At 40.7% G+C, this 274,299-nt stretch overlaps 4 protein-coding genes, 2 long non-coding RNA genes, 1 other non-coding gene and 2 pseudogenes across 11 annotated transcripts; 3 read left to right on the top strand and 6 right to left on the bottom strand.

Annotated features, from left to right (window-relative positions):
- The first annotated feature begins 20,794 nt into the window (after nucleotides 1–20,794).
- On the top strand, nucleotides 20,795–46,539 carry LOC143117736 (uncharacterized). The gene is made up of 8 exons (XM_076279289.1): nucleotides 20,795–20,803; nucleotides 21,383–21,433; nucleotides 21,515–22,391; nucleotides 37,012–37,088; nucleotides 44,588–44,794; nucleotides 44,928–45,160; nucleotides 45,428–45,494; nucleotides 46,453–46,539. The coding sequence occupies exons 1-8, from the start codon at nucleotides 20,795–20,797 to the stop codon at nucleotides 46,537–46,539; spliced, it is 1,608 nt and encodes a 535-aa protein (XP_076135404.1).
- Nucleotides 46,540–49,583: 3,044 nt separating this feature from the next.
- LOC143129677 (structural maintenance of chromosomes protein 6-like) lies at nucleotides 49,584–76,559 on the bottom strand (annotated as a pseudogene).
- A 1,185-nt stretch (nucleotides 76,560–77,744) lies between these two features.
- Nucleotides 77,745–113,714, top strand: LOC143117720 (structural maintenance of chromosomes protein 6-like; annotated as a pseudogene).
- Nucleotides 99,533–102,512, bottom strand: LOC143123960 (uncharacterized). 5 transcript variants are annotated; one of them, XR_012986964.1, is made up of 6 exons: nucleotides 102,235–102,509; nucleotides 100,835–100,943; nucleotides 100,291–100,745; nucleotides 99,875–100,081; nucleotides 99,680–99,784; nucleotides 99,533–99,589 (listed from the first exon to the last, which is right to left on the bottom strand). It is a non-coding gene; the product is annotated as an uncharacterized LOC143123960 (long non-coding RNA). The 5 variants fall into 5 exon arrangements; XR_012986965.1 differs by having other exon boundaries at nucleotides 99,555–99,586; XR_012986962.1 differs by lacking the exon at nucleotides 99,533–99,589 and having other exon boundaries at nucleotides 99,598–99,784; nucleotides 102,235–102,512.
- A 5,773-nt stretch (nucleotides 113,715–119,487) lies between the features above and the next one.
- Nucleotides 119,488–168,920, bottom strand: LOC143117704 (uncharacterized). The gene is made up of 29 exons (XM_076279285.1): nucleotides 168,762–168,920; nucleotides 167,599–167,691; nucleotides 163,124–163,471; nucleotides 162,527–162,655; nucleotides 158,641–159,015; nucleotides 158,056–158,187; nucleotides 155,152–155,451; nucleotides 153,760–154,089; nucleotides 151,880–152,014; nucleotides 149,697–150,077; nucleotides 149,122–149,253; nucleotides 147,939–148,247; nucleotides 145,787–146,128; nucleotides 145,096–145,230; nucleotides 142,911–143,291; nucleotides 142,401–142,532; nucleotides 140,306–140,449; nucleotides 139,974–139,990; nucleotides 139,588–139,668; nucleotides 139,221–139,401; nucleotides 138,882–138,995; nucleotides 137,868–137,932; nucleotides 137,615–137,800; nucleotides 136,489–136,674; nucleotides 136,138–136,344; nucleotides 135,210–135,442; nucleotides 130,231–130,297; nucleotides 120,052–120,143; nucleotides 119,488–119,494 (listed from the first exon to the last, which is right to left on the bottom strand). Exons 1-29 carry the CDS (start codon nucleotides 168,865–168,867, stop codon nucleotides 119,488–119,490), a joined length of 5,340 nt encoding a protein of 1,779 aa, XP_076135400.1. The 5' UTR covers nucleotides 168,868–168,920.
- An 11,700-nt stretch (nucleotides 168,921–180,620) lies between these two features.
- LOC143117688 (uncharacterized) lies at nucleotides 180,621–224,665 on the bottom strand. Its single transcript, XM_076279284.1, has 25 exons — nucleotides 224,550–224,665; nucleotides 211,152–211,211; nucleotides 209,003–209,347; nucleotides 208,356–208,487; nucleotides 206,536–206,880; nucleotides 205,892–206,023; nucleotides 203,920–204,264; nucleotides 203,273–203,404; nucleotides 201,503–201,847; nucleotides 200,859–200,990; nucleotides 198,938–199,282; nucleotides 198,282–198,413; nucleotides 196,191–196,325; nucleotides 195,872–195,900; nucleotides 194,730–194,807; nucleotides 194,395–194,584; nucleotides 193,999–194,106; nucleotides 193,572–193,750; nucleotides 193,253–193,402; nucleotides 192,731–192,925; nucleotides 190,809–191,041; nucleotides 190,259–190,325; nucleotides 188,224–188,312; nucleotides 187,400–187,565; nucleotides 180,621–181,857 (listed from the first exon to the last, which is right to left on the bottom strand). The coding sequence occupies exons 1-25, from the start codon at nucleotides 224,653–224,655 to the stop codon at nucleotides 181,786–181,788; spliced, it is 4,242 nt and encodes a 1,413-aa protein (XP_076135399.1). The 5' UTR covers nucleotides 224,656–224,665; the 3' UTR covers nucleotides 180,621–181,785.
- Nucleotides 214,165–214,359, top strand: LOC143137791 (U2 spliceosomal RNA). Its single transcript, XR_012990094.1, has one exon. It is a non-coding gene; the product is annotated as a U2 spliceosomal RNA (small nuclear RNA).
- On the bottom strand, nucleotides 215,470–217,191 carry LOC143129572 (uncharacterized). Its single transcript, XR_012987992.1, has 4 exons — nucleotides 217,098–217,191; nucleotides 216,758–216,803; nucleotides 216,295–216,357; nucleotides 215,470–216,186 (listed from the first exon to the last, which is right to left on the bottom strand). It is a non-coding gene; the product is annotated as an uncharacterized LOC143129572 (long non-coding RNA).
- A 956-nt stretch (nucleotides 224,666–225,621) lies between the features above and the next one.
- On the bottom strand, nucleotides 225,622–273,950 carry LOC143117671 (adhesion G protein-coupled receptor E3-like). Its single transcript, XM_076279283.1, has 17 exons — nucleotides 273,902–273,950; nucleotides 260,800–260,853; nucleotides 238,396–238,734; nucleotides 237,738–237,869; nucleotides 236,878–237,035; nucleotides 236,625–236,657; nucleotides 236,382–236,453; nucleotides 233,470–233,659; nucleotides 233,136–233,243; nucleotides 232,632–232,810; nucleotides 232,241–232,390; nucleotides 231,537–231,731; nucleotides 229,992–230,224; nucleotides 229,390–229,456; nucleotides 228,159–228,250; nucleotides 227,608–227,773; nucleotides 225,622–226,642 (listed from the first exon to the last, which is right to left on the bottom strand). The coding sequence occupies exons 1-17, from the start codon at nucleotides 273,948–273,950 to the stop codon at nucleotides 226,571–226,573; spliced, it is 2,289 nt and encodes a 762-aa protein (XP_076135398.1). The 3' UTR covers nucleotides 225,622–226,570.
- Nucleotides 273,951–274,299: the final 349 nt, after the last annotated feature.

Here is a 274,299-nt window from a genome sequence, read left to right as displayed (position 1 = left end):
TTAGTCATAACTACTTACAAGATAATACAATAATGCAAACCAACACCACTTGTTGTAATCAACAAAATTACAGTTGTTGTACAATGCTGTAGTACTATTGTGCGATTTGAAATGGGTCTTCAGTGACAAAGTACACTAATATTGGCATTGTTATGCCAAACACCGGACACTAACTGGATTTAACGTTTTGATAATAGCCTGACAAGGGGAAATAAGGCAAGCTAACCGAACATGAACGCTGGATCGTGAAATGGCCACCGATGAGAAATTTCAATGTCATCTTAGACCAAACTACCACTGACAACTTTAGAGCAATATAGCGATTTCAAAACGTGATATTAAGAGTTAATCACACCATACGTTGACAGAATACAGCGAGCTGGCTGATGTTATCGTAAATTAATTAACGTTACAATGATGGCTGCCACTGAGAATATGAGATGGATAACGTTAATTACAAAACAATAAAGGCAAAGATACATTTTTGTCAGTATGAGTTGCTAAACCTGTAAACTGCTAAGTTACTCTACGTGAGTTGGTAAACCTGTAACGCTAGATTACTCTACGTTAGTTGACCGTAACTTCAGCAAGGGAGGGATAGCTAACGTTAGTTTATTTTATCTAGAAGCTAGAATCTGCAAACTCAACTCTTCATTCTCAACTTTTCAACCGTTCACCCGAATATAACCTTTCAGCATACAACATTAAAAAGTGTCTGAACATGGCATTAAGAAACATACATGAACTTCACGTTAGCAGATCAAACTTACCAGCAATGTTACAGCAACGTCTGTGCCAGTCCATCTTGTAGGCTAACGTTAGCTGAGGTTGCTCGGCTGACGACGAGGCGGGTTCACCGGCTTGCTCAGTCTCATACAAAGCCCCGCCCTTTTACCCATATATGGATTGGCTAGGAGGTAGGCGGGGTTAGGATTTCCCAACGTTTTCCAAGATGGCGCCGCCCATACCCCCCATAAACGGCTTCATAACCGTTCTTCAGAAAATCTATGGGTGACGTCACAGACGCTTTGTCCATATTTTTTACAGTCTATGCTTATTACACGGCTCTTCATAGTGCTGCAGAATGCTCCATTCACTTGAATGGGCCTTCCCAACGTTCGGCGGTCTGCTAATTCTGAATAACAGACCGTTGCTAAGTATAACAGACCGCTGTCAAGGAAAATGGTCTTTGTGCTTCTAAGTCAATTCTTTCATATCACTACGCAAGGATTGGAACTTTATTCAAAAGTGAAAGCAGACGGTTGATCAGCTGTGTTCTAAAGAATGTTTGATTCAAGTTCAGCGTGTGTTGTTGCGAACTATTTGTTTCTCAGCAAAAGCCATGATGAAACGGTAACAAATAGGCTATAGCCTAGGCTATGTAGGCTAAAGAGTAGTCATATCGTGTGGAGTTTATTGTGTCGTTTTGCTGCGCGTCGGGGTCCGGTTCGCCCTGTCGGGACCTATCTCCCGACAATGACCGGCGTTCTATACATTATCCCTTACTAAATATATTGAGGAATGCGATCGTTGAGGTGCCATGCCCCAACATTGCATGACACATTAAACAACGAGACCCGCTTTCCCGGACAGCTCGTGCAATTGAATAGAGCTGTCCTTTGCTGACACTTTCGCCTGTAACTGTTTCTTTGCATCCATTTGCCTTATATTAGGGCCTATCTGAAGCTGATTGATTGTGAACAGGGCAGCTGCTTGTCTTGCTCTGATAGGCTACCAATCAACAATAAACGTATTGTGGGTTGTAATTGGTTATCTTTTCTAAAACGAAATGTCTCACGTCTTTGGGCGCACTAACTGCATTGTCATTTTTTTAAGTTAATAGCCTAATTTTTGGCTTCCCGCCAGCTCCCGTTTATTATTTCCTGTCCCGTCCCAATCACGTTACCAACAGTGAAATTTACTCCCGTACTGCGGGAAACCCGCGGGAATACCGTGACCCGCGGGAGTCCCGAAAAATTGTCACCCTCTACAGTGTATATCCCTTAGCAATAAGTAGATGCAGCATATTGGGTCTTGAAATATTCATAGGAATCCCTAGAAATTGAATATTCATGTTGTTTTTTCCAATATTAGTTGTGAAGATTTGTAGTCCCATTTTATACATATCCATTGAACCAACAAAGAAAATGCAAAAATAGAGACTTTTGTGTAATTGGAAGCAGCCAGTCATTGGATGTGCTCTTCCTTGCACTCAACAGCCAACCTTCATCTTCCTGCTACACTGTGTTCTCAATGAGGAGGTAACACTTTGCCCCCTGATTTGAACATGCAAAGTCTAACTAAAGCTAATTGATAACCAGGGTAAATCAATTAGCTAATTTAATTCCATGGAGAAGACCTTAAACAAAGATAATGAATGCGTAGCAAGATGGGTCGTCCTCTGGTTCAGTTCCCGCCTGCACAGGGGCGTGTCACTGACGTATGACTGACGTTTGAACGCCTCAGTTCCACGCCAGACAGAAGCCGGAGTACAAAACAAACTTGGTGTACCCCTTCATTAATGTTGATTTTCTCCCGACTGGAGGGTCATACTGTCACGACATTCTCCTGAGAGGGTTTGGAGATTGTGATACCGTGGCCGAAATGTGCATTCATTGCTCAGAAAAATAAGGCTTTGACAAATTCTGGGAAATTCTTGGATTCTGCCATAGAGCTCAGTGTTAAAAAGGGAGCTCGATCACTGCATAAATGGGGGATAGGGCCCCCCCCCCTCGTGCGGGGCGACCCTATTTGCATACATTTCCTGGGACAGGAAATGGCCTCTCAGGAAGTATCTTCGTAATCAACCATCTTTGCCTTAAATGCATGTTGATGACATGTCTGAAATATGCCACCGGGGGCATCACAACCTGTGAGCAATCATTGATGAATCAGCTCAAAACCCATTTGTTGTAGTTCATGAGTGGGAACTTTGGTTGTTAGACCTTGCACCATGTCCACCGTTTAAATTAGGGCCCACAGACATATTTCATTTATTCATTTGTTTGCAAGATTAATACCAAATATTAGTTGTAGATTTGAGGAAATCAATTACTTTCTGCTCTAAATAATTATTAGTTGTTCATAATTAGGATAGGATTCCTTCTATATAATTACTCTCAGCAGAACAGTCTTGAAAGTTTGGTTTATGGTTTGGTCATGTATTGTGATTGGATTGTGACATACAGTGTACATTATTTAACATGTCATGGTGTTGGCAATGTCCAAACCTCATCATCCTACTCTCTCTCTCTCTCTCTCTCTCTCTCACTCACTCACTCACTCACTCACTCACTCACACACACACACACACACACACACACTCTTACTGTACCTTTTCATTCTGTCTATACAGATGCGACAGCAGTTCTGGAGCTGCTGCTGCAGGAGAATGAAGAATGAAGAATGAGAATGGCACAGCGGCGCCCCCTACAATGTAACTTAAAAATTGTCATCCAAATTCTCTCCATGTGTGCGAGTACAGGGTCGGCACCAGAGAGCATGGGGGGCCATGAGCAATTCCTGATGAAGGCCAATATAGTGAAACTAAGCTGCAATGCTGCCGTAGACCACAAGTTAGGACACACTTTAAAAAAAGAAGAGGGTTGTCATGGTTACTAAACCACAAAACATGGGATAACACAAAGTACTCTCTTTAAAGTGCAACATCATGATGGTGAACTAAGTCCCCAGTAAAAGTTTGGAGCTGGGTTTAAAGTCAGCTTTATTGTCAATTTCTTCACATTCTTCACATGTTCCAGACATACAAAGAGTTGTTTATTTACTTGTAGATGTAACAGAAATAACCTGCTTATACCCGTACAAACTTGTCTGTACACATTTACATTTACAAAGTCATACAAAACCATGCTCGGTTTTCGCATTATACCTCAGGACTCCTTCATAATTACATTCACATTCATGTAAATAGGACACCTTCACCGTCACCCATACACAGTAACACACATACTGTACATGTACAACTGCTGGATGCCCTACCACCCATAGAATGACTCGACATGCACACTCATGTAAATAGGCACTCATGTAAATATCACCCATACACAGTAACACACATACAAAAGCTGGATGCCCTACCACACATAGAATGCCTCAACATGCAGACACGTATGCACACACACTAGTTCACACACGTGCATTTAAACACACCCGAACACACTAACACCTACACACGTGCATTTACACACACCCGAACACACTAACACCTACACACGTGCACTTTGTTCTCCATAAGGTTCCCCTGTGCGGCCCTGTTTTGTTAACTAACTTTTGATTATAAAGATCCTACCATACTGCCTGCAAAGATAGGGACTGTGTGTAATCCAATCCAATCCAATACTTTAAAACATGATTATTTTATAAATCAGGGAGGAGAATATGACCTGTCATTTTGTAGGATATGTCAGCATGGTAGGATACAGTTATCTGTTATCTGTAGAATACACTGTATACTGTAGATGTGAAATTGACCTCAATTTTGCAGGCATTACTTATAGAAGATTTCAAGCAAAGCTTTTTTTTTTCAAATTATGTTTGTCACATGAAAGCATGTATAAAATTATCATCATGGGAGCCACACACAAAGTAAAAGAGGAGGCAACACACTGATGCACATGTATATTAGATTTGGTATAATATATTATTGTCATGAACTTATATTTTATAAGCATTTCCTTAGTGGTATATTGTATTAGTTTCCATTATTTTTTCTTAGGTTCCATGTTACATGTTTCCAATAAATGCTTCTGAATTCTGTTACAACTTGTTCAGAATGTTTCATCACAATCAGCAGTGGTTATGCAAATAATCTTCTAATAGCAGTGACACGGCATTATTCATCGCAACATCTGAATGACTATTGGGACATCCTTGTCGGTAATGTATAATGTACAGACAGCAGAGTGAAGTCTATCGCATTACTTTATGGGCATTACTTACTTACATTTATGGTTATTACCCCAGAACATACACTTTACTACTCTGCTACATGCTTGCTATGACACAGCCTTAAGACTACAGTGCCACCTACAGGTCATAATATGATATTCCCATCTACTACATTCACCTCATAGCCTAGAAAATCTAGACGCACCCTAGCCGCAGCAAATTTAATTTTTAATTTGCCCGGGCTAGTCTAGCAACTCTCCTTTGGTTTGCGAGCTGGAAAAATTAAACTTTGATAGCGCCAATCACATTGTGTATAGAGTTGGTAGGCGGGCTTAACATAATGATTCATGGCAGAGTTGAAACGGTTCGGCTTGAATTCCCTGCTACTTAAACAAAGAAGGTGGATGTTGCTGTTGGCGAACAGCGTGACATGAGTTAAAGGGACACCAGGCAAGCCTGATGCTTTTTCTCTACGAAACTCCCCCTAGCGTCTGTACATGTCGATACATGTGCAAGCCCTCGCTTGTTCTGAAGCTCTTTTCCTTTTTTTTGCATCTTCCGTCAAGGGTTTTCTCTGCTTCTTCGCCGTCTCTGCCATTATACACACGTTTGCAACAATCGCTAGCGTTTCATTAGCCTGCCTCTGTGCTGTGGATGCAGGATGTAAACTGAACCTGCTTCTCGCAATGTGTGGGACTTTGTAAGACTGATGGTTGGTGGGTACAATACACTGAATTTGCAAGAGGGATATTCTTCCTACAGGCAGTAGGGGCAGGAGAGAGTCTTTATTTGCCCTGTAATGTGTCATTTAACCATATACCAACTTACGAACATGATTAATTAACACGAAAACGTTGCCTGGTGTCCCTTTATGCTTTTTTTTTAAGTTGGCAAAAGTTTGAACTAGCCAACTAGCTCTGCTGGTGGGAAAACACATGGGACTCATGAGTTGATGCGCGCGACCCCCACTTGCATGTGATGTTGACGGATCTCAACAATAATCAACCACAAGCACATAAACACAGCGTAATGTGATGGTTATAAAAAAGAAATAACAAAAAACAACTAAGTAGCAATGTTGTTTGGAAAGAACAATGCAACCATAATATAACGTTTATTTTTTTTTGTTGTAAAAACGTTAAGGGAATGTTCCTTTGCTTGATAACCTGGAGATAACATTCTCTAAACATTATTAGAAGGTTACTTAAAAAACTAACCACAGGAGAACCATGAGCTATAATGTTACTTAAAGTTAGTAGAACGCTATGTGCTTGCTGGGTAAGCTTTCTATTTGGCTTGGTAGATCTCGGGACACTGTCAACTTTAAAAGTAGATCAAAAAAGTTTGGGCACCCCTGCAATAGAAAATACTGTTGTTGTCTCTGTACTTGTAGGCTACTCTGCACAATGCCAATGAAGTTTAATTGAATTTAATCTAAATGTATTTTGTCTGTTGGTGTATTTCAGTCAAGTTACACAAAATTAAACTGGTACAAAGCACCTACTTTGATATGCTAATATCATATCTTGACAACTTTTTCTGAGGCTTCAAAATGTGTACTAAAATATAAAATGGCTCTTGACACTAAATACTATTTCTTACATGTGTTGAAAAAGCAAACACACTATAATGTGCCTTGTCTCGCCTTCTAAATCTGGATGGAGAAAATGGGTTACAACATGTCAGAAAGTGTATCTTAATGAACTTAACAAGAAAGAGGTGAGGCAGTGTACAAGTATAAGTATACTGTTTTGATCCCGTGAGGGAAATTTGGTCTCTGCATTTATCCCAATCTGTGAATTAGTGAAACACACTCAGCACACAGTGAACACACAGTGAGGTGAAGCACACACTAATCCCAGCTACAACAGCGGCGCTCGGGGAGCAGCGAAGCGGTGGTCATATAGGTTTAGTCAGATTTTTTTTTTTCTTTTTCGCATGGCCAATTTTCCATCAAGGATTCCCGGGACACTGAAAGACCGGGGTGCACGAAACTTGGTAGTCATGTACAAGGATAGCATGGAACCATTGTTTTTTGTTTGATCTGTAGCCCCCCATCCCCCCCCCACCCCCCCGCCCACCCCGCTGGACTTGATAGGGTAGGGCGGACACAGTTTTCTGTGAATATCTCGAGAACCGTAGGGTTTAGGAGGACCATCTTTTTTTGTATGTTGATCTTAAGGGGCCATGTCAACCCAATCCATAACCACTCATTTCATGTATAGCGCCACCTAGTTAAAAAAAAAAAAAGTAAAAATGTGGTGCTGTAATCACAGGTATCTGTGACCTAATATGGTCAAAACGGCACGAAATTGGAAATGTAGGATCATTATGACACCCTCTGAATGCACGCCAAGTTTCGTGGAATTCCTTTCATGGGGGGCCATACAATAAATTAATTTATGTTACTGTACACCAACTGGCCTGTAGGTGGCCGGACACAGTTTTTTGTGTGAATATCTTGAGAACCTAGGGCCTAGGAGGACCACCTTTAGTTTGTATGTTGGTCTTGAGGGGCCGTGTCAACCCATTCAATTACCACTCATTTCATGTATAGCGCCACCTCTTTAAAAATGAAAAAGCAAAACATTAGGGGCTGTATTTTGCACACTGGCGCATGGCGTAAAACTCGTTTTCCCCCTGCGCAAAGTTTAATTCCTTATTTTGCACGTTTATTTTTTAAACAATGCGCCCAGGGATGTGGCAATTAACAACTTAAGGAATGGCCTAGTGCATTGTCTAAAAATCGCTATTGTACACCTGGTCAGAAGTCTATGGCGAGTTGTTTATATGTTATTTTAAGAGCGCATTGTCAACAGTCATATTGGTGGGTACACAATGCACCATCCTTCTATCCTCCATGAACGCACACCAGCGCATGTCCATGCAAAACATTACAAATTGCATGATTGCAATGGGAAACATAATTAGAATAAAGATATTACGAAATACTGTACATCTCATGATGAGTAGTTATTCACCATCATTTGCAAATTGGTAATGACGGTTAAAAGTGATTAGGGGAGAGGCGAGAGACACGTATGGAGCACAGCTGAAGACGCACTGTAACAAGATATTAGTAACTCCTATGCAGGATAAATGTTTTTTTATTCAGCCATTTGAGCAATATTAGGGTAAGTGTTGCTTTTTCCAGCCTATGTTTTCGATGGTAACCCATTGTCAGTCAATAGTGAAAGTAACTGCATATAACTGTCTTGTCGTTGACTGACACCATGGTGAAGTTAGTTTCGGAGTTTAGGGGAGGTCGGAAACTGGGGCTAGATTTTGCTAACAGAGTTGCCCAGTTAGGGGCTCGTCATCACTTTTGTCGTCACGTTGTAGTTCGTTTGTAGTCCATGTGGCCTTTCATGTCCAACAGTTTTAATGTGAACTTGGGAATTTGCCATTTTTATCACTTGAAAAGCTGCATATCTTTCTTTCACGAGCATCTTACACTATATTTTAAGCAAATACAGTTGTTTGTTTAGGATTAGTGAGTGTATGTTTTAACCTTTGTTGTGGCATCCGTGTTTGTCACACATTCGATGGCTAAGCACTTGAACACTTGCTGTCGGAAAAACAAAGTAGCCATGGGGGCGGTCCTTGTCATTCCGAGGTGCTCTGAATGCACCCTGAATGTCCTGCACGATCAAGGCCAAATTAAGTTATCACGCAGCCACTGTGTCAGCAGCATCAGTGCTGACGGTGACGTTGCGTTTCTGATGTCAGATTATTATGTAGGCTAGCCTACTAGACTGTTCTCACGTTGCAGCGCTTTACTTATATGAAGTAGCATTAATCAATATGAGGGGCAGAGGGGGATAAATGTTGTCCCCCCCGACGATAAAAATTATTTAGCAGAGGTAGGGATAGGAAAACCAGAGGGTGGGAAATCCTCACCATCCCCCCCTACAAATCGCACCCTGAAGATATCAGAAAAAATGCTCAAGCAGAAGAAGTTAACAAGTGAGACTTTGACATTCAGTAGTCAGCTAGTAAAACATTTTGTACCTTACTAGTTTACAAGTAAAATATAGAAGTCTTTAAACTAGTTAACTAGTGCACATTGCAATGTCCACTAGTTAACTAGTGAACATGCTGAGCATTACTAGTTAACTAGTAAGATACGAAACATATGAACTAGTTAACTAGAGAGAATTTGGGCCTTACTAGTTAACTAGTGGGCATTTTGGCTGTCACTAGTTAACTAGTTCACATAGAAATGGCTCACTAGTTAACTAGTGGGCAGAAATGGCTTGCATGTACATGACAATTATGCTGATATCAAGATATCTGAATAAATGCTCAATCGGCTTGCCATATAGTGTGAGGACTTCCTTTGACTCCCGAGAACATCCCACACTCCTTAAGTGAGACAGATTCAGGCTTTCACATAACAAACTTCACCAATGTTTAACCCTTTGAAATACATTTTTGCTTCACACATACTGTATCCTTCATTTGGTTGGTTTGGTTCCTTGAGTTAGACACATTACACCTCACAGCTCCACTCAGACAACACATATGGGACATCATAAATCTCAAGATAAACACAATAAAACATATGGTGAGCATAGGAGGAGGGGAGCATGGGAATGGGAATACAGGATGCCATAAAATGACAGGATAGATCCATCATGATCAAATCACACCCACTGTAAAAAGTGATAGCTTTCCTTACTTTCCGCACTTGAAATTCCTATTGCAGATTAGTCTGTAATTTCAAGTTGTGCAAACAAATGCTCACTTAGTGTACTGAGGCTAAGCAAATGTGAGCTTAATTAGTACTTTAGTGTGTTGTGTGTGTGTTGTGTTTAATAAGCAAACAATATACTTTACTTATAATGACCAAGTTAGGTTAATAGGAATTCTCAATAGTGTAAGTGTACTAAGGAAGCATTTGTTTGCACAACTTACAATTCCTATTCCAGATTAGTTTGTAATTTCAAGGCAATTGGTTTGCATGTTTTTTTTGTTTGTTTTTTAACTAAGGTTAACTAACAGGTTAGTAAGATTTACTAACTTACTTCACAGTGTTGCAAAACTTCAGCAATTCAAGTATAGTACTTTTTTTATATAATTATTTTTTATTGTATGAAGTTAGCACCTTACAACTTAAGATACCATTCAAACTAAATACTTGCAGAGGGAAAATAGCAGCAGTTTTTAAATTACATCTCTCTCTAAACACATTCAATAAAAGGGGAAAAAAAAGAGAGAACTCCAAAAGTTGATTTCCCTCCAACATTTCACTTTTCACACCCCGGGATCAGATGGGAAATGCTGATCAAACGACAGTGTTCTTTGACATGCAAACATCTGTCAGTGTTGAAACTGTTTTTGTTGTGACATGTATGGTTAAAGCACAGTTGTTGAAAGTTGTTAGGCTATGGTTTTTTCTTTCATAATTGGTAGAAATCACAGTCTATCTATTGCACTTTTATGGCATTATAAAAAATATCAAGTCATTGATTAACATACTACTGTTATTTATTATGACCGCCGCGCAGCAAAGCGGCGGTCATATAGGTTTAGTCAGATTTTTTTTTTTTTTTTTTCTTTTTCGCATGCCCAAATTTCCGTCAATGAGTCCCGGGACACTGAAAGACCGGGGTACACGAAACTTGGTGGGCATGTAACCCCACATGGATAGCATGGAACCATCGTTTTTCGTTTTGATCTGTAGCCCCCCCGCTGGACTGGACCCCCGAAAGGAGGGTAGGGCAGACACAGTTTTCTGGGAATATCTCGAAAACCGTAGGGTTTAGGAGGACCATTTTTTTTTTGTATGTTGATCTCAAGGGGCCATGTCAACCCATTCCATAACCACTCATTTCATGTATAGCGCCACCTAGTTAAACACAAAAAAGTAAAAATGAGGTGTTGTAATCGCAGGTATCTGTGACCTAACTTAGTCAAAACTGCACGAAATTGGAAGTGTAGGATCATTATGACACCCTCTGAATGCACGCCAAGTTTCGTGGAATTCCGTTCATGGGGGGCCACACAATAAATTAATTTATGTTACTATACACCAACTGGCCTGTAGGTGGCCGGAGACAGTTTTCTGTGAATATCTCGAGAACCGTAGGGCCTAGGAGGTCCACCTTTTTTTTGTATGTTGATCTCAAGGGGCCATGTCAACCCATCCCATTACCACTTATTTCATGTATAGCGCCACCTAGTTAAAAATTAAAAAGCAAAAAATTAGGTGTTTTCATCACAATATCTCTGGCTGACATGGTCAAAACTGCACGAAATTGAAAGTGTAGGGTCATTATGACACCCTCCGAATGCATGCCAAGTTTTGTGTACTTTCGTTCATGGGGGGCCTTACAATAAAATCATTTATGTGTACATTTAGTGACGTACACCAACAAGGATTCCCGGGACACTGAAAGACCGGGGTACACAAAACTTGGTGGGCATGTACCCCCACATGGATAGCATGGAACCGTCATTTTTCGTTTTGATCTGTAGCCCCCCCGCTGGACTGGACCCCCCGAAAGGAGGGTAGGCCAGACACAGTTCTCTGTGAATATCTTGAGAACTGTAGGGCCTAGGATGACCATTTTTTTCCGTATATTTGCCTCCAGGGGTCATGTTAACCCATTTCATGTGCACACATGTGCACAAACAGATACACACACACACACACAGTAATCATACGTATGACACATACTCACACAGTAGACATATGTACGCTTCCATGCACAGACACATACGCAGGCATACACACAAGCACGCACACACACACACTCACACACACACACACACACACACACACACACACACATAACATAAACATGTACATGCACACATGCACACAATTCAAGAATTTCTCAGAATTATGAACAGGCAAGATGGAGGTGGGGTTGTATAAAATTAATTTTACATGTGAAATCTATGAACTAATCATGTTTTGGTACTTGTTGTCTAGCAGATATCAGTGAGAATTGAGTGTGGATAATGCAATTTAGTGAGAAAGTTAGAATCATATAGGCCTTTCAGCGTGATTTATTTTTGTGGAAAAAATGTGCTGGACTGGGCGGCGGTCATATTTTGTACCGCTCTGCGGTACATCTAGTTTAATTTAGATTTGACAATTTGTATCCCAAAAGATGAATGAAGAGGAATGAATTTGATCTCATGATTTAATTTAAATGGTGTTAAATGGCCTAAATAAATTTATCCAATGTATCATCACCAGAAAAAAATAAATATAAAAATCTAAATCAAACAAGAAAAAGCTGCTTTTATTTTATTTATTTATTTATTTTAAAAAAATTAGTCCTGAAAAGGGGGATCGTCTTACTGTATATTCAGGGTTGTCTTATATTCGGGCCAATACGGTATTACCATTTGATATGTTGTCTAAGTGCATTTGTCTACTAAATATGAGATCACGTAATTACCACATTCAATTTGTATTTATATTTTACACAATATCCCAACTTCTTTAGAAATGGGGTTGTTGTTTAGAGAAGGTGTGGCCTCTGTGGTTGCTGTCAAGAGAAACTTGCTCTTCTGTTGTCAGTGTCAACTAGACACAACCGAAGGTAGACTGAAGACAAACAGAAGATTAAGAGGTGGAAATCAACACAGGTAAATAAAAATATGCACTGTAATTACACATAAATTACACAACAACTGTATATATAGCCTTTAGTGTCACTGTCACTTTGTTACTTTAATTTAGGATTGAATTTCAATAAAGATTAATATGTGATCCTTTAAAAAATATGTACGGGGCTGTGGTATTCTGGAAATGCATTGTGGGAAATGTCTTATTAGTTAGCTAAACTGTAACATTTGTTAGCACAACTTCAATACATGTGTTGTGTTTAATAAACATACAGTATACTTTACTTGTAATGACCAACATCCGACTACACCAGGCCACATCCGGCATGTGTGTACCATCATGCCAGTGTATTAGAGGGATTAATGCTCTCTGTATTGAGTATTGAATGCTCTTTGTCTATATTAAATCTGTTAAATATGTATCATATTTCTTGTTCACAATAGCAGAGCAATGTGAGCAACAGAAAGAAAATAGAAACAGGGCATCCGACAAAAGTTCTGCTCGAAACATTGCATTGCTTTGTACACCATAGCAAACCACCAGCTTTGCATTGCATACTGTCAGGCTAAAACTTCAGCAATTCAAGTATAGTTTACTTGATTGTTTTTATATAATTATTTTTTATTGTATGAAGTTATTAGGGTCAGCACCTTACAACTTAAGATACCATTCAAACTAAATACTTGCAGAGGGAAAATAGCAGCAGTTTTTAAATGACATCTCTCTCTGTAACATTTGTTAGCACAACTTCAATTGAAAACAATGTAGCCTATTTAAACTGTTTTTATCGCTAATGCTTGCATGCATTACATGTAGGCCTAGTACAGTAGTTAGAACTTGGTGAGAGCCATATGTAACCAGCTATTTCATATCAGTTATGTCGTTGTTCTGTGTGTCTGTGTGTGTGTATTTGTGTGTGTGTGTAGTATAAGTATATATACTCTTTTGATCCCGTGAGGGAAATTTGGTCTCTGCATTTATCCCAATCCGTGAATTAGTGAAACACACACAGCACACAGTGTCCACACAGTGAGGTGAAGCACAGTGAGCAGCGCAGTGAGCTGCCTGCATCAACAGCGGCGCTCGGGGAGCAGTGAGGGGTTAGGTGCCTTGTGTGTGTGTGTGTGTGTGTGTGTGTGTGTGTGTGTGTGTGTGTGTGCGCGTGTCAGAGTTTAACAAAGTAAATGTCAACTATTTAATTTGGCTTAAGCAATGTAGCAAACACCCTTAACGGAAATGCAGCACACTGGGAACGTTCATTTTTCATGCAAGCTGTATAAGCATATTCAGATCAACAGCACCAGAATTCCGGCTTCCTCTTTTCATGGTAATCATTATATAATCATGGCAGGTGTGCAAGGAATTATCTTATCTTTCATTTAAACAACCAACGAATTCCAACTGTTTGTAAAGGTTCCCTTTTATAGCAGCTGTGTGTGTGTGTGTGTGTGTGTGTGTGTGTGTGTGTGTGTGTGTGTGTGTGTGAAAGTCAAGCAAGCTAAAGAATGCTGCCAGCATGTGTAAACGTGATTAATTCCATGGTTAACCTAAATAACTTGTGATCTAACACTATCTAGAAAGGGAACAAGTGCAGAATCAAACACAGAAAGTTAAAAGATTTCGGTATATCAACAATGAAATATACTGCAAACTATTCAACAGTATCCATTCTAAAATCTTGATTAATCTCATTATCTCTAAACACACTGTGACACAGTAGGCAAACTATTTGTCATAGGTTGATTTCACATCTTACATTGACATTGAGGAAATATTTTCTGATTTTTTTAAATGTTAAGTTCCATGTTGGTCAGGGATCATATTGCTACAATTTTGCAAATTTGCTTTCAAAGGTGCAGTAAATTAAAATATTTTCGGTCAGTCAGATATAGAAATGTACATGAGTGTTAGGATGATTATTCTTCAATGTTTCAATGTTTGTGGGTGCGTGTGTTTAATCCTGGATGCTTTGGCCCTTGGTTTGACATAATTTGGCCCTTTGGTCTAAACTATTTGGGGACAGTTTCAAAGTCAGTTGTAGCATAACATTATGGGGTCTACTGTAATGCAATCTGAAGAAACATAAATTAATAACTTTGTTTCAATAATATTATTGTTTGCAATTGTTTATTTTGCTTACCACTTACAGTATAAACATGATACAACTGACATGTGTAGTGTTCATTGCAGAAAAATCAAGGGAAAAATATATCCACATATATGCAGCTGCATCTAGCTTATATTTGAATAGATGGTTACAATATATTGAAGATGCATATGCAAGTATATGTGGAACCCTGTTGTGGAAAGTCCATACTGAATATATTTAATTATATGCAGGAAATATAAGAAAGTGGCCAATATTTACTCATATTTTGAAATATATTGATACATACATAGAAATATATTTATTTAACATAGACTATGTACAAGCTGCATATGTGGATATGTTATTTTTCTGTATGCATAGTCTAATCTTAACATATCCCTTTAGCCCTCGGACCTGGTGAAATATTAACCTAAGTTTATAGCCAACTATAAAGATGCAATCTGCCTGTTCCCACACAATAAACCCGATACCTGACATAAGAAGATTTAAGTACATGCAATATTTTTTTTTAAAGTAGATTTTAATTTACAGTTCCAGTTTACCCATTTCTTTGTTATTAATTTAATACATTTTAAGTTTTCCTGATTTATATGTTATATACCTACTTTTATCTTTTAACCTCTACACGGTAAACCCAAATAAGTTCAGTGTAGGCTACTCAAAACTTTTGTGGTAACCGATTTTGGAAAATGTACATGTAATAATGTTTTTAAGTAGACTTTAATTTAAAAGATTATATTAAATGTATACTGTATTCATACAGCAAATGTATACAGTCCAAGAATCATCATCTTAATGTGTGTGCATGTGTGTGCGTGTGTGTGTATGTGTGTGCGTGTGTCCATCCCAGGAGAAAACACAGACACATAATGCAAGCAATCATTGAGTGCCCAACTTTGTGACACCTCTAAGTGGGCAGGTTAATGTTAATTGAGAAATTAATCAATTTCACATTGAACTCAGGAAAAAAGTATGTCTAGTCTAAAATGTCCTATATATTTCAATTATGGTCTTCTCTTTAATGGTAATCCTGACAATAATCTCAAAATCTCTTAAACACTTTTCTCATCAGTTGATCTACATCATACATATCACAAAAAGCCACAATAAACAGTAATGAGGAAAACCATATCACTATATACCCATGGGTCATTCCGTGCTAAATCAACAGATGCCTCCTGCCTGACCATCTTAGATTTGCTTCATACTTATCAATAATGCTATAATACCCAACAACTACTGTGCAAAACTTGTATCTACTTGATTTTTTGAGATATGGAGGCTTAAAAAACAGGGTAATTAGTCTGATAAAATGCCGTTTTTTTAAATCACTAAGTTCCTTGGGTCATTATGTTTGAACAATTCAAGCTAGATGCTTGACATTTTCAGGGAATATTGCACAACTGTAGATTGGCCCAGATATTGATATTTGCCAAGTTATGGCATGTTGAATATGGCATTAAATAAAAAAAATAGCAACTTTTGACCACTATATCTTCAAGCCGAACCACATCAGACCTTTAACATTTCTATATATAAAACACATATTGTAGTGCATTATTAATAGGTAGAAATATGTCCGGAAGTAATCAAAATCTATTATTTATGACACATTAAAATGCTAAAATAATTTCACATTTAAGTTTCATGTGTATTTTTCACATGTATGACAACGTCTTCCTTACAGAAAATCATATTATTGAAAATAATGTATTTCAATTAGCACATGCGCAAAATATTGAGTTGGTAGCTTTACTCAAACTATATTAATGAAGGCATCAACAATGGTTTACATGCCTATGGGTGAATGTCTTTTTCCAAGGTTGTTGTGGACATTTGTTAACTTGTACCATGTAATGTTTTGTTTATATAGCCATGCGTTTCAGTTTATAGTGTCTCTGTCCCCACCCCTCCCCTTTTTCTGTTAAGTAGCCTTGTCACTGCCTCACCTGTTTCTTGCAAATGAAATATATCAAATAGGCTTATTAGCTATGCAATTCAATACATTTTGGTCTGTACCATGAAGGGGGAACTGATTCAACTATTTAAACCATACATTTTCTGAAAGCTTAGATCAGGGGTGTCAAACTCATATTCATAGAGGGCCACATCATTGAATTTATAGGTTACTGAGGGCCACATAATCGGCGAACATGTGCATGGTGCAACTATAAAATCAGTATTGCAGTATGGCTTATTCAAAATTTGTGTGAAATAATGGTCCTAACCACTTTAAAACAGTGTGGCTGAAATAAAAAACAAACAGCCTACAACAGTAACATTTTCAAATACAACTTCTAGGACTGTTAGTTAACAACTGATCAATATTCATTCATGGACTGACATTGATGAGAATAAACTGCAGTCAATAATGTGCATAACAATGTCCATAACAATTGTTTGTGCTCACCACTAAAATTAACTGTGGCTAAGAAAGGTACTGTGTGTGTGTGTGTGTGTGTGTGTGTGTGTGTGTGTGTGTGTGTGAGAGAGAGAGCTATGGTACGCACACCCACCCACCCACACCCCCGCAAAAACAAATTTACGCGTGTACAATATTCCATTTCCCGGTTTTAGGTCCGTGCATTGCAAAAAAAGTAGCCTACATAGCATAACAATATCCACATGCAATAATACAACAACAACGTCTACGATGACCTATTCATATGGACAAATTGATACAGCCCTATAGCTAAAGTTACCTTTAGTTTTGTTCTATTGTACCATGACGTCTGGCTTTAAACAGCTGTAATGCAGTCTAACCTTCTGACAAGCACACCAATTGCTTACCTTGTTCTTGCCCATCTGGAATAACTCCTCTAGCTTTGTTGCCGCCATCCAGGCACGCCTGCAGGTGTACGACCATATGCGCTGTGCGTACCATCAGGCTACTCAACAATGAGAGAAAATTTCCCTTGTGTGTGTGTGTGTGTGTAATGTGTATTCACACCAAAATACCTTCCCAACTATGCACAGTATCCATTAGCTGCATACCATCAGGCTATTTACAATTTTCTATTATGTAACTTAGTGAACACATTATCAAAATTAACGCGCACACATTTTGTTTGAGCAGGAGACAGAATACGCACGCAGGCACGCAACAAGGCTACTTTTACTCGGCTATCTATATATGGTTATCAGCACACAATGTTGAGCTAATTCACTAACTCAATACTCATCATGGATATCACAAGTTTAAACAACGAAAAACAGAAAGTATGGAGGCAGCAAAGCTAGAGGAGTTATTCCAGATGGGCAAGAACGAGGTAGGCAATTGGTGTGCTTGTCAGAATGTTAAACTGCATTAGGCTACAGCTGTTTAAAGCCAGACGTCACAGTACGCTAGATAGAACAAAACTAAAGGTAACTTTAGCCTGTATAGGGCTGTATCAAGTTGTCCAAATGAATAGGTCATTGTAGACATTGTTGTTGTATTATTATGACCGCCGTGCAGCGAAGCGTTTTTTTTCTTATTTCTTACTTTTTCTTTTTTTTTTTTTTTTTCGCATGTCCAAATTTCTGTCAAGGATTCCCGGGACACTGTAAGACCGGGGTACACGAAACTTGGTGGGCATGTAACCCCACATGGATAGCATGGAACCATCGATTTTCGTTTTGATCTGTAGCCCCCCCCCCCGCTGGACTGGACCCCTGAAAGGAGGGTAGGGCAGACACAGTTTTCTGTGATTATCTCGAGAACCGTAGGGTTTAGGAGGACCTTTTTTTTTTGTATGTTGATCCTTAAGGGGCCATGTCAACCCATCCCATTACCACTTATTTCATGTATAGCGCCACCTAGTTAAAAATTAAATTAGGTGTTTTCATCACAATATCTCTGGCTGACATGGTCAAAACTGCACGAAATTGAAAGTGTAGGATCATTATGACACCCTCCGAATGCATGCCAAGTTTTGTGAACTTTTGTTGATGGGGGGCCTTACAATAAAATAACTTATGTGTACATTTAGTGACCGTACACCAACAACGATTCCCGGGACACTGAAAGACCGGGGTACATGAAACTTGGTGGGCATGTAACCCCACATGGATAGCATGGAACCATCATTTTTCGTTTTGATCTGTAGCCCCCCCCCCACGCTGGACTGGACCCCCCGAAAGGAGGGGTAGGGCAGACAAAGTTTTCTGTGAATATCTTGAGAACCGTAGGGCCAATTTTTTCCGTATGTTTGCCTCCAGGGGTCATCTTAACCCATTCCATATGCACACATGTGCATAAACAGATACACACGCACACACATACATTCACAGTAATCATACGTATGACATATACTCACACAGTAGACATATGTACGCATGCATGCACATGCACAAACACAGGCACATACGCAGGCACACACACAAACACACACACACACACACACACACACACACAAACATAAACATGTACACGCACACATGCACACAAGAATTTCTCAGAATTATGAACAGGCAAGATGGGGGTGGGGTTGTATAAAATGAATTTTACATGTGAAATCTATGAACTAATCATGTTTTGGTACTTGTTGTCTAGCAGATACCAGTGAGAATTGAGTGTGGATAATGCAATTTAGTGAGACAGTTAGAATCATATAGGCCTATCAGCGTGATTTATTTTTGTGGAAAAAATGTACTGGACTGGGCGGCGGTCATATTTTGTACCGCTCTGCGGTACATCTAGTTGTATGTTGTTATGCTATGTAGGCTATTTTTTTGCTGACCAATGCACGGGGCTAAAACCGGGAAACGGACAAATATTATCCACGCGTGGTTTTTATTTTCGCGGGGGGGGGGGGGGGGGTGATGGGTGTGCGTACCATAGCATTAATTCCTGCAGGCGCCCCTGCCTCCATCCTTTCTGTTTTTGTTGTTTAAACTTGTGATATCCATGATGAGTAGCCTATGAGTTAGTGAATTAGCTCAACATTCAACATTGTGTGCTGATAACCATATCTATAACCGAGTTAAAGAAAACAACAAGTAGCCTAGTTGCGTGCCTGCTTGCGTATTCTGTCTCCTGCTCAAACAATATGTGTGCGCGTTAATTTTGATAACGTGTTCACTAACTTTACGCGATAGCAAATTGTAAATAGCCTGATGGCATGCAGCTAATGGGATACTGTGCATAGTTGGGAAGGTATGGTGGGCCAATTTGGTTTGATACACATTACACACACACAAGGGAAGTTTTCTCTCGTTGTTGAGGGACTCACGTGCGGGCCGTTTAAAATCATTGTGCGGGCCGTACATGGCCCGCCCCGCGGGCCGTATGTTTGACACCCCTGTAAACATATAGTTCTGTAAACATACAGGGATCCAAGCTGATTCAACTATATAAACCATATATTTTCTGAAGGCTTAGACCCTCAGGATGTAATCTAACATGATATGAGACATGTCCCACCCTCCTCATTAGTATCTTGCCGATGCATAATACATTGGGTACTGGTAAATAGTGTATATGGCTAATGCCTTTTTGTGCTATCATGTCATGAGGAGGGTGACAAATGTCTAAACCCATGTCAGTTCAGATCTTGAGGTACAGTATATGCTTTCAGACAATGTATGGTTTAGGTGGTTTAATTCGTTTTTCCTCCATGGTACAGCCCACAATGTATCAGCCATACGCTTAATTTCCCAATACCCAATGTGTTATGCATGGGCAGTATACTAATAAGGAGGGTGGGACATGTTTTATGTCATGTTAGATCACATACTGAGAGTGCAAGCTTTCAGAAAATATATGGTTTATATATGGTTTATATGGTTGAACCAATTTTTCCTAAATGGCACAGACCTAAAGGTATCGGCCATATACCTGATTTACCAATACCCAATGTGTAATGCATGGGCAGCATACTAATGTGGAGGGAGGGACATGTCTCATGTCATGTTAGATCACATCCTGAGGGTCTAAGCTTTCAGAACATATATGGTTTATAGGTAACACTTTATATTAAGACACGCATATTCACCATTAATTAGCTGCTTACTAACATGTATATTAGTAGCATACTAGCCATTTGTTAGTCATTATAAGTCACTAATTAATACCTTATTCTGCAAGACCTTATTCTACCCTTACTAGACCCTTAATTAAGAATTTCCCCTATGTAAGCTCCTACCCCTTATTAATAGTTATTAAATAAGTTGTTGCATATGAATTATGACATAAATATGCATGGCTCAGTATGGACCTTGTAAGGTGGTAGTACCACAAGAACAGCTATTCACTCCTATTAATACTTATCAAAGACGCTCTTTTCAAATGGAACTAGGCACTAAACCACAAGTGCAAATAGTGTACAAATGACTCATAATTAAGTCTTTGTAATGCAGAAAATGTTCCCTATTCTAAAGTAAATCGGTCAAACAGTTCTGAAGACTTGGACTGAAAATCATCACCACGATCGCATTTCCTCTTAAGATGGAGAAACTGTCTATAAGAAATAATATATATTGTGTATATTGTTAAGTTGTGGTGAATGAAAGCTTTGAGCAGTGTATTACGATCTGTGTTTTTTTTTCTGAAAATGGAGAAGTGCAAGAGCCATAGATATTTAAGTTTAAAATGGAACCGTACAATATAGGTGAAAATTGCTCATTTTCCCCCTCTACATCAACAGGTTAAGTAATCAAGAATAGAAGGATCGATCCACAATGTCCCATTCCCAATGTCCATGAAAATAAATTACTATTATTAAATTACTGTTTAAAATAAATTACGTTTTTTCCGCCAACATCTTCTCCTCCTCTCATGATGTTTTGTCCCCCTTCAGGCTGAAAAACGTTTCCAGTGTCAAGAAAAATGCAGGGATATCAAAACGCAGGTATGAATACAAATGTGGTAATATGCAAACCTGTAATTAAACATATACCAACACACATTTAAAACAGCCTATACGAAATAGAAAAATATCCAAGAAGACATAAATTGCTCATGCCATGCAATTGATTATTGCTCTTCAGACCTTAGGGTTGTGTTGCTGGGTAAAACTGGAGCCGGGAAGAGTGCATCAGGAAACACCATCCTGGGGGAAAAGCTCTTCGAAGAAAGTCCAGGTTGTACATCTGTCACTACTACATGTGAACCACATGTCACAAAGGTTGGCACGAGAAAGATCACAGTGGTGGACACCCCAGGAGTGTTTGATACAAACAAGACAGAAGCTGATCTGAAAAGAGAGATAGAGAAGTGTGTTAAGATGTCTGTTCCTGGGCCTCATGCCTTCCTGCTGGTGATCAGGATGGGAAGATTCACAGCGGAGGAGAGGAACGCAGTGAAGTGGCTCCAGGAGATCTTTGGGAGAAGAGCGGCAGAGTTCACCATGGTGTTGTTCACTCATGTTGATATGTTGAAGGGAATGTCAGTGGAAGATAGTATAAACGATCCTGAGATTCAAAAGGTCATCAAAACATATAGTGGTTTATATCATGTTTTCAATAATGATCAACATGATGACAAGGCTCAAGTGAATGAGCTGCTGAAGAAGATTGACACCATGGTGGAGAAGAATGAAGGACAATACTACACAAACAAGATGTACCAGGAGGCTCAGGAAAAGATTAGAGAAGAGGAGGAGAGGAAGAGACAGGAGGAGGAGAGAAAAAGAAAGGAGTATGAGGACAAGATCAGGGAAGAGGAAAAGAAAATGAGAGTGAAAGCTGAAATGATTGCAGAAGAGGAAAAGAAAAAGAGAGAGGAAGCTGATAAAAAGAGAGAGGAAGCTGATAAAAAGAGAGAGGAAGCAGAGAAAAAGAGAGAGGATGCAGAAAAAAGTGCAGCACGTAAGGAGAAAAAAAAGAATTTAAAAAATCAAGGAATTGGGGCAGCAGTTGGGGCAGCAGCCGGGGGAACAATCTTGGGAACAGTTGGGGGAGTAGTCGGGGGCGCAACTATCGGGGCAGTGGGAGGACCTATAGGAATTATAGTGGGAGCACTTGGGGGATTAGCCATACATCGAGCTTTTAAACGCATTATAAAACATTAGGAGCGTTCAGAGCAAGATGGAATCATATTTAGGAATAGGATTGGGGGAGAAGATCAAAGATCAAATGCAGCATGTTAACTTTTTGAAATTAAAAATAATAGTCAAAAACTCAATCCATGTTCTTTCACTGCACATCAGTGCTCTCATTTCTTGATGACAAATTTGGGCAATGAAATCATATAACTTTATTAGAATTAGAAAATCAAACCAATCAAAGCTAGCCGTTGATGTGCCGTGAGAAAGGTTGGGAATAGGCACCCACCAGCCAAGCACTAAACTCCGAGCATTGTACACAAAATCTGATATTTCAGGCAGTAAAAGCCCCGGTAAGAACCAAACTAGATTTTGTTTAAATCTACACACGTATCGCTACTGAAAAATGTATGGTTAATTCATCAAATGTTATTTTGAAGTATTGAAATACATCGTTGTTTTAGAATTTTCAAACTGGTTGGTAATTAGCATGTTTACGATACAATCCTTGACTTAGGACTCATTATTAAGCATGTACATTCATTCACAAAAGCATGTGCTAAATGTCAATTGCAGAATAAACCAATTAATAAATATGTACTTCACACATATTATTTTTGCTGTTGTGTCACATTTGTTTCTAAATCAACATACATCTTGGCCTTCCATCATGTTGGAATGTAAACTGTTATCTCTACTGACTGAAACCTAGCCTTGTAGACACCAGGTCCGTATTCACAAAGCCTTTTATCTTACCTCTAGGAGTACTCCTAAATCGCACTAAAAGATTTTAGCTAGTAGTTTTCTCTTAAAAGTTATTCACAAAGCCTTTTAGACCTACTCTGGGGCAGCCGTGGCCTACTAGTTAGCACTTCGGACTTGTGACCGGAGGGTTGCCAGTTCGAACCCCGACCAGTAGGCACGGCTGAAGTGCCCTTGAGCAAGGCACCTAACCCCTCACTGCTCCCTGAGCGCCGCTGTTGTTGCAGGCAGCTCACTGCGCCGGGATTAGTGTGTGGTTCACCTTACTGTGTGCTGAGTGTGTTTCACTAATTCACGGATTGGGATAAATGCAGAGACCAAATTTCCCTCACGGGATCAAAAGAGTATATATACTTATATACTTATACTTACTTATACTCTTAGTTAGGAAAAATGACAACTCCTAAACTAAGAGTATGGCCTGTATTTTGCACCCTGGCGCATGGCGTAAAACTCGTTTTCCACCAGGCGCAAACTGTAATTCCTTATTTTGCACGTTTATTTTTTAAACAATGTGCCCAGGGGTGTGGTAATTAATAACTTAGGGAGTGGCTTAGCGCATTGTCTAAAAATCACTATTGTACACCAAGTCTATGGCGAGTTTATATGTTATTTTAAGAGCGCATTGTCAACACCCGCACCATCATTCTATCATTCATGAACGCACACCAGCGCATGTCCATGCAACTTGCATGATTACAATGGGAAACATAATAGAATAAAGATATTACGAAATACTGTACATCTCATGAGTAGTTATTAATTTGCATCATTTGCAAATTGGTAATGACGGTTAAAAGTGATTAGGGGAGAGGCGAGAGACACGTATAGAGCACAGCTGAAGACGCACTGTCACAAGATATAAGCAACTCCTCTGCAGGATAAATGTTGTTTTGTTCAGTCATTTGAGCAATATTTGGGTAAGTGTTGCTTTTTTCAGCCTATTTTTTTTCGATGGTAACCCATTGTCAGTCAATAGTGAAAGTAACTGCATATAACTGTCTTGTCGTTGACTGACACCTTGGTGAAGTTAGTTTCACTTTGCCAATGAGTTCAAATAATAGACGAGTGCAAATGCGTGAAGGCTATGCTAGGTTTTAGTAAAGCATGGTTTAGTGGAATGACTATTCCATACGGTCTCGCAAGCAGCCTCCTTCAAATGCGCTATTGAATGCCAAAATACCGTTGCATTTATTTGACATATAGCGCTTTGCGCCGTTAAAAGGGAATGACAGATGTCATTCTCATTGGTTTAAATAATGTTATGCCCCAAACACACCCATATGACTGATTAAAAAAACCTAGGAACACCTTGTTGCGCCATGCGCTCGACATTTGATAACGAAACCCCTCCCAATGTGGACTGGACTTCCTACTAAATTTGAATAAGCTTTTGACGAGTGACGATGCGCTTTAGAATGTCATGATAGGGCCCAAAGTGCGTCAAAAAACACACCCTTTCTTCTCCGTTACATTGCTCCAACTGTTCATTGCAGCGAGATGAAACCGTTATTGCGTGACAGAGCAGAAGTGGGGCTTTCCAACGAGACAACACTTGTCTGTATGTTAAAGTATGAAAATAAAAATAAAATCATGAAATGAAATCAAATTGCATCATATTTACAGTCTATGCTTCTCTGCGTTCACCTGCACACCCATTACTCTCGTTTGAATTACTCGCGAACCCGTGAACCCGTGGACGCATAGATATGCCACGCATGTCAGATGAAAGAGGAGACACAGAGCTATCATTTGATACCAAGTACATCCTTCTGGGTTATAAACAGACGAAGTGACAGCAAAATAATAACTTCATATAGCTCGACTTACCTCATGTTTTTGTGGCAAAGCATGTTTATAATCCAATGCTATTGTGAGTTTTCTCTATGGCAAAGAATGTCCGGTTTTGAGATCCTAGCAAATTCCTGCATGGCATCCAATTCAAGGCTCACATTGCATTCCAATTTGTTCTACAAAGAAACACCTTTTTTGCCTTTACTTTGTTCATGGCAATGCAGTAAAAAGTTGTAGAGAATCATAGGTGCAGACACCATAGGCACACACAGACTAACACGTAAACTCGGGTCAAGTCAGGTCAGATCAGTTCTGTCACAGATATGGAGCACAGAAAGGTCATTTTTAATCACTAAATAAAAAAATGCCATTTATTTCTGTAAGGCGCACACGACATATGTCTGTAAATTGCTCAGCCCCAGAGAATCCCTCCACCATGGCAATGATATTGCCAGATTTAGTACAGTCGGCCCTACACACACATGAAATGCATGTACAGCTATGAGCTTGCTGTGAAGAGATACATGTCAAAATATAAGAATTTTTATAATACGCTTTTTATATTTTAATTCTTTAAAAATCTAAATAAAATCAATGCTTGTACTAATACATGAAAAAAATAAAATATACATATATTTAAAAAGCAGAATCCATGCCAAAAATACTTTAAAAACAATTATTTAATAAATATTTCAGGAAAATATAAGTTCATAAAACGAATTTTATATTAGTAGTAGGCTATTCAATTTCATTATCCTAAAAACCCAGAGTCCCCCCCATACCAGGATGGTTCGACCCAACATGCCACCCGCCATCACCTGTCAATCACTGTCAAAACTCAAACGATGGAGTCGTGGTTGAAGTGTAGCGGTAATTCTTGTGCGCTGGTTAGGGGGTACTTGGCTGAAAAAATATTTCACAGGGGGTACATCACTGAAAAAAGGTTGAGAACCACTGATCTAATCTAACAAACTGCGGTCTGTTAGTTAGGAAGTCCAAAATCCAGTTTCAGAGGGAGGTATTGATGCTCAGTTTACTGAGTTTGGTGATCAGTTTGGAGGTGATAATGGTGTTGAATGCTGAACTGAAGTCAATGAACAGAATTTTCAAATACTATAGGTGTTGCTATTGTTAAGGAGAGACAGTGCGGAGTGAAGTGCCGTGGAGATGGCACCCTCCTGTTCTGTACCTGTTCTGACGGTAGGCGAATTGGCAGGGTCCAGTGAGGGTGGTAAGCAGGTCTTGAGGTGGGCCAGGACCAGCCTCTCGAAGCACTTCATGATGATGGGGGTGAGTCAAGGCCGTAGTCATAATGTCAACATTGGGGGGGACCAAATCTGTGGTGGGGTCTCAGGGAGGGCTTAGACTCATGTTTGGAGCCTAATAAGATTTTGTCTTTTAATTTAGATTTTATTATGCTGGCGGCTAATCACACAATTTTAACGTAGTTTGAAAGGGACAGGATTCAGGAATATGCTACTAAGACAGGCCCCTCTTCTGTCTGACTCACCTCATGTACCCCTGTATGCATTATAGACTGGCTTCTGACAGAAATGACGTTTTGTGCCAACATGTAGAAACACTAGGCCTACTACAGCCTTTAATTGGTGAATGGAGGTGCAAATTCCTTTCTTTGGTTATTGTCCGCGATTCACATTAACTGCTATCACGTATTGTCGCCACATTTGATCACGTTTTGCCTGCATGGATGCGCGATTGAGTGCGCATCTAAATATAATATGCAAGATGCAACAATCATTTCTAAGAGGCCTATACACGGTAATTTCTGGCATTACTACTAGCATATGAATGCATTATTTATGTTGAAAGACGTGAAAGAAATGACACAGGCTTGCACAAATCCATCATTTAAAATAAAACGTTTCACTTTCGCTATCATTGCGAGAATAGGCTACAATATGGAAAATGTTCCCTTTCAGTCTGATCGGCTCCAAACATGTATGGGATTTCCTTAGCCTGTGCTACACCTTTCCAAGAAGTTTTGTGAAAATTGTTCTGGTAGCTTTTGCGATATTGTTGACAGCCCTACCTCACCGCAGTAAATGGAAGCTTTTGATAGCGCACGCCACTAACGAAAAACGGAAAATCACCAGGACAAACCACTCAGGGGTGTAGGCTACTCTGGAACCATAGGTCACTAATTTGTGCGTTATTTACGTTTGATTACATTTCAGATACGTGTTGGTTTCCTGTAGGCCTAGTATAGCGCTTTATTCTTTCTTTATTTTTCTATGTCCGAATATTGGGGGGGACATTTTGGTCATATTTGAATATTGGGGGGGACACGTCCCCCTCAATGTCTATGGTGACTACGGCCCTGGGGTGAGTGCAACTGGACAGAAGTCATTAAGGCCAAGATCAGTCTCTTGAAGCACTTATTATAAAGTTATTCATCTAGCTATTAATTCACAGGGCATTCAATCATTTTACTAACACAAAGGTTATGAATAAATATGGGTAACACTTTATGGTAAAGGTACATGAATGATCATGAATTCATGAATGAATTAATTCATGATTTATGCATTACTTCATTCCTTTATATCTTATGAAGCATCAGGATTTGACATGAATTCATAAACTCTTATTCATGATGACCTCATGTATGAACAACACATCAACTAAAGCATTATGTGCGATGGGTTTGGTACATTATTATGATTTATGATTTCTTAAGCATGATCATCATGATTACATGAATTTTAGGTTAATTGCTCATACATTCAGCATGTCTGTGGCCCCTCAACTGAAGTAGTGAATAATGACATGTGTTTAGAGAACTCCAAAGTTGTGTTCTAACCAGAATTTGAGCAGTGTTGACCACATTTTTGGCGGAAAAATGAATAGTCATGATAAATCCTAATTCATAACGATGTGCCCACCATACCTACTGCTTTAGGTAATGTGTTATTCATGTATTAGGTCACGAATGACAAACTATGAACTCATGTAAATTCCTGATGATTAATTAGATATTAATGAATGAAGTAATGCATAAATCATGAATTAATTCATGCATGAATTCATTATAATTCATGTACCCTTACCATAAAGTGTTACCGAAATGGGTAAAGGCCTATGCAACTTACTCCGAGACTACATACATTACCAACCTAATTCACTTCAATTATGTAAAATTAAATGTAAATCGGCCAAGTATACTTGTGTATACAAGGAAATTGGTCTCTGCATTTATCCCATCTGTAAATTAGTGAACACACAGGTCATCTAAAAACACAGCTGATCTAATGTGTGTTGGTCTGCCTGACCCTTCTTTGTTTGGAATAATTTTGTTACTCTGCCTTATTTGGGAAAGATGGCCTACAGTAGCCTTAAAGGAACACGCCACCCAATGTCAGGTGTAATATATGTTCTTACCTTAACTTTCACGAGTTGAGTCATACCAGAGAATGTCTAATAAGGGGAGAACTGCCACTCTCGGAAAACTTCCGGTTTCTGAACTGGTTGCAGTTCCTTCTGTGGTTCCACATGAGGGCGCTCGTCCACGAGTGCAGAATGCATGGAGGTCTATGGAGCTGTACCCCTCAAAATCCACTTTTCTCGGGATATAATTTTTTTCCAAGTAATTTGAATATTGTTTTCGAAAGGGGAGGCAAAGAAAATACACTTGGTTGAGTATTATATTTTTTAAAGTCACTTAATTGTTCTAAAAAGCCTTTCAAACGTGTCAATGACATCATTCATTAGCACAATGCTAGCGTGTTATGGGCAACAACGACCCAACCTGTAAGAAATCAAAAGGACATAAGTACTGGTTCATTCAACTTTTGACCTATAACCCATGTTGAAGTTATACAAACTACAATCAAATCTGAGATTTGTCAACGACAATCAGGTGAAAGAGACAAATTTAGCTGTCTAGCTCCATTGACTCCCATTCATTCTGCACTCATGGCGATCGCCCCCAGTGGAAATCTGGTGGAACTGCAACCAAAATTCGGTACAATGGGACTTAATACGGAGTGGCAAGGCTCTCCGTAGACGGGCTCTGGTCATACCTCTCCCGTGTCGGTACGTGCACTCAAACGCTCTGGTGCGCGGCTGGACTGTGTTAGCATGTTGCTATGCTAGCGGGCTTTGACGGTAACTATGCGTAGAAGTAATCTAAAACATCCACGTTTTCCCGACTTAAATACAGTTGCACGAGTAGTTGATAGAAATGCTACGGCCACGCAACATGAAACATGGCGATTTTCCAAGTGAATAAACCGGAGAACTACAATGTGTGGCGCAATAGCACTTGGGAGTACTTCGACCTAGCTAGTAGTATTGTTAACACCTAATTGTAGATCCTATCCACCACAGAGTTTAGAATCCATGCTGGATCGACCCTCAGCCTCTCCCTCCCCTCTGAGCGAGAGAGAGGCACACACACTAGAGATGCGCTGATGGGCTATTATTTCAACCATAACTGCATAGCAAAACTTATCATCCGTCAGCCATCCATCAGCACCAAAGTTTTTTGACCAATTTTCAAAACCGCACCCCCACCATCCGCTGGTTGTTTTAATGTAGGCTATATGGGTGATGCAGCGCAGCTGACGTGAGGCTAGAAAGCCCTTGCCTGTTCTAGAAAGACTGATCTAATGCAGCAAATATATTAAAAGGCTAAAGTCGTACATTGGCTATGTTGTAGCCTATCCCCAGAATATCAGCAGCAAACTCAGTCTCTGTCTCGCAAAACAGTCTCCAAATAAAACGCACATCGGCCTGTTGCCTATTCAGCTTGTGACAATATATCGTCCAAATTGCTTGATTGCATTGCATTCTCCACATTTTTAGCTAAATTTTCATGTACCACATCGGCATTTTTGTTCAGTGAATCTTTTGTAAATTGCTTTACAATAGCGTCGGGCCCTTGTCAGCAGCCTTCGGCTTGCCTCTTGCCACTATTTACTCCTTGTCTTCCGATGTCATTTTCTGAGTCATACACACATTCACCTCCCTAAATAGAACCAACTTGACGTTGACTTCAACCTGTGTTATATCCTAGATGAGACTGCCTGGGTTATTTTGTGTCGATATTAGCCTATATATAAAACACATAATTGTAGCCTACCATTCAGGGAATAGGCATTTAAAAGAGAGACAGAGAGTGATATGACTCAGAAATGACATCGGGCGATGGCAGTGCGAGATGTTCAGAACGTAGGGCCTAAGAGCTAAAACTTCTACAAACTCAATAACATCCACAGCGGAAAAAGAAGGTAAGAAAAATAGTCGGAAAACTTAGATGTGTAAGGCAAGTTTGCAAGTTTGCAAGGCGGTTGTTACTAAAAATGTGAACATGCACGTTGCACTGTTGTGCGGTGGACTTTCAGAATGAATGGAGTCGGAGTTTCTTTAATGACTTGAATGACTTGTTATTTTATCCAGGATTTCTTTCTTTTTGCAAAAAATAAAGTACAATAGGCATTAATTAGTAGGCCAGGAGCATGTTGAAATTATGTGGCAAATTGCGTTTTTTATTACAATGATAAAATTGTAAAAGGACGTGACCGAAGCTGAGGCAAGCCAGGCAATATAGGCCCGACGGTAATTGTAAAGCAATTTACAAAAGATTCACTAAACAAAAATGCTGATGTGGTACATGAAAATTTAGCTAAAAATGTGGAGAATGCAATGCAATCAAGCATTTTGGACGATATATTGTCACAAGCTGCATGGCTGAATAGGCAACAGGCCGATGTGCGTTTTATTTGGAGACTGTTTTGCGAGACAGAGACTGAGTTTGCTGCTGATATTCTGGGGATAGGCTACAACATAGCCAATGTACGACTTTAGCCTTTTAATATATTTGCTGCATTAGATCAGTCTTTCTAGAACAGGCAAGGGCTTTCTAGCCTCACGTCAGCAGCGCTGCATCACCCATATAGCCTACATTAAAACAACCAGCGGATGGTGGGGGTGCGGTTTTGAAAATTGGTCAAAAAACTTTGGTGCTGATGGATGATAAGTTTTGCTATGCAGTTATGGTTGAAATAATAGCCCATCAGCGCATCTCTAGTGTGTGTGCCTCTCTCTCGCTCAGAGGGGAGGGAGAGGCTGAGGGTCGATCCAGCATGGATTCTATACTCTGTGGTGGATAGGATCTACAATTAGGTATTAACAATACTACTACGCTAGGTCGAAGTACTCCCAAGTGCTATTGCGCCACACATTGTAGTTCTCCGGTTTATTCGCTTGGAAAATCGCCACGTTTCATGTTACGTGCCCGTAGCATTTCTATCAACTACTCGTGCAACTGTATTTAAGTCGGGAAAACGTGGATGTTTTAGATTACTTCTACGCTTAGTTACCATCAAAGCCCGCTAGCATAGCAACATGCTAACACAGTCCAGCTGCGCACCAGAGCGTTTGAGTGCACGTACTGACACGGGAGAGGTATGACTCAACTCGTGAAAGTTAAGGTAAGAACATATATTACTACTGACATTGGGTGGCGTGTTCCTTTAAGTTATCTCATTTTCTAAATACAATGAAATAAACACTTGACTGTAGCCTATTTCTACTGTTTTTTTTTCCAATACAGTTAATTCATAAGTTAGTTTAATTTTTACACATGGTTCAAACTCTGCTAGATTAAATATATAAGATTCCCATTACCCTGCCATTCTGTGATCGGCAGTGATCGGCCATCGGCAGATCATGATTTTGGTGATCGGTAATAGGTGATCGGCCCCAAAAATGCTGATCGGAGCATCTCTAGTTAACAGCAGTAGACAAAAGTGTACTGTCACCAGGGCACAGTGTGCACCTTACACTCACATTCCTCCCCCTTAGTTTTAACAAGTTCGAAATAATGGGAATACCTCCATTCCTCAAAAGTCTCGCTTGCTTTTCATGCTACTATCAGCCTCTGTCAGTGTCACGTACCGTGTGGAGCTCATGACTATTGCGCAAGCGCGCAGTTGAGAAGGCAGTGTCGCAGTCAAATCTGTCCCCCGGGCAAAGTAACTTTGCGCCGAATTGAAAAGGGAGTGTGTTGCACACACAACACTGGAAATAAATCATCTCTTAGTGAGACAAGATAAGAATAGATTGAGATCTTAAGTTAAACTTCAATTGGGACATTTTGAAGTAGCTATTTCTCAGCTGAAAATAGCTTTCTTCTCTCAGCCAAAAACAGTGGAACTGAAAGATCTACACACAGGGAAATGGGAGCAGATATATGTGCAAGAAAAAGAAAATCACATGGTGCCAAAGGCATTTTTGTACATTACATGTTCTCCAGACCAGCCTATACACTGTACACACATACACACAGAAAGCCATGCAAACATATCACACTTTTGATAAAATTAATTAAAAATAAGTATACAATTAAACTAAAAACCTTGAGTTGGATTTGCAGTGAGGCATTAATTATAACATAAATGTGTCAAGTCTAAGCTCGACTAGTAACAGCCAATATATATCCAAAAGCCAATATATCCATGCTTTTGTCACCTCAAGGATTGATTATTGCAATGCTCTATACGCTGGCTGCAATAACACCTGTCTAAAGAGCTTACAGCTTATACAAAATGCAGCTGCTCGCACACTCACTAGAACTAAAAAATATGAACATATTTCCCCTATCCTGGCATCTCTACACTGGCTGCCTGTTAGAAGTCGCATTGACTTCAAAATATTACTTCTAACATACAAAGCCATTAATGGCCAGGCACCAGAATATATTAAAGATCGATCACAGAATACTGGCCTTCTTGTAATTCCAAGAATCTCAAAAACTACAGTAGGAGGCAGAGCTTTCAGCTATCGCGCACCCCACCTCTGGAATAATCTTCCTACCTCAATTCGACTAGCAGACACCCTCCCTATTTTTAAGTCTAGACTTAAAACATACCTCTTTACTGCCTCCCATAGTTAGGTATGGTGCGTGGAAATTCACCCACCTCAGGGTTTTTTGGAATGGACCACCCTCGTGTGACTGGCACCCCAGTCACGCGTGCGATGGTGGTCACTGACCATACCTGCGCTGGTGTCGACTAACCCTCACCATGCCTTAGTTATGCTGCTATAGCATAGTGCTGTCATGGACTTTTCATGTGTCACGCCGTACAACCCCCCCCCCCCCTCCTCTCCCCCCTTCTCTCTCTCTCTCTCTCTCAACTCTCCCTCTCTTGCCTATTCCCACCATGGTATACTGTAACAATATATAGTACTACTGATTACTTATTGACATTAACCATTTTGATTTTCAGTAATACTAACCCACTCTACATCTCTCTTTCTTTCTCCTTACTGTACCTCACTTGTGAGGTATATCATCACCAGTCATCAACCATCCGTGTGTTGGCCCTCCTCTCACCCATCTCACCTGAAGTCCCATCCTCGACTGCCCTATTACTGCCCCCTATCTGGACTCCTGGCCCGTACAGCCTAGCGACCCACCACCAGCCTATGACAACTCTGCCCGGATTACTGGCCCGTCTGCCAACCCACCACATGCCCCTCGACAACTCCCTTCCCCTGGACAATTCCAACGCTGGACTATTGAACTTTCTGTCACTAAATCAGGAATAACGAATTACCATAACGGATACGTAATCATCCCACCTCTTGTAACTTTCAGCTCAAGTGCTTTTAACACCATGTCTTATTCTCTACACCCGACTATCATATGCATTTGTCATGTATACAGACCTTACTGTCATGTACTGACCCTAGGCAGATGGGTCAGGCCCTTGAGTCGTGGATCTGCTCGAGGTTTCTTCCTATATATATATCTCCAATTCTAGGGAGTTTTTCCTCGCCCCTGTTACCCATGGGCCTCTCTCTTGCTTTTCTTTTCTTCCTTTCTTTCCTTCTTTCTCTGATTGCCTACATTCTGTAAAGCGCCATGATACATGTGTTATGTTTTGGTGCTCTATAAGCACAATAAATTGAAATTGAATACAAAAACAACACCAACATGAAAATTTACTCTGACCCATGAAACTTAAAAATTGTCTCCTCACCTCAATGCTGTGTGTCTGCTTAGCAAAATTTCTAGTGCAAATGAGTAAGCTATCAACGGGTAACAGTTTGATATCAAAATTTTACCACAGCATCACCTAGTGTTCCTGGAATAAGCAATGTGACAACCAACCCGTGAGACAACCAGCCCCGGTCTCCCCTATTAGTTTCCATTATTTTTTCCTATGTTCCATGTTACATGTTTCCAATAAATGCTTCTGAATTCTATATCACAACTTGTTCAGAATGTTTCATCACAATCAGCAGTGGCTATGCAAATAATCTTCTGATAGCAGTGACACGGCATTATTCATCGCAACATCTGAATGCCTATTGTGACATCCTTGTCAGTAATGGATGATGTACAGACAGCAGAGTGAAGTTTATAGTTTATTGAACATTTTATGGGCATTACCCCAGAACATACACTCTACTACTCTGCTACATGCTTGCTATGACACAGCCTTAAGACTGCAGTGCCACCTACAGGTCATGATATGATATGATATTCCCATCTACTACATTCACCTCATAGCCTAGAAATCTAGACGCACCCTAGCGGCAGCAAATTCAATGTGCTGCCCGGGTTAGTGTAGCAACTCTCCGTTGTCTTGCGAGCTGGAAAAATTTAACTTCGATAGGGCCAATCAGAGTCGTTAGGTGGGCTTAACATAATGATTGATGGCAGAGTTGAAACGGTTCGGCATTATTTCCCTGCTACTTTAAAACAAAGAAGGTCAATGTTGCTGTTGGCGAACAGCGTGTGACACGAGTTAAAGGAACACCAGGCAAGCCTGATGCTTTTTCTCTACGAAACTCCCCCTAGCGTCTGTACGTGTCGATACGTGTGCGAGCCCTCGCTCGCTCTGAAGCTCGTTTCCTTTTCTTTGCATCTTCCGTCAAGGGTTTTCCCTGCTTCTTCGCCGGCTCTGCCATTATACACATGTTTGCAACAATCGCTAGCATTTCGCTAGCCTGCCTCTGTGCTGTGGATGCAGGAGGTTGGCTGAACTTGCAAGGGGGATATTCTAGAGGGTAACTAAGTAAAGTAACGGGTTACTTTTTTGAGAAGTAACGAGTAACGACTACTTTTTGAAAGTAACTTCACCAACACTGGTCCCCAGACCCCACATTTTAATGTGGGTCTGGCTCGTCAGGCATCGTGTAAATCACATTTCCTACCCAGATAGCAAAGGGGCGTTGAGGGGCGTTGAATCCACGTTTGTTTGAAGCGGCGGAGGTTGATTCAACGTGGATTCAATGCCCCTGTGCTATCAGGGTAGCATGCCCTACCTAGCCTAGCATGCATTTTTGCCACCTAGTGGCCAAAGCATAGAACACATATAGTGTATAGACAAGTGCTATTTCAAGAAAAAGTCCTTGTATATAGCTCTAGACGCATTTCTTAGTAAAAGTTGGGAGCCCAAAGATAGCCCTGTTCCCAAGCAGAATTTTGAGTTTTTCACCATCTAATTAGCATAAACAAAATGGCGATTTTGGGCACTTTCTTTGGGCGGACATCATTATACCATGTAAATAAATTCATATTGTTCATATGTGTGCATCTCAGAAATCTCCAGTGGCCAATAAATAAAAAGTAAAGGCTATGAAAAAAATCTAAATGCAAAAAAAAAACTATTATTATGCTAATTAGCATTATTATCACCTTATTATACTCTTGACTATGTTTACGGTCCTCTTTGGCAAAGAGTGTGGCCTTACTTCATTGGTAAACATCTTCTTCGTGGTGGGTGGACACATGTTTTGGAGTTTAAAATCATTGGAGTTCCTTTGAACTAATCACGAACAACCGTAGAAATATCAGTAGAATATCGCTATGTTTAAGTGTAATAAAGTGTGTACATTTATAAATATAAATAGATAACTATGGGTGGGATAGGGGCAAAATGTTCGCCTCCTTGTTGTCCCTGTGAAGGTTGGCATCGACATGGACACCTCAACAGGCACAGGCAAGGAGGCACCGGGGGGGGGGGGGGGGGAGTTGATGGAGGGGTGTGAGGAACCAACCAGTGATGCGTTGAGCAGTTTTCACCATCCTCTGCCGTCCTTTTCCAGTCGGAGGCAGAGCAATTGCCATACCATACTGTGACACAGTTGGTGAGGATGCTCTCAATGGTGCAGCGGTAGAGGTTTAGAAGTTCACCAGGATCTGAGGAGAGAGGTTGTGTTCTTTAGTCTCTTCAGGAAGAAGAGATGCTGGTGAGCCTTCTTGATCAAGGTAGAGGTGTTGAGGGTCCAAGAGAGGTCCAGAGTGGACACCCAGAAACATGAACTGGTGACATGCTCCACCTCAGTCCTGTTGATGAGGATGGGGCTTTGTGTGCTAGCTTTTGACTTCCTGAAGTCCACAATGAGGTCTTTGGTCCTCTTGGTGTTGAGAGCCAGGTTGTTAATGATGCCCGTCTGAAGAAAGTGCCCAAAATCGCCATTTTGGCAGCCATTTTGTTTATGCTAATTAGATGGTCAAAAACTCAAAATTCTGCTTGGGAACAGGGCTAGTTGGATTCAGCACATGTTAATTATGATAAAAAGTCCTGTTCCCAACTTTTACTAAGAAATGCCTCTAGACCCATATACAAGGACTTTTTCTTGAAATAGCACTTGTCTAGATGAGGAAGAGTGTGTGTGTGTGTGTGTGCTAGCTTTTGACTTCCTGAAGTGCACAATGAGCTCTTTGGTCCTCTTGGTGTTGAGAGCCAGGTTGACAATGCAGTTGCAAGCTTAACAATGGGGTTAGAGCCATGCACAGGTATGCAGTCGAAGGTGAAGAGGGAGTAAGGGAGGGCTCAGGATAATGCACGCCGGTGTTCAGGGTGAGGGTTGAGGAGGTGAGGTTATCTAATCTGAATTCTCAAATACTATAGGTGTTGCTATTGTCAAGGAGATACAGGGCGGAGTGAAGTGCCGTAGAGATGGCATCCTCCGTGCTCCTGTTCTGACGGTAGGGCGAATTGGCAGGGTCCAGTGAGGGTGGTAAGCAGGTCTTGAGGTGGGCCAGGACCAGCCTCTCGAAGCACTTCATGATGATGGGGGTGAGTGCAACTGGACAGAAGTCATTAAGGCCAAGATCAGTCTCTTGAAGCACTAGTTATTATAAAGTTATTCATCTAGCTATTAATTCACAGGACATTCAATCATTTTACTAACACAAAGGTTATGAATAAATATGGGTAACACTTTATGGTAAAGGTACATGAATGTATTTGTTTGATGATGGTAAACTCACACCTTGTGAGGTGCTCACAATGGTAAATAAGACTTGAATTTAGAGTATAAATTTAGAATTTAGAGAATAAAGGTACATGAATGATCATGAATTCATGCATGAATTAATTCATGATTTATGCATTACTTCATTCCTTTATATCTTATGAATCATCAGGATTTGACATGAATTCATATACTCTCATTCATGATGACCTCATGTATGAACAACACATCAACTAAAGGATTAGGTGCGATGGGTTTGGTTTATTATGATTTATGATTTCTTAAGCATGATCATCATGATTACATGAATTTTAGGTTAATTGCTCATACATTCAGCATGTCTGTGGCCCCTCAACTGAAGTAGTGAAAAATTACATGTGTTTAGAGAACTCCAAAGTTGTGTTCTTACCAGAATTTGAGCAGTGTTGACCACATTTTTGGCAGAAAAATAAATAGTCATCATGATTATGCTTAATAAATCCTAATTCATAATGATGTGGTCACCATACCTGCTTTAGGTAATGTGTTATTCATGTATGAGGTCACAAATGACAAACTATGAACTCATGTAAACTCCTGATGATTAATTAGATATTAATGAATGAATATGAATAAATCATGAATTAATTCATTCATGAATTCATTATAATTCATGTACCCTTACCATAAAGTGTTACCGAAATGGGTAAAGATCTATGTAACTTACTCCGAGACTACATACAATACCAACCTAATTGTATGTATGTATGATTAAAGGCTTATATAAAATATATCCAACAGGGAATATTTACCTCTCTTGTTCCATCTCACTGAATTTATTTACTAACAAATTCAGAGAGGCAGTATGAGAACAAGTAAGTATCAATGCAACTAGACAACAGGATGTGAAACAGGATTTGCATCTGCACAGATTATATCGGCCCGGGGCTTGTATTGTTGATACACTCTCTCCACCAGCGTGACCACACTTTGCATTTGAGGCCACCTTCTGTGTGGTGCCTTTCATCTGGACACGTCACCATCGCTTCTCTGGAACACAGTAGCCTACCTACTCACTGTGCTGCTGTCTATGCACTACATACTGAATGTCCCTTACCTTATGTGACTCTTACCATTTCACAACTGTGAGTTACAGCTTGCCTAGCCACTTATACTTTATTTTAATTGGTTCATTTTTCTGTTTGCTGTATTATTCTAGGCTGGCTTTGGAAAACGGATGGAAATCAGCATTCACAAGCTAACTCAGACTTATTTACAGCTTTTTGTCTGTTAATGAATGATCATTGTCCCCATTAAACAAATAAATAAATAAATAAACAAACACAACTGCAGGCAACAGGATGTAAAACAGGACTTGAATCTGCACAGATTATAACAGTCTGATCTGACCTGGGGCTTGTTTTGAGGGTTACCTCTCCACCAGCGTTTCCTCAACTTCCATGAGGCCACCTGCACAGTGGTGCCTTTCATCTGGGTGTGTCAGCTTTGCTTAGTAGCCTACCTTCCCACTGTGCTGCTGTCTATGCACTGCATACTGTATGACCCTTAGGTGACTGACACCATTTCACAACTGTGAGTCAGCTGTAGCTGACATGGCTGTCCAGACTTGCTCCCCAAAAGGAGTTTATATGGGATTACGTACCTTGAAGATGGTTGGCCATCTGGCCAATAAGGGAACAAATGTCCTTCGATTGACATGTAAGTAGCCTTGATAAGATGAAAAGAAATTATTGTAATTAATTTGATAGATATATGATTTATTATTTAGATAGATTTAGGTACATTATTTATTATTGTTTATTATTTATATCTGTATTTGTGTAATATATGTATATTACATCTCTCGATTTAATTGAAATAAAATCAATTCATTTTTCATATTTATTTCATATTTATTTATCTGTTGTGTTTCATTTCATCACTTACTTTTTACTCCTTACCTTTTACTACTGTTGTGTGTGATAATGAAGTTTGTGCTTATTCTTTGGCAGTTCTCATCATATTTTGTCTCCTGAATGGAGCTCCATGTGTGGCAGCGCAGCTGGAATCCCTGACTACCCCAAGCAGTCCACTTAACTCTTCAGGTGAACTCAATTTACCAGCTAGACCTGTTGGATAGACTGAGACAATCAGCTACTCCAACAGGTTAATGTGTGAATTGAACTGAGACATTACAGATTATGTATACAGAACATTCACTAAACCCAGTCCCAGACTAAAAGATGCTTCGGTACAAATCTGCATTGAAATTTGTTTAGTCTTGGACTAAAGGCTTAATCCATGACTATTAATCCAGCCTACGGTACTAACTTTATAGCGAGTTCTCTTGCTTTGACATATAATGCTTGTTGGTGTGATGTGAAAACTCAGTGGAAACTAAATGTTTGGTAAAACTTTACAGTAAGGGTACATTAATTATTATGAATTCATGCCTGAATTAATTCATGATTTATGTATTACTTCATTCTTTAATATCTCATGAATCATCGGGAATTTCCATGAATTCATATTGTATCATCTGTAACCTCATACATGAACAACATATCAACTTAAGCATTTACTATGGTGGGCACATCATTATGATTTATTAAGGATGATCATGATTATTTCTTTTTCTGCCAAAAATGTGGTTATCACTGCTAAAATTCTCATTTGAACACATCTTGTGCAGTTCTCTAAACACATGTCATTGTTCACACTTTAGTTGAGGGGCCACAAACATGAGTAACTAACCTCGAATTCATATAATCATGATGATCTTCCTTAAGAAATCATAAATCATAATGATGTATCTATCGTACCTAATGCTTTAGTTGATGTGTTGTTCATGACGTCATGAATAAATTCCTGATGATTCATAAGATATACTGTAAAGGAATGAAGTATTGCATAAATCATGAATTAATGCATGCATGTATTCATGATAATTCATGTACTCTTACCGTAAAGTGTTAGCAGAATGTTAATGTGAAGCCATGCTGTGTTTTTGCTTAGTGCAATAAAGCCACAACCAGGAAGCCATTAGTGTGTGTGTGTGTGTGTGTGTGTGTATATCTCACAGCAGTGTCCTAAAGCATGGCTCCCAAACCTTACACACAGCACTCTATAAATTGAGACATTGGAGTCTAATTGGTATATAGTCTATATAGTCCAGTGGTTCTCAAAGTGCAGGCCCCACTACTGGGGAATAGAGACATGACAAGTAGGGTGCGATGAACAGGGGAACATTTTTAATTTTTTGTGCCTACCTTCATGGCATATTATTTGATAAGGATTAAGGAAGATAATAGATTCAAAACAACATAGCAACACACAAACATTGGAGTCATAAACAGACCAATATATTAATTAAAATAACACCTTATCCAGCCGACCGAGACAGGAAATGTAACAGGAACCAAAATGAAAAACATATTTTAACATTTTGCCAGGTTGATGGGATCAGGTGGGGCTTGGAAATACTTCACCTCCAAAGTGGGGAATCACAGAAAAAGTTCCAGAGCCACTGATACAGTCTAATGATTACAGCACTCTATGAATTGAGACAATACATAACTTGCTGTAGTACCTTATGTCACCAAACACAACATAGGTATTTGAAACATTCCTGCATATTCAGCTGATGTGAAGACGATATGTTTTATTCAAGTTTCCTTAAATAACAGGATGTAGATTTTTAAATGAATAATTTCTTAAACACACAGAAGTGCTGCAGCCCCTTACACACTATTACTTCTGCATTAATACACCACCGTTCTAAACAAATGAGGTTTGGCCATTTTCTCTCTTCATCTAGATATTTGCTAAACTTACACAAATCTGTCTGAGCCATGGAGGAACTACAACTTTAACTATTGGCGACCAAAAACGGACACTGACCTCACAGAGGGCTGGTATCGCTTCACTGGCATTGGTGGAGATGTCCTGTCTTTTTACTGTCGTAGCGATGGCAGAACCCTCAGCCTTTGTAGTAAACCTGCCTATTACATTTCTTGATTAATCTAAATTAATTTTATGGCAGACTGTTTCATGGGATATCTGTGTGATGGGTACTTAGCGAGTAGTTCAACAGAGAAGAATGAGTGGCCGCACTTTGTGCCCGTCTGCCTCATCTAAATAGCAGTGTGTTCTGTGAAGGTTGCATGCAGTGGGCAGTATTTAAATAGGGCTAGCATGCGGGCCACTTCAAGAATATTAGCCTGTAAAGATACAACACAGATCCACAGATCTCTCTCTGCAGTAAGCGTAGCAGTGTCACATGAGAGCATAGCGGCAGTTTCTTGTAGGCCTAGTGTCAAAAAGTAAAGCGCTGTGCCATGCTGCGGCTCACTGTAGGTAACTCAAATCGGCGCGATTTACCTGGGTGCTAATTTCCACCTTTGGTTCGCATCTGTTCGTGTAGGCTAGCTATGTGATCATGTGCAATGGCAATTAATAATAATTGTAATAATAATAATGAAAAACACGAAATATGAAACATGACGAGGCCTTGCCGACCTTGCCCAATGGGTCGCGCTGCCTCTGGACGGAACATGAGAGCTTGTCTTGAACCGTTTAGAGTTCAAGTTTTGAAAACAGGAACCAGGAAAATAATTCACTCCTCAACAGGTTAAATGGCAGCCGTATTCTTCTTTTTTAGGAGATGGATGCTAACAGTTCACTCTCCTGTGTGTACTGGAATGAAGTTGCTAGTAGAAACCCAAAACAGAAAAAGTGTGAATAAAAACAGACTGTAGTAATCTGCAAATCTCTTAAACTCATTTTTGGTTGCAAAAAGGATACAGACAACATATCAAATATTGAAAATGACAAATTTGATTATTTCATGGAAAATATATGTTAATTTTGAATTTGATACCAGCAACATGTTTCAAAAAAAGTTGGGATGGGGTAACAAAATGCTGGAAACGTTTAATGATAAAGAAAACAAAAGGAAGAATGTTTCACCACTAATTAGGGTAACTGGCAACACAATTGGGTATGAAAAAGAGCATCCCAGAGAGGCAGACATGTTGCTGGCATCAAATTCAAAATTAACATATACTTTCCATGAAATAGCCCAAAGTTTTATTTTCAACATTTGATATGTTGTCTTTGTCCTTTTTGCTGCTAAATATAGGTTTATGAGACTTGTATATTGTGACATTCTGTTTTTATTTGCATTTTACACAACGTCCCAACTTTTTCTGTGTTGGGGTTGTAGCTAGCATCATCATCAAGTATGCTAGTAGTAAGTAGCTAGTAGCAGTAGCTAGTAGTTCTTGTAGCAATGCTTACCTAGCGCTCACATGCGTTACAGCATGCTGGTGGGTTTTTCCGGCAGTTGGGGGTGTGAGCATTGAATCATACCATAATTGGATTGGTTGGTGCCTTCCGTTGCTGACCATTAGTACAGAAAAAGTTGAACATTGCTTGCAACGGAACCACAATACTACAATGGATGACGTTAGCCAATGTGAAGTGAATCAGATGCGTCTCCTACTGCATTCAGTGCAAGCGTGTATGAGCACCGTTAGCTAGGAGCTAACAGAGGCCGAAAGTACCTAACTTTTTTTAGAAAGTTACTACGCCCTTAGCCACTTACACTCCGTTTGCGCATTCACGTGGAGGGCCCGCCATATTAAGGGCCATCCGAAACCAATTACTCTTAATGTGTAGTGTGTTATAAATCCTCCAACGCCAAGTGAACACTGATGGTAACTTGACGAAGGTGTGCGTCAATTATTGGGCCACGTCATGGAGGCCACTTCGTACAAATGTGAGTACGCTCAGAGAATTTTCCCACCTCTTGTAACTTTCAGCTCAAGTAGCCTAATCATCCCACCTCTTGTAACTTTCAGCTCAAGTGCTTTTAACACCATGTCTTATTCTCTACACCCGACTACCATATGCATTTGTCATGTATACAGACCTTACTGTCATGTACTGACCCTAGGCAGATGGGTCAGGCCCTTGAGTCGTGGATCTGCTCGAGGTTTCTTCCTATATATATCTCCAATTCTAGGGAGTTTTTCCTCGCCCCTGTTACCCATGGGCCTCTCTCTTGCTTTTCTTTTCTTCCTTTCTCTTTTTTTCTCTGATTGCCTACATTCTGTAAAGCGCCCTGATACATGTGTTATGTTTTGGTGCTCTATAAGCAATAAATTGATTGATTGATTGAGAATGTCTAATAAGGGGAGAACTGCCACTCTCGGAAAACTTCCGGTTTCTGAACTGATTGCAGTTCCTTCTGTGGTTCCACATGAGGGCGCTCGTCCACGAGTGCAGAATGCATGGAGGTCTATGCAGCTGTACCCCTCAAAATCCACTTTTCTCGGGATATAATTTTTTTTCAAGTAATTTGAATATTGTATTCGAAATGGGAGGCAAAGAAAATACACTTGGTTGAGTATTATATTTTTTAAAGTTACTTAATTGTTCTAAAAAGCCTTTCAAACGTATCAATGATGTCATTCATTTGCACAATGCTAGCGTGTTATGGGCAACAACTACCCAACCTGTAAGAAATCAAAAGGACATAAGTACTCGTTCATTCAACTTTTGACCTATAACCCATGTTGAAGTTATACAAACTACAATCAAATCTGAGATTTGTCATCGACAATCAGGTGAAAGAGACAAATGTAGCCGTCTAGCTCCATTGACTCCCATTCATTCTGCACTCATGGCGATCGCCCCCAGTGGAACTCTGGTGGAACTGCAACCAAAATTCGGTACAATGGGACTTAATACGGAGTGGCCAGGCTCTCCGTATACGACCTCTGGTACGCCTGTAAACAAATCCATGGTAACGTCAGATCCTGTTTCCGCTAGGGAGAGGGAACTTTGTCCCTCAAGTTAGCTGTGAGAGTGATTCCCGAGTGAAACCTATGTTTTACATTAACTTACAAAATAGATACTTTAGCTTAGTCCTCAGATAGAGGATGGTTGCTGCTTGCTCTGTTAAGGTATTTCTGTCCCTCCCAAACTGCATTGAAATGGTATGTTTAGCAGCCAGAATTTCAAAATCTCCTGAAAAAATGTGCCTGATTGTGCCCCCTCTGAATTTTGCCTTGCATGACGCCCCTGTTCCCGAGTGCACTCTGTAAGCGAAAGAGAGTGGGTAGGGACCAGTGTCGCAAAGGGCTAGAAATCATGGTTTCAGTACCCAGGGAGTACACATGATGATGACAATGACATGAAGCTTCACACATGACATTTTACAATATATCACTGTATCTCTGCTCAAAGACAGACCACACAATGGAAATGCTGAATAGGATTGGCGTTTCGATTGGGTTGGGGTCCCTGACTTTGGCCTTGTTGACCTTTGCCCTCTGCGGCCTGAGCCCCAAAGTGACAAACCCGGCTCGTGTGAACCTCTGCATTAGTCTGCTGCTGGCTCACCTCCTCTTCCTGCTTGTCCAGGAGTTCATCCACCTCATCCGCCCCCACAAGGTGTGAACACACTACTGTATGTCCACATAACTCATTATTAAGGAATTATACACTGTAAATGCCAACAGATTCATTTCTCTTTCTTTCTACCTGCCATACCTGTCTGAACTGGCGCTCACTGGCCCATGTGCAGGTCCTGTGCACAGTGCTCTCTGGAGTGCTCCATTTCCTCTTCCTGTGCTGTTTCCTGTGGATGTTCCTGGAGACCGCCTGGCTTTATAACGCGGTTCGCCGGCTCAAAGACATCAGATCCCCACGGGGAATGGGGCCTCACTGGGGATACCAGTGCCTGATTGGTTACGGAGCTCCCATCGCCATTGTTGCCGTGTCGGCGGGGATTGTGCCTGAGGGTTATGGGAGTGACAGGTGAGTGGCTTTTGAAGGTGTCATTCACAACTCTTTCATAATATACTTTCTGTCATATTCAGCGAAATGCACCTTGTAACTTCATCAAGATGGGAGAGAGTATTAAAGGAACAACCTTCCAACACTGTCCTCCAAATGTCTCTACCTATATAATGTGTAGATGCACATGCAAGAAAAAAGTATGTTAAGCCTCTATAGTTGCTTAGAGTTGTTATAGCATAAAGGTGCTGGTTGAATGATGATACACGGTTTTGTTATACTGTATAGGTGCTGGTTGAATTATGATAAAGGATTCAACTGGAGTTTCCTGGGTCCTGTATGCTGCATCCTTGGAGTGAGTTGATCAAAATTTGATTTGATTGATTGTTATAAAAATTTGAGTCTGGTAACACGCCGTTTGCATTTGATTATGGGGTATGTTTCAATCAATTTCTGCATCCTTGGAGAGAGTTGGAGCATGAGCAGATAAACATAAAAACATTGATGCAGTATGTAACGGCTTTGTTGCTGTGGTGGTGGAAGAGGCTGGTGTAGCCACATGCAAATTGCTGGTAACAGGCCGATTGATTTGCTGGGGCAGTCGTGGCCTGGTTAGGGCTTCGGCTTGTAACCGAAGGGTTGCCGGTGCGATCCCCGACCAGTATGAAAAATGTGGGCGGGGAAAGTGGTTGAGCACTGCTCTCCTATGCCCACATCCACGGCAGCTCACTGCTCCAGGTTAGTGTGTGCTTCACCTCACTGTGTGTTGTGTGTTTCACTAATTCACGGATTGGGATAAATGCAGAGATGAAATTATACATACTTATGGGGTGTGTTTCAATCTAGCCCAAAAGCCAGCCCGAATGTACCCCGTTTTGCGCTGTCAATATCTTATAACAGTTGTGATAGCGGCATCTAAACATCTCGCTTTTCCAGTGGCAGCGATTTTGTTGTAAGCAAAATTAACTCAAGATAAGATTTATTACATAATTTAGTAAGGAAACAAATATTGTGTGGAAAAATATTATTTTACATTTTATTACCTTTATTTTCATGGGAGCATGACTGGTGAGCCACTGCCTCCCCCGTCTCTCCTGACTGCATGTCAACAATTAGCTTCCACTATAATCAACAGTACTGGCTACACCAGATGTGATAGTGGTGTGAACGTTCGGAAAAAGAAAAAAAAAAATTAACTAAAAGTATTTTTACAGTCTGCACTTCACTTGTGGACCTGGTGTAGCCCAGGTGTTAGTGGGGCAAATCTTCATGGAGCAAGTCTGCAGTTATGTGTCTCTTGTCACCTTAACTAGACAAACGCCATTCTCTTCATCCTCATCCTCTTCTTCATTCACTCGACCCTGTCCCAGAGCAAAACGCACAACACATTTACCAAGTAAGGAGGCTAACCCGGAAACCCATGGAGTGGCAGTCCAGAGAGAAGTTTTTGAGGGCATGGAAAGCAGATGTGTTATGATAAAAAAAAAAAAAAAAATCAGATTTGTTTTTGTGAAATTATGAAGTGCTATTGTGTTATTATATAGTGATATAATGTGTGCGTAATGTGCAAGCAAAGTGTAATTTTCAGTGATGAAACAGGCTATGAGCTTTTACGATTACAGCAAATAATAACAATAACAATAATAATAATAATAATATATATGATACACTATCTTCCTTCATTCTCTGCAAAACCATGCTGATTAAAATCCTGATCCAGTCCATTATCATTGGTTTGCCTTGGCTTATGGGATTCTTCGCGAGAAGTAGCAAGGCACTGGATCTGTGCTTCCATGTGTTTAGCAGCCAACAGGGAACTTTTATCTTCCTGCTACACTGTGTCTTCAATCAGGAGGTAATGCTAGGAGACATAGGTCTTACATTTATATACATTTTTGAAAAGAGTAACATTGATTTATTTAATTTTGTACATTTGAGTCAGTTCATTTCTCTCAGCAGTAGTATTGTGGTATATTTTGTATTGATGCAAGATGGGATGCTGACAATCTCAACATATAAATATCATTAGAGCTTGATACAAAACTGTCAAAAGAACTACAAAATAAACTACATAATGGCTCGCTATTGGCAGCCAAAAGACATCACTCCTAAAGCCCTCCCACAGTTATCGCAGAGCTGGGTTGGAGAATGTTGATTGGTTTGGAATGTTGACTGGGTTGGAGAACCATGATTGGTTGACAACATTAGAGCTCACTGATTGGTTCATGTGATTAGAAGATACCTCATTATTATTGGCTAAAGGGTGTACGAAAGTGCAAAGTCAGATAGCTATAAATGAATGCACACCAGTTGAGGACAGTGATCTTCTGCAGAACATGTTATTGACAGATTGAAGCCTGAGTTAGAGGCGGGTTTGTAGTCTCTTCATTTTCTCTGCCTCTGTGGGGTACATTCTGAGTTTGTGAATTGTACTGAGTTTGAACCTACTGTAATTTGCTACAAGAATATCCTCTTACTTTTGTGATATTGTGATTGTACCATGATAAACAGTGCACATGTATTGTATTATGGGGTATGTGGTAACACCAGCACACACACACACACACACACACACACACTGTACCTGGTAGATAAACGTGCAAAATTATATTTTCACTAGGTGCGACTGCAGTTCTGGAAGCGGTGCAGGAAAATCAGACAGAAATAACTCAGAAGTCACACAGTAACATCTTAATTAAAACACCTTGTCTTATTTGGTCATCTGTTCCTCCTTGGGAAGTCTTAATGATGTGTAGTGGCCTTGAGAGACATTTTTGTTTTATTTCTATAAGAACTAAGTTGAACTAATTTGAGCTCTATTCCTGTGTAATATGTGTTCTATGAGGGTCAGGATGCATAGCATCCTCAGACATGTAACTGAGGAGTTAACCTCTGGGGTATGTTACTGCACTTTAGCAATGCTGACCTTAACCTTAACTCTAAAGTACATCTGGGCAGAGAATGCCGCCACCTTTATACTTTTCTACTTTCTTTCTCCAAAACAGAGGCCTATCTCATGCTGATTTGTTATGTCTACAAATAGTAATGAAAATGATCCGGCTATTTGACCATTGTTGTTCTGGCCATTTATTTGCTGTACAGTTTAAAGTAAGTACATTTGTGTACAGTAAAAGTGTCATCTGCAATGCTAATCCCATACAGTTTTTTTAAATGCAGCAAATTGTGCATCAGTAGTTATGTTTGTAATGTAGTGTTCGTGGTACTCAAGGTTGTACGAATTTATATCACTTCACATATATGTTGAAGTAATGCAGTTGGCAAACAAACAAATAAACAAAAAACTGCAAGCCTTGTGATTGGATGCTAACAAAACATTTTGAGTTTCTTGGTGTTTTAAGCCCCCAACGTTGTCTTCAAGGCAGCGCTGCCTGGAAGGCGCTAGGGTTAGGTATGGACAAAAGATTCTAGAACAGAGCTCCGCTCTAGAATCTTTGGTATGGACTAAGGTTAGGGTTGGGGTTAAGGTTAGGATTAGGTGCCCTTAAGTCAACGGTGGCAGCGCTGCCTGGAAGACGACGTTGGAGGCTTAAAACACATTGAGCACATCTTAAATCGAGCACAGTTTGATCTCAAAGTGTGAGAGAGAAGTTTGGAGTAAAAAGATATACCATTGTTTGCATTCATTCAATCCCCTGGAATGGTAAGTAATGGGTAAATAAGTAATGGATGTCGCAGGTTTGTGTCTCACGAACGTGAACATGCTCGAGTTTAGTAGTAACCTTTGCTATCTATATCTCTAAACCAGTTGATAGTGTGAGAGTTGATGATACTTTCATTAAGTTATAAAGGTACAAATTAAGTTATTAAGTTATTAAGGTACAAATAAAACACACTTGTGTGGGGAAATCGAATGACAATGACACTTGTTTTTAGTCAAGATGATGCCAGAGAAGAAAGAAAACAATACAATAATAATCAGTTGGGCATGCCAAACTCATTGAGCATAGAATGAGCACAGTTAGTCTGTTCTGTTCACCAGAGAGACACTTGAAACATTTACATGCAGATGCTTGTATCAGACTTAAATACATACAGGTGAGGCAACCATTTTGTCTTACATTCCATCATAAGGTCGCTGGAAAATTGCGATCAAAATTGAGACATGTGCAGCACCTTGACAGGTGAAGTTGACCAAAAACAAAAATCAGGAACACAAGGTGAGCTATTAGCTCACATCAAAGCAAACACAATGTTTTCCATCTTCTTTTAAACAATTATCTTCAGGTTAACCATTTTAAATATACAACAAACATACACAATTAACTCTGAATGTTAATTAAAACAACAATTTTAACCACACCTTGCTGAAGAGGTCTAGGTGCATCACATTTCCTTAAATAAAACATGTAAAACATAAAACAAACAAACTAACCAAAAGGACCTAAAGATGGTGAACACCTCTGGGAAGAGATCCCCATCAGGTCCTCCTTAGTGAGGTCTTCTCTCCTCAGGTCTAGTCGTCTGGTCCTCGTTAGTGAGGTCCTCTCTCCTCAGATCTAGTCGTCTGGTTGGCTGCGCTGGCCAAAGGGCAGGACGGTCTGGTTGCGGTCGGGATCGTTCAGGCACAGGATGCGGATCAGGTTGCTGACCGGCAGGGAACTGTGAGACGGGTGAGAGGTGGGCAGTCAGGTGGGCAGCAGCACAGGTGGACGTGGGATTATTATACAGGTACAGAAAATAAAACATTCAAACACAGACGCGTACAAGTCTCAGCTCTAATGTAAGACAAAGCAAAGATGGGATATTAAATTGATGAGAGGGGGTCAGTCAGGTGGACACGGAATTAGACAGACGCAGATGTAGCAGGTGGGGAAGCACAATCAGCGGCGGTTCTATCTTGTATAGCAACTCATTTGTGTCTTTTTTAATCATGTGTTTTATGTCTTTTAATTATTACTGTTTTAATATGTTTAAAACTATTGCCCTTTTACTATTATGTTGTGTGTTTTAGGTTTTCTTTTTTATTATGATCTTTAGTTTTTAAACTATTCTTTGACTATAGCCTTTCTATGCTTTTAATAGCTAATATTTTTTTCTTTTTGTTTATGCAAAGCATATTGAATGATTTCTGTGTATGAAATGTGGTATATAAATAAACGTGACTTGACTACCCCTTTGATTTAGTGCTAGATGTCTTTTCAGCATTACAGCATTGACAATCTCCCTTCTTGAGCACAAAACATTGAGGTTAGAATTGTTTTGTTACTAGCCTACATTGTCAGCATAGTTTTTCAATCACTTGCAAGCTCTTGTTGCCCTTATCAGGATCTGCCACTGAGCACACTGCATTTCAACAGAGTTGTACAGTTCAAATTCGCAAACGTTTGTGAACATTCGCAAACAGTCTGAAGAGGTAGTTCTCTGCGAACATACAGTGAGCTGAACGTGAGCTGAATGAAGTGCTACCGTTGCAATGGAATTCTGTTCAGAGAAAACAAGCTCAACGCACCTCAGGATTCGAGTATGTAAAACCAAGCCATGATAGGAACAGGGATTAATAATGAATCATTCTGCCTTCAGATGCAATCACAGTTACCACTGTAATGACAGATTGTCAGTCAAGCAAAATTCAGCCATGATGAGGAAATCACACATCACCTCATGCTCTGGGGCGTGAGGAAGATGAACTGTCTGTAGCGCTGACTAGACGCCACCTTGAGGAACATGTCCATGGAGATCCTCCTGTTCACCATGTCCTGCAGCAGAGACAGACACTCGTCAGTTAAATCTCTCAATTGTACCACACCAGATTTCACCATCTCTGGAGAAAATTCTAAACAGTCCTAATTTTGTGAGGGTGTTTCCTAAACATTTGAGGAATGTTGTCCCTTGGAGATACGCATGCATTGCAAAACCATGATGATGAATTGCTGATTTTGGGTTAATTTCTGCAACCACAGATTTGCAGAAAGCAGTCTAAAACAGCAAGCTTATAAACAGGTCTCAAAAAGAGATTGACTTTTTCATTGTGGTTTGAACACCTTTTCCATCTGCATTCATAAATCCCATGAATGATGGGACAGTGAGCCCGTGGCTAATCATCAACAAAATCCATCAAAGAAAAAACTGGGATGAGAATGCGTTCTAGATTGCTACCATGTAGACGTCAAACTCGTCCAGGGCACGGAATGGTGACTCGGTAATGGACCAGAGAGAGAGGACAAAGCAGACAGTGGAGAAAGATCGCTCGCCTCCCGAGAGAGATCGCATGTCGCTCAGAGACGCCTTGTTCTTGCCTCCAGGCTGCACCTGACGTGATATAAGACATGCAAAGACACAGTTATTGACATTTGTTTATAGGCATCATATTATTTAAAGACAGATTATTGAAAAAAAAAAAAACACTGTCTTTTGTTCATATGCCATGTGTTTTGGGGAAGAAAAACTCATGCACCAGTCAATCTGTGACACACAGACTGACAGGTACATCAAATCTTGTGTTTTCAGATAATAGGCTGGACGCATGAATTAATGAATGAGTGAGTGTAGATTATTCTACTGTATAACGGACTATAACAAAGCTAATGCAGACGGATATGGTTGTAAATGGGAACTGTTTATACACTAGGCCAGAGATTTGATTCAGTAGTATGGGTCCACTTTGTTTGAAATGAACGTCCAGCTAATGACTGTTTTCATGCATGAAAAGGTGCTGGGAGGATTTGGACACAAGTTATGTACAAAATATGCTGGACAGGACGCAACAAGCAATATGCTGCTGTGACAAAGGCAAGGGCTGGTTATTTTGATGAAACTCGTACTGAGGCAGTCACATTCATGACATTGTACTTACACTGTATATATTTTTTTTAAAGCAGTGCATCGTTATTTTTTTATATCTGAGGGTGGGCCCAAATCTCTGGCCTGTAGTGTACATTATACATTATCAATATAACTGAATTTATAATAGTGGTGTCCTAGAAAGACCCAGGATTGGCTTACAGCTATGGAGAGTGTTTTATTCTTGTGGTCAAAGTTCATATGGCCAGCATATCCTCTCTGCGCCAGGGTCATGTCAAAGTAGTACTTGCAGCGCAGTGAGTACAAACTAGAGAGAGAGAGAGAGAGAGAGAGAGAGAGAGAGAGAGAGAGAGAGAGAGAGAGAGAGAGAGAAAATAGCACTCCGGATAAGTGAAATAAACTAACCACCATCCACCTTCATGGACACACAAGTTTAGCGAGAATTCTTCTCACCTCCTAAGCCTGGTGAAGGCTTTCTGCCTCTGGTGGCCGATGGCGGCGATCACCTCGCCAAACTGTTTCAGGCTTCGCACTTCCCTGACAGCAGTGCTGTACTTCTGTGAAGCTTCCTGGTATTCCCTAGGAACACATGAGTATCTCTATAATCCTCCAGCAATACACAAAGCACCGGCAGAATTACGAAACGAGGACAGAGAAACGAAACAGAAATGAGAAGCAGAAAAATAAACCAGGACAGGAAGAGAAAAAAGAGAGAGAAGGTGTGATTAGAAGAGATAGAATAAACAAAAGATGAAACTACATTAGTAGAGAGAGCGCATAGAGGGAGAGATACTACAACAGCAGTATAGAGAATATAGGTGAGAGGAGACAGGACTACAGGATTACTATAGAGTATAAGAGCAGACAGTACTACAGAAGTACTATAGAGTATAAGAGCAGACAGTACTACAGGAGTACTATAGAGTATAAGAGCAGACAGTGCTGCAGGAGTACTATAGAGTGTAAGAGAGAGGAGACATAACAATAGAGTGTCCAGGGAAGCTGCACACCTGATGATGAGCTCGTGGTCCCCCTGCTGCTCCTGCTGGGTGTTGATGGCGGCGTGCAGGCGGTTCAACTCCACGTCCAGGCTCCTCGCCGTCCTCCTCACCTCCACACGCTCTGGACAAATCTCTGACGCCTTTGCTACGGATTCCTGACACACACGCACACACATGCGCACACACACGCGCACACACGCGCACACACACACACACACAGACACAACTCATTACCAGTCATACTGAAAATCTATGAAGGGTTTATTTAGTGTTGTGTTGCCAGATGTTAAGATTTTAAAGCTAATTTATTAGCAGTAACGTTATCTGTTCACTGGTTTTTTGTATTGGTTTGTCTAGTTAAATGTTTTCCCTATTTATTTACGCTATTTTTGATAGTTTTCGTGTTATTCTTAGTCTTATCCTTATCCTTTTTACTCCTAAATCAGCTGATGTCATTGACATTTGTCCATTGGGAGCTTGCTATGGCTAGCTTTTGCCCTAGCTGGGCATCGGACATCCTTCCATCTATCCGTGAGCGGTGCAGCACTTCACTGTCTGGTCGAGGGGATCTCTCGGAACAGCTGGACCGAGGCTACTCTGCAAAAGATCTGCCGTGGCCGCCGAGCTGTTGATGACCTGCGAGCTGCCATGCCAACTGCAGACTAACTGGGCCTCTGACATCCTTCCATCCATCCGTGAACAGTGCACTTCACTGTCTGGTCGAAGGGATCTCTCGGGACAGTCGGACCTAGGCTCTACTCTGCGAAAGATCTAGCAGCTACCGTGGCCGCCGAGCTGTTGCTGACCTGCGAGCTGCCTTGACAACTGCAGACTAACGTTAACGGTGAAGAGCTGCATTCTCACGGAGCAACAAACGGTCGCTGTTAAGTCCACCGAATTGCGGATCTACACGATCGCTCAGTACTTTGGACTGTGCTTCCATCATCTCCAGACTGCAGTCTAGCAGGCCTAGCTTCTAACGTTAACGTTATCTCCAGACTGCCAGTGAATTCACCGGGTTGGTCAGTTGCTAAAGAACTTTGTTGGCATTGCATCGGTTGTGAAGACACAGCTCTGTGCGCAGTTTTCACGGATCATCATTGCCCTTGGACATTTTCAGCTGGTTTGAAAATTGGACTAATTTTAACATCACTTTTTCCCCTTTTAAAATATATTTTCTTTTTTTTATTTGTTTATTTGTTTTGTTGTCTGTCTTGTATGTCTTGGTGTCACGGGTACGCTGGCGACTACGCCGCTCCGTCCGGCATCTTTTGTCTTGTTGTTATGTGTCTTGTTTGTGGAGCGCTTTGGGTTGCACTCTGTGCATGTTAAATACGCTTTACAAATAAATCTGACTTGACTTGACTTGACTGGTGACTGAGTACCATAAGCTCCAACATGTCCACTGTCCCACTGTGGCCACTGGTACCTGGAGCTCCTGCTCTTTCTGTTGCAGGTTGTTTTTAAGAGCCTGGATGTTGTTGACGTGGGCTTTGCGCTTCTCCTCGTAGTGTTTCTTGTGGTGCTTACACTTCTCCACCTCCTGATCGATCACACTTGCTTAACTCCTCCTGTATTATACACACACACACACACACACACACACACACACACACACACACACACACACACACACAGGCACACACACAGGCACATGCACGGCGCACGCACACAAATAGATTTACAAACACATACCAACGGAAGCAGACACACCAATATGGACACAGCAAAAGCGTTCATCAACCAGAGTTATTTCCTTCCTTACCAAAGACTTCCCAGCATGCTTTGCCAGTAGTCTCTACGCACCCTGATTGGCTCAGCCTCCTCGGCCGCGCTGCTCATGAGCTCCCGGTGGCGCTGGTAGTTCTGCTCTGCCTCCGACGCAACGCTCCGCACCTGGGCCAGCCTCTCCTCCGCCTCCGCACACCTCTGTCCAGACGCAGTCAGCTTCGCCCGGATCTCCTCCAGCTCCTCCTCCTTACAGGCAGCAGAGGACGGAGAAGGCCGATATTTTCATGGTGTCATTTATATAATTAATGTAGAAAACGCTGTGACATATCTTGATATAGTGTTGAATTTTCATGGTGTCATTTATACTGTTTATGTAGAAAATAGTGACATATGTTGATAGTGTTGAATTTTCATGGTGTCATTTATACTGTTTATGTAGAAAATAGTGACATATGTTGTTGATGCAGCGTTAGGTCTATATTGCCCAGCTCCTCTTAACTGACCAGTGGGAGCAGGTCTTCAGACTGGGGCTCCTCCACATTTTGCAGTTCACTGATCTCCAACTGCAGCCTCCTAGACTTATCCTGTAAAAGAGGACTCATCAGTACACACACACACACACACACACACACATACACACAGAGACACAGTAGGGATGCAACGGTACAGTATGTATCACGGTTTAATGGTATGGTTTCGATATTTTAATATAAAAAATACCCACTGATATAAACAATTAACTACATTTTGCCTAAATTTCTCTCACTGTGATGTTTCATGGACTTCAAAAGTTGCGTTGCCGATTGGTGTTACTGATGATGTAGGCTAAACCAAATCAAACTGCCTTGGTGAGCTATATACATAAAATTGCCTGTCTTGCTTTGCCTGTGTGTGGAGGGGTAATGATATTATTGAATATAACTGACTATGACATTGTAACATTTTTTCAATCGTGACAGAATCCTGAGACAGTATAATAATAATAATGTTTTTGGTGCGTTTTTTTGTTCATCTATCTATAAGGACGACGCCAAGCTAACTGCTCATTGTCTTCAGTTTTTACGAAATCCTAAATGTTCCAAAAGTGGATTTGAAAAATGACGGCCCCTCTTCAAGTTCTTCCATCAGGTTGTGTCCTGATGTTTCTCAAACTCATTTGCATACAGAGTCAGTTAGTGCTGGGATGAGGGGGCTTAAGGTTCAACGCTGACTTTGGTGTGCTCGTCATAGTAGTCACCGCATATGTGCAAAGGGCTAAAGGCATAGATATTAGAAAGCCATGGACGGTTGCGATTTTCTGGATTATACTCAAGTCGTCAAGGGAGAAATTGTACTGAATTCTTACTTCCAGAATCGGCGATGGGCAGGACTGTTGAGCTCTATAAGTACAACCATGGATATTAGAAAGCTAGATACCGCATTGGGCTACAGAACGTACGTAAATAGCGCCGCCATATTGGTGGGAGCAACCATCACTGGAGGCCAATGGAGAAACAGGTGTCTCTGATTGGAAATCAGACAGGTGTCTCTGATTGGAAATCAGACAGGTGTCTCTGATTGCCGGCAAGTGTAAGGTGTTTGCCCCAGCAATATGGCAGCCGCGTTCACGTATGGCACCTAATGGAACTCGACGGACAATGCTTATCTAGCTTTCTAATATATATAGACCTCTGAAGTTCGCCTACAAAAAAGCTGACATCTTTGACATCCGGTATCTGGCGATTTTTCCTATGGGAAAATAACATGGGGATTTTGAATTATCGCACCTGTTAAACTCTCCTGAACACACTTTTTTGGATACTGTGATCTCCGGTACGTGAAGGCGGCACACTTAGATTTTTGCTACCCCAGAGCTAACTTGCAATGCAACTTTCCATAGGTAGTTAGCTTCAATTAAAAACCGGATCTCCTTATATGGGCAAAGATGGCCGTTTTGTTTCTTTTTTGTAGGCGAACTTCAGAGGTCTATGGCTAAAGGCATCAGTGTGACTATGTGAAAGGAGGAGGGTCAGAGGTGAAAAGTCAACCTTGACTTTGGTGCGCTCGTCATAGGCGGCCTTGAACAGGGCGTTGTTCTGGCGGATCTCCGAGTCGAGCGTCTGCTTGTGCTGACGGAGGCGTGACAGATTCTCTCGCTGGTTCTCAAGGGCATCCCGCAAATGCCTGCATGTAGGAAGATCATAGTGGCCGACAAAGAGGCATAACTGATCTACATTTCAGTGTCAGCTAGACTCTTCTGTTCCTCAACATTTTACACCCCTGAGGATATCACAATGTCGGGGTGGGGTTGGGGGGTTAACTGACCCAACAAGCCTTCATAACTGACACTAAAAACATTATAATGTTCACATCATTTTCACATTTTGTATGTCAAACACACACACAAACACACCTGATCACTTCATCCACGTCTCCGCTAAGGTAAAGGGCCCTAACATGCTTTTCCACAGAGAAGCTGCGGTTGGTGAAGACTTGGTCACCATTCTCAGTGAAGGCCTCCTTGCAGTTTTGTGGAGGGCGGCCATCTTGCATCACCCTTCTGGCGTCATTCTCCCTCTACACAGAGATTTAGTCACACAGATATAAATGACGATGCAGTCATTTAAAAATGTTGAAGTCCCTCAGTGAGCAATGTGATTACTGCAAGAACTACAGCTATCGTGTGGCATTCAGGAGCATTAAGCTGCTCCAGCTATGTTTGTGGTTTAGCATCTTCCTCATGGCATCAAATTAGCAAATACATTTAGCATTAGACACACAAGACACACTGTGTAACAACGCTGTGATGCCTATATCATTTATTGACATGCTGCAGGGCATAATCAAGCAAGTATCACCATTAGGAGTGTTTCTCTTTTTTACAGGTTGACTTTAAATCTGTTATACCATCACATGTTCCAGCCCTGGGTCATTTACCGCCCCCCCCCCCACCAACATTCTAAATCATTTTTATACATCAGATTGTTATGTAGCATAGTCATGTACATTAAACATAGTCAATACATGACATTCTTTGTCATGTAAAATATGTGTAGTGCTTTACATTGTCAGATCTTACTATGTCTTAATAAAATATAAAATGTAATAAAAAATGCCCCCCCCCCCCCCCCCCGCCTTTGGTGCTTCCCTACCTTCTAGCTGCAGTGTATGTCCTTAGATATAGCATATTGGGTCTTGAAATATTCACAAAAATCCATAGAAATTAAATATTCATGTAATTTGATCCAATATTAGTTATGCATGTGCATAGAGTATCTTATACACACCAATTGAATTGAAATATAAATTGTAAAGATTTATAATTTGTTGTAATCATTCCATATTTAGTGTAGTTATTCCATATCAGAACCCCTGAAGTATAATCAAAATGCAAGCATAAAACTTCAAAGTGTTACCTTTCATTTGAGACCAAGATTATGCTTCTACACAAAGGGGTTCATAGGCAGTAAGCATTTGATTGTCAGTATGCATTTTGCATAACCAAAAGTTCTATCGGTAATTTCCATAGGGCATTTTACAAAATGCATGAGCATATCTTGGCAAATAATGGTCTAAAGTAAGTAGTTTTCATTTGATATTGATCTACTTTTGCACACAGCTTCACAAGACCTGATGCCAGGGCTCAGTTGAGTTTCTAAGTCATATCAAGTGACCTAGAGGGCTGGAATGTGGTCAGTTCAGATGCATGTTATCCGGCAGAATGAGAAAACAATATTCTAGCCTCTGTAACTCTGTGTCAGTACATCACACTGTTTTTCTGATTGTTTTCCAAGAAACTACAGTGTCTCAACTTTCCAAAGAGGCATTTGATTATAGGCCAAAGTATGTAGGAGCAATGCCCTCCTAAGTAGATGATGTGCAATGTTGTGGAAAAAACTGAAAATGGGGCATATGCATATTAACTCATTGAATGCCAAGCTGTTTTCGGAAGCTTTGTCCTAGAGTGCCAGCAATCTAGACCATTGTTGATAATTTTTGTACAGCCACAGCATATTCTGTGTTATAGCTATGAACACATACAATGTCTCGTTTAAAAGACTTTAAGCTCTCAGTGGGTGCAAACCGTGTATTTCTACACGCCTCTGTTCCTGAGAAATCCCAAGCTAAACTGTGGCTAGTTTTCATCAAAATCGCTGTTTTTTTTCTAGAAATGGAGATATAACGTCTTTCATATTGCCTGTAAACTTTCCGGGAAGTGATCAGCGAGACCTGGCGAGACTGCCACCTAGTGATAGACCCACAAAAATGGCCTGGTTTTGACCTGACGTGCATGTGTCACTGATTCAACCCAAAGCGGCAACCGAGTTATGATAAAATGTCCAGATAAAATGTCCAGATTGTGCGTTTTCATCAGTTTCCGATCGTCATATATTTCATTTCCATTCATCACAGAGTTCCCAAAATCACATATAAGGTGTGAGAGTGTCTAGTTTCGTAATTTAAAAAAAAAGCTAAAAACGTAATATTACGTTTTTGGCACTCAACGCATGGGAAGGAAAAACGTAATATTACGTTTTTGGCACTCAATGAGTTAAACAACAGTTTGAATTAAAAAATGTTGAGGTTTCACACACACACACCTTAATGAGCAGTATGGTCTCGATTCCCCTCATGTCGATCAAACAGTTGGCCACATTGGGGTCATCAATCTCCAGGGACTGTAGTACACTGGAGTACTGCGGGTGATTGACAGCCCTAGAAGCAGAGGTCAAAGGTCAACCAGGCAGAGAGTCATCCAACCCAGAGAAGTATGACACAAGACTAGGGTTGGGCCAATGGACGATGATGGTTGACCGACATCATGCCATGATGCCAACCCCACTCAAGCCAGACACGCACTAATTCTATAGACCCTGTCTCAACATATAGGCGGGTCAATATATGAAAAAAAAAACAACTAACCTCAAAAAAATTGATACAAAAGGTTTTTCAACTGATTATGATACCTTTAGATGTACTTCATAACATATTAAAAATCTAGTAAAATCTGACCCCAGTAAAGGGGTCATTTTCAAGATGGCGTCCAAGATGGCCACCAGAAGCTAATTTGGGATATCTGAAGCATTAATCAGCCTAGGAAAGTGTTTTTCGTTTAATCAGATTTAGAGGTCACTGATTCATATATGTCACACTAAAGTATCAGTTCATAATTTTCAAAGACTTATAATTTTCAAGATGGCGTCCAAGATGGCCACCAGAAGCTAATTTTGGCTATATCTGACGCATTATTCAGCCTAGGAAAGTGTTTTTCGTGTTTAATCAGATTTAGAGGTCACTGATTCATATATGTCAGACTAAAGTATCAGTTCATCATTTTCAAAGACTTGTCATTTTCAAGATGGCGTCCAAGATGGCCACCAGAGGCTAATTTTGGCTATATCTGACGCATTATTCAGTCTAGGAAAGTGTTTTTATGTTTTATCAGATTAAGAGGTCACTGATGACTCTTCATCTTCACCTTTTTAGTGTTCTTATAGTAGGACCTGAGGATGCATGATGTTTTCTCTCTCAGTGTCACCATGCCTTCAAAACTTTTCCCTTCTGTGAAACATATGTCATTCCTGTACCGCTCCCTCAGTTTAGCTTTCAGATACTGATTACCGAATGGAATGGAATCAACCTCAATCAAATACTCTTATGTTAGATCCAAGTACAGAGACAGTCAACCGTTCTTAATTGTGTGCATTTCTGCAAGACACTCCGCTGTTCGTGTAGAAGATATGGATTACCTTGCACTGCTGCCTGTGGAACGTGTCAAAATGAACAATGTGACAATCCACACAAGTTCCTTTCAGAGGAGTCAGAGGATGATGAATAATGATATCATAATTATTTCTGATCTACTTATGCATATAGTTTAAGATTCAGTTTAATTAGCTCCCCGCTAATGATAGATGCCAACAAATTGATCTACACAAATATACAATGCATGCCTAATACAGTACATGGGTCATGGTTCATTAAAGTCATAAAACAGCCACATACTCGCAAACTCTACTCTACATATTGTAAAAGCATATACCCTGTACATGAAATATAACATTAATCAACAAAATAACATTTCCATCTTCTTCCACACCAAGCATAACACATACTCTATTCTGTATAGGCAAATATAGTGTAAAGCCGATACATTTTGGCATATACAGTCCAGGGAAAACAAATGAAACACCCTAAAATATATATTTTCTGAAAGCATATAATCTGTAGATAAAATATAGCACAATTTAAAACATGTCCCATCTTTCTCCGTGAATGCACAATACAAAGCCCTCTATAATGTATAGGCAAATCTAGTGTAAAGGGGATATATGTTGGCATGTACAGTCCAGGAAAAAGAAATTAAAACACACTAAAATATATATTTTCTGAAAGCATATAATCTGTAGATAAGATATAACACCATTTAAAACATGTCCCATCTTCCTCCATGAATGCACAATACATTGCCCTCTATTCTGTATAGGTGAATCTAGTGTAAAGCGGATACATGTTGGCCTCTTTTGTCCAGGGAAAACAGATTAAACATCCTATATATTTTCTGAAAGCATTTAACCTGCAGATGAGATATAACACCAGTTAAGACATGTCCCATCTTCCTCCATGCCATGAAGAATACATTGCCCTCTATTCTGTATTGGTGAATCTAGTGTAAAGCAGATACATTTTGGCATGTACAGTCCAGTAAAACACCCCAAACCATATATTTTCTAAAAGCATATAACCTCTAGATGAGATATAACACCAGTTAAGACATGTCTTATCTTCCTCCATGCCATGGAGATGGTTAATAATCATGTATTGCATTTGCTCTGTATTAAAACACATTGATTTTAATTTATGGCTGAAAAAGGTAGAGCATTGAAACATTTTCAATTTTAACATTTAAAATCCTATTCTTGTTTAATTTGATCATCATTTGATATCAATTTCACCCCTGTAGACTGAATAGTAATTGAGATATAGCCATTCTAACCTGTTGACAGCCATTTTGGCGGCCATTTTGAAAATGACCCCTTTCCCAAGGTCAGATTTTACTAGTTTTTTAGTATGTTATTTAGCATGTCCAACAGTACCAGAATCCATAAAAAAACTTTTGTATCAATTTTTTTGACGTTGAACCCTATATTGACCCGCCTAATAGGTTAAAACATAAAAAACAATTCTCAGGAAATAAAATTGAACCTAGAACTGATGCATATAGCTATAGGGTAGCTTAAGACACTCAGACAGATAGTGCCAAAATTAAGGACTTATGTGAAACTACCATCTTATTCAAATAATTCCTGATTGTGACATTGTTATTGTGTTTTTTTCTAAAAAAAACAAAAACAATTATTTCTGTAAATGTATAGGATCAGAGGACCTCCGTTGTTTTCTGCTGCCAGTGCGCCCTGCCTCCAGTAGCCTGGAGCCCCTCACCCTCGATCGCAGCCCCTTACTTGCCCCTGCTCATAGTCGGCATGGCCGGTTATAACGTGGTGTGAGATGCGTTGCGTATAAGACTACTGAAGATTTTAGATGAGTGACTGTGATAGTAGGCCTGGTAGTAGTAGCGTTTTTTGCGAAGCCCAAGCTGGTAATGTGGAATATTTCACTGGTTGGTGCACACGCAAATGTTCAGATTGGTTGTCTGTACATTTCTTACCCGGATTTTACTGGAGCAGAACTTGCACACAACTTTGGTAGCCTATGCCTCTTACAGTAGCTGTCCACTTTCATCAGGCCATATATGTAGCCTACAATACCCCTCCCCCCGATATCATCGTCCATCGCAATGTTTTGCTGTACACTTCGTCAAATGCCAATTAAAGGGACATCGCCCAACCCTTCACAAGACAAGCTTGGGTGTCTTGCGTCTGTGAGTGTAACAAATGTTTGCAACCAGTTACCTATATAAAAAAGTACATTTAACATGTCATTTTTATTGGTGTACAGACCTCTGGGTGATGTTGTAGGGCACATCGCTGAAATGGCTGACTATGATGGTGGGTCTCCTACCCCTGAGGTATCTATTTGTGAGTGCCTGTAGTTGACGCTCGTCTCTGTGGTTGTCACAGCAGAAGGCTGTCATCAGGCTCTTCAGACAGGTCTCAACAGCCAGAGCCAGAGACGGGTCCTTCAGACGTATACAGTAACCTACCACACAACAAGGTTGTTAGCGTGTGTGTGCTATTACTATTATTGTTGCTGTTGTTATTGTTATATTGGTTAACAGAGTGGTGTTTTCTGAACCTCACTTCAATGGGTTAATGGTAGTTTGTGTGTGTGTGTGTGTGTGTGTGTGTGTGTGTGTGTGTGTGTGTGTGTGTGCATTTGATATTATGTGTGTATTAATGGTGTGTATCTGTGTATGTATATGATATATGATGTCTGTGTGTGTATATGATATATGATATATGTGTGTGTGTGTGTGTGTGTGTGTGCATTTGATATTATGGGCTGTATTTTCGGTCACCAGCGCATGGCGTAAAGTTCGTTATTCACCGGCGCGAAGTTGAATTCCTTATTTTGCACCTTTATTTTTTAAGCATTGCGCCCAGGGGTGTGGCAATTAACAACCTAGGGAGGGACCTGGCGCATTGTCTAAAAATCGCTATCATACACCACCTAAACCTGGTCAGAAGTCAATGGCGAGTTGTTCATATGCTATTTTAAGAGCGCATGTCAACAGTCATATTGGCAGGTGCACGCACCATCCTTCTATCATTCATGAACGCACACCAGCGCACGTCCATGCAAAGCATTACAAATTGCACGATTACAATGGTAAAAATAATTAGAATAAAGATATTACGAAATACTGTACATCTCATGATGAGTAGTTATTCACCATCATTTGCAAATTGGTAATGACGGTTAAAAGTGATTAGGGGAGAGGCGAGAGACAAGTATGGAGCACAGCTGAAGACGCACTGTCACGAGATATAAGCAACTCCTCTGCAGGATAAATGTTGTTTTATTTAGTCATTTGAGCAACATTAGGGTAAGTGTTGCTTTTTCCAGCCTATGTTTTCTATGGTAACCCATTGTCAGTCAATAGTGAAAGTAACTGCATATAACTGTCTTGTCGTTGACTGACTCCTTGGTGAAGTTAGTTTCACTTTGCCAATGAGTTCAAATAATAGACGAGTGCAAATGCGTGAAGGCTATGCTAGGTTTTAGTAAAGCATGGTTTAAGAATGACTATTCCATACGGTCTTGCAAGCAGCCTCCTTCAAATGCGCCGTTGAATGCCAAAATACCGATGCATTTATTTGACATATCGCGCGTTGCGCCGTTAAAGGGAATGACAGATGTCATTCTCATTGGTTTAAAATGATGTTATGCCCCAAACACACCCATATGACTGATTAAAAGACCTAGGAACACCTTGTTACGCCATGCGCTCCACTTTTGAGAACGAAACCCCTCCCAATGTGAACTGGACATCCTACTAAATTTGAATAGACTTTTGACGAGTGACGATGCACTTTAGAATGTCATGATAGGGCCCTATGTGTGTATTAATGGTGTGTATCTGTGTATGTATATGATATATGATGTCTGTGTGTGTATATGATATATGATATATGTGTGTGTGTGTGTGTGTGTGTGTGTGTGTGTTGTAAGGTGAGAGTTGATACTTGTGTGACTTTGGTGTGTGGCCGTGTATTTTCTAACCCAGTGGTCCGATGGGTTTCTTCTGGAACATTCCTTTGCCGTAGGCCTCGTCGATGGCGTTGAGCAGAGAGGGCATGTTCTCCCCAAAACGACGGATCTGATTGGTGCGGCTGGCCTCCAGCTGATTCAGGCTTTTCTCCTTGGAGTTACAGGAGCGCTGCAGGTCTTGCTCCTCACGTCTGCAACAGGAAACCAGCGACAGGAAGTGAGGGAACAGCACAACAGATCAACATAAATAAAAATCAAAAAGATAAACAAACAAACAAACAAACAAACTAATAAATAAAGTAACTAGGTGAGGCTGCATTAGGAGGACAATAGAAGGCCAACATGAAGAAGAATAGTAAAGTGAAATGACCAGAGACAAGAGACGAGGACGGATCACTGAAGAGAAAGAGGAGTGAAGTGTTTAAAATGAAGTGGAGTGAAATAAATAGTGAATGAAGGGTAATGGAATGAATGAGTGAAAATAATCAGTGAATGAGTGAAAGAAATAGTGAATGACAAGGAAAGAGTGAGAAAAAGAATGGTGAAAAAAGATGGAGGTAAGGGAATAGTAGGGAGACCATGTGAGCACATACACAAATACAAAAACACCTTGAATTAAGTAAAACATCAATATCTTACAGGGGAAATCTGGTGTTAAATGCTTTTTAGATATGTTAAGTATGACCATAAGAAATCTTTCTCACATATGAAAAATATAAAGACAAACCTGCGCTCACGTTTAAGGGCAATTCCGCGCAAAACTGTCACATCCATAATGCCAACACAATGCCATGGTATTTAGTTGGCGTTATGGATATATGACAGTTTTGCGTGGAGTTGCCCTTAAAGGATAATTCCGGTGTGATTTGGACCTAAAGTGTGTTGAAACATGATACCGTGTGAACGTTTGTCTCATAGCTCACCTCGGCTTGTCCCCTGCACTCAGAAATCTGGCGCTAGTTAGCCAATGCTACCAACACAGTGTTTCGTTGTGGTGCCTCGGGCATCGGCCTAGCCATGCAAATAAATCACTGTTTTACACCATTTACGAGGTTCAAAGTAGCTCCATACTTCATTGGTAGACTTCCGAGGGCCTTGACATTTAAAACGAGACATGGAGAACTTTGAAAAAGCACTGGTAGTTTATTTACAAGACGATTTATACAGACAGTACCTTAAAGAAGCCCTATGCAAGTCTGGTTATTCCTTCGCTGTTTCTGGGTTTTCGCCTGATTTGGGCTCACATTTTTCACAACATAGCTCCCCCTGCAGCTTCGGTAGCAAGTGACTGCTACGCTAAACCCCCACTAGCTAGCGAGCTAGCCATCAAGAAACCAAGCTAAACACATACAGGGCTCACAATAAAACGGTCGAGCAAACACATTGTTCAAGAGACTATCAAACCACATTACAAAAACGAAGTTCACCCAAGGGTAGGCTACTTACAATTTCAACAGCAACAAAGCCAAGTCGGTGTCCGTTTTGCAGTCTTCTTAGAAACTACAATCTGACTACATTTTCGAGGCCTTCCGCTGAGTAACATCCGGATTTCTTCGGTCCGGGACCAGAAAGTTGCATATTCGTTTTTTCCGCGGAGAAGCACTAGGGGGAGACGAAGCACCCACCAAACGACCCAAAAAGTGTTGTAGAACCATCAGAACGACTCTCAACTTGCATAATTAAGGTAATTTTTGCTAAAATTGTTGCATAGGGCTCCTTTAAGGAATTTTACCGTTCGACGCCATCTTGAATTAAGTCATGATAAGTCGAGCAACGAGTACGAACAAACAGGTCTGATAAGGGATCAGATTCCAAAAATAATTCCGTAAAAATGCATGGATTCTAGTTGCTGCTACTGGAAGCAACTGAATCCATGCATTTCCACTGAATTATTTTTGGAATCTGATCCCTTATCATACCTGTTCATTCTTACTCGTCGCTCGACTTATCGTGACTAAATTGAAGATGGCTGCAAACGCTAAACTTCGTGAAGATACTGTCTGTATAAATCGTCTTGTAAGTAAACTACCAGTGCTTTTTCAAAGTTCTCAATGTCTCGTTTTAAATGTCAGGGCCCTCTGAAGTCTACCAATGAAGTGTGGAGATACATTGAGCCTCGTAAATGGTGTAAAACAGTGATTTATTTGCATGGCTAGCCCGATGCCGAAGCACCAACATTGAAAAAGTTGTTGGTAGCATCGGCTAACTAGCGCCAGATTTTGGAGTGCAGGGGACAAGCCGAGATGGGCTATGAGACATACGTTCACACTCGGTATCATGTTTCAATACACTTTAGGTCAATATCACACCGGAATTCTCCTTTAAATGATAACAGCCTCAATTCTTGCATGAAACTTCACCTCACTGAGCCAGCCAGATTCCAAGGCCATCACCAAATCTAATCTCTGGTAGGCCTAATGTTCAATTTCGTCAATGACATGTCAACGAAAATTGAGTGTTGTGTTCTTAACTATGATGTTACTGTATTTTGCATACCAAAGGATATTTGGAAAATAGGAGGTGTTTAGCCTACATGGGAAGCCTAAGGCACTATCCCCCATTTATGCAGTGATCGGGCTCCCTTTTTAACATTGAGGTCTATGGCAGAATCCAAGAATTTCCTAGAATTTGTCAAAGCCTTATTTTTCTGAGCAATGGATGCACATTTCAGACATGGTATCATGATCTCCATGGTGTTGTGTAGGTTGACCTCTGACCTGGTGTTGTATTGGTAGTGTTGTGTAGGTTGACCTCTGACCTGGTGTTGTATTGGTGGTGTTGTGTAGGTTGACCTCTGACCTGGTGTTGTATTGGTGGTGTTGTGTAGGTTGACCTCTGACCTGGTGTTGTGTAGGTGGTATTGTGTAGGTTGACCTCTGACCTGGTGTTGTATTGGTAGTGTTGTGTAGGTTGACCTCTGACCTGGCGTTGTGCAGGGTGTCCGTGGCGATGGCGATGGCCTGCTGGATCTGCTCCAGCTGCTGGTTGAGGGTGGAGTCGCGCTGCACCAGCTCCTCCAGCTCCCGCTGCAGTCCCGCCAGGCGCACCTCACGAGTCTGGCTATCCGTCACCGACGCCTGGCTGATGCTGAAACACAGCCGTGCACCGGCACTTAGAAACCAGTCATCTATCAATCTTGGCACATTTGTGACCTCCTGCTTTAAGGCCTTCTCCCAAACATGGTAGCCACCAATTACCTCTGACGTGCAGTGCACAGGCACAAGCAAACAACCCAATCACAATGTTTGCTTTCTAAGCAAAGTTTGGAAGGAACCCAACGGGATGACTGATAGCCATCGCTCACCTCACTTCTGCTTTGTAAGAGATTAAAACCCTCATGACCTGTCTGCTACATCATGCACTCTGGCATTAAAACAGCATGCCACTTCCACCCCATTCTCCTCCAAACTCAAACTACCTGCTTCAACGGACATCGCTTCCACGCAATCTCCACTACAGGCATCTCAGGATCACGGCCTACAGCCAAGCCAAGCATGCGTATCATCAGCACTGTCGATTCGAGTATTGATATGGGTGAACGAGTGAAATATGCTCATCGGTACCTGGCCAAAAACATCCTCCTAACAGCCGGTACACACCAAGTGGCCGCTACACCTGAAGTTTTCCTCTCACAACACCTGTGTTTCTCCTCGTCTATGCCTGTACACTCTGGGTGTGTTCGAAATGGGTAAAGTTGCTGCCTTTTAAGATATCTAACTGGGGAGCAAGGCAGCAAGTGCGGTTCGAAACCGAAAAAAACTAATTCTGCTGCCTTCTAAGATATCTTAGAATTCCCAAATAACGGTCATTTTTGGAGGCAGCATTGATGCACACTTCATGCTCCCTCCTACCCATAATCCCTTGCGGCAACGTCTTGAAAGGTAAACAAACATGGCGGATGACATCGGTAATGACTGCTGAATCTGTTTAAAAAGTCAATTTTGTGACCTTATTTTGCTTAGATTTGTAGAGATGAGATGAGAAATAAACAATTTACTATCTGATGATATGCCATTCTTGTAACCATTAATAGCGTCAGGTCTGATATATCTGCCGGCCGTAAAACTAATTTATACCGTTAGCCTGCTAGCTTACGCAAGTTAATTTAGTTTAACGTCAGGCCTTTGCTAACGTCATACCGTAGTGTTAACCAAAGATTCTAGAGTGCTACGCTTATTTTTAAAAGATGCATTTAATCCAAAGTCATGTCTAGTGAGACAGCTCTCTATGTAGGGAGGGAGGCAGTAGGCAGCTGTCTTCCGTTTCAAACAGACCCACTAGGTGACTTCAACTCATCTATAATATGCCTATACACACCTGGTGGATGCTACACACCTAAGGTCTTCCCCTCACATTCTCCTCATCTATGCCCATACACACCTCTCACCTGAGTTTCTCCTCATCTATGCCCATACACACCTCTCACCTGAGTTTCTCCTCATCTACTGTATGCCCATACACACCTCTCACCTGAGTTTCTCCTCATCTATGCCCATACACACCTCTCACCTGAGTTTCAACTCATCTATGCCCATACACACCTCTCACCTGAGTTTCTCCTCATCTATGCCCATACACACCTCATCTATGCCCATACACACCTCTCACCTGAGTTTCAACTCATCTATGCCCATACACACCTCTCATCTGAGTTTCTCCTCATCTATGCCCATACACACCTCATCTATGCCCATACACACCTCATCTATGCCCATACACACCTCTCACCTGAGTTTCAACTCATCTATGCGCTTAGTGAGCTGGTCCTGGTCCTTCTGCAGGTCACGATGGTTGCTCTTCAGTTTGTGGTAGTCGGCCTGGAGAGGAGAGCGGGTCACAAAATTTTTATGTATGTGTGTGTGTTTTGTCTAGTCCAGTGCCTGTGTGGGCTTGGAGTTCATCGGTGCAAACACAGGTGGCCCATGACTTGCCATCAACACTAGTTTTGGATGGTTATTTTCTGTGATTGTACCTAGCATGGATGCAGTATAAATTATGTGCATGTGTATGTATGTGTGTGTGTGTGTGTGTGTGCATGTGTGTGTGTGTGTGTGCGTGTGTGTGCGTGTGTGTGCGCGTGTGTGCGCGTGTGTGCACGTGTGTGTGTGTGTGTGTGTATGTATGTGTGTATGTGTGTGTGTGTGTGCGCGTATGTGTGTGTGTGTGTGTGTGTGTGTGTGTGTGTCATGTATGTGTGTGTGTGTGTGTGGGTGTGGGTGGGTGTGCCTGCGTGTGTGTGTGTGTGCGTGTTTGTGTGCATGTGTGTGTGTGTGTGCATGTGTGTGTGTGCATGTGTGTGTGCATGTGTGTGTGTGTGTGTGCATGTGTGTGTGTGTGTGCATGTGTGTGTGCGCTGCTCACACCTCTGCAGCTCTGACCGCTCGGCTGCGCTCCTGTGTGTCCCCGCGTAGTTGGGCACCCTGCGGCTGCAGCTGCTGTAGACGCTCCGTCACCTGCTCCAGCTGCCCCTGCTGCTGCCGGTACTTCCTCTCCGCCTCCGCGACCTTGGCCTGAACAGAGGCCATTACAACATGCATCCCATTTACAGGTACTTCCTCCCTTGGCCTGCACAGAGGCCATTACAACATGCATCACATTTACAGGTCTTATATGATTATATGATTGCTAGCAACAAAAACTAGCATCCTTGCACTTCTTTCTCCTTGCTAGCTCATGAGCCTCCCAGATTGCGACGAGGCGAAATTAAATTAAACCTATTACAAATTTCTCTCTGTATGCGGGGCGGAGCAGTTATCACTTGCACACAGAGAGACACACACACACAGACACATGGAACTGATCGCAACGATGGCGGGAAAAAGGCATGATTAGCCTATACACTTTCTTAGAGTGGATCCTGACAATGCCCCTTCTAATTTGATAGCGGAAACTCGAGCAATTCGTTGAAATGTCAAGCAACAAAGTGCACATAACTTAGCACAGCTAGCTACCTTGCCTCACTGGCATCGTATGGGTCTTCCCAGGCTTGTCCTGTCTGTTCTACAATATCATCGCATATTGTCTACCAACAAACATTTATGTTAAACTGCAATGTGCATGGACTAACTTGAAGCTGAAGACAGCAATAGCCTATACTAGAACATTACTAACAGTCATCTAAAAGCTTATTTGACAACATTTAGGGGTTTTGATAACCTGTTTAATTTATTTAGTTTATAGCCTACATTGTTTTAATTTCAAGTACCCTAGGCTATATACGTGCAGTGAAGACACACAATTCAGATTGAAGAAAGAGATCATACATATTCATACAGTTCAATAAATGTTTTTGTAAAGATACACAAAATTGATCAACTTAAGTTGTGTCAGTGGGACATTTTATCCTGCAAATATAGGGTATAGGTATAGATTAAATGGGCAAATATCGGACAAAACAAATCGGCAGCATATATTGGCCATCGGCTGACCCTGATTTTTAATAGATCATTTTCTCATCGAAAAATCCTTATCGGTCGACCTCTAGTACCTTCCACTCATCGACCTTCCGGTTATATTTTGGTGTTGATTTCTCCTCAGCCTCCACTCGGTCACCCAAAGGATTTATCTCCTTCTCCAATTCATTTACCTGCAAACACACACCGAATGTTACATATGAAAAGAATCTCTTCTAATGCCATAAGTGGTAGATTCCCATTTTGCTACACTTAGATGACGTTTTGAGACATGGAGTGTGTGGAACAGATGGATTATGAAAGTAGAAAATGACTTGATATGACTTGACTTGATATAAAGTCTTAGAAACAAACACTCCTCTCAGGGATGCAAACAGGTAAAGTGTAAATAAAAGGTGAGAACATTGCAAGGAAAGATACAAACTGACCACATGTCCGGGAGTATACTCTTCTGGTAGAAAACGTGGAAAGATATTCTCTTTACATGATCATTTAGCTAATACAAGTAAATTTGTGTTCTTTTCACCTCAAAATATGTGAATATGTGCCCTTTTTGAAGCTCATGAACTGTGTGTGTGTGTGTATGTGTGTGTGTGTGTGTGTGTGTGTGTGTGTGTGTGTTCACACACCAATGCCCAGACCATCTGCTTCTTGAGCTCCTCTAACTTCTTGTTCATGTCCTCCAGCGAGGCCAGGCCCTTGTACTTCTCCTCCTTCTCCTTGAACGTCCTCTTCAGCTCATCCAAAGTCTACAGAGAAACAGCACAGACACAAGCTTTGGACAACAACAGCAACAACAACAACAACAACATTGTGTTTATATATAATGCACCAGTTGTCTTCAGATAAGAGGGAGCATAGCTGATTTATCAGTCCCTTAGGTGCTTCCGAAAAAGCACTTGCACTGACTGACTCCAGAGAGTGACATTTTTAATGATATACTGTAGAAAAAATGCAACAAAACAAAACACACTATATAAACAGTATAACAGTGTGTGGCTGTTAGTATAAGTATATATATTCTTTTGATCGCGTGAGGGAAATTTGGTCTCTGCATTTATCCCAATCCGTGAATTAGTGAAACACACTCAGCACACAGTGAACACACAGTGGGGTGAAGCACACACTAATCCCGGTGCAGTGAGGGGTTAGGTGCCTTGCTCAAGGGCACTTCAGCCGTGCCAACTGGTCGGGGTTTGAACCGGCAACCCTCCGGTTACAAGTCCGAAGCGCTAACCAGTAGGCCACGGCTGCTCCTAACACAAACTCTCTCCACATTCACACGGACAGGTGCCTGTCTGACTGAGTGGTGTTTAAACAAACAGGGCTCTCATCAATACTACACGGACAGGTGCCTGTCTGACTGAGTGCCATTTTGGCCTCAGGGCCCTTGCTTGCCTCCTCGTGCTGGTGGACTGTGTTCTGGGTGAGCGCCTGGGTCTTGATGATGTAGTCGTAGTCCTCGTTCATCTGCTCCAGCTGGGTGGCCTTCAAGAAGAACTACACAACAACAACAAGCCAACATCAACTACAGGATGCTGACATGGGGTAAACAACCAACAACATGTATTATTATGCTATGGCAAAAAAAAAAAAAAAAAAATTAACAGAAGATTCAACTGATTCTTAAATATAATTCAGCTGAAAAATAAATAGAACATGCATGTAAAAAGAGATCTTGTATACAGCAGTGACCACTGTAAAGAAATAGGGGTACACTGGATTTATAACATAAGACAAAACATGAGCATTGCTGAAAAATGGAATGCACCAAACAAATCATTATTTTTCTATGTGTTGTTTTCACAACCATTGTAAATTATACTTAATGTTTAAGCAATTGATCATTAATTGCAGAGCCCTACTATTCAACACTTCAGTAAATATGTTGATTTTATGACAACCACACGGGCATGGTGAGTGTTGCTGACTATGACCTTCACAGAGCAACATTAGTAGCAGCAATATTCTTCTCATCCAAACACAGTAATGGTGTATAGGCTGTAGTTTGTCACATTACTTAGCAAACACACAACTGGTCATAGACCTCTGAAGTTCGATCTGGGTCTCCTTCTATGGGCAAAGATAGTATCCGAATCTCCTTCTATGGGCAAAGATGGCAGCTTTTGGGTCGTTTTTGTAGGCAAACTTCAGAGGTGTATATAGAGGCCAGGCCTTACCTTGTATTTATCTCCTTCCCCTTTAGAGTGCAGGAAGTGCTTACTCATCTCCTGAGTTAGAATGGATACAGGGTTGTCCACCTGGACACACCAATCAACAAAGACAGTCCAATTAATTAATTGGGGCATTGTGCCCTTTAGCTTAAATAGCCCTGTGGACAATGTCCCTTGTAATATATAAAACATATTTAAAGGAACCGTATGTAAGAAATGTAATTCAATTAATCATAAAATGGCCCTGATTTGTCACTAGACATTAGGAAATCATGCTAATTTAAAATACTTATATCACTGACAACAGTAGTCCGGCCAGGATATCGTCATTTAAAAAAGTGAAGTTGCAGCCCTCAACTGATGTTGATGTTTACATATTTGTGTTTTAGCCTGATCCGCCACCCTCCACCTATCTAGTAATCACAAAGTCAGTAGTGTTTCGGCATCTGGGTTGCCAGCTCTGCTCTAGTTACCACATCTGCGGTGTACAGCGCTCTACAGTATTTTGAAAGTGATTGTAGTACCAGTTTTGGCCAAAATCCTACATACGGTTCCTTTAAGTCGCTTTAGATAAAATTGTCTGCTAAACAGACATGTTAATGTAATTATGAATGATTATGAATCAATTAATAGAGATGACTTTGCTTTTAAAAGGTTGGCTTCTCCACAGTGTAAAGAGGATAAAACGCACGCACATCCAAGTCTGATCCTGGGTGCTGGACAAAAAAATGACGATGTCATGTCAAGTCCGCATGTCAAGTCCGCAACACCAGTATATGCTCAAAATAGTTATGTTTTTATTACCGTCTGATGAAGGGCTTGAGCTGGCCCGAAATGTCACAGTAATAAAAACATAACTATTGGGAGCATATACTGGTGTTGCGGACTGTTTCCTCTTGGCTTCTCCACAGTACCTGGATGTTAAAATGATCCAAAATTAGGAGCAGTTCATCCTTCCTGGAGGAAACCACCTGACCTGATAAAAAAAAGGGGGGGGGGGGGGCTGCCATGAATTAATTATCTCACACATACAGACACACACACATCACACTTACATGAACATTTAGCACAGACTATATCTTCTTACAGTAAGCAAGGGTTCACAAATAAATTGGATAATCAGTCAATGGTCAATCAGGTTATCAGTACAGTGTTGTAGAATAGGCTAGAATGTAGCATTGTAGCAACAAAACAAAACCCACTATATAATCAGTATAACAGTGCGATTGGCTATCACAAACTAGCAAATGTACAACGAATTTGGAGCGCAGCTCTGCAAGGCGCCACACCACGACACAAGAACAAAACACATTGCACACAAAATGCAAATAATACGTAATAAATATGACTAAAAACGGATAAAAGGATGAAGTGTGGGCAGCTGTGCAGGGGCTAAAGTGCATCTGGGAGTCACCAGGGATGAAGTCACAAGTGAGTGTTCAGAGTGTGAGGAAGTACAAGTGATACAGTCCATATGAAGTGTTTATGTATGATCAGTCTTCACCAGTTTGGCTGCGGAGTTTATATGTCCTGACGCCTTCTCTGGAGATGCGCAGATCCACGACGATGGACTGACCATAGAGATGTGGATTAAAGGCATCGCCCCCCCTGTTTCTGAGCCTAATGGAAACGTCCGCAGAACTGGGATCAAAGAGACAAATAATTTGTTTTAAAGAACTTTCCGAGCATCTGTACACTATTAGACATATTATTATCATTACAGATTATTTGATACAGTGTACGTAGACTGAAAACAGCTATCCGACACCAGTATCATGGTGTTAGTTAATGTCAATGCTAAATAAACACAAACCTACACAGGATAAACACAGGCAAATACAGAAGACGGCGTAAATGTTTCCACTTCCCAATGCTAAAGAGAAGTAGTAGCCTGCAGACAAACACGCACCTTTCTCTAGTGATGGCAGTCTGACACTGAAGCTTCGATACGTGCTTCAAACCAGTAACAGAGAATGTCTAATAAGGGGAGAACTGCCACTCTCGGAAAACTTCCGGTTTCTGAACTGGTTGCAGTTCCTTCTGTGGTTCCACATGAGGGCGCTCGTCCACGAGTGCAGAATGCATGGAGGTCTATGGAGCTGTACCCCTCAAAATCCACTTTTCTCGGGATATAATTTTTTTTCAAGTAATTTGAATATTGTATTCGAAAGGGGAGGCAAAGAAAATACACTTGGTGGAGTATTATATTTTTTAAAGTCACTTAATTGTTCTAAAAAGCCTTTCAAACGTGTCAATGACGTCACTCATTAGCACAATGCTAGCGTGTTATGGGCAACAACGACCCAAACTGTAAGAAATCAAAAGGACATAAGTACTCGCACTTTTGACCTATAATCCATGTTGAAGTTATACAAACTACAATCAAATCTGAGATTTGTCAACGACAATCAGGTGAAAGAGACAAATTTAGCCGTCTAGCTCCATTGACTCCCATTCATTCTGCACTCATAGCGATCGCCCCCAGTGGAAATCTGGTGGAACTGCAACCAAAATTCGGTACAATGGGACTTAATACGGAGTGGCAAGGCTCTCCGTAGACGGGCTCTGCCAGTAACTACAATTCCATTTGAACCACTGCTCCGAAGCTTGCTTTGCTACGGAAAAATCACGTGACATATGACGTCCGAAGCAGAAACTGCTTCATTCTCTGAAAGAATCACCTGAGTGTTTCGCAGCGCCACCGCCTCGTGAACCAATCGTGCTGCCACTGCAACTGGCACGGCCTCGTTTCTAGTCTTAATTGTAGCGCGCTCAAAGCATAAACACTTTAGGCTAATGCAAAACATTACGTTTGGTTCATAGCCTCTACTGTGACAAGCGTAGTTTGTTCATATCGATTTATTTTTATTACAATGTAAGAGATACGTGGGAAAACTGTATTCTGATGGCTCCTGATCAGTCTTTATTTAATGATATCCCATTCTTATTCATGTGCACTACGTATGTGCGGGGGTGGGGTGGTTAGGTGCGTGCACTAGATTTATTTCACTAGTAAATCTTCCTGTCCACTATCTTGCAGGGATAATTTAGATGCAGTCTTGGCTTTTCAGCAGGAGAGGTCGCTGTTACTGAAGCTTCGAGTAATGAACCCATTTTGAATCAATTGTTCAAAGTGGTTCAGTGCTTCACCAAAGCTTCATTTGCCCATCACTACCTTTCTCCCTCCTTGACAAAGCATCTAAGAGAGGATCCTCTGCTGGTGGTCTGAGCGGTTCCTCCCAGTGCCACAATCAATGCTGTGAGCACGGCACTCTTGCCACCTGGAGATGCACATGTGTGCACACACGCACATAGGCAGGCACACACACACACACACAAAACATGCATGGAGAAGAACACACCACTATCAGATAAATGCAGAAGCAAATTTGTGCTTAAATGCTTGCAGAAATTGTCAAAGAGTTGAATTACAGTGGGATGCATTCTATCACTTCTCATGGGAAATATTGGTTCCATAAACTAACAACCACATGTGCTATTAATGATGCCTGTTGGTTAGGCTACAAAACACAAGAGATACTTGGTAAATGAAACGGTGGCCTCACTCACTTCCGTTGTTCCCAACCACAAAGTTGACATTGGGCCCAAATGTGATCGGGCCAAGATGAGCATGGCACATGAAGTTCTTCAGAGTGATGCTCTCTATGATTCCCACCTCTCCTGTCATCTAATCAAACGAGGGATTTTCCGTTTTAAACTACAGTCGACTGACCACAACGTATGCAAAACAATCAGTACATTTGCTTAGGCCGCCTACCGAGATTTGCATCGGGTGAGCATCAGGTTGTGAAGTTGAAGGGAACTCCGCGTCTTCCTCGGACAAGGAAGAGCGCAGATTCGCATTCTGATGTGCTCTTCTGTGCTGGCTGTCATCCGTTGATTGTCTCTTCCGTTTAGACATCTTCGTGTAAACCTGCTCTGCTGGTGTATCATATCACATGATGTAAATTTGAGTAACGTTAAAGGAACTTTGTCTGACATCAATTCACAATACTCCTGTCTCAAAGTCTCTCTCGCCCTGACAGCAGAAGTCAATCCCGACAACAACTGAAAACTGAGGTTAATCTCAGCCATCCAAATCAGAGTGCGAACTGGAGGGCGACACTCAAGACCAGCTGTCTTCATTCAGATTGCCTCAATTAACACTCACTCAGCAATTTTGAAAACGTATTATATATTAATTTGTCATTATTGGCTGTAGTTTATCTGACAGGGTATTCTTTCTTGTGTTTTTTTGTTTGTTTGTTTCGGATACACGCACGCACCCCTTGCCCCGCACCTTCAAAGGTTTGATCCACAGGAGGTGCTAAAAATCTAAATAAGTAAAGAAAGTCGTTAACGTTTGTCCGCTTGTTGTTTCACCAATTCTGAATAAAAGTGATGCCAATGTGATTTTTTAGGAGTTGGTTAGTGCAAGCAGCTCAAGACAGAGACATCGAAAAACAGAGAGGCAGGTATGCTGAGTTCCGCTAGAGAGCAGGCGATTAGTGCGGCTAACTTTAGTTATGTTGCTGGTTGTAATAAAAACAATCGACATACACGCGATTTCTTAGTTAAAAGAAAACCCCTATGTGCTACTTTACGTGATATTTTGAGTCAACCGTAAACAACATAGTACATTGGAGGCACACTTGTTAACTTAGCTAACAACAGTACTCACCTCTTGGCTTAGCTCCCAGCAAGCTAACCTAGCAAACATAGGCCTAACGTTATTTTTACATCAGGACATGTGGCGCCAAAGAGGCGCTCCTCCTCGTTTGTAAAATAAAGCATATTAGTCCATGCTTGTGTGCACTGACTGGTTCAGTATTGCGTTAAACCGTTGTCTACATCAGAGCAAGTTGCTGCAAAGATGTCAAAACGAAAGAGACCCTCTATGCAGACCGAGCAGAAAATGTTGCGGTTAAATGTTACAACACAAAACGAATACGGCGAGGGGGAAGGCTTCACCCAGTCAACTTCTCAAGCTAACGAGGTGCTATTTTGCTATTTTTTTTGCCACACCATACTGTGTATTACTGTTGTCAGTCGACTTTAACATGGAATTGAGTTTTTTTGTTGTTTTTAAATATTTAGACAACGTTGGGCATCATAGAGAGCATCACCCTGAAGAACTTCATGTGCCATGCTCATCTTGGCCCAGTTATGTTCGGGCCCAATGTCAACTTTGTGGTCGGGAACAATGGAAGTACATGTGGTTCATCTACCAATTATCTGTTGTGTTTTTTTGCAGCCTAACTTTCAGGCATGGTTAATCGCTGTTGTGGTGTGGATGTGACCATCATTATATGTTCTTAGATAAGTCTGTTTTCTGTGTGCCTGTTTCCCTAAAGTAGAGATTGTGCACTTAAACAACACGTGTTGTATTGAGCTGACTCTTCTTGTGGCATGTGTTTGTGTTGTGTGCATTTGTCCATGTCAGCAGGGGTTCCTATGTGTGTGTTTTTACCTTATTTTGAGCTGTGTGTGTGTTTACCTTATTTTGTGTGTTTACCTTATCTCTCTCACTCACTCCCTGTTGTGTGTGTGTTCTTCAGGTGGAAAGACTGCATTGCTTACAGCACTGATTTTGGCTCTGGACGGGAATGCTCAGACCAACAACAGCCTACCCAGATGGGTTGTCAAGGAGGGGGAAAGGTACATAAACATGGAGGACCTAAACGCGTACAGACAATCGCTTGGGCTCCTCGATATTCCCAGAACACTTTGTGTTGTTGTTCCTTTTACATTTGGCACACAGACTAGTCTTAGGTTAAGATCATACCTCATGTTCTTGTCAACATTTCCTTGCTAAGGTGCATGTGCTGCTGTGTCAATATGCCATCAAAACACTAAAAGAGCGTTTCAATTGCACGGGAGGAAGGGGGAGGGAGTAGCGAGCTAGGGCTCTGTTTTGTTTGAACGCCAACAGAAATGAGGTTACCTGACATCGCTTAGACCACCTTTAAAGTTTTACATTCTCAGCTAAGAGGTTATTACACGGCGGTGGGCTATACCAGAGACTTTCTAATGAGGGGACACAGCACTCAAAAAGTCCCCCATAGAAATGGAGTGGAGAGACTTGCCTAAAGGGACTTTGGCTATACATGGGCATGCATGTCTTTTCTGCATTCTTGTTTATGATTAAACAATGATCTGATTCTGATCCATTGGGCCATTGGGCCATTAGCCTGGGTGTTCCCATGCTGCCTTGCGCGCAATTCACGCTGCTAAGGCAGCCTGGAAACTACCGCCCTAATTTTTGCCTCAGATAGGGAACCAATCACAGAACAAGGGGGGAAAGCAAGACGATGATGAGCTATGCACAGACACATTTGATAGACATCCGTGGCACCCAATAAACGGATCTGGGCATTTTTTTCAAATACGAGAAAATGAACGTTTGGTTCCCAGACCACGTCTCATTGAGAAGTGGTGGCGCTAGCCAGGCTACCATTGGGCACTGCAGTAAAACGTGTGTGTGGTTAATACATGGTTTAGTTTTTCTAATTAGCATAAACCACCGTACTAACTGTAATAATTGTAACTATTTGTCTCTTTGCTGCCAGATCTGCGGAGGTGTCCATTACTCTCAGCAACAAGGGGCTTGATGCCTTCAAGCCCCATCTCTATGGCAACTCCATCACTCTCAGCAACAAGGGGCTTGATGCCTTCAAGCCCCATCTCTATGGCAACTCCATCATCGTGGATCTGCACATCTCCAGAGAGGGCATCCGGACGTATAAACTCTGCAGCCAAACTGGTGATGGTCATCCATTATGCAATACACACTTTATCTAGTATGCAGTACACACTTTATCAGTATGCAATACACACTTCATCTAGTATGCAATACACACTTCATCTAGTATGCAATACACACTTCCTCTAGTATGCAGTACACACTTCATCCAGTATGCAATACACACTTCATCTAGTATGCATATGCACTTGATCTAGTATACACTGTACACTTCATTTTGTATGCATACACACCTAGTCATTTAGTATACACTGCTCACTTAATCTAGTATGCCGTATACACTTATGTTGGTGTTTTGTGGCAGATTAAGGCATACTTTTCTTTTTTTTGACAGGTCAGCTGGTTTCTTCCAAAAAGGACGAACTACTCTCTATTTTGGACCACTTTTGTATCAGGGTATAAAAGGAGACTTAAAACTGTTAATCAGCTCAATTAAACGTGAGTGGAGGTTATAGTAACTGGATGTCTTTGTTGATTGGTGCTTAGGTGTGTAACCCCTCATGCATTCTAACTCAGGAGATGAGCAGGGACCTCTGGCACTCTGAGGGGGGATCAGCGAAATACAAGGTATGTCCTGACCTCTGGCACCATCTCTAGTTGGTGCCAGAGTGTAAATTGTACACCTATTCAGATGGGACAATTGCAAAAAATGATATAAAATATTATTTCAAAGTAGCGCCGTTAAACATTATTTTGTAAGCCCAATTCATACATAATACAGTCCTTGCTGTTTTCAGCGCCCACCATTCCAGTGTGCTTGTTATGAAAGCAGAATGTTCACTGAGACTGGTAAATAGTGTTTAATGATATTGGCGTGTAGTTGTTCATGAAGGCCGCCCAGCTGGACCAGATGAACGAGGAGTGTGAGTCCGTCATTCAGATCCAGGAGCTCACCCAGAACACTGTGGACCAGCTGGAAGAGGCAAGCAAGGCCCTGACGCCTAAAAATTTCCCTTTTGTAAATGTCACCCCAGGGCTCTGACGCTTAAAAATGTCCCTTTTGCAAATGTCACCCCAGGGCCCTATTTTAAATGTCCCTTTTGTAAATGTCACCCCAGGGCCCTATTTTAAATGTCCCTTTTGTAAATGTCACCCTATTTTGTAAATTTGTCTTGGTTGTTGATGGGCGGCTGTGGGAACTGGGAATTTGACATTTTGTATGCAACTGTTGACATTGGATGCTAAATATAGGAAGAGTGGTGGCAAAAACCTGTGTCCAAGCAAAACACTGTGTCCTGTTTCTTTCTAGACTTTGGATGAGCTTAAGAGAGCGGTCAAGGAGATGGAAGTGAAGTACAAGGGCCCGTCCTCGCTGAAGAACATGAACAAGATGTTTGACCAGCTCAAGAAACAGATGGACTGGGCACTGGTGTGTCTGTGTCTGTGTCTGTGTCTGTGTCTGTGTCTGTGTCTGTGTCTGGGTCTGGGTCTGTGTCTCAGACATGACTAACATTGATTCTGAAAGTGATTCAGTGATTGACAAATGCCACTGGCTGGATCAGAACACCCAACCCACCCCTATCATTACTCTCAATATCTGACAGCTGACATTAAGATTGGTTAGTGCTACTTATTATGTTATATTATTGGGTATTTATATATTATAGTGGGAGAGAGAGATGGGGTGGGAGTGGGAAAGGACCCGGGTCACACTCTGACCTTAACCTAGGTCCCCGTGGGCAATTGTGCCACAGTGTCAGATCCAACAGAAATGTATGGAGAGAAAACCATTCAGTCAGCTATGGTTAAATAACGTATGCATGCTGATATTGAGACACTTCATTATTGGCGTAATTCAGAACCATGCCTAAGGACTGTTTTTATACCAGCTCACAGAGATCAGCTATATCCAGGAAATGAAGCGATATATATTTTGGAACCATGAACTTTGTTGTGCCTTCCAATTCTGTCTTGGTACAGAGAGGGAAAACTCCATCCCTACAAGCACTGAGCTACACAAAAAACACAAAATCGACAAACGTATTTTTTACATGTTTACATTATATGTTTTCTAATATTATAGTTGCATACTTTGTTAAATGTCTTTTTAATGCTCTCCTCAGGTCAACTACCAAAACCTGAAGAGTAACCGGCGTGACCTAGTGAAGGATGAGGTCTCAACCAGGTAAGAGGAAGACCATAGGTGTGTAGAGACTACCAGGTGTGGGGATGCAGGTGGTTAGGTGCTGTCAGGAGGGTGAGTGGGAGGAGGTGTTGAAATTTGGTTCCTATACTGTCTATACGTGGTATATCATCGGCTAAAATGGTAAATAGTACTGTGTATTGGTGTGCGTTTTCTTGGCACTGCAAGTGGTTGTTCCCAATTCTTAATGTCGCTGTGTGCACATTTGTGTCAGGAGGGTGAGTGGGAGGGTAAGGTGTTGAAATAAGGGTCCTATACTGTACGGATAAATTTGAGCTCAATTTGAGACTTTTTATCGTTGGACATCGGTGGCAAAAATGGTAAATAGTACTGTGTATTGGTGTGCGTTTTCTTGGCACCCATGCACTGCAAGTGGTTGTTCCCATTTCTAAATGTCGCACATTTGTGTTTCAGTATCAGCCAAGAAACTAGTTTTAAATCGTGTTTCTTACCTTGTAACATCCACATTGTTCTGCCTCACTTATGCTAACCGTTTCATTAGCTTGTAAACAAATCCATGTGATTTATCGGTACCCTTTTCCACAGTTTAAAATAGCATAATGCACAATATTTCTAGCAGAGGGGGAAATATAGCTAATCCTGCCAAGTTTCCCTTTAAAGCAGGAGGTCACAAATGTGCCAAGATTGATAGATGACTGGTTTCTAAGAGCCGGTGCACATTTGTGTTTCAGCATCAGCCAGGCGTCGGTGACGGATAGCCAGGCTCGTGAGGTGCGCCTGGCGGGACTGCAGCGGGAGCTGGAGGAGCTGGCGCAGCGCGACTCCACCCTCAACCAGCAGCTGGAGCAGATCCAGCAGGCCATCGCCATCGCCACGGACACCCTGCACAACGCCAGGTCAGAGGTCAACCTGCACAACACCACCAATACAACACCAGGTCAGAGGTCAACCTACACAACACAACCTCCACAACACCACGTCAGAGGTCAACCTACACAATACCACCTACACAACCTACACAATACCACCTACACAACACCAGGTCAGAGGTCAACCTACACAACACCACCTTCATGAGAACAGGTCAGAGGTCAACCTACATAACACCACCTCTACAACACCACATCAAAGGTCAACCTCCACAACACCAGGTCAGAGGTCAACCAACGAGAACCCACATGTATCCTGAATTAATTGCACCTGGTTTGTCATAGTCATTTTTTGAGTAATTCACAAAGCATTCTAGCTGTAAAAGTAGCACCAATGTGTGGGACAGCTTAGAAGAAGTCAAGAGGACTCATAACTCACTAAGACCCAGACATGTGGACTCAAGTCACATGACTTGGACTCGAGTCATGATTTGAATGACTTCAGACTCGACTTGATAAAATTCGGCATGACTTGCGACTCGACTTGGAATACTATTCACTCGAGACTTGACTCGGACTTTGCCTCTTTGACTTGTAATGACTTGACATGTCTCGAGTCAAAAAATGAATTTCCTGATCGTGGACCAGTCACCCCAGAGATGCTTTCACCTCGCGACGAAAAAAAAAAACACACAGTGGACACAAACAGGCAGAGCACAGTGATCAGTGCTGCTGCTACCACCACACTAGAGATGCGCGGATGGGCTATTATTTCAACCGTAACCGCATAGCAAAACTTATCATCCATCCGCCATCCATCCGCACCAACGTTTTTTGACCAATTTTCAAATCCGCACCCGCCCGCCATCCGCTGGTTGTTTTAATGTATATGGGTGATGCGGTGCTGCTGACGTGAGGCTAGAAAGCTCTTGCCTGTTCTAGAAAGACTAATCTAATGCAAATATATTAAAAGGCTAAAGTCCCACATTGGCTATGTTGTAGCCTATCCCCAGAATATCAGCAGCAAACTCAGTCTCTGTCTCGCAAAAGTCTCCAAATAAAACGCAGCCTGTAGCCTACAATTGTATCATTGTAATAAAAAACGCAATTTAGCACATCATTTCAACATGCTGCTATTTAGCCTACTAATTAATGCCTATTGTACTTTTATTTTTTGCAAAAAGAAAGAAATCCTTAATAAAATAACAAGTCATTCACATTATAGGCTACTTTACGCACTGTAACCCACCGCACAGCAGTGCAATGTGCATGTTTACATTTTTAGTAACAACTTGCTTGCTTGCCTTACACATCTAAGTTTTCCGACTATTTTTCTTACCTTCTTTTTTCCGCTGTGGATGTTACTGAGTTTTAGCTCTTACGTTCTGAACATCTCGCACTGCCATTGCCCGATGTCAGTTCTGAGTCATATCACACTACAATCTGTCTCCCTTTTAAATGCCTATTCCCTGAATGGTAGGCTAAAATGACTATGTGTTTTATATATAATATCGAAACAAAATAACCCAGTCAGTCTCATCTACGAGATGTTTACGGGCGGTGGTAGTGTAGTGGTTAAGGAGCTGGGCTTGCGTGCAGTAGCCTGAAAGTTGTTGGTTCAAATCCCGGCTTCCACCGTTGTGCCCTTGAGCAAGGCACTTCACCCCAAGTTGCTCCGGGGACAATGTGATCCATTGTGATATAGCTGACATATGTAAGTCACTTTGGTCAAGAAGTGTCTGCTAAATGTAATGTAATGTGTAATGTGTTTAGGCCTCCTCCAATACTGGCAGCTGGGCTCATAGGTTGCAGATTTGCTTAGTGGCCTACCAAGGCTCTGCAGCGACATGGGAGATGAATCATCGGTCAACTTGCACTGTAGCCTATTCTACTTTCTTATTGCACACTGGAGAGAAAAACATGCTGGTAGGCTACGATAGGCTACTTAATTTAAACTTTGTTACCTTTAGTGTGTGTGTGTGTGTGTGTGTGTGTGTGTGCGTGCGTGCGTGCGTGAGGGGTTGCTCAGTGAAACATCGAATACACCAATTCCGCAACACCGTCTCTGATAGATAAACAAAGCAGCATGCATAGAAGCAACTAGGCCAAACTGCCTGATGAAAATTTGACTATTTCAAAGTGTGCTCGTTTTTTTTCGGATGTAGGTAACACAATTTAACAATGTATAGGCTATATTTTTTCATTTGATTGGTTCAACCGCCACCCGCCCGAATTTAATTAAAATATTATATTTCTTCACGTCATCCGCCCGATCCGCGGTTTAACCGCGGAGTCCGCGGCTGTAACCGCGAACCGCGCATCTCTACACCACACGCATTACGCACTGTGTGTAGGCAAGAGACCGAGGAAGGACCAACATTAAATAAATATTAGCTTTACTGCAAACTGATTTGCACTCTTGTTAGAGAACATTTACAATGTCAAAATGTATCAACAGCATGTTACATAAAGATGATACTTTTCGGGTCCTCTCCATTAAGATCCACGTATGCTAGCCTACTCCATTTAATAGATGAACGTATGCTAGCCTACTCCATTTAATTGAGAACACATCTCAGCGCGCACGAAAGGGAGAGAAACGTAGGCCTATGAAGGGAAATCGTGAAGGAAACAAAGACGAGATTAGAGGAAATTGCGGATTTATCCGGTACTCACTACTGTTATAAACTGTGAGAGCCAGGGCACTTTGACATAGGCTGCACTCACTGTGATTTGGAAAATGGACAAGAATTTGAAGAGTTGTCTTTGCCTTTGTGTAATGGAACTGGTGAGTCTGGAAGTCTTCAATAATTCGTTTACATGAAGCATATGATATTATGCCGATTGAAACGCATTCCACGTAGCTAGGTGGCTACTGGCTATACCAGGCTCATAATTCACTTTTAATTGCAAACAGAAAATGTCTAGCAAGCATCATGTCATTACATGCTTTTATTTCCAAAGGAATGAAAGCTGTTTGTGCCAACTTAATATCATGCTTATCATTGTTAATATTGTGCTATACATGTGGCCCAAACAATGTTAGAGTTTGTGGACTAGCCATAGCTATATTTGAATGGAGCTGGTAAAAAAAGATCATTAGGAGAACGTGTGGACAGTGGCACACAATGGGCTTAAAGTGACAGTGCATCTTTTACAAATGAGTTAACCCTTATAAGGTGTTCGGGTCTGTGGGACCCGTTTTCAGTTTTTAGCTTAATAAAAATGATACAAATAATTATTTTTTTAAACTAAGATTCATTGGCCTTGGCTCATTTTCTATGAGGAACATAAATCAGAAAACATTTTCAATGAACCCCCCCTGCATACCCCCCCTTCACATTTATATTACACACAGGATGTTCGGGTCCACTGGACCCGGAACTAGTTAAAGTGTGGAAATCAGGTCCTGTGTGTGTGTGTGTGTGTGTCAGAGGGTTTTGATGGTGATGCAGAGCAAATAGTTTCAAAGAAATGAGGATAACATTTCTGAAAATTCAGAGTCCGACACTGAGTTTGAAGAGGAGGATAAGCATCAGCCAGCTCCGAAACGTAAAAGAGCCTCAGAACTAGCCCTTCAGCAGCCAGGACAAGCCTGCGAGCAGCCATCCCCAGGACCATTCCGTGAGCAGCCAGGACCAGCCCGCTAGCAGACCAGCCCGTGAGCAGCCAGGACCAGCACGCAAGCAGACCAGCCCGTGAGCAGCCAGGACCTGTGAGCAGCCGGGACCAGCCCGCAAGTAGGCAGCCCCAGGACCATTTCGTGAGCAGCCAGGACCAGCCCGTGAGCAGCCAGGACCAGCCCGAAAGCAGCCAGCCCCAGGACCATTCCGTGAGCAGCTAGCTGTAGGACTACCCCGTCAGCCTACATCGAAACGCAAGCGAACCTCAGGACCAGCCCGCCAGCAGCCAGCCCCAAGACCGGCCAATAAGCAGCAAGCCACAGGACCAGCTCGTCAGCAGCCAGGACCAGCCGATGAGCAGCAAGCCGCAGGACCAGCCGTTGAGCAGCCAGCCATAGAACCAGCCATTGAGCAGCCAGACATTGGACTAGACTGTCAGCAGCTTGCAAATGACAACATATGGATGTCAAAAAATTGTAGAATTGAATGGTCTTCCTGCTCAAGAAATGAACCCCCCTGCATGGCTACCAATGTGATTCGGATGCTACCAGGACCTACATGCTCGATGTCTTGTGCATGTCACTCATGCACAAGACATCAATTCTTCTTTTTACCTTTTCATGCCATCATGCCCCTATCAAAAAATACATATGCAATACACACAGTGAGACTCTGCCCCTCATGTGTGGTATAGTCTGGTATAAAATTGCCGTGTTCAATGGCTTCAATGTGTTGTTCAGACAGATGTTATTGAGTATGTTAAATTTTTAATGAAATTCAAATAAATAAAACTTCCTTCATTTGTACAATTGTTGATTATTTTCCAGTTATGACTGTTTTATGATGCATTTCCCTCATTTTGTTATATTTTAATACAAAAATAAACAAAATCGAGTGGCACTTCTATTCATAATTGTGATTTAACAAAGGTAAAGGCAACACATTTAACATATGTGTTGTTTACATTACTTGCAATTGGGATGAAGTAACCATCTAGTGGTCTAGTTAGTTAGTTTTTTTTTATCTTTTAAATTGTAATACTTTATCCTATTATTGTGCTTCTGTGGTGTCTTGTGTGTTTCTTATCTTGCTGTACAGCACTTTGGGAACCTTGTGTTTGTTTAAACTGTGCTATATAAATAAAGTGGATTGGATTGGATTGGATCTAGTGAGTATTTAAAAAAAAAAGGTTTGATTATGTTGAATTAAAAGGCCTAAAATGCAATGGGTCCACTAGACCCAGCAGCACCTCCTGTGTAACAAAAAAACGAACACCCTATGAGGGTTAAACAGCATCACATAGTATTTAAGAAATGAATACTTTAAAACAAAATTACTTTGTCATTATTATCCTTTAAATAATATAAAGTGTTTCACTTTTACCTTTGTGGTTACTCAGTAATTTTGTGATTTATGCCATATAAGAAGCTTATACTTTAGGGAGAAAATTTAATTTTTAATCGCAATTAATCTAGATTAATTCATTTCAAAATATGAGATGAATTAGTTTTTTTAATCGTTTGACAGCCCTAATAAAAACTTAAAATATTTAACTGCAGCAATTTACTAATGTAGCCTATGTGACGATTCTTCTCGTCACCATTTATTGTAATCATTAACCATGACCTTGGCTTCCCTCATGAGTCGCCACTGGCAGACAGCCTAATAAATTGGTTGCAGGCAAATCTGTGGCCTAACACAGTGAAATGCCATCAGTCAAATTATTACTCATCCTTACAGTGGACGTCGCAATTTGGAAAAACAATATATATTTGCTGCTGTGCTGAGTGTCTTGTAGCTATCCGTTTCGTACAGATTACACAGGTATGCTCATGCGTATATTTCACAGGTATGCGCATGCATATATCGTAAAAGATTTCAAGACAGAACCATTGAACATATTTTAATCTGTATTTATAAAAAAATACTGTAGATTAGATTGATGTGTTAAAATTATGATCGATAGTCTAATAATGGCATTATTAAGTGAAGAGTACCTGATGACTTGTTCAGGACTTGAAAAAGATTGGGACTTGGACTTGGACTCGACTTAGCTTTGAGGTGACTTGAACTTGGACTCGACTTGCCCTTCTCTGTCTTTACTTGGGACTTGACTTGGACTTGACTGCTAAGACTTGGGACTTACTTGTGACTTGCCAAACAGTGACTTGGTCCCACCTCTGCTAAGACCTATTCACAAACAATTGTTGCAATGTTTTGAACTGCACATGAGGCTACAGGAGCTCTGAAATCTTTAGGGAATAATTGTGTATTGTAAATAAGAGGATGCAATAACACCACCAACAACAACCAAAACCACTAATTGTCAACATGTAAACTAAATGTAACAGGGTTTTTTTTTTCTCAGGGAAATGTATATGAAGTGAAGTTCAGGGTTCCCACTTTAAGTCAAGTTGTTGCTTGCCATCTACCTCTCATCACATTCTCTTTTTTTCCTGCCACCTTCGCTGGTTTCCTGTTGTAGACGTGAGGAGGAAGACCTGCAGCACTCCTGTAACTCCAAGGAGAAAAGCCTGAATCAGCTGGAGGCCAGCCGCACCAATCAGATCCGTCGTTTTGGGGAGAACATGCCCGCTCTGCTCAAAGCCATCGACGAGGCCTACGACAAGGGACATTTTGTGAGGAAACCTGTGGGACCACTGGGTTAGAAAATGCACACACACACACACTGATGAATAAACACACTGACACACAGTTCACACTCTCACACAAACACTCTCTTACCAGTGATGGCATGTGCTTTTTAACATGCAGCTGAGTTGAGCAACACTTATGCTAACTGTGTGCAGAATGCATTAAATATAAGCCTACAAAGTTGGATTTAGCTATCTTACAGTAGCTTTGCATGGCGAACTAGTTAGTAAACATACACAATGTATAGCATATGCTATTCAGAGGTTAGGCTTGACTTTTTTTTGACAGGACAAAATGTCCGGTAACATACCAAAATACCGGACATAGAGAAATTCTACCGTACATATGTTTTAAACAGCCTTAGAATTGTCTATGCCTTTAATTGGCAATAAATCACAAAATATATATAATGCTACATGCACAACTGACATGTAGCGTACATAATGCTACACGCATAACTGACATGTAGCCTACATAATGCTACATGCATAACTGACATGTAGCCTACATAATGTTACACGCATAACTGACATGTAGCCTACATAATTCACACCAAGAACGATAACGATAACAATAAATTAGAGATGCACCGATATGGAATTTTAGGGCCGATAACCGATATTTATTGGTTTGTTGTGGCCGATACCGATACGATAACCGATAATATTACTCTTGAATTGTGAAAAGTGATTTAGGGAAAGCATTTAATAAGCATAATTTTATTGCAGTAATTTTACCTACCACCAAATGATGGACAGAACTCATAATAGTCCTCAATAGTATGGCAGTCAACAACATAACAGTAGCCTAGCCCTACAGTAGTGTGTGGCTCCTTTAAGTGAACCTGACGTCAGTGAATTGCGAGTGAGTGCGGGTAACTGAATAAAGCTGCAACTCCTCAGACTGTATCTTATGTCTGTCTACTCTGTTGCGCACAATCTGCTGCAGCAGAAATAAAAGGAGTTAGCCCCGAAGGTTTTAATAACTTATTATGATGACCTGTCTGGAACTGAAGCACGAATGGTTAGCATATTTCTAGGTAATAATACAAAACCCAAGCTAAAGTAATGCAAATATAATACTAAAACACAACTTAGAACTAGGCCTACTTATGTACTCGTCCAACTAACGAGTTTGTTTATTTGTTTCCCCGACCAGCGCGGTAAAGTGCAAACACACCAGCACAAGACGGCTCTAGATAGGGCTGAGCTCCACTCTGATCGGATCATTCACGAGAGGATTTTGAGATGCACAGATTCCCAAATGAACGCATATCCACAGATTTTGTTAGAGTGGTGAAATACATTCACACCGCTGACATTATATTGAGGAAAAAGTATAGCCAACCAAGCTCAAGTATAGCCAACCAAGCTCCGTGTAGCCAGACGGACCTTACGTAGGCCTAAATTAGGACTTTAAAAAATATCGGCGCAAATTATCGGCCAGAATTCTGTTATCGGACCGATAATAATATTTTCAATTTTTCACTTATCGGCTAATAATATATCGGCCGCCGATATATCGTGCATCCCTACAATAAATAAATATTGTTCTCGTTAATATGAATGACGATGTTCACACATAAACTATAACGATAATGACATGAAGAACGATATCGTTGGGGATCACTTTCAGAGTGATTTTCAGAACGATAAAAAGCTAATAGTCAATCAGAACCCATCGAATTTTAACCGTCACAACACAAGGAGAGACTTTGTTTATCGTTGTTCAGTGTGAACGCTTTTATCGTTATGCTTATAGTTATCGTTATTGTTAACGTTCTTGGTGTGAATAGGCCTTAACTGGCATGTAGCCTACATAATGCTACACATAATTGACATGTAGCCTACATAATGCTACACGCATAACTGGCATGTAGCCTACATAATGATACGCATAACTGACATGTAGCCTACATAATGCTACACATAATTGACATGTAGCCTACATAATGCTACACACATAACTGACATGTAGCCTACATAATGCACACACAGAAGCAGAGTATCGGGTGAATTCCCAGTGGATCGGTAACGGTTTGTAGTCGGGCATACCTGAGCTTTAATACATTCATGATATTGTTTGCATATGTTTTCAATGTGAGTAACGACCTTGTTGTGTGGTAGGTTACTGTATACGTCTGAAGGACCCGTCTCTGGCTCTGGCTGTTGAGACCTGTCTGAAGAACTTGTTGACATCCTTCTGCTGTGACAACCACAGAGATAAGCACCACCTTGAGGAACTAATTTTGAGATGCCTCAAGGACAAGAAACCCAGCATTATAGTCAACCAATTCAGCGATACGTGCCACGACATCACAAAACGGTCTGTACTTTATACATGCACACACAGTCTCACACACAGTTTCGCACACAGATACACGCAAACACACATCTTACATGCCACTCATACATCCATTGTTTCTGCCACCACGTACAGTAACACATACAAACACACAAATGGGCTCATGTAAATTTCAAACTGTACAAAACTGGGGTACTGCTGTGGGTTAGGTTATTCTTTACCTAGTTGACCTTTGACCTCTGCTTCTAGGGCTGTCAATCACCCGCAGTACCCCAGTGTACTACAGTCCCTGGAGATCGATGACCCCAATGTGGCCAACTGTTTGATCGACATGAGGGGAATCGAGACCATACTGCTAATTAAGGTGTGTCTGGGTTTGTGTGTGTGAGAAACTTAAGAAACATTGAATTCAAACTGTTTAGTCAACCTCTGCTATATTCCTCTAAAGGTAACAATGGTTTAGATTTATTTATTACACGGCTCTTCAGAGTGCTGCAGAAAGTTCTATTCACATGAATGGGCCTTCCCAACGTATCTTGGTCTATACCAGGGATTTTCAACTGGTTCTGTGCCAGGGACCAGGACCACCATCCTGACAAACAAGTAATCCACGGACCACTATTGTGTGTGTGTGTGTGTGTGTGGGGGGGGGGGGGGTTATTTTATACAGTCTATGTTCCAGCCTTGCCCTTTACTTTAGATATGCCAGTGTGGAAAAACCGCTCTCACAGAGGTATTGTTGGAAAGGGTAAAAGACACCTCACAGCACTCTTTCTCTAGCCTAGAAATCTAGACGCACCCTACCTCCTCTCCAGTTTTGTCAATCGTTACTGTAAATCCATATTTAACATTTAATCGTCACTGTATTTTCTTTCTCGTTTCCAATGTTTCCTCCGAAGTTGTAACTTTGTCTGAAGAGCATGCAGCAGAATCCTGTCCATCTGTCCTGACATCTGTTACTTTCCTTAGGCTACTAAATAGCGATCCATGCTGGTACTGACTAGCTAACTTCACCTTAGTTATAAACGTTAGTTAACAGCTCCACTCCTCTCCAAATTTCACCAAACTATTAAGCTTATTTTCAACGAAACCTAACGTGAACTCTGTCCGAGATGCTGGTCTATTTCGTGCAGAGACTGTAGCCTACCTTATGAATGTGCGTGTGTGGCGTTGGTATTATAGTATTTTATAGTATTAGTATAGTATTTACTATTTTAGTATTTAAATATCTAAAATACTATAGTATTTTAGATATTTTCATTAAGTTCAGTATTCACACCAATGCGCAAAAATTCTGGAAATGGTTTAGAAAAATTAATGATGGAAAAAATGTATTAATTGTGAAATTAAGCAGGCTGGAATGCGTCAAGGACCACCTGCAATGACGCCGCGGACCACCAGGGGTCCGCGGACCACCGGTTGAAAACCCCTGGGGCCTCATGTGCAAAGCTTGCGTACGTACAAAAATGCTGCGTACGCCACTTCTCACGCTCACGTCCGGATGTACGAAGACTGACTTGAACGTGAGAATGTGCGGTCCTCCACGCAAACTTCATGTCTGGCGTACGCACATTTCCAATGTGTATCGTCAGTTGGCGACACTTAGAGGCAATGCAGCGCAACAACATTAGTTGATCGCGAGTCTAGGCCTTTATTTGCACAGTATATTGTGAAACGTGGATTATTAAAAATGATTCGAATGACTTCGAAAGTAGGCCTATGTTTCTATATAAATGGACATGCAACATGCTCAAATTCTACTAAGTTATGGAACAACCTATCTGTGATGACAACTGTAGACTTATTAGAGGATACGAATTAAAAGGGAATGTGAAACCTATAGCCTACACATATAGATAGAATAGATAGGCTGACTAATAAGCGCGGACATAAGCTATTTCCCTTAGTGTGATTGACTGCATAGGATACTTTGACTTTCCTCGAGTAAGCATTCGCATTATTGTTGTCACACTTGTGTGCAAATATAGGGAAATGATCCAGAAATCGTAATGTTGTGGCGATGTGGCCTGGATCAACTTTGTTTATTCCACCTCGAGTGCGCGATGCGTGGTAGCCTACTTGGACACGTTTGTTTTTTTTAATTAATGCAGTTGTGTTGTAATGGTTCAAATACATCAAACCCAGTCATGCGAACCCTGTCACCTACTTGCAGACTGACCAATAATTCTACCACGGTCTCTGACCCTATAGCTAGCCACTGCTACGCTCTGCCACTACTGTTTTTTTTTTTGTTATTAATTACAGATGATAAAGACATAAGATTCTTGCCATTTCGTCAGATAAACACTTCTGCCTCGCATTCGCTGGAAATAAACTTTTTTATTCATTTGATGATTTCAATTATTAAACTTTGCAAATTGCAACAGGTTTGAGTATGAATGGATCCACAAATGAGTTTTCATTGTTATTAATATTGCGGGATAAGCCATTTTGTCTTCGCAGAGGTCTGCGCTCTCGAATGTCCTTCTAGTTAGCATATTAAAATGAGTGTGATTGAGGGAGGAGAGAGGGTGGAGTGTAATGCTCGTGCATGTACGCTTAATTTCACGTTAATTGGGATGTACAAAGAAAAGCTGCGTGGAATGCTGCGTACGCACAGTTTCATACATCAGGATTTTTTTGTGCGTACGCTACTTTTCAGGTTTGCACGTACGCAATGTTTTAGTATGAAATCCACGCAAGTCTTTGTACATGAGGCCCCTGGTCTATACGAATAAACCATTTAAGCAAATGCTTCAGTCAACAAGAATGACATGCCACATGCCTTATGCCACCCTTGAATTAATCAGGGCCACCCCTGTTCAACACATCTAGAATCGCCACTGAGAACGGTTGGTGAATGATGTCCATTGTAAATAGCCTGGGCCCCAAAGGCTTAATGCTCCCGAATGCCCCATAGTAGTTCACGCAGGAGTCACTTTGCTTATTGAGGGACTGCACTTTGCCCATCGTTTAAATTGGTGCACTCTGTGTGACTGAATCTCTGTGTAGAGGGGGGACGAAGCCAGAAGGGTGATGCTACAAGGCCGCCCTCCTCAAAACTGCAGGGAGGCCTTCACTGAGAATGGCAACCAAGTCTTCACCAACCGCTGCTACACTGTGGAAAAGCATGTTAGGGCCCTTTACCTCAGCGGAAACGTGGATGAAGAGATCAGGTGTGTGGTGTGTCTGTGTGTGTGTGTGATTTGATGTGCAAAACATGTATGTGAACATGATGTGAATATTTTTTTTCAGTGTCAGTTATTTATGAAGGCATTTTGGGTGAGTTAGCCACCCCCTTAACCCCACCCTGACTTTATAATATCCTCAGGGGTGTGTAAAATGTTGGGGACCAGAAGATGGGGGCAGCCGTGGCCTACTGGTTAGGGCTTCGGGCTTGTAACCAAAGGGTTGCCGGTTCGATCCCCGACCAGTAGGAAAAATGTAGACGGGGGAAGTGGTTAAGCACTGCTCTCCCATGCCCACATCCACGGCTGAAGTGCCCTTGAGCAAGGCACATAACCCCTCACTGCTCCCCGAGCAACGCTGTAGCAGGCAGCTCGGTTAGTGTGTTCATCTCACTGTGTGTTCACTTTGGGCTCTGTGTGTTTCACTAATTCACGGATTGGGATAAATGCAGAGACCAAATTTCCCTCACAAGATCAAAAGAAGTGTGTATATATATATATATATATATATATATATATATATACATATTCCATATATATATATTCCAGCTGACACTAAAAAGTATTATCACTTATGCCTCCCTGTCAGCCACTATGATCTTCCTACATGCAGGCATTTGCGGGATGCCCTTGAGAACCAGCGAGAGAATCTGTCACGCCTCCGTCAGCACAAGCAGACGCTCGACTCTGAGATCCGCCAGAACAACGGCCTGTTCAAGGCCGCCTATGATGAGCGCATCAAAGTCAAGGTTGACCTTTCACCTCTCATCCCACACACCTAGCACAGATGGTTTGATGAATTTTACATAGTAGAAATATACACTGAATCTGTTTGTGACCTCCTCAAATCAGTAGAGATTGGCAGATGGTAATTTGTAACTTCTCACGTTTTCAGCAGCTTACCCCAAGAGACTTCATTTTGTATAGCTGTGGTTGATGCAGTGGAGTGGTATTTTTAAGTATGGTGTGTGTGTGTGTGTGCGTGTGTGTGTGTGTGTGTGTGTGTGTGTGCCCACTCATGAGCCTTTTTTTTTGCAGGACCAGTCCAGGAGGTTGCAGTTGGAGATCAGTGAACTGCAAAATGTGGAGGAGCCCCAGTCTGAAGACCTGCTCCCACTGGTCAGTAGTTGTAGTTCAGCCCTGCCCTGTCATCTCTTCAGATGGCAGTGTTTCCCACAGAATTGAATTCTATTTGTGGTGGCAGGTTTGCAGAATTAACTCGAATGCAACAGTTTTTAACATATTAGCGCAGTGTGGTTATGATGCTAACCAGATTTAAGCACAATTTAGTACAAGCTGGAAAATCATTGTGTGGTGGTCAATGTTGATATTGTGGTGGGCCGCCACAAATAAGTCAATGTATGGGAAACACTGGATGGCAACAAATGCATACATACCGTACATATATTAGTGTTGTCACAATACCAAAAGAATTGCTCCAATATCGATACCATGTCAAAAATGTTGATACTTTTTTGACATTTTTATTTGATTTTGATTTTTGGGGTCCCCACCACCTTGACACAATCAGTAATATTGCATATTGTGTGGCAATTGTTTCTATCTATAGTGTTAATGAAGTGATGCCTATTTGTAATGAGATTCGCCTCTTGTGTTGTTGCAAGGGAGGTCAAATATGATAATGATGTCAAGTACCTTGAGGAACAAGAGTTCCGCACGAGTCTCCGATCCTAAAATCCGACCCGACTTTGCGTTCAAGTCATTTTCCTCCATCAGGGGTCCGAATTTGTATTGACTTTCTCTTCATAAGATGGTGGCTATCAGTAGAACAGTGAGGTAATGATCTCTCAGTTACACTTTAGTTGACAGTGTCAACATAAGAGTGACATGACACTGTCATGAACATTTAATAAACAACGCTTCTGTTATTAAGTGTCATTCGTTTTTTGTCATAACAAGTTAGGGTTAGGATTAAGGTTAGAGTTATGGTTACAGTTAGGGTTAGGGTTCATGTGTTCACTGGTAAATTGTTATAGCTATGCAATATGCCACATTCCTACAATGCACAAAGCAGCATGGGTAATGTAGTCAATATGCTGACAAGAAGACACAATATTGTTCTCTACTGTCTACAGGAAGAGGATCTGGCGGAGATCAGGGCAAAGCTGTCCGTGTTTGGCCAGATGTTAGTGGAGACTGAGAAGAAGTTGTCCCAGCTGCATAGTGCTGTGTCGGTGGCAGAACAGACTGGTTGGAACCACAGTAGCGCTGCTAATCAAGTCGAGGTGCGTAGCCTCGTGTGTCAGGAACAGGGATGCAAACGGCGCGCCTTTTGGCGGATGTCGCCTTTTTCACGGCTGTCTGGGGGACTTGTGTGAATCGTGCAGATCCGATGAGTATTTCTTTTTTTGGGGGGGGGGGGGGGGGGGGGTTGAAGTGTCTGATTATAATTTCATCAAAGTTAATTCTGTATTAAAATGACTAAATAAACACATAGCCTACCGTTACAGTCCATGAAACATAGGAAGTGTAAGACAACACTAAATCAAAAAGCTGCGCACGTACAAATCCCATTGGCTGCGCACCATTATCTGACTGCTAAGGGGCTGCACTTCACTGCAAGGATTTAACGTTACATCCATCAGTCCGGGATCCAGTAATTTTGTGTCGCGCCTGGTCGTTTTTGCAAGAAAAGTAAGGTTAACCATATTTGATGTCTTCTAATCACTTAATTTCTACCATTTGCATTGTGTAATGGTTAGGTTGTCCTAATGTGTCATTACAGTCTTTACAATAATTATGCCAGGTTAGTGCTAGGTAGCACACTAGCGCTACATTTTACATGACTAGCAAAAATACAGTTGGATTTTTTTTTTTAACTTTGTTTGTTGCGTCAGTCAGTTTAGTAGTATTCCGGACAGACTAGCAGTATTTTATCCTGTAGCCTAATATTTTAGTAGCAGCCTAACGTTATATCCAACTATCCAACTCTACCCCCTTTCCAATGTGTAGCCTAATGGTAACATACTCTTGCTAGTTTTAGGCTAGCAGCTTGTTGACGTCTACCCAGCTAACAATTTATGGTTTCCAAAACGTTCTGGGAACCATAGTTTTTGGTTTCGGAAACGTTAGTTTTTGGTTCCCAAACGTTACCCTAAGGTTAGTTTTTGAGCAAGTTTTGGTTCCCATGGAAAGTTTGCTGAACGTTCCGGAAACGTTAGTTCTTGGTTATATAAAACGTTCCCTGAACGTTCCCCTAACGTTATCTAAAGGTTGCAAACTTTAGAGAACCTTCCCCTAACGTTCCCCAACCGTTGCAAACTTTAAAAAACCTTCCCCTAACGTTCCCTAACTGTTGCAAACTTTAGAAACCTTCCCCTAACGTTCCCTAACTGTTCCCATAACGTTCCCTAACATTTAGGGAACGTTCCCTTCCCTAAATATTGCAACCTTTAGGGAACCCTCCCCTAACATTGCAACCTTTGCATACCAATTACTTTAAACAGCACGAGCAGGAATGCATTATTATATATTAGCAGGAAAGAATGAACAGGCAAAATCGATGGAACTTATAACTTTAATATAAAATTATCAAAAGACAAAAAAAAACAATATAAAAGGCCTCACTGTATATATATATATATATATATATATATATATATATATATATATATATATATATATATATATATAAATTAGACTTGGTGTTAGCTAAGTATATTAACATAAGGCATTTGACTTTGGTAGGTGCTACATTCAACAAATAGACACACTGTACAATAGACAACAATATACATTGTGGCAGATACCAACACAATATACAAAGACATAATACCAATACAAGTACACATGGAGTGGGCTGTTGAGTGCAAAGTAATAGTGCAAATGTAGAGTGCAAGACGTATATTGGAATGATAAAGTAAGTAATGTGCAGGTGTGGTCAAAGTGGGGATGACTCCACTTATCCACAGAGTGATAACAGTGCGAAAGAAGCTGCTCCTGTGTGTGGTTGTTTTTGTGTGTAAAAAATACAATTGCTGTAATACAAAAAAATACTATAGCTTTGATAGACAATACTATAGCTTTAATTAAAGAAAAATACAAAAGGTTTAATACAACAACAAAAAAATACAAAAGCTTTAAAAATAATAAAAAAAAAATAGAGCTCCAGTCCTTCAAGTCCGAGTCGAGTCTCAACAAGATCAGTCCTCAGCTTGCCTAAAAAGAAAAAAAAAAGTTTGATGTCATACTAAGAATGAACATGTTGAAAAAAACAAGACAAAGTGCCTTACTAACAACCCTTTTTTTTCTGATCACAAAAAAAGTAGTTTTCCCATTCCTTTGATTGTTATGAACAAATTTCAATTTACCGTCTGTGTGGGGCAAACTTCAGTGCTAGCCCAATCAGGTCCTCCGCCTCTGCAGCATTTAGCGCAGGGAAGTTTTTCTGGGCCGCAGCTATAGTAGAAATCAACAAATGAGAAAAGTTAAGTCAAATTAAAACTTCTTATCAGCCAAGTTAAGCATAATACTGATGTGAACAATAAAATAACACCTGCCTGTTAAAACCCTGCAGAGGGTTAGGTCCTGAAAGGATTTCTTGGCCTTCCTGCCCCGCAGGCTGTACTCCTTTAGAACGTTGTTGGTTGCCACCCGCCGTAGCATACGACGGATGGCAGCACCTGGAGTCAACCCTCCAAGGGACGCCAAGAAAAGTAGCTGTAAAACATAGAAATACAAATTATATAGAACAACATATAGAAAGTGGAGAGCTTATACAATCTCATATTGTAAGTCAGTTCAGTTATAATGATTTGAATTTATGCAATTACATAGTGTTTATCTTAAGGGCAGGACTATGGCCATTTAATTACCATTTTGTTCCTCCTCTCCTGGTTACCAAGACTCTGGTCCAAGTCTTGCAGCTCGGTGACTGTCGAGCAGGGGGACAGCAAAAGGTCTTCAACCGGAGCAGAGGGAAGTGACTGTGAGCCCCTTAAGAGGCTGAGCACCTCCTCGATCTTGCCCTCAATCAAGTCGATTCGCTGTGCCATGCGGACCATGGATGTCCTCACAGCTATGGAAAAGTTGATAGTGTTAGTTGTTATACATTATAAAATTACATATGTAAACAAATTAAGCGAGTCTTCTTTCCTCTCATTTCCATCTCGATGGCTGAGTCACCTCCCTCTGGGCGAGGAGTCACCTCCCTCTGGGCGAGGAGTCACCTCCCTCTGTGCGACGTGTTCTGCTATTTACAACCAAAAAAGTTAAGTTACACTCAAATCCCTTGTCATGAAATTGCATTTAATTGGAAATGGAAAATTCAAAGCCGCTGTACCTTCAACTGGCACCCAAGGTGAAGAAGGGCGAGTCAAAGTTGACCCATCCAGCACTGGGCGACCGACTGGGCGAGGAGTCACCTCCCTCTGTGTGACGAGTTCTGCTATTTACAACCAAAAAAGTTAAGTTACAATCAAATCCCTTGTCATGAAATTGCATTTAATTGGAAATGGAAAATTCAAAGCCGCTGTACCTTCAACTGGCACCCAAGTCCTGGAGGGAGGGCATTTTGTTCCTCCTCTCCTGCAGCTCAGTGACTGTCGAGCAGGACGACAGCAATATGTCATCGACTGGAGCAGAGGGAGGTGACTGGGAGCTCCTTAAGAGCACGAGCAGCTCATCCATCTTCTCCTCAAATGCGTCCATTCGCTGTGCCATGCGGTAATGGTTGTCCTTATTGCTATGGAAAATGGATGGTGTTAGTTTTAGTTGTTAAATACATTATATACCTGCATATGTGAACAAATTAAGTGAGTGTTCTTACCTCTTATTTCCGTCTCCATGGCCAAGCCACCTCCCTGTTTACAACAAAAAAAAAGTTACTTACTCTCAAGTTCCTTGTCATGAAATTGTATTTACTTGGAAATGGAAAATTCAAAGACACTGTACCTTCAACTGGGTCCCAAGATGAAGTGGCAGGCGTTATAATAGACCCATCCAGCTCTGGGCAATGAGCTGGTTGCCTGTGTGGTGTTGACTCATCTAAAAAGAAAGTAAATATGAATATTGGTCAGTTCATTTATGGTAGGTTTCTTGCACATGACATTTGCAAAAGATAAACCTATGCTGTTACATTAAACAATCGCTAAAAAGAAAAACTCACATGCAGGTGGTGGAGGCAGTGACATCTGCTGACCTAATAAAAGGCAGGAAGAGACAAATACATCAGAACAGTAACATGATATGCACTAGGTTAATAAACATGAATGTCAGTAGTTCCATGGTAGGAAATATGACTCAACTGGTTTTCTTAAATAATACATGTATAAATGTTAACTTACAGACAGGGCTTCCAGGCACACGCACCATCCTGGAATGCTTTCTTGCTTGCGGAACGGATTCATCTGAAATAAAAGACCATACAATCTGCACTGATTGCAAAAAGAATATTTGAATTGTGCAAATAATGTAGTCTGTATTTAAGAGGTCTTACCATCACGTGACCATGCACTGCCTTTTGTGGACGCTCGCATCTTCTTCCGCCTCAATGCTAGAAGTGTCCATCAGCCGCTGACATTTTTCCATAGCTTTGGTGTATGAATCTACGTTAAGAGAACAACGTTTTTGTGAGCCAGTAGTAGAGCAAAGCAGTATTTCCATATAGAGAAAACTATTATTGATAGTATTGCAGCAATCAGTCATCTGTACACAACCAGATTTTCTTGACTGGATATTTGGCCCAGCTTTTGACTTGATTTTTGTATTGTAGCCCAGAGAATTTCTAATGGGGAGACACAGCATCCATAGAAATGCATGGGCTTAGTTTGTAAAGCCAGTATGGAAGCTGTGTATAGCCTACTACACACATTCCGCCCCTTCCTGTATGCTTCCCAACAGACCTCTGAAGTTCGCCTACAAAAAGGAACCAAAACTGCCATCTTTGCCTATAAGGAGATCAGGGTGTTAATTTAACCTAACTACCTATGACAAGTTACATTGCAAGTTAGGTCTGGGGTAGCAAAAATCTAAGTTGCTGTCTTAACGTAGGCCTGTTGAAGATCACAGTTAGCCTACCACTCGAAGGCAGAGGACAAACGTGTGTTGAGCAAAATGTCTGCATTTCAGACTTCTTCGTCCCTGGGAGAGTGCAATAATTCTCTCCCCATGTTATTTTCCCATAGCAAAAATTGCAAGATAGGCTACCGGATCTCAGCTTTTTGAAGGCAAAATTCAGAGGTCTATTCACTTGAATCGTCTATCCGATCAACTGTGTTACAAAATGGCCGCCGACAGTGTAGCCTATACATTATCAGAGCCCTTCTAAGGATTATTAGACATTCTCTGACATTATCTATAGCCATCTCTATGGCTCTAGTGTAGCCTACATATGCAGGACTGTTCAGTAGGTTATACCAACTTAAAAAGCATCACCATCTCAGTATACCCACTTAAAATAGACTAGGATACATTTGGGGTTGATCACAGTATAGCCTACCCACTACAGCTAACTAGCCTACATCACAGTAGCCTAGATCCAGCTACATACAGTAGGCCTATATCCACTAGCCTACACCACTGCTGCCGAGTGACTTGCCTAAAAGGACTGACTGTACACTAAAACTAATTAAAAGAAACGGTAGCCTAGTGCTATTATTTGTAACATCAACGCGAGCAGGTTAACACGATGACACAAAACATACAATGCTGCAAAACATAACACGTTGAGAACAGCTCAAACAAAGACGAACGAGCAATGTGCTCTGGTAAATTACAAACTTGGCAGAATCGGAATATAACAAAGCCCTACAAGTGAAAGGACTTAAGGTTAAACCTCAAACTCTTGCATTACAACCACTAGGCCTACATCATGAAACTGTAACATATTTCACTTACTTTCGTGAGATCGAATTCAAGACGAGTGTAATCCATTCCAAGACTTCTTCCAGCGGCGTTCAAGAATCACGGAATTCAAACAGAGCCCGTTTACGGAAGTCAGGACAAGACTTCAATCGATCACCTGAAAGCAGAGGCGCTGTCTTCCCCCTACTGGCGTGGGGGTAGGCCTACGTGTAAGGGAGAGCCTGTCTGATTGAACTGAAGTGAATTGTGAAATGAAAGAAGTGAATTTTCTTAGTTGTGAAAAGTGTTCTATTGATAGATTTTTGTTTAAAGTTCACTTAATACGTAAAAAAAAGCACAAAAGTATATATTTTTTATTTAGTTAAATTGATATTAGCCTAAAATAAATATTATCTTGATATGATGTTTACCTTACTTAGATTTTATAAGACCAATCATTTGAGTGGATCTAAATCAAGTGACTGCAAACATTTTGTATGTTACTTCAAAAACTGAAATGGAGCTTGTGTTAGTATCGACTATAGCTGTTATTGTCTCCAGTTTCTAAAGCTGATAGAGGCGCAATCAATCACACAATGCCATATAACACATTTAACACGGCATGGAATTGGAATGAATAGAGACGCATTACCATTGACGTCATTGCCACCGAATCAGAAGCCTCGAATGCAAATAATGTAAAATGTGTGAATGTAAAATGGTAATGGTAGGCTACAGGAACAAATGAACATGTTCTGAATGTATTCTAGTGATAGCAGAAAACTATTATAAAAATATTTTATATTTTATTTACCGAAGTATTATTGTTTGTTTAATCCAACGTGAAACTGCAATCGGTTCTGAATGCAGACCAGGCGTCTTCCCCCTACTGGCGTGGGGGTGCACTCAGAACAACCAAAAACAACCAATAACAACTAAACGGGAACATTGTGTGAAGGTACTGTGCAACCACAGGAGAACGTTTTGGTTGGTTGGTTCCCTTAACGTTTAGGAACGTTAAGAAACCCTTAGGTAACGTTCCCTAACCGTTAGTTTTTGGTTTGGTTCGAACTACCCTTTAGGGAACCATACACTAACGTTCCCGAACGTTCCCTTAACGTTTTGTGTTAGTGGGGTAGTAGCCTAATGAGCCGCTGGTCTAGGCTTTTTCGCAAATGCAACCCGAAGTGACAAGTGACGAACTGACTTATTTTCAATGACACCTACCACATAAGGGCGAGAAACTGATGTGTGGGCTTATCCTAACAGACAGACCGCACTACTGTTGATACATTTTAACTGTACACAGGGTACCTGCGGAGTCTTAAAAGTATTAAAAAGTATTAAATTTCATTTTCCTAAATTAAGGCCTTAAAAAGTATTGAATTTCACCTCAAAGTCTGGAATTTTTTCACGGAGGTCTTAATTTGTCAAATGATCAGTAGATTTAGTCTAATATCCTCACGTAGCGTAAATCAGACAAGGATTAAAGTTCTCCGTCGTACGACGGATTTCCGTCAATTTGATTTTAGAAATGTCATATTTGAGATCGATGCAGATCCGGTGAGAAAACAAAATAGGAGGGGGGTCTATCACCTTTTCTTTTCCTTTTTTTAAGGCAACTACAAATATTAGCTCCGATGAATGAATGGATGTGTGTGATGGTAAATATTTAAAGACCTAATAGTGTTCTTGAGAACTTTCTGTGTCTCAATCAGAGACCGCTCAAGAAGATACGTCAGCCATGAGTTTCGCTTTGTTTATGTTGTAGCTACACGCTTGTCTCATTGGCCTGGGGCGGTTGCTTAAAAAAAAAAGAACACGTCTGGAGGACGGTAAAATTGGATTATAGTGACACCATCGAGACAGCTGATGAGGTTGCCCAATCCGTTTAACTTTTTTGGATATGATATTGTGAGCTCTATGTGCGAATTTGGAGGCTGTGTTCTTTCCGTGCATCAATGTAGACAATTTCTTACTATTGCGAACTCTTGTCAGGGGAGGTCATTCATTTTGGGTGTCACCTATGACTTGAACAGATAGCCTGCTGCCACCCGATGTAGCCTACTATTATTGTTACAGTTTTTGATCGATCCATGCAACTAACAGTATGTGTAAAGCGACGCAATATAAACCGTAGCCTATGCCTATCCCGTCTGTTTTTCACAATTTGCGACGGAAGGTTTTGACTGAGCATGTTAACATAAAATAATAATATCACGAACTGTTGAGTAAGGGGGTCAGTCGTGTTTGTGACGCACAGACAGCCTTGTAGCCTATTTTGCTTAGGCCTCATTTTAACGACAGTAGGTTGTGAGCGTATGTTGACAAAAAATAACCATGCAATTAAAATAGTCAACTTAAAACTTTGCTATTATTAATGTATAGCACAAAACCATAACCAGTAGGCCTACCAAAACCTCGCATATAGCGTCATGATTTGTGTGCGTCTATTTGGCAAGGCCACTAGCTGTCATGGATGCGTTGCTAAAGTCAAGTCAAGTCAAGTTTATTTATATAGCGCATTTCATACACAGAGGTCATTCAATGTGCTTTACATAAACATCAATGTGCTTTACATAAACAACAATAAAGGAAGGCACAGGTGTCAAAAGTTAAAAAATAAATGGAGATGGGCGGCTGTTGGAAACGGGGGAAAACTAACAAGCCATGTTGTAAAAAAATAAAGTGCCAGGGGTTTGCTTTTGCGCGGTTTGCTGCAAGAAAATTGTTCATGGATGCAATAGGAAAATGTTTTAGCACGCCAACAATCAGAAGACCGCCATAAGGTTAACGTTCTTGCACTTCAGGACATCTTCCCTACCTGGTGCAACTAGCCACCACGACAGAGGTAGGCTACGTTTATCTATGGCTGACCGTGTTTGCACTCAGAAAGTAGGCTACGCATGTTGTTTCATAGCCTGGCCTTAATTGCCTTCCTACGTACTTCCGCTCGATTTTCATCTCCCTCCACCACTCCGTCTGGGATTCCGGCCATTGGCCACGTCCGCAGCGGTAGATTCGACTCCGCGCCAATCAGCGAGCAGGAGGCGGGAGTTGTGAGAGACGACGTCGAGATTCTGCGCTGTGTTTGAATTGTAGTCGTCGAGGAGTTTGGCAATGGCATAAGTTAATGAAGCAATTCAGTCCGTGCTGGCTACGCTTCCAAATATTCAGGAACTGAACTCCGAACAAAAAGAGTGTTTAACACATAGATGTCGTGGCCCTACTCCCTATGGGATTTGGGAAACGTTTGATTTGTATCGCGCAGTAGCCTCGATATTAAATTACAGCATGTGCGGCAGACCCGGTATGAATGAAGCGGCGTGTTTTCAATGATGATCACATCTAGCTTTGACAATTGTGATGATATTGTATCGCCGAGGCTATTTGCCCCAGTGTTGGGCTTTCTGTGTTCCCGGCGTGTGCGTGTGTGTGTGCGCGCGAGTGTTTGTGTCTCCCTCTCCCTCCTGTGTCATGGAATGTGTCAATGAGTTCAGATGTGTTTTGATTGGGGGGAGGCAAAGTCCTTTTAGGCAAGTCCCTCCACTCGGCGGCCATATACCAACGTTTTATGGGCACTCATCAGGCACAGTCTTTGGGTTGAACTGCGCGTGCGCAAGGCTTCACGACACCAATCTTGCTCCAGCGGCGAGATCACAACACATGATTGGCACAATGTCTTCACAACACACCACATGATTGGCTCAATGTATTCACATGTCGACGTTTTGCCGAGGAAGGAGTGGGATATGTGTAGACAACGGCCATATTGGCGTGACAAACTAGCCCCATGCATTTATATGGAGTATTTTTTGAGTGCTGTGTCTCCCCATTAGAAAGTCTCTGGGGGAGGTGTCCGGGGAGGGAATATTTAGGTGTATGGATAGGTTAGCGATTGCTAAGGGGAGGGAATAGAATAGGGGGTTCTAAGACGTCTACAGTAAGTTTAGTCAGAGTAGAAGTGGATTACGTGCGACTGAGTTGTGTTGCTTTGTGTTGTTGGCCGATGAGTGTGAATGACGAGTGATTGAGACCGTGATTTATCAGCGATCATTTTGTTGTTTTGTAGTGGACACCTCCTGTTGCCCGTGCACTAGCCTGTACATCTATAGGAAATAAACTACCGGAGTTTTGGAACGATATATCAGCCTCCCCGTCTCCTAACTTCTCATCGGCGTTACAATATGTTATCTTCAACCTTACTGTTGAATAGTTATTTGCTATTCTTCCACTAACTCTTACATTTGTATCGCAAAGCTGGCATGGTCATTTACATCCATCTTGTTCGCTTTGGTGGGGTTGTGGCTAGATGGGATACAGCTAACAACGGAAGTCACGTAACAGATAGTAAAATCTCCAGTGAAATCTCCATAGAAATAAACAGTATCAGGACAGGAAGTAACCTAACCCTAATCCTAACCAGAGCCCGTCTACGGAGAGCCTTGCCACTCCGTATTAAGTCCCATTGTACCGAATTTTGGATGCAGTTCCACCAGAGTTCCACTGGGGGCCGGCTAGACGGCTAAATTTGTCTCTTTCACCTGATTGTCGTTGACAAATCTCAGATTTGATTGTAGTTTGTATAACTTCAACATGGGTTATAGGTCAAAAGTTGAATGAACAAGTACTTATGTCCTTTTGATTTCTTACAGGTTGGGTCGTTGTTGCACATAACACGCTAGCATTGTGCTAATGAATGACGTCATTGACACATTTGAAAGGCTTTTTAGAACAATTAAGTGACTTTAAAAAATATAATACTCAACCAAGTGTGTTTTCTTTGCCTCCCCTTTCAAATACAATACTCAAATTACTTGAAAAAAAATTATATCCCGAGAAAAGTGGATTTTGAGGGGTACAGCTCCATAGACCTCCATGCATTCTGCACTCGTGGACGAGCGCCCTCATGTGGAACCACAAAAGGAACTGCAACCAGTTCAGAAACCGGAAGTTTTCCGAGAGTGGCAGTTCTCCCCTTATTAGACATTCTCTGTCCTAACCCTAACCCTTAGCTGTATCCCTTCTAGACACCACCCTTTGGTGGGGAATGATTGTTGTTGTGGGCAATTTCTGAGTGTTGTAGTGTAGCTTACTTCACGATCGAGCTGGCGCATAACATACGTCACGGCCAAACTTTAGCGATTGGGTGAAATCAGATCCAATCGTTTCAAACTTCTACAGAGTCCACGCATCCAGCTTGCAAACGTTCGTCAATAGCCGAGATCCCAGACCCTTGTAGAAGCGAAGCGTACCAAGGGGATGGCAAATTGCCAGGCTAGTTCTTTCATAGCGCAACACGATTGTCGTTATCAGATGCGCAGACCTCCTGCATGAGCGCACACTGCTGCTCATTGAAAAACTTGAGTTGTCTGTAAAACTCAAAATTACCATGTTTTCATTAAATGCAGATGAGGCAACAAATGGAAATATGAACAATATCTAGACTGTTCTGATTCATTACTTTGATGAGGAAATGTGAAGTCTTGCAAACTTGATTTTATAGATTTTACTTAGTGTTGAATTGCATATTAACAAGGAAAAAATCTCCCCTTTAAACACTTTTGGCCTGAAGTAATTAAATAAGTGTAAGTTAAAGCCTTGCTACAATATTGCTGCAGTAGAAAAGAACAGCAATGGCTAATCAGCAATGGTCAGGGATGGTATTGAAATATTGTTTTGTTCAACAGGAAAACTCAATCTCAATCAGGAACACTCTCAATTCGCCTTATTCACATGGCGGCCATTGGCGGCTAAAACGAGGCTACAGGGTACACAAAACATAGGATTGTTATGTTCTATGCATTCACCTGTAGGTGGCATTAATTACATAGTAACTTAGTACCCTGTAGCCTTGTTTTGGTGTTTATTTGGTGCTTTACTTTGCTGTTTGCATCTTTTTGTACATTAAAAACCAATAGGTCGCGACCGCAAAAGGGGTGCTATCTCTATAGGTAGATATGAACAACGTATGACTTATGGCCTGAAAAAAGTTCAGTCAAACGATTTTTTTTTTCACTTTAATCCCTGAAATCAACTAGGTTCTATTCCGTGTAAATTTGTCCATGAAGTGGGACATTCAGTCACGTTACTACCGCGACAAAGCTTTGCGTTGCCACTGCACTGCTGTCATGTTCATGTTGGCATGTTCAAACACTTGTAAATAGTAATTATTTGAGGTTTAATCTTACCTTTAATATTATTTATTCTATCCGAATGGGTGCGATGTAGGTATTAAATTTCATCTGAAGTGGTATTAAAAAGGTCTTAAAAAGTCTTAAATTTAGGTCTGACAATTCTGGGGGTACCCTGTGTACATTTTTGTGCAGAAGAACGTTATTTTGGGGTGCATTGAGAAAGGGGGCAGAGTGAAGTGAACTATTTTGCACTCTGTTATGATACTGTCAGGTCTAGGGTAACACTATGGCTAATATATGCAACTTTTCATTTGCAGAATGAGAGAATTTGATGAGAGTGAGGCACTAACAGTTAAGAAAGTGGATGAGGGTTGTAAAACAAAGAGGAACTGGTCTTGGTTACAGCAGGGATGGATTACTGCACGGGCCTACCGGGGTCAGGGGGCCCTGAAGCCCAAGCCTTTGCATGGAATCATTGCCTCAATATCAACAAATCAGGATGTAGGCTATGAATCTGATTGAATTTAGTATTGGCCATCCCCAAAATGCACCAGAATACAGGAAATCACATCAGAAAAATTAAAAATGTTCTGGGGGAGGACCCCCAAACCCCCCCTCCCACATATATGGCAATAAGTGGGGGGCCCTTAATACATCTGGGCCCAGGGGCCCGAAAGTTCATAATCCACCCATTGGTTACAGGTTGAAACGGAGATTGAGGTCAAGACAGCCAAACACAATTCAAAATGTCAGACTTTTAAAAAAAAAATTGAAAAAAAGGGACATGCCAAATTTTCCAGCGTTGTCTCAGTATTCTTTACTTTTAAGAATTTCCAAGGAACTGGGACAGTGTATTTTCATATAAAGAACATTTTTGTGTGAATAAGGTGAGCCCTGGATGGCAGAGGTGGTGGCAAAATGTAATTATATGATATTTCCTGCGGGGGCGTGGGCTTCGATAATCTCACTCCTTTTTGACCATACCTCTGTTTGCATCCCTGCAGGAATCTCACTGTGGCCAACTACAGACAATCATCAACAACCTGCAGGAACAACAGACAAACAGGGAGCTCATCATCAGGTCTGCAACATCCTTTTCTTTTACATGTACTTGCCCTATAATTCTAATGCAGTACTGTCTCCTCTTATACTCTATAATACTCCTGTAGTACTGTCTGCTCGTATACTCTATAATACTCCTGCAGTACTGTCTGCTCTTATACTCTATAATACTCCTGCAGTACTGTCTCCTCTCTCTTATAATCTATAGTACTCCTGTAGTACTGTCTGCTCTTATACTCTATAATACTCCTGCTTTACTGTCTGCTCTTATACTCTGATACTCCTGCAGTACTGTCTCCTCTCTCTTATAATCTATAGTACTCCTGTAGTACTGTCTGCTCTTATACTCTATAATACTCCTGCAGTACTGTCTGCTCTTATACTCTATGATACTCCTGCAGTACTGTCTGCTCTTATACTCTATACTACTCCTGCAGTACTGTCTCCTCTCTCTTATAATCTATAGTACTCCTGTAGTACTGTCTGCTCTTATACTCTATAATACTCCTGCAGTACTGTCTCCTCTCTCTTATACTCTATAATACTCCTGCAGTACTGTCTGCTCTTATACTCTATAATACTCCTGTAGTTCTGTCTGCTCTTATACTCTATAATACTCCTGTAGTTCTGTCTCCTCTCTCTTATACTGTATAATACTCCTGCAGTACTGTCTGCTCTTATACTCTATGATACTCCTGTAGCACTGTCTCCTCACTCTTATGTCATTTAAATTCAAATTCTCAAATTAGAGTCTTCTTTCTATTTTACAGTCCTTAATGTACACCGGTATTTGATGCTTCTCTCTTCTGACATAACTGTGGTGTTGTGGAGATGTAAAACTTGTGTATGCTGTATGTTTATGCTAACAAATAAATCTTGTACTCTTAGGCAATCTAAGGAAGCCTTACAAGAATACACTCGGACTGTTGCTAACGTGAAAAAGCTAAGCAAGCAGATCACAAACATCTGCCAGCAGAGGCGGAAGCAATACACCACGCAGAGAGGGTGAGACACCTCACCACGTGGATGGCTCTTTCAGCCAGCACATTTATTTCCGGTGGAGCGTCAATAACGGTGATATATCCTGTAGCGGCATCTTCTGATATATCGGAACTCCCCCTATTACCATCGGACCCGCATTTCTGCCGTCTGATATAACGGTGATATATCCTGCTCCTTTCGTGTTCACTACGACACTATACTGTATACCAATATCTTGTTTATGCCCACCAAGGCAAGTTTGTCTTTATTCAACATTGTTATACGCATAAATCCATCAGCATTTTAACATGCTCATTCACTAGGTGTAACCCCCATCCGGGGTACAGTATGTGTAAACCGGTACACTAAACCAATGCAGGTGATGGTCAATCGGAAATCTTTGTGCTGGCTGAAAAGCCTTTCAGGAGGAAGTGTGTGGCATATTTTGGGCATTTGTGAATATTGGTGTTTGGTTGGTTTGACTCTCTCTCTCTCTCTAGTTTCTGCTTAGTGCGCTGCAGGTACTACTTTGACATGACCCTGGCAGAGACAGGATATGTTGGCCATATGACCTTTGACCACAATAATAAAACACTCTCCATAGCTGTAAGTCCATCTGGAGCCTTTCCAGTCTAAGCTGCTAAGAGACACATTTACTCAGTTCTCACTTACATTCAGCAAATACCAACTTTCTAATATTCTGTTTGATATTTCTTGTTATTGTCCACTGCAATAAATGAATGGCAGCTAAAATGGGTAACTTGGTTTGAATTTTGAATTTATATCATCAGAACAAAAGTTTTGTGATAAATCTAAAGATATAATCTATAGAATTATAAGAAAAATAATCATCTTCAGAATGAACCAGTACATGTTGAATAGGGACCTAGAATATACTGTATATGATGCCTATACACAAATGTCAGTAACTGTGTCTGTGTCTTGGCATGTCTGTCTGTCACATCAGGTGCAGCCTGGAGGCAAGAACAAGGCATCTCTGAGCGACATGCGATCTCTCTCGGGAGGGGAGCGATCTTTCTCCACTGTCTGCTTTGTCCTCTCTCTCTGGTCTATCACCGAGTCACCATTCCGCGCCCTGGACGAGTTTGACGTCTACATGGTAGCAATCTAGAATATTTTTCATCCCAGTTTTTTCTTTGATGGATTTTGTTGATGATTAGCCACGGGCTCACTGTCCCATCATTCATGGGATTTATGAATGCAGATGGAAAAGGTATTCAAACCACAATGAAAAAGTCAATCTCTTTGAGACCTGTTTATAAGCTTGCTGTTTTAGACTGCTTTCTGCAAATCTGTGATTGCAGAAATTAACCCAAAATCAGCAATTCATCATCATGTTTTTGCAATGCATGCGTATCTCCAAGGGACAACATTCCTCAAATGTTTAGGAAACACCCTCACAAATTAGGACTGTTTAGAATATAATAAAATATTTTCTCCAGAGATGGTGAAATCTAGTGTGGTACAATTGAGGGATTTATCTGACGAGTGTCTGTCTCTGCTGCAGGACATGGTGAACAGGAGGATCTCCATGGACATGTTCCTCAAGGTGGCGTCTAGTCAGCGCTACAGACAGTTCATCTTCCTCACGCCCCAGAGCATGAGGTGATGTGTGATTTTCTCATCATGGCTGAATTTTTCTTGACTGATAATCTGTGATTACAGTGGTAACTGTGGTTGCATCTGAAGGCAGAATGATTCATTATTAATCCGTTCCCATCATGGCTTGGTTTTACATACTCAAGACCTGAGGTGCGATCAAATTTGGCAAACTTGTTTTCTCTGAACAGAATTTCATTGCAACGGTAGCACTTCATCCTGCTCACGTTCAGTTCCACTGTATGTTTGCGGAGAACTACCTCCTCAAACTGTGTGCGAGTGTTCTCAAACGTGAAACGGGAATTTGAACGGACCTCTGTACTCAACTATGTTGAAATGCAGTGTGCTCAGTGGTGGATCTTGATAAGGGCAACAAGAGCTTGAAAGTGATTAAAAAACTATGCTGACAATGTAGGCTAGTAACAAAACAATTCTAAGTATAAGTATATATACTTTTTTGATCCCGTGAGGGAAATTTGGTCTCTGCATTTAACCCAATCGGTGAATTAGTGAAACACAAACAGCACACAGTGTACACACAGTGAGGTGAAGCACACACTAATCCCGGCGCAGTGAGCTGCCTGCTACAACGGCGGCGCTCGGGGAGCAGTGAGGGGTTAGGTGCCTTGCTCAAGGGCACCTAACCTAAGTAGGCCGCAGTGCTAACCTCCCACATTATTTAATGTTTTGTGCTCAAGAAGGGAGATTGTCAATCCTGTAATGCTGAAAAGACATCTAGCACTATATCAAAAGGGGTAATCAAGTCAAGTTTATTTATATACCACATTTCATACACAGAAGTCATTCAATATGCTTTGCATAAACAAAAGCAAATGATATTAGCAATTAAAAGCATAGAAAGGCTATAGTCAAAGAATAGTTTAAAAACTAAAGATCATAAAAAAAAAAACCTAAAACACACAAGATAATAGTAAAAGGGCAATAGTTTTAAACATATTAAAACAGTAATAATTAAAAGACATAAAACACATGATTAAAAGACACAAATGAGTTGCTATACAAGATAGAACTGCCACTGATTGTGCTTCCCCGCCTGCTACATCTGCGTCTGTCTAATTCCATGTCCACCTGACTGACCCCCTCTCATCAATTTAATTTCCCATCTTTGCTTTGTCTCACATTAGAGCTGAGACTTGTACGCGTCTGCGTTTGAATGTTTTATTTTCTGTACCTGTATAATAATCCCACGTCCACCTGTGCTGCGTCTGCGTTTAAATGTTTTATTTTCTGTACCTGTATGATAATCCCACGTCCACCTGTGCTGCGTCTGCGTTTGAATGTTTTATTTTCTGTACCTGTATAATAATCCCACGTCCACCTGTGCTGCGTCTGCGTTTAAATGCTTTATTTTCTGTACCTGTATGATAATCCCACGTCCACCTGTGCTGCGTCTGCGTTTAAATGTTTTATTTTCTGTACCTGTATAATAATCCCACGTCCACCTGTGCTGCGTCTGCGTTTAAATGCTTTATTTTCTGTACCTGTATAATAATCCCACGTCCACCTGTGCTGCGTCTGCGTTTAAATGTTTTATTTTCTGTACCTGTATAATAATCCCACGTCCACCTGTGCTGCTGCCCACCTGACTGCCCACCTCTCACCCGTCTCACAGTTCACTGCCGGTCAGCAACCTGATCCGCATCCTGCGCCTGAACGATCCCGACCGCAACCAGACCGGCCAACCAGACGACTAGACCTGAGGAAAGAGGACCTGATGGGGATCGATCTCTTCCCAGAGGTGTTCCCTGTCTTTAGGTTCTTTTAGTTAGTTTGTTTGTTTTATGTTTTACATGTTTTATTTAAGGAAATATGATGCACCTAGACCTCTTAAGCAAGGTGTGGTTAAAATTGTTGTTTTAATTAACATTTCAGAGTTTATTGTGTATGTTTCTTGTGTATGTTTCAAAATAATTGTTTAAAAGAAGATGGAAAAACATTTTAAATGTTTTTATATGAGCTAATAGCTCACCCTCGTGTTCCTGAATGTTTTGTTTTTGGTCAACTTCACCTGTCAAGGTGCTGCACATGTTTCAATTTCGATTACAATTTTCAAGCGACCTGATGATGGTATGTAAGCTACCTGTTTGCCTGTAAGTCCGATACAAGCACCTGCATGTAAATGTTCCATGTGTATCTCTGGTGTAATGTAATAACACCATTTTGTATTTCTACGTTTCTCTCTGTTTTTTTCCTCTTCCGTCAGTTGCTGTGCTCATTCTTTGCTCAACATGTTTGGCAGTGACCAACTCAATATTATTAAATTGAGGGTTTTATAACTTTCTCTCGTGTGATGAGAGTATAATCAACTCTATTCTGTGCGTTTGGTGAAAAACATTCATTCATACTTTGGTTGCACAATTTATAGGGTTCCCACAGGTCATGGAGTTTTTGGAATATCATGGAACTTTAATAAAGTCTAATCCAGACATGGAAAGTCAGGGAATTTTATAATTTTGGGGGGCAAAATCAGGGAGTTTTGTTGTAACAGTTTGATATTTGCTACATGGGAGCATTTTAAAGTCCCCCGTCTTAGTGTACCGAAGATCACAAAACCGACTCAGTCAGATGACAAAAGTGTATAGGGCAAAACATCTGCATTTCTTTGTCACTGCGAGAGTTTTAGAACTTAGTGATGAGAGTGATGAAAGTAAGCAACATTTAATTAATAAAATACTTTCAATAGTTGCACAATTTATGTTATCAATGCCTTTTATTACCAACCGTCACGTATGTCCAACCTCTTGCGTGTATGTGTCACTTAATATTCATTTCTATACAAACCAGGACTGCGGAATCCTAAAGAAACGCAAGCACCCACACCATAAGTTTATCTAAATTAGCTATGTACCAAAAATTACATTTTACCATGACTCGAAGAGCTGTAAATAGTGTTGTAAGGCTGCGTGTACAAATCCGCTTGGAACTCCAGTGGAATTTTGATTTACCGACGAGAATTCGCGGGCTAACCATTCATGTGCCTGAGAAAGGTTGGGAATAAGCACCCATCAGCCCAGCACTAAACTCGAAGCGTGGTAAACAAAATTGGATATTTCAGGCAGTAAATGCCCCGGTAAGAACTAAACTAGATTTTGTTCAAATCTACACACCTATGGCTACTGAAAAATGTAAGGTTCATTTAGCAAATGTTATTTTGAAGTATTAAAAAACATTGTTTTAAGAATTTTCGAATGGAATGGTTGGTAATTAGCACGTTTACGATATTATTATTTTTTTTGCCAGCTCACTTCCAGCAGGAACCTTCTCTTCCAAGGAGGTTTCTTATCCAAGTACTAACTAAGCCTGCTTAGCTTCAGTAATTCAGCAAAGTCAGGGTATCTGCTGGTCTGGCTGCTGGCTAAAAACAAAAGGTGAAAGGCATATATGATTCTAACTGTATCACTGAATTGCATTATGCACACTCATGTGTGCATATGGAATGGGTTAGCATGACCCCTGGAGGCAAACATACGCAAAAAATGTGTCATCCTAGGCCCTATGGTTCTCAAGATATTCACAGAAAACTGTTGGTGTACGGTCACTAAATGTGCACATAATTCAATTTATTGTATGCCCCCCCATGAACGAAAATCCACGAAACTTGGCATGCATTCAGAGGGTGCCATAATGATTCTACACTTTCAATTTCGTGCAGTTTTGATCATGTCAGCCAGAGATATTGTGATTACAACACCTAATGTTTTGCTTTTTAATTTTTAACTAGGTGGAGCTCTACATGAATTTTGTGGTAATGGGATGGGTTGACATGGCCCCTTAAGACCAACATACAGATCAAAACGAAACACAATGGTTCCATGCTATCCTTATGGGGCTACATGCCCCAGGGGCGGAGCTTGAGGGGGTACGGGGGGTGCGGCACGCCCCCGGCCCGGGACCCGCAGGCAGGGGTGTATCAAGCTTTTTAAAATTGTGGGTGTTGTGGGATAGGAAAATGAAACAATCTTGCCAAATTATAAATAACTCCCTACAGGGACGTTGTAAGTATTTTCTGAGAGGGGTGCGGACTATATTGGTGTCCGGCAGTTTCTACCCCGAAATTTTTTTTTAAATTCTGATTGCTAAACACACCATTTTAATGCAGTTTGCGGGACAGAAGAAGCAACGCCCCTCATAGTATGTGTGGCTCATGTGACATGTAGGCCTACATGATCTACCTATCACTTCACTATTTGACACTACCCTACATGGAGACATATCTCATGTTATAAATCAAGAAATCATTTCAGAAATTATGTTTTGTGCATATGGGTTAGCAGGCTACAATAAATTGCCCTAACAGACAGCAGCCTAATTTCGAGGTATCACTAATACCTAAATAAATATAATAATAAAGAATACAGAACTGTAAGCTCAAATTCAAAAACGTTTGCAGTCTAACCAAACATATTCAAAGGGAATATAAATAAATTGTGTTGCATATAGCCAGCTTAATTAATGTCAACTTAAATATTATGATTAGCAGTTTCAATGCTTTTTCCATTAATAGTTACAGGAAGCCACGTTGTTGTTTAAACTATTGTTGCTTCTAGCCCACGTTACAGTTTCACTTGCTGCAGGGACACACACATTGCATGAGCGCTCTATATGAGTTCTACATGCTGGAAATCTTAGTTCTCAGATGTAGAACTCAAATGTGTCTTGACGCCTCCGTTTGTAAGATCAAAATAAGATGTTCTAAATGCAACGCGATCGTAAGACATTAAGATCTCCAGTAGATGTAGCACTACGAGACACATTGACAGTGAAATCAGATCAGACGTGTGAAGCACCGGGCATAACTTAATTTCGCGGCTACGTGGACCAGTAGCCTAGCTTAATTGTTGAGGAGGCCCATAGTTTGAGAAAAGCTGCAGATCATAGACAGAGAAAGCATAATGCTCTGAGAACAGTAGCCAAAAGTCTTTCTGCACAAACAAGTGCATTGGTGCGCGCACCCCCGTATTCACTTTGACTCTGCATTTATAGGCTACAGTGTGACAAAAACTGTCAGTCAGAAAGATAGTAAGTTGATGATTTCAAACAAGGAATGGTGTAGTTGTTGTGAACTGCAATGGAAGTGTACTAATAGTGTACTCTCTCATAAATGAAGAGAACATGGATGCAAATTTTAAGTTACATTGTAGAGGACACCACTTCAGTCTCCTTCTCTCTCATTCTCCTGCAGCAGCAACTCCAGAACTGCTGTCGCACCTGGATAGATAGGATGAAAAGGTACAGTAAGTGTGTGTGTCTCTGTGTGTGTCTATGTACACAGGCTACAACAGCCTCTCTCTCCATCTCTCTCTCTCTGTGTGTGTGTGAGAAAGAAGTGTGTGTGATGATTATATCGGGGCATTGCCATCTCCATCATATGTTATATAATTAACATTGTATGTCACATTCTAATGACAATACAACACTGCTGAGAGTAAAAAGGGGATTAACTAGATGTACCGCAGAGCGGTACAAAATATGACTTGAATATGACTTGTGGCTTGAATTCGGTGCATATGGGTCGTTGGACAAACTGTCTGCGGCCCCCATACACTGAATTCAAGCCACAGTACACTGTGAAGACAGTAAAGCATGGTAGTGCACAATTCATGTTATGTGGATGTTTCTTACACTGTGATGTTGGACCTATTTATTGAACACCAGAGATCATGGATTAGTTTCAATACATCACAACATTTAAAGAGGTCATGTTGTCTTATGCTGCAGAGGGAATGCCTTTGAAATGGGCGTTTCAACAAGACAATGACCCAAAACACACCAGTAAGCGAGCAAAGTCTTGGTTCCAGACTAACAAGATTGATGTTATGGAGTGGCAAGCCCGATCCCCAGACCTCAATCCTATGGAAAACTTGTGGGCTGAGGCAAAACCCAGAAATGCAGAGGAATTGTGGAATGTAATTCAATCGTCCTGGGCTGGAATACCTGTTCACAGGTGCCAGTAGTTGGTCGACTCCATGCAACACAGATGTGAAGCAATTCTCAGAAATAATGGTAATGCAACTAGATATTAGTGCAGTGATTCAAAGAAAAGCAAAATATTGAGACATTTTTCAGTTTATACAGTAAATGTTTGAGTTTGTAAAGAAGACTGCTATTTTTTTGAACAGCCTAAAATTCCTTTTTCTTCACTTTCTGTAAAGGTATAACACAAACTTGATCAATTTTGGTCATGTTTTGATTTGAAATTGAATGCGCAGTGTTCCCAATTCATTGATATTATGGAATTACAGCTATTCTAAGGATTTTTGATTCAATTTTTTAAAACACACTGCTATTATTCTGCACATAACTGTAAGTGCCATGGGATGCCGTGTGTCAGGACCTCAATTTAACATTCATGCAGGAAAACATCTGCAGTACAGTGTCCCTGTCACTGCAATAGGACATTGGGATTGATATTTGTTTGGTGGCAAATCAAGGAACCGCTTACTCTTTGTGATAAGTACCATGGGATCTTAAACAACCATGGTGAGTCAGGACCTCAATTTAACATTCATGCAAAGGAAAACATCTGCAGTACAGTGTCCCTGTCACTGCAATAGGACATTGGGATTGATATTTGTTTGGTGGCAAATCAAGGAACCGCTTACTCTTTGTGATAAGTACCATGGGATCTTAAACAACCATGGTGAGTCAGGACTTCAATTTAACATTCATGCAAAGGAAAACATCTCCTGCAGTACAGTGTCCCTGTCACTGCAATAGGACATTGGGATTGATATTTGTTTGGTGGCTTTTGGCCACAGGGAAGAGTGCCACCTACTGGCCACCAACACTACTTCCAGCAGGAACCTACTCTTCCAAGGAGGTTTCTTATCCAAGTACTAACTAAAACATGATTAGTTCATAGATTTCACATTTAAAATACATTTTATACAACCCCACCCCCATCTTGCCTGTTCATAATTCTGAGAAATTCTTAATTGCTTATGTTTGTGTATGTAGATGTGTTTGTATGGGTGCATGTGTGTGTGTGTTTGTGTGTTTATGTGTGTGTGCGTGTGGGTGCATGTACTGTATGTGTGTGTGTGTGTGTGTGCATATGCCTGTGTGTGTGCATGCATGCATGCGTACATATGTCTACTGTGTGTGTATGTGTCATACATATGATTACTGTGAATGTATGTGTATCATTTTTACTTTTTCGTTTTTAACTGGGTGGCGCTATACAAGACATGAGTGCCTGCTTTAATGTTTTTTATATTTAATACTTTTACTATACTTAGGGGTCCAAGCAGACGAAGCTGAAGAAACTGCTCTACCGTAGTCTATGTAAAATACATAAAACTCCATTGGTGTGAAATGTGCTATAAATAAATAAACAAATAAATAAATAAAAGACCCATATCTCAATTGAACCTACTATGACAAAGTTGCTATCAAGCAAAGTGTTTTTATAACAATTGCGTGGCATGTTATTGGTATTGTGCTGACTCAACAGAATATACAACATAATGGGTATTGTGCCAACAAATCACGGTCTGGTAGTACACAGAGATAGAAACAGAGATCTATGTGGAGAGATATATGTGAAAAATGTGAGTTTTCCTGTAAGGTCTTCTCCATGGTGTTAAAATAGCAAAATGATTTTGCCTGACTTTGCACTTTGCCCATTTAGTCAAATTTTTAGTCAAACTTAGTGAATTTTTTGTCAAATTATGGGCCCAAAGTGTTACCTCCTCATTGAGAATACAGTGTAGCAGGAAGATGAAGGTTCCCTGTTGGCTGTTGAGTGCAAGGAAAAGCACGCCCAGTGCCTGGCTGTTTTCAGTGAAGAATCCCAGTATCCATGGCAAACCAACGATAACAGACTGGATCGATCAGGGTTTTAAACACCAACATCCTACAGAGAAGGGAGGATATGATTTTGCAACATCATCTTTGCCAGTAGAGTAATGCTAATGTAAAAAATCCAAATAAAACTAACAATGTCTCTGTTTCACAAAGTGATATCTGATGTTGTATCCTAGTTTATATATAAATATGCCATGCCCTAATAAAATCCTCCCTGGACTTTCAGTGTGTGATGCTGCCTTACCTGATTCGTTTATCGTGTGTGGGGCCATGTTGCATCCGTGACAGGGTAGTGCGAAGGAGGATGATGATGATGAAGAAGAGGACAGTGTTTGTCTAGTTTGGTTAACAAGTGACACAAGCATGCAGACATTCATTAATTAGGTTTTAATCTCGTCACACGTTAGCTCTTGACATCCCCGGCACATTACAAAGTCAAAGTCAGCTTTATTGTCAATTTCTTCACATGTTCCAGACATACAAAGAGATCGAAATTACGTTTCTCACTATCCCACGGTGGAGACAAGACATATTTTACCAATTTTAAGTCCACAGACAAACATAACATTCAAGTAAACAAAAAAGTAAGTAAATAAGTAAATAAGAGGGCACATATAATGAAAAAATAAGAGCAGCAAAATTTGGTTGAAATTGTGCATAGACAGTCAATAAAATAAAATACTAGTGCAAAGTCAGGCCAATAAGAGGCTGAGGTAGTTCTGTTTGACCTAAGTAAGAAATAAAGTGGCATAGTGGTGCAAGTTATGTAAGAGCAGCAGAAGTGTTGTGTTTCCAGGACAACAACAACAAGTTGCAAAGTGTACAAGTGTGCAAGTGGAGTGGTGCAGGCGGCCATTGTGGGTCCAATGTCCAGGATGTTATGTAGCTGAGGGTGGAGGGGGGAGAGGAGGGAGAGAGTTCAGCATCCTAACAGCTTGGTGTATGAAGCTGTTGGTGAGTCTGGTAGTGCGGGAGCGCAGGCTTCTGTACCTCTTCCCAGAGGGCAGTAGATCAAACAGATTGTGAGCGGGGTGACTTGCATCACTCACAATTTTGGTCGCCTTGCGGGTGAGGTGGGTGGTGTAAATGTCCTTCAGGGAGGGGAGTGAAGCACCAATAATCCTTCCAGCTGTGTTCACTATGCGCTGCAGGGCTTTCCTGTTGTATTCAGTGCAGCTTCCGCCCCACACAGTGATACAGCTGGAGAGGATGCTCTCAATGGTGCCTCGGTAGAATGTGGTCATGATGGCTGGTGGAGCACTTGCTCGCCTGAGTTTCCGCAGGAAGTACAGGCGGCGCTGAGCTCTCTTCGCCAGTGATGCTGTGTTGGTGGTCCAGGAGAGGTCTTCACTGATGTGCACCCCCAGGAATTTGGTGCTGCTCGCTCTCTCCACCACAGCACCGTCGATGGTCAGTGGCAGGTGTTGGGTGTGACCTCTCCGGAAGTCAACAACAATCTCTTTGGTCTTGCTGACGTTCAGCAGGAGGTTGTTGTCCCTGCACCACGTGGTCAGATGGTCGACCTCCAACCTGTATTGAGTCTCGTCGCCCTTGGTGATGAGACCCACCAGAGTTGTGTCGTCAGCAAATTTCACTATGTGATTGTTGCTGTAGGTTGCAGTGCAGTCATGCGTCAGCAGGGTGAAGAGCAGCGGACTGAGCACGCAGCCTTGGGGGGCCCCTGTGCTCAGTGTGATGCTGCTTGAGGTATTGTTGCCAACACGTACTACTTGAGGCCTCTGACAGAGGAAGTCCAGTAGCCAGTTGCAGAGGTAGGTACTGAGTCCCAGTTTGTCAAGTCAAGTTTGCAGATGAGTTGTTGTGGTATTATGGTGTTGAATGCAGAACTGAAGTCTATAAACAGCAATCTCACATATGATACAATACCCAGGCCCCATGCTCCCCCCTGTACTGTACATCAATTCTATGCAACATGTCATGAAGCTCTAATACATCAGTAGTAGTACATCATCTGAAAGCTGAGACTTTGATGCATGTAAAACTTCCTATGAAAAAATGTGTTTCTATGAAAAATTTGTGCCTCTGTACTTTTAGTCTGGGTTACACAAGGATGGCAATATCCCAACCCGTCATAAATGTTGGTAAGAACTCATAGTACTGGAATATTCATGTTGTTTCATTCATAATACGTAAGGGATAATGGACGACACGGTGGTCTGTTCACAGAAGTTAATGCACGGTCGAGGTTGTAAAACGGCGCCGACGCGAAGCGGATTATCCCGCTTATTCCACTGTTGCCACTTGCGTTGTGTTCATTTCCTGTTACAATTTAAACGTTTTAATCGCTAAAACTGTCTTGTTTGTAGAACTAATTTTTTCCGACACATATCAACTAATTTCTCAACTCACAGGACAAACTGCCGTTACTAGTTCTAAATGGATGGTTGCTACGGCCAAAGGCCAGTCGTTAGTTCTATCTCTCCCGTTGTCAAGCGGGCGTATCCCAAGATTCTGATGAACTTTAGCTTTGAAACATCGCTATTTTACTTAGCCTGCTGTCATCCATCTAGCTAAAAGCCACCTCCGTCATATGCTACAATGTTGCAATGTTCTGAACGTCTGCATTTTACAGCTCGGATGCAACGTGACAGTTCATTTAAACTTCACAACGAGTTTGGCGAATTAATATACAAGTGTGATACGGCCAAAAAATGGATCTACTTCATAGGTGTGCAGATAACATACGGTTAATGGTCGTTCTAAATTACGTAGGACAATGGGAAATTCAACCAAGCAGTGGAATAAGTTTGTATAATCCAGCTCATACAAAAGCAAAGAATTAGAAACAAACAGTTTGCAAACTTATTTTTCAGTGATTAGCATGTGCTGGAAGCTGTTTGCCTTGACAAAAGTTATGTTGACGCACACCGGCATGTTCATGAGAACAGGTTAATTAGAGCCCACCCATGTGTCTGAGCAACCAATGGTTCTCGAGATATAAGCAACCACAGGGAATTGGGCAAACAAGCTGTCAATCAGACACCCCAGCTTTGATTGACAATAACTCGAGTTTAGAGCATGCCTCGACAATGAGAATCAGATATTCTTGTAGCTGAGGAGTAGACACTTACAGGGCTGGACTGGCCACTTCCCTGTGGGCTGGCATACCTTTTGGGCCGTTCAAATTAAATTAGTATTTGTTATCGTTATTTTAAAAAAATCAAAATCGGCCCAAAGCAAGGACAGTCAGCGACCCATTAGTACAATTTCTATACTGACACTAGACAGGCTCTAGACTGGCAACTCTTATCACACCCCACCCCTCCCACATTGGCTCAGCCAAAAGTCAGAGAGTGCGTGAAAATTGATAAATGAAGTGCATGCAGAAATTGCGGCAGGTAAAGACGGGATGTTAATTGTGCAGAAATGTGCTCTAGCCTACCCGACATTCAGGTAGCCTATGTCAGCAACAGTTTGAACTTCAGTGACGAGAAGTAAGCAAACGTAGGCTATTACATGGCAGAGGGACAAGTGATCAGAAGGAGATAGGCCTATAGCACGGCAAACGTAGCTTCATAATTAACGGGTTCACTGAGTCATGCTGCTGATGATGATGACAATTGATGTGGCCACTCGATCAGTCAAATGGCACAGCATACTGTGCCTAAAAGTTTTCTGAACATGACACTGAGTTAAACGCATAGATATTCCCACACAAATAAATGTGTTAAAAATTCATATTTTACTCTCTAATGATCTACTTTAAATTACAGCTTCACAAGACCTGGTTCCAGGACTCAATTGTGTTTCAAGGCCACTTAGGTGAGTTCCAGGGATGTATGTTACTGGCTGAAAGAATAAACAACATTCAAGCCTCTGTTACTCTTTGCTAGTACATAACACAGTCACTCTGACTGTATATCCGAGAATTCTATGGGGTCAAGCATTTGATGATGGACCAAAGTATGTGGGAACAGTGCCCTCTTAAGTAGATGATGTGCAGAAAAACCTTAAAATAGGGCCACAAGGTAAGAATTTAAAGGAACATGCCAACATTTTGGGTAATTAGCTTATTTGCCATCCACTCCAGTGTTAGATTAAGAGGATACATACTCTTCTCTTCTTTGTGCGTGCAATAACCCAGTCTGACACTGTTAGCTTAGCTTAGCATAATTCACTAGAAGTGGGCTACACCAGCTAGCCTATGGGTCCATTCTAGCTGAAGGCTAGCTATAGTTGCCCCACAACCATCTTCTATTTGTCCCCCAGAGAGTGATAAGGGGCACCTCAATTTTGTCAATTTCTTGTCCTGTCTGTCTATGCATCACCCGTCTATACTTTGTATATCACATTGCACTTTCCTGCTTTTTTGCACTTCTGGTTAGACGCAAACTGCATTTCGCTAACTTTGTACTTGTACTCTGCATAATGACAATAAAGTTGAATCTAATCTAAGTCCCAGCAATGATTATAAGAAAACCATATAGACAGATATGTACTGTACAGCTATGTGCAGGAGGTTTGGATGTCACTATGTCAAATAAAAAACGTAACGCTCAAATCGTGGATTGATCATGTCTTACGTTTCCCCAGTCTGCTATTTGTCCGGATAAACAGATGCGTCAGATATTCCATCACTATGAGGTTATTGGAAATTGAATGTTCTATTAAAGGACGGAAACTGATTTCCGATCCTGTTTTCTGACCTAAACGAGGGAGGTAAACAAAAATGGGGGGGGTTCTCAAAGTATAAAACAAAATATATTGTCATTCAGAGATGTAAAATGATTAAAATCTCCAGAAAACAAAGAGGCAGACACAGCTTCTAAAGAGAATACATGAGTTGTCAAAAGAGAATATTACAACCTGAGGAGATTTATTTGACTAAAGGGGGCTTCGTAAGATCATGGAGCAAATGGTTAGAGAACGTGTGAGCAGAACTGTTGTTACAGATTTTTCCTTCCATTGCTTTAGCAGAATTTTGACATTTCAAATTCAATTTAAAAAAAAAGAAAAAAACACAAATAACACACAGCCGCCACGGCCAAATAACAGAATCCCTCGGATCTTTTACAAAATGAAACACTTAAAACACTTAAAATGAAAATCTATTTTGTTGTCAAATCACAAACACACCAAATGATCTGATAACACTTGAATCATGTACACACAGAAATGTACACTATACAATCTGATGTGTTAACTATACAACTATACTTGCAAAAATTTGGAAACCGCTTGCCTGGAAAAGACAAGTAAAGGAACTTATCTAGATGAAGTTATACTAAGTAAGTGAGGCAAGTCAAGTAAATATTACTCAGTTCACTTCACTCGTGAAAACATAAAAAAAACATCTGAATCTGACAATGTGAATCTGTCAATTTGCTTCTGGAGTGTAAGGAAATTGTAACAAAAAAATTAACGCACGCAAGAATGCTTACAGAGCAATGATGAATGAATGAAATGCCCACCATTCCATGAAGAAAGTGTAACATTATGGAAATGAGCCTTATTATATTGCTTAGAGGATTGAACGAGAGAGTTTATTTATACAGTTTATTATCATAAGTAGGAATGGATAAAATGTTGAAGCTCGCCAAATAATACTGTCCGGAACAACAAGGCCTCTCTATCACATGGAAACACACTGCATCAGACACCTCAATCTCAAAAACTGAAGAGTACATGTGAAACCTCACCAAATTCACACTAAAGGCTAGCTTTAGGCAAGAGCCAGACCATTCAAAAACAACCAGTCCCTTCAAAACAAGGTAGAATGCTATGTTTAGTAGAATTCCGTGTTCATTTTGGGGCTATAATGAGGGTTCGGTGCTATGTATGTATAAAGAATGTGTGAGGCAGAAGACAAGGACACAAGTAATCAGTGACACAAGGAATGTAAAGACACAATCTTTTATTGACAACTGACATCCAATCGCAATATTAACTATTGAATATAAAATGTTTGCTTTAGTTAAAGTGGTGAGGCTGATATGTCTACAGTATATACTCAAATACAATCTGGCTTTATGAAAAATCTGAAAAATCGTCATATAGACTGATGTTTGACCTCCTAGATTATGCAGATTACATTGCAGATGCAGGCCTTTATATGCCTATAAGACCTATAAGGTCTTTTACACGATCTAACATACATTTCTCATGCAACCCCTTAAGGCTAACTCCAACATCACCTTCTGCACAAACTACAAATGTGTATAAAAGCCTGAGTTTCATACATGCAGTGTGCACACTCTGTAATGTTTGTGGTAAATCTTGTCATTATTTGAATGAAAACAGTTTAGCATTACATTCTATGTCAATGCAAAAAGCAGTTATTGTGGAAGTTAATGTGCAATATAAGTTGTATTAACAACTGGAATAATTACTTAAAGGAACCGTATGTAAGAAATGTAATTCAATTAATCATAAAATGGCCCTGATTTGTCACTAGACATTAGGAAATCATGCTAATTTCAAATACTTATATCACTGACAACAGTAGTCCGGCCAGGATATCTTCATTTAAAAAAGTGAAGTTGCAGCCCTCAACTGATGTTGATGTTTACATATTTGTGTTTTAGCCTGATCCGCCACCCTCCACGTATCTAGTAATCACAAAGTCAGTAGTGTTTCGGCATCTGGGTTGCCAGCTCTGCTCTAGTTACCACATCTGCGGTGTACACCGCTCTACAGTATTTTGAAAGTGATTGTAGTACCAGTTTTGGCCAAAATCCTACATACGGTTCCTTTAATAATCTTTAAGCAAGAAAGTTAGTTTGAAGCTCAAGTTAGTTTGAATGACTACATTTTGTTGAATGTGTGTGTGTGTGTGTGTGTGTGTGTGTGTGTGTGTGTGTGTGTGTGTATACATATACATATGGATGTGTGTGTGTGTGTGTTTGTGTTTGTGAGTGTGTGAGTAACAACAACTTTCGTATGAACTTACAACTCAGAATATTACCGTAAAACTTCAAATAATCGCCGAGTCCCTAAGAGACGCCTGGCGTGGCTACAGGTTTGGGTTAAAGGCCGGTCTCCAGTAGAGGCCTGGTCTGTTTTTTAGTTTCGGGTTGTATTTAATCTTCTAAACATTCTTCCCGTCAGATCGTCTGTTTAAAGATTCGCAATGACACGAAACCGTTACAGAAAGGAGGTTACAGCAGTGTGAATTAGATGTTGCACGTCGTTACAAGCCGTCGCAAAGCATTCACATGTCTGGTCACAGTTGCAAGGTTTTAGAATGTTGCATGAAGTTGCTGCTCATCTCGTTGCGAATCTTGGGTGTGATTTGGGCTTAAGTATGGCGCAGACTGCGCACGTTATGATTACATGGCATTAAAAGACTGCGGTGGGGAAAAGCTAGAGTTCCAAATTGTATAACTTTTTTTCCAATATGAACTATGCCTATATGTCCGACTTCGTCATCGTTCAATTCATCCCTTGTGTTTAAAATTTGCGGATAGGCCGATGGTAAGCTTGTTTTTATGCTGGCAACAAAACCAGAACGGTTCGCGAACGTTATTCTTTATTCTAAATGCCATGGCGATAAAGAGAAAGAAGTCAGAAAAGGAATTTACCTTAGACTAGGCTATATCAGAGCCCGTCTACGGTCTTTCTCTGGCTATATAGCCTAACCTACTGAAATAGGTTAATGATGTAAAGTCAAGTGCGCTTCTATGGGACTGCTGTGTGCGCGCAGTTTCTATTGATGAATCGGAGTGGCAAGTGCAACTGCATAGTTGCAGTGGAATGTGGCTGCCCAGGGCATTATAAAACTTCTCACTCTTAGACCTACTCATACACGGCGGTGAAATGGCGTATTTAGCTGTCTAAATTCGAATCATATGCTGGGGGAGAAATCGTTGGACATCCATGATTATTTTGTTATTCAGCACCCCTGGTCAAAAATATGTTCCTGCGAGCCTGGAAGTAGGCTATGATTTGAATGTAGACTGTTACAAATACAAAACGGGAGAAACAATATGGTTCATGCTCTCTCATGCTGTTTCATTCGTGCCGAAAAGGAGGGAGAATGAAACATTAAGCACGTTCCACTTTTGCATAAATAATTCCTGAACAGTTTTGGTCAGGGCTGATAATGCAACTGTATTTGACAAAGGACCGATATAGGCTATTTGCTAGTGACAAAATATTGAGCTTTCAGTGTGATACGATCTCTTTGTAGATTACGTTTAATTAAAACGTGTTTAATCTGTTCTGGCTATCCTGCTATTTGGATCTTACTGTATCTCACAATGAACAAAATCTCAACACTAAATGAATGATGATCCGTAATTGTCATCAGATAGCCTAATCATATAGGTAGACATAAGATGAAATAATTAATCTTTGCAGAGGAAAAGTTTTGTGTAAAGGTAATTAAAGGCCTGTCTCATATAGACGCCTGTCTCTAATACTAGCCTGTGCAGTTTGGCGATTTGGGAAAATAAAAGCCCGGGCTATTATTTGGAGTTTTACGGTATGTACAATATACAGTACAACAAACTTTAAGTTAATTTACTTACTTTTTTTAAGGCAACGGGTTTCCACAGTTTTTTAAATAAAGTGAACTAATCACAATTTACAGTGTAGCCTTTTCCACATCCTCACCCACTTGACGAGAGAGTGTAATGAAAGACAAAGGGGGTTCATTCTTCAGGCAGCAAAAGAACCGTATGTACACTTTGTCAAAATCGGTAGGCACCGTGCACCACGTTGCAGCAATACTCTCATTCCCAGGCATTTTACTTTTGATGCAGTTACTGACGAGCTCTTGACACATTTTCCAATCGTAAGATCTCAAAGTCATGACGGTGTCGGGAGGAACGCCCGCCGTCAGTTCGGTCTCAGTAGTCTATAGGCCTACAGACCCAGTTGACCCAGATGAAAATAAAAGTCGTACCCTAAACTTAGATTACACCATCTCTCTTTTCCTCCTAACTCGCTGGGATGAGGTTCTTGGCGTTCTTGATATCCTAAGAGTCTTTTTCTCCTAGGAGCCCCCAACAAACGCTCGTCAGGTTCAGAAACAGCATTTCGAGGAGTGACCATTCCTCCAGACGTTCCAGCAATCGCATCTTCTTCTTCTTCTTGTACTTCTTCCACCATTGGCTCGACAACTCTAAGCAACTCCTCCTATTTCTTTTTTTTACAAACCCCCTAAAACTTGGTGGTCCAGGATGTTCATGTTGTCCTACGAGTCCTATGACTCCCTAGGGGATGCTAACACCTGGTGGGGTGCGGGGTTGTTCACATGGGGGGTGGTTGGGCGAAAGTAACCTCACACCACATGAAATGGGTGAGTATGACCTCTCTCATGAACTTTAGGGGTAGTTAGGTCTACCCCTGCGGTTAGTAAAAACTTTTCTTGATTTTACGTCTTACAGATGAGTCCCAGGGGATGCTCACACCTGGTGGGGTGCGGGGTTGTTCACATAGGGTGGGTGGGCGAAAGTAACCTCACACCACATGAAATGGGTGAGTATGACCTCTCTCATGAACTTTAGGGGTAGTTAGGTCTACCCCTGCGGGTAGTAAAAAACTTTCTTTGATTTTAATGTCTTACAGATGAGTCTGCATGGGGGGTGCAGAGGGGTGCAGAGGGAGGGTGGGCTGGGTGCCCAGGGAGGGTGGCTGGATGACCGAAAGTAACCCGGGGGTGGGTGAACATGGCCCGAACATGACCGCTAGTTCAAGGAAGCTCATTGGTTAACAGGCTGGCCACACCCAATGATCCCATTGGTACGAGAAATACTAGTCTAAATCTGGGACAACCACGCCCTCCCAGCTTCTCGTTTTCGACTCATTTCCAGTCATACGCTCGGAGGGAACGGTCGCAGTCTTCAGAATCTCCTCTGGACTCTGTCTCTCTCACGGACTCAGTCTCTCTCTCAGGGGACTCTGTCTCTCACAGACCTTTGTCTACAGAATCTCCTCAGGACTCTGTGGGTTTTTTTAATCATACACCCCCAAGGTATTTTTTAGCATTTTAGCACTCATTCTACCATTTTACTCTGTCTGTGTATGTGTGCGTGCGCGCGTGTGTGTGTGCCCCCAGCCCTAGCTGTGAGAGGGCGGCCTGACCATTGAGAGAGTATGCCCCACAGCCTGATTTTTGTGAAATGTCAGCAAACACTCTCATCCTCTATCTCCACAAGCATGAACAAAGAATTCTATTGATTCTATACAATTAATTAATTAACCATTAAATTGTTAAATCTCATCTCATCATCTGCAAAGTAACGCCTCCTCATGTGATGTCATAAGACACACCCACATCATGTGACCTTATTGGAATGTTCCAGAATCTTCTAGAATATACTAGACACGCCCACTGACCCAAACATGAACCTGACCTTTTTGACCATTGGGTCATCCATCATTTTTGGCATAAGGTGCCCCTTTACACTCTCTTCCCCCTACTGTTTCACTGTTTGTTTGTTTTAACTTCCAAACTCACTCCAAGGATGCAGCACACAGGACCAAGAAAACTCCAGATGAATCCTCTGTCGTAATTCAACCAGCACCTATAAAGGTAGAACTTAAATTACTGGTATGTTGATAGATACAATGTTATGATCCAAAACCCTACATGAACCTAACATAATTTTGCCATCATCAAATGATAAACACTAACACTAAAATGGTTAAAATACTAATAATTAAAATAAAATAAATTGGTTACTGATAAATACCTTGCTTATAAAATTCTAGAAAAAAACACATTAGTGCTAAGGAAGTTTTAGGAGTCTACTTATTAAAAAAAGGTATTATAACTAGACTATAAAAGGGCTTTATGATCAAAACAGCCAATACCACAGAATATGTTCAAACAAAAAGAAAAATGGGATACCCAATACATATAGGCGAATTAAGGTAGTTTGATGATATCAAGCCACAAATGGGCTAGGAGAGAATTCTAAATGTTGTACACTGTGTGGGAGTAGGGGTATATCTTGACATACTTTGTATGCTATTTTGCAACTAAGGATGGGTTTTGGCAATTTGCAGATGATATTCTGGTTTCATTTATGTTACACACAGTGTCCCATGACTCCCAACATTCTTGGAAATAATTGAAAAAAAAGAGAAAAACTCCTTAGTGGTTCTTTCAGGTATGTTGTGTAGGTACTATCCACCCAGGCTAAACTCACAATGTTAATTAAAGATGCAGTCAGCAATTCTGCAGGAAGTCACACCTGTTTATGTTTTGTCCAAAACTATGTGCATTTCATTTTTAATCAAGGACCAAACAAAACCCACCAGGGATCTAGTTTACCCCTCCCTTCAGTATTCCCAAAGTACGGAGCCCTCCGGGTGACATGGGGGAAAAAAACATGAAGAAGAAAAAAAAAAACGATGCACTTTTGCAGGATCTCATTGCGGGATCTCGCAAAGTTTTGCGAGATCTCGCAAAAAGTTTTGCTAGATCCCACAAAAAGTTTTGCAAGATCCCGCAAAAGTTTTGCGGGATCTCGCAAAACTTTTGCGAGATCTCGCAAAACTTTTTTTTCTACTTTTGGAACTTGCTGGGCTTCCTACTTGACCCCAATAGGCCCACAAACCATTACCGCCAGATGGCAATCGTATCATGATACTATGATTGCTCTATCACTGTTGCATGTTGTGGGTTTTCTGGACACATTACATAGGCCTATGACACGGGAGGGAGAGGGAGACACCTGCGTGCAGACACGCACACACAGCAGGCTACAATAAATTGCCTAACAGACAGCAGCCTAATTTCGAGGTATCAAATACCTATTAAATAAATGTAAAGGACACAGAACTGTAAGCTCAAATTCAAAAACGTTTGAAGTCTACCCAAACATATGCAAAGGGAATATATATAAATTGTGTTGCATATAGCCAGCTTAATTAATGTCAATTTAAAGATTATGATTAGCAGTTTCTATGCATTTTTCCATTGATAGTTACAAGAAGCCACGTTGTTGTTTAAACTATTGTTGCTTCTAGCCCACGTTACCTCCAGTTTCACTTGCTGCAGGGACGCACACATTGCATGAGCGATCATAAGCGTTCTATCTCCGATGTAGAACTCAAATGTGTCTTGACGCCGCCGTTTGTAAGATCAGATCAAATAAGACGTTCTAAATGGAACGCGATGTAATTAAGCTGTTCCTTTCCAAGCGTCTTGGAGACGTACTGTATGTGTGCTGACTGGGCTATGTCTATATAGTTGATGACACCAGGGCCCGAATTATCTTTTTGTCTTTAAGGGGGTCTCTCTATCTCATAAAAAGTTGGCACACCCCGCGCATAGCCTAACAAGGCGATACAATTAAATAGCCTAGGCGCGAGTGGCGCTTTTGCGCAGTAGCCTATATGCCCACGATAGGCCTATAGACACACACACACAATAGAGATTTTTCATAGAAATTGATTCCTTTTAATTCATTTCAACATATTATTGATTGTAATATTCCATATTTAATTTCAATTTCACAATACAAAGATAGACTAAAGGATTTACTCTGAGTGCCATTCTTTCACAACGTAGTCTAACTCATTTGAACCAGACCACCGTCTCAGATAGGCTATCCTCAGTGTCAAACACAATAATGCATGTAGTATAACTTATACACAGGGAAAATGCACTAACTGGCAGAAAATAATAAAGCCATTGCAGCCAAACTATGTTCTAGTATTATAGGCTAATGTGCACATAACAACACCTGGGCGTTCAGTCGTCTCGTGTGTTGAACCGTGGGAATAAATAGACGAACAATTTTGGAATTTGCACTGAGATGTTGTCGGGTAGCCATTGAATAGGCTATTCCGCCATCAGAGATTGCTAACATGTGTTTCAAAATATCTGGGAACTTTCCGGAGCTCTGAATGACAGAGGATAGCTACAGATCAGTTCACAGAATCATTGAAGTAAGCTGCATTATGGGCCATAATTTATGGCTTTGTTAATCAACATAGAAGAGGCGCAAGTTCAACAGCAAACAGGACTTTTCCGCACGTATCAACCCATGTAGGCTAGCCCAATGAACGCCTATGTAAATAAACATTCTCATCAAAGCAGCAACTTCTTCAGACTTGCGAGTGCTGTCAAATCGATCGTATGCGGTTTGCTCATATAGTCTAGTGGTGTGGTGGTGAAGTGTCATCATGCTGCGTTCAAGAGGTAGGTCTACGTCCCGTAGTAGCCTATATTTTAATTTCACGTCTGTAATGGTAAGAGATCGCACAGGGATAGATAATGAGCGGTTGTTTAAGATTAAATTACAATGCCAGACACCTTCAGATATCAGAGACCCCCTCATATTTTTGACTTTGTTGCTTTCATGGGAGCCAATCCTCACTCTATGGGAGCTCGGCTCCCTCTGGCTCCCACGTAATTCGAACACTGGATGACACCAAATTAATAAGTATGCTGCAAATGAGCAGACGTGTGAAGCACCGGGCATAACTTAATTTCGCGGCTACGTGGAGCAGTAGTAGGTTAATTGTTGAGGAGGCCCATAGTTTGAGAAAAGCTGCAGATCATAGGCAGAGAAAGCATAATGCTCTGAGAACAGTAGCCAAAGGTTTTCCTGCAGAAACAGGTGCCTTGGTGCACGCACCCGGCTTTCACTTTGACTCCCTGCATTGTGACAAAAACTGTCAGTCAGACAGTGAATTTTGGTTTACTAAATTAGCATAATGCGGTAACAATTATCATTTCAATTCTATCTGAAATCTGCTCACTGCAGACGTTACAATGCAGACCCAAGCAGCAGCATAGCCTTGAAAGATGTACACTTTGAATTTGATCAGAGCGGCTCTGGTTCTTCACCTAACTTGATGTGATTGGCTGGATGACCGTTCAATCAAATCAACAGACCTATTTGTGTCTCTGTGTGTGCGTTATAGATACGGTTCCAACTCTTTACGGGAGCGTTTATTTCCATATTTTACTTTCAATTTAATCTGACAAAAAGTGCGGGGGATAGAATCGTCTTCCAGCAAAACTGTGTACGTTATAACACCCACAACCCCCACGCTTGCTACGCGCCTGCTGTGTGTGCGTGTCTGCACGCAGAGTCTCCCTCTCCCTCCCGTGTCATAGGCCTATGTAATGTGTCCAGAAAACCCACAACACAACAGTGATAGAGCAATCATAGTATCATGATAAGATTGCCATCTGGCGGTAGTGGTTTGTGGGCCTATTGGGGTCAAGTAGGAAGCCCAGCAAGTTCCAAAAGTAGAAAAAAAAGTTTTGAGTGATCTCGCAAAACTTTGCGAGATCCCGCAATGAGATCCCGCAAAAGTGCATCGTTTTTTTTTTCTTCTTCATGTTTTTTTCCCCCATGACTTTTTTTTTTTTTTTAACCCATGTTTTTTTTCCCCCATGTCACCCGGAGGGCTCCGTACCAAAGAAACCCCACACAGGGTTTTAATTTTTGTTTGGGGACAGGCCGCACCCTACTTTGTTTGTTTTCAGTTTTCAGAGTCTGGGCCGCCTACAGAGACCGTGTCTTTTACAGTGTTCTCATGGAACAGGCAGCTAGCTGATCATGATGAAATAACTGTTAAATGTGACAAAACATTAACCTGACTCCGCCAGATGGATGCTTCTTCGCATTTGCTCTGCATGTCCATCCGGGAACTTTCCGTTAGAGAATTTTTGGGAAGGGGCGAAGATACTGGTTAGCTGATTGAATAAACCATTTGGCAATCACCACCTATGTTGGTTATCGACGGGACAAATCAACCAATCAGATGAACAAAGTGTTCTTCTAATGCCTTCGTTTAGCATTCAATTTAGTTAGAAAACAACTAACGTTAACGTTTTTAACGATGGGCTTGAAATTGTGTATAATCACTGACTGCACCTTTATCTCCACAAATGCACAGAAATATAGTTTTGGCTTTTTTGTGAAGACAAGTCAAGTCTTTTAACTAATACCTAATTAGCTTGCTAATGAAACTTCATTGCCCATTCCATCTCCGTCTTTACAACCATTATGTCGGGAAACGTTGCTAACGTGTTACCTCAAAATGTGCAATTCACTGAATGTGACAGAAAGTGTGTTGGAGTTGTGGACTGTATCTTTAATACACTCCCATAGCCAGGAGGCACTAGGGGGGAGGAGTGTGTTCTGACTAGCCATGGCCTGTCCATTTTGAGCTGTAACTACGTGTTATTACCTCTGGAAAGTCTTATACTCTTAAAATGAATGTGTTGAAAACAACACAACTTGCGTTGTTTTTAACACATCTATGTGTCCAGATAGGGACAACACAGTTTGTGTTGTTTCCTTTTTTTATTTGTTACACAATATGTGTTGACAATAACACATCTTGGGTTGAAAACAACAGAACTTTTGCATTGTTTTTTTAACATATCTCTGTGTCCAGATAGGGACAACACATTCGTTTTAAGAGTGTATTCTTAAGGAATTTGATAGAATTATCCTTAATTATCACCTGTCACTCCCATAGCCATCCGGCATAATTCCAGCTGAAACAGCAACGACAGCCAAGGGACCTCCATAACCAATCAGGCACTGGTATCCCCAGTGAGGTCCCAGCCCCTGTGGGGATCTGATGTCTTTGAGCCTGAGGACAGCATGGAAAAGCCATATGGTCTCCAGGAGCATCCACGCAAAACTGCTCAGGAAGAGGTAGTGAAGAACTCCTGAGAGCACCGTGCAAACAATCTGCACACAGCATAGACAGGAAATAAATATTAAGTTACATGTCATGATTCAGCGGGTGGTTTTGCATGTATAGCACATGTGTCATTGCCATAGCTATACATATTAATCTTGTGTTTTTTGTCGATGTCTCCTAATGGCAAAATGTAGAGGCTAAATAGCACAGGTCCCAGAATGGCACCTTGTGGTACTCCACATGTGATATTACTGTTAGCTGAGGAGTGATCTGCCAGACAGATACAGTATATCCTAAACAAAGTCAGCACTGGGCCAGGAGAGCCAACTCAATACTGTAACCTGTTAATCAGGATGCCATGGTCCACTGCATCAAATGCAACATTATGTGTCTAAAAGTACTAAAATATAAAATGTAGTAGCATCCATGCTCATCCTTAGATCACTGATCACCTTAACCAGCACTGTTTCCGTGCTCCATGGTGGTAGCACAACCCAGAATGGAACTTCAAATTTAAAATGTAGGTGGTCAGCTAGCCATTTAGACAGAGTGACATCATTGACATGAATTACTTGTTATGAAATAACTGTGTTTTTTTTGTGTCTGTCTGTGCTGTAGATGATTTTGGTATGTAAGGATATGATTGTCATCTAATTAGCTGGAGGAAAACTGGCATTTCTCGCAAAATGTTGGCATAATGTGTAAATGTTGAAAATGAAATGCAGTTTTCAAATGCAACCACCTTGTGAGGGTGGATGAGGTGGATGGACTCCTGGACAAGCAGGAAGAGGAGGTGAGCGAGCAGCAGACTGATGCAGAGGTTCAGACGAGTCGTGTTGTTCACTTGGGGTTTCCATCGACAGAGGCCAAAGGTCATCACGGCCAGGGTCAAGAACCCCAACCCAATAGAAACAACGATCCTATTCAGTAACACCATCATCTGGTTTGTCTAAGAGATAAAGTGAAATGTTGTAGAGCATTACCCAATAACATTGCGTAATCTCCACTTTGACATGTTCTGTGTACTGTATAGTATTAAAAAAATGTGTTTCTGTATACAGTGAACTGGGAAAACCCTTTTGTATTCGCTTACCTCCACCTCCACCTCCGCCTCCGGAGGTCGCTGCGCCTGCACCTGCATGATCAGAGCGAAGGTGGAGAAATGCTCACAGGTGCAAACTGTGTGGGTGGCGTTGGTCTGGGTGACATCACAGCCGTCTACCACCCAGGCGCTGCCATTCCAGTACACACAGGAGAGCACACCCTGAGGGTCCAGACTCTAACCACCCCCAAAACACAAAACAAATAAAACAAACATTAGAAAGACATCAGATAAAGCAATATAAAGCATCTCCAAACAGGGAAGAAAATGTTTGCCATCCCAGTAACATGAATAGAGCTCAACAGAAGCCAGTAAGGCCGAGCTCTGTGTGTTTGTGTGTTTGAGGCTGCCTCAAAAAGATTACACTAATGTTGATATGTATAAAGTTAACACACAAGGACCAGTAACACCAATAAGCACACCATTTAACAGTTGCTGGATTTGGACTAGGACTAGACTATGATTTCTAACACTAACAGCCAGCAGATTTCACTGTTGCTATGGTTTCCACATCACAGAATCAGGAAGATGTTATGCGGTTTGTAAGCTTAAAAACTGTTTTGCCACATACAGCAAACATCTCCTCACCATATGCTAACTGCCTGTCCCCTGAATACACCGTAAAACATGCGGTCTCTGTGTACAGCCCAGGCAACAAAAACAGCCTAATCCAACCTGGGCCATGAAATGTAACAAACTGTTCCAGCCAATCTTCAATGAGGTGCGTGTTCAGGAGAGTTTTAGTTGCACAGGAGGAAGGGGGAGGGAGGGGCGAGCTTGTTTTGTTTGAACGTAAACAGAAGTGTTGTTACCTACATCACTTACAGTACCTTTCATTTTTTGTTGTATATCGAGAAAATGTGGGCTAGCTTCAGTAAAATGAGCATGCAATTTAGTAAAATTAGCGCATCATGTAGTAAAATGAACCCATGATTTAGTATAATGAGCAGCACATGATAACAAACGCACAATTTACTAAATTTACACAGTCTGAAAAAGTCAAGGTACATTTAGTAAAATGAGCACGTCATTTAGTGAAACGAAAAAAACATCACTGCCTAGCTTTGCCCATCACTATTGACTGATGTATATGAAGGTGATGCTGACTGAGACTGACCTGGATGTGTTTAATTGTGATGTTGGCTGGACTTGGCAGGACTTTGTGTGGGGTTTTTGGTAGGGAGGCACTCAGAACTGCCGACATCATGGTCTTCTTTGTATCATTGACAGTGTAGAAGAGGTCTGCTGTCAGAACTGAACTCAAGTTCTTGAAGTTTGTGAAGGCCACAGCGGAAGATCGATCCTAACAGAGAAACACAGCTAGATGTGTGATTTAACATGAACAGAACTTTTGCAATATATGTATTTACAATAATGTGTTTACAATATAAATCAACAAAGCTGGTGCACTCTTCATTATATGGAAAGATCACATCTGTACATGAAATGCAGTACAAATAAGGTATCAAAAGGAGAATTCTGTTTGAACCTGCTGCTATTGCAGTACAAATAAGGTATCAAAAGGAGTCAACGTGGTTTATTTCCGGTGGAGCAAGATGTGTTTGAACCTGCCGCTATTGTTAATGGGCAATTATTTTTGTCACATCCATAACGCCAGTGAAATGCCTTGGCATCTGTATGATGTGAATGATAACATTCATTTTTTGTGCATTTTTTCTCATGTACATTCTTCAGACAAAAATAGCAAATGCTCAAATTTCATGTAATCATTCACATCATACCATACCATCACATTTTATTGGCGTTATGGATGTTACAAAAAAATGTAATTTTCCATGGAATTGCCCTAATATACAAATACAAATAAGGTATCAAAAGGAGAATTCTGCCAGTTTTCAGTTCTCTTCAACACACCAACGTCAACGTGGTTTATTTCCGGTGGAGCCAGATGTGTTTGAACCTGCCGCTATTGTTAATATAATTTGTGTCTACACCGACCCAGTTAGGTGTTGCACAAGGGAAACGTCACGATAAAGAAGGAAGGTGGTAAAATTCTTATTATTGGGCAAACAAGAAGATATTCAGTGTCAAAGTGAATATGTAAGGAGCAGAAGATGTCGTTACAACACAGTTAGCGCTCCACCGGAAATACATGAAAAGCCTTTCGTGCACCTAGTCTATAGGTGTCGCCACCAACGTCAGAAATTTGATCTTTTAAATGCGAATTTCGGAATGTGTGCCATCTTAGGAGTATTGAATGTTATTGCTGACTGTGCACCATAGTGTATGGTATTTATGTCATTATGTCAAAATGGTTATTTCTCCACTTTCTGTTGCTATTTCTGTATTATTTTTGAATGTTCTAACCTAAACAACACAAATCCACATTAAATATAGATTGAGATGAAAAGGCATGAATATACCATTGTTGTTCCTTGCAATACCAACAAGGTCTAAATCCAAAGAGTTATTCTTATTTTCAACATTGGCACTCATATTGCTCTTATAGTCCTTTCCGATGGTAAAGGTTTGTACTTCTGAAAGATAAAAAAGATCATGTCTATTTACAACAAGTTTGTTATTAATATTAATCTGAAGTGTGTTTCCAGATTCCAATAATGACGGAAGTTTTTACTTAATGATAAAACATAGAGTGTAAATTGGAAAGATGAAACATAGAGAGAAAGAAAGAGAGATGTATTAGAATAGAAATAACGAGAGGAAGTAAGAGAGAGAGAGAAACAGAGGGTAAGACTGCACACCCATAGTTTTGGTCATCAGGGTTTTGCTGGCATTTGTGGTCGTGGGCTCCACCAGGGCCCCCACCAGCTTTTCGGTGGACTGCAGCATGGCATCACCCAAGACCACCAGCTTCTTTCCACTGGTATCCTGTGGCACCTCAGCAAGGGCATCTTCTAATCTCTCCAGTAATGACGACACAACCTGCAGGTAAGTGACAGCAAACACACACAGGATACAGGTTGGCAAAGCTTTTGTTTGACCTAAATATTTATTAATACATCAACCAACAAATAGTCCTATCCATGCAGAAATGACTGAGCAGGGCTTCATCATAGCACACTGTGCCTTTTAAAGTCCCAAATATGTGATGCAACAACACATACTCACGTATGGCTCTAAAACAACATCATCCGTCAAATTCTTGACAACACTGTTCAGATTGTTAAATTGAGCCTCAGGTGACGTTCCCTATGAGAAAAAAATATACATGAAGGTGATTTTTTTTTTTTGTTGTTCATTTTTAAACCTTTACTTATGAGAAGTGCATTTTGATTTATATATAATATAAACATTTTTTCAATTTTTATATTTTGGTTCCATTGTACACTAAAAAAGCGGTGGGTGTACATACAGTACACACTGAAATATACAGGAAACACATTTGTGATGTAGTGCAAGCCAGACACAATCTTGGTTTAGAGTCTGAAGCCAGTGAATCTGACCAATATTTTAATGTCAGCCATGTTATGAGAGAAAGATAGGTAGAAATGTACCTCACTGCTGTGAAGATCTGAACATGAGATTCAGATGGTCATGAAGACAGGAGTTGAGATCCAAGAGGGAAAAAGAAAGATGAGATTCTACCAGATCTTATACAGATCAATAAATCAATCAATCCAGTCTAAGTTTATCTATGAATGTTGCAACTGTTATGCTTTGATCAGAAATATGGGCAATTTGTTGAGTAAATAGAGAGGGTTGCTTCTAAAATGCTGTAAACTCCTAAGGCCTGAATGTGTTTGTGTGTGCATATTTCACTTCCTAACGTGCACATTACTACTAAGTGACCAATGTGTATCTAATCAAACACTTATTGCAATGTTACCTTTGCAAACCAATGTTTTGCCTGCAGTGATACTGGGTATGGTACCATTTTTGCATTCACAGTAAAATCTCTCTTCAGCGTGGACACATATGGATGACTCAGGACATACCTGAGCTAATGTGCCACACGTTTCAACCTGTGACACTGCAGTCAGACACACACACACACACACACACACACACACACACACACACACACACACACACATTTCAGTAACACTAGTTTAGGGAACACATTGCAGGTTTTTTTCAATTGTTTAAAGGTGCTATAAGCGATGTAACGCAGTTTCTAAGCTAAAACATTTTTTCTAAAACATCACTTCACCATCTGCTAGCTGCATGTGCCCCAAATACACTGTACAAAACAAACAAAACAACTTAGACAAAACTCATCATCATAACAAATTGTTCCAGCAAATCACCAACGACATGCGCGTTTGGGAGAGTTTCAATTGCACGGGAGGGAGGGGGAGGGAGTAGCAAGCTAGCTCTGTTTTGTTTGAACGTCAACAGAAGTGATGTTACCCTGCATCACTTATAGCACCTTTAAACAGGGCCTGTTTTTTCGAAACACTACACACAATCAACACAACACAACACCCAAGTAGCAGAATCCCTCAAATAATTTGCTTAAATTAAACACTTAAGTCAAAACTAAACACTAATTTACAATTTTGCTGTCATATCACAAACACGTCCATTAATGATCTGATTAGGAGAAGACATTATCTGAGATTTCGGTGTCTAAAGGAGAGAAATATTTTTAGTGTTTTGCAAATCAATGTATGTAGTACTTTGTATGTACATTTGTGTAGCCTATATGTAGTGTATCCAAATTGATTGCAGAAAATACATTGCAGAAATGGAAGATTATAACGTTAAGAGGCACTAGTAATCAATTCATGGGTTGTTTTCTACCGCTCAGAGAAATGGACAAGGAAAAAACTGATAACACACCGTATTGAACATAATACTTATAAATGTATAAATAAATACAATAAATGTTAATACAAAACTTAATATCCTCCTAATAGCATGTCTTAAATATGTGACTATTCCTTGAAAAGTCTGGAATATAATTAATTTTACCTGAATATTTTAATTTCCAAATGAAATGTCAAAATGAATGTATGACGAAATGTAAAGTTTGACTGACTGAATTTTTGTATACAAAAAGATGAAGACTGTCTAAGGTCACTCTCACTCCCCCTTGCTAAAGTTCAAAACGGTTTAGTCCGCCTGCACAACGATTCATAAGGTTTCGTTTTTTTTTTTTTACAGTTGAGCTAGTAGTGGTGTGTTTCTCCAAGAAAGCCAAGTCAGGTTAACAAAAAACAAAGGCAAAAACAGGAAAAAGAGAGAGGAATATGTCCTCAATTGTTAGTGCTAAAAACATACTGAGACAACCCAGAAAATACACTTGTAATCTGAGGTATTTCAAGATCCACCTGGATCTTCATTGCTTTCAGAAAGACTTGGCGCTAGCTTGATTCATGCCCTACATGCTGGTCATTGTCACTTTATTGGTTCAGGACCCGATTTTTTTTTCTTCTCCTTTTCGGTTTTCATTAGTCTTATTTTTTTACTTTTTTGTCAGTAACTGATGGGATGTGAAATGTAGCAAAGTGCAATACTTAAAACGTAATCAAATAAAATTGAAATTACTGACTTATAAGTTGTGACAAACAGGAAAACACATCTATTTACATCAGCATACACAACAACAACCTTGTTTCATTTGTCTTCTGATCTGATTTTAACCTGGGCTTTACTTTCACCTGTTCATCTGCTTATTTATGCTTTATAAGATTGTATTTCTTCTGATAGGTACATGTATATGGCAAACCTGCTGACTGTTCTAAAGGACTACTACATCAAACAACAAAAACATTTATCACATGCCAACTTCCAAATTCATCATCCATCTTGTAGAATCTGACTCCAAATTAAATATACAGCAGCTCTCTTTTTTTGATTAATTTTGTGAACATTTGAACATTTCTGTGTAACTAAAATGCAGGATGCCTTTTGTTTTGTATTTTTTGTTTTGCTATTTAGTAGTTTTCTCACCATCCCTCTCTCCCTCTCTTACTAACCTTCACACTGATAAGAGTCTCCAGTGGGTAGGTGGCCGTCAGGTATCTCATATCCAGGTTTGCACTCACAGCGTCCGTCACCAACACACAGGGCATTAGGACCACAGGAGGACGGTCCACATGTCTGGTGTCCTGCTCAGAATTAAGAAACCGATAAAGGAATGAGTGAAATAATGAATGAATCATTATCATATTTCTAATCAGCACTATTATGGAAATCTAAACAGTGTTCTACAGTGTTCAGGTTCTCTTTGGCTGTCTCTGTGTCATGTATAATATAGCTTAGCTTTGTCATGTGTTATATAGCATAGATATCTTACTGATAGTGAATCCAGGGGGAGCTCTAGGTCTAACTAATTCATATAAGCCAAACAGGGAGGATTGCTAAACACACAGGCCATTACAATAGGATAATTTACAGACCTACATACTCTATGCTTAAATCATTGGAATATCACTTAACAAGAGTTTAAGTTGTTGAACACCTCTAAAAAACCCACAAATACTCACGGGTGACATAACTGAATGATGTGTCATATGGATAATGTTGATACAAGTAGAATCCTTCAGGACAAAGGAATCTGTTGATTCTTCCATTTGTTGAGCACCTGCCAGAGGACTGGTAACAGAGTGTTATATCATTGTATTGGATCCCCCAATAATATGTACTGTCTTCACCACATGATACAAGGGGATGTGATGTGCCTCCACCAATAACAGCGCTGGTACAGTTGTCATACAGCACATCTCCTCCAATACCAACAAAGCGATACCATCTGGAATTTTGTAAGTATATGTCCCTCTTTGGCCATCCAGGAAATGTTGTTGATTTGAAGCCAATATTACGCCATGGATCAGACAGATTGGTATATGATGGGCAAGTTCCTTCACCTGGATAGACAAAATTAACCTATTATTGACCTAGTAACAAATATATAGACACTCTACACCCACAGACACCACAATACAAAACTATAACTAGATGTACCGCAGAGCGGTACAAAATATGACCGCCGCCCAGTCCAGCACATTTTTTCCACAAAAATAAATCACGCTGAAAGGCCTATATGATTCTAACTGTCTCACTAAATTGCATTATCCACACTCAATTCTCACTGGTATCTGCTAGACAACAAGTACTAAAAAATGATTAGTTCATAAATTTCACATGTAAAATTAATTTTATACAACCCCACCTCCATCTTGCCTGTTCATAATTCTGAGAAATTCTTGAATTGTGTGCATGTGTGCATGTACATGTTTATGTTTTATGTGTGTGTGTGTGTGTGTGTGTGCATGCTTGTGTGTGTCCCTGCGTATGTGCCTGTGCATGCATGCGTACATATGTCTACTGTGTGAGTATGTGTCATACGTATGATTACTGTGAATGTATGTGTGTGCGTGTGTATCTGTTTGTGCACATGTGTGCACATGACCCCTGGAGGCAAACATACGGGAAAAATGGTCATCCTAGGCCCTACAGTTCTCAAGATATTCACAGAGAACTGTGTCTGCCCTACCCTCCTTTCGGGGGGTCCAGTCCAGCGGGGGGGCTACAGATCAAAACGAAAAACAACGGTTCCATGCTATCCATGTGGGGTTACATGCCCACCAAGTTTTGTCTACCCCGGTCTTTCAGTGTCCCGGGAATCCTTGTTGGTGTACGTCACTAAATGTACACATAAATTATTTTATTGTAAGGCCCCTCATGAACGAAAGTACACAAAACTTGGCATGCATTCGTAGGGTGTCATAATGATTCTACACTTTTAATTTTGTGCAGTTTTGACCTTGTCAGCCAGAGATATTGTGATGAAAACACCTAATTTTTTGCTTTTTAATTTTTAACTAGGTGGCGCTATATATGAAATAAGTGGTAATGGGATGGGTTGACATGCCCCCTTAAGACCAACATACATAAAAAAGGTGGACCTCCTAAGCCCTACGGTTCTCGAGATATTAACAGAAAACTGTCTCCGGCCACCTACAGGCCAGTTGGTGTATAGTAACATAAATTAATTTATTGTGTGGCCCCCCATGAACGGAATTCCACAAAACTTGGCGTGCATACAAAGAGTGTCATAATGATCCCACACTTCCAATTTCGTACAGTTTTGACTATGTTAGGTCACAGATACCTGCGATTACAACACCTCATTTTTACTTTTTTGTGTTTAACTAGGTGGCGCTATACATGAAATGAGTGGTTATGGAATGGGTTGACATGGCCCCTTGAGATCAACATACAAAAAAAAAATGGTCCTCCTAAACCCTACGGTTCTCGAGATATTCACAGAAAACTGTGTCTGCCCTACCCTCCTTTCAGGGGGTCCAGTCCAGCGGGTGGGCTACAGATCAAAACAAAAAACGATGGTTCCATACTATCCATGTGGGGTTACATGCCCACCAAGTTTCGTGTACCCCGGTCTTTCAGTGTCCCGGGAATCCTTGACGGAAATTTGGGCATGCGAAAAAGAAAAAAAAGAAAAAAAAAAAATATCTGACTAAACCTATATGACCGCCGCTTCGCTGCGCGGCGGTCATAACTAAATATATGTTATTCGTGAAGCTTTTTTTCTTCTTTTTGCTGCTACCATGCACATTTCCCCACATGCCACATCACATAACACTTTTTGAATCAGGGAAGATTAACATGAAGTGATATCATACAGAATGACCCTGTGTTCAAACTTACATCCAAATGAGTTCCCAGTTGGATCATGGCCAGATGGTACTGAGTATCCAGGGATGCAGTAACAAAGACCATAACCATTACCACTGTAGCAGTAAGCATTAGTTCCACAGGATGATATTCCACATGTCTTATGAGCTGGAACACAGTTGCAGAGGGAAGTGAGATGCAAGAGATGGATATTTCACAATACATTATGATGAAGACATTAATGAATGGATATGACACATGGTCAGAAATGTTTTCATAGCTGAACATGTCTGCATCGGAACAGTCTACTATATGAAGGATGGCCTCAACATTTGCCAAGAACTTTTGTCCATTTGCTTTCCTATATCATTAATAATTGCACCGCAATAAAACCATAAGAAATGGGTATTTCACAATATATTACAAAGAAGAAGTAGAGAAACTAGACGAAAGACGTGAATACGCAAATCAAACATGTCTGCATCTGAACAGCCTATGAAGGATCATCTCAACGTTTTGCCCAGAACTTTTGTACGTTTGTTTTAGCCAGATTGTTTTCTATAACCTGCTGAGAAGTGGAATTGGACCATTCTGTTGCATCACCATACCTTCAGTAGTGCAGTTCATGAACACTCATAGGACACATTGTACATCACCTACCAAAGTTCACTCTTGACACACACTCTCATTGCAGAAAGTCAAAGATCACCATCAGCGGTCTTACCGGTTACGAAGGTTTTGTCAGTGGGGAAGAGTTTGTACAGATAGAATCCTCCCGGGCAGAACAGCAAATTCACAGTTTCTCCGGAATGTGTGCAACCCCCAGAGTAGACGCACAAATCGAGGGTGTAGACTTGACCTTCCAGAATGCTAGAATAGTCAGGTTTACTACAAAGTCTAAGGGTTTTGCTGCCACCGCTATGACAGTAAAAGGACAGGACATCTCCACCGATGCCAGTGAAGCGATACCAGCCCTCTGTGAGGTTAATGTCCGTCTGTGGCCGCAAATAGTTAAAGTTGAAGTTCAGCCATGGCTCAGACAGGTTGGTGTAGGTTGAGCAAATCTCTATGAAGAGAGAAAATGGCCAAACCTCAGTTGTTTAAAACGGTGGTGTATTAATGCAGAAGTAATAGTGTGCAAGGGGCTCCACTTCTGTGTGTTTGTGGAATGATGCATTTAAAATCCTAAGTCCTGTTGTTGTTTTAGGTGACATAAGGTTGTACTGCAGCAAGCTATGTATGTCTATCTATCTATAAAGCAAGAAGCGTCTGTGTGTGTGTCTGTGGCACGCATATCTCGCTGACCGTTTGTCAGACTGACCTAAGATTTTGTATGTGGCTCGCGCGTGGCACAAAGGTGTGCACTCTCGATTTTGAAGATTTTTTACGTAGGACGTTTATCGCTGCACTGCACTGTTTTCCAAGGGGACCAGTTTCAGGGGAGCTCCACCCCATGGATTGTGTAGACAGTTGCTAGCTAGGTCTCACTTTGATGATAGTCAGTCATTATTAAAGATATAAGAAAAACAAATGTTCCCCCTGCACTTTGAGAACCACTGGACTATATAGACTATATACCAACAATATATGACTAATGACTTCCTGGTTGTGGTTTTACTGCACCAAACAAAAACACAGCATGCCTTCACATTAACATTTTTACATGGAGTCAAACTGCAATGATTTTAATTAAAGAAAGAGTAGGCCTACTAACTAACTACTGACCACTGACTCAAAAACGGGGAAGTCGCATCGACAGCTACAAACTGAATCAGATGCTAAGCAATGCTAACCTGGTCATGTGGAAGAGTACTAGCTAACTACTGACCACTGGCCCATGGGGACGCACCCGTACAGCAAAATACTAAGATATGCAAAAGTTCACACACTCTCAGTGCAGAGAGTCAGAGATCAACATCAGTGGCAATACTATGATTCCCTACTGACTGAATAGTAACTAGGGTTGCCACCTGTGTCTGACAAAAATCCTGGACATTTTGACCATCCAATCGACCTTTTTGTTTGTAAGCAATGGCGCATTCGCACATCTAACCCAAGATAAAAACCGTCATTCTAAGCGACAATTGTATAGCTAAAATTAGTAAGAATTACAATTTCTAGTTATTTGTTTAGTTAATTGCTTTATTTAATAGCAGACCTTTATTATTTTGTTATATTTTCAACAGTTTTTAGTTGTGGACACCTGGGGGCAGTATTGAGAAAAAAGGGGGAATACATAATTAGGTTCTGCTTTTTTGCTTATGTGGAATAAACTTTCCTTTCTCTGTCTCTCCTTGTCCCACACACTCTCCGTCTCCACCTTACCATTTCTAATGAACCTCCACGGTGCGTGCCCCCACCACCACCACCCATGTTATGCTACGTCTTTTTTGTAGAGCCAATATGGCTGTGCATACGTTTATGGACTTAGGCACGCTTCAATTAAACTGAAATACACATTTTGCGCATCATGTACAAAAATCCGGGACATTCAGTGTCCAGGATTTTTATTTTTATTTTCCTGGACAGACCATGAAAATCCTGGACAATCAGGAAAATCCTGGACAGGTGGCAACCCTAATAGTAACTAATGACCTATACAGCCTTATCCAACAGTCCAAAACATTATATTCTCTTGTCTAAGAACAGAGGTAGGATATCACTGGAACAGTTGCATCATATGTGGAAGAATGCATAACAGAAACCAATGACTTATCTTCAACTCAACCATATTTATATTTGTGTGTGAGTGTGTGTGTGTGTGCGTGTTTTGGTTCTTTGTGTCTCTGTCTCCACCTGAATCTGATAATTGATCTGATCGTACTGTATCTTCCCCTGTTCCTAATTGTGTGGCAGTCGCTAAGGGATTGACTCACCTGCACACACCACTCCTGCATCCTTCGTATGTCCACAATTATGATTTCCAAACCCTCCATGAGGACACTGGGTCAGGAGAGTCTCATTTCCGACACAACTGACATCGTCCATCCAGATCTGGCCACTTCCCTGTCCAAATATGGCCCCTTGAGAAGCCTGGAGAGCAGGACCGCAGCCCATCACTCTACACACCACCGTGGCATCGTTCATGTCCCAGCCGTCGTCACATACGGTGCCCCAAGTGCCATTGTGGAGGACCTCAACTCGTCCAGAACAGTTTGTGTTACCTCCAACTAGTCGTAGTCCAACTTTATGAAAGGGAACAAAAATGACAATGGTACTTAATGATTAAAAGTCCTCTGCTATTTTTGAAAAAAAATAAATGCTGTGCTGCAGGATTGCAAGTCTGGTCTGGTTGATGTGACCTCAAACCTGGCAGTAGCTTGGCTTAGTAATGCAGATATTGAGGCCTCAATGAATTTATAGGCCAGTTGGCCTCACTTCAGTAGATCTGAAGGTGTTTGAGTGTTTGGTACTTCCCTATCTACAATCCTGCATATCACCACTGATGGATCCTTATCAGTTTGCTTACCAGGCAAATGGATCTGTGGAACATGCCATAAACCTGACCGTTCACTACACACTACAACACCTGGAATCAAGTACCACCTGCACGTATCAGGTTCATTAACTTTAGCTTGGAGTGGACTTTAAACAGTTCATCCTTTCACTCTCTTTTTTGGCTTAAAAAAAAAGGCAGCCGTGGCCTACTGGTTAGCACTCTGGACTTGTAGCCGGAGGGTTGCCGGTTCGAGCCCCGACCAGTGGGCCGCGACTGAAGTGCCCTTGAGCAAGGCACCTAACCCCTCAATGCTCCCCGAGCTCTGCCGTTGTAGCAGGCAGCTCACTGCGCCGGGATTAGTGTGTGCTTCACCTCACTGTGTGTACACTGTGTGCTGTTTGTGTTTCACTAATTCACCGATTGGGTTAAATGCAGAGACCAAATTTCCCTCACAGGATCAAAAAAGTATATATACTTATACTTAAAAGCATGTATCAATTCAGCTCTGTGTCACTGGATACTAAACATTCCAAGGAACACAATTTAATCAGTCAAGGTTAAGTGGCGAATTGGAAAACAGTCTCTCTTTCTCTTTTTATCCCTCTCTTTCTCCTACTGACCTCCACACTGATGGGAGTCTCCAGTCGGTAGGTAGCCGTCAGGTATCTCATATCCAAGTTTGCACTCACAGCGTCCGTCACCAACACACAGGGCATTAGGACCACAGGAGGACGGTCCACATGTCTGGTGTCCTGCTCAGAATTAAGAAACCAATAAAGGAATGAGTGAAAGAATGAATGAATCATTAATATTCTTATCAGTACCATTATGGAAAAAGTGTCAGGTTTCTCTTTGGCTTTCTCTGTGTTATGTATTACAGTAGAACACGAGCTATCAGATAGCTTATTGATAGTGAATACTAGAATACTACTCTAGGGCTAACTAACTCACATAAGCCACACAGGGAGCATCACAAAGATGCTAAACACAGGGGAAATTACACCAGGAGGTTTGCAAATCACTGACTACATCACTGACTGAAAATACATTTCAACACCAACATAAGTGGGAAAACACCAGGTTATGAAAGAATACACTTCAACTAAATTTACAGACATAAATACTTACAACACTGGAACAAAAGAGTTTAATGTTTAAGTTGTTGAACACCTTTAAACAACCCACAAGTACTCACGAGTGACATAACTGAATGATGTGTCATATGGGTAATGTTGATACAAGTAGAATCCTCCAGGACAAAGGAGTCTGTTGATTCTTCCATTTGTTGAGCACCTGCCAGAGGACTGGTAACAGAGTGTTATATCATTGTATTGGATCCCCCAATAATATGTACTGTCTTCACCACATGATACAAGGGGATGTGATGTGCCTCCACCAATAACAGCGCTGGTACAGTTGTCATACAGAACATCTCCTCCAATACCAACGAAGCGATACCACCCATTATGTTGTAAGTATATGTCACTCTTTGGCCATCCAAGAAAGGTTGTTGATTTGAAGCCAATATTACGCCATGGATCAGACAGATTGGTATATGATGGGCAAGTTCCTTCACCTGGATGGACAAGATTAACCTATTATTGACCTAGTACAGTACCAAATGAAGGTAGTCTACACACAGACACCACAATATAAAACTGTAAGCCCCGTCTTTTGGCCAACTCTTTCTGAATTTCTGAAGAATGCCTTTTGCAGTTGCAAGGCCAAAATTTCAAAACAAAGACAAAGAGGTCTGCCACATACTACCCCCACAAAGGAAATTCCTAACCCCCCAGGGTGTCAGGCCAAGCTAATTATCATACAGTATTGCAGGGGTTCCCAAACTTTTCAACCCGCGACCCCCAAAATAACCGTGCCAGAGACTGGCGACCCCCACTATCCCTGGATGTGACAAAAAATAAAATAAAATGTGCGCACCGGCCATACGCACTAGGCTTATCCAAACACGGGCTTAACGACAACACAAAAGAACAGAGCAGCCTGTTATGATTTTACATATAGAAATTTACTATATGATAAAAGCAGAATACCTTAGTCAAAAAATAATATCCATGTAACATGAGTGCACATTATTGCTGTCGTGCAAACTTAACTTTGAAACATTACTTTAATTTCCATTTTAACAGAAGAATGTATCAGTCAGGGTAATATCCACAAACTGTTGTAAACATATTTACATTGTTGCTGCGCAAATTTACATTTTGGCAACTATGTTTCAGCGTTAATCTCATCTAATGAGATAGATGCACGCTATGCGCGGAACACAGCAAGTCCATTCTTGGTTTAATTGTGGAGACGCCCACAGATCATCCTTCACATTTAGACGCGATCTGTATTTCTTTTATATGTCAGTGCAGAGAAAGTCTTTTCGCACAGGTATGTGGAGCCAAACGGCGTCAGTACGTCCATTGCGGCCTTGAATAGCTGTGGATATTCCCTCTCGACTGAAATCCAGAACTCAGCAAGCGTCTTGGAATTAAAATCTGTCTTTAAAGTGCGGTCAAGTGACAGCTCTTTTATTTTTCCCAAATTTATTTGATTTATGGAAATCATTTCGCGACCCCCCGGGGGGTCCCGACCCTCACTTTGGGAACCCATGCAGTATTGGTTACCTCTGAAATCACTGTCTCTGTAAATGTGTGCTTTGCCTAGCCTACTTCATCCATCTCTCTCCCTCCCTCTCTCTCTCTCTTTCATTCTATCTACTGTTTCTGGTGTATCTGCTATTCTCAGCTTATTATTTTGTTAGCTTAAGTATGTGTTTTGATAAGCTTCCTTTGTTCCTTTGTTTGCGACTTTGTTACTTTACTTTGTTACAGTAGACTATGCGAGTTTACTTTTACATTTAACTGAAGTGATATTGGTTACATTTACCTTTAAGGCTTAGTGCCTAAATAAATTGTTAACCGGCTCACCAATCGTATATCTCTAACTCTCGTAGATTGCCATGCCATGCTCTTCCAGAGCTGATGAAATAGTTACTTGGTAATTGAATGGTGATATAAATTATTAATTAAATGGAGTCAGATTAAACGAGTTTGTAATAATATCATTGCCATTTAACTCTTCATTCTATTTGTTCACACACAATCAACAAGAGAATGGCCCGCCATACTTTTCATCCACGTGAGAAGCACTGTGGGAGTGCTCTCTCTTTCAAGTGAAGATAGCCCCACGTGTCTCCATGTTTCCGAGGCTATTTCTCGCCTTTCAAAACTAAAACTGGATATATGCTATTCTTGAAGCTTTTTTCCCATTCTTTTTGATACCACTATATGCATTTTCCCACATCACATACAGTAAGACAAGATTAACATGGAGTAATATAATACAGAATGACCCTGTAGTCAAACTTACATCCAAATGAGTCCCCAGTTGGGACATGGCCAGATGGTACTGAGTATCCAGGGATGCAGGTGCAATAGCCATAACCACTACCACTGTAGCAGTAGGCATTAGTTCCACAGGATGATATTCCACATGTCTTATGAGCTGGAACACAGTTGCAGAGGGAAGTGAGATGCAAGAGATGGATATTTCACAAACATAGAACAAGACATCAAGGAATGGATTTGACACTTGGTCAGGAAAATGTTTGCAGTAGAACATTTCTGCAGCCAAACAGCCTATGGAGGATGACCTAAACATTTACCCAGAACCTTTGTACAGTATGTTTGTTTTAGGCAGATTGTTTTCTATAACCTGCTGAGCAATAGACCATTATTTGTATCACCATACCTTGAGTAATGCAGTTCATGGACATAGCTAGGTAATTCATTAAGTAGGGCTACATCAGGAAAACACTGACATCTTCAAAAGTTCACTCTTGACATACAGTGCAAATGGAACGTTTTCAGACCCTTTGAAGATTTCCACACTTTGTTATATTTCAGACTCATCTTAAAATGTATTATTTTTTATTCTCATCAATCTACACATAATGCTCTAATAATCCACAAAAAACAGCTGTTTGGGGTGTTTTGAAAATGTATAAAAAAATAAATGACTTAAATATACCATTTGCATAAGTATTCAGACCCTTTGTTATGATGCTTGCAATTGAGCTCTGGTGCAACTTACTTCTATCAATAGACCTCTGAATTTCGCCTACAAAAAAGCTGCCATCTTTGACATCCGGTATCTGGCGATTTTTCCTATGGGAAAATAACATGGGGATTTTGAATTATCGCACCTGTTAAACTCTCGCGGGGATGAAAACGTTTTCCTGAACACACTTTTGTCCTCTGCCTTCGAGTGGATACAGTGATCTCCGGTACATGAAGGCGGCACACCTAGATTTTTGCTACCCCAGAGCTATCTTGCAATGCAACTTGCCATAGGTAGTTAGCTTCAATTAACAACCGGATCTCCTTATATGGGCTAAGATGGCTGTACTGGTTCTTTTTTGTAGGCGAACTTCAGAGGTCTATGTTCCTTGAGATGCTTTCTTAACTTGTTTGGAGTCCACTTGCCTAATTAAATTCATTAGACATAATAAAAAAAAGGCACAAGCCTGTCTATATAAGGTCTCACAGCTGATAGTATATGTCAGAGTGAAAGCCAAGCCACAAGGTTGAAAGAATTGTCCGCAGACCTGAGAGACAGGATTGTGTCAAGACACAGATCTGGGGAAGGGTACAAAAAATGTTTCGCTGCACTGAAAGTGCCCAAGAGTACAGTAGCATTCATCATCCTGAAATGGAAAAAAGACAAGACAACAAGACAACGACCCGAAGCACAAGGCCAAGAAGACACAGGGGTGACTTGGGGGAAAACTGTGAAAGTCCTGGAGTGGCCCAGCCAGAGTCCAGAACTGAACCCAACAGAGCATCTCTGGAGAGACCTGAAAATGAGCTTTAATGATTCTGCCAAGAATAACAGGCGAAACTCCCAAAAGAAAGGTGTGCCAAGTGTGTAGGATCATTCCCAAGAAGACTTAAGGCTGTCATTGCTGCCAAAGGTGCTTTAACCAAGTACTAAGTGAAAGGTTGGAATACTTATGTAAATGATTTACATATTTATTGTCTTTTAATTGTTAATAATTTTACAAAACACTGCAAACACCAGTATTAAAACATTGTGTGTAGATTGATGAGAAAAAAAATGAATTGAATCCATTTTCAGATGAATCTGAAACATAACAAAATGTGGAAAACTTCAGAGGGTCTAAAAAAACGTTCCGGTTGCACTGCACACTCTCAGTGCAGAGAGTCAGAGATCATCATCAGCGGTCTTACCGGTTATGAAGGATTTGTCTGTGGGGAAGAGTTTGAACAGATAGAATCCTCCTGGGCAGAACAGCACATCCACAGTTTCTCCTGTATGTGTGCAACTTGAGCACAAATTGACGGTATAGACTTGACCTTCCGGAATGCTAGAATAGTCAGGATTACTACAAAGGCTAAGGAGTCCGTAACTGCCAGAACAGTAATAGGACAGGACATCTCCACCAATGCCAGTGAAGCGATACCAGCCCTCTGTGAGGTCAGTGTCCGTTTTTGGCTTTCGACTTATAAAGTTATAGTTCCTCCATGGCTCAGACAGGTTTGTGTAGGTTGAACAAATCTCTAGATGAAGACAGAAAATGACCAAACTTCAGATGTTAAAAACTGGTGTAATGACACATAAATAATAGTGTATGCAAGGGACTGCAGCACTTCTGTGTGTTTGTAAAATGATTCATTAAAAAATGTACATCCTGTTATTTAAGGGAACTTGAATTAAACATGTTGTCTTCACATCACCTGAATATGGAGTAATGTTCCAAATATCTATGTTGAGTTTGGGGCAGCCGTGGCCTACTGGTTAGCGCTTCCGACTTGTTACCGGAGGGTTGCCGGTTCGAACCCTGACCAGTAGGCATGGCTGAAGTGCCCTTGAGCAAGGCACCTAACCCCTCACTGCTCCCTGAGCGCTGCTTTTGTTGCAGGCATCTCACTGCACCGGGATTAATGTGTGTTCACTGTGTGCTGAGTGTGTTTCACTAATTCACGGACTGGGATAAATCCAGAGACCAAATTTCCCTTACGGGATCAAAAGAGTATATATACTTAATATAATATGTATATACACTATATACAGTATGTGACATGTTATACTATTAGGTATATAGGACCATATAGTCTAATGTCTCAATTCATAGTGTTGTAGGTATGGTTTGGGAGCCATGCTGTGGGACACTGCTGTTAAATACACACACACACACACACACAATGTGTGTGTGTAGTTTTTGAGATTTTATTGCACAGTATGGCTTCACATAAAGTAAGTACTAAGTACCCACCTTCTTACATGGAGCCAAACCGAACCAGATGCTAAGCAATGCTAACGTTCAGTGCATTTCCCAAAACCATAGTTGCTAACTAAGTAAGCAACTTTGTTGGTTGCAATGCAATTTCCCATTGCCAACCAACTAAGTTGCTAACAGGTTAGCAACTATGGTTTTGGGAAACGCACCACTGGTCATGAAGAAGAGTACTAACTAACTACTGACCACTGGCCCAGGGGATGCACCCATGCATCAAACAGTCCCTAAACCATTTTATTCTCATGTATAATTTCATTGTTTGTGTGTGTGTGTGTGTGTTTTTGTTCCTAATTGAGTGGCAGTCACTAAGAGATTGACTCACCTGCACACACCACTCCTGCATGTCCACAGCTATGATTTCCAAACCCTCCATGAGGACACTGGGTCAGGAAAGTCTCGTTTCCGACACAACTGACATCGTCCATCCAGATCTGGCCACTTCCCTGTCCAAATATGGCCCCATGAGGCGCCTGGAGGGCAGGACCGCAGCCCATCACTCTACACACCACCGTGGAATCGTTCAAGTCCCAGCCGTCGTCACATACGGTGCCCCAAGTGCCATTGTGGAGGACCTCAACTCGTCCAGAACAGTTTGTGTTACCTCCAACTAATCGTAGTCCAACTTTATAAAAGTGAAAAAAAAAAATGACAATAGTACTTAATGATTAAAAGTCCTCTGCTATTGTTGGGGGAAAAAAACACAAATATGTACATGCCTTTATAGTGTAGGTCTGTACTGTATAGCATGCACATTGAATTTTATGTTAGGGATAACCGCTCCCCTCCAGCCACACCCTGCTCACTCTCCTGAAGCTCCCCTCACTCGTTCACACTCCCCAGTTTACTAATGACCTGCACCTGTTCCTAGGGATGTGACGCTCGAAGCTGACGTTTCGAAACAGTGTCGAGCTTCCGAAACGCAAGTGTTTCGAACAGTGTTTCGAAGTGTGGTTCAAAACGCCCATGTCACGTGACCATGGCTTAGTGAGGCTTCGTGGTGTTTCAATTTGGTTTGGACAGGTGCACAGCCTTACCGCGCGAGCCAATTACCCGAGTAAACACCTGTTTGATCTAAATTACAAAGTCCCAGAATGCTTAAAAGTCATTCAAACACATCCTATCTTTGTGGGTTTTTTGTGAGGAGAGAGATTTTGAGAGATATAGCGACATAGAGACATATAGAGATATAGCGATTTATAGTGCATTCTTGTAATTGATAGGTTAGTGATATTGATTAATTGACAGGCTAGAGACAGACAGTGAGCGATAGTTTAGATAGATTCGGTCTAGTGACGTTAATATTTAGATAGCAGATTAGTGCGAGGTAATTTTTTCCAAGGCTGGGGAGGTTTATTCAAAATCAAGAAACAGATTAAATGCCAAGACGGCAGAACAACTGTTATTCCTAAATAAAAAGTTATGTTGACATACAAAAAATATTTTTCCCATGTTGTACCTGTTTAGTCTAACCTGCTTCACATGTATCCTTTATTTCCCTACAACATGTTCCCAAAAAAAACCCTGGGCCATTAGCATAGCCTACATTTTAAAACCATTGTAGCATTTTCTTCTCCAGCATATTCCAAAGGATAATGTACTATGAAACTGAAATAACAAAACATCTAACTGGCAGATATAAACATGTTCAAGTTACTGAAGGCATATACTAGTCTGAAATTTCTTAGCACCAGCAGGGAATCGAACACCGGCCGCTCTGGCCGAATGCAAGTGTGTTAACCACTCAACCACGTAGCTGTGGACGAAATCTTGCGTTCCATGTTGGCTATTTATATTCTTCGTCTGAAGCAGTTGTGCTTCACGGTCAAAATGTGATGGTGACATCTAGTGGCTAGTTTGCTAACATGGAGTTACGGGTGTCGGATTGTTTCGAAACCTCGACACATTCCGGCGCAATTGCTTGGAACGTTTCGTTGTTTCACAAAGCCTCGTTCTGCCCATCCCTACCTGTTCCCAATCAGCCTCACTCCCTACTTAAACCCCATCTCCCCTCAGTCTACTACTGACCTGCACCTGTTCCCAATCAGCCTCACTCCCCAGTCTACTAATGACCTGCACCTGTTCCCAATCAGCCTCACTCCCCAGTTTACTAATGACCTGCACCTGTTCCCAATCAGCCTCACTCCCTACTTAAACCCCAGTCTCCCCTCAGTCATTGTCTGGCCTCATCTTTGGCGACTCCTCATTACGGTTCGGCGTGATGAAGTTTCGCCCCCAGAGACTCACTCCTACCTGGAAGCTCTCCTGAGTGTTATGTGTGATTCCTGTGGGCAGTGCAGTAATCATTTTGTGAGTATTGTTTAATCTCTTTGCTGTTGGTCCCCACACCACCCCCCCCCCCCCCCCCCCCCCCCGAGTGTTTCCTCCTTTGCCTGCCTTCCACTGGAGTTACTAAACCCTGCCTGTTTGTGAAATAAACCAGTCCCTTGAACCCGAATCTCTGTTGTCTGAGCCTGTGTCGGTAACACATGCGCTGCATGGAGCCGGAGTTGCCTCCGCCGAGACATTATTTCCATCGAACAGGTCACCTCGTCGGCCGTTATCCCTAACATAACGGTGAACGGTAAGGTAGCCTGTTATACAAAGTTAATGGCAGAAGAGAATCCCATTGTTAAGGGAGATAAGCTGCAGGATTACCCAGATCCATCTATGATGAATCATCATTCTTAAATCATGTCTGGTTGGTGTGACCTCTAATCTGGCAGCTTGGCTTAATCCTGCAATTACTTGCATAGCAGGCCTCAATGAATTGAAACATTGCCATAGGCCAGTTGGCCTCACTTCAGTAGATCTGAAGGTGTTTGGTACTTCCCTATCTACAATCCTGCATATCACCACTGATGGATCCTTATCAGTTTGCTTACCAGGCAAATGGATCTGTGGAAGATGCCATTAACCTGACCGTTCACTACACTCTACAACACCTGGAATCACGTAACACCTGCACGTATCAGGTTCATTAACTTTAGCTTGGACTATACAGTTCATCCTCTCACTCTTCTTTAGGCTTCAAGGCATGAATATCAATACCGCCCTGTGTCACTGGATACTGGACATACCGAGGAACAAAATTCAATCAGTCAAGTTTAACTAGGCTGACGCAATGTGGTATTACCTTTTTGCAGTCGTTGGGTAGTTAGTTAGTAATATAGTCAGTTGCTTACTCTCTCTCCCTCTTTTTCTTTCTCTCTCTCTCTCTCTCACTGACCTCCACACTGATGGGAGTCTCCAGTCGGTAGGTAGCCGTCAGGTATCTCATATCCAGGTTTGCATTCACAGCGTCCGTCACCAACACACAGGGCATTAGGACCACAGGAGGAAGGTCCACATGTCTGGTGTCCTGCTCAGAATAAAGAAACCAATAAAGGAATGAGTGAAATAATGAATGAATAATTTATTATAATTCTTATCAGTACTATTATGGAAATCTGAAAAATTTCAGGTTTCTCTTTGGCTCTCTCTATGTCATGTATTACACAAGCTTTCAGATAGCTAACTAATAGTGAATACAGGGGGAACTCTAGGGCTACTAATTCATATAAGCCACACAGGGAGGATAACAAAGATGCTAAACACAGGGGAAATTACACCAGGAGGTTTGCAAATCACACTGACTACATCACTGACTGAAAATATGCTTCATCACCAACATAAGTGGGGAAACACCAGGTTATGAAATAGTACACTTCACCTAAATTTATAGATATAAATACTCTCTCTGCTTAAAACACTGGAACACAAGAGTTTAATGTTTAAGTTGTTGAACACCTTTAAATAACCCACAAATACTCACGAGTGACATAACTGAATGATGTGTCATAATGTTGATACAAGTAGAATCCTTCAGGACAAAGGAGTCTGTTGATTCGTCCAGCTGTTGAGCACCTGCCAGAGGACTGGTAACAGAGTGTTATATCATTGTACTGGATCCCCCAATTGACTGTACTGTCTTGACCACATGATACAATGGGATGTGATGTGCCTCCACCAATAACAGCGCTGGTACAGTTGTCATACAGCACATCTCCTCCAATACCAACGAAGCGATACCACCCATTACGTTGTAAGTATTTGTCACTCTTTGGCCATCCAAGAAAGGTTGTTGATTTGAAGCCAATATTACGCCAAGGATCAGACAGATTAGTATATGATGGGCAAGTTCCTTCACCTGGATGGACAAAATTAACCTATTATTGACCTAGTACCAAATATATAGACACTCTACACCCACAGACGCCACAATACAAAACTATAACTAAATTTAAGTTATTCGTGAAGCTTTTTTTCTTCTTTGTGCTGCTGCCATATGCATTTCCCCACATGCCACATCACATAACACTTTATCAGGGAAACTTGACATGAAGTGATATAATACAGAATGACAATGTTAGTTAGGCTGATAAGCAAAACAATTGTGCATTTTATGACTAAAGCATGAAAGTTTCACCATATAATCTTCACCCCCTAAGGTTTAATTTCAGACGTGGAGCCACTTCAGATCTGACCTCTGGGGCTAGATATTTGCTGTATAATATACACATCTTTGAGGAGTAAAATATTTTTACAAATCATTCCAGAATTCTACTGTGAAGATCTAGAACTTACATTAACTGCCATTCAAACTGGTTGCTTGAGTTCATTATGACAGTATCAAATGGAACCTTTAACTGGCAACATTCTAATCACATACAAATGTGATTTATTTTTTCACCTTTAGGCCTATACTGCTATGCCTATAGATATATAGATACATAGTGGAATGGTAGATAGTACATAATATGATAAAGAGCAATTTAATAAGGACCCCTTTCAAAAAAACACAAGTATTTGTCTCAACAATGTTTTCCTTTTTTTAATGTCATGTCTCTATTGGCTGTGTCCAGGCTAACAGTCTCCTGAGCAAGAGCAAAGATCAGTGCACTTGAAGGCAGCCTTCTTGCACCTGCAACGCATAGTACACCCTTTTGCAGCCACAATGGATCGGTTCATAACAGCCATGGGAGGCCTCTGGAAGAGTGGTCTAGAATGGCTGCCATCCTGTCTGAATGTCTGAAGTTGACTATGATTCACGGCAATTGTTCAAATAACTTAGAAATCAGTGTTATTGTCCTATAAACTAGTGGCACAGTTGATACAAAGCAGTTAGGGATTATGGGTAAATGCTACTTTCCTGTTTATAATGTTTCTTTTTTCTCATTACTGTTTATTGTGGCTTTTTTGGATTTGTATGAGGTAGAACAACTGATAAGCAAAATTACTGTATAAGAGTTTCAGAGAATTGTCAGGATCACCTACCCTGGAAATCCAGAGTTCTCACAAGAGCATAATTTGAATTCTCTCTGCAAGAGACTCCGGCAATGAGTATTAATGCACGTTACTTTTACCCCTTGCATCTTGTGTAACCAATCACATCGGTGTATCTGATATAGGCGGGCCAGAGGCGAGCTAAACAAATGACGGCAGCGCTGCAACGAATCAGTCAGTAAACATTGGTCATAGTGTTATCCAATTGCGTCGAAGTCCGGAATTAGTCAGTAAACATTGGTCGTAGTGTTATCCAATTGCGTGCAGTGAGATTTTCAAATGCATGCTTGGTGCAGCCCCTTGACTTGGGCCAGTTTCTAGATTATCAGGATCTGGATTTTCTAGTCTAAGGATTAGGCTACCATTAAGGAGAATACCATTATTAAAATATATAGAATATTTTAGAGAGTAGACATATCTCCTTTCCGGGTTCAATGCAAAATTGATTACTTTAGTTTTGACCTGCCCACTTGGAGGTGTCACAAAGTTGGGAACTCAATGCTTACTTGCATTATGTGTCTGTGTACTTCCTCTTGGGATTGATTTTATCTTCACCTTATATGGTTGTGGTTCTTGGACTTTATATGTTTACTATGCATATAATGGATATGAAAGCTGTAGCAACTGGATTGATAGTTGTAAAAAGAAAGTTTATATTCATGATGTCAACACTGCACAACTAAGTTTATATACATCTGTTCCTGACTTCTGATGAAGTTGTGTCGACCAGACATAAACGCTAGGTCAAATTCAAGACTCTTTTCCTCAGTGGTTCCTTGTTGTCAAGAGGGGTCTAAAGGCATATCTGTTCAACATTAGTTTATTAAGTCTTTCTTATGCATTATGGTTTGGCCCGCTTAATATGTTGCTCAAGTGCAGCCTTTGTGGGTGGGATGTTCTCTAAAACTCTAGATTTCTTTGCAAACAGGTTTTCTGGCCTCATTCACCATGATGTCACTTGTCCTATACATTAGCACTATAAAGCGCTCCAGCAGTTCACTCTGATCATTCTTCAATTGCATGACCTCATTGAAAGCTTCAGTAACTTCTGTGGAAGATTTCCATGTCTCCCATGCAGTTTGATGTCATTGGTATCAAGGACCAGCAGATCTTGGCTCTCTTCAAGAAATGGGTTACCCATCTCCTCAATCACTGTTATGAGGGACCTAACATGCTTCCTGTGCTGCTCAATGCTGGTGATGGTTTTCAGGTTGTGGTGACCTTCCATTTTCAAATTCAATAATTATTCTGGCAATTTCAGGGCCGGGCCAGGCCACCATCCAGCATCGCAGTGCCCCGGGATTCTCTGTTAGTCTAACTGGTCCACCAGATCCTTTGATGAGTGCATTGTTCTGTTCATGACACTGGTCTATTACAATGGCTGAGAACTTGTTGCATGTCTTATGCACAACGAACCTCCCAGCATGGAATTCTTTCAGAATTGCTGGGTGTTTCTTTTAAATGTTTGTAGTCATGGTGGTCTGTGTTGAGCTTGGTGTTTGATGTTTGCTCCATCGAAGATCATAGACATCAATGCAAAAAGTGATGGTGGGACAGAATAATTCTGACTACTGGGATGGAATGAGTCGTCAAAGTGAAACATAGAATCAAAAATCTCTTTGCGCACCACTTGTGCTGCTCTCACCAAATGCATAGCATCACTGTCATGATCGTGGTCACAGGCCTTCATGAGAGCATCTCTGATATCCTCTTGAATGTTAGAAGTGTTTCTCTCACCTGTGCATGAGCCCTTAAGTCTGGTTATACTGTACATCTTGCCTAGATCTATATATCTGTTATAACTTTATAAATTAGGCAAATTTCCAATATTAATGAAGGAACAGTGCTTAATACATTAATAAAATGTGCAATAATACTGCCTCATGTGCTATTACTACTACGTCTTACTACAACCTTGCGTTTTTTTATATGTATTATTATTTGCCATTCTAACTTACAAATAGTTTTTTTATATAGTTAATGATCAGAACTTACTTAATTTAGTTTGCCAAACTATAGGTCTAAAGGTGAAAAAATAAATCACATTTGTATATGATTAGAATGTTGCCAATTAAAGGTTCCATTTGAAACTGTCATAATGAACTCAAGCAACTAGTTTGAATGGCAGTTAATGTAAGTTCTAGATCTTCACAGTAGAATTCTGGAATGACTTGTACAAATATTTTACTCCTTAAAGATGTGTATATTATACAGCAAATATCTAGCCACAGAGGTCAGATCTGAAGTGGCTCCACGTCTGAAAATAAACTTCAAGGTGTGTAGAGACACTAAACAAAATTTCATGCTTTAGTCATAAAATGCACAATACTTCTCATTATTTGAACTTAACTGCTCCACTATGTAGACAAACGTACATCCAAATGAGTCCCCAGTTGGGACATGGCCAGATGGTACTGAGTATCCAGGGAGACACTGACAATAACCGTCACCACTGTAGCAGTAAGCATTAGTTCCACAGGATGATATTCCACATGTCTTATGAGCTGGAACACAGTTGCAGAGGGAAGTGAGATGCAACAGATGGATATTTCACAATACATTATGAAGAAGACATTAATGAATGGATATGACACATGGTCAGAAATGTTTTCATAGCTGAACATGTCTGCATCCGAACAGCCTATGAAGGATGGCCTCAACAATTGCCGGGACATATATTTGCAAAATATGTATAAGCCGCGGCTAGTAGTTGGGAAATTACGGTAATCTACATTCTGTGTACATGTCTACATTCGAACAGACTGTGAAGGATGACCTCAACATTTGCCCAGAACTTTTGTACGTTTGTATTTTGTATGTTTGTATGTTGTATGGCATGGTGAGCAATGGAATTGGACCTTTCAGGAATGCAATTCATGGTACACTCATAGGTGATTCATTTTGTACTTCACCTACCAAAGTGACACACACACTCATTGCAGTGACTCAGAGATCATCATCAGCGTTCTTACCGGTTATGAAGGATTTGTCAGTGGGGAAGAGTTTGTGCAGATAGAATCCTCCCGGGCAGAACAGCACATCCACAGTTTTTCCTGTAGGCCTACATATGTAACCCCAAGAATACATGTAGGTGCACAAATCGAGGGTGTAAACTTGACCTTCCAGAATGCTAGAATAGTCAGGTTTACTACAAAGGCTGAGGGTTGTGCTGTCATAACAGTAAAAGGACAAGACATTTCCACCAATGCCAGTGAAGCGGTACCAGCCCTCTTTGAGGTTAGTGTCCGTCTGTGACCGTAAATGGCGAAAGTTACGGTTCCTCCATGGCTCAGACAGGTTTGTGTAGGTTGAGCAAATCTCTAGATGAAGAGAGAAAATGGCCAAACCTCAGTTGTTTAAAACGGTGGTGTATTAATGCAGAAGTAATAGTGTGCAAGTAATAGTGTGTAAGGGGCTGCAGCACTTCTGTGTGTTTGTGAAATTATTCATTTAAAAATCTACATCCTGTTATTTAAGGGAACTTGAATAAAACATATCGTCTTCACATCAGCTGAATATGCAGGAATGTTTAAAATACTGAGGTATTTAAAATGTTTTCTTTGGTAACATAAGGTTGTACTACAGCATGTTAGGTATACAAGTCAAGACCCTCCAGAATTATTGGCACCTCTGCTAAAGTAAACTACTACTCTTAAGGCTAGTGTATATATTATAATCCAGAAATCGGCACCTTTGATGAAGTCAACAAAATCTTTTGTTGATTCATAGCAATCTCACCATGGAAACAATTAAGTCACATTCAACATTGAACAGCAGCTAATTTATTCTGAGAAAAAGGAAATACATAAACATTTTTTTAACAATAAGCAAATTCAAAGGCAAGCAACTGTGGAAGGTTTAGTACCTGTGGAATATATTTGTAAGTGAAGGACATATGAGTAATACTTAAAATCGTTTGTGTTATTTTTTGTTAAATCACAAATCATTTTTACAGTTACAAATCCTGATACACACACACACACAATACATATGAGACGCTTCCCTAAGGTGGTGCAAAAGTCTGTGCACCTGCAGAAAATATTTGTAACTGTAGGACAACTTTTTGTACGTAGAATATTGATTTGTAATTGTAGAATATATTTGTAATGGTAAAATATTTTTAACTGTAATATGATTTGTAGCTGTAAAACCGATCCATACCCGTAGAATAGATTTGTAAGCGTAGGGAATATTTGTGATATTGACAATTACTTGTACAGATCATTTTTACAGATAATAATAATAATTTCTACAATTTCAAAACGTGATACACACGTACAAAACTTTTGAGTCTAATATTCTTCCATATGACACCCCATAAAGTTGGAGAGAAAAAAGCAAAGGATTTAAGACTATTCGTTCATCACACCTCACACAGTTCCTCATAGTCAACACTAGGCGGAGACATTATGCTAGTCTCTGTGAACTGTGTGCTCTGATTAAGCTTGTTGTACTGTGACTCCTCTCGTGATTAAAAGACTGTATTATTCTGACAATTCTCTGCCTCTGCATCTGTGCTCAAAACCACCTCCTGACATTGTCTTTCCGAAATCTCCACAGATCGTCATGATTCTTAATTCCCCACCTTTACATTCTCCTCTTTGACTGTTTTTCTATGGAGTTTAGATCAAGGCACTGAGATGACAATGGCAGAAGCTTGATTTTGAATTTAGTAAACCATTTTTGTTTTGATCTGGATATTTGTTTTGGTTCATTCACCTGATGAACGATCCAATCATGACCCACTTTTAGGGCCCTATTTTCCAACCTGGCGCATGGCGGAAAATGGGTTATTTTCCCAGCACAAAATGTATTCTTATTTTGCATGTCTTTTTTTTTTTAGCAACGCGCCAAGGGGTGTGTACATCTCACAATGAGTAGTTATTCACCATCATTTGCAAATTGGTAATGATGGATAAAAGTGATCAGGTGAGAAGCGAGAGGCAAATATGAAGCACAGCTGAAGACGCAGTGTGACTATATGTAAGCAGCAAGTCCTCAAAAAAAGAGACAATACCTGTGAGGATACTGTAAATGTACACACAACGGTGCAGTTGATTTTAAGATCCTGGTTTAATGTATGAACCTTTAATCTTAGTGACACATGCAATCAAACTACATCAGGGGACCTTGCAGGAATGAATGTTATGGTACAGTATGCACAACTGAGCTGCATGATATATCTTCTTATCTTTCTGCATGATAGATGGTAGCCTATAGCTAGTGGGGATACGGCAACCTGCGTGTCTCTTTGATGACAACATGAAAACACACACTTCACATTGCCTACCTTGGCCTCTAACACAGTTCCTGCAGATGTCCATTTTGTACATAACATCATTTTAGCATTTAATTAACACATTCAAATAAATCCTTGAAAACCAATAGCATACTAAAAGCTTCAAACGAATTGTCAATGTCTGTGATAAAACCGCTGTGATCTTTCCTTAAACTTCATCTGTTTCAAGACTAAACTAATATCCACACACAGCAGGTGCCCTCTAGTGGATTATACAGAAACTTTTGAAGACACAGCAATTGACATCAAGGTAAAACACAGGAGCAGACTAAACCAGAAGCGCTGATGACAAGCAATTGAGAGTAAGAAGTCACAAAGAAACTCTAAAAAGTGGCTAAGCTAGCAACACAGCAAATGCCCCTTTGTGTCCACTAAGTTTTGGCAACAACCAGAAGTATGTATACATTCCCTTATATGCTTTAGGTTATCATAATAAGAGCACTCCCTATAAGAGAGGTGGACATAATATAGGCTGGATTAACAGTCATGGAGTAAGCCTATCCAAGACTTTTTCAATGCAGATTTGTACTGAAACATCTTATGGTCTGGCACTAGGTTTAGTGAATGTCCTGAGGGGTATTTCACAAAATTAAGACATCCAAGATAAGTGATAAAGCGAGGTTTGACATAGCGTTGTCTGGTCATCCTAGCTCAACTCGTTTCACTAATGCCAATCCAGGATGAGTAGGACCCAGATAGCAAAGGGGCGTTGAGAGGCGTTGAATCCACGATTGTTTGAAGCGGCGGAGGTTGATTCAACGTGGATTCAACGCCCCTGTGCTATCAGGGGAGCGACTATGTCAAGCCAAGTGTATGTAATTCAGGATGTGTGCGCGTTCTCGTTTCTGCTCCAAAGTGCCCACGGTTGGAATAAAAAAGACGCGGAAAAAAGCGTCATTCACACAAAGTGAACAACCGCTTTTGATATAGACTAACAATGAAGTAAAGTTATCCTTTTTGGAATGGGGAATCATGGCTATTTCTGTAAAACAGCAAAAGGTGGCGTGGTAGATCAAATTAATGCAAATTTAGGTATGCACCCACGTGTGAGTGCTTCCTTGTCTCGGCAACATCATTAAGAAAGTGCTTGCCACTGCAAAGAATGCACATAGTATGATTTACCTTAATATTATAGTTGAAAATACCTTCGAAAACTTGCCCCTCCACTTCCAATCAACTACAGTAGGCTATTCATCAAACGTCTATCAATAAAATAAGCAAACAATGAGTAGGCTACCTAGGCCTATGTTAATAATTATAAGGCTATCTAGCCTGGGTGTCCCCATGCTGCCTTGCGCGCGATTTGATTCACGCTGTAAGGCAGCCTGGAAACCATGGAGCAAATTTTCGCCTGAGATAGGGAACGATCACAGAACAAGGGGGAAAGCAAAACGATGATGTGCTATTCACAAACGCATTTGATAGACATCCGTGGCACCCAATAAACGGATCTGGGCATTTTTTTTCAAATACGAGAAAATTAACGTTTGGTAAGTGGTGGCGCTAGCCAGGCTATTTATGGGGTGCCACGGATGTCTATCAAATGCGTTTGTGCATAGCTCATCATCGTTTTGCTTTCCCCCTTGTTCTGTGATCTCAGGCGAAAATTTGCTCCATGGTTTCCAGGCTGCCTTACAGCGTGAATCAAATCGCGCGCAAGGCAGCATGGGGACACCCAGGCTAAAGGCTATCACAATTAAAATAATAACCATATGGTAGTAGGCAGACAATCTGTTTTGTTTTGCAAACAGATACATTTATCAAATAGTTTATAAATGTAATAAAGCTCCTTAAAAATTAGCACGGAGGTCTGATGTGAATGACAGCTAGCTGAACCAATAAGACAACATAATTATCATTAGAATTAATTTAGCTTGGCTGTTAGCCTGGTCGGGACCAGGCTAGGTGCAGAGAATAAATCCCCATGGTAACTTATGTGCCATCTCTTTTGTGAAACCAAGTCAAGGCTAAATTCATCCAGGATAACCTAAAAATCCCAGCTTAATCCCTTATCTAGGTTTTGTGAAATACCCCTCAGGATACCAGCCCATAATCTGTAACACAATGTGTGTGTTCAATTCACACATATGGTTTGGGAGCTTATTGTTTCAGTCTATACAACAGGTCTAGCTGGTAAATTGAGTTCACCTGAAGAGTTAAGTGGACTGCTTGGCGTGGTCAGGGATTCCAGCTGTGCTGCCACACGTGGAGCTCCATCCAGCAGACAAAAGATGATGAGAACTGCCAAATAATAAGCACAGACCTTATTGTCACAATGACACAAGTAAAAAGAAAATGATGAAACAAAGAAAAAATCAGGAAAAAACATCATGAAATTTCAATTAAATTGAAAGATGTAATATAAAGACATTACACCAGTGGTTCTCAAACTGTGGTACGGGTACTACTGGTGGTACGCGGACTCCTTCTAGTGGTACTCCAGGAGTCTCCAAGATTTTTTGTTATACAGATGACATAATCACTTTTTATGTGATATGTCAAATAATTCAAAATCCTTTACCACACAATCACTGAAGTTAAATTTGAAAAAGTAGGCCTATATTCGTTTTTATATTAGCCAATAGGAGGCAATGGGCCTACTAGTCTAGTTGAACTGTATCGAGCATTAGCAAATGGTTGACAAGCTAAGCTGTGATGGAAAGCAAAAGAAAAGGAAGCGAACATGATGGATCAAAAACATCCATGCAATCATGGCTCCAAACGGGAAGTATTAGAAAGAGAAGTGTGGTGAATATGTTCGAGCAGAAGCGGAAGCTGGTGACAATGAGCCCAGCACATGTGACTAGTGAAGCTTCAATGGCACCTGCCAGCAACAAATGACGCAAAACAGTATGTACAATACAGTACAATATGTGAAATTGGCTTACACTATTGTATTTTAATGCCAGTAATAATTGTGGTACTTGGAGAGCCAACTGTTTTCTGAGGTGGTACTCATTGTGAAAAGTTTGAGAGCCACTGCATTACACAAATACAGAAATAAATCATACACAAACTAACTACATAAATACATAAATAAACAAATACATAGATTTTAAAAGTCTATCACTTTTCTTAAAACACTTTCATTCTTCACTGATATCCATCAAAGTAATCACAATCATTTATTTTTCATTTTCTTAACCAAAAAAAAAAATGTCACTCGCATTTTCCCAAGCAAGTGTATTTTTATTTTTATCTATAAACTGAGAGGAATGTTTTCATCATCTCTATTCTGTGAATTTGGTGAAAAAAATAATTCATCAAATACTTTCAATACTTGTTACATTTAAGTTATCAAGGCTACTTACGTGTCAATCGAAGAAGCTTTATTTTCTTATTGACCAGATGATCAACCATCTTCAAGGTACGTAATCCCATAAAACCTCCTTCTGGGGAGCAAGTTTGGATAGCCATGTCAGGTACATCTGACTCACAGTTGTGAAATGGTGTCGGTCACATAAGGTGATAGTCACCTAGTGTATAGACAGCAGCACAGTGAGGAAATACACATGTCAGAGAAGCGTAGGTGATATATCAAGCTACAGATGAAAAGCACCATTGTGAGGGTGGCGTCAGTATTCATGAATATTGGGGAAAGTAACGCTGGTTGAAAGGGGTTTCCCTATGTCATCTGATGCAAATCTTGTTTTCCATCAAGCTTCTCATACTCTCTTGTGCTCATTCCTCCTCATTGCTTCTGTTTGTAAATACATTCAGTGAGATAGAACAAGAGAGATACATTATATATATAGATAGATAGATAGATAGATGCACATCTTGTTTTCCATCAAGCTTCTCATAATCTCTCGTGCTCATTCCTCCTCATTGCTTCTGTTTGTAAATACATTCAGTGAGATAGAACAAGAGAGATAGATATATTGCCTGTTGAATATACACATTGCCCATTGGATACATATTTCCTGTTGAATATACACAGTGCCCATTGGATACATATTTCCTGTTGAATATACACAGTGCCCATTGGATACATATTGCTTGTTGGATTAATTGCCTGTTAGTTGAACAAAGGTTTGTCATACTGGGCCAATCCCAAAGTGAGCCCTGAGGACTAAGGACTAAGGACTCACAGACTTAATTGATCTCAGGTACAAAGTGAGTGTGCGAGGCCACATGTGCTCAGATGCACAGAGCACAGTTGATTTTGGGAATTTTCATTTTAAGGTTGTTGCTTTTCACACGGCCAAGGCACAGGAGACAACTGCCTGATTCCACATTTTTTTTTTACAAGCTGGTCGTGTGTCGTGCTGTTGTTTATCCCTTGATTTCCCTATGGTCTCTTCGGTAAACGTCACAACGCTTTGAACTGTGGGTAATTCCCTTTGCTGAAGTCTGCACTGACACAGACTCACGGAAAGGGCTCGGTAAGTGTGTTCTCAAATCCTCAAGCCCTTTGAAATGCAACATTGGAACAGTCCTAATCCCTTACAAATTTCACAAGAACGTGCAGCAAAGTCTGTGACTCTGAGTCTGGACTTTGGGATTGGGCCATTATGTCACATTAAATTACTTACTGCAAACCCAACTCGAAATCCACAGAAATGAAACCTTTTTTTTTCTGATTGTGGGTGTGTGTGAATGTGCGTGTGTGTTGTGGTACCCCAAGCTGCTCTTGTTGTCCCACTAGGGCAAACCGTCGCCAGATCCCCTTGGGTAAGTTCGTGGATGGCGTGTACTTCACCAGGGCTATGCTGGAAGGGCACTAGGACCCTGGGGAGGTGCTCTGAAGACTAGGGACGTCAGCACGTCCACTAATTGGAGTCCAGCTGCAAATTGTTAGATTGGCTCTGAACAGCACCTGAAAAGACCTGTTGTTAGAGAGACAAAGAGGGAAGCAGGGCTGGGGAAGCAAAACACATACAGCTTTTGTCCTTTGTTTAAGGCAGTATGTTGTCTGTTTAAACTGCTTCAAGTGTGATTGGATGGATAGATAGATAGATAGATAGATAGATAGATAGATAGATAGATAGATACTTTATTGATCCTCAAGGGGAAATTTAAGGGTCTCAGTAGCGTAAAGACATAACACACAACATGCACTTACAACAGAAATGGTAAACATTAGTATAAGTATAAACATATAACTAAACTCCACTGTACAATAAAGTCCGTAGAAGATAAGATAAGAATCTCACAAACTAAATACACTATATAAGTTAAATTAAGAAAGTCCAATGTGCTTGAGGGTGATCAAGCATAAGACGCTTGTAGTGACAGGGCCAGGACTGGTGAGGTGCTAAAGGGAGTGAGTGTCGTGATGAAGGTGCAAACAGTATTCCAACCATAGTCCTTAGTTGTGTATGCCTGGCAAGGTGCTCAAGAGAGTGGGTGTCATGGTGAAGGTGCAAAAAGTAGTCCAACATTAGTCAACAGTGCAACAGTAGGGTCTAGAGACCAGCATAAATAATATAGTCAAATAGGAGAGTAAAGTGTAATGTAAACAAGGTAAAATAAAAACTATTTCAGTGCAAGAATGGGTTGAGGTAACAGTGTAGCAGTAAAACAGTAGTGAAACATTAGGCTGTGTACAATAGTAAAACAGTAGTAAAACAGTAGTAAGCAGTAGTGGGCAGTCAGTACTCAAAAACATGGACGTGGAGAGGGTGGAGAGGCAGACAGACTAAGCAGAGAAGTCTATCTCTCCTCTCCCCTTTAGTGAGGCATTGAACAGTTCAATGGCCCTAGGAACAAATGACTTCCTCAGCCTTTCAGTTGTGCATGGCAGTGAGCGAAGTCTCCAGCTGATCAAGCTCTTTTGGTTTTTGATAGTGCTGTAGAGCGGGTGACATTCATTGTCCAAGATTTTGATCAGTTTGTTTAGGGTCCTTTTGTCAGCTATTGAAGTGGTGCACTCCAGTTCAGCTCCCACTACAGAGCCAGCCTTCCTTACCAGCCTGTCATGTCGCCCAGCATCCCTCTTCTTTGTGCTTCCTCCCCACCATACCACTGCATAGAAGAGGACGCTGGCCACAACAGACTGATAGAACATCCTGAGGAGCTTGCTGCACACATTGAAGGGCCGCAGCCTCCTCAGGAAGTACAGCCTGCTCTGTCCTTTCTTGTAGAGTGCATCAGTGTTGGCTGACCAGTCCAGTTTATTGTCCAGGTGGAGACCCAGATACTTGTAGGTGCTTACCACCTCCACATTGACCCCATCAATGGAGACTGGTAGCAGAGCGGGCTTAGACCTTCGGAAATCCACCACCATCTCCTTGGTCTTTGAGGTGTTAAGTTGAAGGTGATTGAGTTTGCACCACTGCACAAAGTCCTCCACCAGGCTCCTGTACTCCTCCTCCTGCTCATCCCTGATACACCCCACAATTGCAGTATCATCAGAAAACTTCTGCATGTGGCATGACTCGGTGTTGTAGCGGAAGTCAGATGTGTACAGGGTGAACAGGACTGGAGAGAGCACAGTTCCCTGTGGCGCTCCGGTGCTGCTGATCACAGTGTCAGAGAGGCAGTTCTTCAGTCTGACAAACTGTGGTCGCTCGGTCAGGTAATCTGTAATCCAGGTTACCAGGTGAGCGTCCACACCCATCTGCAAGATCTTATCTCCCAGTCTGAGGGGTTGGATGGTGTTAAAAGCACTTGAGAAATCAAAGAACATGATTCTCACAGCACTTTTCCCCTTGTCTAGGTGAGAATGTGTCCTGTGTAGAAGATAAGTGATGGCATCGTCCACGCCCACTTTCTCCTGGTATGCAAACTGTAACAGGTCTAGTGCATGGCGTACCTGGGGTCTGAGCATCCCTAAGACCAGCCGCTCCATTGTTTTCATCACGTGAGATGTTAGAGCGACAGGCCTGAAGTCATTCAGCTCGTTGGGGTGTGGTTTCTTGGGAACGGGGGTGAGACATGATGTCTTCCACAGTGTTGGAACTTGTCCGAGACGTAGACTCCAGTTGAAGATGTGCTTCAGTGGCTCCCCCAGTTCAGCAGCACAGGACTTGAGCAGTCTTGGACACAGTCTGTCAGGCCCTGCCGCCTTACGAGGATGGAGTTTCCTTAAGAGATAACTTACTTGGTCCGCTGAAATGATGGGGGGGATGAGGGGAGTGGAGGGGGAGGAGGAGGAGGGGTGCTTCTGTGAGGGTTGTCGTGTGGCTAGAGACTGATGGCAATTGGCTGAAGCCATTGTTGTCGCACTGCTCATGGTCACCATGTGGGGGAGAGGTGCGATAGCCCGATCTGCAGTGATTATGGAGGGGGGGGAGGGAGGGGAGGGGGGCAGCATCTGAGGTCTGTGTGTCTGATGGCTGTTGACTGAGGTCGTTGTCACCTCTTTGTTCGTGGTAGCCATGTGGGGGAGGGGTGCAATATCCAGTGATGGTGGGGGTGAGTGTTGCACTGGTAATGAGGTGGGGTGGGGGCTGGGGGATGGGCAATCGAACCTGTTGTAAAAGTGGTTCAGCTGGTTCGCTCTATCCAGGTCTCCCTCCGCAGAGCTGCTGCTCTTCTTAAGGCCAGTGATAGATTTCATGCAGTCCCACACCTCCTTCATGTTGTTATCTTGCATCTTCTGTTCCATCTTCCTTCTGTAGTCCTCCTTAGCCTCTTTCAGCTTATTCTTGAGTTCCCCCTGTACTCGCCTCAGCTCTGCCATGTCTCCCTCCTTAAACGCCATCTTTTTCCTATTGAGAAGGGTCTTGACATTACTGGTTATCCAAGGCTTGTTATTTGGATAGCAGCGTACAGTCCTTGTGGGAACAACAATGTCCATACAAAAGTTCAGATTGCTTGTGCCCAGGAATTTTGAAGAGCGGAGTGGACTGCAGGTCAGCCAGGAGGGCCTGTCCATCTTCCAGACTCAAGATCCAAAGCAGACCGAAGAAGTTTTCGTTGCATTTTGAGTACCTCAGTTTGAGGCTTTATAAGTTAAATAAAAGAAACCGTCTGCTGGAAATCACTCTCCTCGTGTCTTTGGATCCCTGGGAGTTCACAGTGTGTGTGTGCGTGCGTTGCTTGTGTTGCATGTAGGCTGGTCTGGAAAACATGTAATGGGCAAACAAACATGTGGTTTTCCTTGTCTCTATTTCCTTGTTTATATTTCTATCAATTTGTTCCACTGATTTTGGCTAAGAGAAGACATTTTCAGCTGAAAAATAGCCCCCCGTTTGCCTCAAAGTCCCAATTGAAGTTTAACTTCAGAGAAGAGAAACAGGTGATAGCTCGCTAATAGCTAAGTCAAATTAAATTACTTACTGCAAACTCGATAGCTCGCTAATAGCTACGTCAAATTAAATTACTTACTGCAAACTCGAAATCCACAGAAATTAAACCTGTTTTTTCTGATTGTTTGATAGTTTATATGTGAGATGTTTGTGTGCTTCTATATGGGGTGGTTTGGAGAGCATGCAATGTGTAGAGGTGACTTTGGCACAACGTGGTTTTCCTTGTCCAAACTTCCTTGTTCATTTTTCTGTCAGTATGTTGCTGGAATGCAAAAAAAGATCCTGCTCTAAGAGGAAGTTCATCTGCATGTAAAACTCCCTGACACTATGCTTCGACAGAACAATAAATCAGATGGTTTTAGAAAAAAAAAACGCACTTCTACCTCCACCTAGAGCCTGTTATTTGTTTTGCAAGAATACACATGAGAGTTGTAGACATTCAAAATGTTGGCTAAGTCCCCTCAATCTGTCAGACTTGCCAACTGCAGCTTTAACGTCACAAAAAATGATAATGCCACTGAACAACAACAAAAAAACCTGGTCTAAAAAACCTGGTCTGGGAAAAGCCTGTAAAAGTCCTGACAGGAAGCATGCATAAGGATGTAGATCAAGGAATGCACTAATATTTTGTTCGTAGTACCAGTTTGCAACAATTGTTAGTTAAGACTAAGTTGTAAACACTTTGGAAAAAAAAATATTAAAAACTGGATATACCGAAAAACTTTGATGTAATCGCTTCCTGCCAGGACTTTTACGGGCTTTTCCCAAATCACTGAAGCAACGTCGATGCAGCGGTAGATAGCAGCAGAGTAGAAGCTATCAGGCAAGTGTTATTTAAATAAACTCCTGGTGTACTTACAAACTTTCCAATGCCTCGTTTTATGAGTAAAGAACATAGTTGTACTACTGTAGAAGTTTCGTACCATTCTGGGATTTATTAGTGGGGTAATTTACAAGATACTAAGTTGGTTACATTAGCGCCTGCAGAAAGTCATTAGTTTCTCACTGTGCTACTCAACCAGGGTTCGACCAAGGGTAAACAGGTTCTGGGAGGGTGTTTGGCTCGGGATCATGGTGCAAAGGACCCTAGAGTGAAATTACTCTGAACCATCGCTTTAACCTAAGTAAGTTGCAAACTGAGAGTAAATCAGTGAGTTGTGTTTACAGTTTTGCAAAAAGTGTGCTACAAAATTACAACCTGAATGTGAGTGAATGTGCTTTCTGTTTGTTAAACTTGGTGAATTGGCTACCAGCAAGAATAACCATTTAGATTTTAAACATTCAGAAAAAAATATATGTGTTTACCAGATTTATATACATGATACTTTTTTTCTTCCGTTTGGTGTAGGCTGCTTAAGACACATCTCAGGAAGAGAATGGCGTTGGCTGTGAAGGTTGGCTGTGAGTCTTTCAGGACAGAACATTACATCAGTCGTAAAATAATGTGATAAACTATGATTAATCAGACACCATAAAAGTAATAAAGTGACATACAATATTACCAAATAGTTGACTTGTGAGTAGATGAGTAGTGGAGTGGCACACAATGAGAGAGATAGTAACTAATGTCACATACATTGAATGCAAGGTAAAACCAAATAACCAAGTGCAAGTTAGATGTTAGTTGAACAGTAAACAACCAAATAACCCAAAACAATTTAGATACAAAATGAACCAGATAAACCAAGAATACATCACATGTAAATAAATCAAAACAAATCCAAAAGAAAGGAGAAAGAGGGAGGGGGGGACCCAGGAGCAGAATGGCATCATATAAGACATAATATAGAACCCAGTACAAAATTCTACTGAAATAGAGTACCGAAATGTGACGTTCCGTTTTCATGTCGGCAGTGTCACTGGATCTAAACAAACTTTCAAAGTGGCTTCATGTCAATGAATCTATCTATCTATCTATCTATCGACAAGGTAAAATAAAAAAACGATTTCAGTGCAAGAACAGGTTGAGGTAATAGGGTTATAGCCATTCATTCATTCAGTATTGTATCAGAAGCCTGACCGCAGCCATTGATCATGTGTGCTAATATAGCATGAAAAACAGTGTAGCAGTAAAACAGTAGTGAAAACATTAGGCTGTGTACAATAGTAAAACAGTAGTAAGCAGTAGTGGGCAGTCAGTACTCAAAAACATGGACATGGAGAGGGTGGAGAGGCAGACAGACTAAGCAGAGAAGTCTATCTCTCCTCTTCCCTTTAGTGAGGCATTGAACAGTTCAATGGCCCTAGGAACAAATTACTTCCTCAGCCTTTCAGTTGTGCATGGTAGTGAGCGAAGTCTCCAGCTGATCAAGCTCTTTTGGTTTTTGATAGTGGTGTAGAGCGGATGACATTCATTGTCCAAGATGTTGATCAGTTTGTTCAGGGTCCTTTTGTCAGATATTGAAGTGATGCACTCCAGTTCAGCTCCCACTACAGAGCCAGCCTTCCTTACCAGCCTGTCAAGTCGCCCCGCATCCTTCTTCTTTGTGCTTTCTCCCCAGCATACCATTGCATAGAAGAGGGCGCTGGCCACAACAGACTGATAGAACATCCTGAGGAGCTTGCTGCACACATTGAAGGAACGCAGCCTCCTCAGGAAGTACAGCCTGCTCTGTCCTTTCTTGTAGAGTGCATCAGTGTTGGCTGACCAGTCCAGTTTATTGTCCAGGTGGAGACCCAGATACTTGTAGGTGCTTACCACCTCCACATTGACCCCATCAATGGAGACTGGTAGAAGAGCGGGCTTAGACCTTCGAAAATCCACCACCATCTCCTTGGTCTTTAATATTATGTTTTTAGCTTTTTTTTTTAATTACAAAACTATACACTCTAACACACCTTATATGTGATTTTGGGAACTCTGTGATGAATGGAAATGAAATATATGACGATCGAAAACTCATGAAAATGCACAATCTGGACATTTTATCTGGACATTTTATCATAACTCGGTTGCTGCTTTGGGTCGAATCAGTGACGCATGCACGTCAGCTCAAAACCAGGCCATTTTGTGGGTCTATCACTAGGTGGCAGTCTCGCCAGGTCTCGCTAGGTCACTTCCCGGAACCTTTACAGGCAACACTTCATATTTCATGAAAGACGTTATATCTCCATTTCTAGAAAAAAAACAGCGATTTTGATGAAAACTAGCCATTGTTTAGCTTGGGATTTCTCAGGAACAGAGGCGTGTAGAAATACACGGTTTGCACCCACCGAGAGCTTAAAGTCTCACCTTTTAATCGAGCCATTGTATGTGTTCATAGCTATAACACAGAATATGCTGTGGCTGTACAAAAATCATCAACAATGGTCTAGATTGCTGGCACTCTAGGGCAAAGCTTCCGAAAACAGCTTGGCATTCAATGAGTTAATAGTGATGTTTTTTGCCTCGAAAAAAAAAAAGCCAAGACACGTCCGTGAACTAAAGGATTTTAAACACATGCTGTGACGTTACATGCAGGTCTCTTTTATGGAGGAAACCCATGCTAAAACAAAACTCTGTAGTCACAAATTTGATTGTGTTGGTATGAATATATGTTGTAATATGTGATTCCTACTGTGTAAAAAAATATGCTAACGTCATGGAAATGTTGTAAAATTATTTAAATAGATTAAGAAAGCCACCGCTATGGCGAATACTGGATTGATTTGTTTAGATGCAGTGGAATTGCTGCCTTGACAACGCTACATCATGGCTTCGGTGCTCTATTCTACTGATCTCTAAGCATAGCTATCAAACAAATGTGAAACTTTGAGACGTAAAATTGCTTGATTATCTCAGTGCTCAGGGGCAGTGGTAGTGTAGTGGTTAAGTAGCCGGGCTAGCATGCAGTACCCTGAAAGGTTGTGGGTTCAATTCCCGGCTTTCACCATTGTCCCCTTGAGCAAGGCACTTAACCCCAAGTTCCTCTGTGGACATTGTAGTCTCTTGTAATATAATTAACATCTGTCTGAAGTCACTTTGAATGAAAGCGTCCTAATGTCTGTGGCACGCATATCTCGCTGACCGTTTGTCAGACTGATTTCAAATTTGGCAGGTGTCTTACGGGCATGAGTAAGTGCAGTGCCAAATTTGACGTTTGAATAAAAAATGCAAAAGATATTGTTAAATATATTGGCAAAAGAAGCACACATTGGCTTTCGCCGCTAGCCACTCCCCCTCCCACACAGCACTGTACTGTAAGTTACCAGTGAGGATAGAAGCAGGGCTTTGGCAGAACTGGATCAGTGTAGGTTACACGGGTAAAAAACTTAAGCGAGTGCAAGGTGTGTTAACATGTCTGACCTCAATAATGTATAAGTATATATACTTTTTTGATCCCATGAGGGAAATTCGGTCCCTGCATTTAACCCAATCGGTGAATTAGTGAAACACAAACAGCACACAGTGAGGTGAAGCACACACTAATCCCGGCGCAGTGAGCTGCCTGCTTAAATGGCGGCGCTCGGGGAGCAGTGAGAGGTTAGGTGCCTTGCTCAAGGGCACTTCAGCCGCGGCCCACTGGTCGGGGCTCGAACCGACAACCCTCCGGTTACAAGTCCAGAGTGCTAACCAGTGGGCCATGGCTGCCCTGTATGCGGTTTGCTTGCATAAAATGACTCCGCGGATTTTGCAACAACACGCCAACACACACAGGTATGCAGTGGCTCTTCAAAATGACGGACGCTTCGAATAGCCCAGTGAACACCACTAACCACTTGCACAGTTTTGAAAATTAACGTTAAGGGTTGTTTTAGGACATGTTTGAGCATGCCTGTTGGCAGCCACTCTGAGTAGTCAAAGGCGATTCAAAACGAGTCAGAAAAGTTGAGACAGGACCAATCGTCAAAATTTCGGTGTCCACCACTCTAGTTCATCCAAAACAAACCAGAAAAGGGCCTTAAAGTGCTAAAAATCGGAATTTTCCTTTAAAATATTTAGTAAGTAGAACTCAGTTTTTGTCTTTTGTGAGTCACTTAATTTTGAGGTGAAAAAGTAAAAAATCAAGTAAACTTACTTTTAAAAAATCATGCAAAATCATTTTTACATCTGTGCACCTGATGACGTTGTTATGTTGTCTACATGTTCACTGTTACAACTCTGGTAGTATTGAGTGACAGGATTCTTATCCTACGTTACCATGTTTCACGATTATGTGTAGTAAACTAAATATTACGATGCATGCTGGGAAGCCTGCAAAATTCAACTCAACTTTACTCAATGAATATACATTTTATACAACCCCACCCCCATCTTGCCTGTTCATAATTCTGAGAAATTCTTGAATTGTGTGCATGTGTGCGTGTACATGTTTATGTGTGTGTGGGTATGTGGGTGGGTGTGTGTGCGTGCATGTGCTTGTGTTTTTGCCTGTTTATGTGCCTGTGTGTGTGCATGTGCATGCATGCATATATATGTCTACTGTGTGAGTATGTGTCATACGTAGGATTACTGTAAATGTATGTGTGTGCGTGTATCTGTTTATGCACATGTGTGCATATGGAATGAGTTTACATGACCCCTGAAGGCAAACATATACAAAAAGTTGGTCATCCTAGGCCCTACGGTTCTCAAGATATTCACAAAAAACTGTGTCTGCCCTACCCTCCTTTCGGGGGGTCCAGTCCAGCGGGGGGGCTACACCGGTCTTACAGTGTCCCAGGAATCCTTGACGGAAATTTGGACATGTGAAAAAGAAAAAAAAATCTGACTAAACCTGCGCTGCGCGGCGGTCATAATTACATATAAACAACTAAAGTTAATGTATTATTATTTGTCGTTTTTATCCTGCTGTGAAGTCTTGTTTCTAAGTTTTTGGCTTATTGTTTTGAGCGTAGACACATGGGTGATATTTCTTTGTTTACAGTTTTTTCTCGATCGTTTTGATATTTGTGTCAACTCTGAAATCACGTTCTCAAAACAGTTAACACCAATGTCTGAACAAAAGCACTCTGGACAAAATGACATTTTGCTGGCAAAAGGCTGTTACTCTCTCAAAACACTTAAAGCATGCAGCAAAAGCATTGCATAGCAACGCATACAAGCTTAAAAGTGGCGCTTTGGACGTACTTATGCATTTATATGAAAGTTTTACTTGGGTACATTCACAAAACACCATATGATGCATTTTGGCGAGAGTTACGCAGATGAAACGTGTGATTGTTTGATAAGATGCACCCGTGCTTGTTATGGGCGTGCTGCAGAGAAACTTCTCTGTATGACGAAACGCCGGTTATTAGTGATTGGTTCAAAGCGGTTCAAAGGAACTCCAATGATTTTAAACCTCAAACTGTGCCCTCCCACCCGGAAATAAACGAACGCCTATGGATCTAGGTCAGACTCTCTGCGAAGTCAGAGAGTCTGGTTTCCAGGCTATGAATACCTAGCAAGATACAGTAAATTTCATTGAACTACAACTTGTCATTTTTCTTCGAAATAGACCTACAGTAAACACCTTTCGTACTGTTTTCTCCACCAAATAGGCAATACAGTACATTGTCTAAATGTGCATTAGATCCATACTTGCAAATAGCAACACAGAACAGACTTCTCTTATGAATGATTGCTGATTGAAGAATTGTGCAAAGGAGTTTCACACAGGTGTATCAGAGATTCAGACTTATGCAAGGAATATCTATACCACCTGTGAAAAGATGTTTTCCTTTTGTTTAGCATGGGAAAACAAATAGAGTTTGGGGCTTTTGAATGATACCTGTGTTTTGCAAAAGGGTGTGTGAAATGTGTGAAGCCAATGGAAATGTGTGAACACATTCACAAGAGATGACTTCTGCTGTGCAAAGAAAGTAGTCATGAAGACCAAGTGGATTCCAATCACAAGTAATCGAGAAAAACTGTAATACATTAAGATGGATGAAATTTTAGACATCCTTGGTTTTACATTGGGATGCACAAATCAAAGACAAAACATCATGCAATGATGGAATACGTTATTGTATTACTTCTCATTATATTTGTTTATTTATTCACTGCTCAGTCATTGAAATCTTTTTCCTGGTGTGAGACATGAAACACTGATGAAATTACAGGCAATAATAGATACAAATGTGTGAACTCCATTGCGAGCTTTCTCTGGTGTGAGACATGTGGTTATCTCCACAAATGCAATATTAGACTACCGGTAAGGTGCCTCAAATGCAATTTGGAGTCACACTGGTGGGGAGGTGCCATCCAAAACAAGTCTTGGTTTAAATTTATATAATTTACGCAGATGCAAATCCTGTTTCCATCAAGTAGCATACAGTTGTGTCAACACTCTCTCATTGTCATTCATCCTCACCAAATTTGTTTGTTATATGTATACTTGTTGCAGGGGCAGTTCTAATACAGGGATGGAAGTAGTTTTTAATTCTTGTTGGTACTAGCAGAGACTTTCTAATGAGGAGACACAGCACTCAAAAAATCCTCCATAGAAATGCATGGGGTTAGTTTGTAACGCCGTTGTCTACACATATCCGACCCTAACTCGGCAAAACGTCGACATGTGAATACATTGAGCCAATCATATGGTGTGTGTTGTGAAGACATCGTGCCAATCATGTGTTGTGAACTCGCCGCTGGTGTCGTGAAGCCTTGCGCACGTGCATTTCTGCCGAATAGGATGCCCTATGAGTGCCCAAAAAGTGTTTGGCTGCCGAGTGGAGGGACTTGCCTAAAAGGACTTTGGTACTAGTCAATTCAAGTCACTTATATGTACATAGTAAATTTAAAAACAGTTGATCCAAAGGGCTTCACAAGTAAGGCTAACTTTACAAAATAAAACCAAATAGAATTAAAAAGGTAAAAATAGCTTAGTTTTAGTTTCCCCTGCACTGTGGTTGTTGTACAACTTTCTTGTGTTCTGTTTGAATTCTTAAGATACACTGGTCTTTTAAAAATGACCTTGTATTAATGAAAGATATCAGATTTCACTCCTTCATTGTACCTTTTTCTCCATCTCGAAATCAAGACATTCCTCATAAAACCTAAAAAAATCTAACACTAAAAGCAAAACTGAAACTAAACTAAGTACCGGTAATTATTTTGCACTTGTAAAACTAACAAAAACTAATCTGAAGTAAAATTCAGACTGAAATAAATAAAAATACAAACTAATGACAATTTCAAAACTATAATAACTCTATTTTCATGTTGAAAAAGTCTTTACATGTTGTTTAATAGTGTGGGTGATGTGGATGCTAATTTTTGAAAGAATCTTTTCCAGCATGACTGCACCTAAAAAAAAAGAAACATTATTGTTTACAATAATAAAGAATTGAGAGTGAAATTTTGAAAGGTCATTGCCACAGCTATAATTTGGCCTTAGGCACAAGGCTGAGTGTTGAAGTAAATCCTTTGACCAGATCAGACCACTGCATAATTAACACTTACCTAATGCATACATTACATATAAACATTCATGGTGTGGATCTGTTATAGATGTATTGTATAATGATCTAGAATATATCATGCATCATATATGCATATTGTATAATATCAGGTAGATGTACAGTACACAAAATAATAATACATGATTACAATATCATAAATAATTCACAAAAATTCAAGTCAGTTATGGCATGGCTGCCCTTGTACAGTGTAGACTTGTAATTAAAGCCCTCTTGTGTAAGAATTTCTCCATGCTTCTTAGGTGTTATATAGCAACCAACGTCTCAAGCGCTGCTTCGTTTAGAACTGCGGTACCCGTCACACATCAAAACTGACACTTTCGGACTCCTAGGCGTGTCAAAACATCAACTTCTCTCTGAATAAGCAATAACAACATATTAAACCTTAGAACCCTAAGCTGTTTTTAAGGCATTTTCACTACCTTATTCATAAGGATTTATTCTGGTCATTGTAAGTGCCACACACATACAGTATTATATATTGTTTTTTTCAGCAGAGTCTAGGCTATCCAGAACTGCCATCATATAATGTATTAGTACTAGCATTTTTTTTTAAATAATTAAATTATAAAAAACATATTATAAAAAATCTTATATTTTGACATGTATCTCACCACAGCAAGCTCATAGCTCTACATGCTTGTTATGTGTGTGTAGAGCAGACTGTCCTGAATCTGGTAATATCATTGCCATGTTGGAGAGATTCTCTGGGGCTGAGCAATTTACAGACATATGTGGTGTGTGCTTTACAGAAATAAATGCCATTTTTTTATTTAGTGATAAATCACCTTTCTGCGCTCCATAGCTGTGACACGAACTGATCCTACCTGACTTGACCCGAGTTTACGTGTTAGCCTGTGTGTGCCTATGGTGTCTGCACTCGTGATTCTCTACAATTTTTTACTGCATTGCCATGAACAAAGTAAAGGCAAAAAAGGTGTTTCTTTGTCGAACATTGGGATGCAATGTGAGCATTGAATTGGATGCCATGCAGGAATAGGATCTCAAAACCGGATTATGAACATTCTTTGCCATAGAGAAACACACAATAGAGTTGGATTATAAACATGCTTTGCCACAAAAACAAACAGAAATGTGAGGCAAGTCGAGCTATATGAAGTTATTATTTGCTGTCACTTAATCTGTTTTATAACCCAGAAGGATGTACTTGGTATCAAATGATAGCTCTGTGTTAGAGGGTGACAATTTTTCGGGACTCCCGCGGGTCACGGTATTCCCGTGGGAGTCCTGCGGTACGGGAGTAAATTTCACTGTTGGTAACATGATCGGGACGGGACGGGCATAAATGAACGGGAGCGGACGGGAGGGGAACGGAGGAGATTAAATTAAAACATGCGGTGAGTGCACCCAAAGATTGCAAGGCATTTCTAGAAAAGAGAACCACTTACAACTCACAATACGCTTGTTGATTGGCTACTGCAAGCCGCAGAGTAGCCTATCAGAGCCATACAAAGCAGCTGCCCTGTTCACAAGCCAATCAATCAGCGTCAGCGACTACGCCTCAGATCTTAATAACCCTCGTCACCTCGACTAGCCTATGTGGTGGTTATGGGAAACTTGCTAATAAATGGCAATGCAGCTTAACTGTAGTGAAGTTCGCAAGATTGGAAAGAGCAGGGGCGGAGCCAGACATTGTAAACATTCGGGGCTTAGCCCATTTTTTTTTTTTTTTTTAAATAACCCCTTAAATAATGAATTCTAGTGAATTTTGTATAAACTAATGGACACATTGAGACTTAAAAAATGTGAAACTAACATTCAACAGATTCAAGGTATCTGACTGACTGAGTAAAATTATAGTTTTGGGTCTTTCAAGAGGCAATCTGTTCATATCTGTTTAGCATGTACTTAGTTAATTAAGCGTTTCTTATGGTTTGTATATTATAGTATTTGTTTATTTTCATTAGGCTATTGTTTGATATGACATTATTGTTTATTATTGCTATTCTCCTTCTTCCTCTTCCCTGATCTCATCTGTGTGACAAATATATAGAATATCTTATACTATAATATACATAATATTATGATATATTTTACAGTATCGCCAGTCATCATGATACAAGGGTATTTTAGAAGGAATGCATTATCATCTTGACATAGGCGTTTCTAAATTATATTATTTTTGTAATTTAGCAAGATTATTCATAGGTTTCATCAGGTCCCTTTACACAGGTGCATAAAATCAAGCACCTAGCAGTAGATTATGAATGCAGACTGCATGGTGCTTGATTTACACACTTATGAAAAGGGCCCTTTCCTCTCAATATATCATTGTAATGTTTTTTTTAGTTAATAATTAGTTAGGCAGCCAAAACAACATAACATGACTTTTATATTTATGTGGATTTATATTATGTGGATTATAAGATCTGTGGTGGTGGATAGGATATCAACAAGGTTTTAAGGTAGGCTAACAGTTAACATTCTTTTGTGCAACATATGACACTGAAAAGTTGACATGGGCAGATAACTGTTAAAGGGTTTTTCTGACATTTCAAAACAGTGTAGCCTAATTTATTACAAGACGAGGATCACTTTGTTTTGGGAGCTGGAATTTCTTATTCTGTAGTAGGCTTAGCTAGCCTATGAGAGTACTGAATTTGCCTTTTCCGCCGACGAACGAGGACATTTAACGTTAACGTTAAGCATTTAGGGAGCTAGCTTCTAGCCAAGTAGCCTAACGTTAGCCTGCCTAACTGACTAAAAGCTCTTCAATCACCAACCTGAAACAACGCCATCCGTCAGTTCACTGGGCGATGCTGTTGCTTGAACGGAGCTGGGTGGTCTTTTGAAAAACGTTCTAATATCCATAACGTTTCAACAACATGTAGCTGCTACACAAAGTGTTTTGTCACAGACTGTAAAAGTGACAGACTTCTGACAGAGGCTTTTTGGAACACCGAAGCCATGACGTAGCATGTCAAGGCAGCATTTTCACTGGATCTAAACCAAAGATTCTAGAACAGAGCTCTGTTCTAGAATCTTTGATCTAAACAAATCAATCTAACCATTGAAATCACCATAGCGGATAGCCCAGACCTGGCATAGATCGTGTAGCAAGTCAAATTAGTAGTAGAGCATTTTGTGACATTTATAGAGAAACCGAGGGGAAGTTATATTGGAAATAAGAGTTGCCGGGAATTTAAAACACTAAAAAAAGATTCGGGGCTTTTGAAAAAAGATTCGGGGCTTAAGCCCCCTAAGCCACCCCCTAGCTCCGCCACTGGGAAAGAGGAAATAGCGTTTACATTTACATTTAAATTATAGCCTTTCTAATGCACTTTTGTGCGTTTTAATCCGAAATAAGATGGAATGTGAGGAGACTGTTATTAACTTTAAAGAGGACTATCTACAATTGAAACTATCTGTAGCCTATGACTCAAATAAGCCTCATGTCCGGTCAATGTCTGCTTTAGCCTATTGTTGACAGCAGGGTTTTTTTCAGATTTAAAATGATACTTTCTAGATTTTAATGGGCCATGTTGAAGAGCTGATGTCCGTTATTGTTCATACAAATATACACTGATTCATGTCCCCTGCATTTTGCAACTGTGAGGTCCATGGTTTATTGTTTCATTTTGCGAGTGATATCCACGTTCTGGCGGTGTTCTAAATGTGCACAGAAGGAGTTCCTAAGCTATATAAGGTATAAGCTAGGTCTATTACGCAACATAAATTGTCACTATGCTGGTGACCAAAATAACATCTCCTACGACCCACCCTTTGGGAAATAATGCTTTAGACAACATAGGGAACGAAACGGGAGTGGGACGGGATTCGGGAGCCTTTCTCTCGGGATTTTGCAGGACAGGATTTTTTTGGGGGGGCAGTCACGTGATCGGGATATGACGGGAGCATTTGTGTGGGCTCGGGATGGGACGGGAGTGAAAATTGATTCCCGTGTCACCCTCTACTCCTCTTTCATCTGACATGCATATCGATCCGAGCACAGGTCCGCGAGTAATACAAACGAGAGTAATGGGTGTGCAGCGTTGGTTTTGTACATGACGTTATTATTTTGCAGTCATTTCATCTGTTTTCATAAGCCAGAAAGATTGACATACTTGGTACCAATGAATAGCCCTGTGTCTCCTCTTTCATCTGATATGCTTGCCATATCTATGCGTTCACGGGATCGCGAGTAATTCAAACGAGAGTAATGGGTGTGCAGGTGAACGCAGAGAAGTATAGACTGTAAATATGATGCAATTTGATTTAATTTCATGATTTTTTAACATTTTCATACTTTAACATACAGGCAAGTGCGTGATGTCTTTGGAAAGCCCCACTTCTGCTCTGTCACTCAATAAAGGCTTCATCTTGCTGTGATGAACAGTTGCGGAGCAGAAAGTGTGTGTTTTTTGACGCACTTTGCGTCAATCGGGTTCTAAGGGTTAATATAATTTTGTGTACTACTTTATTGCCATTGCTTGTGTGTGATGCCAATGAAACATTCTTTCGGACACAGAATAAATTTCATTCATTAAGTTTCATTAAGTTTCATTTTGCCTGTTAACCGAGCTAGCTGGCTAATTTTAGCACAGTAAACGGAAAGTGAATGGGAACGGCTATGTTCGCTAGCTAGGTAGCAGCTAAGGCCTTTGGTTAAACTTGTATATTGTTGTAAACTAACCTGAAATAACACACGTTCAGCAACTTTGTGGTAGTCTACTAGTTCTAGCAAATCTATGTTAGGTTAGTTTGTCAACTGTCTCTGGGTCTAGAAACTAGTGATCAAGTGAGACGGTGACAGATCACAAACAAAGTTATTTGTTTCAATAACTTCAAAGCAGGGTTGTGCACAATTCGAATTGCAATTCTGCTTCCTGTTTGCTACCTCAATTGAAATGCAAGTGAAATTCAAGAATTGAATTGGAATTTAAGAGCCAGTTTCAATTAAATTCTGGAATTTTGCACAAGCCTGCTTCAAAGTTCAATGTCGGAATGTTAGGAAGACATGACTTGTAGAAAATGAGTTTGTAACTTACATTAGTGAATGTAGGGAAGTTCTGCACATTAATCCAAGCTTATGTTTTTTTTTTTCTATGCATGCAGAGACCAAAGACTGAGCTCTAGGCCTATTTTGCATATGTCCCTTGCTGGCCACCATTATTTTAAAATGGCGCACGTACATGGAGAGTCAACACTGCGCTATATAGATGTAAATGAGGATTTCTAAGCCAATAGGTATGCTTTGAATTGGTGGTGGTGGTGATTAAACATGAACGGGGACACATTTATGAATGAATAGGAAATGTTATTTTGTTAAGAAACAACTGAAAACGTTACACAGGGGACCTTTAAAATGATCCAAAAGTCATCCAGGGAGCGCCTGTGGCCTTGTTTACCTCGGGATTTAAGACACAGTGAATGAGGAAGATGAAGGTTCCCTGCTGTGATGTGAGGATGAGGAAGACGAGGTCCACGACACTGCCATAGCCCATGTGGAAGAAGCCCAGGACCCAGGGGGACGTGATGACCACAGACTGGACCAACACACGCACGGCCTGGCACCTGTGGAGGTGTGTGTGTGTGTGTGTGTGTGTGTGTGTGTGTGTGTGTGTTGATGTGGGAGAGAATGTGTGTAAGGGTGTAAGAGGGAACAATTATAGACAAAAACAATCTTAAACACACACACACCTGTGGAAGGTGTGTGAGAGGGAATGTCTTTGTGTGTGTGTGAGAGGGAACAAATATGTATAAAGTTGCCTAAAAAGAGGAATAAAAAAAATGTCTTCTGTAAATTGATCGATCTTAATGCCTTAATCAATTAAGGAATAATTAGCCCAACATCATCACATACCCTTCACCATTTCCATAAGATCATCTCTCAATGCAAATCAAACCAGCTATTAGGCTAACTGAAATAAAACCATGCCAATCTCTAGGTATGGTGAAGGCTGGGGCTATTGTAAGTCCAAAGGCCAAAGGGAACATTTTCAGGATGCATAGTATCCTGGATCCATAAAATAACTGGCCTTATTTAAGATACATTATTTATTCACGAAGAAAATCGGCCCTAAAAGGTTGTATTTTTCCTATTTTTTTTTAATTAAGGCATTAAGATCAATTTCCAAAAGATGATATATTGTCGTCATCAATAAAGACAAAAACAAACAAATAAAAAAAATATTGTCGTCAGTATCAGGCAATATGTTATTTTCCAGGATACCTGACATTTCTGATCTCCTCCGAAAGAGAGGATGAGGAAGACAGCAGGCAGAGGCTGATGAAGACGGTGAACAACAGAATCAGGTTAACCTGAGAGGGGGGGGGCAATCAAATGATGATTACTGTCTTGCACAAGTACTCTCTCATCGCATCTCAGTCCAATGTGCAATGCCCATTGTTGTTTGCATTCTACAGGTATGTATGTTTTTTCTTCATATTACTTGTTTGTTACTGTGTCCTGTCTTGTCTATAGGTCTATATGCCAGGATAACTAATTCATCCACAAATCTAATACAGCTAGATACAAAATACTTTGCTACCGCTAGTATTAAGACTGATCCGGGCAACAAAAAATCCTCCAGTACCACTAAAACCCCTTATAGGACAACTTTCACTTTGACAATAATTATATTTAACAATGGTACAGATAGATACTGTGTTGAATTGCCTTCCACTCATTGTAAAAACTGTCTGAATTCTGATTTACGAGGGAAAAAAGTACTCAGACAAATACTCTAAACTTGGAATTCAGAGAAATAAAGACGCAACCTTCTGCCCGTACCGTCACACTGGTGCACTGTAAAATCGAACAGCTATCCTTACTTAAAGTAACTCACTTTTGCTGATTTTGTCTTTCAAGATTACTTCCCTAAAATGAGTGTAATTTAATGTTGAGGTGGAAAAATACACATGATCATTTAAGTCAAGTAAACTATACTTGAATTTCTGAAGTTTTGCTACACTGTGAAGTTAGTTAACCTTACTTACCCTGTTAGTTAACCTTAGTTTAAAAAAAAAAAACATGAAAACCGATTGCCTTGAAATTACAGACTAATCTGGAATTGGAATAGCAAGTGCAAACAAATGCTTACTTAGTATAGTACACTACTGAGAATTTTTAAGTTGTGCTAACAAATGTAACATTTCCCACAATGAATTTCCAGAATCCCACAGCCCCGACCCAAATATTTGTAAAGATATCACACATAAACCCTTACTGAAATTTTTTTTTAAGTTACAATAACAAAGTGACAGTGACACTAAAGGTTATACATGTGTTACACTATCAAATAAATGACAATCCAAAACACACTAATGCTTTGTGTAGAATAACAACACATTACACGGGGTGCTTTACCACTCTCTCAAAGCAACACACCAGCTTAAAGGGACACCAGGCAAGCCTGATGCTTTTTCTCTACGAAACTCCCCCTCGCTCGGTCTGAAGCTCTTTTCCTTTTCATTGCGTCTTCCGTCAAGGGTTTTCGCTGCTTCTTCGCCTGCTCTGCCATTATACACACGTTTGCAACAATCTCTAGCGTTTCGTTAGCCTGCCTCTGTGCTGTAAACTGATCCTGCTTCGATCGGCGGGTAGGATACACCGAACTTGCAAGTGGGATATTCTTCCTACAGGCAGTAGGGGCGGGCGAGAGAGCCTTCATTCACCCCGTAATGAGTCATTTAACCATATACCGACTTACGAAGATGATTAATTAACACAAAAACGTTGCCTGGTATCCCTTTAAAGTGTAGAGTGAGGGAGTGATTGAGCCTCATTGGGGGATGATTATGGGACCAGATTAAGTGAGCCAGGTTGGCAATTTAGCCAGGAGTCCAGGGAAGCCCCTAATCTTTAATTACAACATGTCATGAATGCCTAATTCTTACTTGCTTACTTAGTACTCTTACACTACTGAAAATTCCTATTTCACCTAACTAGGTTGTTACATGTAAATTACACTTTGTGTTTATTAAACACAACACATGTATTGAAGTTGTGCTAACTAATGTTCAGCTACAGTTCAGCTAACTAATATGACATTTCCCACAATGCATTTCCATAATGCCACAGCCGAGCCCAACATATTTGTAAAGAGATTACATATTAATCCTTCCATCAACCATTCAATCTTAAATTACAATAACAAAATGACAATGACACCCCAAAATTTTATGAGGTCACTCTCATTTTAGGCAAGTAATCTCATCAAAAGACAAAAACGTTTAAAAGTTATCCGAACTAAACATTCACTCACAGTGAAGGTGAAGTAAGCTGGCCCCAGCAGACTCCAGGATAAGCTGTCATATGTCCGCACGCCACACCTACACATGGAGGGGGGATGTGTCAAATAACATACTGAGGATTTCACACTCACTTTCCCTTTTATGATTTAACTTTTGCTGGTTTTACTGTATCATTAGGTAGTTCCTTTGCAACAGTTACACAAGTCGTCGAGAATGGGTTTAAAACAACTCTGTGGGTTACATGTTCAAAATGGATTGCAAAATGACCTTTCCTACTCATTCTTTTGCCAATTGATGCAATATTACATTTCTACGGAACCCTAGAGGGGTCATTGCTAGATATTTTTTGGTTTATAGCCAAAAAACATGCGCTCATTTTACTAAATCGTGTGCATGTTTTACTAAATCGTGCGCGCAATTTATCAAATTGAAAGCACAATTTTGTAAAATGAGTGCACAATTTAGTAAAACGTGTGCACAAGGTGCAATGACACCTCATGGGCTCCGTACATTTCTTTCTTTCTGTCGCTCTTTCTGTCGCTTCTTTCTTGCACAGCTCACCATTCAGTGCCATATCCATCTGGCATCAATCCAGCAACCACACCCACTATCACTAGCGGAAGCATGTAGCCAATCAGAGACAAGTGGCCACAGTTTGGCCCCTCCCCCCAGGGCTTCTTGAGCTTTTTGAGCATCATGATTGACAGGAGGAGGAGCAGCGTGTCCAGGTGCATCCACAGGAAACCGCTCAAGTAGAGGAACATCTGGAGGCCGGAGAGAACTCTACACAACACCTGCCAGAGTGCAAGGAATGAATTAGTAAAGATCTCTACACAACACCTGTAAGAGCGCAAGGAATGAATTAGTAAAGATCTCTACACAACACCTGCCAGAGCGCAAGGAATGAATTAGTAAACATATCTACACGACACCTGCCAGAGGGCAAGGAATGAATTAGTAAATATCTCTACACAAAACCTGTAAGAGTGTGAGGAATGAATTAGTAAAGATCTCTACACAACACAACATCTTTGTACAACATTGTACACCATTGTACAGCATTGTACAACATGATTTGACATGGAACTATACTATCATTCCAGCGTAATAATCAGAGCCGGACAGTAACGGAGTACATTTACTTGAGTACAGTACTTGAGTACAATTTTGAGGGATCTGTACTTTACTCGAGTATCATTTTTGGGGAGTACTCATGACTTTACTCAAGTACATTTGAGAGGCAAATATTGTACTCTTTACTCCACTACATTTCTATCCATAACTGTGAGTACCTGTTACTACTTCTAAAAAAAAGGAAAAAAGAAAAATCTCGGAAACCCTCAATTTGTTGAGTCCCTCTCCAACGTGATTGGATTGTGCAGGCACCACTGATTGGGACAGCCTATCAGCAATCACCTTCAGCTTTCTGCCAAAGTCAACTCCATGGTCAGATTTAGATAAGAGACGAAACAATGTATGAAGACGCAGCAGGTCCATCCCGGGAATGTGCCTACCTGTGGCCCCACCTCGCCAGACTATTTCAATTTTCAAATTTCAAGTTAATGATAGTTTTCGTTTCAAGTGTTTCAATTACAAAATAGTATTTTGTATTTGAAATACGTATTTTAAATACATGTATTACTAGAAATACTGCTCATCCCTGGCAACATTGGTAAAAAGATAAAAATGACTTGATTTTACTTCCAATTCATTTTACATTCTCCAAGGTATTAACATTAACATTTTTCATAACTCCATGTAGGACGTTTCTGTACATAAATGTAAGCACTGTGGCAGTAGTAATGTAATATTTAGAAAATGTAGGCTACTCTTGTACTCTTGATACTCAAGTACTTTTAAAAACAAGTACTTCAGTACTTTTACTTAAGTAGACATCTGACTGTTGTACTTTTACTTGTACTTGAGTAAAATTTAGCAAAGGGTATCTGTACTTTTACTCAAGTAATGAAGCTGTGTACTCTGTCCGCCTCTGGTAATAATCAAGGAACACCATGGGCACAGCAGCACAATGATGATGCAGCACCTGAAAATAGTCCCCATAGGCTAACTTCTATCAACAAGGTTGAGCTGCAGCAGACAAATTGGTTAGTGACTGGATTATTATGCCTGAATGAGAGAGAGTTCCATGTCAAATCAGCCTAGAATATCACTACGTTTCCGTTGGTCTTATTACAACTTGAGAGGAGACAAGTTTTAAATAGGAAAATTACCAAAAATCGTAGTCACTTTTAAACGTGATGCTAGCAGGCGAGATGCTAAGGGTCTAATCCAATTCAATGGTCTATGCTAGGCTGGAGCTAAACGTGGTGTCCTCAGACTCAGAGAACAGCGAGATGAACTGGAGAAAGGTAAAAATCAATTGTTTAACTCGAGGGGAGGGGGGAAATGAGTGTAATTCCCCAAATGGTGGAATATCCCTTTAACTCAGTTAAACAATAACAACAACACACTGTATGGAGCACCTTGTGAGGGAGGATGTGGAGGATGAGCTCTTGGACGAGCAGAGATAGGAGGTGAGCCTGGAAGAGGCTAATGCATAGATTCAGGCGAGCCAGGTTGGTCACTTTGGGGTTCAGGGCGCACAGGGCAAAGGTCACCAGGGTCAGGATCAGGAAGATCAGGCCGATGATCATGGCAGCCATCTTTGGCCAGTTCCTCTACAGATGAGGAGGGACAGAGAGGAGAGACAGTCTGCAAAACTAATGCCTGAATGTGAGTGTTTGTGTGTTAGCGTTAGCTCGCTTCTGCTCACAAAACATAAGCACACACACACACACACGCTCAAACCACACATACACATGGTCTCACACACATACAGTACACACACACACACACACACACACACACACACACACACACATACATACATGTGACCATTTGGTTTCACTGAGAGTTTTCCCTCCATTGCCCCACTCCTGCATCTTTTATCCATCATCCCCTCTGAGAGCAGTGATTCAGGTTCTGTATGGCTCTCACTCTCTTACCTCCACCTGCATGATCAGAGTGAAGGTGGACAGGTGCTGACAGGTGCAGACGGTGTGGGTGGCGTTGGTCTGGGTGACATCACAGCCATCTACCACCCAGGCGCTGCCATTCCAGTACACACAGGAGAGCACACCCTGAGGATGCACAACCTAGAGACACACACACATAAACAAATGTAACTGTCCACACAAGTAACTATTTTTTACACACACACACACATACACACACACACACACAATTACTACTAATAGCAATAATTATCTAACAATAATAATAATAATAATAATAATAATTAACTTCAGAATTTTAAGGCCTCACATTTGTATGCTTGAGAGTGAGGTTTACTGGACTCGACAGCTGTGTGGTCGGCCTCAGGGTAACAGAAACCACTTTGGACATGACAGTGCTGACGTTGTCACTTCCTGTTCTGAGGAAGAAGTCGGCCGTGAGGACTTCCTCCATGTTGGTGAATACCTGGAGTGACGCAGATATCTTGTCTGCTCGAGGGAAACAATACACAAACATCCAAAACAATATACAAAAATCCCAATAGGGTTAACGGAACATGCCAACTTTATAAGTAATAACAATAATGATAATAACAATAAAAATAACAATAATAGCATAAATAATATTTATTATTATTATTACCCTCTTACCTAACTTAAAGGAGGGTATGATAGATACATACCATTTAAGTAAGTGGGTTATTCTGGCGTCTGTAGCAAGCATCAGAAACACTCACCTGCATTGTTTTTAGACAGATCAATTTCCAGCTGAGTGTCATCGGCCTTTATCTGGATGGCAACAGGCCTTGGATTTGCGCCTGGTCCGATTGTTATTTGTTGCAGATCTGCAATGATATTTAGGCATGCATGTCATTTACATATTTTTTTTAAGCAGCCAAGCATACATTGAAGCAAGCAAACATGATTGAGGCTAAGATGCTAACAACCCAATATATTGACATAATGACATACGTAATGAACTGAAGAGCAAACTGTCCGGACATAATGTCACAGTTACATATCGCGCATGCACATGCACGCACACACACACACACACACACACACACACACATACACACACACACACACTAGAAGTTTTAGCAAACACACACCTACCCTACTTATCTACAAACCTGCTAATGATGTAGTGATGTGTGAATGACTCCTCATCTTTACATTGGCAGGCATCAAAATGTCCATCACTTCTTCAGAGCTCCTGAGCACACTGTTGATGTGTTGGATGAGTGTGTCTGTTTTCACCGATTTGTCTCTGGACAGGTCGTACAGGGACGCCAGCAGTTTCACCAAGATAGGTGCAACATCCTGTCAAACACAACAGGGAAAGTTGAGTATAAGTATTAAAGTATGAAATGTATATGAATACAAATGAAGACCCTAATAAACTTGTAAACTATAGTAAAAATCAGTAGTTGTGAAAAACCCCTACCTATAGGCAGCCATTACTTACACTTGGTGGCAGGTTTAGCTCCTTAATGCTGTTGATCATCCGAGTCATATCATTGATGATACACTCTGAAAGCTGGACCTGTATGTCAAACACCAAATGACGGCATGATATATTGCTCTGTCATATCACATAGAGTGAGAGAACAAAATAAGTCAAAGGTCCAATATTATACTTTTTTTTAAGTCAAAATAGATTAGATTAGATTAGACTCAACTGTATTACCATTGTGCAGAGTAAGTACAAAGACAATGAAATGCAGTTTACGTCTAACCAGAAGTGTAAAAAAGCCTGCATGTATGATGTAACATAGTCTAACAATGTTAAATGATAATGGCTAAACCTTAATTTGGGTTGGTAAATAAGCCCAGTAGAGTTGATGTAGCCTATTCAAAAGTTTAAAAACATTTGTTAAATTGGCTGCCTATTGCCGGATGGCCTGGGTCGCTTCCAGCGCAGGCTAGGCTAGGCTAGGCTACGCTAAATGGCCTTTAGCCTTGTACCTACGGCAGGGATATCATTTACCAACACAGCTCCCACTCACGTCATATTGCTTAAATATGCCAAGAAGAACAAGACATTTCCTGAGGAGCTTCTGTTTGTATACTTGAAATATGGATGATATCAGGTGCATAAAAGACATTTGGATATTTTGTGTAGCCTAGCCTACTGTTGGAAACGATAGGCTATGACCAAAATGGAGGATCTTCGTCAGGAAGTCGACAGGAATTTTCAGATGGGGGTAGTCAGTACCCTATATGGCTCTCGGGGTAGTGATATTCACATTTCTCTTATCGTGACATCTCAATAAGGGAGATTTCTGACTAGCTCACAGAAGTGCATATACTTTCTCTCAACTAACCCACAAAAACTCAACGCACGGTTTTGTTTCGCACCGGGAGTGTTTGTAGAAGCAGCATCAACCCAAGGATTGAATTTAGTATTGGCCATCCCCAAAATGCACCAGAATACACCAGAGAGAGAGAAAATTCTGGGGGAGGACCACCCCCCCCCCCCCCCCAACTCCTCCCACATATGCGAGAATTAGTGGGGGGCCCTTAACACATCTGGGCCCAGGGGCCCGAAAGTTCATAATCCGTCCATGAAAAAAGCACAGAAAAGGTGAGATTTGCATAATACCTTACCTTACATTCTGCTTCCAGCACTTGTTGATCTGGCAACAAACAAACAGACGCACACACACACACACGCACGCACAAACACACATACACACGCACACAAACACACACACACACACACACAATAAGAAGCATAATAGAAATGATAATCTGCCTTGCACAAGATATTTTTCAGCTGATGTCAAAAATGTTTATTGTCACTTCCTCTATCACACACACACACACACACACACACACACACACACACACACACACACACACACACACATTTGTGATTCACGCTAATCTGACCATTGAGAGTGTCACACAATAGGCCAGTGCTTACCTGTGCATGTGAGGGTGTTATTGGGAAAGAGATGAGGGAGGTAGCCACTGACACACTCACAGTGGTACGACCCTGGCGATTTCACACAGTCTGCACCAACCCCACAAGAACCAGCCAGCGCACATTCATCAGTGTCTGACAGGGACAAACATGTACACACACAAACACAGACACACACACACACACACACACACAGACACACACACACACACACACAGACACACACACACACACACACACAGACACACACACATCCTCCATTACCATGACAGGCAAAGCACTGCTACTTGGGTGCAGAGATATCACGTAACACATCAGTACTTTCTTACTCGTCACAGCACAGACAATCTCTGCGCAAAAGTAGCATGCTTCACCCCAATATAGTCCCAAGTCAATAGCTGCCTAGGCGATCGCCTAGTCTTAATCTGCATTGCTATTTTGTTCTCGTTGTGAACAGTGTTGGGTGTAATGCATTACAAAGTAACGTGTTACTGTAATTCCACTACTTTTAGCGGTAACGAGCATACAACAAAGTATTTTTTTTTTTTAAATCAAGTAATGAAGTTACAATTATTGAAATTCAAATGGGTTTTATTTATCTTGTGTGAAAAATGAACAACTTCAACAGATACTTAAGAGTTCACTCAAGAGTTCAGGCTACAATTTAAATAGATATCTTAAGCACCATCCCTTTCGTTTCCATCTCGTAAACTCCAAGTGGTAGGCTACAGTAGACGCATAGACCTCTGAAATTCGCCTACAAAAAAGCAGCCATCTTTGACATCCGGTATCTGGCGATTTTTCCTATGTGAAAATAACATGGGGATTTTGAATTATCGCATCTTTTAAACTCTCGCGGGGATGAAAAAGTCTGAAATGCAGGCGTTTTCCTGAACACACTTTTGTCCTCTGCCTTCAAGTGGATACTGTGATCTCCGGTACGTGAAGGCGGCACACTTTGATTTTTGCTACCCCAGAGCTAACTTGCAATGCAACTTGCCATAGGTAGTTAGCTTCAATTAATAACCGGAGCTCCTTATATGGGTAAAGATGGCCGTTTTGGTTCTTTTTTGTAGGCGAACTTCAGAGGTCTATGGACATGCACATTGCACTAGTCATCACAACACAAAACGCGCGGTGCTGCAGATTGGATCGAGTCCTAGGTACTTGGTGCTTTGTTTGTACTTGGACTTCATCTTCACCGATGACTTGGAGGTTTTCCTGAAGTCAACTCACAGCAAGCCTGAGCTATAGTCACTTTTTAGAGGACCAAAGGAAGGACTTGCCATCCTTGGACCAATATCCCCTCAATAAAAACCTTTTTGTGAGGTTCTATACCATCATTCCGTCTTCTGCTCCAGTAGAGCGTTTATTTTCCTTTGCTGGACTGAATGCAACACTGTTTGAGAAGTTAGTTGTGCTTAAAGGCATCAACTGAGGAGACACTGCTGTATTTTGTAGCTTATTTTGATACATTTTTTAAGGTGGGTATTTGGTATTTTATTTTGAAATATATTTTGATGTATTTGTGCCCATCCCTGTTATATTCTGCTCCTTCTAACTCACTCGGGCTATAGAATATGTTAATTCTGCCCAACGGGGCAATACTTTATTAGTTTTCTGGGACACGTACATTCAGGGCATTCACCTCACAGGTGTCACACTTTCACATTACATTACATTACATTTAGCAGACACTTCTTGACCAAAGTGACTAGCTAGTGTCAACTATACTACAAGGGATCACATTGTCCCCGGAGCAACTTGGGGTTAAGTGCCTTGCTCAAGGGCACAACGGTGGAAGCCAGGAATTGAACCGACAATTCGGTTCTGCACGCTAGCCCAGCTCCTTAACCAATACACTACCACCGCCACGTTGACGACTTCAACAGGTCCGTGGGACAACAATTCCTGCCTACTGGTAGGTGCGTTAGATGGAGTTACTGCACACACAGAGACCTATCTAACTCTGGGATATATGGTGAATAAGCTAGTGTCCCAAAATGTTGGTGTTTTCCTTAACACGTGTAAATAAAGATATATGAAAATCTAACCCATAAATCTTACATTTTCTAAATCTCTTTCTCTCACCTCTGCATCCGTATGTGTCTCCTGTCGGTAGAAGTCCTTTGGGCATCTCATATCCAGTCTTGCACACACAGGCTCCCAATGTACCACATTGGGCAAACTCGCCACAAGAGGACTCAGTACATCTCTGATGGCCTAGAGGCACAGAGATATCTTTTAGGGCCAGGAAATGAAGGGAGGTTGCAGGTCTTACATTACAGTGCATAGCTCAGTGTTTTGTCAGTGGGGGGTTCTTGCCTGGCAACACAAAGTATGTACAATAATCCATTCCCCTGGCACACAAACTGACTTTGATAAGACTACTAGAAGGCATCATCACACGATCCCACAGTGGAGGGACAGGACAATTGGTGGTAGTGCAGCAAGGTCCAGGCTAAACTGGACGCACAACTGAAATAGAATGTTTGCACAGCGTAATGCTGCAACACTTATCTTAATCCACTATAATCAATGGAAGCTATTTTAATTGCTGTTTTTATTCATTTTTTGCCCTGCAAATGTTCTGCTTCAGTTGCACGCCCATACCTAACGCTCCAAAACACTCTATTTTTACAAACCATCTGTTAATGCATGATTCAGTGAGCCAGGGTCTCAATCTGCATATCATTAGTTATAAAATTCAAAACGATGGGGCTTTCATGAAAAGAGTATTGTCTTACTTGTGGCATAAATCTGATTGCTGGCGGTGGGTCTGAGCTTGTGCACGTAGTATCTAGATGAACAGACTTTAACATCCACACTTCCATTACTGATCGCTCCTGCACACAGATTTACGTTTGTGACCGTAGGGCTGTATGATCTGAGGGAACAATATCCCAGATGCTGCTCTGCCAAAGATGGGATTGGAATGCTGGCGAAATCCAGGATGTCACCCCCTACACCAACGAAGCGGTACCAGCCTTCCTGCAGGTCCGAGTCGTCCTTCAGCTGGAGTTGAGAGGAAGTCGACAAGAAGCCACGGTTCCTCCACGGGTCAGAGATGTTGGTGTACTGCTCACAGGGGTCTGGGTGTGGAGATGGGTGATCATAATGTAATGTAAGATTGCATAGCATAATTCACCATCTCATAAAGGAGCATCACACAGTGTAGAAATGGAAAAGGAAGGGCTGTCCAATTTATCCAACCATATTACGTTACAATTACATAAAACAGTCCAGTTCTGAACGAAACAGAACCTGATTGTGTTCAAATAGTCATTCCAATTGAGTAATCCATTTAATCCATGTTGTATCAGGTAAGGCAAGTGTATATACTGGTGAAACGAGGGCTTGTCAGTTACTTAACAACAAAACATGGAAGTAAACAAACTCATGTTTTTTTTTAGGTTTTTTTTTTTAAACACAGTGTTATGACATTGAACTGGCATATTTTGCCACAGCAAAGAATTTGTTCAACAGAATCATGTATGATGAATGTGAAGCACCTAAGTACTGAACCAGTAAGGCAAATGAACACATGGGATGCCTTGGTGCCATGAGCCTTTGCAAGAATACTGAAATAATTACGCAGCCAACAGTGCTGCCAGAAGTTTTCACATGAGTTTTCTTCAAGATGGATATCCTTAGAGACCAGTTGAAGTTTTCACATGAGTTTTCTTAAAGATGGATATGCTTAGAGACCAGATGAAGTTTTCACATGAGTTTTCTTAAAGATGGATATGCTTAGAGACCAGTTGAAGTTTTCACATGAGTTTTCTTAAAGATGGATATGCTTAGAGACCAGTTGAAGTTTTCACATGAGTTTTCTTAAAGATGGATATGCTTAGAGACCAGTTGAAATTGGAACCGATTAGGTGTTATGCACTGCCTATGTTAAAGTTTGAAGGGCGAGGGGGGAAGCGAACGAAACACAATCTGATTGTGTTCAAATAGTCCTTCCAATTGAGTAATCCATTTTTCTAATTCAATCAGTTAAGGTTAGAGTATATTTTGGGGGAAAAAAGGAAAAGAGGGCTTGTCACAGTTACTAAACAATACAACAAGAAAGAAAACAAACTCGTGTTTTTGAAAAAAAAATGTTTTACACTGTGTTATGACATTGAACTGACATATTGTGCCACAGCAAAGAATTTGTCCGACAAAATCATGTATGATTATGATAGCCTACCGATAGGTGTATCAGATTGAGTTACTGCACACACAGAGACTTATCTATCTCTGGGATATACGGTGAATAAGCTAGTGTCCCAAAATGTTGGTGTGTTCCTTAACACATGTAAATAAAGATATATGAAAATCTAATCCTCAAATCTTACATTTTCTAACGACTTCTACACACAGTTGTGTTCCGTCAACGCATGCCAGTGGGTGTTCCCGACGGTAGGTATGCAAATGACTTGAAGTCTAACCGCAATTTGATTGGTTGGTGCCGTCCATCGATTGGCTTGATTGGCCAGTGCCGTCTGTTGGTGCAGCAACAGCTGAACTTCTCAACGCGAGCGACGGGAGAAACGCGACGCAACGGACCCACAATTCAGTTCGGCAACGAATGACGTAAGCCCATGTAAAGTGAATGGGATGTGTCTCCAGCACTGCAACGCACGCAGCTGTGTGTAGAGGCCGTAAATCTCTTTCTCTCACCTGTGCATCCGTATGTGTCTCCTGTCGGTAGAAGTCCTTTGGGCATCTCATATCCAGTCTTGCAGACACAGGCCCCCAATGTACCACATTGGGCAAACTCGCCACAAGAGGACTCAGTACATCTCTGATGGCCTAGAGGCACAGAGATATCTTTTAGGGCCAGGAAATGAAGGGAGGTTGCAGGTCTGACATTACAGTGCAGAGCTCAGTGTTTTGTCAGTAGGGGGTTCTTGCCTGGCAACACAAAGTATATACAAACATCCATTTCCCTGGCACACAAACTGACATTGACACAGACTACAAGAAAGCATCATCACACGATCCCACAGTGGAGGGACAGGACAATTGGTGGTAGTGCAGCAAGGTCCAGGCTACACTGGACGCACAACTGAAATAGAATGTTTGCACAGCGTAATGCTACAATACTTATCTTCCACTATAATCAATGGAAGCTATTTTAATTGCTATTTTTATTTATTTTTTGGCCTGCAAATGTTCTGCTTCAGTTGCACGTCCGTACCTAACACTCCAAAACACTGCCTATTTTCACAAACCATCTTATATAAAATTATTATTATTTATTATAAAATTATTATTATAAAATTCAAAACGATGGGGCTTTCATGAAAAGAGTATTGTCTTACTTGTGGCATAAATCTGATTGCTGGCGGTGGGTCTGAGCTTGTGCACGTAGTATCTAGATGAACAGACTTTAACATCCACACTTCCATTACTGATCGCTCCTGCACACAGATTTACGTTTGTGACCGTAGGGCTGTATGATCTGAGGGAACAATATCCCAGATGCTGCTCTGCCAAAGATGGGATTGGAATGCTGGCGAAATCCAGGATGTCACCCCCTACACCAACGAAGCGGTACCAGCCTTCCTGCAGGTCCGAGTCGTCCTTCAGCTGGAGTTGAGAGGAAGTCGACAAGAAGCCACGGTTCCTCCACGGGTCAGAGATGTTGGTGTACTGCTCACAGGGGTCTGGGTGTGGAGATGGGTGATCATAATGTAATGTAACATTGCATAGCATAATTCACCATCTCATAGAGGAGCATCACACAGTGTAGAAATGGAAAAGGAAGGGCTGTCCAATTTATCCAACCATATTACGTTACAATTACATAAAACAGTCCAGTTCTGAACGAAACAGAACCTGATTGTGTTCAAATAGTCATTCCAATTGAGTAATCCATTTAATCCATGTTGTATCAGGTAAGGCAAGTGTATATACTGGTGAAACGAGGGCTTGTCAGTTACTTAACAACAAAACATGGAAGTAAACAAACTCATGTTTTTTTTTAGTTTTTTTTTTTTAAACACAGTGTTATGACATTGAACTGGCATATTTTGCCACAGCAAAGAATTTGTTCAACAGAATCATGTATGATGAATGTGAAGCACCTAAGTACTGAACCAGTAAGGCAAATGAACACATGGGATGCCTTGGTGCCATGAGCCTTTGCAAGAATGCTGAAATAATTACACTGCCAACAGTGCTGCCAGAAGTTTTCACATGAGTTTTCTTAAAGATGGATATGCTTAGAGACCAGTTGAAGTTTTCACATAAGTTTTCTTAAAGATGGATATGCTTAGAGACCAGTTGAAATTGGAACCGATTAGGTGTTATGCACTGCCTATGTTAAAGTTTGAAGGGCGAGGGGGGAAGCGAACGAAACACAATCTGATTGTGTTTAAATAGTCCTTCCAATTGAGTAATCCATTTTTCTAATTCAATCAGTTAAGGTTAGAGTATATTTTGGGGGAAAAAAGGAAAACAGGGCTTGTCACAGTTACTAAACAATACAACAAGAAAGAAAACAAACTCGTGTTTTTGAAAAAAAAATGTTTTACACTGTGTTATGACATTGAACTGACATATTGTGCCACAGCAAAGAATTTGTCCGACAAAATCATGTATGATTATGATAGCCTACCGATAGGTGTATCAGATTGAGTTACTGCACACACAAAGACTTATGTATCTCTGGGATATACGGTGAATAAGCTAGTGTCCCAAAATGTTGGTGTGTTCCTTAACACATGTAAATAAAGATATATGAAAATCTAATCCTCAAATCTTACATTTTCTAACGACTTCTACACACAGTTGCGTTCCGTCAACGCATGCCAGTGGGTGTTCCCGACGGTAGCTATGCAAATGACTTGAAGTCTAACCGCAATTTGATTGGTCGGTGCCGTCCATCGATTGGCTTGATTGGCCGGTGCCGTCTGTTGGTGCAGCAACAGCTGAACTTCTCAACGCGAGCGACGGGAGAAACGCGACGCAACGGACCCACAATTCAGTTTGTAACGAATGACGTAAGCCCATGTAAAGTGAATGGGATGTGTCTCCAGCACTGCAACGCACGCAGCTGTATGTAGAGGCCGTAAATCTCTTTCTCTCACCTTTGCATCCGTATGTGTCTCCTGTCGGTAGAAGTCCTTTGGGCATCTCATATCCAGTCTTGCAGACACAGGCCCCCAATGTACCACATTGGGCAAACTCGCCACAAGAGGACTCAGTACATCTCTGATGACCTAGAGGCACAGAGATATCTTTTAGGGCCAGGAAATGAAGGGAGGTTGCAGGTCTGACATTACAGTGCAGAGCTCAGTGTTTTGTCAGTAGGGGGTTCTTGCCTGGCAACACAAAGAATATACAAACATCCATTCCCCTGGCACACAAACTGACATTGACACAGACTACTAGAAGGCATCATCACACGATCCCACAGTGGAGGGACAGGACAATTGGTGGTAGTGCAGCAAGGTCCAGGCTACACTGGACGCACAACTGAAATGGAATGTTTACAGAGCGTAATGCTGCAACACTTATCTTAATCCACTATAATCAATGGAAGCTATTTTAATTGCTATTTTTATTCATTTTTTGCCCTGCAAATGTTCTGCTTCAGTTGCACGTCCGTACCTAACACTCCAAAACACTGCCTATTTTCACAAACCATCTTATATAAAATTATTATTATTTATTATAAAATTATTATTATAAAATTCAAAACGATGGGGCTTTCATGAAAAGAGTATTGTCTTACTTGTGGCATAAATCTGATTGCTGGCGGTGGGTCTGAGCTTGTGCACGTAGTATCTAGATGAACAGACTTTAACATCCACACTTCCATTACTGATCGCTCCTGCACACAGATTTACGTTTGTGACCGTAGGGCTGTATGATCTGAGGGAACAATATCCCAGATGCTCCTCTGCCAAAGATGGGATTGGAATGCTGGCGAAATCCAGGATGTCACCCCCTACACCAACGAATCGGTACCAGCCTTCCTGCAGGTCCGAGTCGTCCTTCAGCTGGAGTTGAGAGGAAGTCGACAAGAAGCCACGGTTCCTCCACGGGTCAGAGATGTTGGTGTACTGCTCACAGGGGTCTGGGTGTGGAGATGGGTGATCATAATGTAATGTAACATTGCATAGCATAATTCACCATCTCATAGAGGAGCATCACACAGTGTAGAAATGGAAAAGGAAGGGCTGTCCAATTTATCCAACCATATTACGTTACAATTACATAAAACACTCCAGTTCTGAACGAAACAGAACCTGATTGTGTTCAAATAGTCATTCCAATTGAGTAATCCATTTAATCCATGTTGTATCAGGTAAGGCAAGTGTATATACTGGTGAAACGAGGGCTTGTCAGTTACTTAACAACAAAACATGGAAGTAAACAAACTCATGTTTTTTTTTAGGTTTTTTTTTTTAAACACAGTGTTATGACATTGAACTGGCATATTTTGCCACAGCAAAGAATTTGTTCAACAGAATCATGTATGATGAATGTGAAGCACCTAAGTACTGAACCAGTAAGGCAAATGAACACATGGGATGCCTTGGTGCCATGAGCCTTTGCAAGAATACTGAAATAATTACGCAGCCAAGAGTGCTGCCAGAAGTTTTCACATGAGTTTTCTTCAAGATGGATATGCTTAGAGACCAGTTGAAGTTTTCACATGAGTTTTCTTAAAGATGGATATGCTTAGAGACCAGATGAAGTTTTCACATGAGTTTTCTTAAAGATGGATATGCTTAGAGACCAGTTGAAGTTTTCACATGAGTTTTCTTAAAGATGGATATGCTTAGAGACCAGTTGAAGTTCTCACATGAGTTTTCTTAAAGATGGATATGCTTAGAGACCAGTTGAAGTTTTCACATGAGTTTTCTTAAAGATGGATATGCTTAGAGACCAGTTGAAATTGGAACCGATTAGGTGTTATGCACTGCCTATGTTAAAGTTTGAAGGGCGAGGGGGGAAGCGAACGAAACACAATCTGATTGTGTTCAAATAGTCCTTCCAATTAAGTAATCCATTTTTCTAATTCAATCAGTTAAGGTTAGAGTATATTTTGGGGGAAAAAAGGAAAAGAGGGCTTGTCACAGTTACTAAACAACACAACAAGAAAGAAAACAAATTCGTGTTTAAAAAAAAAAAAATGTTTTACACTGTGTTATGACATTGAACTGACATATTGTGCCACAGCAAAGAATTTGTCTGACAAAATCATGTATGATTATGATAGCCTACCGATAGGTGTATCAGATTGAGTTACTGCACACACAGAGACTTATCTATCTCTGGGATATACGGTGAATAAGCTAGTGTCCCAAAATGTTGGTGTGTTCCTTAACACATGTAAATAAAGATATATGAAAATCTAATCCTCAAATCTTACATTTTCTAATGACTTCTACACACAGTTGCGTTCCGTCAACGCATGACAGTGGGTGTTCCCGACGGTAGGTATGCAAATGACTTGAAGTCTAACCGCAATTTGATTGGTTGGTGCCGTCCATCGATTGGCTTGATTGACCGGTGCCGTCTGTTGGTGCAGCAACAGCTGAACTTCTCAACGCGAGCGACGGGAGAAACGCGACGCAACGGACCCACAATTCAGTTCGGCAACGAATGACGTAAGCCCATGTAAAGTGAATGGGATGTGTCTCCAGCACTGCAACGCACGCAGCTGTGTGTAGAGGCCGTAAATCTCTTTCTCTCACCTTTGCATCCGTATGTGTCTCCTGTCGGTAGAAGTCCTTTGGGCATCTCATATCCAGTCTTGCAGACACAGGCCCCCAATGTACCACATTGGGCAAACTCGCCACAAGAGGACTCAGTACATCTCTGATGGCCTAGAGGCACAGAGATATCTTTTAGGGCCAGGAAATGAAGGGAGGTTGCAGGTCTGACATTACAGTGCAGAGCTCAGTGTTTTGTCAGTAGGGGGTTCTTGCCTGGCAACACAAAGTATATACAAACATCCATTCCCCTGGCACACAAACTGACATTGACACAGACTACAAGAAGGCATCATCACACGATCCCACAGTGGAGGGACAGGACAATTGGTGGTAGTGCAGCAAGGTCCAGGCTACACTGGACGCACAACTGAAATAGAATGTTTGCACAGCGTAATGCTACAATACTTATCTTCCACTATAATCAATGGAAGCTATTTTAATTGCTATTTTTATTTATTTTTTGCCCTGCAAATGTTCTGCTTCAGTTGCACGTCCGTACCTAACACTCCAAAACACTGCCTATTTTCACAAACCATCTTATATAAAATTATTATTATTTATTATAAAATTATTATTATAAAATTCAAAACGATGGGGCTTTCATGAAAAGAGTATTGTCTTACTTGTGGCATAAATCTGATTGCTGGCGGTGGGTCTGAGCTTGTGCACGTAGTATCTAGATGAACAGACTTTAACATCCACACTTCCATTACTGATCGCTCCTGCACACAGATTTACGTTTGTGACCGTAGGGCTGTATGATCTGAGGGAACAATATCCCAGATGCTGCTCTGCCAAAGATGGGATTGGAATGCTGGCGAAATCCAGGATGTCACCCCCTACACCAACGAAGCGGTACCAGCCTTCCTGCAGGTCCGAGTCGTCCTTCAGCTGGAGTTGAGAGGAAGTCGACAAGAAGCCACGGTTCCTCCACGGGTCAGAGATGTTGGTGTACTGCTCACAGGGGTCTGGGTGTGGAGATGGGTGATCATAATGTAATGTAACATTGCATAGCATAATTCACCATCTCATAAAGGAGCATCACACAGTGTAGAAATGGAAAAGGAAGGGCTGTCCAATTTATCCAACCATATTACGTTACAATTACATAAAACAGTCCAGTTCTGAACGAAACACAACCTGATTGTGTTCAAATAGTCATTCCAATTGAGTAATCCATTTAATCCATGTTGTATCAGGTAAGGCAAGTGTATATACTGGTGAAACGAGGGCTTCTCAGTTACTTAACAACAAAACATGGAAGTAAACAAACTCATGTTTTTTTTTTTTTTTTTTTTTTAAACACAGTGTTATGACATTGAACTGGCATATTTTGCCACAGCAAAGAATTTGTTCAACAGAATCATGTATGATGAATGTGAAGCACCTAAGTACTGAACCAGTAAGGCAAATGAACACATGGGATGCCTTGGTGCCATGAGCCTTTGCAAGAATACTGAAATAATTACGCAGCCAACAGTGCTGCCAGAAGTTTTCACATGAGTTTTCTTCAAGATGGATATGCTTAGAGACCAGTTGAAGTTTTCACATGAGTTTTCTTAAAGATGGATATGCTTAGAGACCAGTTGAAGTTTTCACATGAGTTTTCTTAAAGATGGATATGCTTAGAGACCAGTTGAAATTGGAACCGATTAGGTGTTATGCACTGCCTATGTTAAAGTTTGAAGGGCGAGGGGGGAAGCGAACGAAACACAATCTGATTGTGTTCAAATAGTCCTTCCAATTGAGTAATCCATTTTTCTAATTCAATCAGTTAAGGTTAGAGTATATTTTGGGGGAAAAAAGGAAAAGAGGGCTTGTCACAGTTACTAAACAACACAACAAGAAAGAAAACAAACTCGTGTTTTTGAAAAAAAAATGTTTTACACTGTGTTATGACATTGAACTGACATATTGTGCCACAGCAAAGAATTTGTCTGACAAAATCATGTATAATTATGATAGCCTACCGATAGGTGTATCAGATTGAGATACTGCACTCACAAAGACTTATCTATCTCTGGGATATACGGTGAATAAGCTAGTGTCCCAAAATGTTGGTGTGTTCCTTAACACATGTAAATAAAGATAAATGAAAATCTAATCCTCAAATCTTACATTTTCTAACGACTTCTACACACAGTTGTGTTCCGTCAACGCATGCCAGTGGGTGTTCCCGACGGTAGGTATGCAAATGACTTGAAGTCTAACCGCAATTTGATTGGTTGGTGCCGTCCATCGATTGGCTTGATTGGCCGGTGCCGTCTGTTGGTGCAGCAACAGCTGAACTTCTCAACGCGAGCGACGGGAGAAACGCGACGCAACGGACCCACAATTCAGTTCGGCAACGAATGACGTAAGCCCATGTAAAGTGAATGGGATGTGTCTCCAGCAATGCAACGCACGCAGCTGTATGTAGAGGCCGTAAATCTCTTTCTCTCACCTGTGCATCCGTATGTGTCTCCTGTCAGTAGAAGTCCTTTGGGCATCTCATATCCAGTCTTGCAGACACAGGCCCCCAATGTACCACATTGGGAAAACTCGCCACAAGAGGACTCAGTACATCTCTGATGGCCTAGAGGCACAGAGATATCTTTTAGGGGCAGGAAATGAAGGGAGGTTGCAGGTCTGACATTACAGTGCAGAGCTCAGTGTTTTGTCAGTGGGGGGTTCTTGCCTGGCAACACAAAGTATGTACAATAATCCATTCCCCTGGCACACAAACTGACATTGATAAGACTACTAGAAGGCATCATCACACAATGCCACACGTGGAGGGACAGGACAATTGGTGGTAGTGCAGCAAGGTCCAGGCTACAATGAAATGGAATGTTTACAGAGCGTAATGCTGCAACACTTATCTTAATCCACTATAATCAATGGAAGCTATTTTAATTGCTATTTTTATTTATTTTTTGCCCTGCAAATGTTCTGATTCAGTTGCACGTCCATACCTAACGCTCCAAAACACTGTCTATTTTCACAAACCATCTGTTAATGCATGATTCAGTGAGCCAGGGTCTCAATCTGCATATCATTAGTTATAAAATTCAAAACTATGGGGCTTTCATGAAAAGAGTATTGTCTTACTTGTGGCATAAATCTGATTGCTGGCGGTGGGTCTGAGCTTGTGCACGTAGTATCTAGATGAACAGACTTTAACATCCACACTTCCATTACTGATCGCTCCTGCACACAGATTTACGTTTGTGACCGTAGGGCTGTATGATCTGAGGGAACAGTATCCCAGACGCTCCTCTGCCAGAGATGGGATTGGAATGCTGGCGAAATCCAGGATGTCACCCCCTACACCAACGAAGCGGTACCAGCCTTCCTGCAGGTCCGAGTCGTCCTTCAGCTGGAGTTGAGAGGAAGTCGACAAGAAGCCACGGTTCCTCCACGGGTCAGAGATGTTGGTGTACTGCTCACAGGGGTCTGGGTGTGGAGATGGGTGATCATAATGTAATGTAACATTGCATAGCATAATTCACCATCTCATAGAGGAGCATCACACAGTGTAGAAATGGAAAAGGAAGGGCTGTCCAATTTATCAAACCATATTACGTTACAATTACATAAAACACTCCAGTTTTGAACGAAACAGAACCTGATTGTGTTCAAATAGTCATTCCAATTGAGTAATCCATTTAATCCATGTTGAATCAGGCATTGTAAGTATATATCTGGTGAAGGCTTTTTATCATTTACTAAACCACAAATTTAATCCGTGTTCAATGAACATTGATAACTTTCAAAAAGCACTGGTAGTTTATTTACAAGACAATTTATACAGACAGTACCTTCATGAAGTTTTCCGGGCACCGCCATCTTGAAATCTCACGTCACAGGAATTTGACGAGAAACTACAGCTGATACGTGAATACTAACAATAGTAATGTTGACAGAAGATGTGCTGTACACGTGAAGGAGTGATCGGTACATGTGTATATAGCCTACGGATTGCAGCTTCAGCTGACATAATGGAGGATAAGACGAAGACAGGATGGTTCATGTCACGTATCAGCTGTAGTTTCAATCTTTCTCGTCAATCAACTTCCCGTGACACACGAGATTTCAAGGAAAACTTTGTGAAGGTACTGTCTGTATAAAAACCTTCTTGTATATAAACTACCAGTGCTTTTTTAATTGCATTTGCTGCCAGGGCTAGTCTAGCAACTCTCCGTTGGCTTGTGAACTGGAAAAATTAAACTTCTATCTGGCCATACAAATCATATATAGAGACGTTAGGCGGGCTTAACATAATGATTTTGCTGTTGGCGAACAGCGTGACACAAGTTAAGCTTTTTTTATGTTGCCAAAATTTTGAACTAGCCAACTAGCTCCGCCGGTGGAAAAAACATATGGGACTTATAGTGCTGTCCTATTCCGTGCAGAGGAAATTTGAAAGACAACCGATTATTCCGCCCCTCGGACTGAGCACTGCCAATGGTGAGTGCCCAGACCCTACATTTTAATGTGGGGCTCGTCAGGCTACGAGTGCAGGGGACAAGCTGAGATGTGCTATGAGACAAAAGTTCATACTCGGTATCATTTTTCAACACACTTTAGGTCAATATCACACCGGATTTCTCTTTTAAAGTTCTCAAACTATGAGAGTTTTATAAAGTGCTGAAAAAAAACGTTTGAAATGACTACCATTCTAACATTCACTCAACGGGTGAGGACTGTGTGAACTCTGCTGTCTTTGTATGAACATTTGAACGAGGAAATAAAACAGTATTATACCAGATTATATGATTTGAACAGAAGTTAGGCTTATTAATAATGAATTGATAAACTTTTAGAAAACTTTGAGCACTGATTCAGTCTTGCATTCCATTGTTTGCAGGTAGGCCTACATTTCATTCCGTTTTTTAAATAGCAATCTCAAAACAGCGTCAAAACAACCACTAGTGGACAAAAAAGGTATTGCATGTGCACTGTTAAAGGGGTGGTTCAGGATTTTGGACATAGGACCTCATTTCCAAGTAAGTAAGTGTGATATTTATTAGTGGAGACCGTTTTCAACACGTTTCATCCAGTCCTTCTAATTGCAGGGTTCGCTGGTGCTAGGCTAGTGCAAGTCATCAGTATGTGTTAGCCTGCCACTAAAAACAGTCTTACCCACTCATAAGCACATAATTCATTCATAATTCATAAAACATTACCTGACAAGACAAGTTTTTTCCCCCTGGCACTAATGGCACTAATGTGACTTGTATTTATGTAGCTTACTTACCATCAGCAGTTGCAAAGCCAACATGACCCAGTGCAAAGACAAGCACAATCACAGTCCGTGCTGAAAAGAGATATTATATTGTCATACTTATAAAGCTGGAAAATACATTGATGGCATTAGCTTACAGTAGCAAACCTTCATGTATTGTGCCAATGGGTTGCCCGACAATGACAGAAAATAAAACGGATGCTCCTGTAATGCTGTTGAAATGTAATAATCCATAGGTATACAGTATAAACCAAAGATGTCTGCTGATGAACACCCTTAAAGGAACACGCCACCCAATGTCAGTAGTAATATATGTTCTTACCTTAACTTTCACGAGTTGAGTCATACCTCTCCCGTGTCCGTACGTGCACTCAAACGCTCTGGTGCGCGGCTGGACTGTGTTAGCATGTTGCTATGCTAGCGGGCTTTGACGGCAACTAAGCGTAGAAGTAATCAAAAACATCCACGTTTTAGCAACTTAAATACAGTTGCACGAGTAGTTGATAGAAATGCTACGGCCACGCAACGTGAAACGTGGCGATTTTCCAAGCGAATAAACCGGAGAACTACAATGTGTGGCGCAATAGCACTTGGGAGTACTTCGACCTAGCGTAGTAGTATTGTTAACACCTAATTGTAGATCCTATCCACCACAGAGTTTAGAATCCATGCTGGATCGACCCTCAGCCTCTCCCTCCCCTCTGAGCGAGAGAGAGGCACACACACTAGAGATGCGCTGATGGGCTATTATTTCAACCATAACTGCATAGCAAAACTTATCATCCATCAGCCATCCATCAACACCAAAGTTTTTTGACCAATTTTCGAAACGGCACCCGCCCACCATCCGCTGGTTGTTTTAATGTAGGCTATATGGGTGATGCAGCGCTGCTGACGTGAGGCTAGAAAGCCCTTGCCTGTTCTAGGAAGACTGATCCAATGCAGCAAATATATTAAAAGGCTAAAGTCGTACATTGGCTATGTTGTAGCCTATCCCCAGAATATCAGCAGCAAACTCAGTCTCTGTCTCGCAAAACAGTCTCCAAATAAAACGCACATTGGCCTGTTGCCTATACTGCCAGCTTGTGACAATATATCGTCCAAAATGCTTGATTGCATTGCATTCTCCACATTTTTAACTACATTTTCATGTACCACATCAGCATTTTTGTTCAGTGAATCTTTTGTAAATTGCTTTAAAATGAATTGCGCTGTCTGTCTGAAAAAGACGCGCTCGTGCAGTCAAAATGAATGGGAGTCTTCAGAACAGGCTTTCAGTCACCCTGACATAACAGTGTGTAAAGTAGCCTATAATGTGAATGACTTGTTATTTTATCAAGGATTTCTTTCTATTTGCAAAAAATAAAGTACAATAGGCATTAATTAGTAGGCCAGGAGCATGTTGAAATTATGTGGCAAATTGCGTTTTTTATTACAATGATAAAATTGTAAAAGGACGTGACCGAAGCTGAGGCAAGCCAGGCAATAGGCCTATAGGCCCGACGGTAATTGTAAAGCAATTTACAAAAGATTCACTGAACAAAAATGCTGATGTGGTACATGAAAATGTAGCTAAAAATGTGGAGAATGCAATGCAATCAAGCATTTTGGACGATATATTTTCACAAGCTGGCAGACAAGGCAACAGGCCGATGTGCGTTTTATTTGGAGACTGTTTTGCGAGACAGAGACTGAGTTTGCTGCTGATATTCTGGGGATAGGCTACAACATAGCCAATGTACGACTTTAGCCTTTTAATATATTTGCTGCATTGGATCAGTCTTCCTAGAACAGGCAAGGGCTTTCTAGCCTCACGTCAGCAGCGCTGCATCACCCATATAGCCTACATTAAAACAACCAGCGGATGGTGGGCGGGTGCCGTTTCGAAAATTGGTCAAAAAACTTTGGTGTTGATGGATGGCTGATGGATGATAAGTTTTGCTATGCAGTTATGGTTGAAATAATAGCCCATCAGCGCATCTCTAGTGTGTGTGCCTCTCTCTCGCTCAGAGGGGAGGGAGAGGCTGAGGGTCGATCCAGCATGGATTCTAAACTCTGTGGTGGATAGGATCTACAATTAGGTGTTAACAATACTACTATGCTAGGTCGAAGTACTCCCAAGTGCTATTGCGCCACACATTGTAGTTCTCCGGTTTATTCGCTTGGAAAATCGCCACGTTTCACGTTGCGTGGCCGTAGCATTTCTATCAACTACTCGTGCAACTGTATTTAAGTTGCTAAAACGTGGATGTTTTTGATTACTTCTACGCTTAGTTGCCGTCAAAGCCCGCTAGCATAGCAACATGCTAACACAGTCCAGCCGCGCACCAGAGCGTTTGAGTGCACGTACGGACACGGGAGAGGTATGACTCAACTCGTGAAAGTTAATGTAAGAACATATATTACTACTGACATTGGGTGGCGTGTTCCTTTAAAGGGAAGTCCGTCTTGGTAACAGCTTCGGCCAGCTATTTCCGGTGGTTATTTTGTCATGTCAATCATGTGGTTTGCAACAATGCCGTTGGAATTGGTTACTTACAATACAGGAAGGGGTGCAATATGTGACAACTGGCGATACAAACTAACCCCATACATTTCTATGGAGAACATTTTGAGTGCTGTATGTCATCATTATAAAGTCTCTGACTGATCTTTGTTTCTTTTGGGAAATGGTGGGCCTACACTTTGATTTGTGAAAATAAATACTTTGGCCCTATTTTCACCACCTGGTGCATGGCGGAAAACGGATTATTATCCCAGTGCATGCTTATCTTGCACGTTTCTTTTTTTGACCAGCGCGCCAAGGATTGTGGCAATTAACGATCTAAGGAGGGGTCTGGCGCGTTGTCTAAAAATCTCTATCGTACACTACGATACACTAAAAACGCAATACGCCACTGACCAAGAGAAACCTGGTCAGAAGTCCATGGCGAGTTGTTTATATGTTATTTTAAGAGCGCACCATCAACAGTGAACAGTGAAATGGGCACCCTGCAATGCATTACAAACTACACCAATACAAAATACACAATTTGGCCTTTTGGCTAAGATCAAGTGTAGTATCTGATCTAGTAGTATCAGTTTAATATCTGATACGTCCTCTATCCGAGGACCATATATTAACCTTATTTTTGGAACAGGGAGAAGGAAGAGGGGCTTGCTCCGTCCGCTCCACGCATTGACCCGATATTGCAGTGACTCCAGGAACAGTGCACATCCGGGGCAGTCGTGGCCTACTGGTCAGGGCGTTGGGCTTGTAACCGGAGGGTTTCCGGTTCGATCCCCGACCAGTGGAAATTGGCGAAGTGCCCTTGAGCAAGGCACCTAACCACTCACCCCTCCACGAGAAACGCGGTAGCAAGGCTCACTGTGTTCACTGTGTGCTCTGTGTGTTCACTAATTCACGGATGGGATAAATTCAGAGATCAAATTCCTTGTATTAGCAAGTATACTTGGTCTAGAAACCTGATTTACATATAGGCCTACATTTACCAATAGATCTCACAATGAGTAGTTATTCACCATCATTTGCAAATTGGTAATGACGGATAGGCAAATATGAAGCACAGCTGAAGACGCACCATCACAAGATGTAAGCAACTCCTCTGCAGAATAAACGTTTTTATATTCAGTCATTCAAACATTACTGGGGTAAGTGTTTTCAATGGTAACCAATTGTCAGTCAATAGTGAAAGTAATTAACTGTTTATAACTGTTTTGTCGTTGACTGACACCATGGTGAATTAAGTTTCACTTTGCCAAGGAGTTCAAATAATAGACAAGTGCAAATGTGTGTAGGCTATACTCTGTTGGGTTTTAATAAAGCATGGTTTAGTGGAATAACTATTCCATGCGGTCTTGCGTGTAAGCAGGTTCCTTCAAATGCGCTATGAAAATGACTATGAAAATACAGATGCTGTTAAATGGAATGACAGATGTCATTCTCATTGGTTTACACACCCATGACTGATTAAGAAACCTAGGAACACCTTGTTGCGCAACCCGCCTGACGTTTGATAACGAAAACACTCCTAATGTGGACTGGACATCCTACTAAATTTAAATAAGCTTTAAACCACGATGGTAGTGCCCTTAGTTTTAAAGTTGACCACTACCCCTTATGAAACAAAAGTATATTGCAATACACTAGAATTTATATTGCAATACATTGGGAAATATATTTCAATATATGAGAAACATAGACATATATTTGAAAATATATAGCAATACATGGATGGACAACATATTGCTATATATTGATTAATATATTTTAGAATGTATTGCTGTGCAAACAAACCTGTATTACATTATTGCATGTATGTTTATTGTTTATGAGTTAAGCAAGCTCCAGGCTCCAAATCACATTTAGCATGACATTCATTGTATTTTACATTATAAAGCCATATGGATAGACTATATATGGCTATGTATTGATTCATATATGGTAAAATGTAAGTGGCAGAGTATTTTAAAAGAAATCATTACAGCAAAAAGTACAAGAGTCCATTCTCCACATGACATTTCATCCTCAACATTTTTTTTCTCATGACATTTCATAATCAACATGGCATTTCAGTCCTCCACACTGGAACGTGGAGGAATACATGCATAAAGGTTGGCATAATGTGGCAGATCAACTAACATACATGTCCCATTGAATTTCATCACATCAAAAACCTGTTTCCTGCCTTGTAACACTATTTTCAAGCCAACCACATTTTCTAAATTTGCAACTGAAAGTGTGATTTGTCATACCGTCTTCCAACAGCAAAACATTTTCTGTTATCAAGTATCTCTACCACAATGTAATAATACACAGTGATTATGTGTCCATTATCCAACAAAACAGTGAAGCTGTTCCTTTTCATTACTCTAGTGAATTGCTCTGAGTAATACAGTTCTCCTTTGACCAAAATCCTGGTGAATATTTTCACTACTGTATCCGTGGTGACTGAAAATGTCTCTCTCATAGCCAGCATCTCTTCGTTAGTAAGTTTTCGCACAAAGTGTAGACCAAGGGTCACAAGTCCAAGTTCTGATCCAAGTTCTGCTGTGTAAGAACATTGAGAACAGAGAGGTCTTAGAGGAAGTACTATCAGTGAAACAGTCAAACACAGAACAGTAGATTAGTAGTAGTTATTAGTAGATTACTTACAGTAATCCCACCACCATCGTGTCCGTCTTCTGAGCCATTGTCAGAGTCGAGGTCAGAGGACTCCTGATCCAGTTTAAGACAAAGCATATGAATGGTATACATGGTTATACTGTAGCATACACATACATCCATGTTGGATGCATTGCATTATAATTAAGCTGTACTTCATATCAATATTTAATACATCATAGCAAATAAATAATACTCTCATGCCACTCTCACTCTAATGCCAACCGCCTGCAAAGTGGATGGCAATGATACGTTTTTGCCACCAAATCTCTCAAATGGAGGGCTTTCCGATTATCCCACTAAACATTGGGTCTGACACAAGACTTTGCTCAACATTCTAAATAGATACTAATCAAGAAAGATTATTATTTCAGTTATCTGAAACTAAATTGTGGCCATTTAGTGCAGCATATTGTCACTAAAATACACACAAAAGGTCATGTTCATGACTCACCATTCCCTGTTTTGACAGATGCATGTTGATGGCCTCAGCCAGCTTCCTAGAATAAGAATGGGAAAAAAAATATATTGTCAGAGGCTGTTCTGAGCGTATAACATGTATGCCACCCCCCCACACACACACACACACACACACGCACACACACACACACACACTTGACGTGAAAATGAGTGGCTAAGTTTGCTAGCCAGTGTGCTGCATCATGCTAGCTACGTTTAGCTAAGTCACAAGCTTGTAAAATCATACAAACCACAAAACTACAACAGTAGCCTAAATACAGAACAACTATTTAACAATGTAAGTTAACTAGACTAGGTTGGAGTAAAACACAAACCTCCTTTTCCAGTATCTCCTTGTTCTTGATGGAATCTCATATTCTGAATCTGGGGCAATGTATTTCCTTCTCCTTCCGTCCATATCGATAACGTTACCTCTTTTCAAGCGATGGAAAGAACGGAACCCTCCACAGCATCAAAAAAGACCGCAGCAGTGACGACTCCAGAAGGTAATATCCCATCCATTTTCTCTATGTTTTGTACAGCGAGCACATTGTATAAGGCAATGACACAGATGCTAAAACGCTAAGTTAACCAGCAGAATTTTACAACACTACCCAGAACCCTGCGGTGTAAAAGCAACGTCTCTGATTGGGCGAGCTAGTTGTTACCATAGACACCTTAACCTGGCGGAACAGAGCCATATAAAAAATCGGGCGCGAAGAACGACAAGCCAGCCAACATTAAAAATATCAGTGTATTGTTCTCTGGTCGCGGTTAGAAGAAAACATGAAGTTTGCTCTTTTGAGCTGGTCGAAGGGGAATGATAAAGGCGCCCTTAGCATAGTGCCCATAAATTGGGTCATAGAATGGAATTGGGTCACGGAAAAAGAGTATCTTGTCGAGTGTTGCAGCATCGGTGTGAAAAAGCCTGCTAAAGGGGAGGCCAGTTGAATCGGCACACATTTTGCAGTTGGCAGGCAAGTATTTGTGCTTATGATGTCTTTATACTTAATTAGTCATACAATAATCATGATGGCACCTGCTGAGGTTTTTGCATCATTTTCCAAGTAATGTTTGATGGCCAAATAAAGTTAGCTTTTGGACAGTGAGCGGGACTAGGCCGAAAGTCATGTGAGTCCTGCTTCATTTGAATTTTTAGCAGGCTAGCTAACGGCCATTAGCCTAGTCATGCGTCTCGCTTCATATGCATTTTGAATTGGCATTGAAACATGAATTATACACGTTGTGAAACATCTGTTAAACATCAATTAAATCTAAATTGAAAAAGCAGCATGTGATATGCAGTTCATGGACCACAGGAGTTTTTTATTTTATTTTTTATTTTTAACATGTTATGTATTTGCAACTTGTTTGGTGTCCTGTTGTAGTAAATTCAGTGGGCCATATTTTCCAGAAATTCTATCTGTCTTATCAGCTGTGAAGACCCTCATTGCAGACAAGATGACCTAAAGCTCAAGCTATGAAGGTGAAAGTGAATGTGAGACCAGTGCTGCTCTACCATCATCTCCTCAACCCACATCTCCCAAATCAACATCAGTAAGTACATTTTTGTAATAATCGATTAAAAACATTCTGTCATTGGTCATTTTTCTTTAAAAACGTCAATTAAAAACTGTTCTGTTTTTTGTTCCTGTTTGTCTTTCCTTCTCACAATTGATTAGGTGCAACTAGGGAATGATGACATCAGGGTGGCTGCCCATTGTTGGGAGACGGCAAAGGCACAACCAACAGCAAAGGGCATGGCCCGCACCCTCCTGCTGGGCCTGTTCAGCATCGAAGTCTTACTTAAGTCCAACCAGAGAGACGTCAGCCTCTGGACCCCAAGAAGCTAAAAGCTTTTTGGTAAGACTAAAAAAATATTTTTAGTGGATTAATATGTGCTAGAAAAATATTAGCAGTATTGGGATCCACCTCATCTTTCCTTTTGCAACAATCAGAGGATAACATTTGTCTTTCTTATGTTATCTTTTACAGATGCAGTTACTCAGAAACATCCAGGTGTGAAGATCGCCGATATCCGAACGGCCATAAATAAGAGAATCTGTGAATTGAGGCATCAAGAGAAGAAGAAGTCCACAGGCAGTTGAAGCACAGGCAGTGGACCTTAGCATGTGCACTTTTGTTTGTTGTCCTTTGATTGTCCCTCAGGACTATTCTGTTGTTGCACTTATTCTTTTTTCTTTTTATTGAAGGACGGGTGTTCTTTCTAAATGTTTTTATTTATAGTTTTTGTTAATTTAGTTTTTTTTTTTTTTTTAAATAAACCTTATTCAGTTAAGGAAGTACTGTATATTGATGTATTATTCAATATTTCCAGAAATTGTACATTAGATTATCTGAAGATTCTCATTCATCAGGTAATGGTAGTCAAAACTAAGTTGTATACAAAGAAAATGTCAGTTGCATACAATTTAACACACTACATTAGATAATGTCATACGTACCATGTATACAATATACTGTACAATACATACAACTATATATATATATACACATAATCAATATATTTTTCAACATAGATAAGATATATGTTCCCATATATATCTGATTATATTATCTTGTACATTGAGGTATATTTCATATATATGTCTCATAATTTTATCATATATTTACATATATTTAGAATGCCTCTTCTGATATATAATCTCATACAATATGGGACATATTTCAATATATTTAATAATATATTAAATAGTATAATAATGTATTTAATCAATATATGAAAACGGCAATAATTGCAGTATTTTAATATACTGTGTAATATATCACTTGCATATATAATATATCATTATATAATATATTCTAAGATATATTACCATTTAAAAATCACAATATATGAATACGCTTTAAATATATTGTTACATAATATATTGAGAAATATATTTTTGTTGCGTAAGGGACACTACAGTCTGATACACTTTCATTATCTGAATCTATGTTGAATATGAATATATAAACTGAAAATCTATGAACAGATTAAAAGGGTCTATATTAGAGATAATTTTGTATGTAATGTGTCTATGTAGCCTACATAAATATGTATGTGTGCAGTATATGCACTCTAACATTTTGCCGTTCATTTATTTTTTTATTTTATTAATATCCTGTTATTTTAAAATACTGCACTTTGCTGTCAAATAAAGAAAACATATGTTAAATTACAATCTGTCCATTGTTGTTTTCTTAAAACACATACTTCCTGTTAACCCAGGTACAAAACAACCTTATCGTGCAGTATTATTTGCAGTCTGGGAAGGTATAAACGAACAATAGGGTGCACCCTGTAATACTGACCAGAACTTTTCTACACTATGTCTGGACTGACGCTATATTGTCATTTAGTTGGCTCAGTATTGCTCAAATGAGAAATATTTAATTATTTTATTCAAATTTGAGGGCAGCCGTGGCCTACTGGTTAGCGCTTTGGACTTGCAACCAGAGGGTTGCCAGTTCGAACCCCGACCAGTAGGCACGTCTGAAGTGACCTTGAGCAAGGCACCTAACCCCTCACTGCTCCCCGGGCGCCGCTGTTGTTGCAGCCAGCTCACTGCGCCGGGATTAGTGTGTGCTTCACTTCACTGTGTGCTGAGTGTGTTTCACTAATTCACGGATTGGGATAAATGCAGAGACCAAATTTCCCTCACGGGATCAAAAGAGTATATATACTTATACTTATACTAATAAATGATCAGTGTCTTTTTGTTACCCAGCAGCAGTAATAGTAGTGGATTGGTGTTTGTATCATTTCCAACAGTGCTTTTATGAGGCACCACCATATACAGTAGTTGCCATCATTTAGAAGTCCTTAGTAAGAGCTTAGAGCTGTCCCAGTGTCACGTTTCAAAGGGCTTTGATGGTTTGAGTATACACTTACTGAGCCCCTTCTTTGAGTCTGCTTCAGTGCAGACATCAACAAAGGGAATTACCCACAATTCAAAGTGTTATGATGTCTACCACAGAGACCATAGGGACATTTTAAAAATACAAAGGTAAACAACAGCATGACACATGACCAGCTTGTAAAACAAGTTTGAAAAAATGTGGAATCAGGCAGTTGTCTTCTGTGTATTGGCCGTTTTGGAAAGCAACAAACTTAAAATGAAAATTCCCAAACCGGCAAGTATCAGCAACATATTTGTTATTAAACGTCACCATGGTAACATGTGATCTCGTGAAGTGCTGTCACAAACCCATTTACACCTGAGCACGTGTGGCCTAACAGACTCACCCACTTAGCAACTGAGATCAATTACGTCTGTGAGTCTTTAGTCCTTAGTCCTCAGGCCCCACTTTGGGGTTCAGTCATTATGTGTCTGTGTACTTCCTATGAGTTGGTCTTTACCTTATAAGGTGAATATTCTTGGACCTCATACGTTTACTATAGATATAAAAGTTGTAGCAATTGGACTAATAGTTTAAAAAAGGCCTGTTATATTGAAGATACTGTCACAGTAGTGAAGTGTTAAAATAACAGGAAAATAATGGCAACCATACTAAACTTCAGCTGTTTAAAATAGTGTATTAATACATAATGAATGCAGGGGGATTCCATCTACAGTATAGAGCAAGGCCGTACTCATGATGTCAACATTGGGGGGGACCAAATCTGTGGTGGGGTCTGTGAGGGACCCCCAAACAGAATTTCAATACATTTCATGCAAAAATATTATTAAAAATCACAAACAAGTCGTTAGTTAGGTCAGTCAATTAGGTTATTCCAAACTTTTGACGGACACAGATGCTCCCCCCCCCCCCCCGTGAGTTTTGTGAAAAGAGAAGGGTGGAGAAGAAGCAACTTCACTGGTCCATCCCTGGACCCGTGACTCCATTTGTGTTCAAAATGTATACTTTAAAAGAAATTACAAACTAGAGTATCTTATGATAACCTCTATATGACACAGAATGTGGTTCTTTGACTTATTACTTACACCTGAAGATTTTTTTAAACTAAGGCTTAGACTCATAGGTTTGGAGCCTAATAAGATTTTGTCTTTTAATTTAGATTTTATTATGCTGGCGGCTAATCACACAATTTTAACGTAGTTTGAAAGGGACAGGATTCAGGAATATGCTACTAAGACAGGCCCCTCTTCTGTCTGACTCCCCTCATGTTACCCCTGTATGCATTATAGACTGGCTTCTGACAGAAATTACGTTTTGTGCCAACATGTAGAAACACTAGGCCTACTACAGCCTTTAATTGGTGAATGGAGGTGCAAATTCCTTTCTTTGGTTATTGTCCGCGATTCACATTAACTGTAGGCTATCACGTATTGTAAATGTCGCCAGATCACGTTTTGCCTGCATGGATGCGCGATTGAGTGCGCATCTAAATAATATGCAAGATGCAACAATCATTTCTAAGAGGCCTATACACGGTAATTTCTGGCATTACTACTAGCGTATGAATGCATTATTTATGTTGAAAGACGTGAAAGAAATGACACAGGCTTGCACAAATTCATCATTTAAAATAAAACGTTTCACTTTCGCTATCATTGCGAGAATAGGCTTCAATATGGAAAATGTTCCCTTTCAGTCTGATCGGCTCCAAACATGTATGGGATTCCCTTAGCCTGTGCTACACCTTTCCAAGAAGTTTTGTGAAAATTGTACCGGTAGCTTTTGCGATATTGTTGACAGCCCTACCTCAACGCAGTACGGTGCAGTAAATGGAAGCTTTTGATAGCGCACGCTACTAAAAAAAAATCACCAGGACAAACCACTCAGGGGTGTAGGCTACTCTGGAACCATAGGTCACTAATTTGTGTGTTATTTACGTTTGATAACATTTCAGATACGTGTTGGTTTCCTGTAGGCCTAGTATAGCGCTTTATTCTTTCTTTATTTTTCTATGTCCGAATATTGGGGGGGACATTTTGGCCATATTTGAATATTGGGGGGGACACGTCCCCCTCAATGTCTATGGTGACTACGGCCCTGGTATAGAGATGAAATGATGACAACTGCCAAAGAAAGACATTCAAATGAGTTGAACGTTATTATTCAAATTTAAAAGACCAATGTGACTTTGAATATGACCGTCAACTCATTCAAATGTCACTCAGCAACCGAAGGATGACATCAGGAAAATGTGCAGTTGTCTCTTATTTTTTTGTTATAGTTATAGTTTCCAATTTACTTGAAAGCAAGATGACGATCGATCGCCACAAACTTTTAACTCTTTTAGGAGAAAATTTAAGCTGACATGCAATTGTTACCATTCAATCTCATATTAATGAGTAAGAGGCAAAATCCTGTTGTTCCTCACCTCCCACCTTCCCCATCAAACTAGAACAGCATGAAATAGACGCAGGGAAGCATTTTTTCACCAAAACCGGCTCACAATAATACTATAGAGACCACAGCAAAAAAGACTGAAAATATTCGGAAAATATATTTTTTTGAAAGACTACAGTATCACACCTCTCACATCTAAAGACAAGTCTTTAGATTGTATAGTCACAGACTATGATTTTGCAAAAACTATTTGCAAGACTGTAACTAAATTCCGGTAACACTTCACGGTAAGGGTACATGAATTGTAATGAATTCATGCATGAATTTATGTAGCATAGTAATTGACATGAGTTCATAGTCTGTTATTTGTGACCGCACACATGAACAGCACACACTGCAAAAAATGAAATCTAACCAAGTGTTATTAATCTTATAATAAGATCAAAAAATCTATTTGGTGTTGTTTTTAGTATGAAAAGACTTACCAAGTGCTCTCTCGAAAGATCATTTTGACTTAATTTAAGAAGACTGACTTATTTTAAGGAGTCTTATCAAGACAAATTTACTTAAAGTACTGGCAGACAAATTTGCTTGTTTTTAGGACAAATATGCTTAACGCACTGGCAGAAAAATTTGCTTGTTTTTAGGATGAGATGTCTTAAAATAAGTCAAACTTTTCTTAAATTAAGTCAAATGATTTCACGAGAAAGCGCTAGGTAAGTCTCTTTATACTGAAAACAAAACAAACTAGTTATTTTTATCTTGATATTAAGACTAATAATCTTGGTTAGATTTTATTAGATAAGCAGTTTTTTGCAGTGCATCAACTAAAGCTATATATTATACCTATATATTCAGGGTTTTGATATATGTATATTCAGATTTTGACATATATTCTAAGGTTTTGACCTATATTCTAAGGTTTTGACCTATATATTCAGAGTTATGATATATATATTTTCAGATTTTGATATATATATATTCAGACTTTGATATATATACTACTATCAGCTACTTCACTGTCAGCAGATGCAAATTGTTTACATTGAAAAAATTGCTAAAATAAGTTTTCAGTTTTGGCATTGTTTGTTGGTGCTACAAACCATCAAATAGATGATACAAACACAAAATGAAATTATGTCAATTAAACCTCTTATCAGATTTATTTATGGGTATCCTCATTTATTCTGATGTCCAAGTTCCCTGGGCAAGTGCCCAGTTGCCCTAATGGTTAATCCGGCCCTGTCAAGTAGCCATATACTGTAATAAGCGGGATAATGTATAGAACGCCGGTCATTATTGGGAAAATAAGTCCCTTCAGGACAAAGCAAGACCCCTCCGCTGGCGCGTCGGTGTCCGGTTCACCCTGTTGGGACTTATTTTCCCCAAAATGACCGGCGTTCTATACATTATCCCTTACTTCATAGCTTAGTGATAAGAGGAATGTACACGTCATCAACTCTATTCCATGCACTCGGTAAAACATTTAACTAATCAAATACATGTATGTTACCAATGCTACTTACATGCAAATAGAAGAAAATGGGTTTTCTTTTTGACCAGATGACCAACCATCTTCAAAGTATGTAATGCCATAAAAATTCCTTTTTTGGAGGAAGTTTGGACCGTCATGTCAGCTAAAGCAGACTCACAGTTGTGAAATGGTGTCAGTCACCTAAGGGTCATTCAGTATGCTGTGTTCCAGAAAAGCGAAGGTGATGCATTCAAATGAACGGTATAACTGTGCAGGTGGCTTCAAATGCAAATTGCTGGTGAAGATGTACCCTCCAAACAAAGCCTGGGGTCAGATTTATACATGCAAATCCTGTTTTTCATCAAGCAGCATATTACTTGTGGGTGTGCCTGTGTGTGTGTATGTGCATGCATGCGTACATTTATCTACTGTGTGTGTATGTGTCATAGTTCACATTGAGGCTATATGCTTTCAGACAATGTATGGTTTAGGTGGTTTAATTAGTTTTTCCTCCATGGTATAGCACAAAATGTATCAGCCATACGCTTAATTTACCAATACCCAATGTGTAATGCATGAGCAGCATACTAATGAGGAGGGTGGGACATGTCTCATATCATGTTAGATCACATCCTGAGGGTCTAAGCTTTGAGAAAATATATGGTTTATATAGTTGAACCAGTTTTTCCTAAATGGCACAGACCCAAAGGTATAAGCCATATACCCGATTTACCAATACCCAATGTGTTATGCATGGGCTGCATATTAATGAGGAGGGTGGGACATGTCTCATATCATGTTAGATCACATCCTGAGGGTCTAAGCTTTCAGAAAATATATGGTTTATATAGTTGAACCAGTTTTTCCTAAATGGCACAGACCCAAAGGTATCAACCATACCGATTTACTGTACCCAATGTGTTATGCACGGGCTGCATACTAATGAAGAGGTGGGACATGTTAGATCACATCCTGAGGGTCTTTCAGAAAATATATGGTTTATATAGTTGAATCAGTTTTCTCTTCATGGCACAGACCAAAATGTATTATGTGTACACATTCTTCACCTAAATCCATAGAATCCCATTCATTTCAATGGTAAATGTACTTAAGTGGTCTGCAGGTACAGAGGGAATGAGTTTATTTCTTGTTAACATGATTTTTCTTAAACTCTGGGACCAGGGCTACAAGATAATACCACTTTGGGGGGAAAAAAAACTTTTTTCTTTCAGTAAAACACAATAATCTCATGGCGAAGTCAGATAACTGACTTTTACCATAAACTGGCACTTCAACCATTTGGTAGAGGTTCATAGAAATTAAATGGGAGGGTCCTTTGAAAAAAAAATCACAGATTTTTCATACTACAGCCTAATAGAGCAAGATAAAACAAAAAATATTTTTTTCATCACTTTTATCATGGTGTGCCAGTTAAAGGGTTAAGATACACAAAGGTCCTTGCATTAATGAAAGATATCAGATTTGACTCCTGCATTGTACCTTTTTCGCCATCTCGAAATCAAGACATTCCTCATAAAACCTGAAAAACTAAAACTAAAAGACTAAAACGGCACTAAAACTAAACTACATTACATTTTACATTACATTACATTTGGCTGACGCATTTTTAGCCAAAGCGACTTACATATGTCAACTATATGACAAGGGATTACATTGTCCCCGGAGCAACATGGGGTTGAGTGCCTTGCTCAAGGGCACAACGGTGGAAGCCGGGAATTGAAACGACAACTTTCAGACTAGGCTACTGCACGCTAGCCCAGTTCCTTAACCGATACACTACCACCGCCCCTAAACTAAAACTAAAACATTGTGCAAAACTGAAACTAAACTTAGTAATCATTTTGCTCGTAAAACTAATAAAAACTAATCTGAAATCAAAAACCAGACTGAAATAATAAATAAAAACAAAAACTATTAAAAATGTCAAAACTATAATAACTCTGCTTTGAATGCAAATGCATATGTCCCATGTTCCATACTTTAGTAATGTACAATACATACAATAGCATTTGATTGTAGACTCAATATTTCCATGTTGAAGAAAAAGGATCATTACATGTTGTTTAATGGTGTGGGTGATATGGATGCTAATTTTTGAAACAATCTCTTCCAGCGTGACTGCACCTGAAAAAAGAAACATTATTGTTTACAATAATGTAGAAATGAGAGTAAAGTTTTGAAATGTCATTGCCACAGCTATAATTTGGCCTTAGGCACAAGGCTGAGTGTTGAAGTAAATCCTTTTACCAGATCAGACCACTGCATAACAAACACTTACCACTTGCATATAAACATTATATATACACATACATGGTGTGGATCTGTTGTAGAGTAATGATCTACAGTGTAGAATATATCATGTATATATATTGGGTAACACTTGGGTACATGAATTATTATGAATTCATTCATGAATTCATTCATGATATATGCTTTACTATGAATCATCAGTAATTGACATGAGTTCAAAGTCTCTCATTCCTGACCTCATGCATGAACAACACATAAAGCATTAGGTACGGTGGGTACATCATTATGATATATGATCTTAAATATGATCGTCATGATTACAGCAATTTTAGGTTAATTGCTCATGAGTTCATCATGTCTGTGGCCCCTCAACTAAGGTGGTGAATAATGACATGTGATCAGAGAATGACAAAGTTTGAGCAGTGATGACCACATTTTCGGCAGTAAAGGAAATAATCATGATCATGCTTAATAAATTATACTTCATAATGATGTACACACCGTACATAATGCTTTAGGTGAAGTGCTGTTCATGTACAGTATGCCGTCACAAATAACAGACTATGAACTATGAATTCCTGATGATTCATGAGATATTAAGGAATGAACATGAATTCATGATGAGTCATGTACCCTTACCATAAAGTGTTACCATATATGGTATAATATCAGGTAGATGTGCAGTACGCAAAATACTAAAACGTGTTATTACAATATCGTAAATGCCTAAAACTCAAGTCAGTTGGCTTTACTGGCATGGCCGCTCTTGTACAGTGCACACACAGTTGTAATTAAAACGATCCAAAAGTCATCCAGGGAGCGCCTGTGGCCTTGTTTACCTCGGGATTTAAGACACAGTGAATGAGGAAGATGAAGGTTCCCTGCTGTGAGATGAGGATGAGGAAGACGAGGTCCAGAACACTGCCATAGCCCATGTAGAAGAAGCCCAGGACCCAGGGGGACGTGATGACCACAGACTGGACCAACACACGCACGGCCTGGCACCTGTGGAGGGTGTGTGTGAGAGGGAATGGGTTTGTGTGTGTGTGTGTGTGTGTGTGTGTGTTGATGTGGGAGAGAATGTGTGTAAGGGTGTAAGAGGGAACAATTATAGACAAAAACAATCTTAAACACACACACACACACACATACACACACATACAGTATATATATATATATATATATATATATATATATATATATATATATATATATATATACATACAGTATACAGTGCTGTGCATAAGTTAAGAAACCCATGCTAAAGTTGACTAAAAGGAGGAATACAAAATCATCTTTTGTAAATTGATCTTAATGTCTTAACTTATGCACAGCACTGTACATATACTGTTGTCGTCAGTATCAGGCAATGTGTTATTTTCCAGGTTACCTGACATTTCTGATCTCCTCCTTAAGAGGGGATTCATTTGAAGACAGCAGGCAGAGGCTGATGAAGGCGATGAGCAATACAATCAGGTTAACCTGAGAGGGGGGACAATCAAACGATGATTACGGTCTTACACAAACACTAACTCATCACATATCAGCAGGGCTGTAGTCAAGACCATATGATATCAGTCCAATTTGTAATGCCCATTATTGTTGTCTGCACTCTATGTACAATGTTTTGTCTCCATATTATTTGTTTATTTTGTCTACAAAGGTTTATATGCCGATCCATTTATATGAATGGCCGATGCTTACGCTAGGATAACTAATCCATTCAAAAATCTAATACAGCTAGCTACAAAAGACTTTGCTACCGCTAACATTAAGACCATTCAGGGCACCAAAGCTTCCTCCAGTACCACTGAAACCCCTTGTACTTTCACTTTGACAATTATGATTTAACAACAGTACAGATAATGTGCCTTCCACTCACCGAAAAATGTCTTCAATAAACTCAGAATTCAGAGAAATAAAGACACAACCTTCAGCCGGTACTGTCACACTGGTGCGCTGTAAAATCTAACGGCCTTATTTAAATTGTTTAGTAAGTATAACTCCGTTTTTGTGAGTGTAATTTAATGTTGAGGTGGAAAAGTAAACATGATCATTTAAATTAAATATAAACTATATTTCAATTGTTGAAGTTTTGCTACACCGTGAAGTTACTTAGTTAAGCTTACTTAACCTGTTAATTTACCCTAGTTTATAAAAAAAAACATGCAAATCAATTGCCTTGAAGACTAATCTACAGACTAATCTGGTATAGGAATTACAAGTTGTGCAAACATTATGCTTAATTCTTACTTAGTGTAGTGCACTTACAGTGTATACTACTTCCTATTTCACCTAACTAGGTCATTACATGTAAATTATACTGTGTGTTTATTAAACACAACAATTGTATTGCAGTTGTGCTAGCTAATGTTACAGTTCAGCTAACTAATGACATTTCCCACAATGCACTTACATAATGCCATAGCCCTGGCCCACATATTTGTAAAGAGATCACATATTAATCTTTACTGAAATTCAATCTTAAATTACAATAACAAAGTGACAGTGACACCTCAACATTTCATGACACTCATTTTAGGCAAGCAATCTCAACAAAAGACAAAAGTAATCTCATCAAAAGACAAAAACGGAGTTATCCTTACTAAACATTCACTCACAGTGAAGAGGAAGTAAGCTGGCCCCAGCAGACTCCAGGATAAGCCGCCACGTTTCCGCACGCCACACCTACACATGGAGGGGGGGGATGTGTCAAATAGCATAATGAGGATTTCACACTCACTTTCACTTTTATGCTTAAATGTATGCTGCTAGTTCTTTTGTAACAATTACAGAAGTCGTTGAGAATGGGTTTAAAACAACTCTGGGGGTTTCATGTTCAAAATGGAATGCAAAATGACCTTTCCTACTCATGCTTTTGCCAGTTGATGTGATATTACATTTCTACGGAACCCTAGAGGGGTCATTGCAAGATATTTTTTGGTATATATCCAGAAAACGTGCACTAATTTTACTAAATTGTGTGCACATTTAACTAAATTGTGCGAACGTATTACTAAATTGTGTGCACGTTTTACTAAATAGTGCGCTCATTTTACTAAATTTCCTCTCATTTTAATTGTTGTAAATTGAGCACACAATTTAGTAAAACGTGTGCACAATATAATAAAACATGTGCAGAATTTACTAAATCGTGTGCACATTTTACTAAATTTACAGAATTTCTTTCTTTCTGTCGCTCCTTCTTTCTTGCAAAGCTCACCATTCAGTGCCATATCCTGCTGGCATCACTCCAACAACCACAACCACTATCATCAGCGGAAGCATGTAGCCAATCAGAGACAAGTGGCCACAGTTTGGCCCCTCCCCCCGGGGCTTCTTGAGCTTTTTGAGCATCATGATTGACAGGAGGAGGAGCAGCGTGTCCAGGTCCATCCACAGGAAACCGCTCAAGTAGAGGAACATCTGGAGGCCGGAGAGAACTCTACACAACACCTGCCAGAGTGCAAGGAATGAATTAGTAAATATCTCTACACAACACCTGTAAGAGCGCAAGGAATGAATTAGTAAAGTTCTCTACACAAAACCTGTAAGAGCGCAAGGAATGAATTAGTAAATATCTCTACACAACACCTGTCAGAGTGTGATGAATTAATTAGTAAATATCTCTACACAACACCTGTCAGAGTGTGATGAATTAATTAGTAAATATCTCTACACAACACCTGTCAGAGTGTGATGAATTAATTAGTAAATATCTCTACACAACACCTGTAAGAGCGCAAGGAATGAATTAGTAAAGTTCTCTACACAAAACCTGTAAGAGCGCAAGGAATGAATTAGTAAATATCTCTACACAACACCTGTCAGAGTGTGATGAATTAATTAGTAAATATCTCTACACAACACCTGTCAGAGTGTGATGAATTAATTAGTAAATATCTCTACACAACACCTGTCAGAGTGCAAGGAATGAATTAGTAAATATCTCTACACAACATCTGTGGGAGCGTGAGGAATTAATTACTTAACACCTTCATACAACACCTGTGAGAGCATTAGATCTCTACACAACACCTGCCAGAGTGTGATGAATTAATTAGTAAAGATAACACATGAAATAGCCCATGTCAAAAATGCTTTTCTCTGTGTTGTCGAGATATCCACTATAACATGCAAGCCTAACAATTTGTGAAGATCTCTAAACACAACACTTGTCAGAGCGGGATGAATGAATCACTACAGAACCTGATTGTTTTATGTAAAATGGTCAAAAGTTGCCAATAAATGCCATTGCCAAAACAAATTAAATACCTCATGTCAAAAATGCTTATTGTCGAGATATCCACTATGAAATGCAAGCCAACTAACATTGGACTCTCTCACTTACAGTGATTCAATGGTACAAATATCTTACTGTATCACATGCAATGCAAGCAAACAGAACATTTCCAACATAATTATAGTTTAATAATTTAATAAAAAAGGTTTTATTTGCCTCACATGCCTTGGACTGAGAGACCTGTTGCACTAGTTACACTAGACAGATACATATCACATATCACAGTAGAAATACAATCAATATTTGGCGAATGCTGTTGACCAAAGTGACTTACAATAACATGGAAGGGAAAGATGGAGCAACAACTACATTGAGACATTAAGCAATAAAGCAACAAAATGCATACTACACTATTTACACGGTGCCACAGATATAACAACATAATGTCAAAACATGCTGACATCTATAGCCGAAAACCAGACTAAACTCAGTTAAACAATAACAACAAGACACTGTATGGAGCACCTTGTGAGGGAGGATGTGGAGGATGAGCTCTTGGACAAGCAGAGATAGGAGGTGAGCTTGGAATAGGCTAATGCAAAGATTCAGGCGAGCCAGGTTGGTCACTTTGGGGTTCAGGGCGCACAGGGCAAAGGTCACCAGGGTCAGGATCAGGAAGATCAGGCCAATGACCATGGCAGCTATCTTTGGCAAGTTCCTCTACAGATGAGGAAAGAGACAGAGAGGAGAGACATTGGGTCATTGTGAAACTAATACCTGAATGTGTTGTTTGCATGTTAGCGTTAGCTCGCTTCTGCTCACTCATTCTCTTTTGCTGATACATGATCATATTACTTTGTCATTTGAATGAAAACATAAGCATGCACACACACACACACACACACACACACACACACACACAAACAAATACACTACACATACACACACACACACACACACACACACACACACACACACACACATGCGACCATTAGGTTTCACTGAGAGTTTTCCTTGCATTGCCCCACTCCTGCATTTTTCCATGTGTCCCATCATCCCCTCTGAGAGCAGTTGCTCGGGGTCTGTATTTAGCTGGTCTGTAACTGACTGCAAAACGTATCAGAATCTCAGAAAATAATCACCTTATGCATTTGTCATGCAGTCAGCTTAAGAAGGCTGCAGGCAGCTACTGTACATCAAGTCGAATCCCCTTACTCTCACTCTCTTACCTCCACCTGCATGATCACAGCGAAGGTGGACAGGTGCTGACAGGTGCAGTCGGTGTGGGTGGCGTTGGTCTGGGTGACATCACAGCCGTCTACCTCCCAGGCGCTGCCATTCCAGTACACACAGGAGAGCACACCCTGAGGATGCACGACCTAGAGACACACACACACATGTGCGCACACACACACGTGCACAAATTCACACAAACCTGTGTTATCCTGTTTACAGTAATATTAATGTAATATTTATATTAATATTAATGTAAAATTACTACTACTATGCTACTACCATTACTACTGCTTATATACCACTACTATGCTACTGATGACAGTAATAATAATAATAATAATAATAATAATAATAATAATTAACTTCAGAATTTTGAGGCCTCACATTTGTATGCTTGAGAGTGAGGTTTACTGGACTCGACAGCCGTGTGGTTGGCCTCAGGGTAACAGAAACCACTTTGGACATGACAGTGCTGACGTTGACACTTTCTGTAGTGAGGAAGAAGTCGGCTGTGAGGACCTTCTCCATGTTGGTGAAGACCAGGAGTGACGCAGATATCTTGTCTGCTCGAGGGAAACAATACACAGACATCCAAAAAAACATACAAAAATCCCAATAGGCCCAACATGTCAACTTTTTGAATAATAATAATAATGATAATAATAATAATAATAATGATAATAATAATAACAACAATAAAATAACAATAATAGCATAAATAATATGTATTATAATTATTACCCTCTTACCTAACGTAAAGGAGGGTATGATAACGCACACATTTATACCCTTGTCTTCCCTGTGTGCAATAACCCAGTTTGATAGTTTAGCATAATTCACTGTAAGTGGGTTATTCTGGCGTCTGTAGCAAGCACCAGAAACACTCACCTGCATTGTTCTTAGACAGATCAATTTCCAGCTGAGTGTCATCGGCCTTTATCTGGATGGCAACAGGTCTTGGATTTGCGTCTGGTCCGATTGTAATTTGTTGCAGCTCTGCAATGATATTTAGGCATGCATGTTTTATATATATATATATATATATATATATTAAGCAGCCAAGCATACATTGAAGCAAGCAAACATGATTGAGGCTAAGATGATAACAACCCAATTACACAATTGGGCTGGACACAATGTCACATATTGCGCGCAAACACACACACACACACACACACTAGAAGTTTTAGCAAACACACACCTACCCTACTTATCTACAAACCTGCTAATGATGTAGTGATGTGTAAATGACTCCTCATTTTTACATTGGCAGGCATCAAAATGTCCATCACTTCTTCAGAGCTCCTGAGCACACTGTTGATGTGTCGGATGAGTGTGTCTGTTTTCACCGTTGTGTCTCTGGACAGGTCGTACAGGGACTCCAGCAGTTTCACCAGGATAAGGACAACATCCTGTCAAACACAACAGGAGAAGTGGAGTATAAGTATTAAGGGGCTACCATATTGTACACGGTATGTGCTGCGCTTGCTGCTAGGTTGCTCTTGGTTCTTGGTAACGTCCTAAAGATTTTTGTTGTGCTTGCCGCTGGGTTCAGCGCAAAATACCAATGACGTACAGTGCGCCGTGGTCAAAGTTCAACCTGATTGCACTTTGACCGCGGCACGCGCAAGAGCGGCAAAGCGGCAATATGGTGCTTTGCTCAGCGCAGCGGCAGACCAGTTATTGCACGCGCAAGCCATTGACTATAATGCATTTAATAGCGCATACCGCGTGTAATGTGATAGGCCCTTTAGAGTATGAAATGTATGGACCCTTTCAAGAGAGTTCCATTATCAGCATCATAGTTGGCCCCACAAGGCTTCCGTTTTAACATTCCATATATAAGGGATAATGTATAGAACGCCGGTCATTATTGGGAAAATAAGTCCCGACAGGGCGAACCGGACCCCGACGCGCAGCGGAGGGGTCTTGTTTCGCCCTGAAGGGACTTATTTTCCCATAATGACCGGCGTTCTATACATTATCCCGCTTATTATACGGCTACTTGCCAAAACAAAATAATAAACTCCCCACGATATTACTTTAGCCTACATAACCTAGCCTATTTGTTACCGTTCATCGTGGCATTTGCTGAGAAACAATGGTTTGCAACAACACACGCTGCTGAACTTGAATCAAACATTCTTTAGAACACAGCTGATCAACCGTCTCCTTTCACGTTTGAATGAAGTTCCAGTCCTTGCGTAGTGATATGAAAGACGTATCAGAAGCACAAAACCCGTTGCCATTGACAGCGGTAATTATATGTTTGCAGCGGTAATTACATGAATTTATTTACCGCTAGAACTTTGGGAAATCCCATTCAAATCAATGGAGCGTTCTACTAGCATTGTGAAGAGCCGTATAATAAGTTATTTTAATGCAGAGGAAGTAGATTGGCACCCAAATAGAATGTTCAAGCATTGTTTTTGTTTTTATTGTTGAAAGGGTCTATTCACCTTATTCAGCCCCGCCCATTTTTTAAAATTCCACGTTGTCTTTAAACTTCCGGTCGGCTAGCTACGTCCAAGGGCGTCGTAGTGGGGGGACAAGTGGGAATAAATTACCCGGGCCCCAAGTAGGGGGAGGGCCCCTAAGGAGTTGAATTTTATTTAATAATTTCCTTAATTTAAATATCTTAATAAATGTTATTAACTAATATAGATGCAAATATTTCGGGTAAATGCATCAGTTGATTGATGTATTAAATTGTGTCCAAGCCAACATTGTTTGAGGGCAGGCACCCTCTCCCTTGCACGAAATGGTTCAGTCCGCCTTCCCCTGCTAGGCGCATTTTTGAACGTTCATTCTGCTGAAGCGGCAATGCAGACGGTCACGGTGTGAAGATGTCTAAGTCTAAGAAAGCTAAATCCGGTTCCCAGAAAAGAAAAGAGAGGCAAGAAAGGGAGAAAAAAAAGAAATGAGGGAAAGAAGTGCGTTCTTTCCCAAGAAAGGTGAGCCCAATGTGAAAGCAATAGTCTACAAATGAAATGAACTCCTGAAGGTTACAAAACACTTCAATACCACCGCGAATCCGCGATTATCAGTGCTAAAACAGCATTAACACAAAATTAGAAATAACATGATGCCTGATTTATAGCCTACCACAACATTTCAATAGCCTACTAATTCGAAAATTATTATGAGCTAATAGCTTAACTTAGTAGGCTCAATGTTATATAGGTTCATGAGGAAAGGCTGTCAAATTAGTAGCAAAGCTAACTTGTGAAACGCATCACACTCAGTTAGCTATAGATAGCTGTTCTCTCAGCCAAAAGTGTTCAATTTGTATAGATAGCTGTTCTCTCAGCCAAAAGTGTTTTCATTCATTTCATGTTCTAGCTTTTAAACATTCTTCAAATAAAACAGAAATTCAGTGAAGTCTTGGGTAATAAGATTATTTTCTGTTATACAGTACATATAAGAGTTGTTAGATTAATTGAATGTGTGATTAGATAGTAGTTAGTTGTGAACCTCATGCTTCATGCTTACAGCCGGTGGTTGGTTGGTTGGTTGGGGGGCGGGGGGGGGGGCCATGGCCACCACTTGTGCATAGGGCCCAGAATTTGGTGCTATGCCCCTGGCTACGTCTACTTAGCTTCATTGGGATAACACGGCAGAAGAGGATAGAGAGGCTAACTTACAGAACAGCCGCTCCAAAGTCAGTTTTTTCCTAACTTCAGATAGGAAAGCTGTATAACAGAAATGTCTTAAGTCACCAAAATCCTAAATAAACGTTCCTAACTTTAGGATGACCCATAATATATGATGCCAGTCATCTCGATAGAGCTCTGCTATCTCAATGTATCGCAATGGATGTACTGCTCAATCGGAAGTTCGGAGACAATGTGGGCAAAGCTAGCGCCCCCATGTTTGCGCGCGGAATAAGGTGAATAGACCCTTTCAAGAGAGTTCCATTATCAGCATCTAGTTGGCCCCACAAGACTTCCTTTTTAACATTCCGTTATCTTAATGCAGAGGAAGTACATTGGGGCCCAAATAGAACATTCAAGCATTGTTTTTGTTTTTATTGTTGAAAGGGTCTATATGACTACAAATGAAGACCCCAAGAAACGTGTCAACTACTAAAAATCAATCATCGAAACACCTACCTCTTAGGCAGCCACTACTTACATTTGGTGGCAGGTCCTTACTGCTGTTGATTATCCCAGTCAGATAATTGATGATGCACTCTGACAGCTGGGTCTGTATGTCAAACACAAAATGAAGACATTATATCTCATATATTTATCGTCATACCACAAAGGGTGAGAGAACAAGACAAGTTAATCACATGAAATGAAATCAGTGCATGCGGTTTATTATCCTGTGGAATTTGAAGACAACCAGAATAATAAAAACAAAATCTGCCCTTACCTTGCATTCTGCTTCATACACTTGTTGATCGATCTTACAACAAACAAACGGACACACACACACACACACACACACACACACACACACACACACACACACACACACACACACACACACACACAATAAGATGCACAAGATATTTTGAAGCTGATTACAAAAAAAAGGTTTCTGTCACTTCCTCACTCTCTCTCGCTCTCTCTCTCTCTCTCTTTAACACACACACACAGACTTGTTCACACAGATTCAAGCAAACCCTATAATCTGGCCAGTGCTTACCTGTGCACGTGAGGGTGTTATTGGAAGAGAGATGAGGGAGGTAGCCACTGACACACTCACAGTGGTACGAACCCGGCGAATTCACACAGTCTGCACCAACCCCACAAGAACCAGCCAGCGCACATTCATCAGTGTCTGACAGGGACAAACACACACATACACATGCGCACACACACACACACACACGTTGCCATGATATAGGTATCTCTCTTCCTCACATGTGAGTGCATTTCATTGGAACAACTTGTGACTTGTACATTTATACAGGCTACAAATAACATATAGGCTACCAATGTAAAATGAGATTTTCTAAGCTTAAATATAGTTGCCCTCCAGAATTAATGTCACCCTTCATTAACTTAAATAAGTTGAAATGGAAAAATGCTTCCGTTACATTTTGTATATAACATTTTCTAAGGATGCCACTAACTGTGACTGATGTGCTTTTGGTAAAAAATGTAATTTCTTTACGAGATATTCCCTTTTCTCAGAATGAATTTGCTTTCAAAATTTCCCTTATTGTTTTCATTGTGTCTCATATTACACGCTATAACTACCCAAATCGCAACATGTAAATAGGAAAAATGGAGTTGTTTTGTCGCTTTCGGGAGCTGTGGCTAATTGGGGCTGCCCACTTCTAGGCACTGTGCTAAGCTAGGCTAGCGGTGGGTGCATCAGACTGAGTTACTGCACTCACAGAGAGACTTATCTAACTCTGGGAGATACAGTAACTGAGCCAATGTACCAACATGTTGGCGTCTTCCTTTAAAGCCTGTAAATAAAGATAATTTGGAAATCTAATTGTCAAATCCTAAATTCTCTCTCTCTCTCCCTCACCTGTGCATCCGTATGTGTCTCCTGTCGGTAGAAGTCCTTTGGGCATCTCATACCCAGTCTTGCAGACACAGGCCCCCAATGTACCACATTGGGAAAACTCGCCACAAGAGGACTCAGTACATCTCTGATGGCCTAGAGGCACAGAGATATCTTTTAGGGCCAGGAGGTTGCAGGTCTGACATTACAGTGCAGAGCTTAGTGTGTTAAAGCTTCATTCACATAGTTTCTTGTTGTGACATTTTGTGTGACTGGGGGGATTTGTGTTGTGTACTGGTATGTGCTAATCATTGTATAGACTACTATACATCCACTGATATAGATTACTAGAAGGCACCATGACACGATGCCACAGGTGGAAGGACAGGGACATCAGTGGTCTGGGATACACTGGCTGAGCAAATTAAATTGAATGTTTGCAGAACATAATGCCCTTACCTCTACAATCAATGGAATCTACTTTTACTACTCGTTTTATTTTATTTTATTTTTGTTCTGCAAATGCTCTGCTTCAGCTGCATGTCCATACCTAACACTCCAAAACAGTGTATATTTTCACATAACTGTTAAGGCAGATTCAGTGAGCATGGGTCTCAATCTGCATATCATTAGTTATAAAATTCAAAACTATGGGGCTGTCATGAAAAGAGTATTGTTTTACTTGTGGCATAAATCTGATTGCTGGTGGTCGGTCTGAGCTTGTGCACGTAGTATCTAGATGAACAGACTTTAACATCCACACTTCCATTACTGATCGCTCCTGCACACAGATTTATGTTTGTGACTGTAGGGCTGTACGGTGCACAGTATCCCAGACGCTCCTCTGCCAAAGATGGGATTGGAATGCTGGCGAAATCCAGGATGTCACCCCCTACACCAACGAAGCGGTACCAGCCTTCCTGCAGGTCCGAGTCGTCCTTCAGCTGGAGTTGAGAGGAAGTCGACAAGAAGCCACGGTTCCTCCACGGGTCAGAGATGTTGGTGTACTGCTCACAGGGGTCTAGGTATAGAGATGAGTGATCATAACCTAACACAGCAATGGATAACATAATTTATGCAGAATGAATAAGCATCTTATAATGTTACCAGACTACCTGATAATAAATAATCAATCTCATATGGAAGTAAAGTTCACTCATGAAACATCCCTTAGTTTACTTTCAGAATGCAACATAAGTATCATTGTGCATGGCAAATTACCAATGGGAAAAACAATCCATCTACGTGATGACTATTGTACTGTGTTGTGTTGGGATAGGCTTTTGTGAGTGTTCTTCCAACCTAACCTTTTCTGAACTTTTATGTAACTATGCCTGAACCTTTATTCCATTTCCTAGCATTTAATCTGTAAGCTATTTTAGTTTATTTTTTTATTGGCTGTTTTCTGTCTTGACTATCTACAGGTCACAGCATTTTTGTTTTTCTGAACCTGCGTGCTGTTTTCCGGCCATTCATTAGTCAGGAACTAAGTGCTTGTTTATTAGGTCTGAGTGTTTGTTAAGAGTCATTCCGTGCCAAATGCCGTGCCGTGAAAAAATTCCCCCCTGACCATCTGGATTTGCTTCAAACTTTAGGTCAATAATGTTATTATACCTAGCAACTACTGTGCAAAATCTACTTTATTGTCTGATATATGGAAGCTTAAAAAACAGGCTCATGAGTTTTTTTTTAAATGACTAAGTTCCTTCGGTCATTACTTTTGAATGATTTATGCTAGATTCTTGAAATTTTCAGGGAGTATTCCACTATGTTAATTGTCTTCAACTTCTGAAATAATTGCTCTACAGTTGAATATTTCTCAGGCTATTACTTGCTGAAAATTGCATTTATAAAAACATTAGAAGTTTGTTTTGACCAGGATTATAATTTATATAATACTACTGGTTTAGTACTTCCTTACCAACTAGGTTGCATGTCTAAAATAAATGAAAATATCTAATTTATAGAGCTTCAAACATGAAAAAAACTACTTCATACCTAATTTTCAAGTGCATATTCCCAATGTATGACAAAGTCTACCACAAAAACAATCATAGCACTGGAAATAATGTTTTCATTAGTACATGCTCAACATATTGTGTTGGTACCTTGACTCAAACTATATCAATTAAGATATCAAACATGGTTCTCATGGCTAAGGCTGATTGATTTTTTTCTGGCCTCCTATGGACATTTGTTTACTTATACCATGTGCTGATTTGTTTATATAGCCATGTGTTTTGGCTCCTTGTTTCCTTGTCACCTCCCCTCACCTGAATCTGCTTATTAGAGTAATCATTGTCTCACCTGTTCCCTGTCATCTTTATTAAGCGCCACTTTCTGCCTTGGCATATTTCCTCTCTTGTACCTTGTGAATTCAAAGCCAATGTGTACAGTTTACAGTTAAATATTGTTTAAGGATTAGACAGGGCAATGCAAAAGCATTTCCTTCATCCCTGGAACGTTTAAAAAATATATTTTTAGGCTTTTAAAGTGTTTTAAAGTCATTTAAAGGGAGCTGAAAGTTCACATGTCAAGAAAATGGAACAATTTGGTATCTAGTGCCACTAGAACACTCAAATGATGAAGCAAGATCTTCCTTAACAAAAAAGAAAATGTTGCAGATGAAATATGAAATTTTCACAATACAACAATGGTAAGACACAAAGAGCTCCAATACACCTAGTGCAAGTGTCTACTAGCCTAGAAATCTAGATGCACCCTAGCGCAAGTGTTAGTCTAGCAACTCTCCGTTGGCTTGTGAGCTCGAAAAATTAAACTTCTATCAGGCCAATCAAATCGTGTATAGCAGGGCTATTCAATTAGTTTGTAATGAGGGTCACTTTATGAAAAGCATCACAACTGAGGGGCCGGAGAAATGCGGCTATGAGCAAACACATTAACAGCTGTAGATACAACTAGAATTGCGGTTCCGAGGAACTGCAAGAGTGGGTTTGATCAGGGGCATGGAACTCGGCCTCATCCAAGGATTCCAACGGTACCTCATTTATGAAAATCGGGCATACGAGTCAAAAGTTACATGCACACACCTTCATTATACACAGACAGCCCAGCCCAGCCCATTAGACATTGCCAGGTGGCTTAGAACTCTTCCAGGTGCAAGCTTAAACAATCAGAGCTGTGATGTCACAATCGGAATTAGAATCCTTGAACATTCCGCCATTAATTTCAATGGGGCCGAAAAACGCAGAAAAACGGGAATACCGCGAAAACGACAAGGGCCAGCGACACGAAATTAACAAGCAAGTTACACCGGTTCGGGCCTGAATTTTTGGAGTTCGAACCGCGTCGATAGCTCAAACGGTCTAGGAGCAGTAGTTCGGCCAAAAAGTGGGTGAAAAGGAATAATAAATAAAGTAAACTTAAGAAGAACAATAGTGGGCTTGCTCCGCAAGCCCACAGCATGGCTTTCAGCCATGCTGTGGTCTTGCTGGATCAAACCCACTAATTAAGTACAACAGCAGCAATATGGGTGCTCAAATGTTGTATTTTGAACATGCATAACAACATCATTAGTCGGTTGTTGGTGGCTGGATTGAAATCTGTGATAACAGATAGCCCTAACAGTAATGGACTCTTTGCTTTGCGCAGTAACTGCTAGGTCCAAGATCTCCAGTGAGTAGGCCTACAAACAGGATTCAAACACTGTTCAGGTGAATTAAATGTGTAATCAGTTGCATATGTAGCTCTTCTGACTTATAGGCCTACTTGTTACATTTGACGTTCCCACCATTTAAATTAGATGACCGTGACTTCTAGATTTTATTTGGCAGTGGGGACAGGCCAGTCATAATAGTCTAATAATAATAACACGGGAGTCCGGGTGTGTGTCCCCCGGGATTTTTTTTCTTTTCTGTTTGCTAATCACACTATTTTAAAATGTTTTGAGAGGAACAGGCCCATCTTTTTTCTGATGCACGTCACGTTACCCCATGCATTAAATCAAATGTCACTGCTTGAATAAATGAAAAACATAGCCTACTGAACATTACCATTGTCATAGTTCACGATGATAATGAAAACGTTTAGCCTACTTGGTTTCTGACAGAAATTACGTTTTGTGCCAAGTTCTGCCAACATATTGTAGAAACACAACAACAGGCTTTATTTGCTGAACGGAGGTGTAAATCATCTCCTTTAGGCTACTTTATTTGGTTATTATATACCGGTAGTCTACGATTCACTTTAACCACAAAACGTTTTGCCGTCGCCACATTTACAAATATGCATGCAATTGACCTTTGTTAGGCTATCAGTGATACTTTTTGCTTCGAATTGCAATTGAGTGCGCATTTAATGTAACATGCCACATGATTTCCAAGAGGCCTTTAGACAGGCTCATTTCTGACTTCACTAGACTATTATTGAATTTGTTTATGTTGTAAGACGTGAAGAAATGAAGGACATAGGCTAAGCACAAATTCATCATTCACTAAATGGACACAGAGACTCCAAGTTTTTCTTTCGCTATCGTTGCGAAAAAAAATAGCCAGGTTACTATATAGAAATACTTCGAAATTCCCTTTGAGTTGGATCTGCTCCACCTTTCCACCAAGTTTTGCAGAAATTGTGCCTGTGTTTTTTTTGCGATATTGTTGAAACTATTTGTGTGGTGCAACCTGTTAAATTTAAAAAACCTGTTTAATTAAAAAAACCTGTTAAATTTAAAATACCTGTTTTATGGGGCAGCTGTGGCCCACTGGTTAGCACTCTGGACTTGTAACCGGAGGGTTGCCGGTTCGAGCCCCGACCAGTGGCTGAAGTGCCCTTGAGCAAGGCACCTAACCCCTCACTGCTCCCCGAGCGTCGCTGTTGTAGCAGGCAGCTCACTGCGCCGGGATTAGTGTGTGCTTCACCTCACTGTGTGTTCACTGTGTGTGTTTCACTAATTCACGGATTGGGTTAAATGCAGAGACCAAATTTCCCTCATGGGATCAAAACAGTATATATACTATACTTAGTATATTAGTAGTTCATAAACTCCAACGTAGTGACAATTTAGGTTGAAACTAAACTAACTTACGTTCAACTTACATACAAATGTAATGAATTGTAATAAAAAACCTGGGCCCACTTCTCCGATAACGACGGAGACACGCTCTTAAGAGGGTTTTCTACGATTCATCTTACGATCGTTCGTTTGGTTTTTCCGACTGTTTCCCGAACATGCTCGTAGCGTGAACGCGCGTGCACTGCTCTTAAGATGCTCTTAAGGGGAGCTGTCCACGTTAATAGTTCTGAAATATCCTCTGATTTGACGGTGATGTCAGGTGACTGCACGTCACAGCTATAGGCCTACCATTTAAACTTCGGATCTACACATTCATTCACATCAATACGAAAATAGAAACACATCTGCATGTAGGCTAAGCATCCCAAGTAGGTTATATACCACACAGAGACATAAATAATTGTAATTATTTTAAGATTAGATTGTTGCACCATGCAATAATTTTTCGCGGTGTCACTTAAGAACACGTTTGAAGATAAGAAAGAAGTCGAGTAAGAAAGAGAGGAAATGTGTAGGCTTAGATTTTGATGCAGTAGGCTACAGACTAAACCACATGTTGCTTTCTCTGCTTTTTACCTCATAGGCCTAATAAAATATTCACTTAGCAAAGATAATGTCAAACTATTCTGGCAACGTCTCGTTTCATAACTTGATTGCATTTTTGTCCGCTTTTCATCACATTATTATGACCATTAAATGTAGGCTATTTTGCACGCTAAAATCTGATTCATCACAGGTAAACACAATAAAGAATGGGAACGTAAATTGGATTATGTATTCTAAATTGTAATTCCTTTGTATGTCCTGTTGGTGACCTCAGTGAGAAGTACTGTTAAGACGCTCTTAGCCGGTAACGAGTACTCTGGAGCACTCGTAGATGTACGAGTGTTTTCACGACGCTCTTAAGCTACGATGGTTTCGGGAAACAGTCGGCAAATCTTAAGACATTCGTAAGAGGGACTTTACGACGCTCTTAGGCTTAAGATGCTTTCGGGGAAGTGGGCCCTGGTGTATAGAGTTGTTAGGCAGGCTTAACATAATGATTGATGGCAGAGTTGCAATGGTTTGGCTTGAATTCCCTGCTACTTGAAAACAAAGAAGATGGATGTTGCTGTTGGCAAACAGTGTTAGACGAGTTAAGTTTTTCTTAAGTTGGCAAAAGTTTGAACTAGCCAACTAGCTCCGCTGGTGGGAAAACACATGGGACTCATAGCGCTGTCCTATTGTGTGCAGAGGGAATTTGACAGACAACCGATTACCCCGCCCCTCGGACTGAGTACTGCGAACAGTACAGTGTGGGTCTGGCTCGTCAGGCTAAGTGTCTACGACACTTAAGGACTAATCTTCACAAAATTATTCATACACATTAAACACTCATTAGCATGGTGTTGTGCAGCTCTCAGCTGATATTCAGAGAGCTTACCATTGCAAGGGCGTAGGTTTGGTCTCAGCTTTGGTGGGGACACATCCCCAACTCCTGCTGTCACGATATCAACAATTATTGTTTCAATACCAATAGCAAGTGAAAAATCTCAATTTCGATACTTTTGGCCGTCTTTTTGATACTTTTGTCGTCCTTTTGCAATTTTTTAAGAAAAATATTTGGTTTGGGGGCCCCCACCACCTTGACGCCATCAGTAATATTGAATATTGTGTCATAATTTACATCAGTGGCAATCATAGAATTTGATTGACCCTCCACACACACACAGAAAGTGATGGTTGTCATAGGTTTTCATATTTTGGAATTCATATGAACTTTTTATTGTTATTACTAATAGCTAAACATATTTAGTAATTTGAATACATCATATTGATATTTAAATGATAACTTTTCTTTAATATTATCACATTTGTAAGTCTAATTGAGTGCCTGTCACTTTAAGAGGAACGTAACGCAATTCAGTCTCACGGTTTTAGGCTAGTGGAAAATAGTTTTGCATAGTGCAAGGATATGTAGATTCAATTCATCATGTTTGCTATGTCATTAGATAAAATTTATGTTCAAATAAACAAGTCAAAGTCAAAGAAAATCTTTCTGGGATGAGATCATAGATGAGATAAGTGTCTCACGATGTTCATTTCTATGAGTATGGAAATGTACCATAGTTTATGTTTTATTTCTTTACATTGTGCAGGCTACTTTCACAAATACATTAGCCTACATAAACAGAATAGGAACAGGAAAATGTCTCGGATCCATTGTTTATTGCGACTGCAAGATTGGTAGCCCAATTAACAGTCAATGACATGGTAACTTTTATTCTGTGCTTTATGCGACTGTCCTGCAGCACACCCTTATTCAACATGACTCCTAACCTTGGTTGAACGATGAAGCTAGGTTTAGCTGTGACAATATCCTGGGTAATATCCTAACAGTTAATGCTATTTTCCACAGTAAAATCCACATTTGAAAGCCTGGTCACCAGTTGCCAGTTTGTATGGCTAGTTAGGCTACTTTGCCTATTAGACTCTGCATAATGAAAAAGCTTTGAATGTTCCTTTTCTTCTTTTATTTGGTGGCATAGCTGATCTACAAAGCACCAAAAGGGGCAACATGTGCATGCTGAAGGGCAAAGGGAATATTACAAATCTTTCACACTGGCCTTTTAGGGTTATGTATTGGTAGACATCCCTGATAACTTATACCGACACACTCGCTCACTTTTCTGCCAGTGTCACCACAAAGTGAAGTAGGCCTATGCTATGCTTTGACGCTGTTGTGCGTGTCAGATAAACCCCCTTCGGTTTCAGCCAATCAAATGACAGTGTTTCTTTTACTGTCGTCCTGGCCGTCGGAATAGCACAAAAGAGTTCGCTAAAATATTGGTGGGGAAATTTTTGTCATCTCAAAATATTGATTAGGACTAGTCCCTAGCGTCCCACCCTAAACCTACGCCCATGTACCATTGTATGCTAGACTTCTACATAAGGGTGATGAGAGCATGTGCCAACATAAACAAGCCATTGTGCACACACTCTTCACATCTTATTACATAATTTAGATTAAGAATATCTAAATGATCAGTATAACACAACAATTTGAATCTTGTAGCTGGACTGGTTCTGGTGGGTAATGATTGTTTGGTTGGGGCTATGAGAACTAGGAGTGTGGGTGTGGCTATGAGATTGGTCACCCTGATGGATAAGACTAGCATGTAAAGCTAATATGTTTCAATGCACTTTGAATTAGATAGATAAATAGATAGATAGATAGACACTTTATTGATCCCCAAGGAGAAATTCAAGGTGTCAGTAGCATACAGACATCACACACAACATGCACTTACAGCAGAAAGAGTAAATAAAAGTAAATACATGTAACAAAACTTCACTGTACATTAAAGACAGTAGAAGATAGTCTTCCACAGCGTTGGGACTCGTCCGAGGCGGAGATTCAGGTTGAAGATGTGCTTCAGTGGCTCCCCCAGTTCCGCAGCACAGGCCCTGAGCAGCCTTGGACACAGTCTGTCAGGCCCGGCTGCCTTCTGAGGTCGAAGTTTGTTTAACTGCCATCTGACTTGATAGCCATGATGATGGGGGAGGAGGGGAGAGGAGAGGTGGGGAAGGAGGGGAGATGATGGGGGGAGGAGGGGAGAGGAGAGGTGGGGAAGGAGGGGAGATGATGGGGGGAGGAGGGGAGAGGAGGGGTGGGGAAGGAGGGGTGCTAGAGACTGATGGCCGTTTACTGGAGCCATTGTTGCCGCACTGCTCGGGGTCACCATGCGGGGGAGGGGTGCGATAGCCTGATCTGCCATGATGATGGAGGGGGGAGGGGGAAGGGGGCTGCATCAGGGGTCTTTGTGTCTGTTGACTGAAGTCGTTGTCACCTCGTTATCCATGGTCGCCATGTGGGGGAGGGGTGCAATATCTAGTGATGGTGGGGGTGAGTGTTGCACTGGCAATGAGGTGGGGTGGGGGCTGGGGGATGACCACCTCCTTGTCCCTGTCCTCTTGTCCCTGTCAAGGCTGCCAGGGTCGTGGACACCTCAACAGGCACAGGCAAGGAGGCATCAGGCGGGGGCAGGGTGTGGGTGATGGGGGCTCAGATCGTTGGATGTCACCGGAATGCAGAGCTGGAGAGACTGGGAGGTGGAGGTTGAAGTGATTACTTTACACAATGTGTGTAAAGTAAAGCCACATTTGTAAAGGATGTTCAAAATGATACGCAGAGTATGAATGCTGTTCAACTTCGAACAATCACAACTGGATGTTAATAAGAAAATAGTTTACTCTTGTTGTCTCTGTACTTATACTCTGCACAATGTCAGTGAAGTTTAATAATATTTGTATCTGTTGGTGTATATGACCAGTGAAGTTAAACAAAAAGTACACTAACATTTGTTTTCTGAAAGTTGAACTGGTACCCATGTTGCACTCCATGTATATACATTATGTTTCAAAGCACCTACTTTGATATGTTGATATCATATCTTGATAACTTTTTCTGAGGCTTCAAAATGTGTACTAAAATATAAAATGGCTCTTGACACTAACTAATTTTTCTTACATGTGTTGAAAAAGCAAACACATTATGGTGTGTCTTGTCTGGCCTTCTAAGTAAATCTCGATGGAGAAAATGGGTCACATGTCAGAAACTGTCTGTTAATCATTAATATAGTTTGAGTAAAGCTACCAACTCAATATTTTGTACATGTGCTAATTGAAACACATTATTTTCAATGATATAATTGTCTGTAAGGAAGACATTGTCATACATGTGAAAAATACACATAAAACTTAAATGTGAAATTATTTTTATAATTTTTAATGTGTCATAAATCATAGATTTTGATTACTTCCAGACATATTTCTACCTATTAAAGGCAAATTCCGGTATTTAGCCCTTTGAGTTCCTTTTCTGGTTTGTTTTGGATGAACTAGAGTGGTGGACACCGAAATTTTGACGATTGGTCCTGTCTCGACTTTTCTGACTCGTTTTGAATCGCCTTTGACTAGTCAGAGTGGCTGCCTACAGGCATGCTCAAAACATGTCCTAAAACAACCCTTAATGTTCGTTTTCAAAACTGTGCAACTCACCGAGAAGGCTAAACACTTCTCTCACAGGAGAAGATTTAAAGCATGAGCATTTGAGTTACTAAGAATAAACAAACAAAACTAGTCACCTAACATGACTCTGCAGTATTGCACTGTGTACACATCTAATAAAGTCTTGTTTCTAGCATTTTTACAGGACCATTGTTATATCATTATCTCCTGTTTATGTGTGTCTGTCTAATGTATGCATGCAACAGCATCTGTCGATGACGGGTTCAATAACATGAGACTGGACGGGTGACGTTGCAATTGAGTCTTCCTGGTAGAGCTTGTTCTAAAAGTTTCCTTATCGTGATCTGAACACCATAAAAAAAAAACAGTTCGGTGAGCCAGAAAAGAAAGTGTAAGGGAGCATTTTGGAATCTGGACAAACGGGATATACTCTATGAAGAGGACCACTCTCAAATCCTTTGCTTTGTGTTCTCAATGTATGTTTTGTATTCTCTTTGTATTCAGAGACTCTTCTCCATGGTATGTTATTGAATTACGTTTATGTGTATAGCTGTCTATTGTATCCTGTTTTATCCATGAGTCTATAAAATAACTGAAATGTGTAGGAGCTACACATTGACTCCATGGACCATGGACTTCATGGGTAAAATGTGTCCGACTTTAATGGGGACGTTACACCATACGTCATGACTTTGATTGCATGCGATTGGTAATTGGGCATCTCATCGTTATCTATCCAACTTCAGGCACTAGGCAGGCAGGACTGAGACTGTATGCCTATACAAGAGTGTGTGTGTGTGTGTGTGTGTGTGTGTGTGAGAGAGAGAGATGGTAGCAGGGTGGGTCCTGTCCTGGTGATGTAAAAGCTCATCAAAATCTGTATTTTAAGGTCGTTCTGTATTTTGTACTGAGGGGTTGTTTGTGATCATGTAATCATTTTGAACACATATACTTCCATTAACCTAACGTTACTGTGACTTTTTTAAATGTACACCTCAGAATCCAGGCCACACTGACCAGAGACCTGCACTCATTTGGATGAAGAAGGCTACATACATTTGTGAACTATTTCTTGTGTTGGAAAAACAAGAGACCTGAAGAGCTCTTGGTAAGTTGTACATCGATTTAATAGAATAAGTTATACATTTTTGTTTAGATGAGCCAAATAATAGGAATCAGCTTTCATCTAGGCCTGTGTTTTGTGATGTGTCATTTTTAGATGCTTTTGGTTTGCCTCATCCATTATGTCAGCAAAGAACAGGAGTGGGCAGGAAACAGGAATGCGCTGTTGAAAACATGGCCAACCAACTGGGGCACCGACAAGGCTCTTGTGAAGGAAGTCCACAAGCCTTTGTGCTTCAGGGCCCAGTTCCCCGATAACGACGGAGACACGCTCTTACGAGGGTTTTCTAAGATTCATCTTACGATCGTTCGTTTGTTTTTTCCGACTGTTTCCCGAACATGCTCGTAGCATGAACGCGCGTGCACTGCTCTTAAGATGCTCTTAAGGGGAGCTGTCCACGTTAATAGTTCTGAAATATCCTCTGATTTGACGGTGATGTCAGGTGACTGCACGTCACAGCTATAGGCCTACCATTTAAACTTCGGATCTACACATTCATTCACATCAATACGAAAATAGAAACACTTTGACATCTGCATGTAAGCATCCCAAGTAGGTTATATACCACACAGAGACATAAATAATTTTAATTATTTTAAGATTAGATTGTTGCACCATGCAATAATTTTTTGCGGTGTCACTTAAGAACACGTTTGAAGATAAGAAAGAAGTCGAGTAATAAAGAGAGGAAATGTGTAGGCTTAGATTTTGACATAGGCTACAGACTAAACCACATGTTGCTTTCTCTGCTTTTTACCTCACAGGCCTAATAAAATATAGCCTTCACTTAGCAAAGATAATGTCAAACTATTCTGGCAACGTCTCGTCTAATAACTTGATTGCATTTTTGTCCGCTTTTCATCACATTATTATGACCATTAAATGTAGGCTATTTTGCACGCTAAAATCTGATTCATCACAGGTTAACACAATAAAGAATGGGAACGTAAATTGGATTATGTATTCTAAGTTGTAATTCCTCTGTATGTCCTGTTGGTGACCTCAGTGAGAAGTACGGTTAAGACGCTCTTAGCCGGTAACGAGTACTCTGGAGCACTCGTAGATCTACGAGTGTTTTCACGACGCTCTTAAGCTACGATGGTTTCGGGAAACAGTCGGCAAATCTTAAGACGTTCGTAAGAGGGACTTTACAACGCTCTTAGGCTTAAGATGCTTTCGGGGAACTGGGCCCTGGTCTGTATGTGTTGACAAATATGTCTCGCTCTTGGTGATTGTCATTGGTAATATATTAGCATTTAACAATCACACAATGTCTTGTTTGCCCAAAATAAATTCCAGGGAGGTGTTACCAAGATAGCTGCAGAGTGGCAAGACTGGGCCCAGTTCCCCGAAAGCATCTTAAGCCTAAGAGCGTCGTAAAGTCCTTCTTACGAACATCTTAAGATTTGCCGACTGTTTCCCGAAACCATCGTATCTTAGGAGCGTCGTGAAAACACTCGTAGATCTACGAGTGCTCCAGAGTACTCGTTACCGGCTAAGAGCGTCTTAACAGTACTTCTCACTGAGGTCACCAACAGGACATACAGAGGAATTACAACTTAGAATACATAATCCAACTTACGTTCCCATTCTTTATTGTGTTTACCTGTGATGAATCAGATTTTAGCGTGCAAAATAGCCTACATTTAATGGTCATAATAATGTGATGAAAAGCGGACAAAAATGCAATCAAGTTATGAAACGAGACGTTGCCAGAATAGTTTGACATTATCTTTGCTAAGTGAATATTTTATTAGGCCTATAGGTAAAAAGCAGAGAAAGCAACATGTGGTGTAGTCTGTAGGCCTACTGCATCAAAATCTAAGCCTACACATTTCCTCTCTTTCTTACTCGACTTCTTTCTTATCTTCAAACGTGTTCTTAAGTGACACCGCGAAAAAATATTGCATGGTGCAACAATCTAATCTTAAAATAATTACAATTATTTATGTCTCTGTGTGGTATATAACCTACTTGGGAGGCTTACATGCAGATGTCAAAGTGTTTCTATTTTCGTATTGATGTGAATTAATGTGTAGATCCGAAGTTTAAATGGTAGACCTAGCTGTGACGTGCAGTCACCTGACATCACAGTCAAATCAGAGGATATTTCAGAACTATTAACGTGGACAGCTCCCCTTAAGAGCATCTTAAGAGCAGTGCATGCGCGTTCACGCTACGAGCATGTTCGGGAAACAGTCGGAAAAAACAAACGAACGATCGTAAGATGAATCTTAGAAAACCCTCGTAAGAGCGTGTCTCCGTCGTTATCGGGAAACTGGGCCCTGGGCTTTAGTAATATTTTGTCAGACAGTAAAAGATAAATAGTTTAATGATTTTTTTCTTTTCTTTTGAAATGACATGCTGGCCATGCATCTCAACAGGGACGTGCACAGGAATTTTGAGGGGCAGTTGCTCTGACCTGAAAAAAGCCCCCCCCCCCCCAAAAAAAAAAAAAAAAAAAAAAAAAAAAATCACAGGCTGTATGCAGGACTGACAATAACAGCGTCTTTTAAAAAATATATACACAAATAAGTAAAACACTGAAATACAGCACTCAATCACCTTAACTTATCATTATTATTTTCATGCCCACTAGTGGTATTTATGTTCTGCTCAGGCAAGATCTTTGAAATGACCTTTAAAATAGCCTATGTTTTTTTAGATTACACTTAGCCTATTTAGCATGCAGCTCTTTAATCCTGTACTTTCTAGCATGGTCCTCTCATAAGGCCTTACTGTCCTCTGTGCCTCCTCCTGGTCCACATTTTCCTCACATACAGTAGTCTGGAGGCTTATGACTGCTCCTCATCTTAAATTTAATGTAATTATGAAACATTGCCATTAGTAGGCTAGGCTAAAATATGAGTCTGATTAATTAATCAATTCGTCTACACAGTGTCATGTCATCTTTATCACAGTGCAAAGTCTCTGTCTCACTTGCTGGTTGGCTTTTTCGCAGCAAACCCTGCAGTGATTGCTGCCTCCCTGAATTGTCTCTCCCTCTCCTGAATCTGACTCTTTTCAGTGGGCATCTTCAAACAATACCCAAAATACTAGTGATAGGATTTAGGCATTTAACCATTTGAATAAAATAATTAATGTGATGCATTACTTCCATCATTCATTCTTCTCGCTAAAACGAAATGTGAGAAACTAACTATCAGCAGACATGTAGCTTCGCCTACCAAAAAAATAGTAGCCTATAGGCTATGTGATAACAGGCTGCGTCTCTAGCTATCTGTCTGATTATTTAGGCTAAACGTGGCAAACTCAGCCTGGATTTAGGAAGATTTTAATTCATTTCATAACACTTGATGACGATGATCGTTCGTTTGTTATACATCACAAACTCACCTTTTCCGACAACGTTGAGTCGTCTCATACGACAACCGCGACAATCTCCTTAGGGCCGCTTATGCAGGCTCAGGTGCCGGTCGCGTGCAGCGCTGCAACCACAGAGTTTGCCCTTCCCCTACTGACTTTCACTTTCGGTGCCCGAATGGAATTGAATGAGGCTTTGCGATTTTTTTTTATCTAGGCCTACGCGAAATTCTGCATCCATTGTACGATTTATTTTTTTTTTTTCCCTATTGGAAGGGTAACATGAGTCAAGAAGGGCATGTGGGCAGTTGCCCGGGCAACCTGAGCAACCCCCCTGTGCACGTCCCTGCCTCTCAAATTGAAGGATGGATGGAAAGAACTCTTTGATCAAGCCCCAAAGAGAACAGAGGTGGCTATCTGTAAGTATATTTGAATGGACAAACAGAACTTCTCTGACAGATGACATGTTGAAATCTTGCTTTAGACCTCATAATGATCTTGTAATATTCTTTTATACCTAAATGCAGTTTGGAGACACCCCCGGCTGGTAGTGCTGCTGAAACTGGTGGAGGCAACAATGAAGCGGCAACAGAAAGAAAAGACAGGTGGCAAAGGTTGCTGCTATTGAAAAATACTTTGAGAGTGAGTGTGTGTGCATGTATGTATCTGGGTAGGTCTTGGTACACGGTACAAAAATACAGAGTGAGTGAGTGAGGGAGAGAGACGGAATATTTCTGTAAATGTTTAATGTTAATTTAGAATAATTTATTTCTTTGAATCATTATACAGTTTTAAAATGTTTAATTGGGGGCCAAGCAGCGAAGCTGCGAAGGCACCCATTGTGTTTTTACGTTTTCCTATTATTAGGGGTCCGAGCAGCGTAGCTGCAGGAACCCTATTGTTTCTGTACCGTTCATTTTTTGGCCAAAATTCTGTAAAAGTCATACTGCAGCCTAAACCGTAACTCCAAAACTCTTGAAATTTTCAGGTATGGTTACCAGTACCCCCCTCTACCCATAACCCAAAATTTGGGGTACTGCACCCAAAGGTGGCGCTATTGAAAAAAAAAGTTAATTATGCTTATTTCTCCTTACCAGATTCACCTAGACTCAAAATTCTTTCAGAATATTAATCTCTAAACTCAGATGCATATTTTTGGCCCTGGTCTTATGGTCTACAAATGTTTACTTTTTCCACAATTTCATGGAAAAGCCAAACATTATAAAAAGTTTCACACTCTTCAAAAATAATCGAATCTTCACCAAAATTCTCACAGACAATGTTTAGACCAAGCCTCACAAAAGTTATCGCTCAGAATTTTGATATTTTGTTCCATTTCAGAGATATAGGCCAATAAAGTTAGACCACTTAGGCCTTTTTTCCTAGATCACCTATATTCCTATAAACCGTAAGTCCTAGAAACTTGACATTTTCAAGTATTGTTACCAGTACCCCCCACTACCCATAACCCAAATTTGGGGTACTGCACCCAAAGGTGGCGCTCTTGTCAAAAACGCTTATTTCTCCTTACCAGATTCACCTAGACTCAAAATTCTTTCATCATATTAATCTCTACATTCAGATGCATCTTTTTCACCCTGGTCTTATGCTCTAAAAATGTTTACTTTTGCCACAATTTCAGAGAAAAGCCAAACATCATAAAAAGTTTCACAGGCTTCAAAAATTATCAAATCTTCACCAAAATTCTCACAGACAATGTTTAGACAAAGCCTCACAAAAGTTATCAAAAGAATTTGGATACGTTGTTCCATTTCAGAGATATAGGCCAATAAAGTTCGACCACTCAGCCCATTTCTCCTATATCACCTATATTCCTATATGAGTAATTTTTTTTTCTTGGATAACAACCATACAACCATCATTAGGTGGATACCATTAACAGTGCACATTTTCAGATATGTACTCTTTTTTATAAAGCCCTTAATTCTATTGTCAAATGTATGCTAGGAATTTTCTTGATGTTGTGTGTTTGCCAACACACATTTTCACCATTTGAATGTGACTGCTCAATGTGTATGATTGTCAGTGGCTGAGTGGGATAATGCCTAGTGCTGGTGTTTGTTAGGTTGAGAGTTCGAATCCTGCTAGAGCTTTAGGCTCAAGATGCACATGCTATTGGTTATTGAAGATTCACACTATTGAACAGCACCTGAATGACATCAGACAATTAACATTCACACTCATTAGTTGCCAAGAATCAGAATGCCGACACACTCTATGACATATAGGGGAACTTCTTTGTTTACTATTTTTCCTTCATCATTAAGTCTATCATATTTATATTTCATCCATTACTGTTCTTCTCTATAAATGTCTAATTGCCCCAGAATATCCAAAAGTTTTCAGGTGTACTCTTTCAGGAAAGCCCTTCATTTTATTGTCAAATGTATACTTGGAGTTTTTCTTGTGTGTTTACCAACACATATTTTCACCATTTGAATGTGACTGCTGAATGTGTATGATTGTCAATGGCAGAGTGGGATAATGCCTAGTGCTGGTGTTTGTTAGGTTGAGAGTTCGAATCCTGCTAGAGCTTTAGGCTCAAGATGCACATGCTATTGGTTATTGAAGATTCACACTATTGAACAGCACCTGAATGACATCAGACAATTAACATTCACATTCATTAGTTGCCAAGAATCAGAATGCCGACACACTCTATGACATATAGGGGAACTTCTTTGTTTACTATTTTTCCTTCATCATTAAGTCTATCATATTTATATTTCATCCATTACTGTTCTTCTCTATAAATGTCTAATTGCCCCAGAATATCCAAAAGTTTTCAGGTGTACTCTTTCAGGAAAGCCCTTCATTTTATTGTCAAATGTATACTTGGAGTTTTTCTTGTGTGTTTACCAACACACATTTTCACCATTTGAATGTGACTGCTGAATGTGTATGATTGTCAGTGGCAGAGTGGGATAATGCCTAGTGCTGGTGTTTGTTAGGTTGAGAGTTCGAATCCTGCTAGAGCTTTAGGCTCAAGATGCACATGCTATTGGTTATTGAAGATTCACACTATTGAACAGCACCTGAATGACATCAGACAATTAACATTCACACTCATTAGTTGCCAAGAATCAGAATGCCGACACACTCTATGACATATAGGGGAACTTCTTTGTTTACTATTTTTCCTTCATCATTAAGTCTATCATATTTATATTTCATCCATTACTGTTCTTCTCTATAAATGTCTAATTGCCCCAGAATATCCAAAAGTTTTCAGGTGTACTCTTTCAGGAAAGCCCTTCATTTTATTGTCAAATGTATACTTGGAGTTTTTCTTGTGTGTTTACCAACACACATTTTCACCATTTGAATGTGACTGCTGAATGTGTATGATTGTCAGTGGCAGAGTGGGATAATGTCTAGTGCTGGTGTTTGTTAGGTTGAGAGTTCAAATCCTGCTAGAGCTTTAGGCTCAAGATGCACATGCTATTGGTTATTGAAGATTCACACTATTGAACAGCACCTGAATGACATCAGACAATTAACATTCACACTCATTAGTTGCCAAGAATCAGAATGCCGACACACTCTATGACATATAGGGGAACTTCTTTGTTTACTATTTTTCCTTCATCATTAAGTCTATCATATTTATATTTCATCCATTACTGTTCTTCTCTATAAATGTCTAATTGCCCCAGAATATCCAAAAGTTTTCAGGTGTATTTTTTCAGGAAAGCCCTTCATTTTATTGTCAAATATATACTTGGAGTTTTTCTTGTGTGTTTACCAACACACATTTTCACCATGTGAATGTGACTACCCAATATGTAGGATTGTCAGTGGCTCAGTGGGATAATGCCTAGTGCTGGTGTTTGTTAGGTTGAGGGTTCGAATCCCCGGTAGTGCTTTAGGCTCTAGCTCGAATACTATTGGTTATTGAAGATTCACACCATTGAACAGCACCTGAATGACATCAGGCAATCAACATTCACACTCATCAGTTGCCAAGAATCAGAATGCCGAGACACTCTATGACATTCAGGGGAACTTCTTTGTTTACTATTTTTCCTTCATCATTAAGTCTATCATATTTATATTTAATCTATTAGTGTTCATCTCTACAAATGTCTAATCGCCCCTCCATGCTTGGAGTTTTTCTTGTGTGTTTACCAATACACATTTTCACCATGTGAATGTGACTGGCCAACATGTAGGATTGACAGTGGCTCAGTGGGATAATGCCTTGTACTGGTGATCCTTAGGTTGAGAGTTCAAATCCCACTTGAAGCATTAGTGAGTTGTGGATGTTAGCATACTACAATAGAATGCTGTTGGGTTGTGGAGGATAACACACTATAACATTACAGCTACTTGTCAATATGGACTTGTAGTGCAAGGCAAGTATTACTGTATAAGCTGTAGCCTATAATTATTTGTTATTCTTATAATATTTGTCATTTCTTATACATATTTAGTCGGCTCTTCCACTTGACAGAACAACTCTATATCGGTTAAGGATGTCACGCATGAAACAATGCTGCAGAAACATGAAAATACGACTTTGAGTTTAGTAGGCTATAATTTTCAGTTCCTGTTTATCTATTGCACAATGGGTAATAATTTAAAGGAATCATGTTGCAGTCTTGTAAATAGTGACCCTGCAAGATCCCTAGTCATTGCAAAATCATAGTCTGTGACTTAAAACTCTACTACTTGTCTTTAGATGTGAGAGGGTCTGAGACTGTAGTCTTTCAAAAATCTTTTCCAAATCTTTGCAAATCTTTCCAAAGTTTACCCGCTGGGAATCCCTGTAGCTCCGGAGCAGGGGCTCAGACCAGGATAAATTGTTTGCTCGCCCTCAGTTCGCTCTTTTGTTCATCTCAACCCAGCACTCCAGTGTGTCCTGCTCTGTGTGCGTCTTTGAGTTAACGTAAGTCATCACTTTAATCACCCTCACCCTCACCCTTTTGTGATGTTTATCAGTTTGTAGAGTAGCTCTGCCATCATGTGTAAAGTTAAGGTCTTTGTTTGTTGGTTTGGTGTGTTGGAGTCCCATGTGAGAGATGATTAGGTGATGTTGGTTGACTTGGGATGTCAAGTATTGTTTAGTTGTACCTTATATAGCCATATGATTTCAGTTTATTGTTCAAATGTCAATTGGTTTGTTTCTGAGTTGGGATCTGTACTGATTTACCCCATTTCACTGATTACTCCATTTTCTGTTTGTTTCCTCTTTGATGCAGCACACATACAAGTAAAGAACAAAAGAACAGATGAATTGAAACTCAAATAAAGTTAACTTGTGTTGCACCGAAACCTGCCATCTCCGTGTCATCACTCCATACCATTGAGCCTTCTGAGTCACACCATTGAACAGCACCTGAATGACATCAGGCAATTAACATTCACACTCATTACACACTGCTGGTGTTTGTTAGGTTGAGAGTTCGAATCCTGCTAGAGCTTGAAGCTCAAGATGCACATGCTATTGGTTATTGAAGATTGACACCATTGAACAGCACCTGAATGACATCAGGCAATTAACATTCACACTCATTAGTTGCCAAGAATCAGAATGCCGACACACTCTATGACATATAGGGGAACTTCTTTGTTTACTATTTTTCCTTCATCATTAAGTCTATCATATTTATATTTCATCCATTACTGTTCTTCTCTACAAATGTCTAATTGTCCCAGAATTTCCAAACGTTTTCAGGTGTTCTCTTTCAGGAAAGCCCTTCATTTTATTGTCAAATGTATACTTGGAGTTTTTCTTGTGTGTTTACCAATACACATTTTCACCATGTGAATGTGACTGGCAAAGATGTAGGATTGACAGTGGCTTAGTGGGATAATGCCTTGTACTGGTCATCCTTATGTTGAGTGTTCAAATCCCACCTGAAGCATTAGTGTTAAAATACTGTTGGGTTGTGGAGGTTAGCATACTAGAATTGAATGCTGTTGGGTTGTGGAGGTTAGCACACTATAACATTACAGCATTACAGCTACTTGTCAATATGGACTTGTAGTGCAAGGCAAGTATAACTGTATAATTATACGCTGTTTATCTTATTGACTCCGACACAGAACCCACCACCACAAATACAATTCAATTCTGTGGGAAACACTGCCTTCATTTATCAAACCCTTCATCTTATCCACAACAAATAAATAGTCCTGTAGAATCAAGTATTGTTAGAATACTGTTGGGTTGTGGAGGTTAGCACACTATAATGTTACAGCACAGGGTAATCCTAATTTTATGCATCAAATTTATTCCAATCCAACTCAAAAGTTTTGAACGACACAAAGTGAAGGTTTTATCCAGATCAAAACCAAGAATAGATTATGTGATCTAATCCAATTTCAGGATCCTTGTTTCCCTTTGAACAACCCATTTTCAAGATTTGATCCAATCCGATAGCTGAAATCCGGTAACTGAAATCCGATAACCGAAATCCGATCACGTTTCTTTTGAACAATTGTGCCCAAACAATCAAAGCATATGTAAAACTAAAAAGCTATGCCATCATGTTCGTTTTGCTCGGACCCCGTAAATCACCGCTTGCGGTTATATTTATTATTCCGTCATGGAGGTCTATGGCAGCCCATAGAACCGTCTGGTAAAAAGTTGTACAATTTGGCACACAAATTAGGCACAGTCCCATGATTAATTTCACCAAGTTTCAAGTTGGCACCTCGAGCACTCTAGCGCCACCAACAGGCCAAAGTTGGAAGTGCGTTCATGCAAGTAACCTTTGACCCGTTGGCTCGATTGATATATATGAGGTATCGTTGGAATCCTTGGACCAAGCCGAGTTCAACGCACCCTATGACGTAATTTTCCGCCATGATGGATTTCCGCCATATTGGATTTAATCAAAAACACCTAAAAGTTTTCACAGGTCACAAAGTTTGTCCGATTGACACCAAACTTGACACACATAATCTTTAGTCCAAGCCTCAAAAAAGTTATCCCTTTTTGTCTTCAAATCTAAAACCGTTCGCCCGTAACAGCCAATCATAATTGGCGGCGAAGCCACCAAACAGGAAGTGAAGTGATATCGCAGCAAAACTTTCACGTATCAAAACCAAACTCGGTACATGGAGTCAGGACCAAATAAGGAGGAGGCTCAATAAATATAATGACTTTTGACCTATAGGTGGCACTATAATTAGCAAATTAACCTTTTGGCCTGTAACGGGTGTTGTGTTTGGAATTAAAACTTACTAATGGTGATTGTTAATACTGTGGGAGGTCGTAAGTCCGACAGATGTGAATTTGTGACGTCAACGTAATTGATCCGGCGCCATATTGGATTTAATCAAAAACACCTAAAAGTTTTCACAGGTCACAAAGTTTGTCCGATTGACACCAAACTTGACACACATAATATTCAGTCCAAGCCTCAAAAAAGTTATCCCTTTTTGTCTTCAAACCTAAAACCGTTCGCCCGTAACAGCCAATCAAAATTGGCGGCGAAGCCACCAAACAGGAAGTGAAGGGATATCTCAGCAATGCTTTCACGTATCAAAACCAAACTTGTTACATGGGCTTACGATCCAATTAGGAGGAGGCTCAAGAAATGTGGTAAATTTTGACCACTGTGTGGCGCTATAATCACAGGAGGAACTTTCATGTGCTCACGTGAAACTTTCATGTGCGCACGTGAAACTTTAATGTGCGCACATGAAAGTTTCACGTGAGCACATGAAAGTTTCAGGTGAGCACATGAAAGTTTCACGTGAGCACATGAAACTAAACTTTAGATTTTTTTTTGCTCAAGTCCCCTTAGGGGCTCCGTAGTAGATAAAAGTAGCTTGTATATTTTAACTGGTTTAATTTCTAAAGTGTATATATGTAAAAGCTTGTATAATTTTTAAATGTTTGTTTTATTTGCAAGGTTGTGTTTGTTAAACTTGTTAATAAAAGTAGCTTGTGCTTTTAATTACTAGTTCTGGATCTGTGTTTATTTTCAAGTACTTTTGGTAGTTAATGGGCCATATGTGGCCCGGGGACCCAGCCGACATTCAGCCAACACTCAGTCAGATCAGTTTTATAGTGTGTGGGCCAGTACAGGCCCAGAGGCCCAGCCAACACTCAGCCAACACTCATTCAGATCAGTTTTATAGTGTGTGGGCCAGTACAGGCCAAGCCGACACTCAGCCAACACACTTTATAGTTTGTGGGGCAGACCTGGGCCAACAGAAAGCATAATAGTCATTTTACAGTGTGTGGGCCACACCTGGGCCAACAGAAGCAATAAGAGTCATTTCACAATGTGTGGGCCACACCTGGGCCAGAGGAAATTCTTTGTGTCAGTTATCAGTGACTGGGCCATTGTTGGGCCGGAGGCCCAGCCAGAACTGGGCCAACACTCACACAACCCTGAGGCAAGGTAGTGGGCCAGAGGTGGGCCGGTCAAATTTTGCTATCTGGGTACTCTATTGATTTTTTTCACCCAGGACTAAGTATAATACAGCATAACATAATGTAGCATATCACAAAGTAGCTGAGCATATCGCTATCAACATTGCAGAAAAATAGCATATAATTCATTACACTGACAAAGTCACTGGCACTGATGTGACTTGTAATTTTATAGTTTACTTACCAGCAGTTGCAAAGCCAACATGACCCAGTGCAAGGACAAGCATAATCGTCCATGCTGAAAAGAGATATGACATTATCATACTTATAAAGTAAAAGACAATGATGGCATTAGCTTAGTGGGCCAGTGCTAGTGGGTTGCTCGACAATGAAAGGAAACAAAACAGATGCTCCTGCAATGCTTTTTAAAATGTAATACACAGGTATACAGTATAATCCAACGATGTGTCTGTATAACACCCTTTTAGGGGAGAGTGAGGTAACGTGAGACACTGGGTAATGTGAGACAACCCCTGTATCTAGGCAACATAACACATTTGTGCCCATTTTGTTTCCAAGCTCCTGCCATTTCCCCTTGACCATAATGGAGAGAAGCTCATTTTGCTGAGGTAAGAATCCGTGTATGGTTTGTTTATTCATTATTCGGGTTTTAAACCAAAACAGAAAAAACGGTGTGTTTTTTTGTTTTCGTTTAAAAACGAAATGGAAAAAAACAAAACAGAAAAACCAGAAACAGAAACAGACACTTTTAACTTCGCACTCCAGAATGTTTCGGTCATCTCCTAGGCGAACGACCATTGTTTTGGATTTCAGAAACCGGGATAATGAAACAATGGTCGGTCGCCTAGGAGATGACCGAAACATTCTGGAGTGCGAAGTTAAAGCCCATCTGTCAACTGTCAAGTCATTCATTCCGTCCGTCAGTCATCAGACAAATAAAAATTGTGAAATGGACAGCTAGGCCTACCTCCTTTTTCGAGGCACAAGGCGGCTTCATCTCAGGCCAGATGACCTGTAATTGGGGAAAATCGCCCTAATTTTCAAGGTAAGACTAAATTTGTTGCTGTTGTTAAAAAGCTGAATTTTTTACCTCACAAACTCCATCTAACGTTACCTGACAGATCATATCGCAGTGGCGTAGCGTAGCCTATCCATTTATTTACAGTTTTCATTTTTCAAGCCAATTTATGGTAGCTGCTAAGATTATTTGTTATAGGCCTAATTGTTGTTGTTGTTGTTGTCGCGATTTGTCATAGACGGACTTTATAAGGTAACGTAGGCCTAGCCTAAAAGTGATTTGTTGGTTGAAGGGTCTCATCGGACGTCCCTATCTGCCGTTAATCATTTGACCTAATATAGATTGGCCACACTAGTCTAATCGCTAACTAAATAACAGTGTTGGGCTGTAGCTTAACTACCAATATCCAAGTAACTTGACCAACGCTGCTAAATAAATAGTTATCCTCAACGCGATTTGTAGTGTAGTCTGTTTCTATCCCGTCTCCACACATTAGGCTACTTGACATTAGGTTAGCACTATGGGTTGTTATTCTGTAGCTCAGAACTTTTCCTATCCACATATTAGACATAGGCCTTTTTTTTAAGTTTAGTTGTGGCATTCAGTTTGTTAAAATTCGAGAGCTGGAGATTGTTGATTCATCACAGTTCACATAGACAATGCGAACCGTTCTCTGAAGAAAAGACGAGTGCAAGGCATAATCCAGTCCCTGCCATTTGATGAAGCTTAGTCCATCCGGTATATATAGGGAAGCGATTCGCGCCAAAATGCTGTGGTAATCTCTGATTGGTTGAGTGGAATTACAGTAGGCGTAGTAGGAGCCCTTGATCTAGTGCAGGGGTGTCAAACATAAGGCCCGCCTGCAGGTTTCATGCGGCCCCCCAGATGTTTTAGGTAGGAAGGGAAAATTAGGAAAAAATACCAGTTGTCTTCAACAATGTGTAATAAGCAATATCTCTATGATATGATACATTGATAACCTAGCACTACAAACCATCCTCAGCATGGAAGAAGCGGAAAACTAACATGGAAATAGGGCATTTCAAGAGAGAAAGAGCAGTATATGACAGCAGTACATTATTTGTACGTGTTTGCTCATAAGTGATATCATCAAATAACATTCTGATACCCATGCAGAAAATGATGACAATGACCATGACGGCCCACCACGAGGTTTCATTCCAACAAATCCGGCCCACTACCTAATATGAGTTTGACACCCCTGATCTAGTGTTTGGGGCCCAGAGATATCATTTTCTAGTTATACCATATTCTTTGTCTGAGAATGATGATCTTTCGTGCATGCCATTCTGTTTTTGGAAGTTGGATTGAGATATTATAATAAGCTGTTTATTATTGAATTATTATTTCTTATTAACATAGGTTCAGGAGTCATCAATATTTTTACCAGATGACTATAACCAGGTGTTCCTGCCATCAGAGGATGGCATATTTGAGAAAGACCAAATGGTGCCAGGGGGACATTATGAGGTCAATGGTGATGCCACTGAAGAGGATGGGGCCAGCCGGCCAAGTGCAAGCCCTTAGGCGCAATTTGCGTTCCGGCACCCCTCCAGTACTCCATTTGCAGCAGGGATCTCTCCGAGGCCTTCGGGGCCCAAAATGATGCAGAAGTGAGTTTTGTCTTAACTGTTTCCATCAACTTTATTCACGTTATACCTTAATGCGGATCGGGGTAATCCACCCTCTCTAGCGAATCAAATATCTTCGTGCATTAGAGTTTTTATGCACATTTCACTTGTTTCCAACCAGGTTTTTTTATTTTTTATTTGAATTGTGAAAATGGCATTCTCCCATATGTGAGCACTCTTGCACTTGGATAATTTCAAAGAGGACTATTTTTGTAATGCAGACACATGTTTACTCTTTCTCTCAGGAGTATCCTGATTGCAGATATAATTGACGGAAAACCGGTGACAACAAGAGCTGTCACAGTCAAATTCTCTGAATTTGAGGCCACGGTGCCAAGCATCTCTAAGGTTAATTAAGCTTTGGGCCAAGAGAATCTCATTTTGGTTGATTGCCAAGGAAATCAACTTGTAGATTCTGATGGCACAAGAGGTATGATCTTTTTTTCACATTCAGGGCCAATTGATCCATTTCCTCGTTGTCTAAGGTCATCAGGTGCTGTCCATAGGAAAAAATAATGCTGGAATTTGGTACAGACTAGGCCTGGGGCAATTACTTTCACCAGGACCACATTACTGAAGCTATTAAACATATAATTGTGCAAAAAATGAAAGAAGCATGCAACTTTCAGGGTTTGTTCTTGATCACCTAAGCTTTAATTTAAGATGTGGAGACATTCTCAGTTTGACCTCTGAGGTCATCTAGACTGTGACTAAAACATGTGTCAGGGGAGCTGCCTATACATTTAGCCTGTATTATGACAGGAAAGCTTATTAAACACAAACTATACTCTTTAGATGGGATTAAACATGCATTGAGAATATCCCACCCCTTCGATTCTATGGGCAGTACCTAGCCTTTTTAATATACCCTTTTAACAAAACTTCACAAAATACTGTACTGGTCATTTTATAACAATAACATTCTCTGGATACCCAACACAGGTTCTGCTTTCTGGCGATCAACATGCCAGAAAGGTCTTTGCTGTGCCCGAGGCAGAAATTGAAAGGCTGCGAAGCCACAAAAGAAGGCGAGAAAGGTACCAGCTGAACAGACAAAGTCTATACATTTTTTTCTGGTGATTTATGTATGTAGCATATGTGTATGTGTAGATGCCTGAAAGATTTTGACAAGTTCTAGTTATGTATGACATCAATACTGTGCTGGTTGAATGAGTGCTCACACATACTTTACAGCAACCAGACTGTGTCTGTGGAGGACAATCTGGAAGTTGTGTCCAGAAAGCTAAGAGAGCCTGACTGCCTTCAGCTGTCTAATTTGTACAGGTATGTCCCTTGGACATTTTGGACTACTGTAGACTCCCTATGCTGAGTTACCTATGATACTACTGTTGCATTTTACATTTGTTCTACAATTGCAGAAATGATGTAGGAACCCATTTTTGGTGAGTGCTGCCGAAGCCTGTTAGGATGCAGTGTGTGTGTGGACAGGTGGATGGAGGAACATGACTACTGCCCGAAGTGCAGAGGGGCTGTCTTTGACGTTCATTCAGTGGTGGGGTTAGATGAAGCCTTGGCTGCTATTCAGCTCCTGTTTTCTTAAGAAGCGAAAATAAAGTGTAACCGGAATTGTTATGTAAAAATCTTAAATTATTAAATATCCTTTAGTAATAAATTAACATGTAACATTATTTCATTAATTAAAAAAAAATGTGTAGTGTTTATAAGTTCTTTATTTCATTAAAACATGTACCTCTCAGTAACATTCAGTGTTTTAAAAAGTGCGTAATTGAAAATTGCAAAGTTTTTGTTAACCACATTGTCTAAAATGATGGACAGGTCGGGGAAGGCCTCAACAATTTCTGCTTCGGCTTCGAGTCTGTCTTGTTCATTCCGGAATGGGTCTGTGCTAAATGTTGATTCCCTGAGAGTGAGGCTCCCAGAGCCTCAGTGTACATGTCTGCTACCACTGAAGCACTGGGCAGCAGGTGTTCGGCCAGTCGTACAGGACACATGACACAAATGACCATGCAGAAACAGCTCCACTGAGTCCCAGGACCCATGGACGATCCCTGCTATGCACTCCATTACCCTGGCTAAGGATTTTGCTAAACAAGCAGAATTGTAGATTGTAATTTGGTATGTCAACCCATGAATCCCTCACAAATCTTCGAATCACGTGCCACTGCAACTACATCATCCTCATTTCCAATGCACTGACCCTGAGCTCTGCAACGGCAAGTTGTACTCCCCTACACTGATCCCGTGGTCTACTACTGCAAGCTCTACTCCCCTACACTGACCCTACACAGATTATAGATAATTCAGTGCTATCAGGGCATGTATCACAGTCGTTTAAGTAGAGTTGAAAATTTGATAGGCATTAACCCTTAGAGCCCTAAGCTGTTTTTAGTCTAGGCTATCCAGATCATTTCATGTATTAGTACTAGCATTGATTTTATTTTGAAAATATAAAAAGCATATTATAAAAATTCTTATATTTTGACATGTATCTCACCACAGCAAGCTCATAGCTCTACATGCATTTCATGTGTGTGCAGGACAGACTGTCCTGAATCTGGCAATATCATTGCCATGTTGGAGGGATACTCTGGGGCTGAGCAATTTACAGAAATATGTGGTGTGTGATTTATGGAAATAAATGCCATTTTTTATTTAGTGATGAAAAATTACCTTTCTGCTAGACTCTGAAATTAGGAAACATGGCATTAATTTCCATTCTTATGCAAATGATACACAACTTAGCCTGGCCTTGCCTTCCTACGTACTTTGATTTTCATCTCCCTCCACGACTCCGTCTGGGATTCAGGCCATTGGCCTCACTCGCAACGGAGAATTCGACTCCGAGCCAATCAGCGAGCAGGAGGCGGGAGTTGTGAGAGACAACGTCGAGATTCTGGGACCTATCACTAAATAATGACATAAAACAGATCACCAACACTTTATCCTTATAGTCCTTATCCTTACCAGACGCTGAGACATTAATCCATGCTTTTGTCACCCCAAGGATAGACTAGTGCAATGCTCTATATCAGTGGTCCCCAAACTACGGCCCGCCACCTCATTTTGGGTGGCCCCCCAAAACATGTCCGTGGTATATAGCATCTGGCCCGCAGGGGAGTACGACATCGTCAAACTATAACATCCGTAATTTCCCCCATTCATTCTCTATGGCGGGTCTTAACAGTACACGTGTAATACTCTTTTTGTCCACTGGTGGTTGTCTTGGCGCTGTTTTGCGTTTACCATCGAAAACGGAATGAAATGTAGGCCTACCTGCAAACAATGTAAGAGGCCTATGCTGACTGCATCAGTGCTCAAAGTATTTTAAAAGTTTATCAATTAATTTTTAATAACTAACTGACTTCTATTCAATTCATATTTCTGGGACTTCTTGGGATAACTATTTCTATTTTTTATTCACTCGGTCAAATGTTCATCCAAATTCGCAATTCACAAAGTTCTCATCAGGTGAGTGAAAGTTAGAATGGTGGTCATTCCTGATGTTTTTGCCAGCACTTCATAAAACTCTCATAGTTTGAGAACTTTAAATTATTTGTAGGATATTGCTTGTTCACAACTTGAGCTGTGTATGCAAAGACATAGAGTTCAGAGTTCATTTTAAATAAGATATACTTTTGGGACTCCCTGCTAATACTTTTGGGAATGCTAAAGTCTTTTTATTAGTATTCATTTAATTTCATTTCATTTGAGCTACATTTTACATGGCATGATGGCAATATAAACACAGCTAACAATGGTATTAAATTGCAGTAGCCTATGATTAAATGTAATGGAATATTCAACTAAGGTAGATTGTTGTTGTTCACAGCACTAAGCTATTTATGGTTACTGATATACTCTGAGTCTCTGGCCCCCTCTTAGAGCCAGGCATAGTGAGCTGGCCCTCTATTAGCGCCAGGCATAGTGAGCTGGCCCTCTATTAGCGCCAGGCATAGTGAGCTGGCCCTCGGAAGAAAAAGTTTGGGGACCACTGCTCTATATGCTGGCTGTTGGATGGGCCATTTGTCTTGTGTTTGTGACCATTTGTCTTGTGTTTGTGACCATTTGTTGGCAGATTTGTGGGTAGCGTGCTTTTTAAAGTTAATTTGAGTAGGGGCTTCTGAATGTGTTTTTACCTTGGATTTTGGGCACAAGGGATTTTAACATCTAATCATGTGTATTAATGTAATGGCTGCAATAATACCTGTCTAAAGAGCTTACAGCTTATACAAAATGCAGCTGCTCACACATTGACTAGGACTAAAAAATATGAACATATTTCCCCTATCCTAGCATCTCTACACTGGCTGCCTGTTAAAAGTCGCATTGACTTCAACATATTACTTCTAACACAAAGTCATAAATGGCCAGGCACCAGAATATAGTAAAGATCTCCTAGTCCCATATAACCCACCCAGACTGCTACGATCACAGAATACTGGACTTCTTGTGATCCCAAGAATCTCAAAAACTACAGTAGCTTTCTGCTACCATGCACCCCTCCTCTGGAATAATCTCCCTCCCTCAATTCGATAAGCAGACACCCTCCCTATCTAGACTTAAAACATACCTCTTTAGTGCCTCCCATAGTTAGGTATGGTGCAGTGTGGAACTTCACCCACCTCAGGGATTTTTGGAATGGACCAATGGATAAAATCACTGACCACACCTGCGCTGGTGCCGACTACCCTTCACCTTAGTTATGCTGCTTCAATATACCATTGATATACTTATTGATATTAACCATTTTGATTTATAGTAATACTAACCCACTCTACATCTCTCTTTCTTCCCCCTTACCTCACTTTTGAGGTATACCATCACCAGTCATCAGCCATCCGTGTGTTTGGTTTTCATCTCACCTGAAGTCCTATCCCTACAACTGCCCTATCATCTTCTATTACTGTCCCCCCTACTTGGATTCCTGGCCCGTACAGCCTAGTGACCCACCACTTGCCCTATGACAACTCTGCCTGTACTCCTGGCCCGTACAGCCTAGCGACCCACCACTTGCCCTATGACAACTCATAATCCCCCTGGACAATTCCATTTCCTACACTGGACTATTTGAACTTTCTGACACTAAATAGGATTTATGCATTATCATATCAGATATGTAACCATCCCACTTCTTGTAACATACACCTCAGGTGGCTTTAAACACCATGTTCTATTCTCTACATCTGACTAACTGCATTTATCATGTATACAGACCTTACTGTTCTCTAACTGACCCTAGGCAGATGGGTCAGGTCCTTGAGATCTTAGATCTGCTCAAGGTTTCTTCCTATATGTATCATAATTCTACAGAGTTTTTCCTTGCCCCTATTACCCATGGGCCTTTTTTTCTTTACTTTGATTGTCTAACACTCTGTAAAGCGCCATGAGACATGTGTAATGTTTTGCCTCTCTATAAGTGAAATTAAATTGAAATTAAAGTTAATTGAAATTGACTCCAAGCTCTGCAAGTTAAGAGACCCTCGCGGCAACAGCTCCACTGAGCCCCGAGAAATGCTGCATCGGCTCCACCAGGCCCCGACACCCATCATTCCCACGAACGCTGCTGCCCCAAGCCAGTGCAACGAAGATACCACTCCAGCGTACCTGCAGCCTGCCCCGCTATACTTTGCAAGGGGTTTATGTCACAGCACTCTGATTTCCTCCTCTCTGTCATGTTTTTAGTGGCCCGCTTTGGGCTGCTGAGATGTAGTGAGTTTACATGCCCTTCGTATCATTCCATTCCCGATGTCCACCCATGCATGCAGATCTCGAGCAGTTAGACCAGGACGTTTTACCACCGAACGGAGGAAACCTATTATTTACAAAAAGGACACCCTGTATTCATATTCAACTCTGCCTCAGATCTTCAGCCTTTTTAACTCATATTGGTCAGCTCTAGCTTCGCCTACTGGACCGCTCTTCATTTCAGACGAAGGGGTACCCATCACTCGTCACCGGTTCCAGACTCTTTTAAATCTATCCTAGTAAAATATGGTTTTCCCGCAAATCGCTACTCTGCGTCATTCATTCAAGATAGGAACTGCTACTACGACTCCGTGCAACGGCCTATCAGAGCAGCAAATCAAATACAGAGCCGTGGGTCCTCAGATGCCTGTCAGTAAGTCCTACATCCGCTCCAATCTAGCAGATCTACGACTTGCTAAGTAAGCGCTCATGTATTTCGGTAGCGGCCTTCTTTCTGCTCTTTTGGGGTGCAAGCGGCCATCGCTCTATCGTGATCTCCGCTTCAGGCATTCCAGGACCATGGCCTGCTACCATGCCAAACATGCAGTTAACTTACACTCAAGCATAGCAATCATACCGACGGCGATCTAGTGAAACTACAGATACACCAGAGACTTTCTAATGAGGAGACACAGCACTCAAAGAATCGCCCATATGGGGTGATTTTGTAATGCCAGCATGGCTGTCGTCTACATATACAGTATTCTGCCCCTGCAGCTGCCAAAAGTTGACATGTGAATCCATTGTGCCAATCATGTATAAGTATATATACTCTTTTGATCCCATGAGGGAAATTTGGTCTCTGCATTTAACACAATCCGTGAATTAGTGAAATACACAACAGCGGCGCTTGGGGAGCAGTGAGGTGTTAGGTGTCTTGCTCAAGGGCACTTCAGCTGTGGCCCACTGGTCGGGGCTCGAACCGGCAACCCTCAGGTTACAAGTCCAGAGTGCTAACCAGTGGGCCACGGCTGCCCCGTAAGTTGTGAATACATTGTGCATATTCTGATCTTGCAACATGTTTACTTGCTTAGGCCAGTAATCATGTGCAGTGCATTCATTTTTACTGTATTTCCTTATTTCTGTCTTAGCTTAACAAAACACTTCAGAAATGTGTCTTTACTTTGTCATTGTAAATAACTGTGTAGGCTTGTAAGAAAGTACAAATGAATGTAATACATTTTAAGATTACCCTGCCAGCATCACAAAATATGAAGAGCTTGGAAGGGTGTAAGGTCAGTGATAAAAGACACTGAAACAAAATGTTAAAATAACAGTCAAATCTTACTGTCCACACTGGTGCACAGCTAATGTGGCTAGAAACTGTGAATGTGTCTCTCATTTGAATAGCCTCACACACTCATTGAATAAACACACACACACACACACACACACACACACACACACACACACACTAACATGCACACACACACAAACACACACACACACACACATACACACACACACACACACACACACACACATATATACACACACAGAGGCACACATTATTTATGCAAAGGCCTCATTTGAATAACCACAGTGACTATAAGGTGGTTATGAAGCAACTATTACTTTCTGTGTGTTCATGAGGATGACTAGGCCTACTCTCAGTTATGTGGTAGTTCTTTCATCCATATTTTACAGGAATATATGTTCTCTGCTGTTTTATTTGTATGGATGATTACTATTGCCAGGCTTCTATTTCACTGACAATTAGTGGAAGAGAGAGAAAGAGAGAGATGCCAATAGATGTGTGTGTTTGTGTGTGTGTGTGTGTGTGTGGGGGGGGGGGGGCATGCTTCTAAGGCAGTTTAGTACTAAGTACTAAAGTACAAAGTACTAAGATGTGGTACTGTGTCTAAGAGACCAGATCGTGCATTCATGGTTCCTGGACATGCCTGGAATTTGAATACATCGTCTCTCAGTTGAGGTCCACAGACTCAGAGATAGTGCATCAGTTCCCATTACACGACATGTTCCACTACAAAAAATGTGATGATAGCAACTTACTTGAGTCACTTATAGACTCGTAAGACTGAGGGCCCTAATGATGGATGATGGGAAAAGAGCAAAGTTTTAAGTCAGTAAGTTATCAGGGTTGTCTGCCAGCATACTCCAGGAAAGGGTGAGACTTCATTATTCTCATTAGAATACTGAGATGAGATCTTGTAGATCAGCTTTGCCACAAAAAAGAACAGAAACATCCAGACATTACCAGCCACACAAACTGTCTTACTGAATATAAACACAGGGAGAATTTATCTATAAATTGCAGGAACGTCTGTATGTCTGTGTATGTGTGTGCCTGATTGCTACTCGCATATCTCTCGAACCGATAGTTCGATTGATTTAAAACTTGACAGGTGTCTTGCTACAGGAACGAATAAGTGCAGTGTCAAGTTTGACGTTGTTTGGATAAGAAATGCAAAAGATATCATTATATATTGGTAAAAGAAGCACACATTGGCTTTCACTGCTCTAGCCACTCCCCACCCGCCCTCTCTCACTCACACAGCACTGTGGGCTACCTGAGAGGATAAGCAGGCCTTTTGGCAGAATTGAATCCGCGGGTAAAAGGTTAAGCGAGTGCAATATGTGTGTGGGTGATTATTATGTCTGATCTCAACAATAAAGGCTCCCTGAATGATGCAGTGTACCTGCATTAAAATGAGTCAGCGGATTTTACTAAATGCAGTTTGCTTTCATTACAATGAGTCGGCGGAATTTGTAACAACACACCAACAAACACAGATATGCACTGGCTATTCAAAACCATGTAAAACATGATGTGCAAAAAACTGACACTTGGAATAGCCCAGGCTAATTTGGACAGTTTGCAGACTTTGAATAAACAAACGACAATTCCGACTGCAAGGTCTCAAATATAAACAAGCGATAATGGTCCCGAATTTAAGGACGCTTGATAATGCCACACAAGGAAGCATGATCAGCTACAGACAACAAGAGGCAGATAGAGTGTGATGTCACATGCTGCCTACCAGAGACCAGTTTTTGAGCCACATATCGTTGCACATGTCATATGATGATGCATTATTTCACACAATGGTTTGTCTCTCATCAAGTTACCCAATAGGCTAAGCATATAGCCTTGACTCAAAACAGCTGATAGGTTTATGCCATTTTGATCCGTAAGAAATGTCACATGCAGCCATGCTTAAATTCTGCTCACTGCACGTTTATATTGTATTATAATATAATATTCAGTATTCATTATTGATTGCTTATAGCTGGAATTATGTTTTCCCTATCATCCTATTTTTGCATTAATCGACTGCACTAATCGCCTAGTAATGTTGGGTGCCAAGAAAGCGGGAACCATTTTGTACAACCATGCTTGGGTCCGTGCTCACAAAGCCTGTCTCCATGTGGGTAAGCCAGGCTTCACCCATCTAGGGCCTACAGGAATCTGCCCAGGTGGAGGCATGTTCTGAGAGTAGATATTCCGATTTACTTAGTATCGTCATATCAATTTTAGTGGAAGATAATTTAGAGATTAAAGACTTCAAGATGAAGTCTTGTCAGTAAACATTCTGAATATGTTGTGCCACAGTATTCAGAAACATTAATTGTGGAGGGGAATGTGTGACATGGAACCACTAATACTGTATGCATGTTCAATACCTAACACCAGACATCCCAAGTCTCCCGGAAGTTCCGGGAGTCTCCCGCATATTGATAGCGGCTCCCTGATGCCCGCAAATTAGATAAAATCTCCCGGAATCTAGAGCGAGCGAACAAGAGCGCGCATGCGAGACTACGTGTGCATCTGAGTGTAGCGCGCACACGACAGGGGGGAGAGAGAGGGGTGGTGTGTGTGTGCCTGAGCGTCCTGATTGGCCTGTTTCGCTAAATCAACCAATCAGTTTTCAGTGTAGGCGGGCTTTTATCTCCTTTCTCCCAAACTTAATTAATCAGTTCAGTGTATAGGAACAGGAGCGTCATGGCAGAGTCAGTGCCTCAAAAAAAGAAAAATGTAAGACCCATTTCAAAGTGTAGGCTACCCTTGTCTCGTAAGAGTACAAAATAATGATAGGCCTAGTCTTGCATGCTGCACTGTTTGTACCAGTGACTTTAGCATTGCCCATGTCAATTCATGTGCACATTATTCAGGCCTATAGCCTAGGCTACTAGATGACTAGTTGCCAAGGCTACATGAAAAGACCAAACTACCAAAATCTACATTTTTCACAATTTCTATCTACAGTATAGATTCCTTCCTTCCTTATTTGGGGTACTGACTAGACTGGGGGGGGGGGGGGGGGGGGCAGGGCGGTTAGTGTGATACCTCCCTGAAATTACTTTGCAGGTTGGGATGTCTGTAACACACTCATTGTGGGAACAAAACATGGTTCATCTCAAATCATGACATAAGATAGAACCCAGCTTCAAATTCAACTGATCTCTAAATATAACTCTTTTTTAAGTAAAGACACATGAACACGTTTGGCAACACGGATAGCTCTGTGTTTATCTCTGTAGAATGCTCTGTAGAATGCTCTGTAGCCTACGCATAGGCCCAATGTAGTGGTGGCCGAGTAAGCAGTTGTGTGAAGGACGTCCTCCAATGGGAAATGTGTTAGGAAGGGAGGGAGAGAGAGACAGCTCACATGTGTGTTGCTGTCACAATATCTCTCATCCAGTTTATTATCCCCCCCCCCCACAAAATAAATAAATACCTTCTGCCGTGAAGGCTTTTTAACATACACATTGCTTGTATCTGACCCAGTTCACAAAAGTACACAGGAAACACAAGGTGACTAGCGCTTTATCTTTCCTCCACTTCATCATCACTATACATTTATACATTTAACTATTTTAGCAGCACACAAATAATAATAATAATAATAATAATAATAATAATAATAAACTAAGGTAAACTACTAATAATAAATCCGAACACTTACAAAGACGTAGAGCGGGGGCCATCCTCATACCGAGGTATTTCATGGACATCTGGTTTGGCACTGAATGACAGAGCAGGGCTGTGTGTTTCCTGGAGGTATGGTTTGGCACCCCACAGTGTGTGTGTGTATGTGTGTGTGTGTGTGTGTGTGTGTGTGTGTGTGTGTGTGTATGTGTGTGTGTGTGTGTGTGTGTGTGTGTGTGTGTGTGTGTGTGTGTGTATGTGTGTGTGTGTGTGTGTGTGTATGTGTGTGTGTGTGTGTGTGTGTGTGTGTGTGTGTGTGTGTGTGTGTGTGTGTGTGTGTGTGTGTGTGTGTGTGTGTGTGTGTGTGTGTGTGTGTGTGTGTGTGTATGTGTGTGTGTGTGTGTGTGTGTGTGTGTGTGTGTGTGTGTGAGAGAG

The sequence above is a fragment of the Alosa pseudoharengus genome, unplaced genomic scaffold, assembly GCF_046254945.1.
Source record: "Alosa pseudoharengus isolate Yale_2024_CS ecotype anadromous, Long Island Sound unplaced genomic scaffold, YU_APseudo_1.1 YU_APseudo_1.1_scf_1, whole genome shotgun sequence".
In the NCBI taxonomy this organism is placed as follows: Eukaryota; Metazoa; Chordata; class Actinopteri; order Clupeiformes; family Clupeidae; genus Alosa; species Alosa pseudoharengus.
The sequence above is the reverse complement of the archived record's forward strand: the minus strand, read 5'-3'. Positions and strand labels throughout refer to the sequence as shown.

Coding starts and splice junctions, on each gene's coding strand:
- LOC143117671 (XM_076279283.1), bottom strand. CDS start 273,950: ATGTCCATGAAATACCTCGGTATGAGGATGGCCCCCGCTCTACGTCTT. Junction 237,036..237,737: donor AGACACATACGGATGCACAG/GTGAGGGAGAGA, acceptor TGTCCCTGTCAG/ACACTGATGAATGTGCGCTG. Junction 233,660..236,381: donor GTAAGGACCTGCCACCAAAT/GTAAGTAGTGGC, acceptor TGTGTTTGACAG/GATGTTGTCCTTATCCTGGT.
- LOC143117704 (XM_076279285.1), bottom strand. CDS start 168,867: ATGGCTATCCAAACTTGCTCCCCAGAAGGAGGTTTTATGGGATTACGT. Junction 162,656..163,123: donor TGACAAATCCTTCATAACCG/GTAAGAACGCTG, acceptor ACTGTGTTCCAG/CTCATAAGACATGTGGAATA. Junction 150,078..151,879: donor AACTGGGGACTCATTTGGAT/GTAAGTTTGACT, acceptor TTGTCCATCCAG/GTGAAGGAACTTGCCCATCA.
- LOC143117688 (XM_076279284.1), bottom strand. CDS start 224,655: ATGACGGTCCAAACTTCCTCCAAAAAAGGAATTTTTATGGCATTACAT. Junction 206,881..208,355: donor AGACACATACGGATGCACAG/GTGAGAGAAAGA, acceptor CTCCACACCCAG/ACCCCTGTGAGCAGTACACC. Junction 192,926..193,252: donor CTCTGATCATGCAGGTGGAG/GTAAGAGAGTGA, acceptor CCTCATCTGTAG/AGGAACTGGCCAAAGATGGC.
- LOC143117736 (XM_076279289.1), top strand. Junction 22,392..37,011: donor TGCAGAAAAAAGTGCAGCAC/GTAAGGAGAAAA, acceptor CAAATACTATAG/GTGTTGCTATTGTCAAGGAG. Junction 45,161..45,427: donor GAGGGTTATGGGAGTGACAG/GTGAGTGGCTTT, acceptor TATACTGTATAG/GTGCTGGTTGAATTATGATA.